At 56.1% G+C, this 210,416-nt stretch overlaps 73 protein-coding genes across 73 annotated transcripts; 37 read left to right on the top strand and 36 right to left on the bottom strand.

The window, feature by feature from the left end:
- Positions 1–4,578: 4,578 nt before the first annotated feature.
- On the bottom strand, positions 4,579–6,507 carry B0T15DRAFT_482374 (uncharacterized protein; the record flags this gene model as incomplete). Its single annotated transcript, XM_062866098.1, has 2 exons — positions 4,579–6,060; positions 6,172–6,507. 2 exons carry the CDS (start codon positions 6,505–6,507, stop codon positions 4,579–4,581), a joined length of 1,818 nt encoding a protein of 605 aa, XP_062727109.1.
- A 268-nt stretch (positions 6,508–6,775) lies between these two features.
- On the top strand, positions 6,776–9,121 carry B0T15DRAFT_71153 (uncharacterized protein). Its single transcript, XM_062871233.1, has 2 exons — positions 6,776–7,216; positions 7,295–9,121. The coding sequence occupies exons 1-2, from the start codon at positions 6,901–6,903 to the stop codon at positions 9,022–9,024; spliced, it is 2,046 nt and encodes a 681-aa protein (XP_062727108.1). The 5' UTR covers positions 6,776–6,900; the 3' UTR covers positions 9,025–9,121.
- A 256-nt stretch (positions 9,122–9,377) lies between these two features.
- B0T15DRAFT_71209 (uncharacterized protein) lies at positions 9,378–10,592 on the bottom strand. Its single transcript, XM_062871235.1, has one exon. The coding sequence runs from the start codon at positions 10,202–10,204 to the stop codon at positions 9,533–9,535; it is 672 nt and encodes a 223-aa protein (XP_062727107.1). The 5' UTR covers positions 10,205–10,592; the 3' UTR covers positions 9,378–9,532.
- On the bottom strand, positions 10,593–13,287 carry B0T15DRAFT_71156 (uncharacterized protein). The gene has a single exon (XM_062871234.1). The coding sequence runs from the start codon at positions 13,123–13,125 to the stop codon at positions 10,981–10,983; it is 2,145 nt and encodes a 714-aa protein (XP_062727106.1). The 5' UTR covers positions 13,126–13,287; the 3' UTR covers positions 10,593–10,980.
- A 1,517-nt stretch (positions 13,288–14,804) lies between these two features.
- Positions 14,805–15,613, bottom strand: B0T15DRAFT_70962 (uncharacterized protein). Its single transcript, XM_062871232.1, has 3 exons — positions 15,331–15,613; positions 15,047–15,245; positions 14,805–14,979 (listed from the first exon to the last, which is right to left on the bottom strand). Exons 1-3 carry the CDS (start codon positions 15,446–15,448, stop codon positions 14,847–14,849), a joined length of 450 nt encoding a protein of 149 aa, XP_062727105.1. The 5' UTR covers positions 15,449–15,613; the 3' UTR covers positions 14,805–14,846.
- Positions 15,614–17,090: 1,477 nt separating this feature from the next.
- B0T15DRAFT_70933 (uncharacterized protein) lies at positions 17,091–20,786 on the bottom strand. Its single transcript, XM_062871231.1, has 3 exons — positions 19,203–20,786; positions 17,850–19,120; positions 17,091–17,792 (listed from the first exon to the last, which is right to left on the bottom strand). The coding sequence occupies exons 1-3, from the start codon at positions 20,550–20,552 to the stop codon at positions 17,321–17,323; spliced, it is 3,093 nt and encodes a 1,030-aa protein (XP_062727104.1). The 5' UTR covers positions 20,553–20,786; the 3' UTR covers positions 17,091–17,320.
- Positions 20,787–23,973: 3,187 nt separating this feature from the next.
- B0T15DRAFT_521071 (Got1/Sft2-like family-domain-containing protein) lies at positions 23,974–25,413 on the bottom strand. The gene is made up of 3 exons (XM_062868542.1): positions 24,858–25,413; positions 24,441–24,564; positions 23,974–24,203 (listed from the first exon to the last, which is right to left on the bottom strand). The coding sequence occupies exons 1-3, from the start codon at positions 25,078–25,080 to the stop codon at positions 23,978–23,980; spliced, it is 573 nt and encodes a 190-aa protein (XP_062727103.1). The 5' UTR covers positions 25,081–25,413; the 3' UTR covers positions 23,974–23,977.
- A 3,657-nt stretch (positions 25,414–29,070) lies between these two features.
- On the top strand, positions 29,071–30,666 carry B0T15DRAFT_507892 (uncharacterized protein; the record flags this gene model as incomplete). Its single annotated transcript, XM_062867677.1, has 1 exon — positions 29,071–30,666. One exon carries the CDS (start codon positions 29,071–29,073, stop codon positions 30,664–30,666), a length of 1,596 nt encoding a protein of 531 aa, XP_062727102.1.
- Positions 30,667–31,295: 629 nt separating this feature from the next.
- Positions 31,296–34,350, bottom strand: B0T15DRAFT_499310 (nitrogen permease regulator of amino acid transport activity 3-domain-containing protein). The gene is made up of 3 exons (XM_062867336.1): positions 33,301–34,350; positions 32,850–33,246; positions 31,296–32,792 (listed from the first exon to the last, which is right to left on the bottom strand). Exons 1-3 carry the CDS (start codon positions 34,157–34,159, stop codon positions 31,361–31,363), a joined length of 2,688 nt encoding a protein of 895 aa, XP_062727101.1. The 5' UTR covers positions 34,160–34,350; the 3' UTR covers positions 31,296–31,360.
- A 163-nt stretch (positions 34,351–34,513) lies between these two features.
- Positions 34,514–36,660, top strand: B0T15DRAFT_409040 (kinase-like domain-containing protein). Its single transcript, XM_062865345.1, has 2 exons — positions 34,514–35,796; positions 35,867–36,660. The coding sequence occupies exons 1-2, from the start codon at positions 35,014–35,016 to the stop codon at positions 36,389–36,391; spliced, it is 1,308 nt and encodes a 435-aa protein (XP_062727100.1). The 5' UTR covers positions 34,514–35,013; the 3' UTR covers positions 36,392–36,660.
- Positions 36,661–36,894: 234 nt separating this feature from the next.
- B0T15DRAFT_386506 (uncharacterized protein) lies at positions 36,895–38,343 on the bottom strand (the record flags this gene model as incomplete). Its single annotated transcript, XM_062864326.1, has 1 exon — positions 36,895–38,343. The coding sequence occupies one exon, from the start codon at positions 38,341–38,343 to the stop codon at positions 36,895–36,897; it is 1,449 nt and encodes a 482-aa protein (XP_062727099.1).
- Positions 38,344–38,525: 182 nt separating this feature from the next.
- B0T15DRAFT_70844 (P-loop containing nucleoside triphosphate hydrolase protein) lies at positions 38,526–41,780 on the bottom strand. The gene has a single exon (XM_062871229.1). The coding sequence runs from the start codon at positions 41,702–41,704 to the stop codon at positions 38,708–38,710; it is 2,997 nt and encodes a 998-aa protein (XP_062727098.1). The 5' UTR covers positions 41,705–41,780; the 3' UTR covers positions 38,526–38,707.
- Positions 41,781–41,923: 143 nt separating this feature from the next.
- Positions 41,924–44,075, top strand: B0T15DRAFT_571704 (WD40-repeat-containing domain protein). The gene is made up of 2 exons (XM_062870867.1): positions 41,924–42,238; positions 42,295–44,075. Exons 1-2 carry the CDS (start codon positions 42,003–42,005, stop codon positions 43,697–43,699), a joined length of 1,641 nt encoding a protein of 546 aa, XP_062727097.1. The 5' UTR covers positions 41,924–42,002; the 3' UTR covers positions 43,700–44,075.
- A 2,591-nt stretch (positions 44,076–46,666) lies between these two features.
- B0T15DRAFT_70817 (uncharacterized protein) lies at positions 46,667–47,942 on the top strand. Its single transcript, XM_062871228.1, has 2 exons — positions 46,667–47,788; positions 47,886–47,942. The coding sequence occupies exon 1, from the start codon at positions 46,837–46,839 to the stop codon at positions 47,761–47,763; it is 927 nt and encodes a 308-aa protein (XP_062727096.1). The 5' UTR covers positions 46,667–46,836; the 3' UTR covers positions 47,764–47,788; positions 47,886–47,942.
- Positions 47,943–49,638: 1,696 nt separating this feature from the next.
- B0T15DRAFT_521047 (hepatocellular carcinoma-associated antigen 59-domain-containing protein) lies at positions 49,639–51,149 on the top strand. The gene is made up of 3 exons (XM_062868541.1): positions 49,639–50,180; positions 50,239–50,672; positions 50,737–51,149. The coding sequence occupies exons 1-3, from the start codon at positions 49,717–49,719 to the stop codon at positions 51,012–51,014; spliced, it is 1,176 nt and encodes a 391-aa protein (XP_062727095.1). The 5' UTR covers positions 49,639–49,716; the 3' UTR covers positions 51,015–51,149.
- Positions 51,150–52,224: 1,075 nt separating this feature from the next.
- On the top strand, positions 52,225–54,230 carry B0T15DRAFT_70772 (uncharacterized protein). The gene is made up of 2 exons (XM_062871227.1): positions 52,225–52,742; positions 52,804–54,230. The coding sequence occupies exons 1-2, from the start codon at positions 52,346–52,348 to the stop codon at positions 53,736–53,738; spliced, it is 1,332 nt and encodes a 443-aa protein (XP_062727094.1). The 5' UTR covers positions 52,225–52,345; the 3' UTR covers positions 53,739–54,230.
- Positions 54,100–55,321, bottom strand: B0T15DRAFT_70693 (uncharacterized protein). The gene is made up of 4 exons (XM_062871226.1): positions 55,201–55,321; positions 55,069–55,114; positions 54,694–54,977; positions 54,100–54,613 (listed from the first exon to the last, which is right to left on the bottom strand). Exons 1-4 carry the CDS (start codon positions 55,289–55,291, stop codon positions 54,462–54,464), a joined length of 573 nt encoding a protein of 190 aa, XP_062727093.1. The 5' UTR covers positions 55,292–55,321; the 3' UTR covers positions 54,100–54,461.
- Positions 55,322–55,669: 348 nt separating this feature from the next.
- B0T15DRAFT_482364 (Pyruvate/Phosphoenolpyruvate kinase-like domain-containing protein) lies at positions 55,670–56,767 on the top strand (the record flags this gene model as incomplete). Its single annotated transcript, XM_062866097.1, has 3 exons — positions 55,670–55,715; positions 55,782–56,426; positions 56,511–56,767. 3 exons carry the CDS (start codon positions 55,670–55,672, stop codon positions 56,765–56,767), a joined length of 948 nt encoding a protein of 315 aa, XP_062727092.1.
- Positions 56,768–56,813: 46 nt separating this feature from the next.
- B0T15DRAFT_70667 (uncharacterized protein) lies at positions 56,814–58,246 on the bottom strand. The gene has a single exon (XM_062871225.1). The coding sequence runs from the start codon at positions 58,134–58,136 to the stop codon at positions 56,859–56,861; it is 1,278 nt and encodes a 425-aa protein (XP_062727091.1). The 5' UTR covers positions 58,137–58,246; the 3' UTR covers positions 56,814–56,858.
- A 69-nt stretch (positions 58,247–58,315) lies between these two features.
- On the bottom strand, positions 58,316–59,043 carry B0T15DRAFT_571699 (uncharacterized protein; the record flags this gene model as incomplete). The annotated part of the gene is made up of 3 exons (XM_062870866.1): positions 58,522–59,043; positions 58,414–58,468; positions 58,316–58,353 (listed from the first exon to the last, which is right to left on the bottom strand). Exons 1-3 carry the CDS (start codon positions 58,972–58,974, stop codon positions 58,316–58,318), a joined length of 546 nt encoding a protein of 181 aa, XP_062727090.1. The 5' UTR covers positions 58,975–59,043.
- A 3,843-nt stretch (positions 59,044–62,886) lies between these two features.
- On the top strand, positions 62,887–63,749 carry B0T15DRAFT_489925 (uncharacterized protein; the record flags this gene model as incomplete). The annotated part of the gene is made up of 5 exons (XM_062866640.1): positions 62,887–62,906; positions 62,970–63,042; positions 63,165–63,271; positions 63,336–63,592; positions 63,649–63,749. The coding sequence occupies 5 exons, from the start codon at positions 62,887–62,889 to the stop codon at positions 63,747–63,749; spliced, it is 558 nt and encodes a 185-aa protein (XP_062727089.1).
- Positions 63,750–64,408: 659 nt separating this feature from the next.
- On the bottom strand, positions 64,409–65,897 carry B0T15DRAFT_521021 (ChaC-like protein-domain-containing protein). The gene is given in 5 exon segments (XM_062868540.1): positions 64,409–65,116; positions 65,450–65,451; positions 65,471–65,521; positions 65,625–65,656; positions 65,715–65,897. The coding sequence occupies 5 exon segments, from the start codon at positions 65,768–65,770 to the stop codon at positions 64,445–64,447; spliced, it is 813 nt and encodes a 270-aa protein (XP_062727088.1). The 5' UTR covers positions 65,771–65,897; the 3' UTR covers positions 64,409–64,444.
- Positions 65,898–67,257: 1,360 nt separating this feature from the next.
- On the top strand, positions 67,258–68,440 carry B0T15DRAFT_507879 (uncharacterized protein; the record flags this gene model as incomplete). Its single annotated transcript, XM_062867676.1, has 4 exons — positions 67,258–67,298; positions 67,437–67,455; positions 67,560–67,869; positions 67,977–68,440. The coding sequence occupies 4 exons, from the start codon at positions 67,258–67,260 to the stop codon at positions 68,438–68,440; spliced, it is 834 nt and encodes a 277-aa protein (XP_062727087.1).
- Positions 68,441–71,120: 2,680 nt separating this feature from the next.
- On the top strand, positions 71,121–72,632 carry B0T15DRAFT_386571 (uncharacterized protein; the record flags this gene model as incomplete). The annotated part of the gene is made up of 2 exons (XM_062864332.1): positions 71,121–71,234; positions 71,331–72,632. 2 exons carry the CDS (start codon positions 71,121–71,123, stop codon positions 72,630–72,632), a joined length of 1,416 nt encoding a protein of 471 aa, XP_062727086.1.
- A 1,509-nt stretch (positions 72,633–74,141) lies between these two features.
- B0T15DRAFT_507877 (uncharacterized protein) lies at positions 74,142–75,070 on the top strand (the record flags this gene model as incomplete). Its single annotated transcript, XM_062867675.1, has 2 exons — positions 74,142–74,164; positions 74,341–75,070. 2 exons carry the CDS (start codon positions 74,142–74,144, stop codon positions 75,068–75,070), a joined length of 753 nt encoding a protein of 250 aa, XP_062727085.1.
- Positions 75,071–76,929: 1,859 nt separating this feature from the next.
- B0T15DRAFT_69747 (uncharacterized protein) lies at positions 76,930–78,695 on the top strand. The gene is made up of 2 exons (XM_062871224.1): positions 76,930–77,276; positions 77,350–78,695. Exons 1-2 carry the CDS (start codon positions 77,226–77,228, stop codon positions 78,445–78,447), a joined length of 1,149 nt encoding a protein of 382 aa, XP_062727084.1. The 5' UTR covers positions 76,930–77,225; the 3' UTR covers positions 78,448–78,695.
- Positions 78,696–78,800: 105 nt separating this feature from the next.
- Positions 78,801–79,576, top strand: B0T15DRAFT_507875 (FAR-17a/AIG1-like protein; the record flags this gene model as incomplete). The annotated part of the gene is made up of 2 exons (XM_062867674.1): positions 78,801–79,333; positions 79,402–79,576. The coding sequence occupies 2 exons, from the start codon at positions 78,801–78,803 to the stop codon at positions 79,574–79,576; spliced, it is 708 nt and encodes a 235-aa protein (XP_062727083.1).
- Positions 79,577–79,849: 273 nt separating this feature from the next.
- B0T15DRAFT_69707 (Rad51-domain-containing protein) lies at positions 79,850–81,567 on the top strand. Its single transcript, XM_062871223.1, has 2 exons — positions 79,850–80,218; positions 80,290–81,567. Exons 1-2 carry the CDS (start codon positions 80,123–80,125, stop codon positions 81,247–81,249), a joined length of 1,056 nt encoding a protein of 351 aa, XP_062727082.1. The 5' UTR covers positions 79,850–80,122; the 3' UTR covers positions 81,250–81,567.
- Positions 81,568–81,781: 214 nt separating this feature from the next.
- Positions 81,782–85,522, top strand: B0T15DRAFT_386291 (nucleoporin Nup120/160-domain-containing protein; the record flags this gene model as incomplete). The annotated part of the gene is made up of 2 exons (XM_062864316.1): positions 81,782–82,412; positions 82,473–85,522. 2 exons carry the CDS (start codon positions 81,782–81,784, stop codon positions 85,520–85,522), a joined length of 3,681 nt encoding a protein of 1,226 aa, XP_062727081.1.
- Positions 85,523–85,704: 182 nt separating this feature from the next.
- Positions 85,705–87,309, bottom strand: B0T15DRAFT_69621 (vacuolar protein sorting-associated protein 26-domain-containing protein). Its single transcript, XM_062871221.1, has 4 exons — positions 86,835–87,309; positions 86,297–86,769; positions 86,081–86,222; positions 85,705–86,011 (listed from the first exon to the last, which is right to left on the bottom strand). Exons 1-4 carry the CDS (start codon positions 87,049–87,051, stop codon positions 85,887–85,889), a joined length of 957 nt encoding a protein of 318 aa, XP_062727080.1. The 5' UTR covers positions 87,052–87,309; the 3' UTR covers positions 85,705–85,886.
- A 601-nt stretch (positions 87,310–87,910) lies between these two features.
- On the top strand, positions 87,911–89,162 carry B0T15DRAFT_69627 (uncharacterized protein). The gene is made up of 2 exons (XM_062871222.1): positions 87,911–88,832; positions 88,899–89,162. Exon 1 carries the CDS (start codon positions 88,075–88,077, stop codon positions 88,771–88,773), a length of 699 nt encoding a protein of 232 aa, XP_062727079.1. The 5' UTR covers positions 87,911–88,074; the 3' UTR covers positions 88,774–88,832; positions 88,899–89,162.
- A 577-nt stretch (positions 89,163–89,739) lies between these two features.
- On the top strand, positions 89,740–91,178 carry B0T15DRAFT_521000 (ribosomal protein L6, alpha-beta domain-containing protein). Its single transcript, XM_062868539.1, has 4 exons — positions 89,740–89,883; positions 90,095–90,398; positions 90,522–90,699; positions 90,779–91,178. Exons 1-4 carry the CDS (start codon positions 89,838–89,840, stop codon positions 90,827–90,829), a joined length of 579 nt encoding a protein of 192 aa, XP_062727078.1. The 5' UTR covers positions 89,740–89,837; the 3' UTR covers positions 90,830–91,178.
- A 568-nt stretch (positions 91,179–91,746) lies between these two features.
- On the bottom strand, positions 91,747–93,403 carry B0T15DRAFT_548703 (uncharacterized protein; the record flags this gene model as incomplete). The annotated part of the gene is made up of 2 exons (XM_062870201.1): positions 91,852–93,403; positions 91,747–91,820 (listed from the first exon to the last, which is right to left on the bottom strand). Exons 1-2 carry the CDS (start codon positions 92,918–92,920, stop codon positions 91,747–91,749), a joined length of 1,143 nt encoding a protein of 380 aa, XP_062727077.1. The 5' UTR covers positions 92,921–93,403.
- A 731-nt stretch (positions 93,404–94,134) lies between these two features.
- On the top strand, positions 94,135–96,392 carry B0T15DRAFT_69156 (armadillo-type protein). Its single transcript, XM_062871217.1, has 3 exons — positions 94,135–94,652; positions 94,730–95,258; positions 95,322–96,392. The coding sequence occupies exons 1-3, from the start codon at positions 94,358–94,360 to the stop codon at positions 95,935–95,937; spliced, it is 1,440 nt and encodes a 479-aa protein (XP_062727076.1). The 5' UTR covers positions 94,135–94,357; the 3' UTR covers positions 95,938–96,392.
- A 37-nt stretch (positions 96,393–96,429) lies between these two features.
- Positions 96,430–97,319, top strand: B0T15DRAFT_499289 (Acylphosphatase-like domain-containing protein; the record flags this gene model as incomplete). The annotated part of the gene is made up of 4 exons (XM_062867335.1): positions 96,430–96,585; positions 96,675–96,863; positions 96,974–97,043; positions 97,170–97,319. The coding sequence occupies exons 2-4, from the start codon at positions 96,835–96,837 to the stop codon at positions 97,317–97,319; spliced, it is 249 nt and encodes an 82-aa protein (XP_062727075.1). The 5' UTR covers positions 96,430–96,585; positions 96,675–96,834.
- A 424-nt stretch (positions 97,320–97,743) lies between these two features.
- B0T15DRAFT_482354 (uncharacterized protein) lies at positions 97,744–101,293 on the bottom strand (the record flags this gene model as incomplete). The annotated part of the gene is made up of 2 exons (XM_062866096.1): positions 97,744–99,171; positions 99,251–101,293. 2 exons carry the CDS (start codon positions 101,291–101,293, stop codon positions 97,744–97,746), a joined length of 3,471 nt encoding a protein of 1,156 aa, XP_062727074.1.
- Positions 101,294–102,171: 878 nt separating this feature from the next.
- B0T15DRAFT_489910 (Fcf1-domain-containing protein) lies at positions 102,172–103,347 on the bottom strand (the record flags this gene model as incomplete). The annotated part of the gene is made up of 5 exons (XM_062866639.1): positions 102,172–102,553; positions 102,635–102,693; positions 102,754–102,813; positions 102,890–103,102; positions 103,159–103,347. The coding sequence occupies 5 exons, from the start codon at positions 103,345–103,347 to the stop codon at positions 102,172–102,174; spliced, it is 903 nt and encodes a 300-aa protein (XP_062727073.1).
- A 326-nt stretch (positions 103,348–103,673) lies between these two features.
- On the bottom strand, positions 103,674–105,762 carry B0T15DRAFT_520992 (phosphatase 2C-like domain-containing protein). The gene is made up of 2 exons (XM_062868538.1): positions 104,241–105,762; positions 103,674–104,163 (listed from the first exon to the last, which is right to left on the bottom strand). Exons 1-2 carry the CDS (start codon positions 105,541–105,543, stop codon positions 104,108–104,110), a joined length of 1,359 nt encoding a protein of 452 aa, XP_062727072.1. The 5' UTR covers positions 105,544–105,762; the 3' UTR covers positions 103,674–104,107.
- Positions 105,763–106,484: 722 nt separating this feature from the next.
- Positions 106,485–110,559, bottom strand: B0T15DRAFT_385904 (uncharacterized protein; the record flags this gene model as incomplete). Its single annotated transcript, XM_062864301.1, has 3 exons — positions 106,485–110,156; positions 110,217–110,374; positions 110,442–110,559. 3 exons carry the CDS (start codon positions 110,557–110,559, stop codon positions 106,485–106,487), a joined length of 3,948 nt encoding a protein of 1,315 aa, XP_062727071.1.
- Positions 110,560–115,893: 5,334 nt separating this feature from the next.
- Positions 115,894–119,862, top strand: B0T15DRAFT_389322 (uncharacterized protein; the record flags this gene model as incomplete). Its single annotated transcript, XM_062864479.1, has 4 exons — positions 115,894–115,927; positions 116,011–116,696; positions 116,759–117,100; positions 117,160–119,862. The coding sequence occupies 4 exons, from the start codon at positions 115,894–115,896 to the stop codon at positions 119,860–119,862; spliced, it is 3,765 nt and encodes a 1,254-aa protein (XP_062727070.1).
- Positions 119,863–121,168: 1,306 nt separating this feature from the next.
- On the bottom strand, positions 121,169–123,074 carry B0T15DRAFT_571681 (uncharacterized protein; the record flags this gene model as incomplete). The annotated part of the gene is made up of 2 exons (XM_062870865.1): positions 121,169–122,825; positions 123,049–123,074. The coding sequence occupies 2 exons, from the start codon at positions 123,072–123,074 to the stop codon at positions 121,169–121,171; spliced, it is 1,683 nt and encodes a 560-aa protein (XP_062727069.1).
- Positions 123,075–123,331: 257 nt separating this feature from the next.
- On the bottom strand, positions 123,332–126,190 carry B0T15DRAFT_520980 (glycosyltransferase family 66 protein). Its single transcript, XM_062868537.1, has 5 exons — positions 125,988–126,190; positions 125,828–125,851; positions 125,092–125,766; positions 123,882–125,025; positions 123,332–123,819 (listed from the first exon to the last, which is right to left on the bottom strand). Exons 1-5 carry the CDS (start codon positions 126,115–126,117, stop codon positions 123,549–123,551), a joined length of 2,244 nt encoding a protein of 747 aa, XP_062727068.1. The 5' UTR covers positions 126,118–126,190; the 3' UTR covers positions 123,332–123,548.
- Positions 126,191–126,618: 428 nt separating this feature from the next.
- On the bottom strand, positions 126,619–127,933 carry B0T15DRAFT_520977 (ribosomal L29 protein-domain-containing protein). Its single transcript, XM_062868536.1, has 4 exons — positions 127,746–127,933; positions 127,455–127,594; positions 127,119–127,344; positions 126,619–127,030 (listed from the first exon to the last, which is right to left on the bottom strand). Exons 1-4 carry the CDS (start codon positions 127,746–127,748, stop codon positions 127,022–127,024), a joined length of 378 nt encoding a protein of 125 aa, XP_062727067.1. The 5' UTR covers positions 127,749–127,933; the 3' UTR covers positions 126,619–127,021.
- Positions 127,890–129,067, top strand: B0T15DRAFT_507861 (ribosomal protein L6e-domain-containing protein; the record flags this gene model as incomplete). The annotated part of the gene is made up of 4 exons (XM_062867673.1): positions 127,890–127,926; positions 128,106–128,239; positions 128,514–128,849; positions 128,915–129,067. 4 exons carry the CDS (start codon positions 127,890–127,892, stop codon positions 129,065–129,067), a joined length of 660 nt encoding a protein of 219 aa, XP_062727066.1.
- An 887-nt stretch (positions 129,068–129,954) lies between these two features.
- Positions 129,955–130,806, top strand: B0T15DRAFT_507860 (uncharacterized protein; the record flags this gene model as incomplete). Its single annotated transcript, XM_062867672.1, has 3 exons — positions 129,955–130,020; positions 130,095–130,187; positions 130,303–130,806. The coding sequence occupies 3 exons, from the start codon at positions 129,955–129,957 to the stop codon at positions 130,804–130,806; spliced, it is 663 nt and encodes a 220-aa protein (XP_062727065.1).
- Positions 130,807–130,947: 141 nt separating this feature from the next.
- B0T15DRAFT_68796 (ATP10 protein-domain-containing protein) lies at positions 130,948–132,279 on the bottom strand. The gene is made up of 2 exons (XM_062871215.1): positions 131,854–132,279; positions 130,948–131,755 (listed from the first exon to the last, which is right to left on the bottom strand). Exons 1-2 carry the CDS (start codon positions 132,237–132,239, stop codon positions 131,089–131,091), a joined length of 1,053 nt encoding a protein of 350 aa, XP_062727064.1. The 5' UTR covers positions 132,240–132,279; the 3' UTR covers positions 130,948–131,088.
- Positions 132,280–132,382: 103 nt separating this feature from the next.
- Positions 132,383–134,395, top strand: B0T15DRAFT_68778 (2-oxoacid dehydrogenases acyltransferase-domain-containing protein). Its single transcript, XM_062871214.1, has 2 exons — positions 132,383–132,822; positions 132,904–134,395. The coding sequence occupies exons 1-2, from the start codon at positions 132,645–132,647 to the stop codon at positions 134,274–134,276; spliced, it is 1,551 nt and encodes a 516-aa protein (XP_062727063.1). The 5' UTR covers positions 132,383–132,644; the 3' UTR covers positions 134,277–134,395.
- Positions 134,396–135,975: 1,580 nt separating this feature from the next.
- On the bottom strand, positions 135,976–137,147 carry B0T15DRAFT_68764 (P-loop containing nucleoside triphosphate hydrolase protein). The gene is made up of 2 exons (XM_062871213.1): positions 136,632–137,147; positions 135,976–136,556 (listed from the first exon to the last, which is right to left on the bottom strand). The coding sequence occupies exons 1-2, from the start codon at positions 136,896–136,898 to the stop codon at positions 136,107–136,109; spliced, it is 717 nt and encodes a 238-aa protein (XP_062727062.1). The 5' UTR covers positions 136,899–137,147; the 3' UTR covers positions 135,976–136,106.
- Positions 137,148–140,212: 3,065 nt separating this feature from the next.
- B0T15DRAFT_520963 (peptidase family M49-domain-containing protein) lies at positions 140,213–143,474 on the top strand. Its single transcript, XM_062868535.1, has 12 exons — positions 140,213–140,526; positions 140,704–141,575; positions 141,638–141,646; positions 141,711–141,848; positions 141,915–141,942; positions 141,996–142,048; positions 142,120–142,245; positions 142,302–142,465; positions 142,519–142,553; positions 142,612–142,804; positions 142,867–142,978; positions 143,041–143,474. The coding sequence occupies exons 1-12, from the start codon at positions 140,261–140,263 to the stop codon at positions 143,307–143,309; spliced, it is 2,265 nt and encodes a 754-aa protein (XP_062727061.1). The 5' UTR covers positions 140,213–140,260; the 3' UTR covers positions 143,310–143,474.
- A 584-nt stretch (positions 143,475–144,058) lies between these two features.
- B0T15DRAFT_68716 (uncharacterized protein) lies at positions 144,059–146,380 on the bottom strand. The gene is made up of 4 exons (XM_062871212.1): positions 145,553–146,380; positions 144,655–145,494; positions 144,461–144,601; positions 144,059–144,383 (listed from the first exon to the last, which is right to left on the bottom strand). The coding sequence occupies exons 1-4, from the start codon at positions 146,223–146,225 to the stop codon at positions 144,103–144,105; spliced, it is 1,935 nt and encodes a 644-aa protein (XP_062727060.1). The 5' UTR covers positions 146,226–146,380; the 3' UTR covers positions 144,059–144,102.
- A 791-nt stretch (positions 146,381–147,171) lies between these two features.
- Positions 147,172–148,141, top strand: B0T15DRAFT_68597 (uncharacterized protein). Its single transcript, XM_062871211.1, has 3 exons — positions 147,172–147,325; positions 147,375–147,643; positions 147,772–148,141. The coding sequence occupies exons 2-3, from the start codon at positions 147,410–147,412 to the stop codon at positions 147,925–147,927; spliced, it is 390 nt and encodes a 129-aa protein (XP_062727059.1). The 5' UTR covers positions 147,172–147,325; positions 147,375–147,409; the 3' UTR covers positions 147,928–148,141.
- A 72-nt stretch (positions 148,142–148,213) lies between these two features.
- B0T15DRAFT_68561 (uncharacterized protein) lies at positions 148,214–151,643 on the bottom strand. The gene is made up of 2 exons (XM_062871210.1): positions 151,477–151,643; positions 148,214–151,417 (listed from the first exon to the last, which is right to left on the bottom strand). The coding sequence occupies exon 2, from the start codon at positions 151,331–151,333 to the stop codon at positions 148,355–148,357; it is 2,979 nt and encodes a 992-aa protein (XP_062727058.1). The 5' UTR covers positions 151,334–151,417; positions 151,477–151,643; the 3' UTR covers positions 148,214–148,354.
- A 1,219-nt stretch (positions 151,644–152,862) lies between these two features.
- B0T15DRAFT_68508 (uncharacterized protein) lies at positions 152,863–154,467 on the top strand. The gene is made up of 3 exons (XM_062871208.1): positions 152,863–153,650; positions 153,722–154,027; positions 154,087–154,467. Exons 1-3 carry the CDS (start codon positions 153,081–153,083, stop codon positions 154,165–154,167), a joined length of 957 nt encoding a protein of 318 aa, XP_062727057.1. The 5' UTR covers positions 152,863–153,080; the 3' UTR covers positions 154,168–154,467.
- B0T15DRAFT_68509 (uncharacterized protein) lies at positions 154,468–156,191 on the bottom strand. The gene has a single exon (XM_062871209.1). The coding sequence runs from the start codon at positions 156,046–156,048 to the stop codon at positions 154,768–154,770; it is 1,281 nt and encodes a 426-aa protein (XP_062727056.1). The 5' UTR covers positions 156,049–156,191; the 3' UTR covers positions 154,468–154,767.
- Positions 156,192–156,684: 493 nt separating this feature from the next.
- On the top strand, positions 156,685–157,862 carry B0T15DRAFT_507851 (uncharacterized protein; the record flags this gene model as incomplete). The annotated part of the gene is made up of 2 exons (XM_062867671.1): positions 156,685–157,167; positions 157,233–157,862. 2 exons carry the CDS (start codon positions 156,685–156,687, stop codon positions 157,860–157,862), a joined length of 1,113 nt encoding a protein of 370 aa, XP_062727055.1.
- Positions 157,863–158,356: 494 nt separating this feature from the next.
- Positions 158,357–162,687, bottom strand: B0T15DRAFT_68464 (uncharacterized protein). The gene is made up of 4 exons (XM_062871207.1): positions 162,103–162,687; positions 161,357–162,047; positions 159,292–161,300; positions 158,357–159,227 (listed from the first exon to the last, which is right to left on the bottom strand). The coding sequence occupies exons 1-4, from the start codon at positions 162,463–162,465 to the stop codon at positions 158,757–158,759; spliced, it is 3,534 nt and encodes a 1,177-aa protein (XP_062727054.1). The 5' UTR covers positions 162,466–162,687; the 3' UTR covers positions 158,357–158,756.
- Positions 162,688–164,081: 1,394 nt separating this feature from the next.
- On the bottom strand, positions 164,082–165,858 carry B0T15DRAFT_385967 (uncharacterized protein; the record flags this gene model as incomplete). Its single annotated transcript, XM_062864304.1, has 4 exons — positions 164,082–164,234; positions 164,299–164,716; positions 164,783–164,868; positions 164,923–165,858. The coding sequence occupies 4 exons, from the start codon at positions 165,856–165,858 to the stop codon at positions 164,082–164,084; spliced, it is 1,593 nt and encodes a 530-aa protein (XP_062727053.1).
- Positions 165,859–166,618: 760 nt separating this feature from the next.
- B0T15DRAFT_68377 (uncharacterized protein) lies at positions 166,619–168,146 on the top strand. The gene has a single exon (XM_062871205.1). The coding sequence runs from the start codon at positions 166,841–166,843 to the stop codon at positions 167,879–167,881; it is 1,041 nt and encodes a 346-aa protein (XP_062727052.1). The 5' UTR covers positions 166,619–166,840; the 3' UTR covers positions 167,882–168,146.
- On the bottom strand, positions 168,093–170,280 carry B0T15DRAFT_68253 (ubiquitin-conjugating enzyme/RWD-like protein). The gene is made up of 9 exons (XM_062871203.1): positions 170,141–170,280; positions 170,024–170,057; positions 169,867–169,961; positions 169,794–169,815; positions 169,639–169,735; positions 169,571–169,582; positions 169,340–169,508; positions 168,220–169,290; positions 168,093–168,111 (listed from the first exon to the last, which is right to left on the bottom strand). The coding sequence occupies exons 1-8, from the start codon at positions 170,171–170,173 to the stop codon at positions 168,412–168,414; spliced, it is 1,341 nt and encodes a 446-aa protein (XP_062727051.1). The 5' UTR covers positions 170,174–170,280; the 3' UTR covers positions 168,093–168,111; positions 168,220–168,411.
- Positions 170,281–170,745: 465 nt separating this feature from the next.
- Positions 170,746–172,547, top strand: B0T15DRAFT_68381 (P-loop containing nucleoside triphosphate hydrolase protein). The gene is made up of 4 exons (XM_062871206.1): positions 170,746–171,154; positions 171,219–171,342; positions 171,402–171,480; positions 171,543–172,547. The coding sequence occupies exons 2-4, from the start codon at positions 171,224–171,226 to the stop codon at positions 172,494–172,496; spliced, it is 1,152 nt and encodes a 383-aa protein (XP_062727050.1). The 5' UTR covers positions 170,746–171,154; positions 171,219–171,223; the 3' UTR covers positions 172,497–172,547.
- A 2-nt stretch (positions 172,548–172,549) lies between these two features.
- B0T15DRAFT_68256 (uncharacterized protein) lies at positions 172,550–174,301 on the bottom strand. Its single transcript, XM_062871204.1, has one exon. It carries the CDS (start codon positions 174,157–174,159, stop codon positions 172,603–172,605), a length of 1,557 nt encoding a protein of 518 aa, XP_062727049.1. The 5' UTR covers positions 174,160–174,301; the 3' UTR covers positions 172,550–172,602.
- A 156-nt stretch (positions 174,302–174,457) lies between these two features.
- Positions 174,458–181,603, top strand: B0T15DRAFT_520923 (Sec63 Brl domain-containing protein). The gene has a single exon (XM_062868534.1). It carries the CDS (start codon positions 174,732–174,734, stop codon positions 181,359–181,361), a length of 6,630 nt encoding a protein of 2,209 aa, XP_062727048.1. The 5' UTR covers positions 174,458–174,731; the 3' UTR covers positions 181,362–181,603.
- On the bottom strand, positions 181,464–182,517 carry B0T15DRAFT_68186 (uncharacterized protein). Its single transcript, XM_062871201.1, has one exon. The coding sequence runs from the start codon at positions 182,167–182,169 to the stop codon at positions 181,567–181,569; it is 603 nt and encodes a 200-aa protein (XP_062727047.1). The 5' UTR covers positions 182,170–182,517; the 3' UTR covers positions 181,464–181,566.
- On the top strand, positions 182,117–184,744 carry B0T15DRAFT_68136 (PWWP domain-containing protein). The gene is made up of 6 exons (XM_062871198.1): positions 182,117–182,493; positions 182,587–183,100; positions 183,200–183,539; positions 183,597–183,830; positions 183,893–184,420; positions 184,476–184,744. The coding sequence occupies exons 1-6, from the start codon at positions 182,319–182,321 to the stop codon at positions 184,515–184,517; spliced, it is 1,833 nt and encodes a 610-aa protein (XP_062727046.1). The 5' UTR covers positions 182,117–182,318; the 3' UTR covers positions 184,518–184,744.
- Positions 184,745–185,384: 640 nt separating this feature from the next.
- B0T15DRAFT_68244 (origin recognition complex subunit 3 N-terminus-domain-containing protein) lies at positions 185,385–188,504 on the top strand. Its single transcript, XM_062871202.1, has 6 exons — positions 185,385–185,697; positions 185,774–186,001; positions 186,076–186,152; positions 186,224–186,452; positions 186,526–186,695; positions 186,755–188,504. Exons 1-6 carry the CDS (start codon positions 185,647–185,649, stop codon positions 188,172–188,174), a joined length of 2,175 nt encoding a protein of 724 aa, XP_062727045.1. The 5' UTR covers positions 185,385–185,646; the 3' UTR covers positions 188,175–188,504.
- Positions 188,504–189,484, top strand: B0T15DRAFT_68145 (uncharacterized protein). The gene has a single exon (XM_062871200.1). It carries the CDS (start codon positions 188,834–188,836, stop codon positions 189,395–189,397), a length of 564 nt encoding a protein of 187 aa, XP_062727044.1. The 5' UTR covers positions 188,504–188,833; the 3' UTR covers positions 189,398–189,484.
- A 380-nt stretch (positions 189,485–189,864) lies between these two features.
- On the bottom strand, positions 189,865–190,996 carry B0T15DRAFT_68143 (Sec62/63 complex, subunit Sec66). Its single transcript, XM_062871199.1, has 3 exons — positions 190,690–190,996; positions 190,319–190,620; positions 189,865–190,263 (listed from the first exon to the last, which is right to left on the bottom strand). Exons 1-3 carry the CDS (start codon positions 190,793–190,795, stop codon positions 189,964–189,966), a joined length of 708 nt encoding a protein of 235 aa, XP_062727043.1. The 5' UTR covers positions 190,796–190,996; the 3' UTR covers positions 189,865–189,963.
- Positions 190,997–191,031: 35 nt separating this feature from the next.
- On the top strand, positions 191,032–194,061 carry B0T15DRAFT_520917 (NPL4 family-domain-containing protein). The gene is made up of 4 exons (XM_062868533.1): positions 191,032–191,475; positions 191,531–191,655; positions 191,730–193,209; positions 193,278–194,061. Exons 1-4 carry the CDS (start codon positions 191,392–191,394, stop codon positions 193,566–193,568), a joined length of 1,980 nt encoding a protein of 659 aa, XP_062727042.1. The 5' UTR covers positions 191,032–191,391; the 3' UTR covers positions 193,569–194,061.
- A 624-nt stretch (positions 194,062–194,685) lies between these two features.
- Positions 194,686–198,672, bottom strand: B0T15DRAFT_482330 (uncharacterized protein; the record flags this gene model as incomplete). The annotated part of the gene is made up of 4 exons (XM_062866095.1): positions 194,686–194,793; positions 194,866–196,241; positions 196,533–198,218; positions 198,327–198,672. The coding sequence occupies 4 exons, from the start codon at positions 198,670–198,672 to the stop codon at positions 194,686–194,688; spliced, it is 3,516 nt and encodes a 1,171-aa protein (XP_062727041.1).
- Positions 198,673–200,038: 1,366 nt separating this feature from the next.
- On the top strand, positions 200,039–201,360 carry B0T15DRAFT_68071 (uncharacterized protein). The gene is made up of 2 exons (XM_062871194.1): positions 200,039–200,515; positions 200,579–201,360. The coding sequence occupies exons 1-2, from the start codon at positions 200,265–200,267 to the stop codon at positions 201,303–201,305; spliced, it is 978 nt and encodes a 325-aa protein (XP_062727040.1). The 5' UTR covers positions 200,039–200,264; the 3' UTR covers positions 201,306–201,360.
- B0T15DRAFT_68067 (RNA 3'-terminal phosphate cyclase/enolpyruvate transferase) lies at positions 201,361–202,816 on the bottom strand. The gene has a single exon (XM_062871193.1). The coding sequence runs from the start codon at positions 202,637–202,639 to the stop codon at positions 201,416–201,418; it is 1,224 nt and encodes a 407-aa protein (XP_062727039.1). The 5' UTR covers positions 202,640–202,816; the 3' UTR covers positions 201,361–201,415.
- Positions 202,816–205,537, top strand: B0T15DRAFT_68077 (uncharacterized protein). The gene has a single exon (XM_062871196.1). It carries the CDS (start codon positions 202,993–202,995, stop codon positions 205,450–205,452), a length of 2,460 nt encoding a protein of 819 aa, XP_062727038.1. The 5' UTR covers positions 202,816–202,992; the 3' UTR covers positions 205,453–205,537.
- Positions 205,538–206,885, bottom strand: B0T15DRAFT_68076 (uncharacterized protein). Its single transcript, XM_062871195.1, has one exon. The coding sequence runs from the start codon at positions 206,692–206,694 to the stop codon at positions 205,624–205,626; it is 1,071 nt and encodes a 356-aa protein (XP_062727037.1). The 5' UTR covers positions 206,695–206,885; the 3' UTR covers positions 205,538–205,623.
- Between the last annotated feature and the right edge of the window lie 3,531 nt (positions 206,886–210,416).

Below are 210,416 nucleotides of genomic sequence, written 5' to 3'. Positions count from 1 at the left end.
ATTCGCCGCTGCACTAAAAGCCGTGAACCGTTCCGTAGCCGCGCTTGTTCCGCTTGCAATTGGCCGCTCTGAAGGCCCATTATTTTCCTCATTATGACGAACGGACTGTAAAGTCCATGGGTTGTGATGTTGAGGTGGTCGTGTAAATTGTGAGGTTTTAGTGGCATGCGAGTCCTACCCAGCGCCGACGTCGTCGTGCCATAAGGGATGGTGGACCAGCATCTCGGATGCGCGACCTTTTGGCGCCTAGTGTAAGAGGGCAGATCAGGAACGCAGAAGCTATCAAGAAAGCCAGCGCGAGGCGTGAGCACCGAGAGCTGGGCCGTGCATGATTGGCCCGCCTTGTGTGGACGACTTTCCCGAAGCCACCGAGAACCCCTTTCAGGTCTCCAGCCTGGAACTTGGGAACGTTTCCTCGGGAACAGTCCGCGGCAGAGCTTGCCCTGCTTGCCAACTCTGCTGCGTGTGCTTCCATTTCATTTCTTTACTTCACTGTTTGAATTTACGTGTCGGAGGTGCCTTTGTGGACGAGTTTGCTTCCTCTGCTTTTCACGCACTTCATTGGATTTGTGTTGGCCCATTGAACTGTATCACGGCCGCAGTTTGTAGATGACGTCAGTAGCTGCATGGGTCCCGCAATCGCTTTCAGACTCTGGGCTTTCTCCACAGAAGTGTCCATCATGGGCGAGACGGATCATGGAAGCATATCTGGACAGCAGGTGCAGTTGAGCAACCTAGACCGGGCCGTTGACTTGTCGTTCGGAATTCGGCACGTCCAGTTCAGTGCAGTAGCATTGACTTGGTCATGTATCTTTCCGGACTGGAAATAACTTGCAGACGGGACATCAGGAACTCGGGCGGTGAGAGAGGTAAGGCAGGTACGATATAAGGCACATTACAGAGTACACTATTCTCTATGTCTCCTCTCCGGTATAGGTAGTATAGGTATCTCTGTCGTCGCAAATAGTGGTCTATTTCACAGGGCCTCCGAGTGCTCAGATTCGTACCCCTTTAGAAGGTGGTGACATCCGGAGTTGGTTGTCATCGAAACAATTGAATGTTGTCCGGTTCAACACCGCCTAACAACTATACCCAGCCACCTGCCAATCCCCTGCTCCCAAATTCATGAAATGTTTGCATACTACATAGTAATAATTCACGTGCAACCTTCAAGCTTGGCAGCTTGCGATTCCGTCGCTGTGTACGAAGCGTACAACAACTGGAAGCTTCTATGGAGGCCTTGAACCCCTGGACAGTCTGCACCAGGGTGGACCACAAACATTTGTTGTTGGAGGACCCTAGCCCTGGAGGTCCCTCCCTTCATAGCACAGGTACCGAGGACCCTTCTGCCCATACTAGAACCATCCACGTATGTAGTGTGCCAGACCGCCAACAAGTCAAGCTTGTTTACCCGACTGTTGCAGGGTCCTATTGACCAGCTTTGTTTCAGGAAGGTGGTGTACAAACATCCCTCAGCTTTGAGAGCTTCAACAGAGTCCGTTAGTGACCGTCACCTGATCGACAAGGCTATCTTTGAGCGCAACTATTACTACTAGTACTCTGATACGGATCGCCGTAAGCTGCCCGATCCAGTCGGTTCATTCCAATTCACTACGAAGGGCTTCATGTTGCCAGACGATTATTTCGCATATCGTTGTATAAACCGGGCACACCTTGATGATCATCTAGCTGTGTTAAGGCGTTGTGGCTTGGTGAGTGCCGGCTAGCCAACGAGGTGCGCTTTACTGGAGGGGTGTTCCGAGAGAGAATCACTAGTGCCGTGCTAAATTCGGTCCGTGCTGGATCCTCCGGTCCCCTGGCATCGCATCGTCACTCTTCTAATGTACCTACTGTAGGTACGTTGTGTATATATGTACCTAATAAGCTGCTTCGCCTTCTTCGGGGGCAAAGGCTTCTACACAGTATATGCTTGAAGGGGCAACATGTGAATTCCTTTTGCTTCAGGGGCAGAAGGTCCGCTAGGAGAACCAATTCTCTTGCCACTTGGATTGCAAAATTCATGCCGGATTTTGCTGCATGTCATTTCACCGTTTGGCGCTTCAGATTGGACCGAGCCTAATGATGGTCGGTTGGTCATAAAGATAGGGAGGTCAGCCCAGCCCAGGTCAGCTTCCGGTCCTGTGGTACACTATGGTATGTACCTTTGCACATCAAATGCCACGGGAAAAGAGGGATGGGGCGCTCATCTTTGACGGAAACGGTAAGGGAAACAATGCGATTGGGAGCTCCACGGAAAGTGATAACCGGATTCAGGGTCTCCCATCGGCGATTGGCACTGGGGACTACTGGGGACCAACCTGAGGTCAGGATCGAGCTTTTGGCTGGCGATCGAGAACTCTGTGGATCCGGCCAAGCGAGCGTGCAGGACGGCCCCACTCCATGCTCAATCGTGACTCCGCTCGTTACAGTTCGCCAGGGCAATCGAACCGTCCCTGACTTTCTCCGGTCCAAGGTGGGTCGGGCATATCCGCCACGCGAGGGTGAGAGCGCGCTTGCACTGGACGGAAGTGCATGACCGGAGCCGCATCCAAAGCATTCTACCCTCGCTTATGATGACATCAGACAACCGCTCAGATCACATACGGAGACGTGCGTGCCAGGGGTAGGAGTCCAGGCCCTTTGTTATGTGGGGACTCCAAGCAAGCCGGAGAGAGAGCTCCGGTTCTCGACCCTAAACACCCAGGACGAGGGATGCCACTGGATGCCGCCAACCATGTCATTATACGATAACACCGGCGCAGCGCATTCGCGTGCAGTGGCATGCGCCGAAGTCTGTGGAACGCGAGAGAGCAGACCACCTTTTTCACCTCCGGAATCGCGCCCGGCTTTGGTTTCCGGGCTTACACGTACCAACTTGCAAATAACTCACTCCCTCCTCAGGCTCTCCGCACTCCAGATTTCCTCACCCCATACAACGTATAGGTACCCGAGGGACCCTTCATGCTACGATAACCCAATAACTTCGATCCCCCCAATATCAGATGTCTGGAGGAGCAGTGAGTAGCCGGTAACCTGAAGATTGTGCAAAAATCATGCGTTGACTCAATGTTCGAAAGGGCTGATCGGAAGGACCGCATCCTTGTATGTATGCACGTACACATACCATATAGGCACTGCCTTGCTTTGAAGGTGATGATGGCCTGAGGCCTGCTTGAAGTTGCATCGACGCTTCCTTCGATTGATACCTCCGCACCCCCCGATGGGTGGTGGGTCGATGGCCACGGTTAATAAGGGTTTGTGTGAAAAAATAACGACAGATCGTCCCACGGTGCTCTTCTCCCAGTCACTCATCACTCACTTACACGCATTTCGTTGTTGTATCTCTCGGCGAAGCTCATGGACGACGAAGCTCACAGCAAATCGCACTGACAAGTCGCAAACACCACCCAACTCGGGCCGGGTGAAATTAAACCACCATGAACCGGCCCTGTTCGAGTTGCAGACGGCACCTGAATGCCGAGGGACTCCGGTCAGCAGACAGATGCCTACCGTGCGTCAGACGTTCTAGATCGAACAACAACAATCCCATTGCTGTGATGTGCGGTTTCTCGACTATGTACAGTATCTGCATGCGCGCATGAAACCCACAACCCGCGCATGGCCACGCATCCATTCTCCAGAGATCGTCAGAGGTAAAAATCCGTTACCCCTCGCTGTGCCTCAACCCGAGAAGCTCATGATGAGCCAATCCTTTCACCGGCTAGCACACACACGGGTTCTTCGGGAGAGGGATCATCAGATGAATCGGGCAAAGATAGGCAGAGATAGCGGCGTCCCAGCGCAGGTGGATGGATGACTGGGCAAAGCTCGCCCATTGGACCAATCCTAAGTGCCATCACTAATTCTTTACTGTGTATGACACACAACTCAAGGGATGGGGGAGACAGAACACGGGAGGATGGGAGGACAAGAAGCACGTTTGGCATGGGAATTGCCGAAATGAGAAGCTGGCTCCTTTCGCGTTCCAATGTTCGATCAGCTGGGCTATCAAGCTCGAGACAAAGACGGTTCCATGGATGCGGGTGTTGAGGGTGCACGGGAGAATCTGGATGGGCCCGGGATATGCTGTGGTGGTTGCGCATCCAAGTTTTGAGACCATGGCATTCTTTTGGTGGAACATGGGATTTGCAGAGAATTCCATTGAGGAGCCCACAGGTGATGTGCAAACAGGTGCGGGGTTGACACTCTGAGACCCTCCGCCTCACACTGCTGTCTCGGATGCCTAGGACCCTGGGATCATCCTACCATGACGAGATTATCAACAGCCGTGCCTCGATACCGGTTGATCGCCCTTGCAATTTGCAGGCCATCAGCGATCAGGGTACGCGTTCAGTACCGTATCCAGGTGTTAGACGCAGATCTGGACGGGCAGGTGATGCTACCATAGCATGCTAGTCGATGTAAAAGTCCTGTACAATACATAGGGACAGCAGCGAAACTCAGACAATGCGCGTGTTCAGTTTGCCTACCCAGGTAGGTAGCCGTTCTAAGTAATACCACAACCTCCAAACTTCAAGCGCCGTGTAAGAATGTTCATACAACTAGTTCAGTGGCCAGCTACGACTTGGTTGAACCTGTATCAAGCCTCTTGCTCGGCGGCAGTTCAGGCTTCTTGAAAACTCCGTCATTGCTTCCCCCTCCAACCTGAGTGAAGGCGCCGCTCTTGAACCACCTATCCTCGTCCGCCTTGCGCTTGCGGCTGAGCTCGGCCTGCACCTTGGGATCGACCAGCTCCAGGCCTTGAGTCGCAGTGAAGGCAAGCGATGACACGGTGCCTGCGGTCGAGCCCAAGCTGGTCCCGACACCCGATGTCCGCAACCCCTTGCTGCTGGCCAGAGTCAGATTGGTGGCTCCGCCTCCAGTGAGGCCTCTGAGCGACGATGCGCTGCCGCTGAGAGAGCTGGCGCCGCCCCAACCCTTGCTCTTCGCGCTCAGTTTGGCACGTGTCCGCTGGTCGATCTGGGCCACGCGCAGCCGCCCGTCGTCGCGCTGCCCGATCATGCCTAGACCCGCGGTGTGGTCGCCGACTCCATAGCCGACCTCTTGCTCCTCCTTTCCGAAGGCCACACGGTTCTGGGCCTTCTTCAGCTCCGTTATGGCTGTCGCTTCCTTGGCCTTGCGGGCGCGGCGTCCTCCGCGCTTCCTGCTCGGCTTGTCGTCGGGTGCTGGCAATGCGCGTGCACCTTTGCTCAGGGGCTTCTGGTGCAGCTTGTCTAGACGGTCGAGGCACTCGTCCTTCAACCGCTCGCCTTCGGAGCCGTCGCGGAACTGGTGGAAACAATCGGTGCGAGCGCACATGACTATCTTGTTGGCGAACATCTTGATGGCTTGTTTCTTGAGATCGCTTGGGATGCTCCGGATGACAGGCGACTGGAATATGAAACCTTGATGCCGAATGCCGACGTTTGTGGCCAGCGCTGCACTGGCCTGCTTCTTCGAGCCCCATGCAGGTAGGTTGCACGCTGGCGTCTTGGAGAGGCCCGTGAGACCGCCAGCCTGGTTGAGCAGTTGCGCCGCCGTCAGAGAGCCGATGAGTGCCGTCAAATTCGGCGCGAAGACGTTCATGCGTGACTGCACATACTCGGTCAAGGTTCTCTTGGCCTTGTCCAGAGAGATGACCATCTCGCATGCCTGTATCACCCGCTGCAGTTGTTCTTGCGACATGGCCCGGCCCTTGGACGTTGTGGCCTCCACCGTAACAATCATCAGGGACGGGCCATCGAGTACCGACTTCAGCGTCACGCCCAGGGGATTGTCTGTTGACACCTGGAGTGACTTGATGCTCTCCGCGTCCAGGGGCCCGTTGCCCAAGATCGCAACCACCTTGGCATATTCTAGAGGGTTGGTGATCAGGGTTTCGAGCTCCGGGAACCGCACCGAGTAGTGGTCCCGGATGAACTTATGTACGAGCACGATCTCGTTATCGATTTGGGTGGATAAACCGTTCGACTGCGTTAGGAGGTGGTACTCGGGATGGTCCTCCACATTGCCGATGCTGTCTGCAGGGTCGGCGGTTTGTGATTGATAATGTGCGATTTTCTGCAGCGTTCGAGGCAAACTGTCAGGGCTATTGCTCAAAAAGATAGATGTAAACGCTTTTCCACGGCTCATGGGCATCGATTCGGGAGATCGGGGCAGGGCGCTACTAACCTCAAGAACTGGTGTCAGGGTCTTCATGAGCCCTGCAATGGTGCGCACGTCGCGAACACCTCCTAGCTGCATCTTCTCGATTCTCGTCTTCGCGTCGTCGTCGTCACCGGCGGCGGCGGCGGCAGCGTTGCCGTCAACGCCGTCTATCATGTCGGCGTCTTCATCTGCGTTCTCGTCCTCATCGCGGACTTCTTCCATAGATGTGTCTCCTCCATTTGCCTGGGCGTCGCCCGACAGGCCCGCCTCACCGAAGAGGCCATCATCGTGCTCGTCGCCCCCGGCTTCGGACCCAGATCCTTCGAAGTCTTGGAGGAGCTCGTCTGCGAGTGTTGACATTATGGGTAACCTATATGTCTCTTGCATACACGAAAGAAGCGAGATTACGTGGTGACGCCAGATGCACTGTAGAAGCTGCAAGGTCGCGGGAAGGCAAGCGGGCGGTGCAGGCGTGACGACCGTGATGCATGATGGATCTTTTGAACTTGTAAGAAAGCTGCGCCGAGTGCTGAATGGCGTTTGGATGGCAAAAGTGGGGCTCTGGCAGCATTAGCGGCTTGGCACTGTGCATCCCGGCAACGACTACTGTCACTATCCAAGCAGTGTCCTGGCACTTTCCAGACTTTCCAAGTGATCCAGAGGCCTGGATCCGAAAAACTCAAAATACCCTCACGCAGTTTTCAGTAACATTGCGCTCCATAGCAGACGGCGTGCGCAGCAGACACCAACACCATGGATTCGCGCGGGCCACCGAGGGTCAAAAACAAGGCGCCGGCGCCGGTGCAGATCTCGGCCGAGCAGCTGCTTCGCGAAGCTGTCGACCGACAGGAAACTGCCATCCAGAAGCCGACGCAGCGGTTCGCCGACCTTGAGGAGCTGAAGGAGTACCAGGGTCGGAAGCGCCGCGAGTTTGAGGACTACATTCGCCGCAATCGCGTCCGCCTGGCAAATTGGTTCCAATATGCCCAGTGGGAGCTCGAGCAGAAGGAGTTTGCCCGCGCTCGATCGGTCTTCGAGCGCGCTCTCGATGTGCATCCCAACAATACGCGTAAGCAACCCGGCCCAACCTAATGTGCCCTGCTGTCGCAGAAGTATCGTATATGGTAGCCGCTGACACTTTCTGCAGAACTCTGGGTCAGGTACATCGAGGCCGAGATCAAGAACCGGAATATCAACCATGCTCGCAACCTCCTGGACCGCGCAGTCACCCGGCTGCCACGCGTCTCCAAGCTCTGGTACAAGTACCTATGGGTCATGGAGATGCTCGGCGACATCCCGGGCACCCGCCAAGTATTTGACCGGTGGATGAGGTGGCAACCCGACGAGGACGCGTGGAATGCTTACATCAAGCTGGAGAAACGCTACGGGGAGTACGATAGGGCGAGACAGATCTTCAGCGCCTTCACTCAGGTGCACCCCGAACCGAGGACCTGGTTAAAGTGGGCCAAATTTGAGGAGGAGTATGGCACCACCGACATGGTCCGTGAGGTGTTCCAAACTGCCATCCAAACCATTGCCGAGACGCTGGGCGACGATGAGGTGGACGAGAGGCTGTTCATCGCCTTCGCGAGGTTCGAGGCCCGCCATAAGGAGTACGAGAGGGCGCGTGCCATCTACAAGTTCGGTCTCGACAACCTGCCACGTTCTAAATCAATGGCCCTGCATGCACAGTACACGACGTTCGAAAAACAATTCGGCGACAGGGAGGGTGTTGAAGACGTCGTAATCACAAAACGGAGGAGGCTTTATGAGGAACAAGTCAAAGAGAACCCCAAAAACTACGACGTCTGGTTCGATTTCGCCCGGCTCGAAGAAAGTGGCGGCGACCCAGACCGTGTTCGGGAGGTCTATGAGCGGGCCATTGCCCAGGTCCCCCCAACCCAGGAGAAGCGCCACTGGAGGAGGTACATCTTTCTTTTCCTCTTCTATGCGATATGGGAAGAGCGGGTGACGAAAGACACGGAGCGTGCGCGGCAGATCTACGACACTGCTTTGGGGCTCGTCCCTCACAAGAAGTTCACTTTCGCAAAGCTATGGGTCGCGAAGGCGCATTTCGAGATCCGACAGGGGCAGCTGACCGCGGCACGAAAGGCTTTGGGCCGAGCGATCGGCATGTGCCCTAAAGACAAGCTGTTTAAGGAATACATCTCCCTAGAGCAGCGGCTCTACGAGTTCGAGAGGTGTCGGACTCTGTACGAGAAACACGCGCTGTACAACCCGGCAAACTGTCAGACCTGGATCAAGTGGGCCGAGCTTGAGCGAGGTCTGGACGACCTTGACCGGACCCGGGCTATCTTCGAGATTGCTATCGGGCAGCCAATCTTGGACATGCCCGAGGTGGTCTGGAAGGCCTACATTGACTTTGAGGAGGAAGAGGGCGAATACGACAGGACTCGCACGCTGTATGAGCGCCTGCTCGAAAAGGCCGACCACCCCAAGGTCTGGATCAGCTACGCACAGTTCGAGATCAACGTCCCAGACGAGGGTGCGGAGGAGGAAGACGAGGAAGCTGAAGAGCGGCCAGTCAGCGAGGAGGCCAAAGCGCGGGCCCGCAAGGTCTTTGAGCGTGCGCATAAGAGCATGAAGGACCGCGACCTCAAGGCCGAGCGCGTGTCGCTGCTGACGGCCTGGCTGGAGTTCGAGAAGATGCATGGCTCGCAGGAGGACATCGAGAAGATCCAGAAACAGATGCCGCGCAAGACCAAGAAGAAGAGAAAGCTGGACGACGATACATGGGAGGAGTACGTCGACTATATCTTCCCGGCCGACGACCAGCAGAACAAGAACCTGTCGAACCTGCTTGCTATTGCAAGTGCTTGGAAGCAAACCGGAGGGAAGGCTATCGGGGGCGATTGAAGGAGGGTGTTTGAAGCACCAACTTGTCGACCCAGTGTAACTAGCGCATTCTTTGCTCGTCTCGTGACGCTGGCGTCTTTCGGTATTGTACATCACCGCTACAAGGATAGTTGGGTTACGAACCATGTGACAGGGCCGGCAATTGAGCAGGATGCGATGTTGGGGGTAGATTGATGTTTGCTCTGCTTCTTCTGTCATGATAACAGGAAATCAGAAAATAACACCACCTGCTCGGTGTCCCTGAGAGTTCCTACTCTGTCAATTTCGTATGTATTGCACCATGTACATGTTGTGGCCATCCAGCGTCTAGGTTTGTATTGTATTTGAACCGCTTCGATCCCCTGACCCATTCTGCATACCTCGATGCTTGTACAATACGAGGGCCGGTTCGGTTTAGGAGGCTGAGCAATCAATCAACTGGTGTGCTGGTTGCGGTGACCTCAACATTAGAAGGGGGTCGAGCCGGTATCGCCCTCTTAAGTTACAGACAGGCGGGCCTGCGATCCTCCTAATTCTCGATTGAGCCGACTGTGATAGTGGAGGGCATCCCGAAACTCTCCGGATCAACCACCAATACCCAGCCAGTCGTCGGGGTGTCCTTGAGCAATGGTGGGACGGAAAGGCGTTTGTTGACGGTGAACATATATACCTTACAAAAGGGGGCACAAGCGAGGCTGTCATCACGCAGAAGGCAGCGTCTATACTCCTGTTGACTAGACCGAAAGAAAACCATAAAATAGTGAATCATTTCATTGCAGGTACATGACGTTACATCATCATAAAATCTTTTCATCGACATCATAACCCCTCCAAAAGCAAGGAAAGGCAGGAGGGAAAAATAGCATAATATCATCAGATCCACCAAGAAGTCTCTCCGAGATAATCCACCCAAGTGCACGCTCGTACCCGTTCGTTGTGGCTCAGAGAGCCCTCTACCGGCCGGGAACCAGATCCCATCAAAAACCGAAGGTAGGAAGGTATCATCGCCCAACGTGTGCATGCGAAACCACTCGAGGGTACACCACAGGAAACGGAATAGAAAACGACGAAAGAAGAATATCTGGACGACGTCGGGGGAAAGAGAAGACGGGTAAGACGACGGTGACCTTTTGATGATCGAACTGTCCCGTCTGCAGCGAAGGTCGTGCTTGAGCTTTCCCGGGCGTTCGATCGATCTCATCCGTTCGCTAGTCAAGGATCGGCTTTTCCTCCCGTGTGTTCGTCCACAGCTGACTCATCTCGCCTGAGTAAGCCACCAGTTGCCAATCGTGTGGTAAGTCGTGCCCCCGCGGTGACACAACGCAGCGCCGTGTCAGCTCAGCAGATTTGGTCGCCGCCGGGGTCTTGGTGGGCCAGCGACGTGTGCCCTCTTGCAAGGAGGTGGTGCGGTTCCCACAGGGCTTAACTCTTGTCAGCGGTTCAATGGCGGCGGCGATCGTCTATCACTCGCAAAAGATTAATTAGAATGTTCTCAATAATAAGTCTATGAGGATGGTGCGGGTGGAATGGTTAGAAAGAAGTTGAAGCCGCCGCGAAGTGCACCCAGAGCCAGAGCATGTATGTATGGACTGGGGATGAAGGGGACCGCTGACTGGGGAAGCCAACCGGAAGCGACCATCTCAGAGGACCCCAAAGCCGTTGAAGGGCGAAACACAGGGAGTGTTAAGTGCCATGAGTTGAACCGAGAAAGGCTGGTTTGTTCCATCGAATGCCGTTGGGACAGCTGGTACAGTCTGAGGCGGCGGTGGTGGCGTCGCTCGCGGCACGTGTGTTGACGCTGACGGTTGGAGATGTGTGCGTGTATGTATGGGTACATACCGAAAAGAAACGGTATTGGAAGCGAGTGTATGGCAATCGCGACCGGGAAGACAGTAGACTGGTGCGACGTGTCTATCGAGACCAAAGGTTGCGACCGGGGGAACGGCAAGGAGCACGAGCATGATTGCCCCGTCCTACCTACCTCCTGCCGTATGAGTCGGCAGGAAGCACAGCGCCGTACGGGTTCCCGTCAGCGTAACGGGGTCCCTCGTTGTACCGGTCGGCCCCTGGCGGAGCTGGCGAAGACGAATAGTCAGCCCTGCGTCTGCCGAGCCGGTCGATGCCACCATCGCCGTCGCCATTTGCCAACCGCTTTTGTCTCTCAAGCCGTCGCCTGTGCCTCTCCGCCTTCTCCAGTTTCCACTGGTGCATCTCGTGCCGTATCTCGCGTGCTTCCTTCACCTCCGAGATGGCGCCCTTGACGCCGAGCGCGGCGATACCCACAGCGGCGGCGTCTTGGAGAAGGGCTCTCTTTCTGAGCCTCTCGGCCTCCTCCGCACTCAGCTGTCCCTCTTTCACCGCTTTCTTCCTCAACTGGCGCTTCTCCATGCTCTGGTACACACTGTGCGCCGCGTGGATGGTCGCCACGGCCGCCAGACCCGTAGTGATGATTTGCTTACCTCTCAATTTCCTGGCTCGCTTCCTGTCATCATCGGAATCGCCCAGATCGCTCTCTGACGCGGAACCGCGTCTCCCCTGCCGAGAACGGTCTCGTCCCCCGCCGTGACGGGAGCGATCGTCGTCATAGTCCCTGCGTCGGTCGCGGGAACGGTCCCTGTCATAGTCGTCGTAGTCATCGCGGTGTCGGCGCGAGCGTCCTTCATAATCGTCGTAATCCCGTCTGCGATCGCGACTGCGGTCGCGGCGATCAACGTCATCGTCATCTGGGCCGTTGCCGATGCCCACCTTAGCCAGGCGGCGTCGGGCCGAGTCGACAACGCTCCGGCTCCGGCTGCGGTGCCGGCGGTCAGGAGAGTCATCGCGGCTGTCGCGCGATTCTACGCTCCGCCTTCTGGATCTCGACCGCTCATGACTGTCCATGATTTTCTTCGCGCCAAGCGCGCCCAGGCCGGCAGTTGCGAGAGCGGCCAGCCCGCTCGTGCCGCTACCGCCGCCATCCTTTGAGCGAGCGCGAGACCGAGACCGAGATCGACCGGTCCTCTCGTCCATCTCAATGTTCTTCTTCGATCCGTTGAGGACACGGTTGCCAAGGAGGCCTCCGACGACAGCCTCGGCCAAGCCAAGCTTGCTACCAGCCTTTTCGGTGTCCTGAGCAGCATCGAGAGTGGCCGCACCGGCGGCAGCAGTAAGGATGCGCTTGGCCTTCTCACCCTTCCACGAGCCTGGCTGCTTGGAGATACGGAAGGCCTCGGTAGCGCCGGCAATTAGGGAGGCCATGGCGGCCTTCTGGACTTTGCTGGCTGCCTCACTCTTGCCGCCTTTCCCTCTGTCCTTGCCGCGAGACCGGGAGGTGGAGCGGGATCTCGACCGAGAGCGAGATCGTGAGCGGCTGTCGCGGCGGCTTCTGGTGTCTGACTTGTCGTCTCTGCCTGTCAAAGCCTTGACGGCACCGCCAAGGCCGGCGGCAGCAAGAGCGCTTTCCAGGAAGTTCTTGTGGCCCTTCTTATCCTTGGCGCTCTCCTCCTCGTCCGAATAGTAGCCGGACCTGTGGGCAATAGCCTTCCTGTCCTCCTTCTCCTTGTGCTTGTTGTAGAGCTCCGTGCCCTGATAGCCGGCAAAGGCGCCGGCGGCGCCAAGTGCCGCCGAGGCCAGGAGGTTCCGATGGACATCCGTGCCATGCTGACTGGCCTCGCGGCGATCGTAGAGCTCCTTTCCACCGATGGCGATAGCGGCACCGGTTACAGCGGCGATGATCTGCTCCTGCTTGGATAGGATGCGCGCCTTCTTCTTGCGCTCCTCCTCGTAAATCATAACCTCGGTCTTCTTGCGCGCCTTGCGGTCGTAGTCGTCATAGTCCGGGTCCCGGCTGTAATAGGAGCGGCGATCATCCTGCTCGTCGTAGTACCCGGGTTCCGCGGAGCGGGCGCGACGGAGGTCCCTGGACGAGTAGCCTGGAGGCGGGAAGTCCCGTCGGATTTCCTCGACATAAAGGTCGCTGTCCTCTCGGGGCCGCGCGACCAGATCGCGCGATGGCTGGACGTGGACGTGGGTCTCACGAGCTTCGTAATAGCGAGGATCGCGGTCCTCACGGCGGTCTTCCCGGTAGTAGCGCTTTGTGGTGCGCTCCCTGGCCGGGGCGTCATAGGGGTCGTACGAAGCCATCGGCAGATGACCGCGATATCGACGCAGTCAAGCGACCCAACAGGCGTTTTGCGAAGATTGTCTGGGTTTGGTCGCTTGTTTGGGGCGATTACCGGTGGATTGCCTAGGTCCTAGGTTCTAGTGTAGGTATGGGAAACCTGAGGGCAGGAAAGTGAGATCAGGTGGTGGGATGCTGCCGCAGTAAGTGGGCAATGGTAAGGGCACGGGGCGGGGCGGGGGCCAAGCCAGATATTAATCGCATGGGTGAGGGAGGGGGAGGGGCGAAGTGCAGCAAAGCAGCAAGGCAGTGACAGCACCAGTGGATTCCCTTCAGGCACCGCCAGATGCCGTCTGTGCTTCAGCAAGCATCAACCCGGATAGTCGGGTACCAAGTACGGATGAACTGCACAATGTCTAGGCGTTCTCGGGTACCTTACCTCCCCGAACATGGAGATGCGCACGGTACAAGAAGTCATCTCGAAGCAATTGGAAAGAGAACTGCGTCAACTTTCGAGGCCCGCAGATCCGCCTGTTGGCCAACATCGGGAAGACTAGGACATGGCCTTGGCACAGGCTCCCTCGTGGCCAGGCGGCCGCTGCGGCGATCAAAGCTGAGACGTCCCGGGCCCGCGGGCCTTGGTTGTCTTGGTTGGCTTCGACCGACCTCCCTGGCTAGGGAAAATATTGTACCAGTTACGCGAAGTGTCAGGGCACTGCCGCCTTGCAGACAGAAAATACTCACTGCCGTCGGCTTCCAAAAATGTTTTTGGTTTCTGGGCTGGATCCAGGGGTCCATTCCGTTTCGGCGCAAACAAAACGTCATTTGCGTGCGCGCCAGCCCAATAAACCCCCGGCCGACTCACGGCGACGCTCACACTTCTGCGAGTGCGGTGCTTGAATTCTGCAAGTACATACTACTAACTAACTTTGTACGGACCTCGTCGAAAGCCTCAGTGTCTAGAATCTCGCTGTTAATGTACCGTGGGATCCCTCCCCAGTCCAACAGAGGTGCGGATGACCGATGTTCGAGGCAGCGCAGAAACGGGACTCGGTGTGACCGGGACTCGCCCATGTGGTTGGGATAGTAGGACATCCCGGTCGGGCACGGAAAGGTGGTGTGGCCGTGCCACAGACTGCGGGTCATGAGAACCAGTGGAGGGCACTACACAGAATGTCAACTTCAGCGTTTCTTTTAGCCGTATCATACAATACTCTCGAGAACTGAGTCACTGGCATCAGACTTGGTAGCGCCGTAGGGGACCCGGCGATGGAATTGAAGTGATCCACAGATACCCAATGCGATGGATGGCCTCGTCGATGCCCAGTTTCCCCATATGATGTCACAAGTCACCACCTGCCACACATTGACCGCTTGCGACCGACAACTTGTGGTGTTCTTTGGATCCCAGCATTACTTATATACAGCGAAAGTAATCACTGCATACACCGTACACGCTCTTGCTAGGTATGCATATCTGTTCGCTCCTCTTTCTGAGCAGCCATGGATCCCAGCTCAGCTGCTCCCTCACCGTTATCAATACTCCGCTGTCGCCTTACGCTCGGCTTAAGGGGTATGAAGTAGATACAGGACGACAACCCGCCAATATGATGATCTATGGGTACAAACTACAAAGGTTCCCATCTGTACCAGTAACTTGAGGATTTTAGATTGGGTGTATTTATCGCGTGTGGTACGAAACTGGTTCGTGAATCCAAGGCCGCGGCCGCGGGATTGGGCCTCCTCATGCCGCACTCTCCGTCTCACTGCCATCTGCCGGGCTCGTACTACTTCCTTCCGCGTGGCTCTGCTCGCGGCTCTTGTCCAGCTCGTCCGGGACGTCGTCGAGCCAACCCTCTGGCAGCATCTCCAGCGCCCTGGTGCCACCGCCAAGTCAGCATCCACAGCCCGAGTCATGTTGAGAGAAAACAGCTGCACACTCACATCTTCAACTCCATATCCACGGCCACGCCCTTCGCTTCGAGATCCTTGATCATCTGCCTCCTCTCCAACAGCAGCTTCCTGATGTAGTCAACCGTGCCATGAAGCACGACGCCCTCCGAGCGGGCCAAGCCCTCCATGCCCGGGACAAGCTCCGCAAGCTTGTCAAAGCCTTCCCGGATAGCCTGCCGCCGCTTTTGCTCTGTTCAGGCTGGTTAGTGAGTGATATGGTTTAGGTAGGTAAGTAACTTGGTCCAGTTGAGGAGGGTTTTTCTGTTCCTACTCACCGGAGGCGATGTGGTTCGCCTTCTTCTCCTTGTCTGTCAGACGCGGCTTCTCCTTTTCGTCCTCAGCCGCCGGAGTGGTCGACGGCTGGACAGCCGCCGAGGACGACGGTGCTGCCATTGTGTGTCCAAAGGCAGCAGCGGACAGATAGTGGTAATTTGGCCAACTCGGACTCCCAGTTGTCTCTCATTCAAACTTCCTAGACCGGGACCGCCACAACGGGCACGCAAAGGAGAGCTGCTGCAGCAGGGGCGACGCGGCACTCTACCCAACACACAGGCTCGGATGCTGCAAATACACAATAGGTATGAACGTGATAGATAGGAGTATTAGCTCGTTGCGAGTGCAGACTCGAAACCGCAGGCTAAAACCGGCATGTGATTGTGGCTCTGATGCTGAACTTGTCGGCTGCTTTCTTTTTGTCCATCATGCTGTTTGAATGATCTGTGATCTACTTGATGTCGGAGCCGGTTCTTTTAAAGAGAGCGCTAGAGGTTGTGAAGCATGTCGCTGCCAACAGCGACTGGCTGTGATGTAGGGAGGAATTGGAAGGTTGACTTTCACCACATGAGGTGGGGGTACTTGTATTGTACAATACATACATACATACATACAGTGTAGACACAAAAGAGCATGTATTTACATTCCAGAACATTATATACCTTCTCCCAATACGGTAAAGCAGGAAACTCACAGTCCTTCTTCGAACAACACTTGGCGGGAACACGCTGTTGCCATTGAAATGGGGATGATATGTACATGTACAGGAATGAAAAGCAATGATTTTTCCCTTTTCGGTTTGCTGTCTATTTATACACTTTACACAACTCAAAATGCTTTTTGTCTTCTCCGCTGAGGAATGAGGAACTCTGCAATCCCCACACCACCACCGCTTGAGATCCCAAGGAGCAGAGTGTGAAGTCTAAATCGTCGTTGAAATTCCCCATCCAGCTTTTCCCCGTTGACACCATCATTCATAACGAACTTGATCAATCCTTTCCGGCCCTCCTCGTTCACCCGGGAAATGCAAGAGTAGTCGCTGAGCTGCTGCGGTCAAGCCGCCTCCAGGGAGAACTTTTCGTCTGCCTGAAACCCACATGTGCTCCCTTGTCGACGACCCTGCCAAAAGTCCCGACCATAACAGGAGAGGCAAGCCAGCCCCGTACGCCATCTGCCGAGCGTGCCCGTCCTGCTGCTGTATGAATGGCGGCGAGTGGACGCGGAACACTTGCAATAAACACCGGGGTCATGCAGCTGAATGTGTCGAGACCATGAAACCCAAGACTGCTGCCAAAACCACAGAAAGCCAGAAGATTATTGTCGCCACCCCGGAACTCATCATGCAGAGGCTTCACTACGACCTAAGCGGCCGCCGAACTTCCACCCGACCAGGCCCGACCCCTGATCATACTGCTGTCCATGAACGCCTTTCCGCCTGCCCGCCCATCCTCCCAAAACATGCAGAGCGAGCCCCAAAAGAAGTGCAGAGGCAACGCATCGATCGACGCCCAGACCAAGGACCACAAGTATGACGTTGAACGCTTCGGGATCGCCAAGTAGGGGACGCCGAACAACCTGCGGAGACCGATTCAGTGGGCGTTGCGAATGCCATTGCTGACAAGACAATCTTCGCTCGGGAACACGCCGCTGTGCAACTGAGCCGTGAAGTTATGAACGACGGCGATACGCGCCAGCGAAGCGTGTTGTTTTTGGGGGAATATAACCGTTGAAGGGACACCGAACCCCAAATGGAAAAGAAATGGATTGATTAACCGCCCTTGGTGAGGCTGTAGCCTTGACAGATTCCGAATGTACCACCATTGAATGTGTTTGCGCCGCGGAAGCACCGAAGCGAACGAGATCGCCCAAATCATCTGTGATCCGAGAGATTTTCTGTAGGTCAAATGAATGCCACCGCTGAGGATGCCCGTTGGTAGCGCGGGCAGCCGGAGGGAACGCCAGCATCGCAAGCTAGCATGGCTCTGGACGGCTCTAAACTGCTGTCACGTCCTTCCCGGAAAGCGTGCGGTCCAGCTCAGCAGCCTCGTTGAAATGTGATGTAAAGATCTCTGGCACAGCCCGGTCCTGGGGCCAAGGCTTCCGGGTGTTGGTGTGGAGCAAAAGCCCGTCGTAGAATTCGAGCAGGTACTTCAGCCCGACCTTGACAGGAATCTCCCGCGACGCATCCTCGAGCGCCAGATCCCGGAACTCCTGATAGACCTTGGCATTGAAATCATTCAGCAACATTCGCGACCAGAACTTGTAGAGCTTCTGCATGGACCTGGGAGTCTCGCCGGCCTTCGCATTCTGGCGCTCATCAAGTGCCGCTTTGCGGATCTCGGCGTACGGCCTCCTGTCTGTCTGATCCTTGGGGAAAGCCGACGCTTGTCCATCAACCCAAACGATCCCGCGTTCGAGTTGATCCGCGCTGGGCGGCTCAGAGCTTGCAGGAGCACCAGTAGCGCTATTTGAATGTTAGCATTGATTAGGATAACTCTGGAGTTCTAGGCCAGGGGATTACTTTTGAGTCTCAGCCGAGCTGGGGGACGCTGCGTTCTGGCTTGCCTGGGGCTGCTCTGAGACGTAGCCTGCCACGCCGGCACCTTCAGAAGAGCCTGCCTCCTCCTTCTCTTCGCGACTCACAATCATCATCAGATTCTCCACCTGGGAGTCGGAGAAATTGGTCATGCTCTCCAGTGTCACCGGAGACTGCGGAGGTGCGTATTCCGGTACACCTGCGGACAACTGAGATTCATGTCCGTGAAGGTGGCCGTTGACCGCGGCACCATTGGTGACTGGAATGTAGGCCGCTCCATTGGCATAGGCTGACTGGAACATCTGTTCCTCAGCGAAAGCCGGGAATGCGCCATTGGCTGCAGGAGGATATGGCTGAGGGACAACTGGGGCGGCGGGGAAAGGCGCGGCGAACTGCGCATCAGGCCTGCTGTAAGGAGTCCAGTTTGCCGGCCCATCGTTGCGGAAAGGCTCGAGCCGCTCATTGACAGGGAGGACGAAGTACTTCCACTGCTCGCGAAGCCTCAATCGTTCAATATTATCATCACCGATGACAAACTCGATCTGGTCAGAGAGCGAGCAAGCAAGGCGAACCAGGTCAAGGTCTTCGGTCACGGTCTTTATCCGCTTGAATCCCGCAATTGTCGACAAGTGAGCGAAGCCCTGCCCATCCATGTGCTGGCGGAGGTAGTAGTCCTTGCAGAGGTTTTCCACTGACAGATAATACTCCACCTGGGTCTTGAGGATGGCGACCGATGGATCATAAATGGTCGCGTACATGTAGGGAGGGTACTGAGGCATGGTGTAGTCATTCGCCGGGACAGCCTTAGGAGGGAATCCAGTGACGCCGGTGCTACCGCGTGCGGCTGACTGGCCAGAGTTAGCCCACTTGTTTCCCCTGCCCCTCGTCGGGTGACCGAACGACGCGGGGAACTGGGTGGAGAAAGCGGGAGGGCTGTGGGCGTTGGGATTCTGACGGGGCGGGAAGCCGCCAGAAGCTGGGTAGTGTCCGTTGGAAGCGTATGACGCAGATCCAAGGTGAGACGACGAGCTGCTGTGGCCGCCACGGGCACGATATCCGCCACCGCGACCGCGCTCCGGCCGGCCTTCGCGTGCGGGAAACTGCTGCCCTTGTGCACTGTCTTTGGCGTAGTCGCCTCGGTGCTGAACGGTGCTCCGTTCTTGAGGGAGGGTCCGGCCAGGTGCTTGGCCAGCCTCGGCACTCCATTGTCCATTCTCCATCCGGATGTCCCGGGTCGCACTGGCCCTCTTCGATGACTGCAATTCCTATTAGCGCCTGGCTGGGAGAAGGGAATGACATCAAGTCACACGCAGCAGCTGGGTTATCAAAGAGACTTACAAATGGAGCATCTGAATTGACATCGCGCGCTTGCTCGGCGTTCCCAGGGACCGACGACTTTCGCTGGTCTCGAGACGCCCCGTCAATCGAGGCACGCTTCGACGTCTGAGATGCATGCGGCTGACTAGTCGAACGTGCCGGGATACTTCCCTCACGCGGGCGAGTGGTCGCAGTCCTCGGGCCCGTCGAGCCCCCAGGAGAGGGTGCCTTGTCGCTCGCTGAGCTGGCACCAGGTTGGGAGGCAGAACTGGCAGCACCGGCAGCACCAGGGTGGTTGCCCCTCATGGAACCTGCTTCACGTCCACCCCGCGCACCACCGCGAGGTTTCGACCCACGAAGCGGCGGGAGTTGTGTCTCAAAGACAACCGAGTGCACAATCTCAAGCTTTTCCCACGTCTTCTTGCGGGTCGGGCCAGACTCATCCTGGCCCTCCTTTTCGGGCGGGTCACTCTTCTCCTGCGGCTTGCGAGGAGCCTGCTCTCGCGCAGCGGCCGACTTTGGATCTGGCCAAAACGAGGGATCCGCAACTGGCGGAAGGGACGTAGAGTTCTTCTCATCCTTGTCACCAGCCCGACTGCCACGGGGGCCGCTTCGGCGTGGTGCTTGCTCAGGAGGCCGCGAAGCCTCAACTGGCTTTTTGTGTAGCGCATTCTCGCCATTTGATGTGGTGCTGTGCATCGCCGAATCTTCGTGTGAAGGGTTCTGCTTCACCTCGTTGCTGATGGCTGGGCCGTCTGGGGAGGCTAGCTTGGCCTTGACAGCCGCCTTTTGTGCTTCCATCCGCTTGGCCCAGGGGTTAACTGCGGGCGGAGGAGCCTCTGTGAGAATGACGGGTTTCGCCGCCTCCTTCACTTTCTCTGCATCCTCCTCCTGATTCTGTTCGCCCTGCGCTTTCTCGTCGCCGCCACGTCCCTTCTTGCCCTTACGGCCTCTCCTGCCTTCGACATTATCGTTCACTCGGGAGGTCCGACTGGTGGAGCGTGATCCTTTGTCCTCGCTCCGAGATCGAGTCGGAACATCAGCCGCCTTTGTGCCGTTCTCCTGGGGTATCTTTCCGGATGGCTCTGCGACTGATGCTGTAGAGCCCGTGCCGGCGACGGAGGAGGCCTCACATTCCTGCTTTGACGCGGCGGACCCAGCATGGCTTGCAGTTTTCTGCTCTGGGTTCTGAGTTTCCGGTCCGCTTGACACAACTGAGGGTGCTGTTACAGATGTGGCACCGGTGGAGGCGTCGTCCTTACCCTGCGAGCCGGTCGTTGAGGGGGCAGGGCTCGATGTCTGTTGCGGACTGGGTTGGGATGCCGTCTGGCCTCGCGCGGCTTGCGCGTAGGAGAAAGTTGTGGCCGACATTCTTGGTCGGAATCGGTATCACCACACAAGGCAAGCGAGTGTCGGTTCACGACGGGGACCAACAAGTCTGACCGCGTGCGGCAAAAAAGCCCTAGTTGATCGGCAAATTGCAAGCAATGCTGTCTTTGCTGACCTCTGCTAAAGTTGCTCAGTATGCCTGGCTAGCGTCGGGCGATGTCCGGAGAGGCCGGCACAACCTCCCCGCACTGACGGAATGCTGAGGCCGCGAGACCGGGGAGGAATGTACGAGAGCGCTTCGGGCCTAAATTGAGCAACAGTCGGCTGGTCTGGGTCTCTGAGGATCTCGACCGGATAGGCGGCTTGTCTCTTCGCGGGGTCAAAGGCGGTTTGGTAGGCCACGAAAGACGAAGCCTGGAGAGAGCACCTGCGTGAGTGATCACGCTCGGTGTTATGCCTTTGGAATTGACAGGCAGCGCTTGTGACGAGGTCTCGAAGCGGTAGGTTGTCTATGACGCGGACTGAGAACGCCTGGAAAGAGCGAGAATCGCAACCGCCGCAGGCAGAGAACCGGTGCAACTCGGTAGTCGACGGCAATGGTAACGAGATGCTCTACAGCAGCCTGAACGAAGCCTCGTGTCCACGGGCGACCGGAGACGAAAACCAAGCGACCGACCCGTAGAAAGATGGTCAGTTGTAGAAGCGCAAGGTACGCCGTAGGATGAAGGGAGGGGAAATAGAAAAAAAAATGTGGTGGAGGGGAATGCGGAAGTGGTTCGGCAGGGCGAAAGGTGGATGTGATTTGTGTGCGTGTGTGGAATAAATTTTTCTCGGCTCTCTCAGGCTCTGCTGGGAAAACGGTGGAGTTAGCTTTAGAGCCCAGCACCTAGCACAATGAGTATTGTCGCAGCATCCAAGCACCGCTACTGCTCGGGGTGAGGGGAGAGCCCGTGCCGGGGATACAGTGGGGTTTTGCGCGAATATAAATCGGCGAGTGCTGCAAAGGAAATGGTGCTGTATAGGTGGTAGGTACCATAGGTAAGGTAGGTAATAAAAGGAAAATGGACAAGCAAGATGGTTGGAACACTCAGAACATCGACACGGTCCGGGATGCTAAAACACTTTCCAGGTTGTGAAAGGTATAGGGCTCACGGTCAGACATGACTCCAAAACTAGAGGCCTACCTATCAAGGTAGGGACGACCGGGGACAACGGGAATTGCACCGCCATTCACTCATAGAGGTCACGTCAACATCCACAGGCCGGGGCCGTTCAAAGCAGACGAAGTCGTTCTGCTCCCGTTTCGCGTCATGATCATATCAATGCTCCATCTTGTCTTTATGAGCGCCAATTCTAACAATTCTAACATGGTTGGCATCATCAAACGCGACGCTCTGGGTACCTAGACAAGAACAAACGCAACGCGTCTTGTTGATTCGTTTGAGCACCATTGGCATGGGGCAGGGCAGCTTCCAGTTTTCTAATAAGACCTTTCACAACCTTCAAGTCCCCGGGCCCTCAATTCACACTCATACGCAGTGCGGCTGTTATATAACGGACCTTGTCATCCCGTTGGAGGAATTCCAGCAATTTCCGCTTGGTAGCATTTGGGAAAATGTTTCGAGGTGACGGGAGTGTGAGGGGAAGCCAGTTGTTACTCCCTCCGCTTGGCTACATGAGTGTCGCCGTGTTTCCGTCCGTGCAGCATTCCTAGCAACAGAATGAGTAATATTTGGAACTCGTAGGTATCCAGTGGCCCTCAATGTCTAATGCTTGTTTGCTTTCCCATGGTGGCGAGGGATGTCCTACCCTCAGCTACCTTAACTGAAGCTGAGGTAGACCCTGATCTTAGCGGGGTACCGGTAGCCCTATATTACCCTCGTCGATGTTAGGTACTGCACAGTCGACGCAGACAGCCTAGTCCTGTCCATCAACATGACTTTCAAGCCTCAATTGCGCTCTCTGTATGAGGACGAGACATAACTAGGTACTGTGAGTTTATCTGGTGACGACGAGAATCCAGATCATGGTGATTTTCGGCGTCGTTCGGGTGGGCTTTACTCAATTCGTTAGGCGGGGTCGGAACAGCCCGCAAAATGGACGGCTCTTCGCCGCAATGGCGGCTCTTGCTGACACTGCATGAATGTACGGTACGTTTGTCCGTACGTACTGTGTATTGTACATACCACTTAAGGATAGGTGTCTCTCTATTTCAAAGTAGAACTAGAGAACTCCTACAGTTTCGCACATTCACGTCTTGGTAGTCTTTTTCACTTGGTGCGACCGAAAACCTTTGGAGAGGCGGCTTTCATATGCGTAATATTGCACTGTTGACGGAGAACGCGGGTGATTCCCGTCCTTCTTCGGGCGGAGGCATTGGCCGAGGTGGGGTTTCCGTACCGATGATCCGTTAATAAGGTTCCCCGCTCCGATGCAGGGCAGCGATCCAATTCTAATTTCTAAAAGGCCGTCCGTTGCTGGAGGAGTTCATCACGGCAGACTCCTGTGCTCTGTGTGGTAGTAAGGCCGTACGTAGTGCATGCTGCCGATATGATTGATAACAAAGGCTCTTTGCGGTGCGCCGATGGGCTGTGGGATTGAGACAGAACCTGAAGCTCTCAATTATTTCTGGCGCACATGAGTGGCTCGTTCTTGGCAAGCTACTACCTACTGTGTAGTAGGGAGGGGTATTTGTAGTACGTGACATGCCTCGAGCATGCGTACCTCTATTTCCTACAGAGGGTGACCTCGGGAGTGTCGGTAACTGCAGTGATGTGCAAGGGTTTGCAGGGCCTCACATTGCAGGACTTTGACACCCGAGCACGACGAAGACGCTTTCACTTTCTGGGCCTCCTCCCTATCAGGCTCGGCATTTCCTAGCATTCCTAGGTTCGAGCCTGGAAACCAAAGCTGAGACAAGACATATGCTGAGTCCGAGTCGAGTAAGATGCGTCGGCTAAAAGGTACACGTAGCTCAAGTTTGCTTGACATGGAGGACGCTCAGCCGATGTCATCTTTGCGCTAATGACAGGCCTAGAAGCAACCTGATAAAAGCTGTCTGGCTATATGAGATCCCTTTTCTAGCATAAGTATGTTGTCTGGCGCTCAAGCGTATAGATAAGCGCAAACTCAACGACACCATGTTAAACACATCACCATGACTGATGTGCTACAATTGTTCTGTCTCTTTCACGACTTGAACTAGAACCCAACGAGAGGTGAAGACATACTATATGGGTACATTCTGAGACCGAGTAGTCCGCCACGGCCATGACAGCAATGGCGAGCTTCTTGACATGGTCACCATGCCATCGTGGATGATGGGCCCCCCTTTTAAGTGGTCATCCAAGCAGCCGCTCTACGCGCCCCAAAACTGCTTACCAGGCGCAGTCCGCTGGAACCCATGGGGAAGTAGCTCACCAGATACCAAATCAGGGAAGCCAGCTGGATGAGGCCCGCAAACAACGTTAGGATTGTGCTTTGCAACTAAAGGAGGCTTCAGTGTCCAAGTTCCTGTCTTTCGGGTGCAAGGTTTGACTTACGCCGATGGAGAAATACAGTGTCAAACCAAGAGACCCAAAGTAGGCCGCTGTAAAAGGCAAGCGTGGCGTCGAGGCCAAGTGTTGCAAGTATGCCCAGGGGCCCATGATAGCAGCAAAGGACGACAGGAATAACATCGAGCCCAGCGTCCATCTGTGGCGAGTATCCGAGTAAGCCTGGTGTCATCCTGACACTGTTGACAGAAAAGGAGGATGATGTCACCGACGGGAACCATAAGAACTCATCCCCGCCAAGTTCTCCAGGGCAGCAGCAGGAAGCCTGGCCATCGGATCAGGTTGGGGGGAGAGTGGGTGAGACATGGGACACAGGACATCAGGCAGGGCTTCATGCAACAGTGGGGGGAAGAGTATAGCCAGGTTAGGCACTTACAAAACGACTAGTTTGCGCGGTCTCCCCAGAGAAATGACTGGGAAGAGGGCGAAGCAGATAACGAAGCAGGCAAGCGCCCCGAGGTTGCAGGCACCAAAGATCAGCAGACGATCCCACCGACTCACTATGTTCCTCCCGGTTAGTATCGTTTGCAGTAGCGAGTCGACAGTCGACTCGAAGCACTGTCTGGAGGATGACGGGTCCATGGTAGACCGGGCTCATGATAGACCGTCAAGAATACTGTACAAGTATAGCTAGCATGGGTGGGGGCGACCTAAGACATAGCCATGCAGAGTCGGCACATGTCCTAAATCGCCGGTCCGTCGGCAGGGGCAACAAGGTCCTAAATTTAGGAGGCATAGAGACAACAAGATGGATGCCGTGGGGTAGACATCCAAGGAAAGCAAGTTGACTCACAAGCAAACCACGCGTCTTCCTCTTCACGACGGCTAGGCGCCGGTAAAGGAGCTCCTGCACCTTCGGTCGTCGGGAGCCGCACATAGCCACGATCGCCAAAGGGGTTCAGAGACTGCAGGGATGAGAGGAAGCCCCCTTGTCGAGACGTGTTCACCGGAAGGTCTGCGTCGCGACGCGACCAGCCAAGTGAGTTAATCGAGTCTCGAAAGGATGTCGAAGCCATGGCCGACTATCTCTGGTGGGAGTGATAAGGGGCGCGCCGTCGGATGCGTCGGCGCGTATCGGTCAACGACTTGGCCGAACGGGAGCCAAAGCAGGAACTCGACAAGGCTGACGGGGGTCCTGGTGACCACAATTCTAACGGCATGGGTGTGAGCAAGGGCTACCTACTCCGGGCGGTATGTAGCATCCATGGACTGAGTAGAGTTCATGTCACAACCAGCAGAGCGTTGCGAAAGAAAAGTTGGGAGGTGGGTTTCCATGGGCGGTTTATCGACTGTGAGGGCAGGAAGTCATGCGGCAAGCTCACATACATGTGCAAACACGAGTGATCCCGCACCCTGTTCAGATGATTCAGGCCGTTGCTGGTCACTGTTGAAGTTACCCCGTTTATCCTGCCCAGGTGGGGGTTTCTATGTGCCAGTATTTGTCCCGTTTCCGTAGCAGGAGGCGGACTCGCGACGGTCGCTGTCACCGTATTTAGTATGCGGAAGGGTAACGTCGTCGACGTGAAGGCGGGAAACGCGGCCCCCCTTGAGGTTGTGCTGAGCGTTTCAACGGAGGTCACGGTGTGGTCGGTGGGCTTCGGGTGGAATTGTGAGGAGGAAGTCGGAGTTGCGGTTGATCGATAGTGCGTGCAGGTCCGAAACGGTATCCCTGCAGCGGTGGAGGGCACCCACTTCGTCGATCTTACCCATGTGATTGGTTTACCTGACCGTAGTGACCCACCAGAAGTGATCACGGACCACCTCTGTCAGTACCACCAGAGAGACAATGGGTGCCATCCACAACGTGGAGGGTTCAACTGTTCAAGTCGTCTCTCTCCGCCATGCAGGCCCGGATGTTTCTGAACGTAGACGGCTGTTGGTCAGTGGGTGAATATGTATTCGATAGTACTACCTACCTAGGTAGGTGATGACGTGCGTATACCCTAACTCGCCGTGTCCACACGAAGTATTAAGTGCCTACCGATCGTATCAGCACGTGGAGACTCATCTGACCTCCACCTGATGCGCGGGATGCGGCGCAGTGCGGTGACAGGACAGTTCGGCATGCTTCAGAGCCTTTTAGCCAAAAGGACAGATACGGTGAAGTTCTTCACCTAGGTCGCCAATAGCAGCCAGGCTGTGGGATCTCTCGAGCCCAGGCCGCGCGGCATGGTCGGTATGGTCGGTCTGCCTTCTGCATCCGATCCGCCAACGTGCAGGCAACAGTCCACCTCGTGAGTGGAGAGGAAGCTGCTGGAGTTGATACGGGGGATCTGCGCTCGAGATCTCAACTAATGGATGGTAGCATTCCATATTCGTAACGTCTGCCGTCTGCTCCGGAACATGCATGGCATATCTCCGGCAATCGATGAGCGGCGATGCCTTGTGTATCACACGGGCCGATCCCTTTCCTGCGTCTGCATCGCATCTTGTGGAGCTCAACGCCGGCACTCTTCCATGCTATCTGCAAGCCTCGACCGGGACTATCGGCTGGTCATGCAAGTTGCGCGACCACACCGTCCGGCATTTCTGGGCTTCTCTGAGCCTGCACTGGCAGAGGCATTACGTATCGTCCCCAGAGGCTGGAGTGGAAATGTGGCTGCGCTTTTCTGTTTGGTGTGCCTTGGTGTCTCAGCTTCGAGTCACACTGCTACTGGTAGCTAGTAGGCCGGGGGGTGCCCACGCATCCATTCTCGGTGAAGTGCGCGGGAGCAGGTGGGAAAATCAAGGCTCATGGCAAACTGTCATTACGAGCTGCCCTTCTACTTCCCAGGTCTCGATTTCTCAGCACACCCGCACACCAACTTCTAGATTGCCCAGCAGTCAGACGACTTCCGTAGACTCGACCTAGAGCACTGTGTCCATGGCAGATGCCACGGTCTTGGTGAAGCTTGAACGATAAAAGCCCGGGTCTGCCACGCGCGTGAAGCGTTCCGGAGTGTACCCTCTCCCCTTCCAGGTTGCTTCGCATCTTTCCAATAGCCGCTCTAGAAAGCACAGCTACTTGAACCTCTTCCATGCTTACTACCCTTGAGATTCACATCCCACCTATCGAGCCTTTGCAGATCGACGTCAATCGATTCTACACTACGGCGAAAACAGTGAAACAGAGAGCTCTCGTCTTCTCGCAAGCAACAAACTGGCCAGCCCTACCTTACGTGATATACACTAAGACGGCGGCCGAGGGACCTATCATACCCTTGCTCTGGGATCGGATCTTGCTGGATTTGGACACCACCGACTCGGATCCTCGGGGTTCGGGAGCCTGTGCTGCAAGCGTTAGGTATTGTACATTCCTCGTCGTCCAAAGTTGTCAGCACTCCTCCTTCATCCGATTCCATATAATAAAGGAACTTATGATCCGCAAACCCATCTGCACGAAGACTGATAACAATCACCAAAGGCACGGGGTCCCAGGTTGCTTGGTCTAGAGGAGAATCAGCCAATCAGCACCTCGCATCCACTCACGGCCGTCCTCGGAGGGGCAGCTTGCCATCGGTCTCACGGATCATCGTCGGAATCGCTGAAACTGAGCCTTGGAAACTCACACGAGCGCTGCTGCCAAACACCTTACCCCTCCACCATCTTATCGCTTGCTCGCATTGAGCCTAACGGAGTGTGTGTGCACGCTGTCAGATTTCGGCGTAGGCGCTGGTTGAATTAGTGGCGACGCCTTCTCCCCGTCCCGGCTTCCCCTCATCCACCCTTCCCGTCGGATGCCCCCTACTTACCGAAATAGGCACTCCGGGACTCTCGGCCTCAGCCGCTGTTTCCGCGATCTTGGTCTCTTTCCCTTCCTTTACTTCCTTCAACAGCTCTTTGGCCCTGAGCTCTTGTGGTCCCAACTTCCTTTGTTGCCTAGCTCACCTTTTCCTTGAGGCGCAGACGCCTACCGGTCACAACACACCCGCTTCTCTGTTAGCCTCCGCCTTCGTCCCAACACTTGTCAACAAACCAGCTGCAACGATCTGTGTTGCGCTTCGCATGAACCGCCGCTGAAAGCAGTACCCAGCTAGAGTCACCAACCTGTTCAACAACAGATCAGATCATCATAGGAGCTTTTACCGCTCTTCTGGATCTACAAAAGGGCCCCGCTGGAGCCTTCCCCACCTTTCCCCGCCACGATTTGAGTGAAACCAAAAACCCCGATACCCTTCAAGGTCTCTCTTTCCTTTAACTAGTTGCGACACGGCCTGCGCACGTCAACCTTCCCGAGACTTGACTCTAGGCGCAAGTTCCGGATACACTTCACGTCATACGGGGCATCTCACCCCAATCAAATTGGGCAGGCTTGTTCCTGCTCTACCCCTTGGTTGGTTGGACCTGACGAAGACAAACCCGGCTTTTTTAATCTCAGCGGTTATCTCTTGGGCGCTTTGTCACGATTCACGAAGAGCCCTTTCCGATCTGAAGGGACCATTTCCCGAGAGGGTTAGGCAATTGGCATTGTTGAGCCCCTGCCTACATCTTGCCCACACTCCGCAACTCGACTCCGATTATCCACACTACCGACCGCCGTGCGGAACTGTCAAAGCTCAACGATATCCTGAACTGTGCAAAACGCGAAAGACAGTAAAAAGTCGCTCCAGGTGCTCTTCGACTGAACTGAAGACACGCGACCTGACGGCGAGCGATATCTTTACTCAAGCATCGTAGCTTCCGGTATCGCTTGCTTCTAGTTGACTTCAACCACACAGTCCGCCACTCACTCTCGCCGCCTGATGGCCAGCGTCCCGACACCGGAAAACCGAAAGGACTCTTATCTATAGGTATGTGCAGCGCATTCCTCTTCCCCGCACAGCCACCGCCTTCTCCCGTCACACCCGCACTCTGCCGGTATTATCCCTTGTGACACTGGAGCTGATGCCCAATTACGACAGACGAACCCCTTGCTTCTTGTCTATATACGTTAGGGTCTGTGACCCCGTCACTGTAACGCAAAGGCTCTCTCAGAAGCCGACGTGTCCGCACGACCCAGCGCCGCCGTCGCCCAAGCTATCGTTAAGATGACGCAGCACAGCTTCCAGATGAACGGGCATGGAGGGATTGACCCGACTGATTTGGCCATGTCCGGAAATTTCCCGTCGCCATTCCAACATAACTTCTCCAACACCTCCAATCCACCAAACGCTTATTCTAGTGGTTCCGCCGTGTTCGGGGATGACGAACTCCTGGACGGGCTGGCTAGCCCAACGGAGCCTCATGCTGGGCTCCAGGACTACCGCAACATCAATGATATGGGCGTCAGCTTTTCACAGGGAATCTATGGCTCCCACCACGGGCTGCCAATCGACCAAAACCACATGAACGGATACTCGAGTACCCCGGATGGCGATCCCATCCAAAGCCCGTTCGTTCAGAACTTTGGGCAGTACCGCCAGCTCCAGCATGCCCAACCGTTCGGTGGCTCGCTCAAGTCCCCGGTTTCGTATGCAGGGTCCCCTCTCGCAAATGCCGACTTGAACGAGAGCAACGACCCGAATTTCCTCAGTGCGCAGGCTCGAGCACGCATGGCCCAGACCATGCAGCGGAAGCCTTCAAGCAACAGGAACTCGCTCACCCCTAAGACGGCTGCCATTGCGGGGCTGCAGGTCGGCTCCGAGTCCACCTTTGGAGCCCAACCGATCAGAACGACTAGCGTCCATCGCGAAAAGTCGCATTCTGGTCAGTGGATCCAGACGCCTAACAGCATATCTTCCTTCCCTGGCTCGGGATTCTCGTCGCCGCTCCAACCCACCATGCACAGTAACCAAATCAGCGATATTATCCTGAAAGGCGGCGCCTCGATGCCCGCTAAGCTTGGTACGCCAGCGGTCGCCGCGTCGACTCAGGAAGCGAGGCGGAAGCGGAGGCGTGAGTCGCACAATCTCGTCGAGCGCCGGAGACGCGACAACATCAACGAGCGGATCCAGGACTTAAGCAAGTTGGTGCCTGCACATCGACTGGAGGACGAGAAGATCCGGAAGGCCATCCAGAACGGCACGCCGCTCTCGCCGACACTTGCAGGAATTGGAACGCCGTCCCAGGCCACATCGGCCCTTGCCGGCCCTGGTGCCCGACGAGCTGCAGGCGGGAACGCAGGCAACATAACAACTGGCCTGCCCGTCGAGGAGAAGGATAAAGGCCCCAACAAGGGTGATATCCTGAATGGCGCTGTAAGCTGGACGCGCGATCTCATGTGGATGCTTCATTTGAAGCTCCAGCAGCAGGAGGAGTTGATCAACGCGCTGTATGATCGTGGGGGTCAACTACCCTTTGAGATCACCGAGGATGAGCGCCGGATGCAGACAGAGCTCATGGAGGCCATGGCCCGGATTGATGAGGTAACTGGACAGCAGCGGACATTCTCTTATTCCCGAACCGCAGGATCGGGTCTTCGGGTTCCACACCACACCGACTATAAGGGCGAACCTCTCAACGGCAGCGCCAACACCAACGGGAACGGCGTCGATCACTCCTCTGTCAGTCCAGAGGACGATGACTCTAGAGGAATGGCCCATGAAATGCTAGACTCTGGCGACTTCCTAGAGTACGAGGACGATGGGAGTGGGGACCTGAACTTTAAGGACGAAGATCAGTACGGCATGGATTTGACGGCTTAGACGACGAGTGTCGCGTCCTGGGGCCGCAGATGTACACCGTCTAGCAAGCGTTCATGGGAGACACGAGACGCTTCCCTCTCCTATCATCTTTGGTACAACCGTCTCTGCTCTTGGCTTTCCATTTGAGGTTCCTGTCATGGCCCTGGTTCTGGGTTCCAACGCGTCTGTCCTGCAATTTCGGCGGTTTATAGCATATCAAGGGTCGTTAAGGGCGCGGTCTGGTCATGGCGGCTCGGGGTCTGGACTTGAAACACACACGATGGGATCTGGTTGGGAACCTTGGGTTTCTTTTGAGCCTCCCTTTTCCTGGCTTTCCGGCTATTCAGTTAACTTACGATGATACCTCGAGGATCGGCGCGGACAGGGGGCACTTTTGGTTTTCCTTTAGTTCTCTTTTTGGTTCACGAGGCTCTTACTCTGACCGTCAGCGTTACGTCTTCTCTCGCCATCATTTTGACGGGCTGGCTGCGTCCCGTCGTATAGCGTGGCATCATAATACCCATTCACTACCTACTACTATTCAGATCATGAGCAGATGCGTTGTATTTGAGCATTTCCTTGCATACATCCAGCGCCAGGTGTTTCTCCACTTATATGAATGTAATTAATTCACATACGCGAGCGAGGTACCTTAGCTTTTGACATTCACAACTTTCAAATCCCTTGCTACCTAGGTACAATACCTAGCTAGTACCTACCAGTGACGCACGCAGAGTAGGTACTCACTCATGGACGTCAGCAGGTTCCACACATCCTTCCGCTTCATGTCCTCCTGCAGGGCAATCCGTTCCAGCGCGGACCGTCCGTTGAAGTACTTGCAGAAGACAGGCCACGCGTTGGCGACCCTCTCATCCCAGTCCCCACGGTCACGGATCCCTCCGCCGCCTCCGCCTCCCGTGCCTCCTGCTTCTCGTCTTTCTGTACCGCCACCGACAGCCCCTTCCTTCAGTTTCTCTTTCTTCTCACCAGCGCCAGCGCCAGCGCCAGCTCCACTTCCAGGCCCAATATCATCCACTTTAGACTCACCAATATCACGACCTCTTCCAGCCTTCATCTTCTTCCCCTTCACCCGATCGCGGAACCGCTTGCCAATGGCGCTCAGGTACAGGCTCTCCTTGCCGGTCGCCTTCTTGGCATCCAGAATAATATGCGGCGCCATCCCCTCGAGATGGCGCGCTTGGTTGATGCTGGGGTGCGCCGTCTGCTGCGGCACGGCCTTGCGCGCGTGCGCCGTGGCGCGCTCGGCTAGCTCGCGCGCGGCCTTGTCGGCTATGCGTGCCAGCCGGGCCTTCTCGGCCGCCTGTTCGGCCGGCGTCGGCGTCGGATGGTTACTAATACTGGAAGAAGGTCTCAGGGATGATGATGATGGTGGTGGTGGGGGGAAAGGGGAGTGGTGGCTGTCATGGCTGCTGAATCGGGTGGAGGAGGTGGAGGGAGAGGTAGGGGTTGCGGTTCTGCTGGTTGGCGGGACGAGGGAAGACTGTGAGTGGGATAGGGACAGATCGTGGAGACCTGCTATTGTCGGGGAGACGGAGTCGCGGGCATCGTCGTAGAGCAAGGGAAGAAAGCCGGAGGCGAATCCGGCTACGGCGGCGTCGCCCAGGGCTGCTACCCCGGGCGTTGACGCAGCGAGCGGGGTGGTGTTGATGGCGTCGTCGCTTTCCAGGCTGCCCGGTTCATTGCCCACGGTTTGAGAGTGTTTGGCACGCGCAATCTCCTCGGCTTCCAGCGCGTGCTCGACCTCGTAGATGATTTCGGGCCATACTACAACGTATGCGAAGGTGCACAGCTGGGTGACCCAGCCGCCGCGCATCAGCCATGCCAGCATCGCCATGTAGATCGGGCGGTGGGCTTTGCTGGGGCAGTGCAGCTTGTACGGGCGTGGAGCCACGCTCAGCTCGGCGAGGAAGTTGGGCAGAGCTGGCGACATCGGGAACTGGCGCGCCCATTGGACCGTTGCTTGCGGCAGCTTCCGCATGTCGCAGTTGGGGCTGACGATGTACATGTCGCGCGCGTGGAGTGGCGGGATGGCGATGGCCCGCCTCCAGAAGATGAAGTGCTGCGCAAACTTACGCACTTGAGCGGGAGTGAGAATATTGCTGGACTGCTGAAACACTTGGTGGAAGCTGGCATGCTGTGTTAGCTGTCAGGACCAGCGATGGGCGGCCTCAGAGAGCACTTACGAGAGAGTTGGCTTGCAGTGGCGCACAAACTCGATCATAGCGAGCGTGGTCTCGTCCGGATCGCTCTGCAGTTCTGCAGTGATCCTCCTCTCATCCACCATGAGCAAGAGAGCGAAGTTCTTGTCCATGAAGCCCGGTGTCTCCGCCGCCTCCTCTCCCATAAGCGAGTTCACCGTAGTCAACCAGAGGCCCTGCTGGCCTTGCTCTCCTTCTTGCGGCAGGTCTGACACGTGGAACGGGACGGGGATTTGGACCGAGTGGGTTACCGTGCCTTCGGTGGTGTCCAGTTGCAAGGCGGCGATCCTGTTCTGGGACACGGCCTCGTAAATGTCCTGCATCGAGGCGGCTAGCGATGAGGTCGACAGGATCTCTTCCCATAACGAACTCATCCTCCTCTCTATGCCACCTGTTAGTCAACCGACGGGGGATCCGCGGAACTGAGGCTACCTACTGTCCTCGCGACCCTTCTCCTTCAGGGCATGGATCCGTTTCGACTCCTTCCAGACGAAGTCACTCCGCTGCTGGCAGTACTTGTATGCCTTGTTGATCTTTTTGATTATGTGTGTAAACATTATGTCTACGAGGGGCTTGACCTCGTGCTTCTTGGGCCTGAGAAAGAAGACCAGGTTGAACATGGTCATGGAGCTTTTCTTGTCCTCGGTCTCTTCGGTCGGCCTTGTCAGGGGTTTCGCCATGTCCCTCACCTCAATCTTTTCCGCATCGCCCTTCTCGCCGGCGCTCTTCGTTGATCCGGCGGCGTCAGTTGGCACGGCGTCGTCGTCTTCTTTCCTCGACAGCCCTGCCTCGCTCTGCGACTGGCGCTGTTTCTGCGGTTTCTTGCTCTTCTTCTTCTTCCGCCACACTCCGTTCTCCGGGACGTAGATGGGATATGAGACACAATATATTGGGTCCAGTGACACCTGAAACAACCTCTTATGATAGGCTCTTGCCGGAGTCAGGACATTCACCAGGTCCTTGGTGGGAAAGCCAGCAACGTGCTCCCAGGGGACGATCTGGGTGCCGCTGTCCGTGATGAGGTGGTCATCATGATTCCACTGCGCGAGTTGGGCGGTGAGCAAGCTCGAGGACGAGCTAGTCTCAAGAGGTGCATCACGGGAGGGGGGACGCCCGAGGAGCATGTCGTCGTCCTCATCGACATCCTCGCCATCATCAGCCTCCCGCTTCGCGGTCTCTGCCGGCAGAAGGTGGGGCGGGTAGTGAAACACAAATCTCGGCCCATCTCGCGAGCGGTTGATGACGAGGGCGACGCCCAGGAAATTGTCCGTGTTTGGAACAACGGGGGGCGCCATGGCCACGGGTCCCAGAACGGAGATGCAATGCGACTTCACAATTCGAACAATTCGATTGCGCCTCCCGGTTTCAGTCTTGTCCTGGTCCGGCCACCATCCGGAATGGGTCCGGCTGCCGGGGTTGAGAAAACTGCGAATCCGGTTGACGGTGACCGGATGCTGCTACACGGTATTGTACAACTCAGTGACGCTACACTACGGCAGTGTTCCACAGCATCCGAAGCTTGACATACCAGGGGTAGTTAAGCGGGGCAGCGTGGGGTTGCATTCATGGTGACGCTTGGGCCAATTCACAAGCTCAAGAGGTTCCCGGTTGAACCCCTCGACAGGGAAGGTGCATTCTCACGGTTCCTTCCGCTCAGGATACACGGTAGTTCAAAAAGGGATAGAAGGGCAACTGATCGTGTGACGAGGCAACCCCAAATCACTTCCGTCACACTCAACCCATCGGAGCAAGCAATGTGTGGTCAACGCTGCTTGTACTGCCATCGCTCAACTTGTTGCTTTTGCCCTTGCTCGCAAACCGGGCTCCCTCCGTCTGGACTGCCGTGTACTACTGTATGTAGTGCGCCTCTTGCGCGTCTGATTTCGTCACCGCTTTCTGCCGCCCAAACCTGATTCGGCAGCGATATAAGGGGTCCTCCCCTTTCCCCTTGACCAGTTTTCTCAAAGTGTCACTATTACGAATACTGGGTATTGTCGGTATTATTTTTAGATCCGCCGTTTGTGGAATCTCCTACCGCTCGCAACACGTACTCCAAAATTGAAATCGACACCTTGACGGCAGACACACGCGTACCATAGATAACCCTGTATTAACCCTTTTCTCGGACCGTACCGAGGTCTCGGTTACAATGGTTATCAGCGGTGAAAATGGAATTCATCGCAATGGCGAGGTGAACGGGGACAAGCACCGCATTCGCTATATTCCCCTCTCCTACGATAGTGCCAACTCGCAGGAATCCGCGCTTCAGCTGGTGCTGTCCATCCGCCCGGACTGGAAGCTGCCCGGCTCGAACGTTGAGTTTGTGCGCTTCACCGATGGCATCACCAACACCCTGCTAAAAGCGGTTAACAAACGCCCCGAGCTGTCCAAGGATGCGATCGACAGGGAGGCCATTCTACTCCGAGCTTACGGCCACGGTACCGACCTCATTATCGACCGCCACCGCGAGACACAGAATCATGAGCTGCTCACGAGGTACGGACTGGCGCCGGAACTTCTTGCGCGCTTCGAGAATGGCATGATGTACCGCTTCATCCGGGGCGTTGTCACCCACCCGGACGATTTGCGGAAGGCCGATATCTACAAGGCCGTGGCGCGCCGACTGGCGGAGTGGCACGCTGTTGTTCCCTGCATAACGGGCCACACGGGACACAGCCGCAAGAACTCAAAGGTGGATGGGCTTTCCAATCCGGCGCTGGATGGCAACTTTGGGGATGCAGAGTTTCAGCAGGCTATTGACAGCGTCGCACCCGGAAAGCCTCCGCCGAATGTCTGGACAGTCATGCAGAAGTGGATATTTGCCCTGCCGACCGATACGGAGGCTCAAAGGGCGCGGCAGGCGGCGCTGCAGCAGGAGCTAAAAACACTCGTTTCTGAGCTGAGCCAACGGCCGGGCCTGGGTGTGAATGGGGTAAGTCAGCGGGCGAGGCGATTTGAACCCTTAGAGCCAGGATAACGTGCTGACTTTTACTTTTCCCAAGCTTGTCTTTGCGCACTGCGACCTTCTCAGCGGCAACGTGATCGTGCTGCCCAAGACCGAAAAGAGCGCCGAGACGACAGTGACCTTCATCGATTACGAATACGCCACCCCGTCACCTGCAGCTTTCGACATCGCAAACCACTTCGCCGAATGGGGTGGCTTCGACTGCGATTTCAGCGTCCTGCCGACGCGTGCACAACGCCGCGAGTTCATCACCGAATACGTCGACTCATACTTGAAGTTCCTCGAGAAGAAGCGGCCAGGTGCGGCCGCTGCCGTCGACAAAGCCGCCGAAGTCGAGAAGCTGCTCGCCGAGGTGGACCATTTTAGGGGCGTACCCGGCTTCTACTGGGGCATCTGGGCGCTCATCCAGGCGACCATCTCCCAGATAGAGTTCGACTACTCCTCGTACGCCGAGACGAGGCTGGGGGAGTACTACGCCTGGCGAGATGAGGTGACTGGAGAACGGGCGAAGTCTGGGAAGGAGATGCCGCTGCGGGAGAGGAGATGGGCTCAAGATGAGTAGAGTGGTCTTGGCCGTCGCCGGCCTAAAAAGCACTTGTTTTTGTACTCTGGGGAGTTCCTGGTCAGGCTTGCTAGGGCGTTCATTCAACATGGCTATAGCGTATATGCTGTTTACGGAGTTCAGGGGTAACGAAAGGTTACTGCTAAATTGGGGTTATTAGAAGGGCCAGAAATAAAACGGCGTGAGTATGGGAAATATAAGACTATAATTTTTCAACAAACCTGCCGGTCTCAATTTCGAAATAGCGGCGCCTCCTGCTCGAATCCCCCTGCTTTGAACAGACTTTATTTCTCTTACCTAGGTAAGGTATCTCTATCTGATCACGACGTCACACGGCAACGCGAGCTGTCTAATGCAATATTAACCGTTTACCTTACCCAATGTTGAAGCATCCCCATTCCTTGAAACCAAAGTGTTTGAAGCCCTAGCGCCGGACGCAAATCTAGTGTTGAACGAGCTGATCCCTTCGAAGTATAGCTGAAAGAGACAATCCGCTCCAACGCTTACGCCTCCCCTTTCCAGTACCTAGTTGGCACAAACGGCATCTTGGCTACGACAGCTTTCCTGGGCCGGCCGCGGACCAACACATCCACCTCGGTCCCGGCCTTGTGGAAGCCGTCCCTGATATAGCCCATGGAAATGTTCTTTGACAGGCTAGGACTAGGGCACCCGCTGGTCACGATGCCAAGCTTGACCGGCTCCTTGCCCTCCTCCGCGCGGCTGACAATCTCAGCGCCTTCTCTCGCAGGCGCACCCTCGACGATCAGACCAACTCTCCGTCGTTCGACGCCAGTACCGCCTTTGCTCTTGGCCACCAGCTGCTTGGCAATCACGTCAGCGCCGTAGAAGCCGGCGTCTACTGAGCGCCGCTCCTTTGGGATGATCCAGCTGAGTCCGGCCTCGACGGGCGTGGTGGAGTCGTCCAGATCGTGGCCGTACAGGCACATGCCCGCCTCGAGGCGTAGGCTGTCGCGCGCACCGAGACCCGCAAGCTGGACCTTCTCGGGCCCGGCAGCGAGCAATGCCTCGGTGACATCAACCGTCTCGTCGCCGGGGATCGAGATCTCGAACCCATCCTCCCCGGTATACCCGCCGCGGCTGATCAGCACCGGACTGCTGAGCTGCATACCCCGGAGCTTCAGCTTCGCGTAGGCCGACTGCCCAAACAGCAGCTTCTTCAGATGCAACGTGGACTCGTCAGCCAGCACCTGCGCAAGGATCCCTTCCGACTCCGGACCCTGCAAAGCAACCAGACCCTGCCCGTCCAACCTCTCCTCCTTCACCTGCAGATGCTCGTGCCCAGCCTCCTGGTTCCACTTCGCCATCTCCGTCTCCAAGTACGCATTATCCTTGTCGCGGCACGCGGCGTTCGTCACGACATAGAACTTGCCCTCCTTCAACCTGGTAACAATCGTATCGTCCACAATCCCGCCGGACCCATCACTCTGCAGAAGACACGACAGCGTGCTCCTGTGCTCCGCGAGCGACTCGACGCCGCTGGGCGTGATGCGCTGCAGGAACTGGGCGGCACCCGGCCCAGAGAACAGGCGCTGCACCATGTGGCTGACGTCGAAGAGGGAGGCGTGCTCGCGCGTGAAGAGGTGGGACTGGCTGACTGAGAGCGAGGCGTATTGCACGGGCATGTAGAAGCCGCCGAAGGGGACCATCTTGGCGCCGTGGGCGAGGTGCAGGTCGTAGAGGGGCGTCTTTTGGAGGGGTTCGGAAGACGAGGAGGATGCATGGCGGACCTGGATTAGGGGGTGAGTGTGCTGGCGGGGTCTTATCGTTGAGGCATGTTGGTAGATTGGCCGGTGAGACTGCCCGGCAGAGCACTGCTGCTGAAGGGCAGGCGTTGCGATTGCGCGAGAAGCGTATCGCCTGGCGGGGTGCGACGGACTTCGGCACGCCCCACGGAGCGTTTTCGCGAGCGATGTCGACCTTGAGCACTGCATTGTGCCAAATGAGTCGTAGATCAATCGTGCGCTAGAAAATTGAGAAGGGAAAAGGGGTAAGGATGGAATGGCGAGGAGATGAAAAGGCAATCGCAGACGCAGTGAGAAGCGGAAAGCAGCAGCGCGACTTCACCGGTTTCCGGTTCTCTGCCCGCTTTAACCGACTTTGGCCGAGCTGTGGCCCAGGATCGGCGCCGTCTTGGCATTGGCGGACGCTACTCACCCTCGAGCCACCTTCCGCCCGTTCCCATTTGCACCAGACGGTGGAACGAAGTTGTGTCCGCATCAATCGCGGGATGACGCATCATCTGATGGTTTCCAATTGACAGATATGCAATGACTGAAGGCGTACTGGGTATCGGCTCTAGAATCCCCTTCCGGCGCGCTTCCGGACCGGCTTCACCACGGCTCCCGACGTGACCGTTTTCTTATCCTTGGGCAGGCCCGGTTTCTTCACCAGTTTTACCTCCTTCTCTGCCTGCCGCTGGTCCTCCAGCCGCTTCTTGTCGGCCGCCATCTGCGCCTCAATCTCCATCTTCCTGTTGAACTCGGTCTCGGTGATGCGCTTCTCCCGCGCCGAGTACCCCTTCTCCTTGATCGAGTAGAAGACGCCTCCCAGATCAGCCAGCCAGTGCGGGTCGACCGAGGTCACGGTCGACATGTACTCCTTGGACGTCAAGATCAGCTCGTGGTACACGACGTAGTCGGGCAAGAAGCCCAGTCCGTACAGCGCGCTGGTGGGGTGCAGCTGGACGGTGACGCTGGTGCGCAGATTGATGTACTCGCCAATGCCCTTGACCTTTGCCGCCTGGTGATAGTAGCCCGAGCAGATGCACTTGCGGATAATGTCCCAGTCCGTGCCGCAGCTCACCATCTCCATGTTCTGCATCTTCATGATATCCAGGAGCTGGTCCCGAACTTCCTTGGCGCGCCGCAGCGACTTGGAATGCAGGAAGTGCCGTATGCACCACCCGTCGCTGTATCCGTTGGCCTTCCACTGCGTGTATACGTGCAGATACGTGAGGTGGTCCGACTCGGGTACAAAGAACTTCTCGCGCGCCGCGTCCGATTCCTCCTGCCGTTCCTTCGGCCGGTAGAAGACATTGGGAACCGACAGCATGGAGACGATCGTCACCATCTCCTCGCTGCAGCCGTACTCTTCCGACGTGATCAACAGTTTGGCAAGAGACGGGTCCATCGGGAACGCGTTCATCTTCCGCCCGAGCGCTGTCAGCTCGCCAAGGTTGTCCAGCGCGCCCAAGGCCCAGAGATCGAACAGTGAGGTCGTGATGGTGTCTTGCGGCGGCGGATCCATGAAGTCGAAGTCGAGCAGATCCTTAACCCCCAGCGACTTGAGGAGCAGAACTGTGTTGCTCAGGTTCGTTCGTTGGATTTCAGGAATGGTCTGGATGTACATCTCATCCCGGAACGCCTTCTCTGTGAACAGACGGTATGCTTGTCCAGGCCCTGTCCGTCCCGCGCGACCGGCACGTTGGGCCGCGTTTGCTTGTGATATGGGTGTAATTTGAAGCGTATCCATGCCCATCCGCGGGTTATACACCTTGAGCTTGGAATACCCAGCGTCCACCACATACATGATACCATCAACCGTCAAACTCGTCTCCGCAATGTTTGTAGCCACGATGCACTTCCGCACGCCTGGAGGAGCGCGATCGAAGATTTTGGCCTGTAGGTCTGCAGGCATCTGACTGTAAATGGGGAGAATGCTGAGTTTCGGAGGGTCGTTGAGCGCGTCCAGCCGCTCGCGGATCAATTCGCATGTCACCTCAATGTCCTCTTGGCCAGTCATGAAGACGAGGATGTCGCCAGCCGGCTTCCCAACATGGATGGCCAGGACCTGCTGCACAGCTTGGTCAACGTAATCTTCGACAGGCGACCTGTGGAACATGACATCGACAGGGAACGTCCGGCCGGGGATGGTGAACTCGGGAGCGCCGCCGTAGAAGTCGGAGAAGCGCTTCGAGTTCATTGTCGCCGAGGTAACGATGAGCTTAAGATCGCGCCGTCTTTGGAGGATTTTCTTGAAGAGCCCCATCAGCACATCCGTGTTGAGGGCCCTCTCGTGCGCCTCGTCCATGATGACGCACGAGTACCTGTCGAGGTCAGGCTCGTTGAGCGACTCCCGAAGCAGGACACCGTCTGTCATGTATTTGATGACAGTGTCTTTGCTGGTGCAGTCCTCGAAGCGGATGGCGTAACCAACGGTACTGCCGAGCTTAACCTCCATTTCCTCGGCAACACGTTTCGCGACGCTCATTGCCGCAACCCGGCGGGGCTGCGTGCAGCCGATCATGCCAGTCTTGCCATAGCCGTCCTCGTAGAGAAACTGGGTGAGCTGCGTCGTCTTACCAGAGCCCGTCTCTCCGATTACAATCACCACCTGGTTGTCCCGAATGACGCGCAACAGCTCCTCTCGTACCGCGAACGCCGGCAGATACTCGCGTTGCTCCCTTAGTGTCTTGCTCTGGCTGAAGCTGCTTGCGCCCTCGGACTTCTTAAGGTGGTCACTGAACTTGTTTGTGCTTTGCGCCTTGGGATCACCTTCGACGGCGATGGGCAGCGCGCTATCAGCATCATCATCCTTGATGCCCATGATGTTGCCCAGCGCCGTGCCCGCGACGTTTGTGGCTGCCTGGGCCTGTTTCGCGCGCTCTCGCTGCTGTCTCCGGTCCCTGACGACCTTACTGCCCTTCCTCGCAAACACTGCCATGTCGCTCTGGGCATCCCTTACCGCAGGGACTGGCTCCAGCTGCCTGGTAAAGATCGTCCGACCGTCCAGAAAAGGGGGGCGCAAATCGTGGACCAGAAGGTGGACGCGCGTTCCCTCTTGGTCATCCTCAAAGTCCTGGCCCATGTCCCTCCTCTGCGCAACGCCCGAAGTGAGCATCCGGTTTGTCTCCCACGCATCAACATCCTTCTGCTTCTGTATTTGTCGCGCGCTCATCCCTCGGGAGAGCTGCCCAATCTTCTTCTCCACCATCGCCGCCTCCCTCTCCTGCGCTGCCCACCCGTTTTCGTCGCCGAACGGATTGTGCGTCTCATCGCCGAAGGTATGCCCGCCGAGATCATCGTCGCCTCCGTACCAATCGCGATCTAGGGCGTTGACGGCATCCTGGTCATCCACTCCGGCTTCTGGACCGTCAAACTCTCGCTGCCGCGGGGTAGCGGCACCCGCAAGCCGCGATCCGGCGCGGGGTGTCGAGCTTCTAGAATTGAAGGCGCCATTGCTTCGGCTCTGTACACGCGACGGCAAATCGCTGAATCGATCGTCAGAGCGCAGCGGGTTGAAGTCGAGTTTTCGGCGCTTACTCGACCGGTCATCCTCGTAGTCACGGACCATCGTTGTGGGAGCTCCAGATTTGCCGGCTGTTTTGTTCGAATTCCCCGTTGGTGTCGTCGCAGCTGAGAGTTTGTTGACTTTTGGACAATCAGAGATCCGACCAAAGCCAGATCCAGCACCCGAGGCAACGCCAAGCTGTGGAGCTTGTAGTATCACGCTGCACGCAGATAAGATAAGCCCCGCTGTCCGCTCCACTAAAAAGTTGCCAGAGGAAATCCTGGATTTTTTCGAAGTTGTGCTCGTGGACGAACAGTGTTGCGGAACGTGTGCAGACACACCTAGGTCGCTGCTATTCAAAATGTCGTCGATGATTACAACTACGACATGGGTACCGCGTGGCTTTGCGGCACCATTCCCGACAAAGTACAACTTCGACGAGGAGGAATTTGAGCGTATCGCAAACCTAGCGAAACTGCAACTCGACGACGCCAAGGAAGACCTAGAGGAGGCCGAGGAGAACGAGGCAAAGCGGGAAGAGAGTCCAAAAAAGGAAGAGAAGGAAAAGTCGACAATAAAAGATAGGGATGCTTCAGAGTTCGTCACTGCCATGTGCCGCAACCCTTGACGCCACCACTGACACTGTGGCACAGCATCGAGATTGACGATGATCTGAAGGAGTATGATCTCGAGCACTATGACGACGACGACGAACAAGGCGAGGGGCAATCCATGGCCATGTTTGGGAATGTCAAGTCACTGGCCTACTACGAATCCAACAAGGACGATCCGTACATCACCCTCAAAGACGACGCCGAAGACGAAGAGGAGGATCGTGAGGACTTGCAGATTCTCGCAACAGACAACCTATTGTTGGCCGCTAAGGTCGAGGACGAGCTCGCTCACTTGGAGGTTTATGTTTACGAAGACGAGGCCGACAACCTTTACGTTCACCACGATATCATGCTGCCCGCAATACCTCTGTGCGTTGAGTGGCTGGATATCCCCGTTAGCAAGCCGGGCGTCGAGAAGGACTCGGTGGCAAACTTCGTCGCCATTGGCACCTTCGACCCAGATATTGAGATCTGGGACTTGGATACTGTGGACTGCATGTATCCCAACGCGATCTTGGGGCAAGGGGGTAACCCTGAGGAAGAAAAGAAAAAGAAGAAAAAGAAAAAGAAGTCGAAGAAGGCAAATGACGAATACCATGTCGACGCCGTCTTGGCGCTCGCCGCAAACAGGAAACACCGGAATCTCCTGGCCTCGGCTTCAGCAGACAAGACAGTCAAGCTATGGGACCTTCACACGACGAAGTGCGCCAAGTCATACAGCTACCATACCGACAAGGTCTGCTCGCTTGCCTGGCATTCGGTGGAGTCTACGGTTTTGCTCAGCGGCAGCTACGACCGCACCGCTGCCATCGCCGATATGCGTGCGCCAGGCGAGCAGCCCATGAGGGTGGGTGTGGAGAGCGACATTGAGAACGTGAGGTGGGACCCCCACGACCCGAACTTCTTCTTCGTCTCGACCGAACGGGGCATCATCCACTACTTTGATGTGCGGAACGCGCCCAAGGACCCTGCAGCTGCCAAGTCCGTCTGGAAGCTGCAAGCCCACGATGAGTCTGTGTCTTCGTTCGACCTGAACCCCGTGATCCCTGGGTTCATGGCCACCGGGTCTACGGACAGGACTGTTAAGTTGTGGAACATCAGTCCCGAGGGTCCTTCGTTGGTCGTCTCCCGCGACTTCGACGTAGGCAAGGTCTTCTCTACAACCTTTGGCCCCGACAAGGAAGTTGCTTTCAGGCTTGCGGTTGCCGGGAGCAAGGGAACCGTGTCTATCTGGGACACGAGCACAAACCCGGGTGTCCGCAAAGCCTTCGGTCAGAGGGTGCCAAGCAAGCCGGAAGGCCAGGATGAGGTTGAAGATCGCCTGGTTGGTGTGGAGGATGATGAAAGTAGCAGCAGTGAAGAGGAGGAGGAGGAGGAGGATGAAGATGAGAGCGGTGCTGCGCTGAGCCATGATGGGGACTCCATGGATGAAGACGAGGATTAAGTTCATTGTTGTGATGTTGATGATATGATTTGTCGGTCGGTCTGGCCGGTATGTAGTCAGTATAGGCTGCAGTACTGTGATACTCAAGAGCCATCGATGAGCATACGATGCATCTACATAGTTCCATTGGATTTCAACCCCAGCTTTGCTTGTCATGAGCCGATCGATGGGCAGGCAGTTGCATCCGCAAGGTATACGTCAAGGCACAGGTTCGTGCTGTGCCGAAGCAGGATTCATAGCTTGGTGACAATTTCTGGCACAGTGTATGCTTCGCATGGCACAACCCTCCGTTGCTCCATTTCGGATCAACATCAGACTCAGTCCATGCGTTAGGCGACGATCATTAAAGTCCCGCCCGGTGTCAGAAGTTCTGGCCCATCATTACCTGAGGTGATCGACGAGCATGATTCTGTGGTAGCCTCATAGGGCCCGTGAAGTATACATACTCCAGTCATAGTTACAGAATACTTCTGTTACCGTAGGTAAGGCAACTTCTCGACTCTTTGGCACAGAGCGAGGCAATCTATGTAGAAGCTCGGACATCATAAGGCCTTCAGGAGTCCAGGACCATCACCAGTTTAATGCACTAGAAGCCTCACGTTTCACAAAGACGGCGTAGGTAACGCGTGTAGATGGGTCAAGCAAGGACTTGGTCCCAAGCGGCGGGACTCGCGCGGGAACGGATGTCCCACCAGGGGGTATCCTCCATATCGAGCTGCCTGCTCGCTTCCCCGCGATAAGAGCACGGGCCCTGCTGTCCGGCACCTTCGTTAGCGACCGAGCTACGGCAACCCATAACCGCTCAGCGGTTGACGGGAGTTTGTCGATTTTACACTACATAGTCAAATAAGCTGGCCAAATTGCCGCGCGCATGGTTGAGGAAACCAGCCAGGGAGGCAGTTCGGACCATCTGGGCACGTTTCAGACGAACTGTTTTCGAGAAGCAAATGCCTGGCCAATGAGATTGTCTCTGTGTTTTAGGCCCGTTTCAGCTGCAGGAACAGGACGAACCTCGATTTCTCAGTGGACGGGGGAGCCGGGGCGGAGCGGGGCCGTCGTCCCTGGTCACGCACCGAGCTCGCGGCCTATCGGACGACAGATCCCCCAGATCTAAGGGCGATGCTCGAAACGCCCAAGATGGGGCGCCATGATGATGATTTGCGGTTTGTACTGAATTCCACAGTAACGACTTGAGAATATTGCCAACAAGCACGTGCGATGTCTGGGCTTAGCTACTACCTAGTTGTGGCACGAGCAGGCGACAGTCAGATGTCACGGTGACCATCCACAGTTTGGTCACGTGAACAGTGGGATGGTCCCGAGTCTACACAGTATGCCCATAACGCCGATGCCTGTACAGTACTTCAAGAATGAGTTGTCGTCTGCAGGAACGCCCATAAGGGGCAGAAGATCGACTCACGGTCTCACTACTGTGTAGGTAAGGTACTTACACAGTAGTAGTTCACTTGCAGCTCACGCGGTCTTTTTCTACAGTACGGATTAGGTACTTATAGCTGGGTACTATCTAGGTATTAGTACTCCATGATAGAGAGGTTTATTATCCACAACATCTGCAGGCCGAACGACATTCGCACCACAGATCTCTTTTCGTCTCAGACTCTTAAAGATGCATTTAACATATACACTGGACACCTACAAGTATGTGCCTATCATGTGTGCGCAAATGCTGATGAGCTGCCTTCCTCGCCACCATCCATCAGCAACTTGTACGCAGGTCGGCACTAGATGGAAAGGGGCAAAGGGTGGTCGGTTCTGCTGCAAGGTGACAGACCCGCAGCTCCCATTGGTCTGGTCTATACAGCCTTGAAATCAAGCGCCAATCAGATGATAGAGGTAAGATAAAACCCACCCGCAAGGTTTGTGGGTTCAAGGTCGTGTGGGTCGGGCTTCGATGCGGGTTGGGCAACCAGCCCCGGTCGCTTTGGGAACACCCGGATCACCACCCATGTTCTGCATTATGGTTTGCTCCCACCTGCCGGCCTGGCGCAAATCCAAAGGGCCAACCCCCCCGGTCGAGCAAAGAAACCAGCCCACGTAGCAGGAGGGGGACTCATGTCCAGTACCGGTACCCTCAGCGGTGCAATTCAGCAGGCTAGAGAGGAGCTCTTGAACGTACCCGTTACCCCCTCCCCTAGTTTTTTCGCCGAGCGGGAGTTTGTGGCCGTCCGCGAACCTCATGCCCTTCCCTTATTGCCCATGCCCTTCCCTACCACCTTGCAACCTTTCCCTTTCTGACCCTCCTTCCGATCTTTGGATCCAAGTGACTCTCCTTCGGCGAATTTATTGAACTGTTCGGAGTTCCTCATCGCGGGCCCATTTGAGACTCTGGGAGCAGGTTCCATTCCTTTTCTGCCTTTTTCTTCATTGTTTCTCCTCGACCGGAGACCAGACCATCACACCTAGCAAAGCTAGATTACGTCTCTTTACACTTTGACACGTTCCCTCTGAGATATCCTTCGCGCACTTATATCGACAGCATCGAAGACTGTCCAACCTACAGAAACGGACTGGATCCCACGCGCAAATCTCCGCCGGCTTTTCTTTGTGAAAACCGCCGACGGTCAACTTTCCCTTCAACTCTTTCTTTTACCACCGATCCACGGCCATTTTTAAACTCCGATTGATTCAATTCACGTTCTGAAAGGAGCCTCATCGATTTTCCCAACCTAGTCATACGGTCGAAGGCATTTCGAGAACCGCAGTTCTTCTCTGCCATCACCTGGACTGACTTGGTTGCTCTGATAAGGTGTGAGAATTGGGTGCCGCAAAACCCCATCGTCAGGAGGTGTGTAACGGAACACGCACGCGGTTCACCAGCGCAACGTCACACCGGCGGTGGATCACAAGCTCGCCAGCGTCTCAGCGCTTCCGTCACCTTGAGCAGTACCATTTAGCTCCGGCGTGCCTGTTCCTTACTCCGCGCAACGATTAACAACACCGAGAACTGGGTCAACCTATTCACAAGACTTCAAATCTCAGTGGAAGGCGATTTCGACAACTTAACTGCCCCCTCGACTCTCAGTTCGAGGCCGCGACTATCTCGGATTCAGCCGCCCACATAGAGTTCCTTGACGATATTAGTTTCGGCCGAGTATTGGAAGAGTTCTTTTGGCACGATGTCTCTCGCCAGGGCGTTTACGACCCGACGGGTCAAGCAAAGCCTCCAGGCGGCAGAGGACGCACCCCATCGCAGCAACTCGTTGAAGGGATCTGTCGGCTCGATCCGCCACAAGATCTCGAGCCCAGTTGAGCTCATCCACACCACCAACATGTTGTCATACAATGCCCCGAACATCAATCCCATGTCGGCGACATCTACAGGGTCTTCGCAAAGATCCGACGACGATATGTCCGACAGCGCACTCACGAACGGCACAACACCTCCAACCAGTCCGGATGTCGAGTCGTCGCCAAAGAGGTCTTTGTCACCGGAGCCGAAGCACCTATCATCCATGTTCACCGTTTCCAGCAAGACTTCCGCTCCGCTGGCACAAGCTACAGCTCCCGTGATTCCGCAACGCAGTGTCTCGCATTCGAAGAAGCCATACAATACCCTGGTCCGGCAACGGTCTACCTCAGCGATGTCAGAACAGTCACAGCAGTCACAGCGTACGATCTCAACCAAGGCAAGCTCTACCTTCTCGCGCTCGTCCTCTACCAGCACAAGTACCAGCGTCACCTCTCACAACTCGAGCTCCGCCTACCACAAGGCCAAGCTGTCCAACGCGGCCAATGCAGCGCCCGCCGCTGCTTCTTACTCTCCGGTTTCAGCGCCTCGGCCCCAGCCCCTCCATCAGCAGCAGCACAGGAAGGAGTATGGCGAATCGCAACACCCGTTCGGCCCCGAGCTGGCGCAGGTGTCGGAGCTTGCTGAGGAGTACGGCGTCAAGGAGCAAGTGGTGAGCGTGGTCGACGTGGAGGAGCAGGAAATGCTTGCCAAGGGGCTTCTCAAGATCAGTGCCGATGAGTACTTGAGCGAGGTTCGAAGCTTGTTCGCCACCTTCTTTGTCGTGCCTAGGCCGGTTGCGACTAACTGGATCTGAGCTGGGATTTCGGTGGCTTTGAGAGGTGAGCTGTGTACGACGTCTCGTACAACCCTACATTCTCTGTACATATTCTACTGGGTCGGATGGGCTTTTTGGCCACGGAAACTGAGGGCTAGGAGGATCTCACAGTCACTCGTTCTACGGAGGAATGGTCCTGGAGAAGGAGCGGTACACGGCGGCGTTGGGGAAACTAGGACATCACACAAGTGTTCCTGTGATTTAGGTTTGGCTTCTGAGATACTCCCCGCGCGGTTCTGAATGATGGTGGCAACGTTGCTCTTGTTTTCACGATATCATTCGATTCGCTACCCTCATGCAGTGCTTGTGTGTATTTCCCGAAGTGAAGATACACCTGGGATGGCTCGGCTGGTCAGTACGGCCGGTAGCGGCCGGTCACTGCGGGCATTCGCAGACAGGGTACACACTTACTCCATATTGTCAGAACACCGAAATAGAAGCATCTATGAAAACCGGTCACGGCCAGATCTACCGGGCACTCCCGTGGCCAGGTCCCTTCCGCCGGTCACCACCCGCCGGAGAAGATATAAGAAACATCTGGCCTGTTTGTAGGCGCTCGTGATGAGCTGTCGGTGTTACTCTAGATTCTGTAAGCACCCAGAGGGACCCGAAACTACGCCCAATTGTGGATTTGTCGAAATTGTGTCCCTTCTATGCAAGCAAGCTATCTGTCGCGGAGCAAGACTTCATGTTGTGCAAGGAATCTACTTGTGACTGCACAACCTGGAAGAGGCGAAAGGGGATGTCAATGTCCGGCACACCAGTTATACGGCAACCCCGATACCACGCATGAACAGCGCCATAAAGCGGCCAGCATCAACACCCGCTTTAGAACCGGATTTTGGAGAAACCAAGCACTCAGTTTCGCCGGGAAACACAGCGCACGATACAAGCTGGTCAGTCACACCTACTCCTTAGATCCTCACTATTTCTAGCTTGTTCTGAACTTCTGGCTGCCCACCGGGTCTGCACGTGATCTGCTGTTCACAGACCGACCCAGTTCCTTGCTCTATATTCGGCACTGCGCTAACCGGAGCATCCCGGGTACTGTTTCGGCACCATTGGAGGCCGGTCCGGACGTGTGGGCCGGGTCCCCGGCCGCCCGGTCGATCATCCGGGTGGGTCCAAAGCCCGGCTAAGCACACGGCCGACCGGCCTTTATGTGCGTACCCAAGGTACTTGTACAATACCTGGTTGTCCTGAGATAATTCTGGGAACCTAGGGCCAGCATATTAGGTCTCCATTAAGCTGCGTTAGGAGTGAACTGTGAGTCCAACTTTCGGCTTGCTGGGCTAGACCTCCGTTCTCTGTCCAGATAGCGCTGAACGCCAGGCATTTCCATCTCAACATTTGTTGTCGGGTACAATATTCGAGTTTTCGCGATAACTGAGACGGTCTTAGTTGCGGGACCGAGCTTGGAGTCTTCTATATAATAGCGTTTATTGCAGACCCGGCTGCTGGGCTTCAAAAGTCAGGTAAATCATTCAAATGTAAGACTTACTCACCGTTCAACTTTGCATATGAAGAAGGGGTTGACAATAACATTGGAGGGTGTGGAGGATGAAGGAGACAGGGGAAGGCAACCGCTTCCCAAGGAGGATGCTTTGTATACCAGTCCATGATTTTCAAGAGCTGTCGCTTTCTAATGCAGTTATAAGCTGTGCGAAGCGAAATAGATTTCGGCTTATGCTATCCCCATCAAGCTCCGGAGTTTTTGTGCGCTTTAAGTGACGGTCAGTGAAAAGCGCACTGTGTGTTCAAGAGTCTCGGATCTGGTAAGCCTCAGGGTTAGGGTCCAGCGTGCATAGAGAGGCACCCTGCTGGACAGTGGCTGATGAATCCAAAACAGAACCACTGGGCTGGCACCTTCGCAAGTTCGAAACGCAACCGAACCCCTCATCACAAACAAGCAGCGAAGCACTCAACCCCAACATGGCAACAATCAATGCAGAACCAGATGCGCTACCTCAAGTGGTATTTCGACCCGGAAAGAAAAGAAAGATGTATCGGCAGCGGGCGGATGAGCCAGATGAGAGGACGAGCGGCATTGAGCTCGGCGACGGTAACGGTGGGACCGCGCCCGAGGATAGCGCTGCCGCACACGACACCGCAAACCCGCCTGCCGAAGAGGACGATGGCGAACAAGGACTTTCAGTCGCGGAGGTGCTACGTCTACGGAACTCCCGGAAGCACAGGCCTGGCGGCGTCGGTTTCAGGGCTGGACCGTCCTTTCCCGGTGACAGCAAGGTGATAAGCGAGGAGAACACAGAGCAGAGCATGGTTCTGCACGGTAACACGGATGCGCAACAAGCAGCTGAAGTAGCTGTCATCGGTGGCATCTCGAAGCGATTTGCCCCGCAGACGGGGCTGGTTGGCGAGGTGGTCAATAAGCACATGTGAGTTGCGCGCCCTTGTCCGCCACCAGTACGGGGAACCAGTCGCTGATCAAGCAAGGGAGGAGTACGTAGAATCCGAGTTGGCTAGACGAAAGCGGCACGCCGCAGAAGCCGCCGCCGCCGCCGCACTGCTGGAGCAACAGGACCAACAAAGGCGCCAGGACAGCAGCACTACGGCTATGAGCGATGATCAGCAAGACCCAAGCTTTGCGGTTACCGGCGGTCACTCCGACTCCCAGCGAGTGCTGCAGGGTCGGCTTCTCGAAGTCGACCTCGGCGAAGAGGCTCGAGCGCGGACCGCCGAGATGACTGAGCGCGCGAGGAGACGGCTGCAAGGCCAAATCGACGAGGAAGAGCAGGAAGAGGGCAAAGGGCGAGCCAGAAAGGTCCGCCTTGGGCGGGACGGCAAACCCTTGCGGTCACGGAACCGCCGTGGAAGCGACACAATCAGACGGGAGCAGCTTGTCGAAGAGTTTTTGAGCGAAAACAGACGTAAGTTGCCCCTCACCTTTGGACTGGTAGATTCAACAGTTGGCTGACGAGAAGTACGTACTAGTCGACATCTACGATACGCAATCAGACCAGGCTGCTAATCCGGCTGCCCCGGAAGCGGAGGAAGGTGCTGCCGACGACCGGATTGCCGAGGAGTTCCGGCGAGAGTTTATGGAAGCGATGGCGCAAAGGCACCGGAGGAGAAGGGCGCCCCCCGCCAAACCGGGGGCCAAGAAGCAGGAAGAGATCCTCAGAGGTCCGAAGCTGGGCGGCAGTCGGAACGCGAGAGCAGCTATGCGGGATCTGTTGCTCAAGGAGCAGGCGAGCAAGCAAAGACGATGAGGCTCAGGATAGGGCGGGGCGGAATATTGGAATTCGTGGTTTGCGCCGGCTTGTTTGGATTTACACACCTTATAGTATCATGACACTGGTTACGATCTCTCAAGCTGTTCAGGGTATAGCGTCAACAACATGGCTACGTTCTCCCACGCCTTCCTTCCCCTTCCTCTCGCTGAAAAGCCACAATGTCCTGCAGGTACAGTCTTGTCACATGGAAGGTTCTCCGTCGTAAAGTACTCGGTGATGAAGGGAAGACTGGAAGGATCGCAACCGGTGCCAAGATACCCGTATGCAAGCAGAGGATCAGCCGCTACCCCCACTTGGCGGGTTGATCGGTGCCATACGGATTACAGAGGCTCAGCCCTCGGCGATTCGCTGACACCCGACCCTAACGAAGGATTCTTTGCTTGATTCTTCCACATCAGGGTCTGCTCTGTGCGAGAGACAGAGCCGACTGGCCCGTCTGACTGTGCGGCATGTTGCAGCCAAACCGCTATTTGACTGTGCAGTACGCGTACTTTGTACGCCGAAGAACAGGTCGTCCCGCATAAAACAAAGGGTGGGTTGCAGGGCGGCCTATGCGTTGCTATATTAGGGAACGCGCGGTTGGACAAACCAACAATGGCAGCCCAGCCTTACAGTAAGCACGGAGTAAGGTAATGTAGAACAGACAACGAACGTAATAAGATTCGATGTTCGAGAGGTGATTTAAACTGGATCTGTGGCCGGGCTGAGGGAGAGAGAGCAGAGAGACAGCAGAAAACGAAGAGATCTGCCATGCATGATAAGTAGCCTCGGACGATTCTTCGTCAAGCAAGTCAAACCCCATCGCCAGCAACGTTTCGCTAAGCATTCCTTTCGGAGCATTCCACCGTGTCCAAAGGATTGGCATGCAGGCCCTCGAAAGGTTGTGCCGCTTTGGGGAAGGAGTGGACGGCTTGACAGAACAAGGGCTTCTGGTTGGTGAAAGCCGCGCCTCTCAGCCTTTGGGCTATGCCAGCGGGACCGCGCCATTCTGCCCATCCCAGCTGAGCGCTTGGGGTGTTCTGTTTGGTCGGGGGGCGCTGCAAGAAGAGAGTTGGTTGCTGACATGGAGCCTTGTCGCCCACATTCTCCCCTCTCACGACACGACTTCTTTTGACTTTGGGTTTTCTCTCCTCTGTGTGGATTTCCAGCGACAGGAGAATAATCGGCGACCCAACGCGCATCTCGCAAAGTGCAGGCGCACGCCTAACCCCCGATTGACAGCAACCGCAGAGTTCTCTCGTGCGACGATGCTCCGTGTTTGAAGACTTCCCAGTGGAACCGAAAGCTCGAGGTTGCGGCCGACGACAATGCGGATATCGAAGGGGAAACGCTGGCTGACGGTGGTCGCTCTGGGCCTTGGGACCGTGAAAGGGGACGTCATTTTCGACGCCTCCAGGTTCAAGGGGGATTATAATGAAAGCCAAGCGATTTTTGAAATCAACCTCATCTACGGCAAGCAGTTCACATGGACTGCTTCGCAAGGTGTCGTGGTCGATGAGATAATCCTTTTCGCCAATTATACCGTCCCGATAGGCTCGGTGAAGTTCATGGGTTCGACTCCAACCAACATCAACGGCCCCCCGTTTCAGATTCAGACTCCGACTGCGACTCCGTCTGTAAATCCGCAAGATTCGGAACAACCTGGCGGTTTGACGAAGCGGGAAGGCATAAATGTAAGCGGGATTAAGAACGTGACGCTCCAAGGTAGGTTCTGCCTGTTCCTATTTCCATGGATTGCGCTGAAGTGCTAACTGCACTCGTGCAGTTGATGGAAATGCGGTGTCTATTGGCCCCGATTTCACCCCCGACTTATTAGAACGGTTCAATGTGGGCGTGCCGCTCTATTTTGAAGCTAGATGGGCCGGACCAAGGGAAGACTATAGCGAGAGCTACAGTCAACTTTTCACCATCGTCAAAGATGTGACTCAGTACAATCAACTTGTCACTGAAGCCCCCTCCAGGTTCTCCAACCAGGAGCCCTATAACCCCCCTCCCTCGCCGATACCTAGTGCGAATGGCCAAATCCCAGATTCCACAAGCGGACAGCCAGTCGGGAACTCTAACATATCCCAGAAGGCCCCTAATGGTGGGGGAGGACTACCCAGCGGCGCCATCATTGGAATCGCCGTTGCTTGCGGCGTGGTGGGCCTAGCTCTCGTCTTCGGGCTCGTCTGGTACCTGCTGCGCCGACGGCAGCAGAAGAAGGCCATGCTCCCTGTCGACTCCGCATATGGCTCCGGAAACCGCGCCGAAAATCTCATGGCCGAGAAGGAGGCGGCCGCCGACGTCGAGGTCAGCCCCAATTCGCCCTATTCCGACGAGGGTGCTTCAGGAGCCGGCCCCGGCGGCACGTATCAGCGCGGCGCGGCACACGGAGGGGAAGCGCTTGCTGCAGGCGCGGCCGGCAGCCCACGGCAGCCCCAGCAGGACCAGCCGCGGTCCTTCACGCCATACTCGGACCGCCCAAGTGCGAGCGCGGCCGCCGCTGGTACGCCTAGCATACGCGCGGCGTCGCTCGCGCAGACCGATGAGGCTCGCGTCAGCGTGCCAAGCACCACCCCAGGTCGGGCGACACCAAGGGCGCTACACACACCGTATGCGCACTTAGTCGAGGAGGGCATGACGGAGGAGGAGATTCGGAGGTTGGAAGAGGAGGAGCGGCAGCTGGATGCCGCCATCGAACAGGCCGGGAGGCGTTGAGTCGTTGGCCGATGGGTCTGGTGAGGAGGGCGTTGATTCTCTTAGCTTCATGTTCACTATTTCCAAGAAAGTCACTCGACCAAGCTCTCATGAAGATTCCCACGACGTTTTATGTTGCTCATGGCTGCGAAAGAGGTATTGCGCGTTGCATTGGACCGCCGTTCGTTCCATGGGTTACCTAGGCAGCCTTGATACTTCGAAAGACGCCCCCTTTTACCACCGCTTTGTCCAACCTGACAAACTCGACTTTTAGAACCGCGATATCAGCTCTACTGGGTCTCTTTAGCGCTGGCAACACGGTAGTATAAGTCAGCCGGTTTGCAGGCCTGCTCCGTCCGCCAAGCGATATCAGAAAGCTCTAGTCTAGCTTTGTCAGTTGCGCTACCTGTGACTTGGCTCTGTACGTTCCGTCCGCAGTGACGCTAGTACCGACCGGTCCGAAAGGGGAACCACGGGAATCAAAAACACGCGGTATGGGAAACGTTCTCAATAAGCTTCATGCCTGAACGCCGGATCCTTGTCCCCTGGCCCCTGGCCCCTAATTTTACAAACTTCAAGCTCGCGTACCCCCGAGTCCGATTGCCCCTACAACATAGAGAACAGCCTGGAGAGCAACGGCCCTGGTTTTCGCAGAACCCCCAGTGATACCATGTCTTTCCTATAAAGAAGGGATTGGCGCGCTTCCTGTTCGCTGTTGCGTCATCAAACTCGTGCCTACAAGTTTCATCTGAAGAACCTCCCGACCATATTGGTCGCAATGCTTCCGGCAAGGTTGCTTCCGCTAAAGGCGCTCCCGGCGATATTTGACGCTTGGCTGAACTTATCGCACCGCGAGAACGCGAGAGTGTTGGTGATCGTCAACACGAGAGCGATGGCTAAAAAAGAACCACCCCGTCAGTACGGTTCTCCCTCTTGATCTCTCTGTCTTCCCTCAAATCACGGGGGGCAAACCCACCAACAAGCGGCAGCCAAATGAACTTAAACGTCAGCACGGCCACGAGCGCCAGCGCGATCCAGAAACAAGGCTGTGCGTAGATGGCGATCCAGAAGAAGCGGCTGTCAGTGGGGTTGACGACCTTGGTTCCGGGCTCGCTGCTCTCGAACACCCAGTGCGAGTCGCCCGTCGATGGGTCTACCTCGTTCCACCAGCGCAGTCCAACCAGTCGACGTCCCGCGATGTTCTTGAGGTAGTAGAAGTCGGCGGCGAGGAGGAGGATGGTGATGATGAAGATCATGACCCTTGGCGACGCGGAATGTTAGCATTACGGCTGTTGCTAGGGTACACAGGTGTGGCGACGAAGAGGTATCCACTGCCGGGGGCCCTTCTTACAGGTTGTTTGTGAAGAGCAGGCCGAACAGGTAGACGAGGAGGCTCGCTGTCGCGGGGAAACTTGTCAGTTACGAAGCCCAGCAGAAGTGTCCCTCAGTAGCAAGCCAAATAAATCAGTGCAGATGCGCTTACAGACTCGAAACGCCAGAAACGTCAAAAGCGTTATTGGATGCGAGCTCAAACGCCAGCTCAGAGAGCCCGGCGCGGGCTGTGGCTGCTCCATTCTTGCGAGAGGCGTTGTTGCGTGTTGAGACAGCTCTGAACTTCAGGCGGTTGCTGTCGCTGCGATAACAATATGTAACGCTCTCGTATCTGGCAGTTGGTGACAGCCGCCAGGCGGCCGGTCAAAGTAAACGGCTCACCCACTTACACAACAGATACGGACCTAGATCGTCGCACCTCACATGCACAGTACAAACCGAGTCACTCACGGAATGTATTATGAGATGCACTGACTCCAATCACTTAGCTCATTTACTTGAATTCACAATTCTACGTCTCTCTCTCTCTGTGCTCAACAGTTGATAAAGGGCCGGGCGATTTCAAACAACTTGTAGCCCTCAACAACACACTTGGCGTCTCAACTGATCCCCGAATCCCAATGACATCGCGATCGATACCCGCCCTCCGCCGGGCATTGCTCTACAGTACTAGAGTTTCTGAATTCGTTCGTGTATTTGACCATGACCGTCATGACTAACACCCCGGCTCAGTCCCCGCCTCCTCCTCGAAGATGGTGGCCAAATCTCTCACCCTCGCCAGCGACAACCTGACCTACGACCTAGAAGACTCAGTAACCCCTTCCATGAAAGTATCCGCCCGTGAAGCTTTAAGAGACCACCTCACAGCGCTCCCGAACAAGCAGCACCACGCAGGCGAGATCGCCGTGCGTATCAACGCCGTCTCCACCCCGCACGCGGTAGACGATCTTAAAGCCGTCGCCTCCCTGCCGAGCGTCGACACCATCGTCGTGCCCAAGGTAAACAGCGCATCAGACCTCTTGCTGGTTGAAGACGTTATCCGTCAGATTCGCGGCCAGGACACACGGCCGCTCAACCTCCTCGCGCTGATCGAGTCCGCCAAGGCCGTCATGGACCTGCGCTCCATCTGCGCCGCCTCGTCCCACCTTAAGGGCCTAATCTTCGCGGCCGAGGACTTCGCCCTGGACCTGTCGCTCGAGCGCACTCCGGGCCTGTCCGAGTTCCTGTACGCTCGCAGCGCCATAGTAACCGCGGCGCGCGCGTTTGAGTTGGAGAGTACCATCGACCTTGTTTGCACCTCCTTCCGGGGGTCTGAAGGCCAGCAGCGTCTAGAGAACGAATGTCTGAATGGGAGAGGCTTGGGGTTCAGTGGGAAGCGTAGGTGATCCTCTTCGTCGTTTCCCTTCTTTCCCATCTTGTGTTGGCCGTAGGGGGGTGCGTTCGTACTGAGGCTGTTTTCAGAGTGCATTCACCCGTCTCAAATACCAATCGTCCAGCGCATTTTCTCGCCAAGCCGAAAGGAAGTTGAATGGGCGGCCCGCGTAGTGGTCGCTGACGAGAAAGCTTCGGCTGTTGGACGAGGCGCTTGGACGTTGGACGGAAAGATGATTGATGCTCCTGTGGTCGGAAAAGCCCATGCGACGCTTGGGAGAGCGGAAAGATGCGGTTGCGATGTTGATGCCATCAAGAAGGAGTGGAAAGATGAGAACCCCGAGTAACACAACGGATCACTTGCTGGACGTCACAGCGCTGTGGCAGAAACCAGAGCCGCCCCTCATATATCGTGTGCGCTAACGAGAGTATGGCACTCTACAACATACCCCTTTGCCGCCAGGCCTGTGTCAGACACTCCGGGAGCTCCCCTAGAGGGTACAGCTCCGATGCTGAAAATGAGTCGGGATAGGTCGAGTTGGCTGTTTGAGCGAGTGAATCGCTCAGGTCGGCTTCAAACAACGATCGACGTCTGCTCGACAGAATAGCTGTATCGTTCGCTCCACTACAGTCTGCGGCTTCGGGGAGCGGGGAGCGCCTCAGTTCCGAGCCGTCCACCAGGTCAAATCTGTCGTATGGAAATGACAGGCCATCATCAACTCGTCCATAGGACCTCGCTGCCTCAGCCTCTATTCTTTTAATGAACTCCTCCAGATCCTCAACCCCGAGATTTTCTGGATTAGCGTGGCGGTTTCCGGTCTCATGGGAACTTTCATGGGAGTCAAATTCTCGGTTGACGACACGTTCATGTTCCGTTAGCAGGCGTGGAGGGTCCAGGAGAGCACCCATGTCCCAATCCATGCTCTGGTCTAGTCGGATTGTCTGATCGCCGTCCAGAAGGTGCATAGATGGGCCTACTCCAGGAGTAGCATCTCCCTCGGCACTTCGCCCAAGCAGCAAGGCGTCACCCACATCATAGCGTTGCCTCTCATGCTCAACCCCCCCGCTATCATTCGGCAGCTTGCCATACGCCTCGTACTGGAAACTACGTGGCGCTAGCGCTGACCGGTTCAGCAGCTCTCTTTCGACAGACTGCTGCAGAGCGCTTCGTGTACTGTCTCTGAGCAATTTGACAGCAGTATGCTGGCAACCGGTTTCCAAGGGGAAATTCCTTGCCATCCAAGCTTCGTCCGTTTTGGGAGGCTGTTGTTCTTCTGGGAACCCATCCTTTCTTGTGATCTCAAAATCTGTTTGTGCTGCAGCATCCTTGCGAGTGTTTCCCGGAATAACCCGAGCCCTTTCGAAACGATATCGTTTAGGGCTTACCGCGGCCGCCGGCTCACGTTCTCGGAGTTGCTTTGCTGGTTGTCCGGGAACTGCAGTGGTATTCCCCGAACCAGCCTTGTTGGAAGAATAGGACCTGGGTTCGCTCTCCGCAGGGTGAGTACCGTGACGCTGCAACGATGAAGACCAGCTCTTGGGCTTGCTGCTTGAGCGCTTCAGGGAATGAAATTCAGCGCCGCGGCTTCTAGCCACTGACAGGGAGCTCGAATGAATGGACATTCCTTCAACCCCTCTGACGGTGCTGCTTCGATAAAAACATTGCGAGCCATAGGGTGAGGGGTGGCGATCATGTCGCCTAGGATAAGACGGCATTTCAGTGTCCAGAGGGGTACCTCGTGAGCGACCGGAACGTCCAGCATAAGCATACTCTCTGGGTTTGGCTTGAGAGGTTTTGCGGGAGAAGAAAGTGGAAAGCTCCTCTAGTTCCTTGTCTTCCTTCTGACTCCTGGTCAGCTTTGTCCTCAAGGCACCGTGTTCCGAATGCCTCCGTGTTAGGCTGTCTGAGACCCAACGTGCTTTGGGCGTTGACCTGCTAGCTGTACTTCATAAGTGAGGGAACCGGTCTATCCCGCGCCTGAGGACTACATACCCATACCCATTTCAAGCTTATGGCTGGCCATGACGTCGGAGTCTCCATGACGTGTCTATCCCGGTGTGTCAGCACGATTTCGTAGCGCCGGGCTGTTAAGGTGCCTACGGGGTGGCCTTTTCTAGTCTCTTTGTCGCGGACCTTGATGGTGCCTCTCCTCCCGCGTTCACGAAGCTCCTTACTCGAAACAAGTTTCTGGCCGGCGGGTGTTTTGTAGTCGTATTTGTCGTCCCGGGTCTTGTGACGAGCCCTTTTCTCGAATCGATGCTCCGCTGGTTCCGCCGTCTTGGGCGATGCAGGCGCGGTTACTAATGGAGACCTTGATCTCTTCCTGCGCCTGTCCGCGTGGGCCTTGTGTCGAAAGTGCTCTAGCATCTGCGACCATTCTTCTCTATGGTCTGGATCCGGGGCACGAGAAGGGTAATTTTGTGTCTGCTGTAGCCAAGACTGAATGTACTCGTCGTTCTCCCCCTTAGACCGGATTGTTGGGCCTTCTCCGAGAGGCTCCAAAGTAGGTTCGCCAGTCGCGGGGCGATGCTTTAGACTACTTCGCTTGGCCATCCTGCAATCTGTGTTGTGTCTGTTTTGCTCACGCTGGTCGTGGCGGCGCTGGTGTTCGTGGCGCCTCGGAGATGTTACCCCTGAAGGGCGTGATCGAAGTCCTGCCATGGCACTGGGAATTGTCGTTGCCTTGTCCTATGGCGAAGCGATGAACAGCAAGCCTGGCATGGATGTGCAACTTGGCCCCCGCAATACTCCTAGTAGCATGTTGAGCCTGAGGAGGGTGCATGCACCAGTCACGCCTTCCTAAGATAGGTTCCTGCCGATCCTGGTATGAGGTCTCCGTCGGTCGAACCTTCCATCAACTGACACCGAATAATGGCACCCTGACTCCAAGTCGGGCACCTCACTGCAGTTACAGGTAGATACATCCATGGGCTTCAAGTTTGTGGTCGGTTTAAAATTCTATTGCACTGGGCGCCAATTTCAGTATTTACTACCTACGTAGCTCTATCCCTGAGTAGCGTCGGGTTTACCTGACTTGTCATCTCGGTTATCATGACCAGAGGGCCCGTCGCTACATAGGAACAGCCGGCATACCTGCCTTCAGCCGGGGAGGTAGGCGTATCGTGCCTCAATTCCTCTAACTGAACGCAACATTGGAGCCATGCCGAGGGCACGCGTCACGGGTGCTCCCCGTCGTCCTGTCTTGAGATCCCCCTGACCCTTCAGGTTACCATTGCTGCACATCGGTTGACAGTCTCCGCTCACTACGATGGAAGAAGAATCGTCCGCAGCAGAACCGACGGTAGCCCTGATGCACCTGTATTCTGCACATCATCTGCACACGTTCTATTTACGGCAGCACGGTTAGTGTCCCTAGTGCGTTGTCATACCTGTCTACCGGGCCGTGAGTTGTTCGGTCTTGTCAATGGCTGAACACGGTCACTCGCTAACCCAACACTGAACCGAGCTCGGGGTTCATGGGCAGATGTCGATATCTGATCCGCTGTCATACCGATCATCTCACGACTCTACTCTGGTCTCAGTCATTGGGCACCCTTGTGTTGAGGAGCCTCGTTGGCCTGCTTGAGGTGAGAGTACTGTAATAAGTACCTTATGATTCATCTGACCTGTTCATAAGCCATCGAACCTCAATAAATGGCAGACGTTATGCACCCTGGGCTGGCAATGCCCATGGGCCATGGCAGTTGTCCCGCTCCATCCGTCCAGCGCTTCCGATGACGGATCGAGATCCATACTTCAGGCCAATGGCCGTGTGTTTCCCCCAGATGAAACATGGGCCCGAGCCTGCATGTCACACGCGGAAACAGCGAGTGGGATGCGTCACCGAGATGGATCGCTGTTTGATGTCTCCCTCTTGCCCGTTTTAGCGACTTGCAGACAGACTCCGGCTCCGCAGTTCCTTCTTTGGCGGCGATTCCCGGTCGTCTATCATCCTTACCCGAAAGCATGGGAGAGATGACCTTTGAACGTGGCTGCGAGACGATGGCCACGGACCTCTTCTAGCCTCTAGTCTTCTGGCCTTTCGCACAACGCCAGTAAATCCTGACAACTTGACTAGCTTATCACCAGAATCAGCGACGCAGTATACCGCGAAGTAAAGTAACCAACTTCGTCTGGAGCTTCAACAGAAGCTTAAACAGGACCGGAGACGGCACTTGCGCCCTCGAGGCTGATAGACAGCAATGCGGATAATAGGGTGATCGACGACTGGGTTATGGAAAAGCTATCCCCGGCCAGTAGCCGTGTCACGACCTCTATACCGACCTCAGGTGCAGGTCCACACGCTGGGGCATTTACTGTGATCCTACAGGACGCCAGGCGTGTCGAATTCCTGGCTGGCTGCCGTCAAGGGGTCGTCTCCTAGTCATGGCCGCGAATCGCATCCAGCACTGCACGGTTGAAGCTGCGGACCAAGCAAGACCCAAGGTCCATGTTGGAGACGCGTCGGGCTCGAACATCTGACCAGAGCAAGATCTGCACTGGTATGATGTGGTGCGTCCCTTCCAGTGTACATGTGTGTACAATACAACGCCTCTTCCTTGTCAATTTCTCAAACAGCGACGGCGAATACGTCTGACATAGACTAGTCAAAACCGGCCAAATGACCGTGCAGTGAGTTTCATCTTCCGCCTCTCTGCCCAGCAGTGCAAATTCATGGTTCTGCGGATTATGCACATCCCTGGAAGCTACGGATACGACCACTGGACGTTTCATGGCCCATGTCCACTTCCTTTCATGGCCGGTCTTGCTGTGGGTGATCCCAGGGCCTGGCAACTTCCAAGTTCTTGGGTGAGTTAGGCACATTCTGGTAGGCACCAATAGGTTTCCGCACATGTATCGGATGTTGGTGTCTTGAACTTGCGAACGACGACACTCCCAACCCAAGCATTCAGGTTCTCCGCTACCTCTAAGCTGCTTCAAGGGAGATCCGCTCGTTATCGATAGCATCCTTGCAAGGCTACACCCCCAGACCCCAGGGGCACACCCCCGGGCACGCGGCTCTCAAGCCCATGTCCTTGCTCCCGATCACCGTTGATTGCGTGGATGGGGCATCCGATGGGACTGAGGCTCTGGAGTCTGTATGGACCCTTGATCAAGCTGGCGAGTCACGAGAAGCACCGGGTGGCATAATTAAGGGGCATATTTGCCAATGCCGGCAAAATCACCACAATGCCTCGAAGATATCAGCGCTGCTCTGCTGTCCGGCGGCATCTCCTCACTGAGAAACCTGGACGGGAAGTCTGGGGGAGCTCATCCTTCCTGGATATCTACAGCACCTAGGGTGAGTAAGTTACACTAGGGACCTAGGCACTTTGCAATACATTCGGTTAGGGTTGTTTCGACGTGGTGACCCGCAACAAGGATGGCCAGACTCAGCTGCAGCAGGGCTAATAAAAATGTTAACGTTACTCACGCGGTACACTACATACAAATCAAATTGCAAGGGCAATGGCCAAGGGAGATGCCTTTTTTCGGGCCGTGGTGTGGGTCCTGGCTCCGTGGATGGTTTGGGACTCTGGCGATGTTATGACCGAGACATGTCGAACCTAAGCGCTGACCAATCCTGATACCCGGGTTATGGTTCTCAAGGTGGATAAGTCTCCCGAGCTCGAAGCTTTCTAGAGCTCTGCATTCGCAGGTGCAAGCGTCGCGCCCCATGCAACAGCCCTGGTCAGAAGTCATCCTGGGTCTCCGGTTCTCGTAGTATGTTTGATGCTTGTTTGGACTCTGGACCTACCTATGCCAGCATCGTTATGCTTCAATGTTGAAACTGTATATGGTCAGGCCAACTCCAACAGTCAAAGTCCGGAAGCCATATAAAAAGCGGGTAACATCAATACCGGCGGCTCTGGTCCTTGTGTCCCTCCCGAGTTCTCTTCCTACCAACCAACCAACCAGCCAACCAACCAACCGGCTTGATCAAGAGACTGGAGAATCCTTGACCCTTACCACATAACGCAGGTTCGCTAGCCCCCCCCCGCCGCTCTCTGACCGGACACTATCCAACGTCCCCCCTCTGCCATACTTCGGTTCCCAACCTCGGTTAGAGAAATCGAGACTGCGATTTAGTCGAGGTCAGCCTTCCTCCTCGGCTGAAATCATAGCACCCGTGACGTGTCTGACCTCTTACCTTACCTTAGGTACCCCAGGTACCTTGTAGGCAGCCAACCGTCGCCGGATAAGATGGGCTGATTCAAACCGCAGGACCGATCCGCTCCTTCCTCAACAAGCTCTTGTTCAGCGCCAGGAGAAGTACTACAGCTGCAGTTCCCCGCCTTTTCGTCGCAACGGGAGGCTCCGATCTCACGCCTTTGCCCTCTGGAGACTTTCCAAACGCAACGAACTTCACCGCAGTGCTGTCTCTCTTGAGTCTTGACAACGGTGAGACTCAATCTTCCCCATTCAGGAACCAAGAAGGCAGTACCAACTAAAGGGTCCTAGAAGATGTCTAAGCTCTTTATTGGGTAAGCCTCGAGATTTACTGTCCATCTACCCGCCGTTGGGCAGCGGCCATTGACATGAGATAGTGGCCTCGCATGGCACACAGAAGAAGCCACACTGAGAATGAAATTTGAGGAGTTCGGGGTGGTGGAAGAAGCAGTATGTTGTGGTTCACTTCTGATTGGCACTGATTCAATCCTCGTCCCCTCCGGTCCAAAAGTCCCAGCTCCGGAGTTTTCTGTAAACAGTGCGTCGGAAAGGAGAACCTGACAGCTAGTCAGGTCGTTGTGAAAGACCGGGACACTGGCCGCAGCAGAGGTTTTGGTTTTGTGCGATACACGAACGGGGAAGACGCCCAGAAGGCGATCTCTGCCATGAACAATACCGAGTGAGTCATGTGTCACCTCAGAGACGTCGCTGCCGGCGCCTGACTCTAACACAAAACGTCTCAGATTCGATGGACGGCAGATCCGTGTCGACAAAGCCTCGGACACGGGTCCTAAGGGTGGCGGCCGAGGAGCTGCGCTTAACGGTTATGGTAGAGGCGGCTTTGGCCCCGTCCCGATGGCCGGCGGACCCGTACCGGGAATCGCATACGGCACCCAGCAGCCATATGGAATGCCGCCAAATCTCTACGCCCAACCGTATGGGCGTGGATATGCTCAGGCGCCGGCGTCGGCGCCGGCCGGATATGTCGTTCCTCCGCAGGGTATGTAGGAGAAATGTCACTGACGTGAACCGTGACGACGCTCTAACAAGAGACAGGATGGGTACCGCAGCCATACGGGTATCCTGACCCTACACAACAGGGGCAACCCCTTCAGCCACCGAACCAACCCGCAGGCCCTGGGCAAGGCGGCTATTAGGAATACGCCGTTCCCTCTTAGAGCCTCCGAAGGAGTAACCCGAGAGGAGTACCGGAGGACAAACAAAGAGGTTACATACCTCCAGACTTTCTTCTGCCACATTTCTGCTCGCCCTGAAACGATCGATTACAAGATACCCCTGCACGGCTCAACCTTCTTCACATCAGCTCGGTCGGCGGAACAGACCAGTCTAGGGGACGTCCGCTGGACGGCCAGGGTGATATCGTTGCTCTCCTGTTTTGCAACTTCTGCGCTATTGTTATTCTTGCTTCACGGCCTTTTCTTGTCGAGTCTCATCCTCATTGGGAGCTGCGAACTGTTGCCTGTTGCGGGAGCAGGATAGGCTGGGGGTAAAAGGGGGTCTGATTCGGTGGGGATCCATGAATTGGACCCCGATGTGTCTGCATGGGGACACTGGCCGGCCTTTGCCGCGTTGTGGATGTGGCCGGGGATGCAGTTCAACGTCAAACATTTACGATATGATGGTGCAGGGAGATATCCCCTGAGCTGGCTCTGGGAATGTCTGCATGCGGGCCGAGGAGAGAGGCGTCGGCGGAAAGGGGGCGTCCGAGGAAGCCAAGGAAAAGTGAAGCGAAGGTAGCCCAATAGGGGACCTAAGCTAGTGGGGGGAGAAGAGAGGAGAAACTCATAGTTGCTGGTTTCTTGTTGAAATGCTTCTTTCCATCTCCGCTTCCTCACGAAGTCTTCTCTGTCTCTTCTTGTTCATCTATGCTGCTGACTTTCCTGAAGTCGTGATGCTGCCCATGATGTTGCCGCTCCCGCTCTAGCACCCATTCCGGACTGACGCTGACAGGATACAGCGGACGCAGGATTCCTTCTTTCTCAGTTCGGATTTCGCCAGTCTTCTTCATCTTCTCCTCCTCCCGAGCCGCAAGCGCCCGGACCCGGGTCGATAGATCCGTGACGTGCTCGTCCCCGCTGTCCGGGCTGAGCTCATCCAGAGCCCGCTCCAGCCCCCACAAGTAGTCCCGATTCAGACCGCTGGGGCCTTCACTGCGGTAGATGTGCTCGGCCAGCTTCTGCGGGTCCTGTGGTCCGACGAATTGCTCGTTGTCCGGCGTTCCGATGTAGACCAGCGTCTGGAAGGGACAGTGCTGTGGCAGCAGGGCCGGGTCGACACCGGGCGCCGGGTGGAAAGGGGTGTAGTGGATCGTGTACCCGTTGATCTCGCGGATGTCTAGGTACTCCTTCACTTCGGCGACGCGATCGGGCTTGATGCGGTAGGCAACCCCCCAGACCTTTTCGGGAGCTGAATCATGGTGGTCGGTCAACTGATCCCAGTACGAGCGTGAGATAAGGGTCACGACTCGCCCCGGGGCTTGTGGAGTGCCCCGGTGGTCTTCGCTGTCGGCATGGCAGTAGGGTCAGTGGCTTTGCTTAACGTCGATGGAACGTGATGGAAAGGGGATCCGTCAGGGAGATCCGGGATGATGATATGATCTGAAGGCGAGCCCAATATCCAACAACCGAACTGCGCACGCCACGATTATCGGGCCCTCGGGTGTCTGATGGAACAGTGAGGCTGAAGTACCTTGCCTATAATCCGATTAATATGGGGAAGGGGCTGATCGAGAAGCGATGGACGGGGCAAGGAGCGGAACGGGCCCAGAAGTTTGGCGAGGGGTACGGCAGGGGGTAAGCAGGGTATTTGGGCGGCACGGGCAAGGGGAAAGGGGTGTTGAACAGGGTAGGACGACATACTTGCCAAAACCTCCGGACATAGCCGGTCACCCAGCCCGGAATTCTTCTGTCTTGACCCGGTCAGCTCCCGCCCTGCGCAGCCATAAGGTCGATTCAGAGAAAGGGGGGGGACTTCGGGTTTGGGTGCGGATGATCAGATAAAGGTAGGGCTACCAAAATGCGGTGGAGGTTTCCAGATCAGGCTTCTGCACAGCAACTGGTCAGTATCACACCAATTCTGGTGTTCCGTTCAGCGGTACTGACCCGTATCCAAATAGCCAGAACTCGTCCGCCTGAGAGGGAGGGCTCTGACCAGACATCTTCCGTGCCTTGTCTGGCTTAATAGAATGGGACGATGAGTCAAGCGACCGTTTAACGATCCCTGAGCCGGGAGGTACTGTCTGTGGCTGTGTGATGCTGCAGCTGGCGGGATTTTTGTTGGGATAGCTTTCAAACAGCCGGTGAAGTCAGCCCCCAGGTTTGATATTCTCCCCTGAGTCTAAGCGAGCGGGACAAAGCGCACCTCTGTAAGACGGAGTAGTAGACGGGAATCAGATGGGAAACGTTCAGTCCTTCACAGTATTGAAGTTGTTTCTTACATATCTGTAACCCGGGCATAACCACGTGGAGGTCCGGGAGTTGTGGACAGGCCGGTGTCCCCTCGATAGGTTGCTGCAAGTCATCGTTTAGCGGAGACGGCCAGTGGAGACTGAACGTTCGGGAGCCGTGCCGTGCTTCGGCCCGAGTATCGCCTCATCTCAAGTTCTCAACACAGGGCTGAACGCGTGGCATGTTGACAGCATCTCTTTCCACGCTTCTTAACTATGCCTATGCTGCTACACTAGTGTCTGTTTCTCATCCTTGATGCTCGGACATCATGATGATCCTGGTAGAGGTAATGGAGGCAGATGAGGGGCTTTGCTCATGCACTCATTGCACTGCGAACCCGTCAAATCATACCGGCAAGTCAGAACATCCGTTCCACCTAAATCTTACGGCTAACTACAGCACTTGATTCTTTGAAGCTTACTATTTCGATGGATTAGACCGGAGTTGATATGCCACTTATGTGATGACAACTCAGCCAGCTAAACAAACAAGAAGCCATAGAGCATACGCTACCTACTTCAGTGGTTAGATGTAATATTTGTCATTTTCGCGTTTTAGCTTTTTAGGCCACCGTCTGTCAACAACACGGGAACATTGTGAGCTTGACTTCATCCTGGCGTATAACTTACTCGCCATACTATTGTTTTCAAACCGTTCGAACCTATCTGATGCCTTCGGCACACTATGTGCCGTCCTACATCATGTAAATCCTGACGCAGGCGGGAGGCTTATTCTCCGGTGTCTGAGCCTCTGCAGGGGATCCACGACTGCCACTGAGTTGTTGCTTGCACCGCCCTTGAAATTGCGCGTATTCAACCTCAGGATCCCTTGGCACTGTCAGGTTGTCAGGTTGGAAAAGCTGCCCAACTCAAAGCAAAGGTCATTCATTTCTGCCCTCCAGGCTGTCTTGTCCGAATCTATCCATGATCCATGCTACCTCTTCTTCGGCTTGGGGCATTCATTACTGCGAAACAACTTGCAGCTAAATAAACCTAGCTTGCGGCTGAGTCGATAAGCTGGGTTGGATGCAGCCGCACCCAAGAATCCAAGACTGCGACGCTGCTTAAATACTTTTAGCACTTGCTTCCTCGCCGTCTCCGACCCTGTGTGTGTGTGACAAAACCCAAACCTGACACACTCAGGAGAACGGATAGCAACGATCTCGCCTGAGTCGCGATCAACGCACATACAAGCAAAGATGGCGTACAATAGACCATACAACCCGGACGAACTGCCTAGGTGAGTAGATACGAGAGCTGCTCGCTGCCGCAAACCGCTCTGGTCCACCCCGCCCTGAGAAGCCCCGCCATCAGCGAACGACAACACCCGGCCCTTCAATCCAACCATTGCCGCGCTTTTTGCTAACACTATTTGTAGATTCGCGGAGCCCGAGCAGGTGAGCTATTCTAATGCGTTGCTCTTGCATGGAGCAGCCCTGCTGTGCGCTGCTACCAGAGCTGAAGCTAAATACTTATCTGCCGTTTTCTGTGCCTCACACAGAAAGGAAACAACAAGTCTCCAGCACCGGTCTCTTCCGCTTCGCGATACGAGAACAAACCACAGCCTCCACGTCCTCTTGATCACAGAGGCTCGGGGGATCCGTACGGTCCCCGCCCGAACCAACTATCACCCAGGCACGCAGCACCGCCTGACCGTTTCGGCATGAGCCCGCCCCCAACCGCAGCCGCGGCCCGACCGATCCATCAAAACCTCCCGCCCGCTAGCTCAAGGCCGCCGCCGAGTCCTGCACCGCGCGATAGCTCGGCCGACCCGACCTTACTGCCACTTTTCAGGGCCGTGGACAAGGATGGTGAGTTCTGATGCCTTGTCCGGCTGTCTCGGACGCCCCTCCGTCATCAGCTGGCTCTCGAGACGGTTCCCTGAGAACTAACAGTTTTACGCTTCTGCTCCGCACAGGCACCGGTCAGCTCTCCGAGAGAGAGCTCTCAGCAGCCCTCGTCAACGGCGACTGGACGGCCTTCGACCCCCAGACGGTGCGCATGATGATCCGCATGTTCGACAGCGACCGCAGCGGCACCATTGGCTTCGAGGAGTTCTGCGGCCTGTGGTCTTTCCTGGCCTCGTGGCGCTCGCTCTTCGACCGCTTCGACACAGACCGGTCCGGCAACATCAGCTTAGACGAGTTCAGCAACGCGCTGGTCGCCTTCCGCTACCGCCTGAGCGACCGCTTCGTCGAGCTCCTCTTCCGCACCTACGACAAGCGCAATGAGGGCGTCATGAGCTTTGATCTCTTCGTCCAGGCCTGCATCAGCCTCAAGCGCATGACCGACGTGTTCAAGCGCTATGACGACGACCGGGACGGGTACATCACGCTGAGCTTTGAGGACTTCTTGACTGAGATTCTGCGCCAGCTGCGGTAAATCCTGGCTTGGCACCGTGGAGTTAAATCCAAGGGGGAATTGCTTAGTTTGGCCCAGTGGTGCTTGGTTAGAATGTGTGGTATATGAGAATCCAACCCGGGGGATGAGCTTCGCTCATGAACATGTTCATGTACCGTCTGGTTTGGGGACACAGGGACACAGTGCAGAGATGTCTAGATGGACGAACGCTTTGATTACATGGGAAATGAGGGGGCAGACTCAGATAAGGACGACGCGAAGTTGATACCCCAAGTCTTTGCATATATATCTGCACTTGCGTCTAGTCTCTTTCCAATACTGCGCCAAGTTTACCACTGCATCCGCGTCGATCCGCTGTATGGATGCCTGTCCTATCCAGGAATGGTACCGTACGAAAGCGAAGGCGGCGTTGACCTTGGGTCGATCATCTTTCGAAGCTAAGAAGCGACCCGCAAACCCACAAGCTTTGCAAAGTTCAAATGATAAGATCAGAGATATACCCTGATGATGAACTTACCTAGCAGTCGAGTTCAAGTTTCATTTACGTCCGACTGTATACCGTTAGCTGTTGACTTGAGTTCAGTTATCGTGATATGCTACTCCAAGTTAAAACTTGATGTTCACTGGAGCGTGGAGGTAAGGTACAGAGTTCAAAAGAGATAGGTTATCTCTCACGGGTTTTCGTCCTCGTCCAACGAACATGCTGTTCACTGATAGGGAAGCAGGATTACCAGGTAGTTGTACTCGCTGGGCCTTCCTTCGCCAAGGGGGCGAGCTGGGTTCGGCCGTTTTGGAAGGCCCAGCGAGTACGTGCTGAGATGGCCCTTTTCAATACCGCAGGATACCTGACCAGTGAAAACGTAGGAAACAGACTTCTCTCGTAGAACCATGCCCCCAGCATCCCACGGTACGCCGTCGCTGAGTGCCATTGGTATACGCGGGCCTATGACTAGTAGGAGGCTTTTGAGACCGCAGTTCTAGTCAGCTGAAAAAGATACAATTGTGTAGCGATCACCACATGCATGTGGATGGAGGCCGGAATTCAGGGTCACAACCATTTTCCCAGTCAGAGCGCCCGAAGCACTGGCACTGTGAAGGTGGAGCTGCCCCCGCAATCCCATCAGCGCGGCACTGGACAGATCCACTTCTATGTCCGCCCTTGTGATGCGCCTTCATTCGCGGCCAAGCCCCATTGAAGACTTGGGAAGGAGGAAGAAAACCAACCGGATTCGGAAGGCTGGAGGCGTGCGAGTCAGAACCGTCTGGTTTTCTGTTTTGCGTTATTTTGATCTCCTGTGTAGTGTAAGATCAGCGAACGAGGAAGGTGTGCGGGCTCCATGTCAAAGGCTCGAGTTCACCCGGCAAGCCAAGCTTCGAGGTTGCTGCAGCTGAATTGGGAAAGCTTCCAGATCCGAGCTAACTGACACCTGGGCTTCCGTCATTGAGCCATCAGCGAATGAAAAGACTTTTCGCTCTCCACTCAATCGAGTGCCCACGCCTCCGTGTTCCGGGTCGAGGGCATCCGCTCTGTCGACCGAGTCATGAGCTCCAGCCATCCTGCCCTTCTCAATTTTGTCGTTCGACTCTAGCCAATTGTTCAGGAGGCATGCTCAGCCGAGTGATATTGATATTCAGGGCCCAAGTTGGATTGAATCATTGATGTGCCTATTCAAGTGTGGGTAGCCTTGCATTCAAAGCCGTATAAGGAGGATCGTTTCTGGCTGGCAGAAACGGGTAAGAGTATGAAGCCAAGGAGTCCTCAAGTTGGTACGGAGTATCCGGATACAATCACTACCCCATGTTAACTCTGTCATGTAAAGCTCGCAATCGCTCTGATTTTCTCTTACTATTAGACAGATATGTAGGCAGCTGCAGTTATTTTAACCCTACCTAACCTATATGTGCCTTTCCCTCTTATCGGTCTCTTCCATGGTCGCATTGGAGTTTGGTCTTCCACGCCCCCAGCTCTGCGACAAGCGACAAGGGAGGCAAAGCTGCCATGGGCTGCAGAGTGTGGTTCCACAGTGGAGGGATCAGACTTTGAGACTGTCCTCGTTGACGGGATCGGTACACTTACAAGTCCCGCCTTTGTGGTCAGCATCTGACTGACATCCGATCGTGCACGTAAACGATCAGCGCAGTCTGCTTTTCGGTTATTTCATCCCTTGATTAGTCTGGACTCTATTGTGCCTCGAACCAAGTATCACATTTCCAGGTTGTCTAACGATTCTGGCCTGGATACCTGCATTTGGTGAGCAGGAAGCCATGCAAACCTGCTAGCTTCCCGGGCGTGACATGTACATCCGTGTACTGTACATACATACAGTACATGCACGGTACCAGACAGCCCTGGTGCTGTCCCCGCTCCGCTCCCCGCTCGCGTTAAGCTACTCCTGCTCTCGCCCGAGGGCCTTTGCCACCACAGTCCTCCCTTCTTCGAAACACCGCCTGTCACACCTGCAAGGAGCTTGGAGCTCTCTTGGATGACTGCAGCTCCCGATCACTTCTTCCCAATCCTCCGCGCCCGGATGTCAATTGGAACAACTCGGCATCGCAGGATACTTAATTCTCAATTGACATCGCTTCGATTTCGCCGTACTTGCTATCTTATCAGATACGGAAAGCTATCGTCTACACCCCCCGCCAGCACCCCTCGATATTTACGGCGACGAGTGGCGGGGTTGATCGTGCAACATCAAAGATGCCGGCGAGATCATCACTCACCTCGTCCTTCTCAATTACCGATGCGAACAATGAGGTCGTTTGTCCGCTGCGCAATCAAGATGGCTCCAGCTGTCGCAAGCGATGTATCGGGGTGAGTCGGGATTCTGCCTATCGCCACCAGGAACTCTTTGGAACAGACCGTCGCAGCCTCTCGGGATACATGATACTGATGCAGCACCATCTTTAGGAAAAACGGTACCGCTCTATGCAGGAGCATATCCGTCGCGCGCACCCGGAGCATTACATTGCGAAGCTGCCCGCCACTGAGGAGAGCTTCCTGCTCATGATCAACACTTCTCCGACCGAGCGACCTCAAGCCCAGCCGACAATGGCCCCGCCCCATGCACACCAGAACAAAGGAGCTCCACAAAGCTTCCGCCAGGATGAACTGAACGGCCCAGGAACCCCACGGAGGTTCGAGGAATACTCTGGTGGCGCCTTGTATCCTGCTGCTGCTGCTCTCGCTCAGCTTCACAGCCATAAAAACGATTCTGGGTGGGACTCAGATGGGGTGCGTGCTGGACAATCTTCCACCCAGGCCGTGTCTCACGCACTCGCTGACACTGAACTACAGGACTGGCACTCCGACACCGAGGGGATGAGGATATCAAGGTCATCGATGGAACTTCCGCCAATACAGTATTCGACCGCCGATATAACAAGCGCACCGCTCCCCAGTCTCGACATGGGGAGACAGCGCGAATTCCTCCCCTCAATCCTGGCCCATTCACCTCCCGGCCGTTCTTCTACTCTCCCGCCCCTTCAGCGAGCTCTGGGTCCCAGCCGGCCGAGAAAACAGTCGATTTCCAAGAGAAGCCACCACAGAAGGAAGTCCAAGGGTCCTGGGTCGGAGTGGCTGCGTCGAATACAGAATGAAGGCAACCCTGACCTCCTGCGGCCTGGCAGTCATGATCGGAAGGCCTATTCAGCAGAGCCGTCTGGAGACTATGGTAAGCGCTGGGAGGACCTCATCGATGCGGCGGCGTCGGCAACGGAAGACATAGATGAGGACAGAACTCCTGTGAGTCTCAAGTTCAATTCGATGGTCGACCCGCGCCTGACGAGCCAGATGCCGCAATCGCCTGTATCGATCCAGAGGTCCTCCTTGCCGCCTTTCGCTCAGAACGCTTTCACAAGCTACCAAGCTTCCCCCCTGCAGCGAGCTCTCACACCTCCGTCGTACAACCCTGAAGCCCCTGAACCATTCCCGTCGGTCGAGAGCGGTGAAGGCGGGGATAATTTCCATATCGAATCGCGGGGCCTGTCAGACTCATCCCCGAGTTTCTCGTCCCAAAACACTCAGATCTACTGCGCTGCCTGCCAGGGGATCTCCTTGCTGAGGGAATCGTATGCATGCACCGAGTGCATATGTGGCCTCTGTCCGGCCTGTGTTGAGGTCCTGATGGGCGAGCAAGGCGCACGCAGGAAATGTCCCCGGTGCGCCACGATCGGAGGCCGCTTCAAGCCGTTCCAGCTCGACATTCGGTAGTGCACTGATATTCGTCAGCTTACTACACTTGCTGTGGAAGCAGGCCTCTCTTTCCTTCCTCCCCCTTTTTCCCTCCTTTTCTTCTTAGTTTAGCTACTGCGAGACAGATCAACTCCACGGTTTTGGCGGTATATAACTGCTGTTTGAGCGGCGACAGCATAATCGGGGTTACGACGGAATTGTGGCACGACTTCGATATGGCTTGGGAACAATAGGTTTGACGACAACTACCCCGACTTACGACTACTGGTGTATTGCACCGACCGAGAGGAGCAAAGATCTACGACATTGAGTTTCCACACGATCTCTCGCGATATTTCACGAATCGTACCCCAGCGGTAAGGGGTTCTTGCATTAACGACTTGGGCGTCTTGGCGTGGGGTTCCTTGGCGAATGAGGAGATCAAACGGAGACGACTTTGTTGGACCTCAAGTATTTCTTTCGGGCTTATCAAATTCTAGGCGTTCTTGATTTCTTGAACAACGGGGGTGTCGGGTATGTCACTCGGCACAAGCGGGGCTGAATATCAGAGAGGGAGGCTGAGGTATGCTGAAGGCGGCCAGATGTTGTCTGACCATTGCTGGCTTCCTGGTTTGCACCGCCCCCTTACCCAAATGCTCCTCACATTGATGGTGTAGCTCTTTTATTTCGGTTTAGATTCGATATACAGGACAGGCTGTTAGTATCCAGAAAGTCAGAGTGAACAAGAACTGCCAAAACCATCTGGGCTGGTCTCTCGCTACCTCAGTTTCTAGTTGAACGGCCCTCCGCTTGATCCACGCTGCAGCAGTCAAGACCACGTTATTATCACTTAGCTTGATGCTAGGGACAAATGCCTCCGTGTACACCCCAAGATTAAGAAGACCCCATACCTCAAGTTCCTCACCTCAATAGTTTGCGCAATGAGTTAAGCAATTAGAATCACGGGAGGGAAAGGGGAGGAGGAAGAATGGTGTTAACCGCTAATGAACTTCGTTCCGTCTTCTAAGGCGTAAGTTTGACATACATCGGCGTCTGGTGCTTTTGGCCCGATCGGGCTACAATTCGTATGTACCGTACTACTAAATACTAACTGTTGCAACATGGAAGCCTATTGCCAACAAACTCTCCCTGCAAACCAATCTAAAGCGATTTGGCGCCCCAGAGTGTCTCAGGCTGTCACACGGGCACCTCTTCCAACCAGACGCGGGCTATTCCAGGCAGAAGCCGCACATGCGCGGGGTTGATAACTTCAAACCTAACCTAAGCGCTGGAATAAGTGAACACACATTCCAGTTTCCAAAGAAACGACTCTGAAAACCGTAATGGCTTAAAGGAAAGTACGGCCGACGCACACTTTCCTGCCATCACGCATCTGCCAGCGGGCCCTGACTACTACTAGTAGTACCGTACGTTTTGCAGTTGAGATTCACACCGCCAACAACAAAATTCCTAACGCCTTTCTCATTCGAACAGAAACCAAACCACTTTCAAGCAACCCACTGCCAATTCGGTCGATCACTTACCAGCATGGGTACCCGACACCTCATCTGGTAAGTAGGTATTTCGTTGTCGAGTGTATCAACCGAGTTCAGCTTGGTTACTCTTTCATCTCACGAGTTGGACGATATGCTTGTTTTCTTTCCTGTCTCTTGTTCTCTTGCCTTGTTATTTCTTTTCTTTCCGTTCCTTATATTCTCGGGCGATGTTGGCTTACAATGCTCTGCAGTGTCTTCTGGAAGGGAAGATGGGTTATTGCTCAGTACGGCCAATTTGATGGGTACCCCGAGGTGCAAGGCGTCAGGCTCTTCAAGTTCCTGTCCGTGGCCCACAACATAGAGAGGTTGAGGGCGGGCTTGGATCACGTCTATTACCCGACAGCGGAAGAACTTGAAGCCATCCGGGACGAGTGTGCAGCGTTTGAGCAGAACCTTAGAGACCAGGGTCTCGACTGGGGGTTCCGCACGAACGTCGTGAAGGAGCTTTATCCCACCTTGGATAGGGAAACCTCGGCCCGCATCTTGAGCATCATTGCCCGTCCGACCCAAGCCGCAGAAGAGGATGGTGCTGAGGACGTCGCGGAGGAGCCCAAGAAATTTCCGGTGCAGCTTCGGCTGGGGTTTGCAAATGACAGCCTCTTCTGCGAATGGGCTTATGTCGTTGACCTCGACCAGGAAGTGTTGGAGGTCTACGGTGGCCATGAGCACAAGCATGACGGCCACAGATTCAAGGACGTTGGAGAGCCGGATCAACCGGTGCCTACGTTCGTGTGCTCGTTTACATTCTCGGAGCTCTACTTGACGAAGAGTCCCCAAGAATTCGTGCAGAGAATTTCTAAAGCACTCCGCGGGGAGGCGGACAATGCAGCATCGGACGAGGAGACAAAAGTTCAAGAAAAGGCGGACGATGCGGCATCGAACGAGGAAACAGGGGCTCAAGAGGAGGGGCGCGGTGCATAGGCGGCTGGGAGGGTGATATTGTCGACCCTCGGTGCAGATTTGGAGGGAAAGGAGGTTGTGCGCAAAGGCCTGCAGGACTTACTCAGGTTCAGACAGATCAAGATGATTACGTTCTGCTGGTGGTGGTTCTACCTGCCTAGTGCATCAAATAGTGCTGGTTGATTAGACAAAGACCTGGTAGCACTACCCTTTTGCTAGTGATGAGCACGATCGCGGCATCGCCGTGAGACTTGAGCGAGCCCTTGTAGGTGCGGACATCCCGGCCGAATCGTTTGTATGTACTGAGCATTCGACCCCTTCGCACCAACCGCGTAGATCAAGCGTACTAACCTTAGTGTAGACAACGTAGCAATGCTCTCACCGCTCGGGGGCATTTCCCCTTTCCATGATGGTCTGCCCCTTGTGCCCAGCACCCTGGTCTGGTGCTCTGACAGGCTGCTCGTTGACCGGCCAACGATCTGACAGCTTACCCTTGCTGTGGAGTCGTCGTGGACTTGGTGATCTTGCCAAGCCAGACCGTTACGGTGGGTCATGACCGCTAGGGCTTCCAGCCTTACGTATCTTCACTCAGCTCTCCTTGGCATTCAGCTCGCCGAGCTTGCCACGCTCGTCTTCATCGTTTACTACCTTGTGGAAGGGCATGGTTGAGACAGGAAGGTCGTGATCCTTTTGCCGTTACAGGGAGCCGAAAATTGCCGGGCTGTGCTGGTTGCAAAATTAGCAACTCGATGCCGTCTGCAATCTGGATGAATGCGACTGCAATTTTTCGCTCCAATTGGATGGCGACGGCGCGAATATTGGAGCAACACCACGATCTACACTACGGTATTGACACCAGGCGAACCGCATCTCTCCTGTTCTCACAGACGGCGTCCACCCGAAACATGGCAATATTGGTTTCCATACGGCACCTGCGGGACGTTTGCCCAGCTTCAGCTCACCGCCATCATCTTGAAGAGATGATGAATGCTGCTGGCCACAGCGGCTGCGAGACACTAGGGTCACCCGGCTGGCCGGGAATTCGAATGTAATATGAGAGCCGGTTGCTTGTTCCTCGTCGTGTAACTTGCTCTTCGATTTAGCCTGCCGACTCCTGCAAGGGACGCTCCACCGGTGCATAGGCTATCTGGATGCGAACAGCCCGAGCGCACAGAGCTGGCTCAACCTAATGTAGCAGATATGGGAATGGGCTGAGCCGGACAGACAGGATCGAAAGACGCTGAGTCGTCACCCATCTGAGCTGAGCGTCACGTTGCCGTGATCACTGCGGTTTGTGGGTCGATTTCTCCGATCTCGCGTCCCCCGATGTCAGTATCCGTGAGAGGACTTCATATTACCAGGCATACAAAGGCCACTCAGGTCCGCCCGACCCCCTGTTGTCGGATCTCATGACTGGCTGTCGCTGTTTGCCATTGAGGTTGGGACGGACACAGGCACGGCCCGTGGTGCCCTCTTCAGGTTGCACACCGTCAGTCCACTGGTTTTCCTTTTGTCGTTGCCCTAACGTTATTCCACCAAGTGAGCAGGCTTGGACAGCCCGGCTGATCTCGCATTATCCATGACCGACATCTCGGTTATTGCTCGATTCAGCGTCTCACAAACTGGGCTCTTCAGGTAGTCCCTCATGGACCTTTAACGGGATCATCAGCCCTGCCAATGCGGCCATCCGGCTTGGTCGAAGGCCGAAGAAGCTCGTTTCTGTAACGGTGCACCATCACGAGGTTGCTGTCACTCGTTACACACTCGTATCTGCCCAGGAAATCGGATTATTGGGGCTTGGCCGTTTGCGATAGCCACAGCAAATCAAGTCCTTTTCAGTTAGCTGAGCTATAACGGCGCGCAGCTTCTTTGTCAACAAGGAGTTCGGTTGTCAGGTCGCCCTGAGTCAACTTTCAAGACCCGGTTCGGTCTGATCTCCTATTTCACGGACCATACCGCGCTCAACGTCCTTTTTTGTCGACCTCACGGTTCCCTGAAAGCAGATCTGCCCCCGAACTACGGTACCCATAAGCTGGCATATTCGGAGCCTCGAATTTGCTGTGCCATTGTCGAATCGGTCATCAGCCGGAGGCGGCCTGCCTTCGGTCACCGGCGGCGCGTGAGGTATCCAACATACTCATCCAGATCTGCGCCTGCAACGGCATTTCCGAGGACAATGTCCGGCACTTTCTTCACCTCGTGGGAGCTATGGCAGCAGATGACATTTGTATGCACCTTCAACCTTCAACGCACTTTTAACGACCGAATGCAAGGCCATCTTTGCTGACAACGCTGCCTAGGTGCTTGCCATGGCGATTGTGGCTGTTTTCTGCGCAGGTCTTGGCAAGCTGTGGTGGAATAACAGACTGGTAAAGAAGCAAGAGGTGCTGGATGAGGAGAAACGGGCGCGGGTGGAGGAGATGCGTAAGACAGGGCTCCCCATCAAGCGGACCAACAACATTCCCTTCGGTGTTCGTGCGATTCAAAGCGGCGTTGAGGTCGACGGCATATGGATATCTAGGCCTGCATCACTCAATGAGACGGCATCGGCAAAGCTTACTTCCTCCACCTCTATCGCCGGCAGGGACTCGGACTCGCAGAAAAAGCGGAGAGATCACCCAGGGAACGAGAAGAAGGCAGTGCTGGTAACGACAACGAGTCTGGGAGACAAGCGAACGCCATCGGCCGCTGCTGTTTCCCAGAAACTCACGGACCATGATCCCACGCAGCGCCCACAGTCTGGCGCTCCTCCCCTCTCCCGGTTCGCATATAAAGCCAGGAGACAGCCGTCGCGCCCGGCCGGCGGACTAGACCAGAATACACTGCAAAGATTAGAAGGCCAACCGGCGGAGCAACCGCTCTACGAGACATACGTCCCCGCCTCCTCCTCTCGACAGGAACCGCGCCAGCCCAGTCAGCGAAGCTGGGAATCCTCGTCCAGGGAGTCCGTGGACTCGCAATCACGGAGCACAAGCGGCAGGAGCTACTCGTCCTCGTCGCATAGCTCGAGGTTTTATATGGCGAGGACTACCCAGGGCGTACGGGCCGGGCACGATCCTCCGCTGGGGCGATGCTCCGAAGCAGAAGCAGCTTCCGACCCCTTTGCGACACCCGCCCGGACGCCGAGCGGGTTCTCGCTGCTTTCCCAGGTCGACACGCCTGGGCCGGGCGCACAGGGTCAGGGGGTGTCTGCGCCGGAACCGACCTTCGGCCCCGGGGACCTACACTTGAACTTGAATCGGTCCTCAAGGCGGGTCAATGATGGGTTCGAGATTCTTCCCGCAGGGGCTCTAGGGATGCCAAGGGGGATGGCAAAGCTCGAAGAGTCGGAGCAAAATGGACAGGCTTCGGGGTCGTCGGCAAGGTTGCGCAAGTCTGGTGGTTGGCCTGCACGTTAGGGGAGCTACTAGTCCCACGGTGCTGTATACCTAGTTAAGTAAACGAATTTGACCTTTCTTCTCGTTCTTGTACACACTCACTACACAGCAAGGTTGCGTTGATTTATATTTCCGAGGATGTCTTTTGAGTTGAGGTAACATCGTGGGTCCGTCGGTAGCGGTCAAAATCCGGGATCCCGTCGCATTATTCTTGGCACCCGCTGTTTACGCGTCGTCGGAACCGATACCTTTTCACTTTCGGCATCATTCCCCAGGTGCCACGAGAGCTGTTTTGGAGCCTTTGGAGCCTTTGTTGGTACATTTCTGTTGCGTGCTGCTTATGCCCCTTTCACAACAACACTCTTTTTTCTAGAATGGTGCCTCCTCATCCTCTTCAGCGACTCACTTCACCTTCACGGTCCCTCTCACTGCTGCTCCATATCCTTGGAGCGGTCTCCTTCAGCTACAACTTCTACTTTCTCACCGCCTGGGACACCCCCTTCTCGATCGCTTTTGGATGGCACTTTCAGTTCCTGACCATCATTGGGTTGGCAATATCGCTGCTGTCCTTCGTGCTTGGCATCTTCGCCGATCTTACTCTGAGCCCAGCGTTGTTCAGGGCTAAGAACGCCGTCGCTGTGGTCGCTACGCCGCTGGAAGTTGTCATTACGATCTTATATTGGGGCATCCGCTTCATTGATCCCCAGCTGCTGTTCCAGGGCGATCTCCAGCTCGATCTACTCCCTGACCTGGGATTTCACTTTGCTCCCGCTGTCTTTTTGGCCCTCGACCTCATCTTGTTCAGCCCGCCATGGACCATTCCTGCATACACGATCATGGCCCTGAGCACAGGCTTTGCCTTTGCCTATTGGTACTGGGTTGAGCTCTGCTACCGACATAACGGATGGTGAGCCGTCTCCTGGGAGCGGAACCAGTCTCACGATCTCACCGGTTGATGACTTGACTACATATTAGGTACCCTTACCCAATCTTTGCGCTGCTGTCCACTTCTCAGCGTGCACTGCTTTTTACCTTCTCTGCGGCCCTGCTCACCGTGTCATCCTCGGCGCTCAAGTGGATTTATGCGAGGGTGAACGGCTATGAGAAGGCTCAGAGGGAGGCTTACAAGCCTCTGAAGAAGATGCAATAGACGAGACGAGAGTTAGATTTAGAGAGATGGATGATTTGACTTGCCTTGGTGTATCATATCCGGGGAACGGGGGCGGGGGGTTGCGTTACCGTTACATTGGATTACTACTAGTAGGATACACAGAACGCCCCTTTGCATTTCAAGAGGTGATCTATAAGCGTTCTCACTGCTTGAATAAAAAAGAAAACTGCAGAATGCAGAACCGCTCTTTTCCTTTCATGAAAAATACATCGTGTCGCGGCAATGGCTTGTTCACATCAAAAAAAGGTTGAGGACTCGGACCTCAGAGCCGAGGCTTCTGGGGCAGATTGTAGCGGCACCTCTTGCCAGTTGCCAGGCAGAAACCAAAATCGGCAAGCCCCAAAAGTGGTCACGGGTTTCCGCGTCATTTGTTGATTCGCGCCAACGCGTCAATGACCCGCGGTTTTCCCTCAGTCAACAAAGTCAAACCGAGTGTGATTTCACAGATTCACAACCCGTCTCAAACAACACAATTGCCAACACACGCAACGAACCCGCACCATTATCTGAACTCGGAATTTCATAATGGCCGCGCAAGAGGAGTATTACGACGATCCAGCCAATGGCGAGGATGGCGGACAGACAGGGCCTGGCGCGCCGACGCCCCTCGCGAAGCTGGAGGTAAGGAGCGCAGTTTGCACACGTGCATCGGTTCATGACATAGGAGTATACTAACGTCGCTGGTTCCAAAGGGCATTGCCGGAATTACCAAGCGCGACATTCAAAATATCGTCGCGGCGGGCTTCAATACCGTCGAATCTGTCGCCTATACACCACAGAGAGTGCTCGAGCAGATCAATGGTATTTCAGCGCAAAAGGCAGGCAAATTGCTTGCCGAGGCCTCCAAACTCGTCCCCATGGGCTTCACCACAGCGACCGAGATGCACCAGCGCCGCAGCGAGTTGATCTCGATCACTACCGGCTCGAAGAACCTCGACACCCTCCTCGCAGGCGGCATCGAGACTGGCAGCGTGACCGAGCTATTTGGCGAGTTCCGGACAGGGAAATCGCAGATCTGCCACACATTAGCCGTGACCTGCCAGCTCCCGTTCGATATGGGCGGTGGCGAGGGGAAATGCCTGTATATCGACACAGAGGGCACCTTCCGTCCCGTCCGACTCCTCGCAGTTGCCAACCGTTACGGTCTTTCGGGCGAAGAAGTCCTCGACAATGTTGCCTATGCGCGTGCTTACAACTCAGATCACCAGCTGCAACTGTTGAATCAGGCGGCGGCCATGATGTGCGAAACTCGCTTCAGCTTGCTGATCGTCGACTCGGCCACCTCTCTGTACAGGACGGATTTCCTGGGTCGCGGTGAGCTGAGCTCGAGACAGACTCATCTCGCCAAGTTCCTCCGCACGCTCCAGCGCCTGGCCGATGAGTTTGGCATTGCCGTTGTCATCACGAACCAGGTGGTGGCCCAGGTCGACGGTGGGCCGTCTGCCATGTTCAACCCGGATCCCAAGAAGCCAATTGGTGGCAACATCATCGCTCACGCCAGCACCACAAGGATTAGCCTGAAGAAAGGCAGAGGTGAAACGAGAATAGCAAAGATATACGACAGTCCTTGCTTGCCGGAAAGCGATTGTCTGTTTGCCATCAACGAAGACGGTATTGGGGACCCGGCCCCGAAGGACATGGAGAAGGAGTAGAAGACTGGGACCAAGTTCGAGTTGCACCCACTGGTTATTTATAGCATGATGCATGTATGGCGAATGATCTGGCTTAGAGGGATGATGCAGTAGAAACGGACCTTGTGCTTCGACTTGGGCGTATGAGCTAGGCATACATGGGGGGACTGGCGTTATATGAAGTAATGGCTGTTTTACGTGGCAAAAACACTGACCGTATCAGCGCACTCAATTCCTGTGAAGTCTTTCTTTTAGAATCGAAATGCACCTGCTGCAAGGTCCCGTCAATTGTTTGACCGTTGACGATGGTTGCTTGTGGATGAGCGGGCTCCACCAAGCAACGCTTTGAAGCTGAGTGAGTGGTCTGTGCTTGTTGCTGAGCTTCACCTCCAGCTGCAAGGTTATGCAACCCAGACATCCTAGCTCCCCGCCAAATCCACCGCAGCAGCCAGAAATCTGCCCTCGAAACCCAAGATCGCGTCTGTATCTCGGGTACACGCGACGTCCTCACATATCCATCGGTTGTCGCCTGCGCACTGTATATGGGGAGAAAATGGCATCCAACGATTTCGAGATACTCTACAAGGAGACGCGACTCAATTTAGAACCTGCATCACAGTCATCAACCGTTCAGGTCCGTGTCGCGCCGCAGAGCGCCTACGGACGGTCGAGCTCCAGTCGGAGCGGTGCCTCAGCCGACGACGAGAAGGCGTATCGGTCCGGAAGCTTAGCGACCGCATCATCTATCTATTACCGGAAACATCACAGCTCACCACGGGGTTTCCTATGGCGCGTCCTCGATAACGGCAATGTTCTTAGCCTCCGTGCAGCCGACGTCAGCAAGCAACAGAGAGAGTCCGATGCGCCACTAATACTTAACCTCCGATTTCCTGCTCCGATCCGCACATCATGCGTTGGCCTCGCCGACCCTGAGGAGTACGATGCGCTCTGCGTCTATGTGGTCGACCACTCAAATCAGCTGTGGTCGATCACGCTACGCCCGGATCACTTCCGGAAGAGAAGTGCCACCGATGGCGGGCTAGGCGACCTGTGCAAACCGTACTCGCCGCCTGGCTTTGGGTTTAAGCACCCGCACAGGCTAGCGGTCGTCAACCCAAATCAGTTGCTCATTACGATGCACGATGGCGGCATCCTGAAATTCGATAGGAATAAGGGCAATGAGTGTAGGTTTTCAGACCAACTGTCCGTCAACGGGGATGCTAATCCCGGGTTTCAATCAACAGCGAACGGAGCGACATGGAAGGAGACCATCTACAACGTCGCAGGATGGGGCCAGAGTCTCCGCGGATTGGTTCCCTTCCAACGGAACCCGACCATCCGGTACGACAAGATAAACATGGAGTTGACGGCAGCTGCTTCGACAGCAGTTACAACTATGGGCCATTCGGACAGCGCTTTTCTATTCACCATCTGCCTAGATCATCGGATGAGGGTATGGGATGTGCGGACAGGCCAAATTCTGTATACTGGCGATATCTTGAACACCAAGCGGGACCCGCAGGAGGTTGGCAAGTGGACGGTGGATCCTTCCGAGGGTAACCTGATTCGGATATTGGACAACAGCCGCGGCCAATGCCTTGTCGTGACCTACTCACCTGTCGGGTCTGGCGAGTTCAAGTTCTGGAAAGTCAAGGCGAACGACCAAGGGTCGATACATGTCGCGGACTGCTTTCCAGAGAGCCACCTGATACCACCAAGCCCGTCGTCTTTGGATGTGTGGAATCTGGCCGACTTCACCGTCACCCAACAACCGGACGGGCCCGAGTTGTGGGCCCTGTGGAAGAACAATACCAGCTACCGTGTGCATCGCTTACAGGTGCAAGCTCGGAATAGCGCTGCGCCTTTTGGCGACGGCTGGAAGGCGGTTTACGTCGAGAACACGGTGCCAGCGGTGCGGGCGTCAGGGCCCTGGAACCCCACGGACTCGACCGAGAAATGGCTCGAACTCATCTTCTTCCCTGGCCGCTTTTCGAAAACGACCCTCGAGACGGCGCTCGCGATGTACGAGAAAGGGCTGGGCACCTATAAAGAAACCGCGTCAAAAGCTGGCAGGAGCATCGTAGAGTCCATCTGTTCCGTCTTAGGATCGACGACAACCTTGGAGCGGAGTTCAGCAGGCGGTGCGGACTATGATCAGTTCAGGAACACAAGTGAGACACAGTGGATGCGCTTCTGGCGCCTCCTGCTCGAACTCGACAAGCAAAGGGGCGAGGCTCTCTCGCTGGTCTTTGACCCCCTGGAGGGCATGATCTGGGTTGCCTGCGCTGATTTGATCACTGCTGTCAGGCAGTGTAGCGAACTAGATCACATCTACCACAACCTCCAATCACCACAGAAAAGCAATGAAGATGTCGCAGCATTGGTGTCCGCCGGCTTGGGGTTTGTGGGAAGCTTCTCCGACAGCATGTACCAGCTCAGCAGAGCTGCTTTGAGGGCAGAGTTATATGAGGATTCGGCCCGATCTGACAGCGAGCGGATGCAACTCTTTCTGGACCGCGCCGGATTCTGGCCCTCAGTCACAGATGAGGACATCGCCCAAGTAATCGATAGCCTCGGCCAGAACTACCGGATGGTGACTGAGAGGCTTTACGACGATCTGTTCGATCTGATCACTGCGACGAGCGAAGCGAACTCCCAAGAGCTTCGGGAGCCCTTCACTGGATTCGGCCGCAAGGTGGTTGTCCGTGCCGTGCAACAGACCGTCGACCTCCACTGGCAGATCCTCTTCAGCCAGCTCATCCTTCTTGTCCACATGGAGTTTGACATTGAAAGCGAGGAGGCCCCTCCACTTCACTCGCGGTTCGAAGTCGGCTCCGTCTATCGGCGCTTGATCGATGCTCTCCGAAGGCTGGAGCATTTGAGGTGGATGGCAAAGACAGAGTTGAGCGTTTCGGCGGCAAGATCTGGCGGCTCCGGCGGCTCCGGCTCTTCTTCGCCAGTCCTAACCAAGCGCAGCCAAGACGAGAACAACACCATAACTGCGCTGGAAGGGCTGACCGGACACCTTTTCGGTCTTCCGGAGAGCAAGAATATGCCCCTGCTTTCTAGCATCACAGATCTGGTGCTCGACCTCTGTGCTCCCAGCAGCACAACAGTGTTCTACACCTGGCTCCTCCAGTGCTGGCTGCTCAAGCAGGACCGAGCGGATCTCGCCTTGGAGCTCAATCCCTTCACCGACCGGGATCCTTTTTCGACATATGTTCAAGGCCGCGTGTTCCTGGCGCTCAGGGACTACGACACTGCTGCTTTCTACTTTAGGAGAGCGGCCATTGGCTTGAGCATATCCATAAAACACATGGAGCGTCACAGTGCAGGACTTTTGGACGACACCGAATGGAATCTCCTTAACAGCGGGCTTCCAAACTACTATGCGCATATCGTCAGTCTGTACGACAGGCAGAAGGCGTACTCGTATGTCATGGAGTTCTCCCGCCTCGCGCTGCAGTTCGTCCAACCGGGCGGCAATGAGACCGCGGGTATCAAGACGGAAATGCTCAGCCGCCTCTTCGCCGCCTCCACCGCAATCTCCCACTTCGAGGAGGCCCACTCGGCCCTACTCTCCATGGACAACGAGGCATTGCAGAAGTCTTGCCTCCGGAAGCTTGTCGAAAAGATGTGCGAGACAGGCCAGAGCGCGGAGCTTATTAGTCTGCCGTTCTCGGGCCTGCAGACCAAGGTCGACGACATCCTCGTGGAGAAGTGCCGGCACACCAGGGACGTCCTCAACGGCGTGCCCTACCACCAGGTCCTGTATGCCTGGCGCATCAGCCACAACGACTACCGTGGCGGCGCGGCCATCCTGCTTGATCGTTTGCAGAAGCTGCGGCGAGCTGGCGAAGGTGACAAGGTCAGCAGTGGTACTGAGGACGCACTGGACACGCAGGTAACTCGGCAGTACCTGCTGCTGATCAACGCGCTGAGCTGTGTCACGCCGCAAGAGGCATACATCTTGGAGGATGTGCTCTCGGGGGAAGAGGACTCCCACGTGGGCACAGGAGATGATGATATCGAAGGCCAGCTGGACGAGCTTGCGCGGAAGCTGGATGCCGAGACTGCGGCCGATGGACAAGAGATTGTGTCGGAGGAGGATGCAGCACTCATGGAGAAGATGCAAAGGTTCTCGGCGCGGAAGGCGCACGAGTTGCCGGCTAGGCGGCTGCTGATGCTAGCGGATCTGCGCAAGCAGTACCAGCACGAGCTGGACAGGATCGTGGCGATCCAGAACAACCATTTTGAGCTGACCGCTGGGGATGACGTGATGGATATGGCATGAGAGGCCAAGGGGAGGGCGGAGTGCTCCAGAAGCGACAGGGCGTTTCTGTAATGAGATCAACGTACGTACGTCCGGTGATCTGAGGGCCGGCATAGATGGGAAATAGTGTGTGATGGTTACAGGCGTAATGGCAAAAGGGTTGCTTGATTAGTCTCGGACGGGATCACAGATGGCAAGCTGAATCTGCGACCTTGTATACAGTATACAGCAGGCGAAATATCAGATGGATGCAAAACCCAGGAGTCTCTTGGAAGTCCAAATGAACCAACGCCGCGCCGATGCTGAAAAACTACATCTCCCCGCCCACTGCATATACTACTAACTAGTACCCTATAGCATCCAGGCTCGACTGCGAGCCTACTACTTACGCTGGAACAGCTGCTATCTGCCTCTGCTCGGGAGGCGCCGCTAACCCATCCTGCCCGTTGGCGACTTCGGGCGCTTGTCGGTAGAGGATGATCTCTGACTGTTTGAAGTATCTCCTCGCGTCTGAGATGAGCATTGTTAGGAAGGGATACAATGGGGAAGATGGCAAAGCTATGAGGAAGGTGAGCCTACCTTCATCGATCAACACTAGGCTGAGGTAGTATCTTGTCGAGAACTTCTTGTTGACGTCCCGGAAGGTGGGTGTCAAGTCGAAGCCGCCCAGGAATAGTCGGATTGGTATGGTCTCGCCTCTTGATGGCGAGCCATCCATGATCTGTCACGATCTCTGCGTTAGCGGCTCGAATATATATACATATATTGTAAATCCAAGCTAGTCTGGGAGCATACCTCGAAGCGCACGAGCGTCTCGCTCTCGTTGTACTGATTTGGTGCGGCGCCGGTGGTCTCGCGACGGATGATGCTCAGCTCCATGTGCTTGATCTTGAGGCGCACAAGCAGGAAGTAGATGCGGCCGACAATGACGTCCTTGAGATGGTACTTGCTCTTGCTGTACTCGAACTCGATGTGCAGGCAGTCCTCGATGCCGACGTCCATCTTGATGCTGCTGTTCATCTCGGGCGGGATGCGGTAGCTGTACACCCAGATGTCCTTCTCGCGGATCACATCGGCCATGCGGCGCGACACGGTGACGCGCACAAAGTAGCGCAGCTTCACGTTGATGCCGTTGTACGACTCGTACTGCTTCTCGACGTTCTTGAAGTTGAAGTCGAAGGTCTGCGGGTGCTGCAGCTCGCCCGGCGCGGCCAGCTCTTGGACGAGGGACAGGAACTCGTAGTGGTTGCCCCGGTCGAAGAACATCTCTGGGAATTACGGGGATGTGCCGTCAGTTGACTGGCACGGTCCAACGCAACGGAGGCGACCGTACCTATTGTGCCGATGAACTGCACCTTGATGCCCGTGTGTTCTAACCGCTTGCCGTCTTTTGGCCGCACCGTCACAGCGCCCTTGACCGATTCGCCATCCATATACAGCGGCGCCTTCTCGCGCCGGTTCTTGTCTAGTTTAATGTCAACCATCGACCGCTCGTCGGCATCGTCGAGGACAATGTCGATATCGACCGGGGTCGCGAAGAAGTACGACATGGCGGCTGTCTCTCTCTGAGCTGGTCTCTGGGAGTGGGCTTGTGAACTATGGCGCTGCAGGCGGGATCACATGCGATCTCTCCAGTATAAACGACCAAGCGGTATCGGGCGCGGGGATAATTGGAGAGCAATTACGCTGAGTGTTGGCGTCTCAATGTCTAAGAGCGCATGTTTGTGTATTGGATTGGATATCCGGCTCAGAGGTACGTATTAGATAGCAGCTCGCGGCACCTCGATAGCTTGCGCCTGGCGCAAGTCAATGATGTGGACCGACACACCTTGAGTGGCACAAAGGCCCTTATTGGGTGGAATCAGTGGGTATGCCCTACCTCCATAGTTACTGTGTGACCTTCTATGTAAACAGTGAACCTATAGTTGCTCCCGCTAGAGCAGCGCGATCATCCATCAATTTCTCACCAATTTCGACCATATTCAAGCCCAATCAGCTGTCCGGCGCTTCCCCTCTTTCTGATGTCGTCGCTACTATATGGACGGCATTTTGAATTGGCTCGACACCGTCCCGGCAGGTGAGCCGTGGTGCGAGTCGCGCAAAGCGAGAGCGTGGGCAGCAATTCGCTCCAGTCGAGAGCGAACCGGCCCTCCTTTCCCCGACGACGTCGAACCCCCCAGGCGAAGATGGCGCTGCACCGCTACAGCCTCTCAGGTCCGGATCTCCATGCAAGAGACAGCGCATCACCGATGATCACGGCGTAAATGACGGTGCGAAGGAGCGGATCCGTCACGGCACCGAGAGCCTGGGCGTCGCGTTACCATGGACGCAACGTTCGAGCCGCAACCGGTCATCAAGCCCCGTCAAGACGGCTCAGGATTTACAAAACCTCGCTAAGCCCGTCGTGGTCCGCCGCCTCACAAAGCGACCTAGCGAGGTGCTGCCGAGTACCATCTACACGCTCTATAAGAAGGTGCAAGACTCGGCTACGCATGAAGGCATAATGCCCCGGGAGATCCGACCGGCCGTCGAACAATTGTTGGGCGAGGATTTTGTCCGTGACAGATGGTTTTATGACACGGCCCCGGCTAAAGGGACTGAAGCGCTCCAAGAGCTCCACGAACTGGAACGCATCGTGGAGCAGACGGCCTTGTCGTCTGATGACTATGAGGATGGTCGGGGGGTTTTGGGTCCATTTTCCCATCCTTCGACTCGTGTTCGGCGACCAACAGGACCCGGACACGCAACCTGATGAGCATGCTGTAGTTCCAGAGGCCATTGCCTTCGCGGGCATGGTCAAGGCTTGCGTTCCGCAGTTCGCTCCGGATAGAAACGGCCTCTATGCCTGCTCCTACAAGGAGACTAGCACGAGCGGAGTCTCTTCCGAAGCAAGGACCTGGAACTCGGCACGTGAGCTGGCTAATAGCGGGAAGCCTGGTGGCGGGCGCAAGGTAGATTACGCCCTCCTTCTTCAGTGCCGCCGAGACAGTCAGCTCCATGTCGCCATCTCTCAGGCCTGCTTCTCGCTCCAGTCCCAGATCGGCGGGAAGTCTCATGTCAACGAGACCGACTACCAGAAAATTCAGTTCAAGCCGATCGCTGTCGCCATCGAAGCTAAGCGCATCACTGCCGGCGGCGATCGAGTCGTGCAGCTGGGCTTGTGGACGGCCGCCTGGCATGCCCGCATGGAGCAGTTCCGGATGCTGCAGGCGCAACCGACCCGGGTTCTGCTGCAGCTGGAGATGGCGGTTGGATTGTACCATTGCCCTTGATAGCGATTTATGGCTCGGCGTGGAACCTCTATTTCGCCTGTGATGTTCGCACAGAAATTGTCGGTATTCCCTTTCCCCATCATCCCTCATCTCCTGCTCCTAACCACGTTTCTGACCTTTCCCAGCACATGTATGGATCTATCGCAATGGGGGACACCCGCAACGTGGTTGGTGCCTATGTTCTCCTGTCGTGTTTTCGGGCGCTGAAGGAGTGGGTTCGAGGACCGTTTCTTGACTGGGTCCGGTCTTTCTTCCTCAGTCTGGGGGACGGGCACAGGGTCTAAGTGTGGCTTGCAGTCCAGAGATGTTGCCCTTGAACGTGGGAGGTAAGCAGGGATATGGCGATGTCAAATCAAGCATTGCAATTCTCCAACGCTTTGGTAAGGCTTAGGGGCAGCATTGCTTGCTGAGCTACCAAGTGTGAGAATGCTCCTACCAAGGTGTCGGTTAGCGGCTCATGTACTCAAAGATACAAGCAGAAGCACTCTTCAACTTATATTGGATTACTGGTAGCAAGGATTGCAACTATCTTAACACCGTAGTCGTCAAGCCGGTTCATTGAGGGTTATGATCATTCGATCCCCCGTTGGCATAAGGGCTAACTGAGAAGACCGAGGGTACTGTCACCGAGTGTTTTTGCAGCGCAGCAAGCGCCAACGAAAATGATGAGACGCACTTTACACATCTTGAACTCAGCAATGCCCGGGTGTAATGCAAGTATGGGTCCCTGAGCAGGACGGTCCGCAGTCTACATCAGCTCTGTCTCATCATGTGGTGCGTGAACCGAAAGATGTTGGGAGTTGTAAGTCGCGAGAGGTACGGAGTAAGGCTTTGAGCACAAGCCAGCCGGCCCCACATGGTGCTCCAGCCTCCACCTGTCAGCCAATCGTGGTAGCGCACGCCCCTCTGCCCTAACAAGAGCTCGAGGCGCATCGGCGCACAAGTCGAATTAATCCGGGGCCGCAAATTCGACGTTTTTTCTCGGGCTTGCATACGACCTTTCCGTCCACCTCGACGACGAAGCCACCACCTCAACCCTCCTCACAACCGGTCTCAACGCGAAGATGCGCTACATCCACAGTGAGGAGACCCTCGAGGTCCCCGAGAACGGTACGTTTGCCAATGTCAGCCCGATGTGCAACCCCCCGAGGAACCAGGAGAGGAAGAACGGCTTGACCCGCGATCGCGACCTACACGGAAAAGTCCAGGTTGGAGGATGCAAGAGGGCGTTGGCTGGGAATCATGGCGAAATACACGGCGTGGTGACTTTTGGGGGTGTGCGAAACTGGCCAAATTGCTGACGTACGGTCCGTCCTTACAGTCAAGGTCTCGATCAAGTCGAGGCTCATCACCGTCGAGGGGCCCCGCGGCAAGCTCACCAAGGACCTAAGCCATATCGCGGTTAACTTCTCCGCGCCCAAGAAGAACGTGATCGGCATCGAGATTCACCATGGCAGCCGCAAGAACGTCGCCGCTCTCCGCACCGTCCGAACGATCATCAACAACCTCATCATTGGTGTCACCAAGGGCTTTAAGTACAAGATGAGATACGTCTACGCTCACTTTCCCATCAACGTGAACGTGGAGAAGAACGCCGAGACTGGTTGCTTCGAGGTCGAGATCCGGTATGTGCGAACTGGGACGATATCCGGGATATGGAATTGCGGGAGTCGGCTGTGATGGACCATCGCACGCTGCCGTATGGCAATGGAGTGGGAACCGAGGCTGACCTGCTGTGTCTGCTGTAGGAACTTCATCGGTGAGAAGATCGTCCGGAGGGTCGTCATGCAGGCCGGCGTGGATGTCGAGATCTCGAAGACCCAGAAGGATGAGCTCGTCCTCAGCGGTAACTCGCTCGAGGCCGTCTCGCAGAGTGCTGCGGACATCCAGCAAATTTGCAAAGTGCGGAACAAGGATATCCGGAAGGTGCGTTTACGACTTCGAGATTGGCGGTCCTCAAACTGCTAGCCCGGCCGGGAACACGGCGACTAACTCTGCTCCACAGTTCTTGGACGGTCTGTACGTCTCGGAGAAGGGCAACCTTGTCGAGGAGTGATGGGCGGCCATGGGTTTCTTTGTGCTTTATGGGTCTCAACCGGAGTGGCAAGGGGTCAATCGGCATTTGCATGTTTCGTAGCGTAAAAAGTCGCTACTGCAAAATGGGCAACCTTCTGAACCACAAGGTGTTGGGTGCTTGCCAATATCACTTCCTTCACGAGGCACGCCCTTCCAGTCGATGAATGATGATCACGAATTTCCGGCCAGCCATCGTCTGGGGAACCCGAGTAGCGGGTCCGGATCAGGGGCTAGAGGGCTGCTTCTGAATCAACTCATGCGTTGATGGCTAGGTACTTCAAGAAAATCATGGGTTGGGATAGAGCTGAGATTCTATGGAAAACTTCATTTCCCCAAGCCGGTCATTGGGACTCAAATTGGATTGCAAGCATTATGGAAATCCATCCATCTTTCATTCATGAAGCCCTCCAAGGCTCCTTCATATCCCCTTCTGACTTCATCTTTCATGATCAAAATGCCGCCGCCGCCGCTCTGTAAATGCTGATCATGTGCACTGTCCACATCTCATGTCCTTCGTTTTCCCATTCGTTCTCCGTAAACTTCCCGTCCAGTGCCTCTGAATGCCTTTCCATTCAGAGCTTAGGCCTCCGCATCTACCGTGCCTCCATAAACGCCAGTGAAAACAAGGAGAAACGGGCTGAAGAACATATATACCGGAGAAGTGTTAAAATCATGTACTGGAGGATGGTCGCGTATAGTCTACATTTGGGCGTTGCCGTCGTGGTCATTCTTCGTGGTGATCTTTGTGGTGGATTGGAGGGTGGAATTAGAGTCTACCGCATGTGCGCGAGTGATGGTTATCACCTCGGCGACCGATGCGATCTTGCTGATGGCGCTCTCGAGACACGTGTGCGGGTGTGTGTTTCTCTGGTAACCCGACTCGCGCTCGGCCCCCTGCTAGGCCGCGAGTGACGCGTTCGTCTGTCGCTGCTCCTTGAACCTGTGGACCTCAGTGTCAGCGGCGGTGATCTCTAGAAGTGATTAACATGGGAAACAACATACTGGGACTTGTTGCCGTGTAGGAGTCGGTGTAGTAGCTGCTGCTGATGTCGCTCCGCTCCTTGATGACGGTCTTTTTCTCCTTCTTATCCCTTCTCAACCCCAGCAGCAGCGCCAACGTGCCGAGGGCAGCGCCCAGGCCCAACAGGCCCGCGCCTTTGCTCTTCTCCTTCCGCGCTGCCACCGTGCTGGGACGGCCGCCATACCATGAGCCGTGGGTGTCCCGCCGCGAGTGCGTTGAGCCGCGCCGGGTGTAGCGCTCTTCTTCGATGATCGTCTCCGAATCTCTTCTCTTCTTGCCGATTCCGAAGAGCGCGAGCAGACCGTGCCACAGGCCCCGCACAACGCAGCATGCGCAGATTAGAAGGAGAAGGGCGACACCGGCAATCGTGCCCACAACGATGCCGGCAATGGCGCCACCGCTCAGCCCGCCTGACGTCCCTCCCGGGCTCACGGCGCCTGTGGTGGTGGAGGCAGGTTCGGCAGTGCCTGTTGACGTGACGGTGCCGCTGGTCACCCGGTATGGTGCGCTGAACTGGGTCGTGATAGTCTGGCCGCCGGTGGTGATGGTCGTCGGCACGATTACTCCGCCTCCGCCTCCACCTGCACCGTCCGTGGTCGTATACCCAACGTTCGCCATGCATTGTCCCTCATAGGCGCAGTACTGCCAATTCGCGCAGCAGATATTGCCGCAAGCGATCTGGCCCGAGCCCGGGGGAGGGACGCACTTTTCGGTTCCCGCTGGAGCTGTCGCAGCGGGGAAGAAGGAGCTGTACGAGCTGGTGAAGGTCTTGGTCACGGTCCATGTTGTCGCGATCACCACATAGCCGCCGCCTACTGTTGCCGAACACCCCACATTGTTTTCGGCCGTGTAGCAGACATAGCCGGCACCGCAGCAACCGTCGTTGTTGTTACCGCAGTACACGGCGCATTGGCGGGGCATGAGGTAGCCATAGCCGGCCGCATGTAGATCGTCCTTAGGCAGCGGCGACGCAGCAGCCAGGTATGCGGATGTTGCGAGAAGAATCCCTAGTACCGAGTGAATACTCAGCGCCGACGAGCGGTGCGCCATGTTGCCAAAAGCCGGGGACGGTGGTTCCCGGAGCCGCGCTCGGCCGTTGTGGTGGAGATCCGACACCGTGCGCCAGCGACCAGGGCTCCCGGGCGGAGCAGGGCGCGGGGTCCGGACCGAGCAGAACCGTGCGGATTGCGTCCGAATTTTTGTTGACCCTGAGTTCGTCGCCGCAAGTGTCGTCGAATATCTCAAACCTCCCGATTCGCTACCCGTTGCCACTGAGGTCAATCTCGTGCGAGCTCTCGTCAGGAATCTTTTGCGCTGGGGTTTTTACTGAGCCTTGCGATTGCGATGGTGGTAAACACAAGATGCTAACGCTCGGTAGGAATGCGGCGTGCGAAGGAGTCAACCGTTGTCACAAGTGGAAAATCGGGAATGATGCCAGAAAATTCCAGAGAAAAGGTCCTGGATCAGGAACAAGAAGATAAAAAGAGAAATGGGCGGGGAATCCTGCAGGGCGGGATTTATTCCTGCGGGATGGCTGGTAAGGTGATGCATGGTGGTCGGGCGCAATTGGTGTTCCCAACCTCCTCTAAACCGAACAAGCTCTTGATGCGCCCAACCTCTCGGTTTTTGCAACTTCCTCGAGGTTTACCCACAGAGCGGCCACGACAGCCATGGCACAACAAGGCGACCCTTGCTTGGCTGCAAATCTAAAGTTTCGATTAGCGACTTGATGACTTGGATTTTGCTTTGCACCCAGAGAAGGCTTGGTTCCGTACTTCTGTTCCTGGCGCCATCTTTCCGCTTGCCTACACCGTACACTACATCGATGTCGACCTTGCTCGCTCAGGAGGTGCAGCTCGGAAGCTACTAGTACTGCATGACAACACGGGTTGCACCCCCACAGTAGTGTACCGTCTGAGTTGGTAAAACCTCCAGAGCCTCGAACTTTCCGGGACCCCAATGCCTGCTGGTCCGCCCGCAATCCAGATCGGGAGCTCCGAGCGGCTGCTGTTCTCAACTCTCCTCGGCGGCTCGGCCACATTGCCCTGCCATTTTAGGTACGGAACCCCTGTCGCTCGCTCGCTCGGTCATGCATCCTGGAAGACCGCCATGTCTTGGCACCTTGCCTGCCGATACGAGACCAACCGTGCGTCCGTTACGTACCCCTACCTCCGTACAACATGTCGATATCGATCTTAGAGGCCGATACTCCGCGTAGAATGATACCAGTAGGGATTTTTGGAAGGGGTTGAAGCTGGAATTGTACGATAGTCCATGAAACATGGAGAATGTTGTATTGAATGCTGTAACAAGGCGGCACGGCTGCTGGAGCTTCGATGTAGCGCCCCGCTACCTACGTAACTGGGGTTGGCCATCTTGGGTAGCCAAGCGTGTCGGGGTGCTCCAACATCCAACACCGTCCAGACTGACAATTTTGCATAAGCTATCGCCAGCTTCAGGATTCAGCGCAGAAGCTTCTATCGCATCATGTTGTTCGATCCGCCAGCATACCTAGCATCGCTGCAAAACAACATTCGCCAGCGGCCGATTCCGTGGGATCACGCCGTGCGCGCGGGCACCTTGACTGAAGATCAGCTCGCCCGCATCCGCGCTGTCGACAAGGTCAAGAAAGATGTTCGCAAGCAAACGGTCGAGGCCGATCTGGGCGGCTACCGCACCCTGTTTGTAGGTGGCTCAGGGACGAAGAGCGTGTTGGAATCAGCCTCCAAGCGCCATGATGTGGTGCAATACATACTTGTGCTCCTAAGCGATTTACTTGACGGTTTGTCGCACCCAAACTGCCTTGACCTATCGTCATATCCGCTCGCCGGATAACTGACTGAGAACTTGGCATTCAAGGCATTCCGGCACTAGCCAAAGCTATCCTCGAGACCGGCGACCCCTACCGGCATTTCCTACCTCTCCTCGCGCACTCGTCCAACACCGAAGACCCGATCCCGCTGCTCACCTCGATCGTGCTGATCAGTCTCATGGCCGGGTCCAGAGACGAGTCCCCCGCGACGGTCGACAAGGCCATGCCCGTCATTTTTAGCTACCTATCGTCCCTCACCAAGAGCTCGGATGCTGGGCTTCAGGATATCGGCGTGCAGGAGTACTCGGCTCTGCTCTACGGCCGCGCACCAAGACGACAGTTCTGGAAGCAGAGGAGCGAAACCGTAACACCCTTGATTGACATCTTGCGGGCGGCGGCCGGTGTCGGTAACGGTGATTCATCCGCCAGCCTCTGGAGTGGCACCACGGGTACGGCAAGGAGCGGCCTCGAGGGTTCTCTAGGGGGTGGTGTTGGGCTTCAGCTACTCTACAGGGTGCTACTGGTGATGTGGCAGCTCAGCTTTGAAGCTGTCGAGATTGGCGACGATCTGAATGAGTAAGTGGCAGGGAAGGCGCTATATTCACCTTCAGCCTTTCGACTAACCGTTTCGGATCCTAGTGAATACGACATTGTCCTTCTCTATACCCAGCTCCTCCGTCTCTCACCCAAGGAGAAGACCACCCGCCTCCTAGTCTCAACGCTCCTCAACCTGCTGGTGAACAACCAGAACACGCTCCTCCCAACCGCGATCCTCGCCCGGCTGCCCGCGCTCCTTCAGAACCTCAAGACAAGACAGTTCGCCGACCCGGATCTCCGCGAAGACATGGACCAGCTCCGGGAATTGCTAGATGAGTACAGCAAAACCAAGACAACGTTCGACGAGTACGTGGGCGAGCTCAACTCGGGCCACCTGCGCTGGTCGCCGCCGCACCGCAGCACGGTGTTCTGGGCCGAGAACGCGCGCCGGATCCTCGAGCACGATAACGGCGCGCTCATCCGCAAGCTCGCCGACATCATGAAGAAGCCGTGGGACAACGACAAAGCCGTGCTCGCCATCGCCTGCAACGACGTCGCCTGCCTCGTGCGCGAGGTGCCCGAAAGGCGGAGCCAGCTAGAGCGGCTGGGCATCAAGACCCGCATCATGGAGCTCATGGGCGAGGCCGACGAGAATGTCCGGTGGGAGAGCCTGCGGGCGCTGGGCGGGTGGTTGCGGTATAGCTTTGATCCGAAGTGACGAGAGGCCCCATCGCGGATGGGTTAGGCAGACATGTGCGTTTGTTTTGTTTCTGGTTTCTTGTCTCTTTTGGGCGCCCCTTTTCCCGGGCGGGCTGGGTGAAGGCATGTTACATGGCGAGGGGGTTGATTGGCATTCTGGAATGGCACTTTTAGAATGGCTCATTACCTTACCTATCTCACGTTAAGGGATGTGTGAATTGTGGGCTGTATACGTGATGCTTGAATACAGCTGCGCGTGGACCAGGCGAATCTACCGAACCTGAGATTGTTTAGTCGGTCATCAGGGGGGTTGTCAGCCAAGTTGCGGGTGATATACAGCACTCCAACCCACTTCAGATCACAGCATAGGTAGATTTGTCAAGTTCAAGTGTTGAGCTTGCCATATAGCAGGACTTCTGCCCGTCCCCAAAGGCAACTCCAACCCCACCTCACTCCCAGCACTCTTGCTTTATCCAATCGGAGTTATCTCTCCGCTTAAACATCACCAGCAGCTTCCATCCACTGGAGCTCACATTCATGGTTCCCAGTATCTCGAGAATCTCACTCATTTCGAAGAACTACGAGCGTTCCGCTTTCACCGCAATTTCATATCGACTCTAATATCCGCGTTAACTGGCCAAAGTCACCGAGTGCTATGGTCAAAAGGGTATGTACTGTACCGTACATACTATGTTTGGAGAGGAACTCGCCCTGCGGCTCTCGGTATGCTTTCCACTGACACAAGAGTTTGCACAGGTCTACTTCCTCGCCCACGGCGGCACGGTTCAAGGTACATTTTCTTCATACAGAGACTCATAGTATCCTAAACGTCGGCTTTTCATTTTGGGATGGACTTGGAACGAACACGAGCCTTTTCAGATCAGATGTTCCCCGTAATGAGCGTGTCACTAACGCCATGGACTATAAAACAGGCGTGGGCTTCCGGTACGATACATCTTTTTTAGCACTTACACCTTCCCCTTAACTATATCCATTGTCATGGTCCAGATTCACAATAACACACTACATAAGTGATGTCTAACCGCCAAAAACAGCTATTTCACCCGCCACCGAGCTGTCGAGCATCACATCACCGGCTGGGTGCGGAATACAGACAACAACAAAGTATGTGTGTGCGTGTGTGTGTGTGGGATTGTACTCGCTTGATGCTATCTCCCATTCCCTCCCTCTCTCTGGCTTGAAGGATGAGTTGAGGCTCACTCACTCTTTTCTCCTCGCAAACTGCACTAGGTCGAGGGTGAAGCCCAAGGCGAAGAGGACGCCGTGGCGGCGTTTCTGAAGCACGTCGACAACGGGCCGCGGCATGCCCATGTAGTCAAGCTAGATACCGAGGACAGGGAGGTTGTGGAAGGGGAGGCCGATTTTGTCATCCGTCGCTGAGTGCTCCGTAGTATGCATGTACCCTATGTTAACGGTGTGGCCCTAGGGAGCCATGCACGCCATGTATAAGTTAGGCGGGTGAATGGAGATCATTGAGTAACCTGCGTTGAATACTCAACTGCTGAGCCAAATGCGTCGGGTGAGTTTCTCATGCTCATGCCGTGTTTAAGCAAAGCGGAACAATCGCAAACCCTCGGATATATCAGAGCCGGAAAAGCAACGCTTCAAGTTGTAACTACAATGCATACCTGGTACTTGTACCTATCGCTCGGAGCCACCCATGCATACGCCCCTGACTATATACATTTAAAGCATAGTATCCCGCGTCTAGGTATCCATCATTATGAGCATTACCTATCCACCCGCCAACCACGCCCGCAGACTGCAACCCACAACACCCCTTAAATGATGCGTCCCCCCAAAACTAAGCAAATGTCATCTGGATTTCCTTCTCCTTCCCAAACTCCTCGTCGTCATCAGCCCAAGGATCCGCAAGCGTAATATTAGGCACCGTCTGCGATGACCTAATCTCTGGCCTCGACGGTGTTTCCGATGAGGACGTCCCACCGGTCGTAGCAAACGGCGATGGCTTGGGGTCGTCAAAGGCCGTGTCAAATGTCATCTGGATCCCGCCGTCATCTTCTAGGCCGCCATTGCCGCCATACGCGTGGCTGCCGTATGCATGATATGGGCTGTTTCTTTCTGATTTGCTGCTTGGGAACGTCGGGGTCCGCGTCCGGGAGGGTAATGGCTCGTGAGAGGAGCGAGCCTCGTACGGGGGCAGCCTGTCCTCGTCCGGAGACCATATGGGGTCGGCGCTCTTGCTTTCCCGGAGAGTCTGCCGACGCGTCTTGGCTGGAGGTGTGAGGCTGGGGGTAGGCGGAGTGTTGGATTTCAGATCGAGTTTTATCGGCGGTAGAGTGCTCTTGATCTCCCTAACCTGGAGGAGCTGCTCGTCGAGATTGGCGTCCTTGTTGTTCTGGTTCTCCTTCGCGATTTCGGCGCGGATAGCGTCGACATCGAAGAGAACGCCGTGGTTATTCCCATCCTTGTCTTCCGTCTGACCGCCCTTTCTGCTCTTCGATTCATCGTAGACCTCCCACTCCTGCTTCTGAAGGGCCTTCTTCCGCTTGAAGAAACCAAACCCGCCGCTCTTGGTTTCCTTATTACCCTCTTTCTCCAGCTCCCTTCGCGCTTCCTCAATTTCACTGATCAGCTCGCGCTGTCTCTCTTGGTAGTTATCCGGATCGGGGTCTTCAATCTCCGTGAACTCATCACTCTCCACCAGCCAACCACACTCGCGCAGGAGCCGCGGCATTGCCGTCCGGTAGTCCATGTGCCCAACGACAAACTCGGACACGTCCATGTTCTCTACCCCGGGAATACCCTCAATGGGGGCCAGGCCGGCGACGCGCCTGATACCACCATTGGTCAAGCGAAACAGGTAGCCCAAAATCCAGTCGTTCCGATTGTAACCGTTGACGAAGCGGCCCGCTACCACCGTGCGGGCGCGCAAGTACTCTTCCTTCTTGACAACGACGGGGCTGCCGAAGAGGTAGACGTTCTGCACGAGCCCAAAAGCGCCCTTCTTAGCGAGCTCCTGGAGGCACGAGAAGATGACCCGACTGCCGAGGGAGTATCCAACGAGGGTGATAGGACGCGTGCCCAAATTACGGTCAATGATTGAGTCTGCCAGAATCAGACCAGCCATGGTGGCACGGTCGAGGGAGACGGCCCAGGGGTTGTCGATTAGATAGGCGAGCTTCGTAAGGACGACCGGCACTTGGACGGCCGCCATCAGGGTGACGAGGATGGTGCTGCCCAGGAGCTGTTGGAGGCCTTGCGTGAGAGCCTAGTTGGTGATGATTGTCAGCACAAATAACAGATCTCGGCTGTCAGAGGCGTTGGTCAGCGGCAGGCCAGGGTCTCACCTCAGTCGCTAGGATGTTAATGGTATCACCCATGCTGGATAACATTTCGGGCTCCCAAAAGACTGAGTAGATGTCGCCCATGACCGGGTCTACCGTACTGAAGGGCAGCCGGACGTCATCGATTTTGCCCGTCATCCACCCCGACACCGTCACAATGAGGTTTACTCGTTTGTTGTTGTGCAGCGGCCGGTATTCGAAGGTCTTGACGGCTCCTGTCCTCCTGTTGGCGGCCCTGACACCGATGATGCCTCCTGATGCTGCAGCACTGGACGTGATAATCGCGGCGCCTCCAGCACCGGCGAGGAAGCCGCTGGTGCCGCCGATGCCTATCGTTGTTAAACCGGTTGCCAGGCCCAGGCCGATGACGGGGGCGAGCAGACCCGCCGACAAGCCGATCACCAGACCGCCGCCAACAGTGGCGAGCCCCATCATCATGTAGCGCCGCTTGAGGGCGAGCTTGCGGCGGTTCTCCATATGCTCCTCCTCGTTCCAATTCTCCTTCTCCGCGTTCGCCTGCATTTCTAGCGCATCCGTCACCTTCTTTTCGAAACGGCAAATGTCAAGCCAGCTGATCTCTAGGTCTTTTGCAACCCTCTCTAGCAGTAACCTCGATCTTGCGTCATAGATGGAATCGGCAATGAGCACCAGGAACAGATCACACAGAACAGTCCACCGGATGTCGATGTCGATCTTCTGCGTGGTAGGCATTTGTGACGGCGTCCTCACAGGTTCCGTGAGCTCCGAGTCGTCCTCGACCGAGTAGGGTGGTGGCGGCTCGGCCGCATGCTCCGTCCGGGAACTCACGACTGAGGCGGGCCGAGATGATGGACTGGAGACGGACGACCTCGCTTCCTTCTCAGCTGCCATCGGGTTCCGCACGCGCGCGTTCGCCATCAAGACGGGAGTCAGGTCTTGGGGCACCACGCCGTGCGAACTCAGCTGCTCAATCATGACCTGCTCGTCCGGGCTGATGTCCATGTGCGTATAGAGCCTGATCATCATCTTCTGGCTCCACATCCTCATGTTCTCGGCCGCCAATGTCACTTGCTTCTTGGTCTTGGAGGACGTGTGCTCTATGGATTCGGCCTCCTTCAGCATCGCCGAAAGCTCCAATCTCGTGAGGCCCACATACGCGATCCTCTGGCCCTCCGTCAGGAGTTCCTTGGTGGCCTGCAGCTGGCTCACGGCGTCCCGCTGAGTGTCGTCGTCGTCCACAATGCTGGTCCCGCCGCCGGCATCCTTGAACAGATACTGAGTATGCTCGTCCAGGCTGGTTGCTGACTCGGCGTCGTCATCCACCAGCACCTTGGTATACCCTTTGCCGGCCCCGCCAAGCCCTGCATACCCGTACGTCTCCTCCTCGGCTTCGTTGTACTCCTTGGCAATCAGCTTGTTATTGTCGTCGTATATATCGTATGGCGCATAGGCCGGCATGGTCTGCCATTCCCCGTCGTCGTCCTCCTCCTGCTTCTCGGACTCATGCGAGGCAAGCTGCTGATGCGAAAACCCGGAGACTTCAAGACCGCTCTGCCTCTTGCTTGCATCATGCTTTTCTCCGGGCTTCCCAGCCTCAGATATCGCTTGGTCTTCCGCATTTGCGGAGGATCCGTCTGATCCGCGAGTTCCAGTTGCATTGTGAGAGGTGGCATCCTTGAGGTCTTGGTCGCTGCCCGATTTCGTACCACCCTTTGCATCAAGGGATTTCCTGATCGTTTCCGCAACATTTACAGTCCGTTCTCCTTCGGTGTGTGCCTTGACGGGTTCCTTGTCGTCCCTCGCATTTCCCCTGTTCGACTGATGACGATCGACGGGCGTGCCCGTGGCGGCACTGGCATCGGGTGGTGTTCCTTGTTCTGTGGGGGCTGAGATCTTTCTTATGGGCAGGCCGAAGTCGTCGTACTCGACAGCCATGGTGCTGACGGGTTTGGCTTCTGCAGGCTTGGAATTGACCGTGGGTGCAGCGGCGGGTGTGTCATCGCTTGTCGCAGCCGGGCGTGAGGCGCTTGCGTTAATGCCAGCCGAGGCCCCGTCAACACCCGGCATGGCTGGATTGCTGATGAAGACGACGAGAAGGTCGGCGGCGGCGATCCTTGAGCAAAACGAGGCCTTCGGGTGGCAGACGATCGGGCTTGTCGGGGCGGGGGTTTGTTTCCGAGAGTCAAGGTTTCGAGATTCCGAGCATCTGGAGTTGCTCCCTATCAGGGACCCCAAAGTGATTTTAGTGCCCCTTAGCAGCGCATCAAACGCGTGGACACGACAGCTACCAGGACAGGGGTTCTCACATGGCGGAGTCCTCCTGTCTCACCTGATTGCATTGCAGCACTGCAGCTGCAGAGTTCTGCGGGATGCCACAAAGAACACTTGGGTCTCAAATCACGCTTGCTCGGGTCTAAACGGAATCCTATCGGACTTGAGTGCTGCGCGGAAAGAAAAGAAAGGCACTCCCGCTGCCTGATACTTAGGTACTGTTAAACCAGAGCGATCTGCCCCATATTCCAGAAACGGAAAGTGGGGCTGTAGTGAGTTTGGGGTTGGAGATGGTTGGGCGATGGGCGGCCCTTGTGGGCAGTTTGTCACTACGGATCCATACATGTACTACTACCGGTAAGCCACAGCGATTGCCGAGCTGTTACTATATCCATACCAAGTAGGTAACGGTGCTTCTGTATAATAAGTCCATCTGATGTAGAAGATTATGTGGTCAAAATATTCACAAAAAAACGGAATAGAACAGCATTGTATGCTTGGGGAGTGGAAGATCTGCGAAGTTGTCAAGTTCTCAACAATAATGTCCGAAGCATCTTGGACAGCAGGTATCTCGTGCTAGTACAGTAGGAAAATATCCCATTTCAACCCTCCCAAGTTCCGGTTCACAGAGCTTTTAAATCGCCGCACCGACGGTGTATCACTGTCCGCCCCTGTCAACCTTCAGAAGCTTCGACGGCGACTGCCTCCGGCTTCTCCGCCTGCTCAGTACCACTGCGCTCAGTCCCACTAGTTTTCTTGCGTCGTTTCCTCTTCGGCTTGGCCTCAGTCGCGGCGTCCTTTGGCGGTGGCTCCGATTTCCTTGGCTTTTTATCTTCTGCTGCCTTCGTCTTCTTTGGCTTTTTGACTGACAGCGGATTCGGTCCCTTAGGACCGCGCCCTTTCTTCTTCTTCTTGGGCTTGTCTTCCGCCGCGGCCTCGGCGTGATCGGCGGGTTTATCACGTTTCCCTTCGTCTTCACTGCCAGAATGCTCCTCCCCAGAGTCGTCTTCGTCCCTCTTTCTCTTTTGGGGCCGCCTAATGATACCATCCATGAACCTGTGTGTCTGTCAGCCCCTGGCCCCGTGCTGCCGGTCTCTCTCGATACTGAAAGCTGAACAGCTTCAGGAGTCAACTTACTTAGCACGCTCTTCCCGTTCTCTAGCCTGCGCCGATGAAGAGGACATGGGCTCGAGAATCTGCCGGGTCGGTCTGTCAGCACCTGCACCCTCGCCTCAAGTGGACACCGCATAACCTACCATGACACTCCGCCGGACGTACATCAACGGCGTGGGTACCACTGACCGTAACCTGTCTCTCTGTTGTTGTCACTGACGTTAGCTACGGAGCCATGTGACACTGACTTCCTGGGGGCAGCAGCAACGGGTAACGTACCAACCACTCATCCTGAGTAACGACCACATATCTGAACTTATTCTCCCCCTTCCCCTTCGGATCCACGACCGAGAGCATGCATTCTCGCTCCGTAAGCGGATCTTCATCCATGAGATGACCGCACCTTCTCCTCTCAAACGTCTTTGCCCGATCAATGGCAGCAACCACGGCGGGGTCTCTGTTTGGCCCGACATTCTTTGCATATAATGCTCGCTACAAAGATCATTGTTTAGCATACAGTCTGGGTTGGCGGGAGATGAAACACCTACAATGCAACATTGTGTTATCATCGGCTTCAGGTTCTTAGAAGACAGCGTTTTCTCAAACAAGTTGATCAAATCAAGCTTGACTGTATCGAGGATGACGTCGCTGGTTATGAGCAGCTGGTAGGGTTCGCGAAATCCAAGCAGCTGGAAGGCTCGCATGAGCTTCTTGTACTGCTTCGTGCGCTTGCCCATTGCGACGAGTTGAGCGCCCTCTTATGGGGCGAGAACTTGCTGCAGGCGATCGATAATAAGTGAGATGCTGTTGTCAGAATTTCTCACGGGTCTAATGAGTTTTGCATCGTATGAGGAGGTGAATGTGAAGCTCAGAATGCTGAGAGGGTGGATGAAGCCAAAGGCCCGACCATGGGAAATACTTGATGTCGGTTCGTCTCGAAAAATTTCCGGTCAGTTGAAGCCCCACCAGGATACAGCTCCGACCGCAGCGCCAAGCTTTCAGAGACGGAGCCGCAGCCCCACCAAGCCAGCGGCCCGGGTTCTGAACCCGCTCGAGACCCGTAGCCTTAACATTATCAGGATGGAAGAGCGAGAAGAGCCTTGAAGCTTTCTTTCTTGAAACTCAGTGGTGGATACTATGTAGGTTGCTTGGTTTACCCTGAGCGTATAAGATACGATGTAGAAGCTGCACAATTCGGGATTCAGTGCACCTAGGACTTTCACGTTGGATGCCTCTCGTCTCGCATATTACCTGTGCTCGGCAACCATTAGAAGCCGAGCCTCCTGCGGCCGCCTTCTATATAAAACCCTGGGCATCCATCCCGTCATAACATTCAAAAGAATACCTCCTGTACAGCCCTCGTTATATCTAGGAGCAAGGTATTAGTTACTGTGTAGTAATCACACAGCTAGTCTCATACCGACTCCTGTCGGCAATCTCGGCCCATCAGGATCACCATCTAACCCCTCCAGTTGGCTTGTACATATTTCACCTCCATCAGCCATCATTCCTCTTGCAGATGGCTGCCACAACGCTGATATCGTCGAGTTTCCCTGCAATCAAACGCCCGTTAGTTCCCAACTACCACGACAAAACCGCAATCCCACAAAAGAGGATGGGACAGACTCACCGCCAGCACTAGCCAGCCCTTCTTCAATAGCATGCTCCATGAAGGGGCTCTCGGCAAACGGATCGACGGCGATGGCCCTCGCCGCCTCCATCAGTTCGTCTGCGACATACTGCATGCCGCCGGCGTCTCGATTATTGCTATGCGTATCCGGCGCCAGGCACTCCCGTCTCGAGGGGATCTTGCCAGCGCGCCACGCCTCCAAGCTCTCGCAGACCTTCTCCACGATCTCGTGGCCCCACAGGTTATCGATCACGCCGTCCGACATGGCCAGCACGACGTCGCCCTCGCGGATGGGCACCTCGTCCACCACGGCGCAGTTGGCCGGCGTGTCGGGACTGTTAGTCCCCAGCTGCCGCGGGCAGTCGAACCAGTGCCACTGCTCCGTCGACTTGTACACCATCTCGCGCGTCGCCGGGCGCACCACCATGACTTGCGAGTCACCCAGGTTGGTTACGTACAGGAGGGGCTCGACCGTGTTGTCGTCCCCGCTGCCGCCGCCGCCGCTGCTGCTGTTATTATCGTCGGATGTTCGATGGCGGTAGTGCAGCTGCGCGCCGGCCGCCGTCGTCGTGCCCTGCCAGTCGTTGGGCGGGCCCGTAGCCTCGATGGTCTGTTCGTACGCCCGCTGCAGATAGGCAAGGGGATCGGGGCGGTACGAGTCCCCCTGGCGGGCGGCGTCCTCGAACATGGCTGTTGCCCAGAAATGCAGGATCAGCCGCGACCATAACCCGGCGTGACCCCTTGGCCTCGTGCTCCAGGCGCCCACCCCGTCATTGGCGGCGATGAAGTATTCGCTCGCAAACACGGCGTCATCGCCGTTGGTGAGACCCTGTATCAGCTGCCCGTCCACATAGGCCCGACGCCGGTCCCGGCTTCGGTCGTGCGTGCTGAGCGGATCGCTGAACGAGCCGGAGGGCGGCGAGAGGTACGGAGGCGGGAACGGGCGCGGGGCTCGCTTCGCAAACAGCGCTATGCCTGTGTCGAAGCGAAAGGGTAGTTTTGGAAAGACGGCGGAGTCGAGCCTGCCGACTTCATCCAGGGGTGGGTGGGTGACTGGCGACCGGGTTGCGTTGGAGGGCGTTGACGAGTCTTGGAATAGCGGACCCGTCAGGGATATTTGCCGCTGCTGCGACGGCAACAGCTTTGGCGGTAGTCGAGGCCGGGGGTGCCATGGTGTTGATAGATCGGACGTGACGGACGTGACATGGAAAGCGCTGTTCGAAAGAGATGGTAATACGGTGGTCGTTTCCCGCAATCGTGGATGTGCAGCTGGGGTTAGCAATCGAGCAGCTAGTCTTCTCATTCCAGCGGCGCGCACGCGACCTGATGAGCCGTGGCGCTGGGAGACAACATTCGAGGGATCGGATGGGCAGCAATACAGGAGTTGCTGTCGGGATGGGTGAAAGAAGTATTACTGCTGCTGCCCTGCGATGGCACGTAACGTTGCTATCTTATCATACGCCCCCTGCAGTAGGAGAGTGGTCACTGGCCATCTACCTTACCACAGGCGCCCACAACCCGGAGCTTCCGTATCTGGAAACCTAGTTCGGTAACAGTGTAATACATAGTACGTACAATATCGGGCATATTACATACGAATACAAACATCACAATATATTATGCTTCACACCGAGACAAGCTTGTAATCCTAGGGAAGATCATCTACTATTAGTCCGTGGACATACCCCTCAAAAACGACTCTGACAGGGCTCAGAGCCCCGGATTTGCTTGCTATGCTATCCTATGCTGGAGACCAGACCAGACCAACTATGCAGCCATAAGACAGGTGTAGTAACTAGTAGTAACGCCTTCGAACAGATGCTAATAACTTGAAGGAAACACAAGTCTGGGCCGTCCTCTAACAACGCAAGTACATGTACAATACATGCATCGTACATTAGTCCATGGAAAATCCAAAACGATTCGAAAATCCAAAATTCTCGGGGCAGATCCAGCCTCGCTAAGCTTCGAACATGAGGAGAAAAACAGAAAGGAAATCCGCCTCGGTAGCATTGTATGAAAAGCAAAAACCCGGTGACTCCGTCCCCGGTCTAGTTGAAGCCGTACGTTCATCCCTAAAGATTCGAAGAGACAACCGCGCCTCTGCAGAACCACCGCTGATGGATGGGTACCCTCCTCTTCACCCCCGCCCCGACATCACAATTCAGCAGCTCAAACCGGAGCTTCTTTCCGCTGGGAAATGGCTTCAAACTTATCCATGAGGTCCTTGACCTTAGCCTTGTTCTAGAAAGCTTGGCCTTGGAACTGCATGCGGCCAGGTGTACCGGGCCTCGGACCACCCGGCGTCCCAGGGGGCGGAGCATATTGACCCTGAGGAGGCAGTTGGTATGCGGGCGATTGTGGCCGCTGGCCCTGCATCCCAAAGCCCATGCCAGGCGAAGGCATCGGGGGAGGTCCCGGACGTTGCGCCATGTTGCCCATGTTCCATCCATTGCCCTGCGGAAACCCTTGAGGAAACCCTTGGGGACCGGGGCCGCCATTGCCATACGAGTTCGCTTGAGGCATCATCGGGGGCCGCGGCGGTGGAGGTCCCTGCCCAAAGCGTGCGGGGCTCATCAGGCCAGGGCCGGGGCTCATGCTGCGGTTGTTCATGCCAGCCATGCTCGGCGCGTACGCAGAAGGAGCACCGCCGCCCATCATACCCATGCCTCCCGGCGTCTGCGGGCGGGGCTGCATCGGCGGGCCGTAGGGCGAAGGGGCACCGGAGCCCATCATCATGCCCATGCCCATTGCTCCCGGAGTTTGCGGACGGGCCTGAACTTGCTGGGCAGCAAACTGGGCCTGTTGCTGCGCGTATGCAACCTGTGCGGCTCGCTGGGCTTGCTGGTGCTGCTCGCGGTGTCTCTGGTCGATAGCCTGCGCGACCGCCTGCCCGCCAATTCCCTGTCTCATCTGTGCCCTTTCTCGCTCCCTAAACTCGATCGCGCCAACCAGGCCGCTCTGCGTCTGCGACGGGGCCTTGTTAGTAGCCATGGCAATCAATGGAGTTCCCGTGACTCGCGCGACGTGTTCTTGCTCGCGCGCCGACAGATGGGATGACACCTCCCCAACGGATAGGACAGCTCCCGGTCCCATACTTGGGGGACGCCCCGAGGAGAGCAGATCGGCCGAATTGCTGCGGGAGTGCAAACCACCGCGGTTGGCCGGTCCCTTAGACACTTCAGCCTCGGATAGGAGAGCTGCAGGTCCGCGGCTGAGAGGTCGTCCGGTGGAAAGGAGATCGGCCGAGCTATGCCGAGAGTGTGAGCGGCTCATAGGTCGTCCGGAGGAGAGCAGGTCGGCCGAGCTGTGCCGGGAATGCGACGCGCGGTACTCGGTCAGTGTATTGGTTGATGGATCGCGCTGGTGGGCATAGAGGGGCGTGGGCGTCGTGGACGGCCCGGTAGGGGGGCCCGGCCAGACTACACTTCGACGGTTGGTGCTAGCATCATCTGATTGCCGCTTGAGATGGGAGAATGCCGCCGCTGGTCCAGGGGACTTTCGACCCGAACCAGTCGAGGCGTCGTTCCGCTTTGATGAATCCTTGGACGACGACTTGTCGCTTGGCAGAACGGGGGCAGCATAGTTGAGCGTCCGCCCAAAATCGATCTCGGGAATGTCGAATTCCAAGTCCGATCCCGCCTTGGACGAACTTGTGGGATCGTCCCCTATGGTCTTGAGCTTGCCAGCACGAGGCCGCAGATCACGGGGCCGGTAGACGGATTCCTGGGTATCATCAATAGAACCACTAGTGCTCGCATAATCCGGGCTGGCTGTTGATGACGCGTCGTCGAAGCCGCCCGCTGCATTTCTCTGGCTGTTCTGGTTCTGCGGCGAGACGACCGGAGAAGTGAATTCGTCGAGCTGCCTAAAGCGGGCGCCCGATCCCGGAAAGTGGAACATGTTTGGTGACCGGGGCGAAGCGGGCTGGGCTGCAGCATCGCGGCCGTGGGATAGGCTTGTCGTCCTAGCGGGAAGAGGCTTCCTGTTAATGGGAGGTGAACCACTCGAGGCCGGTGGAGATTGATGGCGGTGCGGATCCGGGGAGGGGGTACGGCGGTGAGCTGGAGACGGGTAATGGCCAGCGGATTGGGGAGCATGAGGTCCGGAGTGGAAGGCCGGCGGAGGATTACGAGCCTGGTCATTTGGGGGAGCCCTGAGCGGAGAGATCGAGCGTTTCCGAGAAGGATCCCGGAGTGGTGGCGGCGGTACTGGACTGTCGCCCGGTGAGGAGGCAGTGGTAGGCGATGTCACAACTTCACGAGATCCATTCACATTAGCATCAGTTCCCACGGCGTTGGCGGTGGTTTGTGGCTGTACCGCTAGACCACGCTGGTCAGTGTGCACGGGTCCCGGACCAGCGCCCCCGTCCTCGAGGCGGTGTTCATGAGAGTCATCCGATGAGAAGGCGTCAGGGGGGAAGCCTCCAGCCTTGGCGAGCTGCGACAGCGTGGTGTGTGATAACCGGTTGGTGGCTCTTCGCATTTCCGGAGAGGGCTGGGGCTTCTGCAGCGGGCGAGAACCTGCGCCATGCGCAAACGCCGGAGGTGCGTTGACCGGTTCAGGCGTCTCCATGCGCTGCATCTCCTCGAGGTTGTTGGCCACGGGGCCCATGGGGCCTCGCACCGGACTGTCATCTTCGGAGCTAACCCTCTCGGGCGTGGAGGCCAGGTCGCTGGCAAAGGCCCTAGCACGGTCGGAGCCGCGCATCGCTACCGGTCCTGGCGGATACGTGTCCGAACCGAAGGTGAACGACCCATCGGCTATCTGGGTATCCGATATGTTACGGGAGTGCCCGGGATACCCTGCGGTTCCCAACGGTGCCCGCTCCCGGTTTGGGTCAGGAGGAGCCGATTCGTTACGACCCGCCCGTGAGACGGATAGTGATCGTGACGACCGGACCGAGCCACCATCCTCTGCAAAGCCAACCCTTGGCCGCGAGCCTAAGTTCTGAGCCCCGTAGCTCAACCGCTTGCTGTTACGGCTTGTGCTCCGGCTGTGACTGCCAGCCTGCTCTTCCATCGCGGCCATGCGCTGTCCTGTCAGTTCCTTCAGCTTCTTCCGCCACTCTCTTTCTGACCACGAGGAGCTCCCATCCGTCGAGATCAGCCCGCTCACGTCCAAAAGCTCGAGATAGCCGTAGCGTTTGTGCTTCGGCATTGCAAACATCAAGGAACGCGAATCAAGGGAGCTTGCCACCAGGCGGCCAGGCCGGCCATACAAAGCGAAGGTATCCCATGTCGGAAATAGGAAGCGCAGAAGCATTTCGAAACCCGAGACGGCAGGGTGCGTTTCCGGCATGATAAAAACAAAGCCTTCTGTTGACGATGGTGGCTCGGAGTGTATGGTGATGTTCCCTTCGATCTTCAACAGCGTCGAGCTGTCAATGAGCTCCTTGGCTTGCGGGTAGATGGCATATGCGGAGTATGCGTCGGTGATGGATGCGATTGGCCGCTGATGTTTCTTTTTCTTGTCGGCTTCCTTCTTGGTGTCGAAGAACCTGATCTCACCCTTCAGGACAGGGCCGTGACGGTCATAAGGAGACTTCTTCTTGAACTCTTTCTGCGCCTTTTGGTATTCCTTCTCGCTGGGAGGATCAATGACGCAGTAGCATCGTCTCCAAGGAACACCTGCACCAAATCTGACGCGCACCCATTCCTGGATCGGCTGCCTGGCACGTTCCATAATGATGTTGATATTGTTCAGCTTCTTCCCTTTGCCTGCGACCAGGGCACCTGTGTAAGCTTCCTGGAGTGTCGAGTGCTCGAACATGGCAAGTCGTATCCCCGACGTCCATTGGACCAATGAATGGTGTGAGTTGAAGTGAAGCAGATACCGGTTGCGGCCAGCAGTGCTGATGCTCAGGATATTCTGGAGCGGCTGCTCATCGTTAGACTTGGTCGGGAGCGATTCAATCTGCTACCAGTCAGACATCAAAGCGTCACCAAGAATGAACCCTCACGAGGACCACGCTACCATCTTGATCGACGCATCCGTCAGATTGATGAACTTGGGCAACACCTCCCCATCCTCTCCCGCCGCGTCCAGTTCAGCGGCGTCCCAAAGTGACAGGACGGTGCCGACCAACTGCGCAAAGCACTCCGTCCATGTTCGATCAGGGTTCGGATTCCCTCCTTGGCGCAAGCATTAGCAACGGCAGGCGTGCAAGACACACACACACAGACAGACAAGGTGCCTTACGAATATCCTGATCGTCCAGCTTCAGGAAATAGCCTTCCTGATACAGCTTGTTCGCATGGCTATTCAGCAGGGTGAAGACGGGCTGCAACTCGGGCAGCGTTTGCTCGTTGACGGCCATGATGGGCGGTTGGTAGGTCTGCACCATGGACAGGGGTCGCGAACTTCTCCTTGACGACCTCCCCGCTGGACTTGATGATGGCGAGTTATTCAGCGAGTACGGCGGAGCGGCATGCTCTTCTATCGGCGTTGTTGCAGGCGAGGATGCCGACGTCGGGTCGCTCGGTGCTTCTCGAGGCGCAGGGGGGGAGGGCGTGTTGTACGAGACCGGGCGCGACTCGGCTTTCGGCACAGGGGCGGGCTTCTGGAAGCTGTTGGTCTTAGGGGATGATGTAGGAGTAGGGGTCCTCGAATCCTTGTGAGGCGGGGAGAACTGTGCAATAAACGAGCGAACTTTTTGTAACTCGTGTCAGCAGATCTGCTGGGATTGTTACGCGATCTCGGAAAATGGCTCCTCTTTCTCCCCAGTGGCTGTTTAACACTTCTCAGGGACGACCGTCTTGGGAGCCACGGGTCTTCGCAAACATGCACTTCATGATTGCCACGGCAGCGACGCTTTGCATGCCAGTGGTCGTGGTGCGCTGTGCTGTCTGGAATCCCAGCGCTAATAACCGAAAGCACTGAAATGCCACATACCTCGATTCCGACCCATGGTGGGGTCTTGGTCCTCCAATCCTACCAGCAAAGGCGGACTTGGCAAAGCACAGCGCTGAGTGATGATGTTCTCTCCGACAACAGAAATTCCGGCAGCGAGAGTGTTCAGCACTTCTTCGCAAGATCCGGTCGATGGAGGCGTTTGGGGGAGATCAGTCCAAGCTGTTGTCCTGCGGCAACGGCCCGATTTTCTGGTTCCGTCACTGTTGCGCCGGCTACCACTCCATCCGGACTAGATCGTGTGAAGGATGCGGGAGATTCGGGACAAAGACCGTTCGCTAGAATGTCCTCTATCGACTGGTTCCGTCGAGCAATGCACAGATCCGAAGCGAGGGGGTGCGAAAAGACAGCTGATCGCGGTTTGCTCTACGTCAGTGTTCAAGTCAGTCAGTGTCTCCGCAGAGCCAACGCCTCGCCTGCCAAGTACTGTGGATGAAAAGACAAAAAGTGCAGAGGCATTCGGTGTGCAAGTTGACGATAGACTTCGTCCGCATACCCCCGTCGCGTTGAGTTTTATTTGGAGACAAAGCAGGCCACCAGAGAGAAAAGCGTCCGCCACCGAGATAAGCTCTTTCACCAACGCACAGTCAGGAGAATGTCTGAGCTCTTTGCCTATCTTCTCAACCGGTTGGGTTTCGTGCTTTCTTGCATCACACGGAAGTGTTGACGGGGGTTGCTTCAACTTTCATCTGATAACCGGGCCTTCCGAGACCAACAGGGCATCTCCTGTATAAGTGAGGTACGTACCGCTGTAGGAAATGACGGAATTTTTGCCAATCGGCAGGGAAGCGCTCAACGCCGCAGAGTAACCTGAGGCAGGCTTGTTGATGCGGAAGGACACAGAACAGGAGAGACCAGAAATCTAGGAAACACTTGCTGGGCGCCTGCACCTATTTGACTGTCTGATTCTAAGGTAGGCCAAGTTCCTTTCCTGCCCGAGACTCCGGACCATCAGGTCTGCTGGGTGCGACGAAATGCACCCTGCTGTGATTACGCCGTGTTGTAGAGTCCCCTCCACTTGGCGGCGGGGACGGCGAATGTCATCGTACACCTAAGTACACAGTAGAGTACTATCTTTTAAGTGGTCCACCTACTAATGGTTTTCCAGGGTCCAAGTTGGATGTAATCTGTCGGCCTTTCTTGTTTGCTAATAAGTGTCGACCTCACTCTATTACACTGTCAAATCCAAGAGTGGTCTGTTCAAGCAGCCTTCTCCAAGGAAAACGGACAGAGGCGTGTTCCCGCTGCGCCTGGCTGATCCAGATCGGTGGACTCGAGTGCTGGTCTGCCACCATTCATGATGCTCAAACCCACTCCTTGGCGGCATCTCCGGCACACCGCCGTTCCAACCTTGGGTATTATGATAACCTCTCACCACTACTCAACTTCACATTACACACTTCGAGACCACTTCAAATTTGAAAGCAAAGGAAGCTTCGTCATCTTCCACCAGGTCTCCGTTCAGATCTGAATTGAGATCCACCCATGTCAATCAACGCCCCTTGGCATGGCGCCAAGGGCATGATTGGCCATTTTCGCGTTGCCCATGCCGCTGGGGATGACGGAAGACGCTGCACACTTGTGGCCCGTCGGGCATATCAAACCACGTCAGGAGCTTGAAAGCTTCAGGCCTCCAATCGTTGGGTGGTCGGGGCGAGACGCCGACACTTGGCGCATGGGCGCACGCCCGGGGCCGTTGAGGAAGAAAAGTGGCTGGTCTTGTCCGTCCCGTCGGACTTGGCTCCGTTAGGTGGCGGTTATCGGGCAGGCTTTGATCTGCATGAAACCAGGTCGAACATCAGAGGAAGCGCTGAGAGTGACTGATGGTTAACTTACCGTGATTCGTGACAGCGTCACTCGTCCACATTGTCATCGCCTGACCCGATGCTTGGCTCTTCGCCAAGCGGTATTGTGACCATCGAAGCGCTTTATTAGCGGCAATATGCTCTCGGCACAGGGTTGGAACGAGCTTGAACTGGAATACGAGGTTGGATAAGACAACCTAGGTTATTGCGAAGGCGGCGTGTCCGCGTATTATCGTCTGCGCACCACTTTCAGGAGGTGGGGGTGTGCGCAGCGGCCGCCGGTCACCCAGTGCTCCGCCCCTAGCTTTTGGTTGCTGCCATCGATCGCATCGATGCAACACCTTGATGGTTCTTCCGGGCGATTACCGACTCCCCGCGACGTGAGCTTACTCAGTACATGCTTCTGCTGAGTCTTGACTAGTACCAAGCTGCTAGGGAGTCAACTGAACCTGGGCAAGTTGACCTAGCGGCTGCCGGTAATAAGCCCAACCTTTGAACTGCTGAAGTTCAGTTGTTACGCGCTCGGGGAAGACCAGCTATCCGAGGACGGGATTACGTCATCCCCGGCATCTCTCTTGCCCCAGGCTCTTCCTGCATGTCTTCCGGATGCGCTACCGCTTTCGACCTTAACCAAACAGAGCTGAGAGATCACATCTTCTCAATCGCATGCGGCCAATGGTTATGGGATGGGGTATTCCGGAATGAGTGCTATCAAAATCGGAGTAAGACAAGCCAGGATGCCGACTGGATTATTTGAGTTGCACATCGCAACTTGAGGATTTCCAAAGGGATTTGGAATTGGAATTTGGAACAGGTCGTGTCCTCTTCGGCTTGTCTCATGTGATACCTGATAACTCTAGATACACCTCCCGAAGCAGGGCTGAAAGTCCGGATGGATATGTTATCTCCAGGAGCTTGTTGGTCGAATCATGATGTCCTCCTGGTATACATCTTTGATGTGACCTGCAGTGTATGGTGCGGTACGCAAACCTATCACACGCAATGGTACTGTGTGTTGTCCTACAGCCCATCCAGCGGTCGACTCCAAGGCTGCCTCTCGTCTGCGGAGAAATGGCACTGCTCCTTTCACTCAGCATCTGGGGGTGATACACGGCATGCACCTTGCGGCCCGAGCAATCGGGAGAGGCAGCCCTACGGTAATTGCTCCATGCCACTCCCGTCCCAGCTTGGGACGTACTCATATAGGCACCCCACAGGATCATTAGAGTCATGTCAGCAGAGCTCGTCTTTGGTCTAGGTCCCTAACGAGTGAGCCATCATGAGCAAAGCTCATTAATGAAAAGCGACCAAGCGTGTCGCAGTTCCCACAATATCACCGCCGGAAACTGCTGAGTTGTGCAGGGCAGGTGGTTTGGGCGTCCGTCATCTCCCAGCCATTTCAAGGGCGGGTTCTCGTAGACTCCACGAAAGGGGCGGGTGTCGATGTCCAGTGGTCTGGCCGTGTGTCATGGTTTCATCGGATCCGCTCGCGATCTTGGGCAGGCTGGAGGCAAGCCAATCGAGAACTGGAAAGAAATCGACAGCGTTCTTGCCCCCGGCTTCCCTTGTGCTTTTGGTGTTTCAAACGCAGGGTACCGCGGAGGAATGCTCATCGCTGGACAAATCCACGGGACGGGCGGCCCCGCCCATCCCACCATCGGCAATTTTCTTGTCCAACAGAGATCAAGCCGGAACCCAGTTCCCTGACCTCCACGAGGCGGGCTGTGAACCATTGATGTGAAGCTGTGGCGCTTACTATGTAAAAGCAAAGTAACCCAGCTTACAGTAGGACCACATATTTGTATATATAACCTGCTAGTATGTACTGCGGGGATTGGTCATGTACACCACTAGTACTATAGACATATGTACAGTACTTAAGTGCAAGTAAGGTACCTGGTAGGTAAGGTACCGTGCACAGCCCTGGTTCGTTTGTTTGTCCACGCGGAGTTTGCGACAGCGGTCCTTGTCTGAAAGTTGAAAAGATACAGCAAGTGCCAGTCAGAAGGGCCAAGTCAACTGAACAAAAGAGAGAGCCTACCAACCTAGATATCAGAGGGCTTGTCTCAACTGCGCCGATTTCCTATGCCGATTTGGCTGTTTGACATTGAGATAGACATCGTTTATCCGGTCCTGCCCTGGTTCTACACAGTCCCGCCGCTTTGGTTTGTTTGTTAGGGCCCGATTCCACCTGCGTAACAAACACTCAATATAGGAGTGATCAATATAGGTACTATTGCCGCTTGTATCATGATGTAAAAGGAGGGGCAGTTCCCCTGCAGTGTCTGCACCGAACCGAGTGGATGGGATGCGTCCCGTGCGCCTGCAGCGTGCCCTAGGCAACCCAAGACCAGGCTCGACATCGCTGTTTGTTGTCTGACAAATCCCAAACCTGGAAAAGACTCGGGGCTCGAGGGACGAAACTCGTCCTGAGGTAATGAAGGACATCTCCTAGTCTCACTCCCAGCTCACCTTACCGTCTGGCTTTCAGCATGACGCAGTGCATCTTCTACACTCGCTATTGACGGGTTTCGCTCCCGCTGATTCGGTGCCCGGCAAGGCTTCCGTTTCGTTGCCCACGCCGTGGCCTACCTAGTGCGCCGCGCGACACACCGTGCACACCGCAACATCCACTCCCAAGATCCGCTGCCCGCGTCGTCCCCTCAACGACCCGCTCTGCATGTTCTGGTCGCGTTCCCCTTTGCTAGACTCTCCCCGCGACCGCGACGGCCTTGTGCGCTTTCCAACTCCACAATACCCAATCTGCACTCCGATGAGAAAACACGCGCGCTTGCTGCACCCGGCTCCTTCCCCGCCCTCAGCGCCGTCGGTGCGCTGCCACGGAGCTTAACCATAGTGTGTGTGTGTGTGTGTGCACGTCGCCCGCCGCACTCAGTAGCTGATACCCCCAAGGTGTAAAAAGCGCGATTGTCTCAATGGATCCATATAGGGATTCACAGCCCACCCAAGGTTCGCATCCCCGCTTTGCTTCAACGCGATGTCGCCTGGCCCTATTGTGCGTCCGTCTGTTTCCTGGCTGACCGCGCGCACAGCGACGCAAACTGTCGTCGACCCGAGACGGTTGGGTCAGCAGAGCGGTGGTTTTTCAGACGAAGACATATCCGACATAATATGTCTGCTTCTACCTTACTCAGAATCCGCGCGCCAAGAGGTCAGAAGGATTGCCGCAGAGACATCGCAGCATATGGTCGGGAAGGAAGATGTGGACGGGCTCAACCTGGACTATTCGCTGGAGGACGAATCGCGGAACTTCGCCGACGTTCAATCAGACGTTGGCCACATTGCCCTCCGGTTTTCGTCAGACGTCAAGGACCCCTCGAAAGGCTTCACCTTTGGCAGGAATGCCAGCTGTTGTGACATCACCCTCATAAACGACCCTCAGCGACGCCTAAGCAAGATACACTTCCGCATATACCTGAACGAGTGGGGTGTATTGATGCTCGAGGACATGTCGACGAACGGGACCGTGGTCGACGGGGTGCTGCTTAAGAAAAAGGACGGCCCCTCTGCCGAGACAAAGAGGACGCTCAACAGCGGGTCGAAAATCAAGATCCTCATGCATAAAGCGGGCCTCGACATTGTCTTCTTAGTTCGGATCCCGATTCGCGATGGCCCCTGTCAAGAAGCCTATCAGCATAATCTAGACGACTATTTGGGAGGCCGAGCACGCGGTGTTGTTGACCTGAACGAGACCATTGTCCCTGGGCCGGGTGGGCATGTGGGTTGCTCCCTATCATGAATGCACGCCGGGGGCCATCGGATACTGATCAGGATGAGTAGGTGGATATCTTCAAGCCTGCTGCGCCAAGGCAACTGGCTGGCCCGGCTCGCAACGCAAACAATGCTGTCGGGGCTCGACGGGCGCAACTGGATGACGGTCGAGCGAGGCATGGAGGCCGTGCTCGTGCCGACGGCCTTCCAAGGCCATGGAACGGTTCGAACAAGTACAATCGTGTGTGCGAAATCGGCCGGGGTGCTTTCGCCACGGTGCATAAAGTGACCAACAAGCTCACGGGCCAGCCGTACGCGGCAAAGGAGCTCGATAAGCGCAAGTTTATGAAGAATGGCGTCCTCGACCAGAAGGTGGAAAATGAAATGAGGATCATGCAAAAGATCAAACATGTAAGCCGCCATCCTCCCCGGGGATAAGTTGAACACGTCTTGCTCACATTCCGGGGCAGCCAAACATTGTGGAATACATCGAACACCTCGACTGGGACGACAGGCTCCTCATTATCATCATGGATTTCGTTGGCGGGGGCGACCTGGGTAGGTTGATCGCAGATAACGGCCCCCTGTCGGAGAGCGCCACAAAGACGATGGCGAGGCAGCTACTGGACGCACTCGGGTACCTGCACGACATGAACATCACCCACCGCGACGTGAAACCCGACAACATCCTTGTGCACTCCCGAGATCCCTTTGTGGTGAAGTTGACGGACTTTGGACTCTCCAAGATGGTCGATAACGAGCAGACCTTCCTCCGGACCTTCTGCGGGACCCTTCTCTACTGCGCCCCTGAAGTCTATTCCGAGTATACCGAGTACGACGATCGCGGCCGCCGACATCCTCGAAACCGGCACCTCCGCCCGACCACGGGACAGCGATATGACCACGCGGTAGATATCTGGTCATTAGGCGGTGTCCTGTTTTATGCTCTGACGACGAAGCCGCCTTTTCCCGCCCGGAATGGGGCCAGTCACTCCGAACTCCTTCATCAAATCATGACAAGACCTCTCGACGTCTCACCACTCGTAGAAGCGGGAATTTCAGAGGAAGGCATTGATTTCCTCCGCCACATGCTTAACCGGAGACCGGAAACTAGGGCCACGGTGGCAGATCTCCAGAGTCATGCGTGGATTGCAGGGTCCTTCTCGACCGTTGCGCAGTCATTCGAGGAGATCGCAGACGAAGAGCTGCGTGTCAACGCCTCCCAGCTGAGCCTAGAGGATCCCGAGAGGAATTACCGGGCGGAATGTCGAGAGCTGCGCGTCCCTAGTGACGATGACATTACAGATGATGAAGACGATGATGTGGATTTCGACAAGGACAATCCGACCATGTACGAGTCCGAGAAGGAAAACTATACGTTCGGACCGAATAACCGCCCGCAGCGGCTTTTCGGCGAAGTCAACCCCTCCGCCGTGAGAAGCTCGGGAGTCCCGGCAGAGCGTCTGAACCTACCAGTGTCGGCCGGGACCAGCTTTGGGTCGACAGGGACGACGGAAATCCTTGGCGCTGAGACGGAAATCAAGGACAGTTTCGAGTCCGAGGACAGCCCCACCACCCCTCGGCAAAAGTCCCAGAAATCCCAGCCAGCGTCAGGGGGTCTGCGAGCCTCACCGACCGGTCTCGACGAGAGCACGTCGGTTGATGAGCTCAACAACATGACCTTTGACGTCGCATCACAGAGCCTCGGCGGTACGGAGTCGATTCTCGAGAACCTTAACATGAAGTCGCACGCCGGCTCCCTTCTCCGCTCCCGAACGATCGGCGATCTGAACTCGAGCAAACGAAAGCCTTCATCTGACAGCAGCGAGGGGGATGAGGTGCCGTCCGCGCAAGACCGGCGCGGTCTCAAGAGGCTTCGATCCGAAGGCTCAACAAAGCTCACGATCGGCAAGCTCGTTGACAGGGGCGAGTATGAGCTGCTTGCGCAGATGCCGTCCATCCTACGAGCCCAGTCCGGGCGGCAAATCGACATCCCCGTGCACAAATCCACCTACTGGTCAGCGCAGGATAGGAGAACCTGGCATCTCAACTACCCGGAGATGACCCAATTGCAACTCGACGCCTTCAAGTTGGCCGCCTCGGCCAGGGAGGAGGAATTCGGACCGGGCAAGACGCCTCTGTGGGATCTAGCCATGAAGTACTTCCCAGCCATCACCAATTGCGAGCGCCGTGGCGAAGCGGCCAACGGAGCCCAGAACCATGACGCAGAAGATAGTTTGATGCCCTCCACCGCCAACGGGGACGCGAGCATTCCAGCTACCCCTCCGGACACGGAGGATCTTGTGCCGGAGCTCGTCGTACCGATGCACTCGGACCCGGGGAGGCCGGTAGTCGCATATCTCCAGTCCGTATCCGGATCAGCTGTTACCGGGATTACTGTCTTGGTCACCGAAGCCATGGTATCGTGGGGCCGAGCACCCGGGAACACGCGGACTTTCTCCCCCAAGTCGGAGGGCAAAGTGCCAAAGTACGCCTTCAAGATCCTTCTATGGAAGCAAAACTATGACCCAGCCAAGAACTTCCGTCCGTGGAATCGCTCCGCGGAGGCCGACGAGGGGTCATTCTACTTCTACATCTCGACCAAGGCGAGCCAGGGCATTTACATCAACGGCGTCCACCTGCCATCGGACGACTACAAGAACCCCACGGGGCCATCCCGATATTGGATGACGCTCCACGACGGAGACCGCGTGTCGGTGTGGCAGAACTCGGACCAGTCGTCCGTGACGCAACTCGTCTTCCGCTGCGGCTGGGGCGGAAGTGCGCAGCCGCGGCCGGACAGCGGGCCGTGCTTCGCGCCCGACGCCGTGGCCAACAAGCTGGACGAGGTCTGCGGGCGGGCGGAGCGCAAGATGCGCGGCCTGAGCGAGCACGACCTCAAGATGGAGGAGGCCAACCACGACATGGACGAGCGCCTGCACGCCGTCGACCGCGAGCGGCAGCGCTCGCGCGACTTCGAGCTCAAGCGCCTCGAGGCGTGCCGCGCGCTCGGCATCCGCAGGGTCAGTCCCGCGCCGGGCATCACGCTCGGCGAGGACTCGGCCACGCAGACCCCCTGGTCGTCGTACATGCCCGGCGGCCGGACGGTGCCCACCTTCCGGCATGCCTCGCCGAGTACGGTTGAGCTGCTGAGAGCCGCCAGGAGGGGATAGTCGGAACATGCGGGGTTCCAGGTTCTTGGGCCTTTTGTGTCTTGTGGTTTTCCAACCCTACCGCCACTCTGATAGCGTTGTGTCGCTTCGAATTTCTTGGGTGTGTCCAATCATGATGGAAAGCGATCAAACAATCATTAGTCCTTGTCGTTCAAACGTCAGGGTCTTGAAGCGAGGCGTCTGAACGTTTCTGTCGGATCATACCCCATCGTCTGGTTTCTGTATTTTGTTTTTCTCAAGTACGTCTTCTTTCGGGCTTTTTCGTTACTACGGATCTCGGAAGACAAAAAAGGGGCAGGTTTCGCGGCTGGTGGACGGCACACTGCTATGTATTGTACTGGTGTAGTCGCTAATATGTGCGTGTGTGTGTTTAGAGCTGATTGAAGGATACCATGGATTTAGGTACGGAGCGAAGCGATGGATATCATATCATGGTCTTTGGGCGGAGGTTTAAAAAGCCCGGTTTGTGTATTGGGCGCTGGTACGGTCCTCAAGCCAGCGGGGGGGAGGGACAAGCAAGCGATTCCTTTACGGCGGTCTCATCTCTCTATGTATTGGAGGCAAGGTAAATACCATCTTCACCTTACCTTGAGAATAAATGAAGATTTATATGAAGAAGCCAGGACTTCTTTGAATTCTGTGCTCTTAGCTATCCGAGCTGCTGTGATTACCTTACAATCCACATTATCTCGACAAATTTCCAGCTTTGGCTGTGCCATGAATGAGATCCGTGCTGCCACCATAGCTGAACCTCATCCGTGTCTTGCGTAATAAAGCAAGCATGACTCCAGCAAACCAGTAACCCCGGCAACAGGCTTTGATCTTGCCTTCAGCAGCGGTTCGGATCTCTTCGACCCCGTCCGTCCTTTCGTGTTGCCATGAACCATTATCATCTTCATATCATGACTGTGAATAGGCCACTGTGAGCACACCTCGATATGTGCGCAGCCCCAACCATCCTGAGGTTCCCGTGAAAACAAACACATCCCTTGACCTTGTTTTGGACTCCGAAGTATATGTTTCAACTCCGGATCACACATTAGAAAAAGGCCTAGTAGGGATGATGGATGACAGGCTGAAAACGCAAACAAAACAAAACAAACCTGCAAAACCACCAACCAACCAACCAACCAACCACAACAAAGGTGGAAAAGAAAAGCAGGGCAAGTTCAGAGCAAAGAAAGAGAGAGAAAAAAAACCATCACTCAGATCAAATCGCATCAACTCTCAAATCAATCACTCGGAGGGCGAAGGCGAAGGCCTTCTTCTCCCCCCCCCCCCCCCCCCCCCCCCCCTTCTCATAAAATCACATATCATCGTGAAGACCAAGATGAAGCAGCGCCCGCATCCTCTCAATTTCGCGCTCCTCGTCGGAATCCACCTCCCAGACCTTCCTGCGGTCGTTGAAGATGGGCGACCAGTGAGTGTAGCAGGGCACAAACTCATCACCATCACCATGATCATCATCATCGTCATCGTCATGATCAGCATTACCGCCGGTGGAGTGGCGGTGGTGGCGATGCGGGGTAGTAGTTGAGTGAGAAAAAGGAGGAGGGGGGGGAGGAGGAGGGGGCGCCCAGACAAAAGTGTCCGAGACCCAGGGGTTGTCGCGGAGCGGGTCGACGACGTCTGCGTCGGACGCGTGGGCTGAGTAGCACAGCTCGGCTTCGGCTTTGACTTCGGCCTCTTTGGGATCATGATGATGATGGTCATGGTCTTGCGGCGAGAGTTCCGGGGCGCTGTACGTGTCGGAGATGACTACCTTGGGCGCCGCCGCGGACGGCTTGTTGTTGTTGTTCCGTCCCTCCTCAGGAGGAGGAGGAGGAGGCGCCTTACTCTCGGGTTGATGATGATGATGATGATCACCATGATCCGTGTCGGAGGCGGCGACCGGGGCGGAGGATTGCTGGGAGTTCTGCTCCCGCAGCAGCGGGTAGAGGTGGTCACGCAGATCGCTCAGACGACGAAGAGCGCGATCGGCTTGTGAATCGAGGTGGGCCCTGCGAGCCTTTCGCTGCTCTTTCCGCTCTCTCTGTCTGTTTTCCCACTCTTCATCCGACGAGTCTGTCTCGCAGGTAACCCCCCGGAAACTTCGCTGCACATGAGGGCGCTTCGAGGCTTCGTCGTGGTGGTGGTGAACGTGGGAAGATTCCTCCGCGTGAGTTTCGTGATTGCCACTCACGGCGCCGCGGCGCTGTTCTCCTTCTCCTTGATTTTTGTTGTCAATGGGCTCATCGACCTTCTTTGGAAGGTGGTCTGCGGAATGATTGCCCTCGGTGTGAGGCGAGGAGTCCGGCGGCCTGAGGGGATTGCGCCGGCTCCGACGGCGCAGGGGGCCATGTTTGCGTCCCTTACTGATGTTGTTGATCTGCGCGGCCAGGAACGACCGAAGCCAGGCCGTCCTCGTCCTGCCCTTCTCGATGATCATGCACTTGCCGCAGATCTCAGCCCAGGGCGGCATCTTCCTGTTGTTGAACAGGTACATGGCGTGGTACTCGTCCGAGCGCAGGTTGCCGCAGGTTGTGCACCACTGCCACTCGTCAATCTGGGCCTGCTGCAGATTAATGTCGCCGGCGGCAGCGCCAGCCTCGATGCTCTCTTGCCGGTCGCGGCGGCACCCGGTGCAGAGACTGGGGATGGACTCTTTGCCGGGCACCAGCGGATATTGCTCGTGGTACGCGTCCGATCGGACTTTGTCACATGCATAGCAGATGTGCTTGTCGGGCACGGCGCTGTCTTGAGCTTCGTTGTTGGACTTGGGATCGTCATGATCCTCCTTGTTCTTCTTCTTCTTGTTGTTGTTCGGCTCACATTTGCAAGTAGACCTGCTGCGCCAGGCTTTAGCCCTGACCCTGGAAGCGCTCAAAGACACATTAAAGGTGAGGCGGTACCGCTTCTTCAGCCCAGGGTCCGACTTGGGATCCTCGGCCTCATCGTCGGCCTCCCAGTCGACGTGGTTTGTCCTGTAGAGAATGGTCAGCAAATGAAAATGAATAGGCACACTCTGCTCGTCGCGACTTAATAACCACTGATGGCCTCTGTAGTAACCTCTGAGACGCGACACAGCGAAGCGCAAAGACCTCTGGACATGCCACCCGCGCAGCTACGCGTGAAACGCCACGAGATAGGTTGTAACGCACGAAAAGATGAGGGAGGAGATCCAAGGAGATGAATAAACCGACTTACATGCTGACGAGCTTCTTCCACGACATCGCTGCAATTATACTTTGAACAGGCAAGATGAAGAGGCGAGACGGGCGTAATGTGCGTGGCTTGGGACTTGCAAAGTTGGAGAGAGAGTGGAATAGAAAGAACCGGGCGATGGAAGTGGCAGAGTTGGGAAGAAAGGTCGGTCGCTGAGGGGGCCGAAGAATAGCCGTGCTCCTCCTAAAAGCAAAGACCGTGGTGCATTTGGGCTATGCCGTCATATCTCTGAAGGCGGTGATGGTATAGGGACGGCATAGGGAAGGCGATATGAAGGCGGTGTGAGGAGTCGATAAGGGGGGGAGGCAGTTGTTTACATCAGGGGCACCTGTTGGTCAAGATGAGACGAGGCAGGTCCTGTTCGCTGCAAGCCCAATTTTGTTTTCCCCAATCCCTATATTGCACGAAAAAGGAAAAAGTAGACTGACTCTAACATACTTTCTTGGTGAACATTGGTGAATGCTAGGTAGAAATCTAGCCCCTTAATCCACCCGAAGCACCCGGGGACCTTTCCTCTTCGTCACCTTCTTCTTCTTGTGCCCACGGTCAAACGCTGCCGCTGATGCGTGGTCACGGCCAAGGTTATCAAGGTCCTTGACCTTGTAGATGCGGATAATCCAGTTCTCGCTCGTGAACGCCTCCTCCAGCGTGTTAAGATTTGGGCCGACTTCGGGCAGGCGGGCACCCCTCATGCGGTCCACGGCCTGTCCCGGAGGGAAGAGGTTGTTGTAGTTGTAGTAGGACATCTTGTACCTGTTTCATTCCGTCAGCATGGCTCTCCCGCCTAATCAGATAACGGTACTTCTAGTACTCACATCAAGCTGTTCTTCATGGTCTCGGTGGCTTCGCCGTCAACGCGGTACTCGCCCCGCGGCGTGAAGAAGGCCCGCTCGCTGACTTCATCGGGCCAGATGCCCTCGGCAATGCGGACCATCCACAGGAACTTGTTGATATCATCGCCCGAGTAGCCGAGAAGACCGCCGAAAACGACCAAGACATAGTCAACCTCGTGCTGGCGCATGATTGGGTAGCTGACCTCCTCGCGAGAGCTCATGGCCTTGCCCACGGTAGCGATATGTGTGTTATTCCAAGTGTTGTTGTCGACGAGCGTCGGGCGGTCAGCCATGCCACCAATCTGGTAGCCGTAATCCCACCACGACATGATCTTGGCGTCCTCGTGCGTGTTCTGGCGGAGCCACTGGTACGCCTCACGGTAGTCATCGATGATGTGCTGACTTCCGTCAGGCAGTCTGCTAGCCAGGACAACTGACGGAGACGAGTAGGCGTTCGATGTGACCCATGTGCAGTGCAGAACAAACACCAACAGGTATACTGCCAGGGCGCTGACCATCATGCTCTTGCCCCAGAGCCCATAGACACCCACCACCGGCTTGCCCGTGGACCGGAGTCCGGATTTCACCGCCTTCTTCCCCTCGGACCCGTCCGCAGCCTGTGTTTCCTGGGGTTTGGGAGACTTTGCGCTGAGGTAAGTGTCGAGGAGAGCTGAGACGGCCATTGCGGCGGCAACACAGACCACCGGTGTGAGGGTGAGCATCAGACGGACCATGACGCCGGCAAAGTAGCTCCCGAACAGAGCGTAGACGACGATGAAGACGTGCTCATCGGCGAGCTGCTGGAAGCAGAGGTAGACACCGACGGGGAACAACCAGATCAGCATGTTGAGGTCGAAGAAGAAGGCCGGCCATGCCGTGGGCTGGTGTTCTGACACCGAGGCAATGATGGGGATATGGATCTTGGCGTAGCCCGTGTCCCAGAGCGAGTAGAAGCGTCCACTCCACGGCGCGATGAAGCCTGCACTGGTGGCGATAACCAACCCCAGGAGACCCAGACCGAAGGTACCGCCGGCAAACAGCCACAGGAAGGTTTGGAACTGGCGACTAGGAATCGCTGAACGGACATAGTCGAGGAAGGCGAGCAGCTGCAGAAAGCCGAAAATGCCTGTTTCGAGGGAGTTAGCAAACAGATACTTGTCCACTTCAGCCTCCCTTTAGGAAACAGACTCACCCAATGCAGGCATGTGTTCGCTGGTCTTGACAGGCAGGAAACCAACAAAGGGAATCTGCATGCTCGCCAGCGTGCCGAGGGCGTACCAGGTCGTGTACGCCACGTAGAGCCGAGTGCTGTACCGGCCCATGCAGATGAGGACAAAGGCGTGCAGGGGAAGAAGACAGGTGATGAAGGCGTAGCCTCCCCACGAGGCAACCATGTAGCCGTAGAACAGCGCGCAGAGCGCCCCCCACAGCATGGACCCCTGCTTCAACGCCTTGATCCAAAGGTAGAAGGTGAAGACGAGCAAGAAGATGGCAATGGCCTCGTTGTCGTAACTACCCGCGACCGACCGGGAGATGTAGCCAGGGGCAATGCCCATAAACAGGGCAGCCAGGAGGCCAGCCGAGGAGGACGGCGTCATCTCATTGGTGAGGAGGTAAGCGGCCCAGGCAGTAAGGCCAGAGAAGGCGGGCGCAAGCAGCACGCAGATATTCCGGATATCCACGGGGATCGTAAGGGCCCGGAGGGCGTGGTAGATGACGCCGCTCGTAACCATGAGGCCGGGGTAGAGCGTACCTCCCGTCACACGGCCCAGGGGATGCCATGTCCGGTCGTCGAACCAGTCCCAGAAGTTGTAAAAGCCATTCGCGACGAGGTACTTGGTGGCGCGGAAGTTGAACCAAGGGTCGACTGGGTCAAGTGTCAGTAATACAGGGCCAAGAGGAATGGTCGACGACGGGTGCACACGGACATTCGTGGATAATGCTCTCAAAACCTGCACATCGAGACCCAGTTAGCACACAATAAACATTCTAACGCATGCGCTAGGCGAACGGGCCACTGTAGTGTCGCCAATGCCTCGAACCTGAGCTCCGGGACCAGCGCCGCACGGCGGTCTTGGGGACACGTACGAATGACGGAGAACAGCCGGCTCGAGATTGCGGCACCAGCGATGAGTGCGAGGATGATCACCCGTAGCAAGCCGCGAGTGCTCTGCCCCTTCCCCACGCTGGCGAGGCCCTGAAGCGGTTCGGCCGACATGGTGGCCTGTGTTGGCGTTGTGGTGCTGCCTCTCACCAGTTTAATGTCGAGAGGTTCAGACGTGACCAAGCGCCTGCGTTTGGGAGAGGACAGTTTGGAGCTTGCGCATCATGCTCCAGGGGTACCGGCTTGGCTTGCTTGATTTGACCCACATGGCCTTGTCTTCAGCGTTTCACCGCCCGGCAGAAGCTCACTGAAATGTTCAATTGAACAGTTGAGTGAGTGAGGGACCAGGCTACGGCTACGACGTAGAAATGATGAGAAGGTCATGAAAAAGTCGGATGAGGTTGGGGACATCAATGAATGCTTGCTGAAAGATAACAGGGGAGCATCGCCCGGCACGAGGTACAACATGAAGCAATCCCCGACATGCCTCTTCACCTAGACCCAGAGATGCGTTTGTCCCATCGCCCAGGCTTTGGGATATTGCTTGCACAAGCGCCTACGTAGCGGCTTGGAGAATGGCTTGAACAATGGCATAGACAATGACTCTGACAGCGGCTTCAAGAATGAGGCGGAACAGGGAATCACGATGTTGTCGACCAACTGTATCATATATCTGGCGGGGTATAAAACGGACCAAAACCATGTCCACGGCTGGCCCGGACCAGTCCACAGCTAGGCCCCTGCGAGCGCAGTGCCAACCAGCACAAGACCCCCCAACATCATCGGGGGTGCATCACCAACAGAAGGCTCGGATGTGTGTGCGTTCAGCGCAGTGCTTTCATTCCGCAGCGGTACGGATACCTTGCCGGGACCGATAATTCATTGACCTCGAGTAACACCCCAAACCCTGAAAGCAGATTGATTCCCCGGGATGATGCAATGTGTTGAGTGCCAAATCTTTTAGAACCGCGCCGGAAGTGCCCTAGATACAACCATCCCATTACCCATGAAAACGCCTTTACGCAGCCTGAAACGCAAGTCAGCATCGCTTGGATCATTCGCACCCCGGCCGTGGCTCTCCCTTCTTTCCGTGGGGGGCATCATGTTTGTCGTACCTTGACGGCAAACTTCCGCTGAGGGAAGTGCGTTTGGCGCTTCTTGGTCTTCTCCAGAACTCTCGAGGCGTCCTCGGGGGACAGGCGGCGGCGGATGGCACGGGTCTTCTTGGCTCGGAGGTCAAGGGGCAGGTACTTCTTGTTCTTGTAGAAGAGGCGGAGCTGTGCCCGTTGGTTCGCATTGATGACAGTGAGGACGCGGGCGATCGACTTGCGAAGGTCGTGGCTATTTGGCGAGAAAGAAACGCATGTCAGCCAAAGCTGCCTTTATATCACCCCCCACTCCCAATATCTCGGTCACCCCATTGCGGTGCGTTCGGATTCGAATCGACGTACATCTTGGTGAGCTTGGTGCCCGAGGAGACAATCTTCTGAATGCGGAGCTGGCTCAGCTCCGTCTTCAGCTCAGCCAGTTGCTTGGTGAGATCCTCCTTGTTCTTGGACCACAATTGGGCCGCCTTGACCTTGCCGGAAGACTTTGACATGATGGTCAGCAAGTGCACCTCAGATTTCGCAAAGTTCAAGTCGGTCGGTTTAACAGGGACGAAGATAACGGGCCAAGACCAGGGTATGAGAAACCTCTGGGGACTGTCCGGGCGGCGAAACGAAAAACTGTACGGTACCTACCATTGTGAAAGATGTCGGTGTCGAGTCAAATGGGCGATGGGCGACGATTCCTTTGACGGCGACAGGGTCTTCGGTCGTTGGAAGGGAACAGCCTCTCCTGCAAGCTCGCGGCCTAACAAAATCCGAGTGGTGTGGATGCGCAAAATGGCTGGCAGGGCGGAAAACCCTACCGCGAAAAGTGGTCTGTGCGCCGCCTTGCAGCCCAAGCCGGGATCTGCCACGATTCCAAATGTGGTTAGCCTGGGGTTTGGTGCTTTTCGGGATTGCGCACAACCGATGGCTTGCTCATTTCAAAATCTCTGAGCAGCAGCAAGTCAACGTTGACGACCGACCAACGACTTTTACTAATCCACCACACAGCCAAAGCGCTCAAGATGTCGTCGTCGGCAGCTCCCTCGACAAAGACCTTTGGCAAGTCGACTCGGACGGTCCCTCACCCGTCCGAGAAGGCGCAGAAATGGTATCCTGCTGAGGATGAGGCCAAGCCTCGCCAGGTACGTGGATGCATGCATTTCTCCCAGCTAATATCTCGGGTTGCGGAGGTGCTGGGGTATGGTACATTCGGGCGGACTTCGAGGTCGGTTCGGGTTTGGCCTGACTGGGGTGGACGGAACTATTCCCGAGGGGATCTTGAAGCGGAAGCAAGAGGAGGCAGAGGGGTGACATCAATTGGGGTGGAAAGTGGGAGAACAGCGCTCTGGGAGGATGCATTCGCGCTGTTTCAGCACTCATGGTGAACTCCGTGTTCTGACATTTGTTCCTTCTCAGGTCCGCAAGGCTGTCCGCCCCTGGGCCCCTCGCCGCTCCCTCCAGCCCGGCACGGTCCTGATTCTGCTCGCTGGTCGGTTCCGCGGCAAGCGCGTCGTCCTCCTCAAGAACCTCGACCAGGGTGTTCTTCTCGTTACTGGCCCCTTCAAGATCAACGGTGTCCCGCTTCGTCGCGTCAACTCGAGATATGTGATTGCCACATCCGTGAAGGTCGACCTGGCCGGCATCGACGAGGCCAAGCTCGAGGAGATCTCGCGGCCGAAGTACTTCACGGCGGAGAAAGCGAAGGAGAAGGCTGGCGAGGAGGCTTTCTTCAAGCAGGGGGAGAAGCCCCAGGTACGGACTCTGGCCCGGCTTGGGTGCGCATGTGGATGTGGTACAGGGCTGACAAAGAAATACAGAAGAAGGAGGTTTCCAGCAGCCGGGCGGCTGACCAGAAGGCCATTGACAAGGCCCTTATCGCCAACATCAAGAAGGTCGATATGCTCGCGAGCTACCTTGCCGCCTCTTTCAGCCTCCGCAAGGGCGACAAGCCCCATGAGATGAAGTTTTAGAGGGTGCGCAGGAGCGGGGCATGATGGGACATCGATGGCGCGATACGGTTAAGGCTTCGCCAATTGCATTTGGACGTTCAACGGTTCTCGGTCCATTACGGCGTCTGTACTGAGGGTTTACAGTCACAAGATCCCAGCATCACCGGGCATTGCAGAGGATCGGAACCACTGAACAACAATCGGGTTTAGAGCAAACGGGATGCCCCTGGTGATGCGTGTACATGGGACAACTGTGATATGAGCACTGAAAGACGGGGTACGGCAAGGCAGAGCCGGATAAACCCCAGTTCCCAAGTGCCAAACAAGGCCATTGAAGGGAGCAACAAGACATGTGTCGATTTGCCACGATTTTGCTCCCAAGCTCATGCTCAGTGTGTTGATGAGAGTCCAGCTGTTGATGTTTGTGAAGTGCGGCTACACTAAACACATGATATTCTCTATGCTACGGAGCAACGCAGGTGGTATCTGACGTAACCGGTGGACCACAAGGGGTCCGTTGAGCGCGGCCTGAACGAGGATTCAGGAACAACAAATGCTGTCAACAAATGCTGTCATACAGTAGAGGACTACAAGTAATTTTTCAAACAGCATATCCTATAATAAACCACGGTGACTACCAATATCAGTACATGGTTATTTTCCACTAATTCGAGGCTAGGGTGAAGCTGCTCGGCCTTCGGATCTTGCTAGAACCGGCTTTCGTCACCCTAACCCTGGTTCTTGATTTACATCATCCCGAGCCGTGCTGCAGCTGTGGAACCCGCCAGCATCTGATCTCACAAAGCGGCACAACCGAGACCTGCATTAGAATCTGCGACGGGGACCACATAACCAAATCGGTGTCGACGATCGGATGCTGGCGCGTCGCTCTCGTCATTGCAGGCAATATGGCGACAACAGCAGGTCAGGGCTGGGCCCAGCTGAGACAACAGGCGCGGTCATTAGAGTCCCAGGTAGGTCGACAAGCCGATGGATGGGTCGAAGCTAAGAGTCAGGCATGTGTTACTACTTAACTGACCGCCCACAGACCGAGACATCTCTGCAAACATACGCGCAGTTCTCAACGCAAACAAACATCCCACCAAAGCCGACAGAAGAAGAGAAGAACGCAGAGGCCAAAGTTCAGGAGCTGCTCGATAAGGCATGTCATGTTTTCCCCCCCGGGGCTCCGGCCGCGCGGCAACACTACTATCGCTGCTCAATGGGATCTTGAGATCTGACCACTTTCCCTACAGCGCGAGACCGTCATCGGCCAGCTAGGCCGCCTCCTCGACTCGGAAGCGACCCTCACCTCATCCGCGCTCAAACAGAACAACCTAGCTCTGCTCCGCGACAAGCTGTCCGAGCACCGCCGCGACCTCGCCCGGCTACGTACCACGCTCCAAGAGGCGCGCGACCGCGCCAACCTGCTCGGCAGCGTGCGCGACGACATCTCGGCCTACCGGGCGGCCAACCCGGCAGCGGCCGAGGCCGAGTACATGCTGGACGAGCGGGCGCGGCTGGACCGCAGCCATGACGTGGCCGACAGCGTGCTGAGCCAGGCGTACGCGGTGCAGGACAGCTTCACGCTGCAGCGCGAGACGCTAGCCAACATCAACCGGCGCATCACCCTAGCGGCGAGCCAGGTTCCCGGTATCAATACCCTGATTGGCCGGATATCGGCCAAGAAGAGGCGAGATGGAATCATCATGGGGTCGTTTATTGCTTTGTGCTTTTTGGTGTTTTGGTTCTTCTTGTGAGGCGGCGGGTGGGTCACGATTGGTGCTGCAAGAAAGAAAAGGTCGAGAGGAGTCGCTTTGACATGAGACACTGTATAATTCTGGCTTAAGGAAGCGGCGTTCAAGGCGTTGAGGGTTATGCCTGGGGGTTGTTTCAGACGACCCTTTTTGAGCCCAGCGCCGGAATGGAAGGCATTGTTACCTCCGTATCTTACACCCCTGATATAGTACATAAGTGGCGGCGTCTATCGAACAAAAAGGGGGGTATCACACGACATTCGCTCCCGTCTATCTATCCAACGTCTATTTCTCCGTCGGCTTCTTGGCTGCCACCTTCCTCACGAAGTGCTCCCCAACACCTTCCTTTTCCATCTCGCTTAGTATCCTTTGCAACCCCTTCACCAGCCCCTCCCTTTCCTCCGGCTCAGCAGGCCCGCTGCCCGCCCAGCGTATCCTACACTGGTGATCCACCAGGTAGGTGTATCCAACCTTGCTATTCAGCAGCCCAATCGACTCGCGTATTTCGTCCGAGATGCCCCGTCGCACGATGAAATACTTGTCCCAGTTCTCCTTGCCCACCTTCTTGCGCAGCGAGCCCATGAATAACCTGATCAGCCAGGCCTTTAGCATGTCCTCCTCGACATTGACCTGCACTAGCTGCGCCCGCCCGGCGTTGGCCCCCAACACCTCGTACAGCGCTGGGTTTTCCTCCCGCGAGGTGAACGTGCGTGCCTGGTTCTCGGCCCACATGCCGCTGAAGATGGAGACGACGCTGGCGCGGCCCTCGAGCAAGGGGGTCGTGTCGGCGGCCTTCGCCGAGGGGGTCTTGGCCAGGCTGCGGCCGTGGAGGTTGGGGAAGTAGAGTGACAGATCGGCTCGGAAGAGGCGTGGTGGCGAGAGGAAGGTCTTGCCTTGGTGGAATTGGAGGTTGCGCCAGTCGCGGAAGTAAGGGCGCGAGATTTTGGATTTGCTGCCGAGGGGGAGGAGTTCTAGGGTTAGCCTTTTGGGATCCTTTGGAGAGAAAATGGGGAAGGGGGAATTATGTGAGATAGGGGGCGCGTCTCTTACAGATATTCCCGACGCTGGAGGTGCTTCTCGTAGTTAGTGAAGTCCGCGTGGCGCTCCTTAAGTGAGCGCTTGTCGATGCCGGTGTTTTCGCCCGCGCTCGGAGGATGGTTCATGCCGATTGGCCTCGCCAGGGGTGTCGGCGTGAACTCTTGGAGCTTCTTGCCATATGATCTGGGCGCATGGGCGAGCGGGCTTTCTGCAACGCCGGCGGCACCGGTCCCGCTAGCTGCCGGAGCCACGCGGGGGGCCGCTTTCGAGTCCGGGGATGATGCCGAGACCGGGGGCTTGTCGCCCAGCCGGCGATAGGATACACTAAGTGACCGCCATTGACAAATAATACAGGTCACCGTCCGGGAGCCCGTCCGGATGCCGGTCCTTGTGATCATGGTGGCAGATGTGGCAGCCGCAGGACCGTTAGTCGATTTTATTAGGACGAGCTCAACTGCGGTCCCCAAGAAATTTCCACCCTGCTAGGCGACCCACTTTCACCCGCTGTGAGATCGCCCGAGTCCCCCGCCTCCGGATCCGGGGTGCTTCTGCATCATTGGCTAGCGCCAACTGCCCTGCCAGGGCTGGAAGTGCTCGGCTCACTCGGTTATCCACGGGGATTGTGTGCCCCTGGACTGCTCGGCTTTCCAACGTCATCTAGCAGGGCCATAAGCCGCAGCAAGCCATGGCCCCAAAACCCGCGCCGTGGTTCTCGAGAAACCCGCGCGCGGGGAACAAGTTGTGAGATGAATGTGATTGTTTTGCTACATCGACGTTGGTGATATTCGCTGTCTTTTTTCGATATGTTTTGGAGCCGCAGTTCTTGCGCGGTGCGCCAGCAATGGCGCCTCTACAGAGGTCTACTTCGGCGGTCTGTGTCCGCGTCGTTATCACCGCTGTCAGGGCCAATGGTACGGGCTTTCCATGCAGCGAGGCCTCTCTTTGCTATCAAGCCAGTGTTGCTCGCTGATATTGGAGAAGGTATGTATAGTCGACTTTTTTGTATCTGCTCTCTGTGGCCCTCCATTCTTTCCCAAAGTTAGAACTAACATTCCCTTCCAGGTATCGTCGAGTGCGAGATCATCCAATGGTTCGTCGAGCCAGGAGCGCGTGTTGAGGAGTTCTCGCCGCTCTGCGAGGTCCAGAGTGACAAGGCATCCGTCGAGATTACCAGCCGCTTTGCCGGCGTGGTCAAGAAGCTATACTACGACGCCGGCGAAATGGCCAAGGTCGGGAAGCCATTTGTCGACATTGACATCCAGGGAGATGCCAAGGAGGAGGATCTGGGGGCCCTGACGCAGCCCGAGGTTCCAAAGAATGACGCGCAGTCCAAGCCTGTTCAGGCGCCTGTGCGTCCCTCGACCGAGGAGACGGCAGCCGCGCAAGTGGCTGTCTTGACAGAGCACGAGTCGCAAAGCACACCAAAGGTGAAGGGAACGCATGCCACGCTTGCGACGCCGGCGGTCAGACACCTGTCGAAAGAGCTCAAGGTGGATATTTCAGAGATAGATGGCACGGGCAGGGACGGACGGGTTCTGAAGGAAGACATTTACAAGTTTGTTCAAAGGAGAGACGCAGCACCCGCACAAACGCCGTCTCCGCAATCTACCTCTGCGGCAACCGATACGGGCACTCTCTCTTCGCCCCAGGCGGTGGCGGCCGGGCCGCAGCAGGAAACACCAATTCCTCTCACAAGGACGCAAGAGATGATGTTCAAGTCGATGACCCGATCGCTCAGCATACCACACTTCCTGTATGCCGACGAGGTAGATTTCACCTCCCTCGTCGAGCTCCGAGGGCGACTCAACAACGTTCTGTCCAAGACCGGTATGAGTGACGGCCAGGTCAGCAAGCTGTCGTACCTCCCGTTCATCATCAAGGCCGTGTCCATGGCACTCTACAAGTACCCAATCCTCAACGCCCGCGTCGACGTCGAAAATGCAAACAGCGGCAATGGCAACGGCAACGGCAAACCGATGCTCGTCCTCCGCAGCCAACACAACATCGGCGTGGCCATGGACACGCCATTGGGGCTCCTGGTGCCCGTCATCAAGAACGTCGGCAGTCTCAACGTCCTTGGGATAGCAGCCGAGCTGGGCAGACTACAGGGCCTGGCCGTGGCTGGGAAGCTCTCGCCGCAGGATATGTCCGGGGGCACCATCACGGTCAGCAACATTGGCAATATCGGGGGCACGTACCTATCGCCGGTGGTGGTGGAGCGCGAGGTGGCGATCCTGGGTATCGGCCGCATGCGCACCGTTCCGGCCTTCTCTACGGTGCCGGGCGAGGAGGATAGGGTGGTGCGGCGGCAGGTTTGCAATTTCAGCTGGAGTGCCGACCACAGAGTCGTGGACGGAGCGACGATGGCCCGAGCTGCCGAGGTTGTGCGCGCGATCGTGGAGGAGCCGGATGTCATGGTCATGCACCTGCGCTGAGAGTGAGCAAAGGTCGTACCCGCAGTTGGGCACCAGCGGGAGGGGATCAAGTGGAAGGATCGTGGTGGTAATACTTCCTTTTTCAATTCATCCGGCCGTCTTTCCCGCACTCGCTCGCTTAACCCGGTTATTCGCAGAGCGGCAGTGGCAGCAGCACTGCCGATGGTCCGTTACTGTGCAAGTTATTTGCGTCCACGCGCAATACACTCGCAGGCAAGCTTCTCCTTGATATGTACCTTACTTGATAGACAGCCGTCGGATATCCCGCAAGTACTGCTTTTCTTGACTTTGGTGGGCGTCGCCTTGAAGCGTGGTTTTCTGCTCCGTGCAGCTTTCGATGCTTTTTCTCCTGCAGCTCCAGGCACCAGTCTGCGTCTTGCATTCCTCCTTGATTGCCAGCTGCAGCCTTGTGATCTCGGCTGCTCCGTAGCTCACCCAATTCCAAGTTGAGTGCATTTCCGCTTCCTGAGGGTGCGTTCCTTTTGGGCTGCAGGCCCCCCGCTGCAGGCACACCATCTTCACAGCAAACAACCTCTTCATTAAATCCCTCTTCCGCCGGTTTCTGGTTCTCGCATGGTACTCGTCAGGTACAACTGGCCTACTGTTCGGGGGTTGGGCGTCTGTAACGGAATTACGGATACGAATGGTTGCATAGCTTTACCATAGGTAACCGAATCTATGAAGTGTGACCATGACAAGCGTGCAACATGCACGGGACGTCGCATCCAGCCTTTTCTCATTCCATGCCAAGTGAGAAACTACCAAGGCTGACATGTTGAGGATGCGGTCATTCTATCCTTCTGGGCTCATGGGAAGGACGTCGGCGACGGGAGCTTTCTGTTGGTGCCAAGTTGTCTTTGTGCGCTTTTATTGTGCAGAATGTGTGAATGTGTCCCCCCCAAGTTATGGGGAGTCATGCTGTGAAACCCGGGGCATCATTTCGGAATATCCAGCCAGGGTAACACCGGAAAAGCGGCAGCTGCGCACGGTGTTGAAGGGAGGGCAGAGTGCACATACACGTGTACATTGTTAGCCTGGCTAAATCCAGCTGTTCTGTTGAGGGAAACCATGGATATCACCCAAGTCTCGGCAGTCGTTCGTTTGGTTGCTGCATGGCAGGCCCATTTCGGCCCTCTCATCTAGCAGCGCTGATCGTTTCGAAGCTGCGAATAAGGACTCGACTGTTGTTTAACAAGTACGCACTGCATTGTAAAGCAGCCTCACAGGCAAGTCCCCGGCGAAAAGGTCATAGATTTTTTCTCGGTTCTCCTGGGCATGAGTTGTGACCGGCCCGTCCCATGCTTGCTTCCTGCAGGGTGTTACCAGATCGTGGGGAGGCGTCTTAGCTACTAGGAGACTATGCAGTCAAGGGAACATATCCGTTTCGTATCTTGAGTTTGGACGATGAGGGAGACACTTCTCGTCTGGGCCGAGCATCTCGGATCACAACACTGTCCCAGCGGCCCCTTAAGAGTCGTAAAAGGGGCAAAAGTCTCTTCGCATTGGCTGTCCGCTTACTCTCCAGGGACAGGATCACCAGGCCCAAACCACCGTATCCAATTCCTTTGAAAACGCCCGTAACCGGAGGGAGAGGCTCTGCAGCCCCTGCTCATCCATGCAAATGAATCCCGTTATTGTCAACGTCTTTCCAAAATGCCCCACTGCCAGTTTAAAACATGAGTGCGCCAAAAGAAAACAAATAGATAAGGCAGACAAATCGTCGTGCTAGGAGATCAGCGAAAATCCCAAGACCAACTCCTCATCTGATGCAACAGAACGGTTCGCGCATGACGCCACGTTCTCCTCCCTTCTACTTTGTTGGCTCTAGGGTCATTGCTGAGCCTCTGGCTTGACGCGGTCCATCGTCTTGACTGCCTGGCCAAGGGCGTCTGCCATGACAGCGTCGGGGGACCGAGTTACATCGATGGTGATGACGTCGACTTCTTCTGGACCGGGCCGCTCGAGAGCCTCAAACTGGCTGTGCACCATATTGGCGCCCATGTAGTGGTTCTTGCGCGCTGATACCCTCTGCAGGAGGACCTCTTCAGGGGCGTCGAGGTAGATGAAGTGGAGGTGCAGGTTTGGCGAGAAGTAAGGGGCCACGCGGATGACATCGCGGTACTTGCGCTTGAGCGCCGAGCAGGTCAGAACCACGCCGTCGCTGCCCTTGTCCAGCTCACGGATCGACGCCTCCCGCAGCGCCGTCAGCCAGTCCCACCGGTCGGCGTCCGTCAGGGGGATGCCGGCGCTCATCTTATCGATGTTGGCCTGCGGATGGTACTAAAAGCCAGGAAGGACAATGAGCGTCTTGTTCGTTCACGCAAGAGCTGGATGCCCCGGGAGGGCGATACACACCTCATCGCCTTCGATGAATGGCATCTGGAGCGTATCCGCCAGGTGCTTCGCTACTGTGCTCTTCCCACACCCCGCGGGTCCTGTCACAAGCCAGATATGCTGCTGCTTCATGGTGGACTCATTTGTAGACATGGTGCCGTTGCTCATGACACTGTTGGAGATAGCTGTCGCTGTCGGCAGCCGGGCATCCTTCGGCGAGGGTGGGATGCTCCCAGAGGATGGGGGCCTCTGCCCGTTCACGGCGACTGGGGTATTATATGAGAGCATGGTCACAGCGCAGTGTGAGCGCAGGGGAACGCTGCCAACGTTGATACTGCTGCGCGGAGGGCCGTGAAACGTATAGCGTGCCACTACTGTGTATGGCAAGGTCACTTGGTGTGCGAGGGTGGGATGAGCAGGTGGTGTCTGTGTGCCGTTGAGCGTAGTATAAGTGTGAGTTGATGGTAATCTAGGGTTTGCACTACCGAAACTGGCAAGTGGACGGTAGACGAGAACACAGAGGAGTAAGTGACAGAGTGAAACGTTAAGAATATACAGCAATGGGAGATGGGACACTGCTAATCCGAACGATCAAACAAACAATAGCTGGAAGGTAGGGTAACGTGAAAAGGAGGCAGGTCGATGAGCGGACCGCCCGCGTTTTATACATGGCGTCCCTGGTGGGCGGGCAGCCCGCGGGTCTAGCAACGATGACCTAACGCTTTCTTGTAGCTGGGGACTATGTAGCCTGGATTGTCGGGGGTGCCTGACCTTAGCTTCGGTACACTAGCAACAAGATGGAGAGCCGGGGATTGGACCCGGCCACTCACCCATGTATGCCATTGTCATGTACTGTACGTACGGTACAATACATGTTACCGTGGTGTGATCCAACACTAAGGTACTACCGATACAATAACATGACCATGTGCTGTCCACCTGGACAGTCTTAGATTGACGTGGATGGGTGAACCTCACGAATCTCACTTGCTGTGTATGTGCATGAGGTAGTAACCCTATTGGATCTCGAGCACAGCTGCAACGAGTCGAACTTAAGCCCGGCGTTATGACTGGCGGAATCGGCGCCCATAGAGAGGAGTATAGTGTACGAAGTACCACCCAGGTATTTGTGAGGTATCCACCAATGATGGTCAGGTCCGGTCGCGTGGAAGCCGGGGGAAAACATTTTCGTGGAGCAAAGCGTGGGATGGTTTCCATCGAGTGGAAATGTGGGGAGTGAGACTGTGGTCAAAAGCCGAGCGAATGACGGGCTCCATGAAGAAAATTCCATGGCTCAGATTGGAAATGCCACGAGCGACTTCGCATAGGATTCGCTATGAATCCCCAGCATCTTGGTCTACTGCTGCATCTCAATGGGAGTATGACGCCGCCAGAGGAACAGCTTGGACAGTCCACGGTAGGTAGGTAGCAACTTGGAAGAAAAAGAATAGGTGCTTGGTGAGACAGGCCCAACAACGACCGGCTTCCTGGTCCCGTCATTAACATTGCCCCAGTTTTTGCAAAAGCGTGGGGGCTCAGCCAATGTGGGGGCGTTGATTTCCTCAGGCTGTGGCTTCGTTAAAAGTTGACAACTCCTTGGGCGGTGAAACCATGAACCGAATCGTGCATGACTATGAATCTAGAATCATGAAAGCAGAGAACAACCCCCTTTCGCTGGCAATCCACACCAAGGTTTTATCCAATGCTCTTGACAACATGCCCTAACGGAACAAACTGCGCCTGGTGTAAGCCGTCTTGGTGGTTCAGGTGGCACAGCCCACACCCGCCCAATCCGACCGGCAGGCCTCGTGACTGCCCTGTTTCGTACTGCCCCACTAGTTAGCCTTATCCACCCGGCCTCGTCCCCGGGAATTGGTCACACCCTAGCTTGCGGGGCTCAGTCCGCTCGGACCAGCTTCCGGGCCCCTCAGACTCCCCGGGCGTCGTGATTCGTGAGGTTCTCCTGGCTCAACAAGTGCTTTGTCCGGGGAGATTTTCCCTACTCGGCATTTCACAGGCAAAGGAGTTCGAAGCCAGTAGCTCGAGTCCACCTTACTGTTAAGAGGCGTCATCTAAAGACAGACACCTAATGCATTTGCTTCCAAGAGCCTTCCTAAACGGATACACTGGTGTAAAAGGGAGGCCGGCCTTTAAATTGCTTGGGCGACAGCAGGCCGGGATAGCTTCAAACGCGGTAGACAACAGACCACTTGCAATCGTATATACGTACCTACTGTGTAGAAACTATTTCCAGTAGTACATGTAAGTACCAGTCCCTCACGCCGATGCAACCGTCAACGCACCTGAATGGCGTTCACCGCTGGATTCTTTCTAGATTTGGAATCGGAAGCTGCAGGCCCATCAAAGCATGAAACCAGTCGAGGCTTTGATCGTCCTACACGTTCTCTAATCCGTCGTACATGGTGCATCCACCATGTCTGCAGGTGAGCTGTTTCGGTCTGGAAACATTTGCTGCTGGGTTCTAGGGCGGCAACCTGTGGACGCTGCAGATCTTGATCTACATAGGTACCTAATGAACCTATCTCAAACTACAAGTCTACAACAGTGCTCTCGAGTTATGCCGCTGTGGTCTCCTAGCAGAATCTTGACATCTGCTAAGATGCTGCTCACCAGCTATCCGATGAAAGACTATTTGCCATAGGGAATCGGTTTTTAGCCGTCCAGTCAACCATGCTGCTCAATGCTCACCTCTATCACTCTTCCAAAATCAACAAACAACAAGTGACGTCTCCACGATCCAGTGTGGGAGACAGCTCTATATGTATGATCCTTATTCTGGCAGTCCAGGCCGTGGCCCAGCAGCGCACCTAATACCTCTTCCATCTGCGTACTTGCCTTGAAGGTATCGGCAAGCTTCACTACGAATGCATACCTAGGTACTCAGGATACTTGATACTCAGCACAAGTACTTATGGCCACACAGCATAGGGCGCTATTAAGGAGGCAAATCCTCTTCCTTGTTGAGTCCGCTTGTATACATCTCATTGTTGGGAACGGCCTGGGCTCCTGGTCGTGAATCTAGTCTTCCATTATACCTCGGAACCTGTCACATCTCCAGGCTCACACTCCTCATCTACTTCATTGTCCGAGCCTCTCAACACTCGTTATCTCCTTCTCTCTTTTCTTCACGTTAACAGAGGGGTCGATGATACAATATACTAGTAATGTTGCCATGAGTAGGTACTAGTAGTGGGTTCGATCATCTTGAGCCTCCAACATCGCAGAGGGTTAGGACTGCCGCCAAGCTCAGTACTACCCTCTCACTCGCACGTCACCAATTTCCAGTTCCGGCAACCCGCACGCTGACAAAGATCACGTAGCCGGGATCTCGATCTTGCTCGGCAAGGGGTGAATGGAGGGAGCATTCACCAATCAATCAAGCAGTACTCAGGGCCAGGGCTTGCCAATCTCTGCCTCGGCCATTGTGAGCTTTACGGCTTACAGCTACCCCGCTGAGGCAAACATTCCTTGTCGGACGCAGCACGTGTCAGCGGTGGGGCATGGGCCAGTGGCAGCAATACTCCTGCCAATTCGGGCAGTCGACGCATGCAGACAGCTGTTGTGAGGTGACAATAGTTGTAAGCGCAAAGCCGCAATAATTCGGTGTTTGTTTGTTCCTGCTGTTTTCAATGTGTCTCTCGTTTCCCCTCAGATCTCGCAATCTGGGGCTTGCTCTGATATCGAGTTCAAGATTGGCACACTCTGCGCTTCGTGCAACGGTATTCCCTTCAACTCGTATTCAACAGTATCAACCACGACGCCGGGTCACGATGAATGCCCAAGAGCTCTCCCAGTACCTGGCTGATGCCCCGCCTTCGGTCGTTAGGCTGGAGATTGAGAAGCACTTCAACGCTCTTTCAGACAAGCAGAAGCGCTATGCCCACTTCATCAGCAAGTAAGAATAGACTTTTCCTTGGACTCACGGGTTGGCTGGAATAAAACCCTTGACTACTGGCCGGTGGAAAGCAACTGAGGCAGTCCGAGTTTCTGAGAACGGTCAACGGTCAACCACTCCCCTGACGTAGACACAGAGCACATTACGACTGCTGCGGCTGCTAATCTGGGAACTTAGAGCCTCATTTGCTGGCAACCGTATCGTGTTGCGCCAGGTCTCGCCAGAGTCCGAGCATATATATGACTTGATCCTGGCACTGCACAAGAGCGCCGGCGGCGACTGGAAGACACTCGCTGAGAAAGCCGGCGTCGACGAGGAGGGGCTCTCAGCCTTCCTGCAGTATGCTGCCCAATTCCTGGGCAACAGCGGCAACTACAAAAGCTTCGGGGACTCCAAGTTCCTGCCTCGATGCGACGAGTCGGTGTTTGCTTCTCTCGCCTCGACATCCCCCGAAGCCGAGAAGCATTACAAGGCGACCAACGGCGCCATATTCTCAGCCGACAAACCGGGGCTTCTGCACCTCGGCTTCACAGATGATGGCCACTTGACCACCTACTATCCCAACTCACCCGGCATCACCAAGGATGAGATCGTGGCGGTCTCAAAGTGGATGGAGAATAAGAAACTTCTCCCGGAGAACACCAGGCTGCGGAAGACCAACGATGGCGACTTTGAGCTGCTGATTGCCTCGGCCACCACTAGCGTCCCTAGCAAGGGCGGCGACATCGGGACGGAAACCAAGTATGTGATCGATGAGGAGCCACTCCAGGGCAAAACCATCAAGTTGGTCTACGGAGACTATACCCGGGAGATGAGCGCCATTACGGACTTCATCAAGAGGGCCGCCGAGAACGCGGAGAACGAGACGCAGAAGAAGATGCATCTCGCATACGCCGAGTCTTTCGAGACTGGTTCTCTCCTAGCCTTCAAAGACAGCCAGAGGCACTGGATCCGAGACCAGGGCCCGATGGTGGAGTGCAACATTGGCTTCATCGAGACTTACCGTGATCCCGCAGGCGTTCGGGGCGAATGGGAAGGTTTTGCCGCAGGTAAGTGCGCTCCATACAGCACATCGGTACCGGAAAATGTTACATGCTCACTAAACTCGCAGTTGTCAACCGTAAGCATCCCGTCCGAGTACCCTTGAACGGCAGAATCCCCTTTGGACTCACACTCGTGCTTAGTTGAGAGAACTCGGGCGTTCGGGGAGCTCGTGCGGTCTGCGCCTGAGCTGATTCCGTTGCTGCCGTGGTCGAAGGAATTTGAGAAGGACAAATTTCTATCGCCGGATTTCACCTCTTTGGAGGTTCTCACATTCTGCGGTATGGACAACTCCCTCTTGCAAGTACAAACTCGATACAACGAAGGTCGCTAATATTGTGTTATAGGCTCCGGAATCCCAGCCGGTATCAATATGTAAGTACACAGGAGAGGCCGGCGTTCTAGATGGCACGCTCACCTCAGTATAGTCCGAATTACGATGATATCAGGCAGCAAGATGGTTTCAAGAACGTCAGCTTGGGTGCGTAATCGCCGCTTCCCTGGTTCCCGCATATGGATATCCTTGAATCCGGGTTGACACACGCTGTACAGGCAATGTGTTGAGCGCCAAGGCACCAGATGAGAAGATTCCGTTCATCTCGGAGAGCGACCTGGCACTGTACCAGAAGTACCGGGAGGCCGCGTTCGAGGTACAAGTGGGTCTGCATGAGCTCACAGGTATGATGGAATGTCCAGCTCCAGAAACGCTGGCACATCACTAACGGGGCACATAGGCCATGGCTGCGGCAAGCTTCTTCAGGAGACGGCACCCGGCGTCTTCAACTTCGACATTTCAAACCCTCCTATCAGCCCCCTGACAGGGAAGCCCATCAGCACCTGGTACAAGCCTGGCCAAACCTGGGGTTCCGTATTCGGCGGCCTCGCTGGCGCCTACGAGGTACGATCCCCGAATATGTCTCTTGTGCTAAAATCCTGCTCACCGTGCCTTAGGAATGCCGGGCCGAGCTGGTGGCCATGCATCTGAGGTGAGCTCACAAAACTATGCGTCTGGTCTACAGGACATTTCTAACAACATGGGTGAAGCTGTGAATTTGCTGCCCTGAAGATCTTCGGCTTTGGGGACGGCACGGTCGACATGGATGGCGAGGCAGGCGATGTTCTTTACACCTCGTACCTCAGCATGGCACGGGCCGGCCTGTGCTCGGTCGAATTCTGGGATCCCAAGAGCCAGAAGTGGGGACAGCCGCATTGTCAGGCTCGTTTTGCCATTCTTAAGGTATGCTCTGACAAGTCTGGGAGGGGGGTGCTATGAGATGTGGCTTTGCTGACGTCTACCAGTCATTCCTCGAAGCCGGAGACGAGTTCTGCAAACTTGAATACAAGAACGACGACCTGTCTGACTTGCAGATCCGGCTTGATCGGTCCAAGATCTTGACAAGTGGGAGGAAAGGTGAGCTCTCCCCAGAAAGGAATCCGTTTCGTGTGATGGCGGCTGACAGAGTTGGCTACTAGCCGTTGCGAACTTCCTGCAGAAGCTTCACATCTACAAGTCGACTGGCGACGTCGAGACCGGCACAAAGTTCTTCACGGATATGTCGAGCGTCGGGCTGGAGTACTGGGGGACCAAAGTGCGCGACGTCGTGCTCAAGAACAAGCAGCCGAGGAAGGTGTTTGTCCAGGCCAACACCTACCTGGACGAGGCCACCGGCCAGGTCACCCTCAAGCACTACGAACCCACTCCTGAGGGCATGATTCAGAGCTGGGCTGAGAGGGAGGCTTGACTGCTCGGTGAACCCTTGCCAAGAGGATGATGTCCCTCCTATCATTCGGTGCTGTAGAGCGCGAGAAGAGCAGTAACGTACTCTCTGGCACTTAAAAGTGGTTTCCAGCTTTACCGTGATGTGGGTTTAGAAGAACGATGTAGTCAATGTGCTATCAAAACACCACTCATCAAACTTTCCGAGAAATCTCTCGCTATGACGTCGTCCTAAATCTAGCCGGCAATACAAGACCGCGCTATGTAAGGTATATCCTCCACTTTCCCGTTTTTGAAGCAACCCTGAATGCATATATGCAGTTCCAACTTCCGTCTACGCAGCGCAATAATCGTCGAAGTAGATGGCCTAACCCCATTTTCCTCTAACTCCCAATTACAACCAACGCCCGTCCTTTTAAGCGACTGCCCATAACTGCCTCCCAAAACTCTTCGTCTTTTCGTTTGTAAACACGATGGAGCTTCTTGGAACAATTCGTCCCGGATCATCATCTTCCTGGCCCCGAAGGGAAATGCAGAAGCTTCTGCTGCCGTCTCAATGGGCTTGACCCTCCGGATGGCGGTAATGCTCCGCCAATTGATAGCCGGGCATGCGAGAACCGGCCTGTTGACCCTGCGAGTAAGGTGGACTGGGCCTGACCCGCTGCCACCGGATACGGACCGTGCCATCCCTTCTCGCACCACCACCCTGCAGTCCTTGGCTCTGTTGTAGCGCCCTGGCAGGGTGAGATAGCTAGGTAGGTGTTCATTGCCCAGCGACTTCCAAAACATCATGGAAGGGAGGTCGAAGCTAAGGATCCTCAGCTTGGCGGTGGCTGCTGCTCAAATACACTCTCAATACTGGACACTGGACTCCTTAGCGGTCTGCAGCACTCGCCCTCTTTCTGGTGAGTTTTCATGTGCCGCCGCAATTGGTCCTGGCGGTGAAAGTTGCGATCACAGCCAGGGACAGTGCACGTGAAACGGCCCTTGACTTCATGCGTGCGTTTATGCTTGGACAGGTTGGAGGACTCGCTGAAACCCTTCCCACAGATTGGACATTTCAGGGGTTTTGCTCCGGTATGAACGCGCTGATGCATAGCTGGTAAAGCTGTCAGTACTCCCGCTCAGAAGAGGGACAGAAGTGAGCAAGGTGCCCAAAAGGTAGGGTGTACTTACTGAGCGCGCTAGGATACCTGAAAGCTTTGTGGCAAATGTTGCACACTAAGGGCTTCTCGTTGCTGTGGATGAACATGTGTTGAGTGAGAGCCTGTTTCGCCGAGAAGCCCTTGTTACATGTTGGGCAGATATGAGGCTTGTCTGGAGTGCGATGTCAGCGGGGGTGATCGCAAGAGGCAAGTAGCGTCACTTACGACCAATATGGGTCTGCATATGTCTCTCAATCTTACTTCTTTGCGGGAACCCTGCGGAGCCAGGCTCGCTGCGTGGGCAGTCGTCCCAGCCACAACGGAACCCTTGGGCACCCTTTTGAGCATGCTTGATGTGGGTTTCCGCAGCGTGCCTGAACAGATCCTCGGCATCCGCAAATGTCTGACCGCAGATACGGTCACTGCCTTCGTCCCGCCAGAGACACCTGTGCTCTTCACCGGCTCCGGGCTCGATAGAGCGCTCTGCTGACGAGGAGATGGATGTGCTGCGGACATGGAGCGACGATAGAGACTTGGCATCGGTCATCTCAGCACTGTTGGAGAGCGGCGTGAGTGGAGATGGCGTCGTCGATGACCTCCCAGAATCAGAGGTGTCCAAAGGTGTGGCAGGTGGGGAGACAACTTCAGTTGAGGACAACGCAGACCGGCTGTGCTGCGATTCCGTTGAGGCACGTAGAGGGTTGGGCATCCCAGTAGTAAGGTAGGGCCTGTGGTGCGAATTGAAATGCGCGAGAAAGGTTTCCGGGTCATGGATCACGGCTCCGCACTCGACAAAGCCCCCATTCATCTGGAAATCAGAACTGGCAGCGCCGAACTGGTTGAAGCTGGTAGTATTGCTGTACAGCGGCAAGTGACAGAACTGGTAGTTTTGAGGATCATCCAAAGGGCATGGCCTTGTGCAGTTGGACGAGCCCTGATCGCCGTGGGCAACGAGCAGATGGTTAGCCATGTTGCCCAATGGTCCCGGTAGGAAGCCGGACGGTATCATGCAAGTTTGCTGATGAGTACTAGACAGGTCGAAGCCCAGATTGCCCATGACTGCAGCTTGACTATCAGTGAGACTGACGGAGCACGGCACGGCAGGGGAAGGGGTTTGTCTCACCTGGCTGCTGCATACTGAATGTGTGGTGAGTGTCCTCAGGGGAGTGGTTGATGGATATGAGGGCGGCCGCACCGCTGACCACCTCGGAGGGAACAGAGACGTCAGGACGGGCAGGGCAGTTCTGGTCGGTGCAGGCGTCCTCGGTGTCGGCACAGGCGAGGTCGGTGCATTTGCCCGTCATGGTGCACTGGCTGTCGCAGCAGCTGTCATCCATGGACTGGCAATCCTCAGCGTTGCACGGAACACACGAGCCGGAGTGCTCGTCAAACCACCCGTGGTAAGAATTCGAGTCCTGGTGGCCAATGTCGGTGGCACGGAACTGCATTGCCAGCGCGTCGTGGCCCATTGGGAAGTCGTAACGAGAGAGCGAACTGTCACGCGCCCAGCGACTATGGACGGAAGTCGAGCCACCGCGATGATTGAACTGCTGGAAGCCGTTGTACAGTCCCACGCCCATGCAGTGGTCGATGCAGAGGTCGTCGTGCGATTCATAAGCAACGCCACCGCCGTGAAGTCGGGAGGGATCGCTCGGCGCCTGCTGGCCCGGCCCCAGCTGCGAGGGCATCATTGACGAGAAGTCAAAGTCGAAGTGACTGCCGATGCTCTGTGACTGCCTGTGGAAGCCATCTCCACTGCCGGGAAAGCGACCGGAGGGTTCGAAAGGGTCGTCCATGGCGGCACGCGGGGTGTGGGCAGCCGGCGATTATGTGTAGATGCGACCGCAGTCCAACAGCGCACTCTGCGGCTCGGGGAAATTGGCGGTATGCCGGCGCCGATAAAGGCAATTGCAACGCTTCTCCTTCGTGACGCTGGCAGCGAGCGGTAAGGCCAGAAAGGTGTACGGCTCTGGGCAAAGGCGTGTGTCGAGGGGCGAGCCTGTTGAGGGTGGTGTGTGGGCCGTGATGCCGAGCGGTCGATATTATTTTGCTCGTGAGAACCTTGAGGGCCAGCCAGGGCAGAGAAAGCACGGGGCCACTCCCACCTCAGAACTCCGGGCAGCAGCTGCGCCCGCGCGAAATCCACCACAGCGGCTTTCGCAGCATGGCAATGCCAACTTCGAGCACTGTTTGATGCAATGGGAATCGCCTCCGAATAGCTAAACGGTCAGCCAAGTGAGGGATTGCCCAAAGCCAACAAGTCCATTGTGCGACCCGAGTTCCTTCCTCAGCAATCGAGGGGCAGGCACCAACCAACAACTCGCCGCCATGCGATGTGGGGTGAGCGGCAAGTGGGGTGAAGGGCTACAACAAGGCCTCATTGGTTGGCCCTCTACAGATGAGATCGCCTGCTTAACACACTTTGTACATGTGTGTCAAAGTTGGTGTTTATGGACGGCAGCCTGCACGTCCTATCTGCCCAGAATCCAGTTGCTGTCTGTGGAAAGTGGGAGGTTGAACCAAGAAGCTGATGCTCTAGGTTGGTCCCGATAACTACCACCTGCCTACGCTGCTCTCGGTAATGGAAAGGCCAGAAACCACCCAGACGGGAGTCACAAAAGTTGCACCATGGGGTACCTAGATACCTAGTACCTAACGTTACTTTCCTGCTGCGAGATATGTCTGGTTACTTCACAAAGGTTGCTCTCCGCAGCCCTCACATAAAAGAAAGCTGGCTACTGCATTACCTGCACCGAAACAAGGGTTCAACAGGGGCTGAGGTGCGAAATACAGTACATGTGAACAAAACGTCGGCTAAGGATTCCGTCCAAGAAACCGGGAGTGGGGCAATGTACACGAACGCCTTTACATCCGACGAACGTCTCCCACTGTCGAAGTAGCAGCCACCATCCGGATACCCAGCTCGTAATTCTCACGCAAATCAGAACCAGCCAGCTAAGGTACCTTAGCTCCGCCAGCGATGGGAAGCCTCTGCAGCACCGAGCGCGGCGGCGATCCCTTCTCGCAGCCGGGCCGCCGCCTCGGTGAGACACCTGCCGCACCGACCTCCGCCTCCGTCCCCGCCTCCGCGACATCACCCCGGAGGGTCGGCGGTCCACCACGGACACTGGGCGGATCCGGAGCCGCAGAAGCCGGCGCATCGTCAAGAGGGGATGGCCAAGAAGCGCGCCGAAAAGCAGGAGACGCTGCGAAGGTATAAACGATATTCCACATAGTTTGCTCCGCGATCAATCACCGGGGAGGCTTTTCACTCATCCCTAATATAACTATATATGACTCTTGTCCAAGATATGCTGACAAACAGGTGGTTCCCCCCCTCAGGCGCGCTTCCAAGGGAGCAAGCAGGGAGGCAAGCTGAAGGCCCAGTTAGACAGGCAGCGGGGCATGACGGACACCAAGGTGCTTCAAGAGGCTAGCGAGACTGCGAGGCGGCAGAGGGACCTGGACCAGAGTACGAGTGCGCTCAGCCATAGTTGATCGATTATTGTAGCACCTACGGTGCTTGTCATCATGACATCAGAGTGGTCGGGGGCGTTCGGAAGCTTGGGTGCTGAGGATTGATCTGGTTTAGCCTCCTTTGTTTGTTTTTGGTCTCGACTAGATTTAACACTGAGATGTTGCATACTACCCTCTGTTTGTGGAGCCGGCAGACAGTAATTGTATTATCTACTCACACTATGTTGAGAGATGCAGCGGCATCAACATCACATAAGAGTTATTTATATGAGTATCCTTCAAGGACTGCCTACCAAGGAGAGAGGTGTCTAGCTCCATTATGCCCTTCTGAGACCTTTTGCGTAATCGACAGGTTCTCCCCTTAGCCAATGGCCTCTACGCTTACTGAGAGACTAGGTACCTTACTGAATACTTAACTATAAAACAGAAACGATGAGGGAGAAGCGCATCACGTAATCGTGTACCTGCCACTCGCAGGCGCCCGGCTCTCGGCGTCCGCAGCAGCCAGCGTGCCCTCCTTAAGCAGCCGCGTGAGCTCTGACAGCGCCTTGCCGACCACCAGCTCCGTGTCACCCTCGATGAGAATGTACAGTTTCGGCTCGCCACCTGGCGCGGGTTCCTTGCCGGCCGGGTAGTATGTGCCCTTGGTCGTGATTGAGGTGCCGGTTGCCTCGAGGATCTTAGCCACATTAGTCCGGTTGGTGACCGCCCAACGAGCCTTTTGCGGGAAGTCGTTGATCTCCAGCGTCGCGTGGAACGCGCCGGCATCAGGGCCCTTGTTGTCAACCGGCTGACCAGGTCGGAGCTGGCCGGCACGGGCCAGCCGCGCGTTGATTTCGCTGATAGCAGAGGCAGCCTTGTCCAGAGCGCCGCCCTTGCCGGTGCCGACTGCGGCGACTCCTTTGGCTGCGCCGTCGGCAGGAACGACTTTCGCTTCGGCATCTGTCTTGGCCGCATCGCGAGAGACAATGGCCGAGACAGCTGCCTCTATGGCCGACTTGGCCTTGTCCGTCTTCGCATCTTCTGCCGTCTCCTCTTCTTTGAAGTCCTCCTCTTCGCCCTCGGCCTTGTGCGTCTTGCGCTCACGCATCCGCGCCGCCTCACGATCTTTGTCGAGCTTCTCCAGACCTTTCCCACCGAAACCGCTGGCGTCTTTAGCCTTTCCGGACTTGACCTTCTCTCTCCAAGCCTTGCGCATCTCGTTGAGGCGCTCGGGAACAGGCTGTCCGCTCTGCTCGAGCGCTTTCGCGATCCCGGGCGCACAATTCTCCTGCTCCTCCGTGACGAAGGTGACAGCTGTACCCGTATTGCCGGCGCGCCCGGTACGGCCAGCGCGGTGGACATAGTCCTCAAGATGATTGGGAGCGTCGTAATTGATGACCAACTTCAATTGCTTGACGTCGAGGCCACGCGCCGCCACCGATGTTGCGATCATGATAGGGCAAACGCCCTTCTTGAAATCAGAGATGGTCGAGTTACGATCCTCTTGATCCTTCCCCCCGTGAATAGACATGCAGCCATAACCTCGCCGCAGGAGCTCGCGCAACAAGTCATCAGCCTTTTCTTGTCGCTCGACGAAGATCAACGCGCGGACATCGTCGTCGTCGGCATACAATTCGCCGAGGAGCTCCAGAAGACGAACAAACTTCTTGTTCTCCTCTATAATCTCGACCACTTGGGTGATCTCGGGCGCCACCACGCTACGACCCCCCACCGTGATCTCGACCGGGTCTCGAAGAACCTTCTTGGTGAGCGCGTCTATGATCCTCGGCATCGTTGCCGAGAACAGGATTGTCTGGCGATCCGGACGGACATTGTTGAAGATCTTCATTACTTGGGGCTCGAAACCCATGTCAAACATGCGGTCCGCCTCGTCAAGGACAAGATAGGTTGCACGCTTGAGGTTGGTGACGCGACCCGAGTTCGCCGCCAGAAGATCAATCATACGTCCTGGCGTGGCGACAATAATCTCGGCACCTCGTTTTAGCTCGGCGATTTGATCCTTGATGGCATTCCCGCCATAGGCAGCTACGGCACGAAGCTTCAGTGCCTTAGCGAATGGCAACAGGTCCGAGTAGATCTGTGTGCACAATTCTCGGGTAGGGGTCATGATCAATGCAATGGGGCCGTCATCACCGCTGACGGGGTCTTGATCCTTGATGTGGCGGAGCATGGGAAGGACGAAGGCCATCGTCTTGCCGGATCCCGTCTTCGCAACACCAATGACGTCCCGACCAGACATGATGACAGGTAGAGCCTGCATCTGAATCGGCGTCGGCTTTTCGTAGTCGAGTCCGTCGATGACATCTAGGATGGGCCGGGTGAGGCCGCACTGCGACCACTTCTGCACTGGTCTGGGCACGTCCTTGCCCGAGACCTTGATACCATCCAACTCCAAGCGTAGGTCGGCTGCCTCTTCTTCCGTCATTTGCGCGAGCTCCTGAGGCTCGACCCAGAAATTCTTTCGTATCGGGTTGAGCTCAATCTTGCTGTAGTCGTGTTTCGGAATGTCCTTCTTCTTCCTCTTGGCCGCCATAGCAAGAATAGATGACGGATCGGCATCGTCCGCTTCGTGACGGTAATCATCGTCACTGAAGTAAGCCTCTGGTTCAAAACCCTTTTTGGAGCCATGTTGCTCCCTGACAGGTATCGAGCCCACACCACCTGCAGAGCCAGTGTGCTCAAGGTCAGCCATGAACGCATCCAAGGGATCCACATCTTCCTGATCATCCATGGCGGGAGCTGGCGGCATCGGCTCATCCTTGACTTCCCCGTTGGGCATATCCGTGTCAACATCCATCGCCATGCCTTCCTTCTGGATGCGCTCATCGCGCCTCTCCTGAAGAATCCGGTGAGCTTCTGCCATCTCCTCCTCGTTCCGAGCCATAAGCAGATCCAAGTCTTCGTCTCCGTCGTCTTCCGCGTCACCATCTGCTTCTGCCGTGCTGTTGGTATTCTCGGTAACGAAATCAGGGAGTTTGACGAGCTTGCGCTTGATGACCTCCTCATCGTCCATGTCCAGTTTGCGTTTCGAAGCCGATTTCTGGGCGTCAGCACTTTTTTGGAAACCAAACGCACTGACTGCCCTGTTGGCTGGCAGTAAGCCATCGTCACCTCTGGTGTTTGCCTCAGTTTTGATACCTAGCGCCTTCGCGCCGTGCGCACCGAGCTTTACATCGCCCAGCTTGGCCGGAGATTGGGATCGGGCCCCTTTGGCGTTTCTCACGATGGCTTTGGGATCGAACTTGCCTGTATACGGCATTGGGGCTGCTGGCGATGCTGGGGCGGGACTTGCCGAGCCCGGCGCAGGACTAATTGGGCCTGGTGTACCGCTGGCCTTCTGGTCCATCTCAGCCAAGAGCATCCGAGTGCTCCCGGCGGTGACGTCGGCTTCCTTGGCTTCCTTCAGGGCATGCTTCTCCTTCATGGCTTGGAGTTTGCGTAGTCGCTCAGCCTTTTTCTCTGCCTCCGTCTGGGCTTGGGTCGGTGTAGACTTAACTGGCTGCGAGTCCTGAGATGCGTCAGCTGGGGGAAATGGATAACCCAATGAGAATGGGAGTGAGCGCGCACCTCGCTGTCTTTGCTTGTTACGCCATCCGCCTTGACGGCTCGCGGACGACCGCCGTCGGCTCGCCGGGAGGCAGAATCCGCTGAGCCGTCGCGGCGGCTTCTTCGGTCGCGGGAATCGTCCCGCCTGCCACGATGATCCCGGTTGCCATCACCACTCCTTTGTCCACGGCGATCCGGCGATCGAGCTCTGTCCGGGATGCGATCGCGTGATCGACGACGGTCGCGAATAGCTCCTCCATCGCGCCGTGAGCTTCGGTAGTAGTCATCATCTCGACGGTCTAGGGAACGGTCTCGCCAGCGGTATGAGTCGCGATCCCGGCCACCGCGGCCATGATCACGTTCACGTTCGCGGTCGCGGTACCGGCGCTGCAGGGGGAATGAGTCAGGAGACCAAACGGGGTCGCGGCGCGAGGGTGTTCGGCCACTTACGTCCGGGCTGCGAGAGCGACGGCGGTGGTCACGGTCACGGTCACGTCGCTCTTCATCTTTCCGTCGTCGCGCAGCATGGCTTCCTGCAGGAGATGGTGAGCGCGAGTCTCTCGGCCGAGCCATTTCTGGTTTCAGTAACGGTGGCTCAGCGGATGTCTGTGGTGGTGAGAGGTACTTTTGAGATCGGCCGACACTCAGTAGTTAATGCAGTAGATAAAACCTTGCATACTGCGTCGAGATGGGTGAAGTAATGGATGTCCCAGTGCGAAGCTGAGCTGCCGACAGATCTATGGGTGCAGAAGTTTGAGAGTTGGAGGATGTGGAGCAGTTGCGGCTTGAGACCATGAAGGCTCCGAGTCTGTGCGGATACACAGTAAGGGACCGTATCATACACGGTACACCGAGTCATTCATCTTAGGGTTTGCCAGGTAACGTTAATAAGGTTTAGGTAGGCGCTCAAACTTGGGGCCACAATTTCTAATTCCATACTAGTTGTGAGCCGACATTGTCCACTCACGAATAGTAATCGTTCTTAAATGCCCAGTCTCGTGTACTGATGAAGACGTGCTCTGAACTAAAAGCTCACGTCTAGATGATGTTAGCTAAAGGTAGCTCGAGCATAGTGCAAGTACATGCTAGGTACCTGAATAGTGTAAGACACGGATCGTCAAAGCTCGGACCAAAGAGCATCGCTCTTAGAGCATTGAAAGATGGCACCTGCAATATAAGCGGTATACGCTACATCTCGGGCATTTCGGCACCTATCTGTCGCAAAATATGCTTGGAACGGACTGCCCTGAACCAGGCCCTTGTGCAGGATAGGTCCTGAAGAAACGCCGGGGTTGACATTGAACAGTTCAACCGAGAAGCCCGTAAACCTGGAAGGTTTCGGCGTTGGCGGTCAGTGCGTCGGTTGTCAGGCCACACCCCGGTCTACCTACATAGCTCCATGTTAAACATGGCGGGCTGGGTGGAGCGTATCTGCGCACAACAAGGCAGGAGGGAGCTCTTGCTGCAACGAGCAGGGCGCGACCGCATAAAATTACACCTAGCTGAGTGCCTCACGTCGCTGTTACAACCGCGCCGCCCCTTCCTTTCGGTGCGCATTCGTATCACAGTCGGCATACCGAATCCATTGAGAATTGCACATCAAAACACCGGTACTTGTCATCAACATGTTGTCCGCAATTCGGCGTGCGACCGCGGGGCAGGTCCGCCTCGGTGGTGAGCTCGCGATCCGCAGCGCAAGCCGTATTGCGGTGCGATTTGCTGCTCCTCAGCTCATGCCCGTCGTGCCGAGCGGCATCCGTGTCGCTGCCGTTTTCGCAAGGGGCTACGCCGGGCGTGGTCGCCCGAAAGGTTCGACAACCAAGACCTCTACCTCAGCAGAGGCCAAGAAGAAACCTGCGTCGAAGACTGGCAGAGCGAAGAAGACTGGCACTGCCAAGAAGACTGCCGCTGCGAAAAAGGCTCCTACCAAGGCGAAGAAGCCGCAGAAGAAGCCGGCGGAAAAACCGGCGCGCAGACCGAAGCGGGAGCTGACAGAGGAGCAGAAAACCAAGCTTGAGATCAGGGATCTGAAGAAGAAGGCGCTGGTGAGAGAGCAGCCAAAGGGGCTCCCGGACAAGCCGTGGAGTGTGTTCACCGCCCAGCGATTGAGGGCAGCGGGCAGAATGGAAGGACTTGAAGTCATGATGCCTCAGATCTCGGTCGATTTCAAAGCCTTGCCGTCTGACGAGGTCGAGGTACGCTGGACGACGACCACTGTCAGGCGATTGTTTTACCACTTGACACTGACACACAGCCCGCTGTATAGAAACTTAATGCCATCGCGCAGCAGAACAAGGTCGCCAATCAGGTGAAGTTCCAGAACTGGATCGACAGTCATACGCCCCAGGAAATCCGTGCAGCGAACCTGGCCCGGCTGCAGTTGAGGCGGAAACATGGCATTACCAAATACCGCAGCATCCCCGACGCTCGTTACCCCAAGCAGAACTTGACCCCCTTCGTAGCATTTGTCAAGTCGCGGTTCCCATCCATGGCCGATGACCCTTCCCACGCAAAGGACAAGCTGATGAAGATCGCCGTCGAGTGGAAGGGGTTGAGCGCCGAGGAGCGCAAGGTACCTCGTCTAAAGTTCGCATGTGGATACTGTCAACGGTCGCTAACTGTATGGCTCAGCCCTTCCACGAGATTGCAGCAACCGACACGGCCAGACGCCAGAAGGAGTTGGATGCGTACCGCGAGCAAGGAAGCCAGTAGACGCGTCATACGACTTCGGTTAAATTGCAACGCCATGCTCGACCATTTGCAGGTTCGAGGAAGTTCTAGGCAATGTTTCCGGTGGTAGTTCTGCGTTTTTTTACTTGGTGGGCTGGGCCTGATGGAAATGACTTGGGTTGTTGTGTATGACCTGTCCATGTACAAGTACATATCTAAGTTACCTACGACTTGGTGGTTCTCGCTACCTACCAGCAGGGAAGGATCAGGTATGGGTTAGGTATGGGTCAAGTATGGTATCTTTACTCGATATGTGCCGACTATGCCCTCTTATATGTTGACCGTGAAGATTCTCTCTTCACAAGATGCGGGATTGCTCTCTAATGTCATTGCCACGCGATTCTTGGTGAAACAGACGGCCGACATATTACCATGCATCCCGTTATCACTCAAATAAAATTATCGATATGCCACCCTGTCCCAGTATCCTCTAACTCCGCCCCGTGCTCTAGAAGAAGGGTATCGTGTTCCAAAAAGTGTATCAATAGTCGCGTAAAGCAGGACACCGCCAAAATATCCAGAACCAGACCAAAACAATATCCAAAGATGAAACCTGAGGGCCCATTCCAAACCTGCTCGCTCTCATTTGATCCCTTGTCTCGCCCCCATGGCCACAACCGGCTTCCCATCCCCGCCGATCCAGGAAGTGCCCGTGTACAGCACACGCCGCTTGCTGACCAAGTAGACGACAAGATACAGATGTCCAACCACACAGCCCCAGCAATACACCCGGATCCACGAGAAGTCCTGGTCTCGCCTGCAGGACGTGCCCCATCCAGCGCAGCCTTTGCTCAAGTAGTCGGCGAGGAAACTCCAGGCGGATTGCTTCAGCTCGGGCTCCCAGGAGCTGCAATCCACCAACCAGTAGCCCCTCTCAAAGGGGTGTAGATCCCTGGTTTGGGTCTCTGGCTTGAACCGCTTTTCGAGGTTGAGCTCCCGGGCGAGACCGGCGAGGACATCGGTGATCATATCCTCGGGGCGTAGCTCCCTCTGCCCGGTGATGGGTGGCGGGGACAGAATCTCGAGTGTGTCAAGGGCTTGCCGGCGTACCATGCCAGTATTCGCTCGTCGCGGACGAGGACCCATGTCACTCGCACCCCTAGTGATGGGCTTGCCGGGTGCTGGGTCCCGGGATGTCCGCGGCCGCTTGGAGACGGGTGGCTCCGATTCAGATCGATGCGAAGACATCGGCTCGAGTTGTTGGCTGGGGTAGGAAGAGACGATCCGTGGCTCCTCCGATGGTGTGGGTGTTCTGCGCTGAGAGCAAGGTTTGTCTGTACTTGGAGAGGGCGAGGTCACAGCCCTCTCATCCTCTACTTCGAGTGTTTGTTCCTGCCTGTCCTCGTCATCCTCATCATCCAGGATCGGGTGCGTTTGGTGTGGATGGAAGACAGCTGGCGTGGGGGATTGTTTTGTTTGATGGATCGGCGAGGTCTCCATCTGGGTGCTGTCGAACCCCGAAGCGTAATGGCTCAGTAGTCTCGTGGGCGTACAATACTGAGGGAAGGCCAGATCGTTTTCAGGCATGGAATCCTGGATAACACTCGGCGGGGCCTTCCATGACAATTGCGACGTTGCGATGCAGCCATCAACAGCTCGTTGAAGCGGGGGAGAGTCGAAGTTGTTGATGGCACTCCGAAAAGACAGCATTGGTGACTGAATGCTCCCAGGGTCGGGGTTTGACTGAGGTACGTCCACGCTGCCATTCTCCTCAGTGCGACCCCGTGTCCCAAACGTGACCAGATTCCTTGACCTTGGCTCAAAGGCAAGGTAGGCGGCGGCGAGGGCTCGGTATTTTGAATCATCCAAAGCCCTGGATGGTGCTGCGATGTGTACGAGGATCTCGGTCTCTGGCTTGTCCATCGTAGCCGAACGAATAAGAATGAGCTGCGTCCTAAGAATGGAAAACTGTACGTGGGGCCGAGCAAATGCAAGGTCAGGTAAGAATAAGTGATATTGGTGTGAAGGGGAATGATTGAGGAAAAGAGAAGATGTGTGAGCAAGTATTTATACCGAGAAACGAACGGTTGAGGCTGTGGAGCAAGCAACCAAGGGCTGCCTGTCCCACTCTCCTGGTAGAGGAGTGATCGTGAGTGAGCACTCTATCTGCCAGTGTTTAATAAAAACTACAGGCAGCTTCAATGTCATATGCCCGCAGTGTACGGAGTTCAGCCGCGAGGTTGCAGATTGCGGGGTGCCTTCCGCAGCAACCCTGGGCCCAGGCCCAAAGTGGGGCGTACCATTAAGGTGGGCTCGAGTCACGACTCCACCTGCATCTCTGCCCTTCAATACCGCCTAAATGTCAATTGAAGCCCAGAAAGCAGAAAGGGGCGCCAAGACGCTGGGCGACCGACTTACTCCATAGTGGTACAGTGTCTGGACCGTCCGCCATTATTTACACGACCGTCAGCCGTCGACCGCTGTTGATTGAGCCCGATTGCAGCGTGATCAGTGTTGCTACCTTGACGCCGGCCGAACTACCAACGATCAACAACGACAATGGTCTCCGAAAAGAAGCCAGAGCTCGGCTCTGTTATGGTCATTGGCGGCTGCGGCTTCCTGGGCCACCACGCTGTCCGCCTGCTGCTTCGCGACTACTCCTGCTCCGTGTCTGTTGTCGATCTGCGCTGCACACGAAACCGGAGTCCCGAGTCGGACGGCGTGGCATATTATGAGGCCGACATCACCGACGTTGAGAAGCTCCAGAGCATCTTCGCCAGAGTCAAACCAGATGTTGTCATCCATACCGCGTCACCGCCGGCGCAGGCCAACGACAGTGTTTCGCATGCGCTGTTCAAGAAGGTCAACATCGACGGGACAGCCGCGGTGGTGAAGGCATGCCAGCAGACCGGTGTCAAGGCGCTGGTGTACACGAGCTCGGCGAGTGTTATGAGCGATAACCGGAGCGACCTGATCAACGCCGACGAGCGGTGGCCCGTGATCCGGGGCAAGGACCAGAGCGAGTATTATTCGGAGACAAAGGTACAAGCCGCCTCCATTGCAGCCGGCGAGCACAGTTTTTGCTGACCCGTAGCCACATCCCCCAGGCCGCTGCCGAAGAGCTGGTTCTTGCCGCCAACCGCGCATCGGAAGCGCCAAACCTCCTGACATGCGCCATCCGTCCGGCCGGTATTGTGGGCGAAGGCGACACCATGGCGCTGTACCACCTGATCAACATCTACCGCCAAGGCCGGTCCAACGTGCAGGTCGGCGACAACGACAACCTCTTCGACTTCACTTACGTAGAGAACGTCGCCCACGCGCACTTCCTCGCCGCACGCGCCCTCCTCCTCACCGCCGCCTCGAAAACCATACCCCTGGACCACGAGCGCGTGGATGGCGAGGCGTTCATCATCACCAACGACAGCCCCGTCTACTTCTGGGACTTTGCCCGCGCCGTTTGGGCCGCTGCTGGTTCGCCCCACGGGACCGAGCGTGTCCGGGTTCTCCCCCGCGGTGTCGGCATGGCGTTGGGAGCCTTGAGCGAGCTGTTCTTCTGGGTCATCGGCAAGCCGCCAACGTTCAACCGCCAGCGGATCACCTATAGCTGTATGACGCGGTACTACGACATCTCCAAGGCGAAGAAGCGACTGGGGTACAAGCCCCTCGTCCCTCTGGATGAGGGCGTCAGGAGGTCGGTGAAGTGGACTTTGGAGCAGGAGCAGAAGAAAGAATAGGGATTTCGAAGGGGACGTTGGATGGATGGCCAAGCCTGTGCTTTTATATTAAGATCCGCTATACATTCCTGAGCGTGAGCAGGAATGTATAACATGTTAGGTATTCATGAGGGACGCATATACATGAATGTTTCCCTTTCATGACTAATACATTTAATGGCAATCAAGGGGTGTCACGACCAAACCGGCAGAGGACGAGAAAGACATCAATGAGATTCATGCTTCTCTTGACTCATGCCAACCTTGGTGAACTTGCAATCTTGGTGTCCATTTTGTGGAACACGATGTGCCGGCACCATCATCAAGTTGTCACCTGCAATGACTTGTACGTAGTGCGCCAAACATTAATCAAACTCAGGAGTGTCAAGTCCCCAACCTATCTTAAGACCGTCCCTTGGGAACGAAAGGAGAACAGGGCGCTCCTGGTTTTTCACCTTACACTATCCTGCACTGCTTTCGGGTCCCGTGATGCTCGGTCAATTCTACCTACTTTGCAACAGCCATGATGATATTGCCCAGGTAGAAGGGGAATGAAAACGATCCCGGAGTCACGCCCCTGTCACAACCATTTTCGGCTTATCATCCCTCCTGTTTCCCGATGCTGGCGCTGACAAAACATCCATGGATGGTTTTCGTCCCAGATACATAAACAAGACATTTACGGTCAGACCGGCCTGTACCCGACTGTCCTCTACACCAAATACACTTCCCTTTCGCTTGCGATATAGGATGACAGGGTTCCACCACTAGGGAAGAAACAAGGATAAAGTCACAAAACGCCGAGCAACCATGCTTGCTTGCAGTGAATGCATCGCAATACGCCGTCTACACCCGTCAGGAAACCAGAGCTCCCTATCATTGAGAACGCATATCCGGGTGACCGTGGCCCGTCTCCTAGACGGTGCCTGTCGTCAACCCGCTATTCTGTCTCCCCCATGCCGAGCTGCGCCATTCTCGTTGGCCTCCCTGGCCGCCGCGATTGTTGGCATCCGGTGTGCCCGTCTGCTCATACTGCCCTCCGTATGGAGATTGCTGTTGTGGTGGGGGAGCATCATAGGGCCCTCGCTTCGGAGGCGGTGTTGCGACATTATGAGGTGGGGCGTTGAACGGGACCGGCGGCTCCTGGACCGGTCGGACACTGCTTTCTTGCTGCCATTGAGATGGGTCGGTTTCCATCCGCCTCGGCGGAGGACGGCTTGGATTCTCGTGCCGGCCTACAATCTCGGTGACTTCGGCATACTGTCGTGGGCCTAGGTTGTTCACGGCTCGGTCAGAGAACCTCTTCAGGATCTCCTTGGTGGTTAGATCTCCGCTGCTGTTGAATAGGGTTTGGTCGTTCAAAATGTCGACAAGGTCGTCGGGAACCTAGATCTCCGTTAGTGATGACAAACGTAAAGAAACCAGGAACACTGATAAGAGAGGCTCTTACCAAGCACATCTCCTCGATGTTGGCTATCAACACCTCCACAGCTTCGATTGCATACATCGGATCGCTGTCGAGGCTAGAGGTCTTGGTCCTGTCGAAAAGAACGTTGGGAGCGATGACCGTAGCCAGGTTCTTGATATCCATCTTGGACCCAGACTCATCATCGACCTGGTGGAACGATCCAACCCACTTCAAGAAGCAGAACAGAATCTCTAGGCAGTCACGGTTTGGTTTCGGCAGCAGGCAGCATGTCAGATGCAGACAATGGCGCATCTTCTGCTCATCCTGGATCTTTGCTGCTGCCAGCCACAGTCGATAAAGCTTGTGCGTCATCAACGGGTCCGGGAGTTCTCGAAGATAGCGTTTCAGGAGGGCCGCCACTTGGACGACGTGCGTCGAGCTGAAATCCACTTCCTCCTCCTTGTCCAGCTTGTCCACCAGCTCGCCGAGCTTCTTGATGTTACCATTTTTGCGGAAGACGCCCTCGACGGAGAGGTCCATCTGCTTCATCGCCGAGATGATATCGTCTACAACAGCCGGAATCCGCAGGGTTCCCGGCCCGACGCCGTCTGTGGATTCCGCGCCGTCTCGCTCGACAATGACTTCCAAGGGGACACCGAAAACTCCCTTCTTTTTCACGTTCTTGCGACCATCGTTCTTGAAGGCTTTGCCAATGTTCTTCCAGAAGGTCGCCGGTTTCCTGCTCTCGATGAAGCCAAGCAGCTCTTCAAGCGTGAACTCCGACTCAACCATAGGGTGCATAGTGAGCACAGCGAGGTGTCTCACAATGAAATACTCGAGCCCAGAGAGTTCGGAAAAGTAGCGTCGGGAGCGCTGAACGGATGGCTCGCCAAACGCGCGTGTTCCGGCCACCCTGTCTTCCGAGAGGCTGCGCTGATGGCCACTCCCGCCTGTCGCACTCGGTCCCAGCCTAGGCTCAGTTGCTGGCGAACGGAAGAGCTCCTGCCGTGACGGAGGGTATTGTCGTTGCTCTCTATTTGCCTGTTCTTGGGCGACAATTCGGGGGATGTCGTCGAGTGTCAGTGCATCCTGGTTGGGCAACATCATGCCCTCCTCGTCGATCGGCCCCCGTTCTTCAACAATTTGGAAGTTTTTATTCAGGCCTCCGTCTCCAGGACCACCGCCAGAGGATCCAGGCCGCGCACTGCTGCTCTCGGGTCCGTCCAAGATTCGTGATGTCCGAGCTTTCCTGAAGCTCGACGACAGGTGTTTATCCAGACGGGTACTCTTTAACCTTCGCACATCGTTGAGGGCGCTCTCATAAGACGATTCACGGTGATGGTGCGCATGTTCGCCCCCGTATGCCCCGGATCGACCTTCGGCAGAACCCGAACCGTTCCCATTTGGATCATCCGACGGACCAGTGAGCGCGCCGTTGACTCGAAGGATCTCTAAGAGCCTGGCGAGTGCCACCTGAAGCAGGAAGATGTACTGTTGCAGCTTAGTGATGTGCTCGAATGGGCCGGCATTGGAGGGAGCATTGGGCTCGCATTTGCTGCAAAGAATCTTCGCGTCATAAGGATTCAAACGGGCATCCTGGAGGTTCCGCCCAAATTCCTTGCCACAACGTGAACAGTTGGCGCATGCTATGTGCCACCTCTTGTCGCCGTTCTTTGCGCACTCATCCTCGATCGGTTTCCGGCATAGCGTGCACTGATCTGAATCATGAGCCGACAGTCGCGACATTCCGGATGTCAGCTGTAAGGTGGTGGTAGAGTTGTCGTCTGTCCTGAGTGTCTCCAGGTCGCTGAGGTCATCGAGAAAGTGAAAGAGGCCATCGGTATTATTGCGTTCTTTCTCTATGCGGAGCGCACCTTGGAGGCAGATGCGAATGAGCAGCTTTAGGTAGTGAGCAAGACCAGTGACTAGGGTCAAGAGATCCTGGGTAACGCCGGGCTTGCGCGTAGCTTTGTCTTGCGTCTTAGACAGGAGCGAGAAGAAGGCCACAATCTTCTTGCAAAGGAGTTTTGCTTCCCTCCCATAAGCAAGAGCTATACCAACCGCATTAGTGCTGTGATCTCCAGGTATATGAGCAAGCAACCCCTACCGTTCATGTCCAGTCGGGCCATTGTGGCATCAAGCCGGTCTGCGGATCGGAAGAGAATGTCGACGTGGAAGATGAACCTCTTAGCAACCATCACGCCGTCAATATACGCTCCGTTGCTCACATGCAACAGCATGTCCGATATACAAGCGGCCGATGACTCTTCGAACGTTGAGAGCACGCTCCAGATGCGGTAGACCTTCTCTTCCATCTGTTCCTCCTCCTCACGGACGCGCTCGCGGCCGGCAGGGTCGTCCTGGATCGGGGTGGTCGTCTCCCGCGGTGGGTTCAGGCGGACATTCCAGAACTTGTGAATCATGTAACACTCGGGGTGCCAGTGCTGGTTTTGGCCGTTCCGGAAGATCTCGACAAACTGCTTAAGGATGGCGGCTTGGCAGCCATTACAGCGCTGGGCAAACTGAGTTGAATAGTGGTAATGGCAATAGACCTGGCCATCGTGCTCGTAGTAGCTGTCCTGGGCACCGAAGACTGTCTCACACAAGGAGCAGGTGAAATGGTCGACGTGATACTTGTGGTCGAGTGCGGTGATGTACGATCCCCGCAACGCTCCGCCGCACTTGTGGCAAAGCAGCCCGAGCCGGCGGAAGTAGTCTGTCTCGCAGAGGGGATACTGCCCCCCGCCGTTCTCGTCTTCGGCTGGGAAGAACTTCGACGCTACAATCTCGCCACAATCCTGCAAATGTGGTCAACAACAAAGCCCCAATAGCATTCTGACGCATGGCACTTACACGGCACCTAAAGCAGTCCAAGTGGAACGTCCCGTCCAGTGCACGCACGAACTGCCCTGTCAAAGCCTCTCCACATTTCCTGCATGTGCGCACTTGACCACTGGCCGACCTAGAGCCTCGTGGTCTCGATCCATTTCGCTCGGCGCTGCGTCTTGGTGGCTCGAGGTCCGGCTCTCCGGCACTTAATGCGGGAGAGCCCGCGGGCGGCCTCCCGCCTTGGTTCCCATGCGGTCCGTGGTATCGCGAGGATGACGGCGCCAAACTGCCATTGTCTTGGTCCATCCAATATTGATTCTCACCGGCCGCAGGGTGGCCATGGGCCCAGTCGCCTGCTGGGCCACCGCCGTAATCGTAACCCGACATAGTAGATTGATGCTGAATCCACCCAATCCCTTCTATTCACCCCCGACCATTAAAACTCGTTCAGAAACGGCGACGGCAGCGCGGCGACGTTAAGTGCCGGCAATGTTCGAGCGCCGAGGGTGCGGTGAGGAAGCGGAGCGGGGTGGCCTCCCTGAGCATCAAGTAGTTGATCACAGAGAGACAACTGAGATATGCGTTTCGAACCTGTGTAGGTAAAGCGTGTTCGCGTCGCGGTTCCCGTCCACCTGAGTAGGCAGGCTGTACGGCCGAGGCCCCGGGTAGGTAGCGACAGGCTGGGCACTGACGTGGCTAGGTGAGGCTGAAGGGGACAATGCCGAGGAAGTCGGTGCGGTTGAGTCCACGGCTCTGTGCAGCTGCGTGCCGACTGAGTCCTGATTACTGATTACGCTTCAATCTTGGACGGTGAGGTCGATGCAGACCCGCTCACGTACTTTTCACGAACGCCGGCAGGCTGCGATCGGTTGGGGATGACGAGAGTAGTGCGAGGTGCTCAGGAGGTCGGTCGGATAGGTTGTGTGATCCACCCAGCCAGCAGGTCAGACAGCGATCGACAAGCCCCCGCCGTGGCGGAGTGCAATTTCCTGGCTTTCTGGCGGACAGTCTCAGTGAGTGCCCAGCGGTTTTACCAAAGGGAAGATGCAGCTTAATTAGCTAGGAAGAATTAGGTTAGAGTGCAATAGTGAAAATGAGTGCATGCGCTATTCTGTATGTACCTGTACTTTATGACTCGACAATCTGCACTTCCGGTTGGAGGATCCTTGGTAAACGAGTGCCAGGCCTAGCATGAAGGGACCGTGACCCTCAAAGATTGGGTTGGGTGCAAGAGCCACCTGTGTTCACTGTTCAGGTTCACCACACAAGAGTCGGTCCCACCATACCTAACAGCGGATGGGGAAATGACAAGGTTATTTAGTGTATGCCAAAGCACATGCACAAAAATAGACGCGGTTTCCGTCAGTTTATCTGACGACCCTATGTACCTGAAGATGGAGGTCAGAGGATGACGTGATGTTTACTAGCGGGATCAAATATTTATCGCTATTTTAATGTAATCATACCAACTACATATATATTCATCCATGTATTCTGTCTCGGGACTTTAATCCACGTCGGGCTCAAGGACCTAGGCGGAGACTGTCAGCGCAATAACATCTAGCGATACTTATTTGGTACCGCGGGGAGGTTTGTTTAGAGCCCAGCCCAGTCCCTTTCCCTTCATTAAAAGAACTGGGATAACGTGCGGGATCAGCTTTCTTGTCTATCACTCACTGCTCATCCCTTGCCAGACAAGACCTGTTATCAGTCTTTTCCTTCGAATAAAAAAAATCCAGTCCTGTCCAGCCTATCGTTGCATTCATCTGCACCTCGCTCATTAAATCAACAATGATTGCACATTTCTCAATTACAGTACATACAAGCATCTCGCGCGGATCCAAACGGACCTCAACAACGGCAGAGGAGTCGACTTCATCCTTCCTCGTCCACGGCTTCCCGTACATGGCTATATACCCCTGTGGAGTCAACATTGCGTCTCAAGCTTGGCCCCCGTCATTCTGTGAGCTAATTCCATGCCACGCCGCTACTCGCAAGCTGCATCAGACCTCCGACGTCTTCGAAGACCTCACCAGCTTCCTCAGCCTCTTCTCGATGACCTCTCGCCCGCTCAGTGTATCCCAAACGCGATGAGGAGCGCCATCCACAATGTCCCAATCTTGCAGGTTCTTGGTGAGATGGCTAAGATCTCGTTGCTGTTCCAGGTAGTTTATGTCAGCCAGGTCCAATGCTGAATGACACCGCGCGGGGTTCACAAACCTTGTCCTCCCAGTCGGTATCTTTACGAATCATGTCGCCCGAGCTGATCACCACCAGCGGCGTATCCTTGTCCTGTATAGCCCGGCTGGACACCACGTCCCGCTTCGTGAGCGAGTCGGCCACTAAGCTCTCTTGGAGCTTAGCGAAAATGGTCGTCCCCGACTGATACGAGGAACGTCCCCAGACCCGGTCCACGGCCCGCCTACCCCTGAATATGGCCCCCGAGATCCGGTCTATTCCGCACGGCGAGATGACCCCGCGGATCCAGAGCAGAAAGCCGCGTCCTGGGGCCCCGATGCGCGAGAGCAAGTCTTCATGCAGCGGGTCGATCATGAGAATGCCATGTACCTGCTCACCGTGACGGGAACCGAACACTCGCGAGTACAGAGAACCGATACCTGCGCTAGCCAGTACCCATCTAAGAACCGAGAGCTCGTCAGCATTCTGTTTATGGAGCTACGCATCAGACTGGATTGTTGCTTACGGTCCATCTTCTCCAGCTCTGGATAGTGCTTCGCTAAGCGCGTCAGAAGCGAAGCTTGCGGAGAATGGCGACGGAGCTGTGTCGCTCTGTTTCCCGGCTGTCAGTGTGTCATCGCATTGGAAGAAGCAAGGTTCGCTCACCCAGGCCATCCCCGGACGGTCGGCAAAGCAAAACCTGTGAATCGAGCCGTTCTTCACAGCGTTTTCAGCAAACTGCCACAAGCCGCGCTCCACAGTGTCTTCGCCCCCTTCCAGCAGCACGGTCGTCGTCTTGCCACCCTTCTCGTCGGTCTTGTTGCCGAAGCAGTACAGGTGGATTTGGTACCTGTTACCGTCCACCCAATACCGTTCTCCCGGTGAGTCGAGGCTGGAGTCGATAGCTCGCAGCGTCAGGGTGCAGGTCATCAATACCACGGCCAGTGTTATGATGACCAGCGCGATGGTCGACAGCGTGACCGCCAGCCATTCCAGCAATGTGCGCCTGGTCTCCGAGCGTCCGGTCAAGCGCTCTTCTTCCTCCGCCTTACCCCACTGTACCGTACGATCAGCGGCCACGAACCAGATCGCCATCAGCGATGCCCAGGCGACACTGGCGATTCCGGCCCAGATCTCTGCGTGGCGCAGCCCAGGAACTGCCAGTATGATGACAAGATGGACAAGCAGCGCAAGTGCGTTGATGATGCTGAGCATCCTTGCCAGCTTGCTAGGGGTCGAGAAAAACAGCAGTGAGACGACGAGAGTAAGAAACGCGATCGTGGCGTAGGCGAACGAGAAAAAGGGAGAGCCGCGGACGTGCAGACCCGTCGGCGTGATGAACACGGCGACGATCATCAGCACCCACCACACGAAGCTGACGCCGGCAAGTGCGACAGTGACCCAGCGCACGAAGCGGACGGTCCAGAGATTGTACGGTGACACAGCCGGGTCGTCGGGAGAGAGATACGGGGTGCTGTCCACTCGGTTCGGCAGGAGCCGTGTGTGTTCATCCGCCAGGTGGTCCTCGGAGGCCCGCCCCGGAGCTGGGCTCTGCCGCGACCGGTCCCCATCGGTGTCGTTTCGGGTCCGGAATCCTTTCATGTTCCAGATGGTTCAAAGACCAATGACGTCGATGAAGAGGGGAGAAGAGATCGAACTAAAAGTTGCGTGCTAAGTAGAGGACATCAACACTACTTGAGAGAAACCGCCATGGTAATAGTCATAGAATTGCAATTCCCCTCGCAAATTCTGGATTCTGAACACACCTTGGATTTCTCTCGCCCCAACTTCTTCAAAACCAACAAATTCATCGACGACGTCATGGTTCACTCGGGTCTGCTACCATCGCAGCACAGTTATTGGCTGGTGCGCCGGAGCCGCAACGGCAGATCGTCCGCTAAAGTTGGGCACATGGCCGCCCACTTGCCGCCCATAGTCATGGCAGTTCCGGATCACATGGATTGCTTCTTCCTGTTACAAGAATCTCACAATCATGTTCCGCGTCTTTGAGGCCCTTGGAGCTCTGATCAATAAGGTAGGTAGGTTTCCAAATCGCAAACCACCTAGATCTTTGCCTTTCCGACGTCTTCCTGCCCTTTCGTTAAACGTCACTTGAGCTCGGCTCTTCATAAGGGCTATTCCTGACACATGGATTGGTACTCCGTTCATCTAGAGGTGTAAGAGCAACGGAATACCCCGCCCACTGCACATAGCGAATGGAATCAGACGGACGCTCCAAGCAGCGTACTGTATCCGTAGAAGCCGGGCATCTCATCCCACCGAGGGGTTGAGGGGTGAATAGAAGTCGACTCCGCAGCCCCAGATGCCCCGCTAAGCGGTGAGTGGGGCTCCCCAACCCGATATTGCCTGATTCGGCGGGCTCAAGAACGGTGGGGTAGGCACCTTCTCCGGTGGCGGGACAAAGCTCGAGACCACTCGGGGAGGTACGAGTACGGAAATCACGATTCACCGGCGTGAATGGCGTTGTCGCCTACAGAAACCTAAATCCTACCTTACATATAAACGTTCTGGACCTTCATGCCTTAATCCAAAATCCACGTTAAATAGCACGTCCGACACGATAATGCGGGGCCTGAGCGTCGCAACAAACGCCGACCCGGCGACCGCAAAACCCCGCCGAAGCTCGAACGCGTCGCGGACGTCGTCGCCGCCACGACCGCCTGTCAGTCCCATCACACCGCCACTCGGGCCGGCTCGCCTGCCACCTCACGCTGCTCCATCGACCGGCACCGACAGACCTACGGTACCCGATTTTGCTCGTGGTCGGCCATCCTTTACACATACCACGCAGACCGAGCAGGTGGGCGTCGTACCTCCACCGGCGCCACCGATCGACTTTGAAACCAACCCCGACGTCATAGCCCTAAAAAGTGCGATATCAATACTACAACTGCAACGCGCACGCGCCACGGCCGATATTCAAACGTTGAGTCGGGCAAAGGAGGCAGCGCTTGCTGACCCAGAGGCATTCATAGCTGATTTGCAGGCGGGAAGAATACGCACCGATGGCGATCCGCTATTCCCAGGGCGAGGAAGGGGCAGTACAATAGAGGAAGATTCGGATGACGACAGCGACAGCAACGATGACAAGGAAGGGGAGGAGGAAGATGAGCGTGGAAATGCGCAGTCCGAGGAACAGGCAGATTGGAATGAAACAGAACCCAGGATCAGGAGTGAACGATCAAAACCCGACGGCGCCTCCAGATCACACCTACCATCACGCAGTTCCACAGGAAAAGGGAAAGCAAAACAGAAACCCGACGCAGAAGGAGTCACCGGGAAACCACCACCCTGGCAGACCCTTCCCAAACCCCAAACGATCGTCCGGTGTCCGCCCATCAACTGGGCCCAGTACGGCGTGGTAGGCGAGTCGCTAGACAAACTCCATGCCGAGCAGCTAGCCGCGCCCACACCCGGAGCACCCATGATCCTGGGCCCTGGCGGGACCTACGAATTCAAGGCTGGCGGGAGCGGAGGAGGCGGTTCAGCTGCTGCTGCCGCCGGTGGTGGGAGCGAGCAAGGCGGCCGACTGGTTGGCATCGCGGCGCCGTATAACCCCCTGAGAGATAAGTTGGAGAAAAAGGGCAAGGCGGGGAAGCGGTGATAGTGGCACGGTTATATTCCATGTGTTCACGCTTGATGGCTTATATGACTATGCATAGGAATCGGAAACTAGCGTGGTATGACTGGATGTTTTGAGACATAGGATCAGCGGCTATTGAGGCCAGTGATAGGCTACGGTATGAGGCCATGCGTTTTCCAGAAGGTCGCCCGCAACGACACACATCATTGTATTACTGGGATACCTAGATGAGACGCTTCGGGTTTGGCCACCTATCGGCCCAGGAAAGAATGAGAAGATATTAGCGCACGCTTGTCTTCCATTGATTGCCATCAGGCTCCGAAAGCAAAGCACCTACGAAAAAAAACGCCCAACCCTACCTCCCTATTGATCGTGCCCTGCCCTAGCCATGTCCGAACGCCGACGGGCTTGGTTTGGATCCCGCGAGAGACCTAGCAAGCTGATGCCATGCCCGGAGATTCGAGTAAGAGAAACAAGGGAAGAGTCTCCCAGACCGGCACAGTCACCCCCGGTGTGTGCGGGAGGTAACGGTTTCCTGCGCCTGGCATCATCTACTCTTCCATCGACTGCTGGACCGACCGACGCAGCCGCCTGTTGTACATCCGTCGGTCCTCCGGTGATCCCCAGTAGAGCTTGAAAGCCTCGGGATACACAAGCGTCCTAGGGTCGTACGGAGGTTGCTCCTCCTCCAGCGCTTCAATAACCGCCTCGATATGAGTCTTGACATCCTCTCGGCGACTCATGGAGACCACATAGCAAGGCGTGCCATCCGCGGCAATCCTATGATGGAACAGGCGCGTCTCGAATTTGATCCGGGGTTGCTCCTCGGGAAATCGCGGGCTAAAGCACAGCTTGATCCTGAACAGGCCGCCGTCAAGATTAGTCATGGGCTTTCCAAAGTAGGTCAGCACCCAGACAAATGGGTTGCCCTCCACCAACTCAAGGTTGTGCGGGACACCGGAACGCTTGAAGGATTCCACAATCTGCTCGAACTGCCGTCGGAGGTTGACAGCAACGGTACTGTCCTTGGCTTGTGCAGCGAGTCCTTCCGTCTCCCACGCCTCTGTCTCGGCATCAAGAGCCTTCTTGATGTTCTGTAGCCGGCGCTCGAGCTCAGTGTAATTGAATTTGCCCTCCATAGTATTACTGGTCCCCTCAAACGGCATCCGAACAAACGGCGACCCGTCCTTGATATCTTCCTTTCCTTTCTGAACCGCAGCGAGGTAGGAATCGTAATACCACAAGAACCGGCGTTTGCATAGGTCCTTGAACGGCTCAAACGGGACGCTAGACTCGTCTTCGATGGTATCCATGTCTAGGTCGTACTCGTCCTTGGAGGCTACGGGAGCCGGAACGCTGCCGTCGGGGCCGATCTTCAGGTATTCCTCCAATCGCTGGATGACGGAGATCCTGAGTGTCTCATGACGAATCTGCTCGGCAGTCAGTCAGGGATCCGGCAACAACAGCAGTTTCCCTTGCCTTCTGCACATAGTCCTTTTGGTTCTTTTGGTCGGATGGCTCGTTGGCATCCTCGAAGCCCGGTTCGTTCTCGTAAGGATTCGCAGACATCAGGCTCTGGATAGACAGCAGGATGGATTCAAGACCCTGCACGGCAGACCACTCCTCTCCTCGCTCCCCACGCCATGTCCTACTCCAGGTTAGCGTTCCTCAACACCGCCCGGCGGCTGTGTATTGAAAGAGAACAATTACCCGAGGATCGACCTGCAACGCTGTTAGTGTATTCCGTGCCCGCTGTTGAGAATAAGCATTTTGCTTACAGGCAAACCCTCCCGTTGGCATAGATGTTGGGGTTGAATCTGCACCGGCCTCCGTTGGTTGTGATCGCGGTGACTTGTGGAGACTTTCTAGGATATTCTAGCCATACGATCAGCATGCCGGCAGGAGCAGTAGCGGTGCATCATGTGTTATATACCTTTGTTGAATTTAAACGCAAACTAGGAGCATGTCAGCAAGAAACCCCGGGAGGTCTTGGATGGGGGTGATACCTCGAAGAAGCCGAACTCATACGGGGTGTCGTGTGGCCCAATGATTAGGGCCTTGACGTTCCGCACATCGATGTCGCGACAGGCAACAGCGAGGGCTACATAAAAGCGTCAGGCCTGAAGTTCACGTGTCTGCTATGACCGGCTGTCTAGAGCATACAGAGGTCAGAGTTCTTTTGTAGTTCGCTCAACTCCTGTCGTTGCATTTATTAGCATCGACGATGCCATTCAGCTACCGAACCCGCGCTGGCGTGGGGGACGAGGACAAGCAGCCCACCTTCGTGATTCGGAAGACGGACTGGTCCGCCATCGCTGAAGGTCACCGAGGGGTCCGTGATGTAGGGGGATTTGTCTTTGACGGAAAGAATCGCGTGGCGGGTTATCGAGGGCAGAGAATGGACGTTGGCTTTCGTAGGAGAACGAGGGAAGAGGAAGGTAACCTTTGGTTAGTGAGACCTGTTGGCTGAGGTCGGGTGGTCGAAAGGCTGGGCTGGCCGCCCGGGACTGAAGTGGAACCGGGCCAGGTCATTTGCGGCCGGCTGCAATGAAGTGCAGGTTCAACTTCAGGCTGCCACTCCGATCTAATTGGAGGCCCTGCCCATGCAATGTCAAAAGCAACGGGCAGGTGCGGGGCTGACACTTATTAGGTAGTTTTGAGGTTCTCAACCCACAGGCCATAAGATCCATGGGTACTACCTAAGGCTTTCCGGTGGCAGCCTTCCCGGTCGCATCAAAGACGGGGACTCCCCAACGTTGAAGTGACAGGTGCGTGGCTGGTGCTAGGTTCCATTTCATGTGTTTGTTTCCATACTCGTCTTTGCGGTTCATGCCCCATTCAATGGCTGCCGTATCGTTTGCACTACCTTAGCTGTTGTATGCTACCGACCACTTGCGGCACCTTTGGAATGCAGGCTCCGAGACCAGAGCGTATGAACTGAAAATCATACGGAAATCATTCCAGCGCGCCAGGTCTACTACTACCAGGTCCTTATATACATACCTGTTAATTCACCCAGCTTGGGAACCTCGTTGTGTGATCGGCCCTAGGAGGCTGCCCGCGGGCCGTGAGAGCTTCGGAACGGGAGGTGGGCCATGAATTGGGGAGACCCCTGGTTGCTCCACTCACGTCCTCAGCCGAATGAGGGGCTGACGCGCTGAGGCCCTGCCGCGTTTTCGAGCTCGTCGACGCGTAAAGTGCCTGCTTTCTCCATTTAAGGATTCAAGGGTAAGCAGAAGCTGCAGAACAAGAGGATCAAGAGCCGACTCGGATGACATATCTTTCTGGCTTATAGTATATCTCGGTCCTCATTACTTTTGCGGGGACTGCGCTATTGTTGACAGCGACCGTCCTCTAGCTGCGATGTCGAACTTCTTCGACCTAAAGGCCCGGAAGGCCGCAGCTGCAAATGGGGCGGCATCGAGCAGTGCCGAGAAACAGACCAACGAGAACACCAGAGTACAACCTTGGGTCGAAAAATAGTAAAACATCGTCGATTCCAGGGATTTTCAGACCGACGATGCTAACATGTCCCGCACAGCCGGCCCAAGACGCTCAGCGATGTGACGGCGCAAGACCACACCATTACCGTCTTGCAACGGACACTGCAAGCCTCCAATGTGGGTGGAATCCGGCTGCTCAGCCATTGTTACCCGTCAGCTAATGCCTTCGAACCGTGCAGCTCCCACACATGCTCTTCTACGGTCCGCCTGGCACCGGAAAGACATCCACGATTCTCGCCCTCGCCAAGGAACTCTACGGCCCCGAGCTGATGAAGTCGCGGGTGCTAGAGCTCAACGCCTCAGATGAGCGAGGCATTTCGATCGTGCGGGAGAAGGTGAAGGACTTCGCCCGCACGCAGCTTACCAACCCGCCCCCCGGGTACAAGTCGCGATATCCGTGCCCGCCGTTTAAGATCATCATCCTCGACGAAGCCGACAGCATGACGCAGGATGCACAGAGCGCCCTGCGCCGCACCATGGAGACGTACAGCAAGATCACGCGCTTTTGCCTCATCTGCAACTATATCACTCGCATCATCGACCCGCTGGCCAGCCGCTGCAGCAAGTTCCGGTTCAAGAGCCTCGACCAGGGGAATGCGCGGCGTAGACTAGAGGAGATTGCCAAGTTCGAAGGCGTGGGGCTTGAGGATAGCGCTGTGGATGCGCTGATCAAGTGCAGCGATGGCGATCTGCGTAAAGCCATTACCTTCTTGCAAAGCGCTGCGAGGTTGGTGGGCGTTAGCACCGCGCTCGTGGAGGGCGACGACAGTGACAAGATGGATGTGGACAAGAGGTTGGTGACGGCGAAGGTGGTCGAGGAAATCGCCGGCGTTATTCCGGATGATACGATTCAGAAGCTGGTGCAGGCGATGAGGCCCCGTGCCGCTGGGGAGACATACCAGGCTATCGCGAAGCTGGTGGAGGAGATGGTGGCGGACGGATGGAGCGCAGGTCAGACCATGGCACAGCTCCACCAAGCCATTGTCTATGACGAGGCGATTCCTGATGTCCAAAAGAACAAGATCGTTATGATCTTTTCGGAAATAGACAAGAGGTTGGTGGACGGCGCGGATGAGCACCTCTCAATACTGGATCTAGCGCTACGTATTTCCGCAGTTATGGCTGGGAGATAGCTCGATTTCGACAAAGGGGGACAAAAGGGGCCTTTGGCACCGACGGGTTAGGGAGGCGTTTCGGAGCAGGACGGGACTGCGGCCATGGTGTACACTGCTGTTCAATTCAAGCGGTATCTTTGTCCGACCGAAGGAGCCCGAGGTTTCCATCCAGCTTGTCCCACACACTCGCATATCGTGCTGGTTTTTTTGCCGTTCGACCTGTATGCTTTCTCGGCCCAGCCGTCTTTCCGGAAGGCTGACTCGTGGCCAGCCAGACATCATCCTCGCCGGCAGGCTCCCCGTCCTCTTTTCTATCAAGCGGAGATAACCCGAGTAACTCATCAATCTCCCCAAGCGTACGCACCGAACCCTCGAGGGCAATCTGCCCCTCCTCAATCTGCTCGGCCACGGCTTCCAGCGTCGAGATTTTGGCGGAGTCGGCGGCGAATACCCAGGGCTTGACGCGATCAGATATGCCGGAACCTTGGATAGTCGATGTAGCATCGGCCAATGTTGTATGTGCCTGCGGCACTCCCGGCATCGGATGCGCTGGTATCAGCTGGCTTTCCTCGGCCAAGTGGTCAACGACCTGGCCGTTCTCTTTCACCTGCTTGGAAATGCTTGAGTTGAGGTGGGCTTTCTGGGCTATGAGCCCCTTCTGTTCGCGGGCGATAGAGAGCAGCTGGCTAAGGTACGGGGACAGCAGATGTGCGGTGGGTTGTGGTCCTGGTGCTGCAGGAGTTTGTGCTTCCGCCTTCTTTGTTGGTGGTTCGATGACCGGTTGGGCCTGCTGGCTGACAAGCTCAAGAAGAACCCTTCGGGCGTCGAGGTATTGTGTGTACTTTTCCCTGATACTGATGAGCTGTTCCTCCATGTTGACGGAGCTCGTTGGAGCATGGTGCTTCTGGGAATCTTGCGCTTCCACATCACCGTCATCACCTCCGGTCTTCGCGAGCTCGGTCTCTATCCAGTTGATGAGTTCAGCTCTGGTCCTGCTCAATGCTTCGAATTTCGCGCTTTCACTGATGCTTTCTGCTCTGGCCGTGGTCCGCGACTTCACCTTCTCCAGCAATTGCTCCTCGCGCCTCAAGACAAGCTTCGTCTGGAGAACGTGCTTCTCTAGTTGATCGATCAATTCCTTCAGTTGCGGGCCGGATGTGGCCTTGTCTACTGTGAGGGCGGTGACCAAGTCGTTGGGTACTTGCGGGAGCGGCCTCGAGTCCCTGAAGATCTCTCCAGCGTCTAAGAAGCCGGGAGATGCTGCCGGTTTCTGGCCGAACGAGTTGAGGGCACCCTCTATGGCCTGCAGCTTCTCACGTCTTTGTCGGAGACGGATTCTCGCGAGATGTGCTTGCAAGAGTCCCAGTCCTTGCCCAGTAATATCTACCTCTTTTTCGGGCTGACTCCGTTCCTGACAACAAGCGGCCAGTTCATTGCGAGCCTCGAGGTTTGCGCTCAATGCCTCGAGATATTCTTTCTGCAGACCACGGGACGCTGGGGAGGGTTCGATGTTGCTGGCGTCAACGAGAGCCAGAGGCCCAACCGCAGCGCCATCTTGGAGGCACGAGTCGAGGTGGGCGGCCAGGAGTTGCCTTACACGAGTCACTTCTTCTCGGGGCCGAATGTAAGGCTCAAGTGGTTTCTGGATGTCCTTGATGGCAACCGCGCCTGATGAGACCATAATGAGATAAGTTCAGGTTGTCTATCTCCCCAGAAGGTATTGGCTTAGTATAGTCATGGTCTGGTTTAGAAAAAACGGAACCGTTATCACCCTCAGGGACCAAAGTCGGGGATTCAGCTCGGTGTGCTTTGGGGCGTGTTAGCGGGTCGCTCACTGAACGTGAGCTGGCTAGGGGCTGTTTATTGCTTGGTTGTCGCGCAGGCTGGGCCAATCAGGGCTCGTCGCTGCTTCAGCCTGCCGGCCCAAAAATTTCCGACCCGCCGCTATGAAGTCGCCGCAGGAGCATCTACATACGGAGGTATTCCCACTCGCGACTCTCGCGACTGCAATCAATGTCATCACCGTAATTTTCTTCCTTCTTTCACCTCGACTACTGGGCCTTCACGCCACGTCCCAGCCGTATCCGCGGCGAAGTAGACCACACATTTTGTTTGTCTAACCGGGATTAAACCGATTAACGCCATCGAGTTGCTGGCAGGACTGGTTCTGCGGCGAGGGAGTCCTCGAGCGCGCACGCCCATTCACCCATTTCGAGATACCCTATCCTCCTCAACCACAAACGGCGGCCGACCATGTCGGACTACCACCGCGATGTCTCGCAATACAAGTACTCGGCCATGTCCAACCTGGTCCTCCAGGCGGACCGTCGGTTTGTCACAAGACGGACAGACGAGGCCACTGGAGATCCAGAGTCGCTGGCCGGGCGCTTGTCAATCAAGGATATGGGTTCCCGGGTCGGCCGGAGCACAGCACCAAAGGTGAAGAAAACCAGCGCTATGCCTGATGTAGAGCGCGGGAGCATACGAGAAGGCGCGGACATTCTGCAGTTTGTGAAGCAGAAGGGCAAGGGCGAGGCGCGTGGCGGCGGGGTTCTGTCCGGAGCTGATGCCCTGATCGAAGGCATCCGGTACCGGCCTCGAACGCAGCCGACGCGTGACGCCTTCAACCTCATCCTGAGCATCGTGGCGGAGAACCTCGGCGACGTCCCACCCGAGGTCGTGCGGAGTGCTGCCGACGCGACACTGGAGTACCTCAAGGACGATGACCTGAAGGACTTCGACAAGAAGAAGGAGATTGACGACATCTTGGGCGTTTCGATGGGCGCCAAGCAGTTCAACGAGCTGATGAACCTCGGGAAGAAGATTACGGACTACGATGCGCAGGATGAAGATGAAGAAGACACGGAGGATGTAAAACGAGCTGGCGAAGACGAGATCGATGGTCGGCAGGGCGTTGCTGTCAACTTCGAGAACGAAGAAGACGATGGCATGGTGGACGTTGTCCGGGACGAGTCCTCGGAAGACGAGGACCTGGAAGACGAAGAAGATCAACCAGGGCTCCAAGAAGTCGCTGAGAGCGGGGAAGCAGATCAAGACCGCGACGAAGAAGGCGGAGGGCTCGGAGACGGCGAGGCCATGGTGATCGATGCAGTCCCTGATGGAACAGCTAAGTCCCAGGACAAGAACTTCGTCCCGGCTCGTGACATTGATGCGTACTGGTTGCAACGTCAGATTGGGCGTGCATATCCCGATGCACACATCCAGCACGATAAAACATCGCAAGCCCTGAAGATCCTGTCGGGGGAGCCAGACGAGCCCGGCGGCGAAGAGAAGCAGCTCCGTGACATTGAGAATGATCTGATGGAGCTCTTCGACTACGAGCACCATGAGATCGTCCAGAGGCTGATGGAGAACCGGGAGAAGGTCGTATGGCTCACCCGGCTAGCCAGAGCCGAGAACCGTGAAGAGCGCGACACTATCGAGCGGGAAATGGTTTCAGAAGGGCTGCGTTGGATCCTCGACGAGCTGCATGGCAAGCCACAGGATGACCAGAAGAAACCCAAGATGGAGATCAAGATGGACATCGACAAGGAGGCATTTGCGGAGGCTAAACATCAGAAGCAGGAGCGGCCCGAGGGGCAGCTGGTCGGCGGGCTACAGCCGAGGAGGCTGATCAACCTGGATAACCTCGTCTTTGACCAAGGAAACCACCTAATGACGAACCCTAAGGTCACCCTCCCACACGGCACGACAAAGCGAACCTTCAAGGGATATGAGGAGGTCCATGTCCCTCCACCCAAGAAGCGGACCGACCCCAACGAACAGAACATTCCGGTTTCCGAGATGCCAGAGTGGGCACAGCTGCCTTTCAGCACAACGAAGTCACTGAACAGGATCCAGTCAAAGTGCTACCCTACGGCCTTCCAGAACGACGGCAACATGCTCATCTGTGCTCCGACCGGCAGTGGCAAGACCAACGTTGCGATGCTCACAATGCTTCGAGAGATTGGAAAGAATAGGAACAGCCAGGGTGAGATCGATCTGGATGCATTCAAGATTGTTTACATTGCCCCCCTAAAAGCCCTTGTCCAAGAGCAGGTCGGGAACTTTGGGAAGAGGTTGGAGCCGTACGGCATCAAGGTCTCGGAGTTGACGGGTGATCGCCAGCTCACCAAACAGCAAATATCGGAGACCCAAGTCATTGTGACGACCCCTGAAAAATGGGATGTCATCACAAGAAAGGCGACCGACATATCATACACCAACCTGGTCCGGCTCATCATTATTGACGAGATCCATCTGCTGCATGATGATCGCGGTCCTGTCCTCGAGAGTATCGTCAGCCGAACCCTTCGCCGGACTGAGCAGACGGGTGAGCCAGTTCGCATCATCGGCTTGTCCGCCACGCTGCCCAACTACCGGGATGTAGCAAGCTTCCTCCGCGTCGATTTCAACAAGGGCATGTTTCATTTTGACAGCACATACCGGCCATGCCCGCTGCGCCAGGAGTTCATCGGCGTGACGGACAAGAAGGCCATCAAGCAGCTCAAGACCATGAACGATATCACCTACCAAAAGGTCCTTGAGCACGTTGGCCAACACCGCAACCAAATGTTGGTGTTCGTCCACTCGAGAAAAGAGACGGCCAAGACGGCCAAGTACATTCGCGACAAGGCCCTGGAGATGGACACCATCAACCAGATCCTCAAGCACGATGCCGGCACCCGCGAAGTTTTGAGCGAGGCAGCCAGCGCGGTCAACAACACGGATCTCAAGGACATCCTGCCGTACGGATTCGGTATCCATCACGCCGGCATGAGTCGCGCCGACAGGACGGATGTTGAGGATCTGTTTGCAAGCGGACATATCCAGGTGCTGGTGTGCACGGCCACCCTTGCCTGGGGTGTGAACTTGCCGGCTCACACGGTCATCATCAAGGGCACCCAGGTCTATTCCCCGGAGAAGGGTAGCTGGGTCGAATTGAGCCCCCAAGATGTCCTGCAGATGCTTGGCCGCGCAGGCCGCCCGCAGTTCGATACTTATGGTGAAGGCATCATCATCACCACGCAAGGTGAAATTCCATATTACCTGTCCCTGCTGAATCAGCAACTGCCGATTGAAAGCCAACTGGCCAGCAAGCTCGTTGACAGCCTCAACGCCGAGATTGTCCTGGGCAATGTCCGAAACCGCGATGAAGGTGTTGAGTGGCTGGGGTATACCTATCTCTTCGTCCGAATGCTCCGTTCTCCTGGGCTTTACAGCGTCGGGGCAGAGTATGCAGAGGACGAGGCCCTGGAGCAGATGCGCGTCGACTTGATACATTCTGCTGCGACGGTTTTGAAGAAGTCAAACCTCGTCAAGTACGACGAAAAGACCGGCAAGATGCAGTCGACCGAGCTTGGACGCATCGCTTCCCATTACTACATCACCCACGGCTCGATGGATACCTACAACAAACTGATCCAGCCATCGATGAACGACGTCGAGTTGTTCCGCGTCTTCGCCCAGAGCGCCGAGTTCAAGTATATCCCAGTGCGCCAGGAGGAAAAGCTTGAGCTTGCGAAACTCCTCGCTCGTGTCCCCATTCCCGTCAAAGAGAGCATTGAAGAGCCCACAGCCAAGATCAATGTTCTGCTCCAGGCCTACATTTCTCGCCTGAAGCTGGACGGCCTGGCTCTCATGGCTGACATGGTCTACGTCACCCAGTCTGCGGGCCGTATTCTCCGGGCCATCTTCGAGATCTCTCTAAAGAAGGGCTGGGCCTCTGTTGCCAAGCTGGCGTTGAACCTGTGCAAGATGGCTGAGAAGAGGATGTGGCCGACAATGTCACCCCTTCGGCAGTTTCCCGGCTGCCCGATTGAGATCGTGAGGAAGGCGGAGAGGATAGAGGTGCCCTTCAGCAATTACTTCGATCTCGACCCTCCTCGTATGGGCGAGCTGCTGGGCTTGCCCAAGGCTGGAAAGACTGTGTGCTCCCTGGTTGCCAAGTTCCCCCGGGTCGAGATCCAGGCAAACGTGCAGCCCATGACAAGATCGATGTTGCGTGTCGAGCTTACCATCACCCCTAACTTCGAGTGGGATGTTGATGTCCATGGGCTGGCCGAGAGCTTCTGGATAATCGTCGAGGACTGTGACGGCGAAGACATTCTCTACCATGACCAGTTCATCCTACGCAAGGACTACGCTGAAGCGGAGGCCAACGAACACGTCGTCGAGTTTACGGTCCCCATCTCCGAACCGATGCCGCCCAACTACTTCATCTCGGTCGTCTCTGATCGCTGGATGCACTCCGAGACTCGCATGGCTGTGTCGTTCGAGAAGCTTATCCTGCCGCAGCGGTTCCCTCCACACACGGAACTGCTCGACCTGCAGCCGCTCCCTGTATCTGCTCTGAAGGAGAAGGACTATGCTGCGCTGTATCCTGACTTTCAGAAATTCAACAAGGTGCAGACGCAGACCTTCAAAACCCTTTACGACACGGACAACAACGTGCTGGTTGCTGCACCGACCGGCAGCGGCAAGACGGTGTGTGCAGAGTTTGCCTTGCTGCGTCACTGGAGAAGGCAAGACCACGGGCGCGCCGTCTACATCGCCCCCTTCCAAGAGCTCGTGGACCTACGATTCCAGGACTGGCAGAAGCGCTTCTCCAATCTCCGCGGCGGCAAGGACATCGTGAAGCTGACGGGAGAGACCACCGGCGACCTGAAGTTGCTCGAGCAGGGAGATCTTATCCTAGCCACTCCGCTGCAATGGGATGTGCTGTCGCGGCAGTGGAAGAGGAGGAAGAACGTCCAGACCGTGGAACTGTTCATCGCGGATGACCTCCACATGCTCGGGGGCCAGATGGGGTACATCTACGAGATCATCGTGTCTCGGATGCATTACATACGCACACAGACAGAGCGCCCCATGCGGATTGTCGGCCTGAGCGTCTCCCTGGCCAATGCCAGGGACATCGGCGAGTGGATCGACGCGAAAAAGCACGATATCTACAACTTCAGTCCCCACGTGCGGCCGGTGCCACTGGAGCTCCATATCCAGTCGTACACGATTCCTCACTTCCCATCGCTCATGTTCGCAATGGCGAAGCCGACGTATCTTGCCGTCACCCAGATGTCAGCGGACCAGCCAGCGCTCATCTTTGTGCCGAGTCGGAAGCAGACCAGAGCGACGGCTCGGGATCTCCTCACAGCGTGCCTCGCCGACGATGACGAGGATCGCTTCTTGCATGTCGACGTCGAGCAGATCCAGAAGCTACTCGAGCGGGTCCAGGAAGAGGCTCTCGCTGAGGCGCTCTCCCATGGTGTCGGTTACTATCACGAAGCATTGAGCCAGAGCGACAGGCGCATCGTCAAGCATCTCTACAACAACGGTGCTATCCAGGTGCTGATTGCATCTCGTGACGTGTGTTGGGAGCTTGACTGCACCGCTCACCTGGTCATCGTGATGGGCACACAATACTTTGAGGGCAGGGAGCACCGCTACGTCGATTATCCGCTCAGCGAGGTTCTCCAGATGTTTGGCAGAGCGGTGCAGCCCTCCAAGGACGGCCGGAGCCGGGGCGTCCTCATGCTTCCGGCGGTGAAGCGAGAGTACTACAAGAAGTTCCTCAACGAAGCCCTGCCCGTCGAGTCGCATCTTCACAACTTCATCCATGACGCGTTCGTCACCGAGATCAGCACCAAGATGATCGAATCCGGCGAAGACGCCATCAACTGGACCACCTTCTCATTATTCTACCGGCGTCTGCTTGCCAACCCAAGCTACTATAGCTTGACGAATCCGACAGAAGAGGGGCTGAGCCAGTATCTCTCTGACATGGTCGAGTTGACGCTGAAGGAGCTGGCCGAGGCAAACATCATCGATCTAGACGAGGACGACGGGTCCGTCGCGCCGCAGAATGCTGCGATGATTGCCGCGTACTACAACATCTCATACATCACGATGCAGACGTTCCTGCTGTCGCTGAACCAGAAGACCAAGCTCAAGAACATCCTCGAGATCGTAACATCGGCAACCGAGTTCGAGTCGATCCAGATCAGGCGGCACGAGGAGGTCATCCTCAGACGCATCTATGACAACGTGCCTGTGAAGATGGCCCAGCCCGTCTACGACTCGCCTCATTTCAAGGCGTTTGTCCTGGTTCAGGCGCACTTCTCCAGGATGAATCTGCCAATTGATCTTGCCAAGGACCAGGAGGTCATATTGACCAAGCTTCTCAGTCTCCTGAGCGCCATCGTCGACATCCTCTCGTCCGAGGGCCACCTGAACGCGATGAACGCGATGGAGATGTCGCAGATGGTGGTGCAGGCCATGTGGGATCGTGATAGCCCGCTGAAGCAGATCCCCAACTTCACACCCGACGTGATCAAGGCGGCGAACAAGTACGACGTCAGGGACATCTTCGACTTCATGGAGAAGATGAACCCCGACGAGAACCCAGACTACGGCTCGCTCGTCAAGGACCTCGGCCTCTCTCAAGCACAGCTCGCACAGGCAGCCAACTTCACAAACAGCAAATACCCCGACATTTCGCTCGAGTTCGAGGTCGAGGACAAGGAAAGCATCCGGGCGGGAGAGCCGGCATACCTCAAGATCCGCATCGAGCGCGAGATGGACGAGGACGAGGAGTTCGACCCGACGGTGCACGCGCCGTTCTACCCCGGCAAGAAGACGGAGAACTGGTGGCTCGTGGTCGGCGAGGAAAAGTCCAAGACGCTGCTCGCAATCAAGCGGGTCACGGTCGGACGGGAGCTCAATCTCAGGCTGGAGTTCACCGTGCCCGCGCCTGGCCGGCACGACCTGAAGCTCTTCTTGATGAGCGACAGCTACGTTGGGGTCGACCAGGAACCCCAGTTCTCAGTCATGGTTGAGGAGGGCATGGATGTAGATGAGAGTGGGGACGAGGAGGACGAGGAGTGAATGAGTGCGGGGAACTGAGAGCTGGTTTATTATGGAGGGTCGTCAGCCAACGGCACAAGATGGGTTTTCAACCAGTTGTACGGTATACAAAGGAGTTCGGCAGGGGGCAAATGCAGAATGACACAGCCTTTGAGGCTTCCGAGGTTTTTGTTTGTTTCGTTTCCTTTGACCTCTCGGCAGTCGGTGAATGAAAGGGCGGCGTCCGTCAGGCTGAACTCGGAACCGGTGTGGGGTCTCGGGGGTTGTTGTGCTCGGCCTGTGGCAGCAGGTATCTGCAACAAAGCTCCTGTTGGTGCTGCGCCTGCTCGGAATGCCTGGGAGAGAGGGGTTGGGGTACGTCAAGCCAGGAGGGTGGCAAAGAGCTACTACGTGGTGGATAGCGGCTTTTGATGGACTGTCGATCAAGATTGCCCGACCGTGGAAGGGGAGTGCGGTTTGGCAGTTGCGTGGATGGGCGATGACTCGGTGCCCTTTCACAAGCACCGTGGGACTTTTGACCAGGCCAGCGGCGTTGTTGGGTGCGGGCGGGCGCTGTTGGCGTTGTGCTTCCATGGATCGGACGCATGCCCACAACAAGTTGCCGCTCCTCCCGTGAGCAACTCCGCCGCCCTCTCACGTAGGCCCAAGCAGAAAGCTGCGTCGCCAAGACGCTCGGACCAACTCCCTCGTGTACTGCCCTCAAATAATTTCTCTGCTTCGCGAGTGTTCTCTCAACTTCACCTCGGCGCATTGTTACTGCTCCAATCGCCAAGCTGCCTGCGCATTGTGACTTATCCCCCCAACCGCGCACGCCATCAACATTCATCATAACGCGGAGCTGAGCGAGAAGCACGTACACCCTCGTCGAGTCTTACGCGAAGAACGCGTCGACTTTCGCTCTTCTGCACCAAACATTGCATCAGCTCCTGTTTCCACCCCAGTCGCGTGCTGACATCACATCGCCACCATCTCGAGACCATGTCTGGCGAGAACAATCGCGCCACTCCCCCGACTGAGGGCACTTCCACCGACGTGGAAAAGAAGAAGGACACAACCCAGGAGGCTCCTGCCGTCAACCCGGAGGCTGAGGCCGTGCCTGCGCCTGCCGCTGCCGCCCCCGAAGCGACTGAAGAATCTGATAGGCCCGCTGAAGGTAACAACGCTTCACCGTGCCAACCACTTCGTCTCGACATGCCCAACCGAGCTTTCATTCACTGACCGTCGTTGTTCTCATTTTTTATTCTAGCGTCTGCGAGCAAACCGACAGAGCCAACCGACGAGAAGAAGCCTGACGTCGAGATGGCGGATGACACCGCTCCAGCCGAGGCCGCGCCCAAGCGCGTCGAAGCTGCCGAAGTAGCAAAGCCTGAGCCTACCGAGCAGACCACTGCGGACACCGCCGATGCAGCTGCACCCGACGCCGACGCGTCCAAGTCCAAGCGCAAGTCCATCGGCGGCGGCGGCGGCGGCGGCGGCGGCGGCGGCGGCTCGAAGGCCAAAAAGCTCAACAAGAAGGCATCGAAGCCGCGCTTGTTGCACTTGGATGCCAAGCCGGGCGACCACTACTTCGTCAAGCTCAAGGGCTTCCCGCAATGGCCCGTCATCATTTGCGATGAGGACATGCTTCCGGCATCCCTGCTCAAAACTCGGCCGGTCACGGCAATGCGCGCCGATGGCACTTACCGCGAGGACTACGCTGATGGGGGCAAGAATGTCGCGGACCGGACATTCCCCGTCATGTACCTGCATACCAACGAATTGTAAGTTTCGGCTACTGTGGGCTTTGGACGTCTCCGAGTCGCCAAGTGGCCCACGCTGCCTCTCTATGCAAAGGTCTCGAAGGCTGACGCGTGTTCTAGCGGCTGGGTGCCCAACACTGAACTGATCGAGCTTGATCCTGCAACCGTCTTGCAGGATGTCAAACTGGAGAAGATGAGAAAGAGTCTGCAAGTCGCACACCAATTGGCGGCGGAGAATCACTCGCTGGATTATTATAAAGAACTTTTGCAGAACTACCAGGAGGAGCTCATCCAAGCGGAGAAGGAAAAGGCCGCGAAGGCGGCAACGCCCAAGGGCAAAAAGGCCAAGGCTGCCAGCGAGGAGGACGACGATATCGACATGGCAGATGCGCCTGACGTGGGGGAGACCCCGGCCAAAGACAAGAAGGCGAAGAAGAGGAAGGCCGATGAAAGCGCCGAAGTAAGTGTAGCCATGCGAGATACTTTTGGAGCCATGATTGCTAACCAACCTTGATAGACGCCGCAGCGTTCTGATTCGGTCAAGAAACCAAAGATCAAGTTGACGACCAGTGCCACGCCGAAGGCAGCCAACGGCGCCACATCCACACCCAAATCGGCGAAGACAGCTGAGGCCAAGGGCGCTAAGCCCAAGTCTAAAAAGGCGAAAGAGTCAGAAGCGAAGGACGAAGAAGAAGTCACAGCTCCGAAGGAGCCTGAAATGTCCTCTGCGGAGAGGCACTCTAGGAAGAAGGTACGATAACTACAGATGTGGCGTGGAAGTCCCAGGTTTGCGCTAACACCGTTGGTCTACAGAAGGAAGTGCTGTTCCTTCGGCACAAACTTCAGAAGGGCCTCCTTACCCGGGATCACGAGCCGAAGGAGCAGGAGATGAAGCTGATGTCGGACTACGTCACGAAGCTTGAGGCGTTTCCCGATCTCGAAGTCAGCATCATCAGGGAGACCAAGATCAACAAGGTGCTCAAGGCGATCCTAAAGCTGGAAAACATTCCGAAGGAGGATGAATTCAAGTTCAAGCCCCGGTCGCAGGTTCTGCTAGACAAGTGGAACAAGCTCCTGGCCGTCGACGGGACGCCAGCGGCGCCGGCCGCTGAGGTTAATGGCACGTCCAAGGGGGCGGAGAAAGCCAACGGCGCCAAGGAGACGGGTGAGACGGATGAGCCTGGCAAGGACAAGGAAGAGGACAAGGGAGAGGAGAAGGAGAGCGAGAAGGAGCAGAAGGAAGACGCAAAGGAGCCTAAGGAGGTGTCTAACGGCGGGTCCAAGGAGGCACCCAAGCCCTCTGAGGCATCTGAGCCTTCTGAGGAGCCTGCTGCAGAAGAGGTGAGTCTCTGACTGTGCTCTAGTCTACTGCTCTGTCTTCTGACATATTTTCAAGGCCAAGGCCGCCCAGACTGAGGGTGTCGCGGCATTGGCATAAACGAGTCTCTCCGCACATGAGCACGAAAAATTGCGATGTCAATGCCGGCGGCGGCCTCAGAAGTTCCGATCAACGGAGCGAGAACCATCTCAATGCCGACTGGCCGGGCAGAAGCCTCTCTGACCCAGCAACAGAAGGGATATCCGAGGGCTCAGCCAGCCTTTGTAAAACTAGGACGGATCACGGGATTTTCGATTTCCTTTTTGCGTGTGGACATGTTCTTGCGTCGGGGGCGGGGGGCGGGGCGGGTTCTTCTGGTCCAACTACAGGCGCGCTTTTGTGGTTTAGTCTCTTCTCCCTCTTCCACAACCCCTTTGGTCCCCTCTATAACGGCGACATCCAGGGTACAAAACCAGGTTCAGCAGCGTTGCTGCGGCTGACTGGCGAAAGCGGCAAGGGAACAGAGCCTTGCTATGTCCGCTGGAGGAGTTTGGGGGGAGTGTGGTAGAGGGGGCTAGTTATCCAGCGATGTACTGTACTTCGCCTTCTTGGGCGAGGGGGACAGGCAAGCGTGGCAGATGTTTTGATTTTCTGCGATCATTCGGGACCGGGGGGGAGAGAGAGAGTCAGGTACCTTAAGGCATTTGAAACCAGGCGCTGGGTGGATAGTAGTATTTAAGTAGATTGCCATCGAGTGAATGGACCCAGTTGGGATTCAGCGTCTTTTTATTTTACAGCATCTTCCCGTCATTCCAGGTTCAAGCCATGATTAATAACGCCGGCAGGCGAGGGTGCTACGTAGCAGGGAACAACCAGAAAGGGAACAAAACAGAGGGCGATGACGGGGGATGTTTGATTTTCTTGTTGGGATGACGCGTAGCCGGTTGTCTTTGATAGCATACGTAAGGTACGTCTACGTCAAATCACAGTAATCACAAAGGGCCATCCCTACTCCTTGAGCGATTCCTTGATCTACCTCTTTGCTCTTGCCCCTTACTTACTGTGAGTGTGAAAGCATGCTGTGGCTTATTTGTGCATATGATTACAGAGCCGCTGTCACTGCCAAGGGGAAAGAGTCGCGGCGGGTGGTCAGTGCACGTGAATCCCCTTGGCCTTCCACGGCCCTTGACAACAACCGAACTTCTAGACTTGGTCACTTGAGGCTCCCGACTCATCACACGCAGATCCCATGGCTCAAGATGAGGGCGATGCAACGCAATTTGAAGAGGATGATCATAGGGTATGTAATGCGTCCTGCTCAGTCATCCTGTGAAACCGTGCAAATGCCAAGACCGGTCACTAAATCAAGTCAATAGGCAGCATTCATCTTCAACCCCAAAGCAGATGGCGACAGTGCAGCGCAGAGTACGCGCCCTGCAAAGAGACGCAAGGTGGCCAAACCAGATGCTCGCAAACCGCAGCATACCTCCGCAGTAGAGCCTGTATTTCCGCAACTCTTCAACGGCGCCGAGAGCGCCGCTGCTTCGAAGTTGCGGAAAGAGCTCTTCGAGACAGCATGGCCTGTTCTCGAGAACCGCATCCAGGTTAGTCAAACAGAGAAGGAGGCCCAGCCGTGTGTTGTGCAATAATATCTGGGTGCCTAGCTGACAGTGTGCAGCAAGTCCTGAGAGAAGCCAACCGGAACACGCTCGACGAAGTCACTTCCTTCTTGCACGAGGCTGCCGAGGCGGAAACGTGAGTGTCGATTCCCCGGACGGGGGAGGCCCCGTGACAAAAGCCCTGTCAACTAACGTCCCGCCGTCCAGCGGCAAAATCACCGCAGGGTTCATCATCACGGGTCCAAGTATCGCCTCCCAAGATCTACTGTTCGAGCAGCTCGCTGAGCGGCTCTCCGCGGCTTCGCAGCCAAGGTTTGTCCGGCTGCGTGCCTCGGAAGCGCCCAACCTCAAGGCGGCGTTGAAGAAGATCATCCAGGATGCAACGGCAAGGGCATCCGATGGCGTGGATGATGTGAACGCGGAAGTCAGTCAATGCGTAAGTCTCTGTTCCGTGTGCCTCCCGGGCGAGAAACAAGAAGACGGATCGGTTGGGGCTGATGTGTGCTTAGGGGAGGAAATATCTTAACTACGACCTTGAAGCCTTGCACGCTTTTCTCCAACAACAGCAGCAGCAACAGCAGCATCGGCATCGGCAGCATTCGCGGCGGGTTGTTGTTGCCTTCCAGGACAGCGAGGCGTTCGAAAGCGCCTTGTTGACGGATTTGATCACGCTTTTCCAGTACGCGCTCCGTATCAGTTTCAATTCCCGCTGTGACAGCCCGAGCTGACCCGCAGTAGTTCATGGCGTGACCGTATCCAGTTTGACGTTCTGTTCGGCATCGCCACTTCGGTCGAACTGTTCGAGGCAAGACTGCTCAAATCAACCGCCCGCCAGCTGTACGGCGCCCAGTTTGACGTCGTGCAAGCCAACTCGGTCCTCGAAAGCGTCATTAAGAGCGCCGTCGCTGGGACCCACGCCACCTTGAGAATTGGGCCCTCGCTTCTTCAGAGTCTGGCGGAGCGCCAGCAGGACCAAGTGGCAGGCATCCATGTGTTCATCAGTTCGCTGAAGTACGCGTACATGTGCCAGTTTTATGCGAACCCGCTCAGCGTACTGCTCGCTGCCGACAGCGGCGGATTGGACCGCACGCTGTTGCAGCCAGAGCACATCGAGGCTGTCCGGACTCTCGACTCCTTCAAAGCCCAAGTTGAAGCCGCCTTTCAGGCGAGGCAGTTGAACCATGCGCAGTCTCTGATCGAAGACGACGAATATCTCGTTGCGCAGATCATGCAGCAGGGGCAGAAGCGGCATGAGTATCTCCTCGGCCTCCTCCGTGCATTGTACTTGGTGACATGCACCGGCCTGGACACCGGTTCCTTTACAGAACTCTACATATTAGCCTTGAGCAGCGGCATCGACATCGACCAGTCGTCAGGGACTGTTCCTTTGGAAGACGCGGTAAAACGGCTGAGTCCGGGCGAGTTTCTGACATTGGTAGACCGCCTGTCGGGCGCTATCCAAACCGGCAGCCCGGAACTCGGCCTAGAAGGATGGGAGTCGGACGCGGAGGAATTTGTGAGCTCCCTGGCAGACCTCCGAGACGAAGTCGAAGGCCTCGTCGAACGGTCCAAGAGCAACGGCACGGCTCTCAAGAGCAAATACAGCGCTCAGAGCAAGGTGCTACGCACGACCATCGTGTCGCAGAAGGTCCAGCTCAGCCAGGACACAGCGACGCTAACCGAAGAGGACAAAGCCTTCACCAACGCTATTGACACTTTGTTGGGTCTTTTGTCACAGAACCTGCATTGTGACCCGATGGACAATCTCTTTCTTCACGAAGTCTGGGTCTTCGACTCGAAGTCGCCGTACCGCGACGTCTTTATTCCCCGCCCGGGGGCCACCTTCGCGCGCGCCCTCTCCCGTCCGCACGACTATCTCGCCTGTGCCTGTTGTGCCAAGACCAACGGAGGACTTGCCTCGACGCTGCCCACGACAGCCATACTGTACCATCTCTATCTCGAGGCGGGCGCGCTTGTGAATGTGGCCGACCTGTGGTCCGCCTACTACGCGCTCGTCGGAGAAGAGACCGACATCGGGCTCGATGAGCGGTCTGCGCTGGTCTGCTTCTACCGCGGCCTGGCGGAGCTCAGGATGATGGGCTTTGTGAAGCAGAGCAGAAAGAAGGCGGATCACATTGCCAAGCTGAAGTGGCTCTGACTGGCCAGCCGCCTTCGGAAGAGCTCTATCCGGCGGGGAGAATGCATTGTTGTGGCATTCCGGGTGGCCGGGAGTCTCTTTGGAATGCTCTTGTTGATGGACTAGACAATGTCTCAGTTGTTTCTGAGAGCGGTCAAAGAGGGTGGGAGTTAAAGGTGTCTCACTGCCCAAAGATAGCAGCTGTGTGGGATAAAGGCAGGGACGATTACAAAGATGCCCGACCTTGGGTAAAGCGCTTGCTTCCGAACGGTTCGGTTTCTTCTCGTGAACACTTACAAGAGCACGACGCATCCTGTGGAAGTTGGGCCGGTTCTGTTGCTCAGCATTCCACCAACAAAAGCTAAGAGTCTATAGTGCGAAATCTTCCTACTATACCTATTATTAATGGGTGACGGGAGACCGATTGCACCGGTTATCGCATCATACGCACAGCTTTCTCTGAGTTTCTGCGTTTTCCTTTTATCTATTGTCTGCCGCCCACGCATCCAGACAGCACTACTCCTCTTTATAGGGACATACTATATATAATAATACCCATTCTCGGTCTCTTCCCGGTTGCGATCTGGTTTGTTAAAACCCCCAGCAGCCCTCGTACTCAAACCTGCTCATTTACGATATCGCAATCGCATCGGGAGAACTTGTTCCAGTCCGCAGCAAAGATGGAACCGTCTCCTACACAACCAAACAACCCGAACAACAACAACTTCAACATCCCCCCGAACAACACCAACCCAAATGCCATAGCAAACACGACGGCATTCAGCGCCCGCCGCGCCGCCCGCAACCCGGCCTTCGACGCCAAGCTGTCCCAAATGGCGCTGCAGCTCGCGCCGCTGGTGCAGCTGACCACAGGCGCCGTCCACCGGGACTTCCCGCGCACGCTGCTGGCCTTCTGGCTGCTGACCGACGAGCAGCTCAACGAGCTCGCCCACTTCTACCACCAGCGCACCCCCTGTCACTGGACGGCGCAGTACCCGTGCCCCGTGACGTGGCCACCCGGGTTGAGCCTGGAGGAGAAGAGGCGGAAGCTGGGCAAGTTCATCGGCCTGCGGGGTTGTGACACGCCCATCGAGGCACTTGTCGCCGGGGAGGTGGTGCAGCGCTTGCAGAGGAGTGAGGAGGAGATTAGGGAGGAGGCGGAGCGGAGGGCTAGGTTTGGTAATGGGAGCGGGGCCCGGGATGATGATGTGGAGGAGGTTAGGAGGAAGATGGGCTGGTATTAGTAAGCACTAAGGTAAAGGGCAGGTAAGGTACCTTAGTCAGTCAAGACTTTGGATTTGTGATGATGGGCGGGGATGGGTCATCCAATGGTGGGAATATGCTATGCCGTTGTGCCTGTTATGGGAAATGAGATCAAAACACGAAAGCAAGCGAGCAAGTTCTGTTGACTTGAAGTAATGGAAGGTACTACTATTGCACGTAACAAGCTGTTGGTATTATCAGGCATAGTTTGGTTAGAGCCACTGGCTGTGAAGACGAAGGAGACATGTTCGGATGCCCTGTTCGGATGCCCTGTTCTAACAATGAGAAGTGATGTACTTGTAAATGAATCATCTGAGCTCCTCGCCACTCCCCACCCATCCAGCGCGTGAGGGTATATACTACCGCATCGCCGCCGTCGCCCAATAAAAAGCAGATCCAAGTCGAACCAAGCAATGTATCATCCCAAACGCCATGCAACTATGCGTAGACAGCCCTGGGCAACCATGTACATACCCCCTTTTATACTTATACAGCACTAAATCCGAGCACAGTCGACTCGCCCTTTCTTGCGGCGCCCCGCGGAACCCTATTTCTTGCCCTTCTTCTTCTTGGAAGCTCCTGACGGAGTGGCTGACGGGGTATCTGTATCCACTAAGACGGGCTCGTCTTCGCTGCCGGCCTTGACCTGTGCCTTCTCCGATGATTCCTCGTCTAGCTCTTTCATGAACTCCCTCTTGATGCTGGCCCGCCGCTTCTCCCACCATTCCTTGTCGCGCTCCGTCTGTGCCTCGATCTCTTCCAGCCGGTCCCGTAGCGCCTTGTTGGCCGCGATCTCGTTGGCGGATTGGAAGATGATCTGGCCCCAGCCCGGCACGAGGGCATTTGCCTGAAAGCTTTTGTTAGACGCGAACAGCTGAAAACCATGCCCGACAACAACCCACCTCCATAACGACATCCCGAAGCTCTTCCTCCATCTCCTTCTCAGCGCGCTGGAATCGCTGCCACAGATCATCCCCCACGCTCCCCCGCTGCAGCAGGGAGCTGCAGGCCGCCTTGGCAGTACGGATCTGGATGATGCGGTGGATATCCTCGACGGCGCGTCTCAAGAGGGCGGCCCTGATGACGCTGTCTGGAACTTTGGGCGCCTTCTCGGATCCCTCTTCGGGCTCCATGTGTAATAGCGACAGGTAGATGTTGCGCTGAAGATGTGGGCCGAACCATGGCGCGAGGTTTGCGCTTTGCACTAGACGGGCGAAAAGGTCAGTTTCTTCATGCACTGCATGTCGGATGCTAGAACAATCGGAGAACGTACTGGCTTTCCTCTTCCGGTAAACAGTAGAGAATGTCATGAAGGTGCCGACCAGCACCGCCAGGTAAGCCAGGGGGAGCAGCAGCCCCCTCCAATTGACGTCGAACATGGCGAGTTCTAGAACGCGCTGCGAAGGTGCGACAAAGTGCACACTAAGAAGACTAGAGTAAGAAGCGTGGGAGTTGGGCACCTTGTCGGAGGTCGAGGTCGGACAGCCTGTGAACTGTAAAGGTGGCCCTCAATGGATCTTGCCCTTCCGAGCATGGCCCGAAAGAACAGCTGGACAACAACTTTTGGGTCTTGGCGATCAACCACCAGCATGCTGCAGGCAAGGACAGGGGTCAGGCTAGCGCAGGGACCACTTCGTCTGATATGCCTGTAAGCGTGTAGGTAGTGCTCCCCACAATATGCATCTACCGCATCTCCCTACACTGAGGGGCAGCTCAGTGCTTAGGCAGGTCTGTATGACGAAACTTGAGAACGACTGGAGCAGCTCACAGCCGCCACCAGCTAAGAAAGCTCCCAACTCGACTTCTCGTCCCTCATTCAGCACCAAAGCTATCCGAACTCTCCCATCGTCAAGCATTTCACACGAACGGCACTCCTCATAAAGCACCTTATTCTGGATTTCCTTGACCCTGCCTAGCCAAGCAAAACGGTACAGACCACCGTTTCGAAGCCAACCATTCGGTCGCTGAGCTCACGATGCTTCTACGCGTGCGGTCGCCGGATGGCATGTTCCGCTTAACGGCGGAGAAAGACGACACGTTTGGCCACCTTATGAGCCAGGTATTCGGAAGACGTTGCTCAAGCCCATCGGCGATCAAGACTAACAATAGCACAGCTTACCCCGAAGCTCCCTGCCACCGTCGATTCCAGGACCATCACCCTGTCAAACCACCCGAGTGGCCGCGACTCGAAGAATGTTAGCGAGATTTCTAGGTTTAAGATTGGCCAGGTTGGGTTAAGGCAAGCTCATTCTGCCACGTCTGGCGTGCTCTGGGTGAGCGTCGCAAACTGTTGAGGCTAACACTTCGTGGCAGTCATGGGGACCTCATCTTCATCAACTACCAACACCAAGATGCCGTTACAAACGGGAATGCAGATGACGAAATACCGTCGTCGTCAGCTCCTCTATTGTCCTCCACAAATCGACTGAACGGGAAACCTGTGCTGCCGACTGAAGACCACCCGATAGATCCACCTCCGGGCGCATCAGCGGAACGAATCAAGAACCCGTGGGAAGTTGTTCGGCAGTCTCCCTTGGATGACCGGTTGGACAGGCGGGATGGCAAGATTCCGAGAAAAAGAGATAATAAGATGTGCCGCCACGGGCCAAAGGGCATGTGCGACTACTGCATGCCTCTGGATCCCTTCAACCCCCAGTATCTAGAGGAGAAGAAGATCAAGTACATGTCGGTGCACGCCTACATGCGCAAGGTCAACTCGGCCACCAACAAGCCCGAGCTTGGCGCCTCCTTCATACCCCCGCTTGTCGAGCCCTATTACCGGGTGAAGCGCAACTGCCCATCGGGACACCCTGAGTGGCCGGAAGGTATCTGCACAAAGTGCCAACCCAGTGCCATCACCCTCCAACCCCAGCCGTTCCGCATGGTGGACCATGTCGAGTTCGCCTCGCCGCAGATCGTCGACAAGTTTCTCGACGCCTGGCGCAGAACCGGCGCACAGCGCCTGGGCATCCTTTACGGCAAATACATGGAGTACGACGTGGTGCCGCTGGGGATCAAGGCTGTGGTGGAGGCTATCTATGAGCCACCGCAAATCGACGAGGTTGATGGCATCTCGCTCAACCCATGGGAGAACGAGCAGGAAGTCAATCAGATGGCGAAGTTCTGTGGCTTGGAACAGGTCGGCGTGATATGGACCGATCTCCTGGACGCGGGCAACGGGGACGGTAGCGCTGTCTGCAAGCGGCACGCGGATTCCTATTTCCTCGCATCGCAAGAGATCGTCTTCGCTGCTCGAATGCAAGCTCAACACCCCAAGCCGAGCAAGTGGAGTGATACCGGGAGGTTCGGTTCCAATTATGTCACCTGTGTCATCTCTGGAAACGAAAAAGGCGAGATCTCCATCTCGGCGTATCAAATGTCGAATGACGCGGTCGAAATGGTTAGGGCAGACATCATCGAGCCTTCGGTTGACCCTACGCAAATGCTCGTTCGCGCGGAGGAAGAGGATGACGGCTCGATAAGCCGGACGCGGTATATCCCTGAGGTGTTCTATCGCCGAATCAATGAATATGGAGCGAATGTGCAAGAAAATGCTAAGCCGGCATTCCCGGTCGAATATCTTTTCGTCACCCTCACACACGGCTTCCCCGAGACACCAAAGCCAGTCTTCAAGGACAGCGGTTTCCCCATCGAGAATCGGGAATACATCGGAGAGGCGCAGGAGGTTTCCGCCGTTGCAAAGGCGTTGAGGGTGAACCAAAAGGATGACAGCTTTCCCGTTTCCGATTTTCACCTCCTCTGCTACATCCACCAGATGGGTGTACTAGCCAAGGTATGCCTTTCGCATCAATATCTGACTTGGCAAGTACATGCAGGCGCTAACCTTGGATCCCTCTCCAGGAGGAAGAGGCCCTCCTATGCAGGGTCGCCGCACACCACGACCTGGCCGAGTCTTTCCAGCTGCGATCGACAACCGGGTGGCAGACGCTGCACATGATCCTGCAATCCACTGGTGAGAGACTTTCCAAGCGTCCCCGACCCTCTGACGACGACCAGGGCGATGGGGATGAGGAGCAGTACGCCAGGTCGTCGTCATCTCGCAGAGCTGATTACAACGACGTCCGAGAACCCCTTGCTAAGCGTTTTGCTGCTGTCAGGCTGAACGAAGACCGCTCCTTCTCGCCGACGTAGGACGTTCACTATCGGTGAAGATGATACGTGGCGCGGTGGCGCCGGGTAGGTGGCCGCCTCAATCAGTGCGATGACGGGCTGCGGTGGATCAAATTGATGATGGGGGTACCGCGGCAGGAGTTCTGGCTGCATCGGGGTTCATAGAAGAGAAGGAGACCGGTGGCTTCCTGCTTCGCTTTGGCTGATGTTTTGGGTGCATTTAACAAGACGTGGATGGTGATACTAGTAGTTAAGAACACGAATCAGCCAAGGTCGGGTCTTATAACACAGAGGCAAAACCCGTTTCGCCATCATAGATTGCCTCACTTGTTGAGGCGGTGCATGATGGAGGTGACGGTGGAACCCTGTGGATGGCTCATCGATTATACACTATCCATCTATTATCGCCGTGCATACATTCCTCTCTGAGCTACAGAACAATGTCAAAGCATTGGGTGTATCATATGGCTAGAGCACCTAGTAAAAGACTCGATCCAGGAACGATCAATGGAACCTCCTGAATTACTCACCCGGTCTTCTAGTGGAAAGTCTCACTTCACCCCTACGACAATCTCTTCACCCACGACAATCTCTTCACCCACGACAATCTCTTCACCCCCGACTTGACAGGACTGGACTTATAATGCTGCGTTAATAACAGGTCTATGAATGTAGCCACTTCGGCTACCTCGCCATCTGTCAATGCAAAGAAACTGCTCATAGTTGTAGAACTTCAATGGTCCCACCGCCCTCTCACTCAAAACAGACAGTTGACGACCGGGGATATCTCTACATATCCATGATATCTTACATCGATCGGAATGAGGTAGTTCCAACCGAGACGATGACGTGAACCTGCCTCACCTCCACGTCACCATCCGCTCCCCCCATACCAGCCAAACATACCTAAGGTAGATATCATGGTTCAAACCAACAACAACAAATCACCTTCAAGTTAAGCGTTGCTTGCTCGTCGAAACTAGAAGGGCGTATAGAAGAAAGATTCGAAATGCCACAGAACAAACCCCGCCCTTCGCTCAAACCCCCAAAAAACCCTCAAACGCCCCCCCAAGACATGTCTTTTGATGTTCGAAACTCCATGATCAAAATAGTTCGATAGAAGGTATCATCATTATATTTACAGGGGCTTGCCACCAATGAAGTCAGACCACCTGCGGACCTCGGAGGGAATGCCCCCCGGACGAGGCAGCTTCTCGCTCATGCATTGAGCAAAGAGCATAGCAGTCTATAGCAGAGGGAGAACATTAGCTTCGATATTTTTGTTTGGTGTTTTCCTTGTTCGCGAGACGGGACTAACCTGAGGTTCCATGAACAGCGGGACACCAAAGTCGACCGCATTACGGCGCATGACGTAGTCGACGTCCATGACCGTCTTGCCGCGGGCCTGAGCCAGGTTGAAGACGCCGCGGATGTCGTACTTCTTGAAGACTTCACGCAGCGTGCGCTTGTCCTCCTTGGGGAATTCGATCAGCTCGACGTTGATCTTGTGCTTGCACGTCGACTCCAAGTGCTGCTTGACCTCCTGATCGGCAGCATAGAGCTTGTAGCCGAGAGGAGCGAGGTAGTCGACGACGGTGGTGAGCCACTTCTTGCTCAGCTCGCCGCCGAAGAGGAGACCCTCGCCAGGCTCGGGCACGCGGAAGTTCATAGCCGACTGGACCGATGTCCAGTAGGCCTCGACCAGGTCCTTGCCGAAGCAGGCCATCTCACCCGTCGACGCCATCTCGACGCCGAGGAAAGGATCGGCACCGGCAAGACGGGTCCACGAGAACTGCGGCACCTTGGTGGCGAGGTAGTCGCGCTTGACTGCCATCGGGTCGGTGGGCTCGGGCACTTCCTTGCCTACGAGGGCCTTGGTGGCTACGTCGATGAAGTTGGTGCCAAGCACCTTGCTGACGAAGGGGAATGACCGGGAGGCACGCAGGTTGCACTCAATGACCTTCAACGCCGGGAGGCCGCCCTCGGGGTCGTCAGCCTTGATAATCTGCATGTTGAATGGGCCAGTGATCTTCAGCGCCTGAGCGATCTTCTGCGCGATCTCCTTCACCCGCGACATGGTGGTCTCGTCCAGGCTCACAGGAGGGAGAACCAAGGTAGCGTCGCCAGAGTGGACACCAGCCTGCTCCACGTGTTCACTGACAGCGTGGATGATGAGTTTGCCGCCGGAGGCGACACCATCCACGTCGATCTCCTGAGCACCCTCAATGAACTTGCTGATAACCACCGGGTGGTCGGGCGAGACATTGGCAGCGGCCTCCAGCTTTTCCTTCAGGTCCTCCTTGCTGCGAATGACGGTCATGGCAGCGCCGGACAGGACGTAACTGGGACGCACAAGGACAGGATAGCCGACCTGCTCGGCGAACTGCTCCGCAGCCTCAACCGAGGTGAGCTCCTTCCACGCCGGTTGGTCGACACCGATGCTGTCGAGAATTTCGGAGAACTTTTGTCTGTCCTCGGCCTTGTCAATGTCGCGGGGGTCCGTTCCCAGGACATTGGCCCCGCCCGTCTCTTGCAGACGGAGCGCGATGTTCTGCGGCAACTGGCCGCCCACAGACACCACAACACCGCCAGCGCTCTCCAGCTCGTAGATATCCATGACACGCTCATAGCTCAGCTCCTCAAAGTAGAGTCTATCAGCAGTATCGAAATCTGTGGAATAGGTTTCTGGGTTGTCTGGTGAAGATTTTTCGTTAGCAATAAGGCTCTGGTGTTGATATAGTTGAGGGACAAAAGGAAGAGAGATAAAACAAAGAGAAAGGGGAGGAGGGACAAGAGGAGGGAGAAGGAAAGGAAGAGAAAAGGAAAGAGGGATAGGAAAGAAGATAAGGAGGTCGAGGAAGAGGTGGCGACGGATGAAGAGGAGGCGAAGGAAAAGTACTAGGTGCCGAAAGGGACCTTACACTGGATAAACAGTTAGCATCGCTTGGCCTGGTGATATGGAGTTGCTACAGAGGGACTGTTTACTCACGTTGATCATGATGGTCTTTTCTCCCATCTTCCGCAGAGCCTGAGTCGCGCTGACGGCACACCAATCGAACTCGACAGAGCTACCAATCCGGTAGACGCCGCTTCCCAGAATGACCGTGCCCTTGTCCTGGAAGGTGACGTCGTGAGACGACGCGTTGTAGGTGGTGTAGAGGTAGTTGGTATCCGCGGGGAACTCGGCGGCCAGCGTATCGATCTTCTTCACCCAAGGGCGGATGCCAAACTCCAAACGACGAGCGCGGACCTGGTCCTCGGTGCTGCCGACGGCCATAGCAATCTGCTTATCCGAGAAGCCCATCTTCTTCGCCTTCAGGATATGCTCCTTTTTAAGACCACCAAGGCTGCCGATCTGCTGGAGCTCCTTGGTGCAGTCGACAATGTTCTGCAGCTTGTACAGGAACCACTTGTCGATCTTGGTCAGCTCGTGGACGCGGTCGACAGAGTAGTTCTCGTGCAGCATGGCCTGGCCGACGGCCAGCCAGCGACGATCGGTGGGGTTCTGCAGCTCGTAGTCGAGGTCCGCGAACTTGTCGCCTTGGAAGCCGACGAACCTAGGGTCGACCTGCCGGATGGCCTTCTGGAAAGACTCCTCAAAGGTACGACCGATGGCCATGACCTCGCCCACCGACTTCATGGCGCTGCCGATGTCCCGCTTGACATGCTGGAACTTGGACAGGTCCCACCTGGGAATCTTGGTGACGATGTAATCGAGCGAGGGCTCAAAGTTCGCTGTCGTCGTCTTGGTCACTGCATTGGGGAGCTCGGGCAGGCTGTGGCCCAGGCCAATCTTCGCGGCGGTATACGCCAGCGGGTATCCGGTGGCCTTGGAAGCCAGGGCAGACGAACGAGAAAGACGGGCGTTGACCTCGATAACCCTGTAGTCCAAGCCATCGGGCTGCAGCGCATACTGGACGTTGCACTCGCCAACGACGCCCAAGTGCCTGACAATCTTGATGGCAGCGGACCGCAGCATGTGGTACTCCTCGTCGCTCAGGGTCTGGCTGGGCGCAACGACGATGGAGTCGCCAGTGTGGATGCCCAAGGGGTCGAAGTTCTCCATGTTGCACACCGTGATGCAGTTGTTGTTCGCGTCACGGACGACCTCGTACTCGACCTCCTTCCAGCCCTTGAGCGACTTCTCGACAAGGATCTGAGGCGAGAGGGTGAGTGACCGGGCGGCCATGTTGCGCAGCTCCTCCTCGTTGTTGGCGAAGCCCGATCCCAGACCGCCAAGCGCATAGGCAGCGCGGACGATAATCGGGTAGCCGATCTTGGACGCGGCGTCGAGGGCTTCGTCAACCGTGTTGACGGCGATGGACTTAGCGATGGGGATGTTGATCTCCTCGAGCGCCTTCGCAAACAGATCTCTGTCCTCGCTGAGCTCCAATGTCCTCACGCTGGTGCCAAGGACTTTGACGCCGTATTTCTCGAAAAGGCCCAACTTCTGCATCTGCACACCGAGATTGAGGGCCGTCTGGCCACCAAAGGACAGGAAGATGCCATCGGGCTTCTCCTTCTGGATGACGTACTCGACATACTCAGGGGTGACAGGCAGGTAGTAGACCTCGTCGGCGAGGACGTGGTTCGTCTGGATGGTAGCGATATTGGGATTGATGAGCACAGAGGCCACGCCGGCCTCCTTAAGGGCCTTGAGGGCTTGCGATCCTGTGTGGGTAGGCTGCCGTTAGCCTCTACCCGCCGTGGCGTGTCCTCATCTGACTCATGCTTCATTCGCCTGGGATCGTCTTGGGAGGTGCTCATGATGAGACATACCGGAGTAGTCGAACTCTCCAGCCTGGCCAATGGCAAGACCACCGCTACCAATGACGAGGACCTTCTTGACGCCAACGTGCTCCTTAGGCTTTACCACTCCGCTCGAGAGGTAGGCCTTGGGATCGGGAGCAGGCTGCGCAGCGCCGGAGCTGAGACTGGCGGCAGAGGCAGAGAAGAGCCGTTTCTGACTCAACCTGGCGCTCGCGAGCTCAGTCTGTGCATTACGAAAGACGCCATTCTGCGCGCCCGATGTCAGTGTCCTCACTTGGGACGACGTTACTGGGACCCGGCGACCATGACGGAGCACGGCCGGAGCGCGGCCCGCCTTGTACACGGCAGACAGCATTATGCGGAAGAGAGGCTTTGCGGAAGCGGATACGAAAAACAGACCGCTTCGACGTCACAGGCAGCACTCCAGTCCCTCGTGCTCGTCAATTGACAATGTCGCAGGTCGTCCCGGACCTTGTTGGGTGCTGTGCGGCTGAGAAGAAGGAGAAAGATGGGATTTGCATGACAATGTCGATATCGCGATTGCCCTGGTCCAAAAAATAAGAGAGATCGGTCTGTGTGGAGATCGATAAGTTGATAAGAGATGTGACTCTTCATCCATTCCGATAAATTGATTCCCAGACGCCAAACACAAAAATTTTCCATGCTACTGGGCGGAGAGGCCATCCGAAGCCGGAGAAGCGCCCGCCGATCTGGATAACTTCAGAATGAGAGACATGGGTATGTGGTGTCGGTTTGACAGGGGATTGTGATGTTGACTCACTCTCAAGTCTTCCACATACTACCTACTACGTCGGCTCCTTGAGAAGCACCGTGACCTTTTGATGTACTTAAGTAACTAGCTGCTATACCGACATGAAGACCCCTTACTCCTGCTTATGAAAATCTAAGCACGACGATACTCCCACCAAACTTGCTGGCTGGGTACCAGTAAGAATTCACTTGAGCAGAAGTCGCATGCGCACTTTAAAGTCAAAGCTTGCGGTCCAGTTAGAGTGGGCCCCAGCGATCGTCCCGCACTAGCCCCGCGAAGCTAAGAGCCTGGTCGGTGAGCTGTGCGGATCTCGCCTGCATTTCATTGGCCAATCCCCTGAAAGCTTCGGGTGAAGACCCAGACTGTTGGGGACGCTTTTCGCAGCGACGCCAGAACTGAGAAGACCTATGTTGATTGCGAGAGGTGTAAAACGCTGAGTCATCGACAGCAGTTGAGCATCTTGTAGTCGTCTTCTGAGAATTACTAGTACTAACTAAAGTGCATTCCCTGAGACATCTTAGGTATAACCAACTACAGAGGTACCGAAATGACCGTCGCAGTGGTGATTCAAGTTAACCTAGGTAATTCGCGCGTACAGAGTATTCTGTCATCCAGCAGTCGAGTCAAGCTCAAGTCAGGGTCCAAGAAATCCCCTCACGTGCCAGAGCACGCACTCTGTAGAGAAGCTCGCAGGAAATCTCCTATGTAGCGAACTGGGCTCTTCAGTTAGAGTCCAAGTGACGCTAGGTTGGGAAACAGGTACCATAGCCGTCGGTTCCTCTGTCTGGTTGCTCATTCACCAATCCATAGCGTTATGCAACACGCATCTGCGTCACAATGCTTGATGCACTTTGATATCTTCGAACTTCACGCTTACGTAAAGCGATTCAGACCCTAACCCCCCAGTCTCCAGCAAGCCAAGACGTAGAATTGATCCGGCAGGAGTCGAAGCCGCGCCACGCAGGTTCTGGGCATCGCTACGATCGACGTGACGGCAGCCTACCTACGCCAGTGAGCTCTTCCGCTAGATCACCCTGCCGGTTCTAATGCAAACCCTCAGTGTTTGCGTGAGAAGGGCATCTCCATCCGTCCAGGTGGCAATCTGAAAACTGGCACACCAACTATGTGATCTTTTGGCCACTTGAACACCGGTCTCTCCCAAACTGCGGCGAGCTATGAACGATGATCCGGGCCCGAGCTCTGCGGCCCGGCAGCTACCGCCGCGGTCCGATGGCGAGCACGGCGTCGGTGAGCACGGTATGCGCGCCGGCAGGGGAAGCGACGACCAAACTCAGAACAGATCCGCATCGCAAAAACAGGAGAAGCAGCGGGAGGGGCTCGCCAAGAAGCTCGAGTTCATCAGCCACTTGCAGAAGAGCCTGGACATGATCGTTTTCGCCTACATCTGCACCTTGTATTACATGGAGTGAGTTTCTTCAATGTTTGGCCCTTCTATCCGAAAGAGGTTTACCAACCTTTCTCGTTCCAGATGCTCGTTTTTCCGATTTGTGCTCCGCCTCCTGCCGCACTACTCCTTCCTAACCCCCAAAGACGGCCTGCTCCTGCCCGCCGAGCATCCGCACATATACACCATCTTCGTGCCAAGCGTTCTCTGCATGTTGGCGCACATTCTCTTCGCCCTGCCGGAAGCCGGGGAAGCGACGCGCGGTTACCTGCACGGAGGTGTCATCATCGACTTCGTCGGCCAGAAACCGCCGACGACGAAGCTCGCCTTTTTGTTCCTCGACCTGGTGATCTTGGGCGCGCAGTGCTTGATGTTGGCAGTACACCAGGAAAGGGAGAGACTCAAGAAGATTGTCGTCCCGTCACTGCGGACGCTCCATTTCAGCGGCGGCCAAACCGGCCAGGCCGTGACGCAGGAGTCGACGCAGGACCATGATGCCGAAGAGCGTGGGGTACTGCGAGATGAGAACGTGGAGGTTCACAGCGCCCAGGATGCTGAGAGGAACCCGACGGACGGCGAGCGGACGGGAGACACATATTCCTCGGCCGTCGCGAATGCCGATATGGTGGATATACTAAGGTCCGGCAACGCCGTCCTATCCAACTTCCATGTCATCCACGCTGTCCGAAGCGTGGGGGGCGGTGCTCAGAGTGCCGCAGCGTACTCGCTCCGGTCCCTGGGTTATAGTGCTACACTTGCCGCGCTCGCGGCAGAACGACGGAGTCGGCTCATCCGGGGGCAGCAGCGGTAGCAGTACCTAACCTTGCCCTCTTCAGTTAGTTGCACAACACCTCGTTCTCTTCCACTGGGCCTCATTTGATCTGCAAGAGCGCACCTTCTGAAAGAGAGAGTTGGATTTTGTCACGCTACTTTCCGGCCGACATTACCAACCCCTGTGCCTTTCACCGATACTTTCAGATCGCCGTTCCCGTCGTCATCGCCTGCATCCGATATACCCCAGCTACTCCCGCCAAACACCTTCAAGTCCCTCGCCAGCCCTATTATTTCCTCGCTCCCTACGACGTGCCTTCCCAGCCTCACTCTCCCCACGTCCTCAGACCCCATAGCCATCAGTGTCAATACTGTAGGCGCAGCGGCCGCCATCACGCAGCCACCCTGCGCAATGACCTCGAGCAGCTGGTACGCACATCGGGTGCCAATATCCTCGGGCACCACTCCTCCCTGCGGCGGCGCCACCTCGTCCGCCGCATATATCACTCCCGCCGCACTGGACTCAGCGACCAGGCTCAGCCCGAAACCGATTCCGATCTTCTTCTTTTGCGCGCTCCCCTTCTCCGCCACGAGCGGCGCCGTATCATACTGCGCCGCAATGCGCACGTCTGAGCACAACTGATTCAGCACCCCTCTCGCCGAGGTGATCATTCGATTATTATGGCTTGCGGACACGCCGGTACAGTATGCGACGCCGTATATCTTCTTTATCCTGCCAGGGCGCCTGTTCAGGTGCAATGTCTTGGGCAGGCGCACCTGGCTGGCAAAGCGCAGTTCCACCACGCCACCGCCGCCCTTGCCGGCCGGGCCGGGACAGGACCGCGTCAGCACGGTCAGGTTGATCCGCTCGACCGGAATGCCGAACAGCGAGTAGAGGGGCAGAACCGCCGTGCGGAAGGTGTCGATCGACATGTCGCCCGTGCCGTGTGTGGCGGAGGTGATGACGCCCGGACCGGAGAAGCGCACGTTCATGTGGCCCTTTGAGAAGGGCGCGAGGAGGGCGAGCGGGATGAGGAAGTAGGTGACGGCGCGGGTGCAATTGGCGGGCAGGACGTGCTCGATGGTGTCGCTCGGGAGTGCGGCGCCCACGCCGGGCACGGTGCCGGTGATGAGACCGGGCTGGTACATGACGGTCGTGCCGGTGTAGGACACGTCGATGACGCTGCCGTTGGTGACTGCCTCGAGTAGGCGGAGGAAGGAGACCTCGTGTGGAGCCAGGCCCGGGTTGGTTGGAGACGAGGAGCGGATCTTGGAGATATGCACTGGTCGGCCGGTTAATGTGGCCAACACGAGGCGGTGGGTGAAGGCCCTGTGGCCAGTGAAACGCAGGACTTCTGGTTTTAACCCCGACATGATGGCTGTTGTGTTGTGGTGCGATTGGACCGCCTCAATCGCCGATGATGAAAAGGAACGAGCCTGAGCCTGCGCGTACCGTGCTCTCCAGAAATTTTGGAGGCTCCTGCCAGTTCTGCCGGGCGGTCAGAAGCTGTAAGGTGCTTATCGACAGGCTCTGTCACTCTGATAAGAGACATTGGTGGAACGCCCCACATAAAAGACATTGATGGAGAGAGGGCCCAAGTGACCGGCCAGAGGAATGTTCAAAGTCTCACAGGCTGGGAACAGAGCATTTGGAATTACCATACAGGACATATAGCTCCGCTCCTCATAATACCCGATGTGTCTACAGTAATCTAGGCCTTCCCAAAATGCCGCCCAGGACGCTCGCTCTCGATTTTGGCCGATGCAGCACCTATGTCTGCAAGTCGTGCCTCGACAGTCTGCGATCCGTGAATGCGCGGCCATGGCTCGCAAGACAATCTTCAAGCGCCGCTCGGAGAGCGCAACCACCATCTACCAGCACCCGAAAAGTCCAGGCCGTGCCGGACCCTGCAGCGCTCCAGAAAGTACTCCTCGAAGAACTACAACACGCCGATCCATCGTCTCGCTCGTCAGAGCAGCTCAATGTCAACTATTTCGACCAGGAGCCCTCCGGACGACTCCGGCGCCTCCGTGACAATGATGAGTTCGGGGAAGTGAGCGGCGGACTGGACGCCGAGGTCGAGGCAGCCATCAACAGCCTTGAGAGACAAATGGTCAGCACGGTGAAGATGCTGCAGCGCATGGAGAAGCAGGGCGAGCAGGACAAGGCCGACGAGCTCAGAAAACAATTCAAGAAGACGCTCCGGCTGCAGTACAAGGGCAAGACGGGCCCAGAAGCCGAGGAGTACGGGCTGCTGCGCATCTCGGGCTTCAGCGGGAACCAGCAGCGGACCGTTGCCAATCTGAACACTTTCCTGGCGCGCGACAGCGTCGTCAAGGGCGGCACCCCGACGGCCAAGGACCTGGCGGAGTGCTGGAAGTACTACTCTGCCGCGAGGAAAGCGCTCTCCACGGCGTGGCAGAACGTGCCTCAGGAGGTTTGGAATTTCCTGTGGATGGTTCTCTCATGGCAAGGGGACGGCATCGAAAATCCCAACCGGATGCAGCACATCTACATCCTGGCGAAGGACATGCAGGCCGCCGGTGTGGCGCTACGGGACTCGCAACAGCTACTCGCCATAGAGGCCATGTTCATCGAGGGCTGGGAGGAAGAGGCTATTGCGGCTTGGAAGAGGGCTGTGGTGACGCTTGGGTCGAAGCGCGAGACGTTCACGGACTACTGGGAGCTCGGCGTCCGCATGTGTTGTCTGCATGGAGACACGGAACGGGCGCAAAGAGCCGCGGAGACGCTTCTGAAGTCCTCACACCCGCCCAACGCGCGCATTCTCATTCCCATCATCCGGGCATTGGCCGGCAAAGAAGCCACTATCGAGCAGGCTTGGGAAGCATACAGGGATATGCGGACTCTGCTTGGAGAGAGCATGACGATCGAGGACTACGACGAGGTAATCGCCGTGTTCCTGACGTCTGACAACGTTGAGTATGCCCTCCAGGCCTTTGTCGACATGATGCTCTCGGACACTGTCGACGTCCGTGGGAAGACGAGGCTGCCCATGAGGGTAGGCAACTACTTCTTCATCGGCAAGTGGCTGAAACGTCTCATCGGAGTGGGTGACCTGGAAGGCGCCTACAAAGTTGTGGCATACGTCCAGAGCAAGGGAGTAGCGGCGTCGCCTATCCAGCTGAACGGCCTCATTGGAGCCTGGATGAGGTCAGGGTCTGCCCAGAATCTCGAGAAGGCGGAGGCTCTGGCATGGGACATGATCCGCGCTCGGCTGGATTATGTGAAGATGCGACAACGGCACGAACTCGTCTCATTCCACGATCCTTACCACCATTCTTCCGTCGTCGAGGAGGGTGAGGAAGAACCCAAGTTCATCTGCCGGACGAGAGCAACTGCCGAGACATTCTCCCTCCTAGCGGAGAATTACTGTTCCCGCAGACTTCACGGCCGCCTGCAGGAGCTTTTTGAGGTCCTCGATGACGCCGAAATTGGCACAACGAGCTTCCTCATGAACCAGCTGATCCGGTCGTACTCGCAAAATGGTGATGCCGAAAAGGCGGTTAGCCTCTACCAGACCATGACCAAGGAGCAGAACGTTCCCCCGGACGGGCACACATTCCTTACTCTGTTCAACAGCCTCTCTGTCAACCGCCTCATCCAGCGCGACCCCGATCTCGCGAGGCGAGACATCGCTTCGGGCAGGCAGTTCTTCAGGGACATGGTTGAGACGACCTGGACGTTTGACTCGCCCACGATCTTTGCTCAGCTGCCTAGGACAATCCTGTTCAGCATGCTGAAGGCCAAAGACTACTCGGGCATGATCGTCGCGGCCCGGGCGATGAGAGAGATCTTTGCCTTCCATCCGCCCGAGGCACTGCTCATCGAGCTGGCCACGGGCGCTGGGTCTTTGCAGGCCAGGACCAGGCGGAATATGGAGCGCCTCGTGAGCGGGAGGAGGACGATTGAGACACTGATGAAGAAGCACAGGGTCGAGCTAATCAGGCGGGGCCATCCCGGGGTTGAGATGACGGAGGAGGATAAGATAAATGAGCTCCATGATGTGCTGGAAAAGCTGGTCCTGCTTAAAGCAGGGGCGCAGAACGCGGGCCCCGACGAGGTACAGCCAATGGTGGAAGAGGCTGCCCAGGAGATGGGCGTGTATGATATTGTCGTGCGGAAAGACGCGGACCAGATTGCGAAGCGCAGCAAGCTGGGCAAGTAAATGGCTGGCCTCGAATAGCCGGTGCATATATTGCATGTACATACAATAAGGATAGACGTGTGTGGACTATGGCTCTATTCAACCTGCCCGTACGGGCGACTCCTCACTCGCTGCTCTTGGCTCTCTGGTGTGCATGGTCGCAGTAGAGCGTCTAGCTCGGGCAGCCGCAAATTAGTCGTGGTCTTCCTCTGTTAATCCCGGGCATCCTTCCATCTTCTCGTCGGGATACTCAAACTTGCACCAGAAGCAGTAGTGGTACCCCTCGCGCAGATACGTGACCACCTGGCGCAGCCTCTCCTCCGGCGGCAGCGCATTGAACTCGTCCAATTCCGCGTCTTCCTCGTCCAAGTCCTCCGCGGCAACATACGTTGTGCGGGCTTTGCCCAACGCCTTCCTGTCATCCTCGTCCTCCTCCGGATCCTCGTACGTCGGCAGCCGCGACAGGCCCTGCTCGAGGTCATATCTCATCCTCCGATCCCTCTCGGCCTCCTCACGCGCCCTGACCAGGCCCCGCCACACAACGGGTACGGCCTTCAGCGGGCGTGATGACGTTGTGTCCCTCCCTTGCTCCTCGTCCTCCTTCTCCAAAGCGATCCGCTCCGCAACTTTCTGTCCCGCCATAACCTGCCGCTCCAGCCGCGCCGCCTCCCTCTCCCGCCTCATCCGCTCCCTATACTCCCCTTCCTCCGCCTTGGCCCGCTTCGCCCTCTCCCCCGCTGCTTCGGCCGCCTCTCTGATCTTCCTCTTCCGCTCACTCTCCAGCCCGATCCCCTCCCGCCCGTCCTTGATCTGGATCCGGATTGGCTCCGTCCTCGGCCACTGCTCCTTAACCCCGCCCTCCTCCTCACCATCGCCGTCCTGTTGTTGTTGTTGTTCATGTTCTTTGGGCGGCTGCTGCTGCGGCTGTGGCTGCTTGCCCAGCGCGCCGCCTTTGAAGCCCATCTTGGCCATCATAGCCAGCCCTTTGCTCTTGGGCTGGGACGTGAGGAGCGACTGTGAGAGGGCGGCCTCGCGCCGGGCTTCCTCCTCGGCGGCCAGCTCGGCTTTGGATTTGGGGCGGGCGCGGGCCTCGGCCTCGCGCTTGAGGCGGAGCCGCCGCTGGAGGGAGGTCTCGCCGTTTTGGGCGCTGTTGACGGTGGGATCCAGTGAGGAATCGGCGAAGGTCATGCTCATGTAGTCTTCCTCTTCTGAGTCTTCATCTTGTTTTGATGGTGGCGGTTGGTTGTGTTTGAGGGTGCTCATGGTGGGTGATGAGGTTCCGTCGAAGAGTTGAGTTGGATTGCGTCGATGATTTGGCAGGATTCAATAGCCTTCGGGTTCCTCCAGAGTGTACCTGCTATTCACATGGAAATAATAAAAATCGGTTCGCCTTTACAGTTCCGCAATGTCAAATAAGTATCGAGTGTGGTATGACAAGTGCTCGATGAGGATGCAGACAAGATGTAGAGCGAAGAAGCATGAAACTGGAGACATCTACCTTAGATAGGTGTGGTTGGTCAGGGTTAGGGTTCTCCTGCTCTATCCTCGAGGTGGTTCAACTCAATGCGGTCAACTTCACTGTTTTCTAACAATTTAGGAGACTCCTAGTACTGATGAGACCATTTGTCATTTGGAAGACCGACTCAGGGTTGGTGTATATACCGATGAGTCAAGGGGAGACTACCATACGACCCACTTGGTTCAAGAGAACGGATTCCGAGAATCGCGGCCTGCATGTCAAGGACCGAGACAACAGTGGTGTATAGAATTTTGTCTGCTCGGAGTTGATACGACACCGCCGAGCTTCAAGAGAAAAAGAATGTCGGATCTCGAACTCTTTCATCCTCTTACTCTTCTTCCGTCTAGCTCCCGTTGTCATCTACCTGGTTCAGCGGAACAGTATTACTACTGTACGGGGGCCGATGTCAGTCTGCACGTTGTCTTCTTGACTCTCCTGTTGCAACATGTCAATCCAAGCCGCTAGTCCATGAATAAGGCGACGTTAGGAATGGTAAAGTGGCACGCCCTGGTTAAGAAGAAGCTGTACACCCAGCTCCTCACCTCCGCTGAATGTCTAAGTGGAGTCAGGAAAATAGAACAATATGAAGAAGAGAGGAAAGGTGAAGAAGGAAGGGGAAGGCAAACAAGACGATAAAGAAGCCCAAAATAATGGGAGGAGTGCATTTCAATTAGGCGTCCGATAGTTTCAGTCTACCTCACAAGTTGCAAGTGTACAATACGGCGTTCTTTAGCCATGAGTTGAGTGGCCGTGAGGCCAGTGAGGCATGTAAAGTGCGGACCAATTGAAGTGAGGTGGTGAGGTGTGTTCTCTTGTCATATTCTAGCTCAGACAGGCCGTGACGTATAAGCCGTCTCCGGAGGCGAGAAATAGGGACATAAGGACGTAAACAGGACTTCGGAAGACATGGTCAATGAGCCGAGGTTGTCAACCTCATGACTACCCTCTTCTTTCGGAACAAGTTCTCAGCTATAGTTTGCTTCTCACTCGAGCGGCGCCTCCTATCTCTCTTACCTGTTTGCTACATGTAGGATAGAAGTCATGCCGCGAGTGCGTAATGGTAGAAAGATGAGTGAGTAAGCAGCGAGTTGCTCTTAGTCTCGGGACACGCACACCTTCTGTTTTTCGCAACCATCCCGAACGCCACTCGGTTCGGTGGTTTCAGAACTGCGACACGAGTAGTAAGCAGAGCCCACTCATCCATAGCGAGCTTACGACCTGGCATGTCGTGACGGACCGATCGCAGACATGACAGCGAGAAGGGTATGGGTGGCCGTGGACTCATGGAGGCATGTCGTGTTTGTGTTCGCCGATCTGGAGTCCGGGGAAACGGACTGCCGAATCAGCAACAGAGCTGTCCCTCTCCTCGCATGCCACCCATCAATTCGAGAGCGGCACGGCCACGGCGCGGCGCGGCGCGGCGGCGACACAGACCGCAACCCGGGTCGGTCCCATCACCATCACAGTGGGTCGGATCCGTTTGTCGTCAGCTTCAAGAAAGGACCCGCGTGTTCCGTGTTGCCAGACTTCGTTGACAAATCCCGGGGCAGAGAGGCCCGGAGGGATAAGACCTAAGGGAAGCGGCGCTTGCGTCCTGTCCTACGCAAACTCTATCAGCTGCGAGTTTGGTGGAACACGATGGAGCTTCTTTGTCGTCTGAACCCACCGGTCCCGATGGATGTACCTCGAGATAATGAATACAAGCAGCAAGACGCTTAGTGGCCGTATGGCAGCGGTTGGCTGTGATGCCGTGACAGCGGCCTCGCAACAGACTCACGGCGCCGCCGGCACAGCAGACCTTTTTTTTCCCTTTCCCATGCATGCCGAACCAACAGCAAGGCACTCCGCCATCAAATTGAAGAGTGAGTCAACCCAACCCAACTAACTGCCGGACGATCAGGCCCTCCGGCCTTACCTCTGGCCCGCTGCTGCAACCTGGCTCGCCCTCCGTGCTAAAAAGGCCTTCGCTTTCCCCGGCCGAGGCCCCTCGGGAGGCCCCGCGAACGAGCCCGGTTGCTGGGCGTCGGCCGCGGGCGTGGAGGCCGTGCTGTGCAGCCGGCCAGATGCGCCGGCCAGACGAGCGGGTCAAAGCGGCCAACCCAGGCTGGGCCGCAGCAATGCTGACCAGTCACATCCCCTCTCCCATCCCATGTTGGCCCTCGGATTCCCGCAGCGACCTGCAGCTTGCAGCGCAGCCCACGTGACTTGAGCAGCATTGCAAGTCATGGCAAGCAGCGCCTCAAGAGACGGGAGTTATGGCATTCTTGCACTGGTCGCCGAGCGAACCAGAAGCAGCAAACATGCGGGGCTTCACCGGCCACCTTATCCATCCCCTGGAATCCCTCCGGGCTGGGCCGTAGGGGCGGGAAGACACACAAGTCGGTGAGCTTCCGAGGCGCACAAATTGACAGTTAGTTGTTTGGTTCACCTTGACTGCGGCGTCAAGCCGTGCGTCGGTTCTGCAGGCGCGCTGAGAACAACGACTCGCTACAGCCCCCTGGCGTCGGCATTTGTTTGTTGGTATCGGACGGGTTCTTGGTTGGCTGAGATACCGAGTGGCGACTGGCTAAGTTCTTTGCGAGTGAGACTTACATGTACTTCCCTGGGGCCGTTTGTGACGGATGATGTATTCTTTTTGCGACACCGGCTTCGAAGAAGCGACGGTGACTGCTCTGACTTCCAGGTCAGCCGCCGCCTACCACTTCTGCGTATAGACGACACATCTGCATGGATGTGGCGACTAAGGGCTCACGGGGCTACCTACACCACGGACCATGATCACCATATGGAGTGGTATGTACATAGCGTACAACATACAGGCGGCCCAGGCTCCCCAACCTTGAGGGCTGGCCCTGCCCTGAGGCACGGGTAGCGGAGGAGGTCCGGGTTGCCGGCGGGAACAGGCACGGACCAATGAACGGGGCCGGGTCCGACTCTGTCTGCCGAGCTCCAGCATGTCTTGCCTACACGTCGTGGCCCCAGGTGCAGGACTGCAGATCCCTTGCTCGAGCTCCGGACGCGGAGACTTAGCCAAGCGCGCTCCGGTTGGTGAGTGGACTCCGGGTCTGTGCGTACATGCAAGGTGAAAGCGGACGGTTCAGGTCGGACGGAAAAAGAGTTCCTTGAGAGCTTATGACATGTCGTAACAATTCGGAGAGTCGCCGTAGCGATAGTCAGTACCATCCATCCTGATCTGGGAAGTCAGTCAGAACAGCTGTCAGTAAGGTACAGTATTGTACCATTGGCCCTGGATAATAACCAATGCAGCTTGCACTGTCGGCAGTCGTGCTTCACGCACGGTAGTTGAACACACAGTGACTGGCAAACATACTGCATGCAAACTGCCAATCTTTCCCCAACGCAGTGGCATTTTCGTGTGAGACAGGTCATCCGTATCACTTGATATCAGAACTCGAAAGGGCACCGCGGAGTTGGACTGTCTGGGATCCTTGGCTGCATAATCTTA

This window comes from Chaetomium strumarium (assembly GCF_033439665.1).
Source record: "Chaetomium strumarium strain CBS 333.67 chromosome Unknown B0T15scaffold_1, whole genome shotgun sequence".
Lineage (NCBI taxonomy): Eukaryota > Fungi > Ascomycota > Sordariomycetes > Sordariales > Chaetomiaceae > Chaetomium > Chaetomium strumarium.
Note: the sequence above shows the minus strand (reverse complement) of the source record. Positions and strands in the feature narration are given on the sequence as shown.

Bases quoted from the DNA above. Each gene is read 5' to 3' on its own strand.
- B0T15DRAFT_71153 (XM_062871233.1), top strand. From the start codon at position 6,901: ATGGATTCGCGCGGGCCACCGAGGGTCAAAAACAAGGCGCCGGCGCCG. The intron at 7,217-7,294 runs GTAAGCAACCCG...CACTTTCTGCAG, and splicing joins TGTGCATCCCAACAATACGC to AACTCTGGGTCAGGTACATC.
- B0T15DRAFT_71209 (XM_062871235.1), bottom strand. From the start codon at position 10,204: ATGAGATCGATCGAACGCCCGGGAAAGCTCAAGCACGACCTTCGCTGC.
- B0T15DRAFT_71156 (XM_062871234.1), bottom strand. From the start codon at position 13,125: ATGGCTTCGTACGACCCCTATGACGCCCCGGCCAGGGAGCGCACCACA.
- B0T15DRAFT_70962 (XM_062871232.1), bottom strand. From the start codon at position 15,448: ATGGCAGCACCGTCGTCCTCGGCGGCTGTCCAGCCGTCGACCACTCCG. The intron at 15,246-15,330 runs GTGAGTAGGAAC...CAGCCTGAACAG, and splicing joins GGCGAACCACATCGCCTCCG to AGCAAAAGCGGCGGCAGGCT. The intron at 14,980-15,046 runs GTGAGTGTGCAG...CGGTGGCACCAG, and splicing joins GTGGATATGGAGTTGAAGAT to GGCGCTGGAGATGCTGCCAG.
- B0T15DRAFT_70933 (XM_062871231.1), bottom strand. From the start codon at position 20,552: ATGTCGGCCACAACTTTCTCCTACGCGCAAGCCGCGCGAGGCCAGACG. The intron at 19,121-19,202 runs GTAAGTCTCTTT...TAGGAATTGCAG, and splicing joins TCAATTCAGATGCTCCATTT to TCATCGAAGAGGGCCAGTGC. The intron at 17,793-17,849 runs GTAATCCCCTGG...ACATTCAAATAG, and splicing joins AGCTCGGCTGAGACTCAAAA to CGCTACTGGTGCTCCTGCAA.
- B0T15DRAFT_521071 (XM_062868542.1), bottom strand. From the start codon at position 25,080: ATGGCTTCGACATCCTTTCGAGACTCGATTAACTCACTTGGCTGGTCG. The intron at 24,565-24,857 runs GTGAGTCAACTT...GGAGGAACATAG, and splicing joins GGAAGACGCGTGGTTTGCTT to TGAGTCGGTGGGATCGTCTG. The intron at 24,204-24,440 runs GTAAGTGCCTAA...TACTCGCCACAG, and splicing joins CCGCGCAAACTAGTCGTTTT to ATGGACGCTGGGCTCGATGT.
- B0T15DRAFT_499310 (XM_062867336.1), bottom strand. From the start codon at position 34,159: ATGGCGCCCCCCGTTGTTCCAAACACGGACAATTTCCTGGGCGTCGCC. The intron at 33,247-33,300 runs GTAGGTAGCCTC...CAGGTGGCATAG, and splicing joins GGAGAAGGGTCGCGAGGACA to AGAGGAGGATGAGTTCGTTA. The intron at 32,793-32,849 runs GTAAGTGCTCTC...ACAGCATGCCAG, and splicing joins CACTGCAAGCCAACTCTCTC to CTTCCACCAAGTGTTTCAGC.
- B0T15DRAFT_409040 (XM_062865345.1), top strand. From the start codon at position 35,014: ATGGTTATCAGCGGTGAAAATGGAATTCATCGCAATGGCGAGGTGAAC. The intron at 35,797-35,866 runs GTAAGTCAGCGG...ACTTTTCCCAAG, and splicing joins CGGGCCTGGGTGTGAATGGG to CTTGTCTTTGCGCACTGCGA.
- B0T15DRAFT_70844 (XM_062871229.1), bottom strand. From the start codon at position 41,704: ATGGTCCGTGACTACGAGGATGACCGGTCGAGTAAGCGCCGAAAACTC.
- B0T15DRAFT_571704 (XM_062870867.1), top strand. From the start codon at position 42,003: ATGTCGTCGATGATTACAACTACGACATGGGTACCGCGTGGCTTTGCG. The intron at 42,239-42,294 runs GTTCGTCACTGC...ACTGTGGCACAG, and splicing joins AAAGATAGGGATGCTTCAGA to CATCGAGATTGACGATGATC.
- B0T15DRAFT_70817 (XM_062871228.1), top strand. From the start codon at position 46,837: ATGTCTCTCGCCAGGGCGTTTACGACCCGACGGGTCAAGCAAAGCCTC.
- B0T15DRAFT_521047 (XM_062868541.1), top strand. From the start codon at position 49,717: ATGGCAACAATCAATGCAGAACCAGATGCGCTACCTCAAGTGGTATTT. The intron at 50,181-50,238 runs GTGAGTTGCGCG...TGATCAAGCAAG, and splicing joins GAGGTGGTCAATAAGCACAT to GGAGGAGTACGTAGAATCCG. The intron at 50,673-50,736 runs GTAAGTTGCCCC...AGTACGTACTAG, and splicing joins GTTTTTGAGCGAAAACAGAC to TCGACATCTACGATACGCAA.
- B0T15DRAFT_70772 (XM_062871227.1), top strand. From the start codon at position 52,346: ATGCGGATATCGAAGGGGAAACGCTGGCTGACGGTGGTCGCTCTGGGC. The intron at 52,743-52,803 runs GTAGGTTCTGCC...GCACTCGTGCAG, and splicing joins TAAGAACGTGACGCTCCAAG to TTGATGGAAATGCGGTGTCT.
- B0T15DRAFT_70693 (XM_062871226.1), bottom strand. From the start codon at position 55,291: ATGGAGCAGCCACAGCCCGCGCCGGGCTCTCTGAGCTGGCGTTTGAGC. The intron at 55,115-55,200 runs GTAAGCGCATCT...TCCCCGCGACAG, and splicing joins GTTTCTGGCGTTTCGAGTCT to CGAGCCTCCTCGTCTACCTG. The intron at 54,978-55,068 runs GTAAGAAGGGCC...CGCGTCGCCAAG, and splicing joins CTGCTCTTCACAAACAACCT to GGTCATGATCTTCATCATCA.
- B0T15DRAFT_70667 (XM_062871225.1), bottom strand. From the start codon at position 58,136: ATGCCGTCTTATCCTAGGCGACATGATCGCCACCCCTCACCCTATGGC.
- B0T15DRAFT_521021 (XM_062868540.1), bottom strand. From the start codon at position 65,770: ATGTCTGGTCAGAGCCCTCCCTCTCAGGCGGACGAGTTCTGGCTATTT. The intron at 65,657-65,714 runs GTCAGTACCGCT...GTTGCTGTGCAG, and splicing joins TTCTGGCTATTTGGATACGG to AAGCCTGATCTGGAAACCTC. The intron at 65,522-65,624 runs GTAGCCCTACCT...GACCGGGTCAAG, and splicing joins GAAACCTCCACCGCATTTTG to ACAGAAGAATTCCGGGCTGG.
- B0T15DRAFT_69747 (XM_062871224.1), top strand. From the start codon at position 77,226: ATGTCCGGCACTTTCTTCACCTCGTGGGAGCTATGGCAGCAGATGACA. The intron at 77,277-77,349 runs GTATGCACCTTC...AACGCTGCCTAG, and splicing joins TATGGCAGCAGATGACATTT to GTGCTTGCCATGGCGATTGT.
- B0T15DRAFT_69707 (XM_062871223.1), top strand. From the start codon at position 80,123: ATGGCCGCGCAAGAGGAGTATTACGACGATCCAGCCAATGGCGAGGAT. The intron at 80,219-80,289 runs GTAAGGAGCGCA...CTGGTTCCAAAG, and splicing joins CGCCCCTCGCGAAGCTGGAG to GGCATTGCCGGAATTACCAA.
- B0T15DRAFT_69621 (XM_062871221.1), bottom strand. From the start codon at position 87,051: ATGTCGTACTTCTTCGCGACCCCGGTCGATATCGACATTGTCCTCGAC. The intron at 86,223-86,296 runs GTATGCTCCCAG...AGATCGTGACAG, and splicing joins AGACGCTCGTGCGCTTCGAG to ATCATGGATGGCTCGCCATC. The intron at 86,012-86,080 runs GTAGGCTCACCT...TGCTCATCTCAG, and splicing joins CCTAGTGTTGATCGATGAAG to ACGCGAGGAGATACTTCAAA.
- B0T15DRAFT_69627 (XM_062871222.1), top strand. From the start codon at position 88,075: ATGACACGGCCCCGGCTAAAGGGACTGAAGCGCTCCAAGAGCTCCACG.
- B0T15DRAFT_521000 (XM_062868539.1), top strand. From the start codon at position 89,838: ATGCGCTACATCCACAGTGAGGAGACCCTCGAGGTCCCCGAGAACG. The intron at 89,884-90,094 runs GTACGTTTGCCA...CCGTCCTTACAG, and splicing joins CCTCGAGGTCCCCGAGAACG to TCAAGGTCTCGATCAAGTCG. The intron at 90,399-90,521 runs GTATGTGCGAAC...TGTCTGCTGTAG, and splicing joins TGCTTCGAGGTCGAGATCCG to GAACTTCATCGGTGAGAAGA.
- B0T15DRAFT_69156 (XM_062871217.1), top strand. From the start codon at position 94,358: ATGTTGTTCGATCCGCCAGCATACCTAGCATCGCTGCAAAACAACATT. The intron at 94,653-94,729 runs GTTTGTCGCACC...TTGGCATTCAAG, and splicing joins CCTAAGCGATTTACTTGACG to GCATTCCGGCACTAGCCAAA. The intron at 95,259-95,321 runs GTAAGTGGCAGG...TTCGGATCCTAG, and splicing joins ATTGGCGACGATCTGAATGA to TGAATACGACATTGTCCTTC.
- B0T15DRAFT_520992 (XM_062868538.1), bottom strand. From the start codon at position 105,543: ATGAGAAGACTAGCTGCTCGATTGCTAACCCCAGCTGCACATCCACGA. The intron at 104,164-104,240 runs GTGAGTCTGTCC...GTTTGATTGCAG, and splicing joins AGGGCTGGCTAGTGCTGGCG to GGAAACTCGACGATATCAGC.
- B0T15DRAFT_520980 (XM_062868537.1), bottom strand. From the start codon at position 126,117: ATGTCGGCCGAACCGCTTCAGGGCCTCGCCAGCGTGGGGAAGGGGCAG. The intron at 125,026-125,091 runs GTGAGTCTGTTT...CCCTCGAAACAG, and splicing joins CGAACACATGCCTGCATTGG to GCATTTTCGGCTTTCTGCAG. The intron at 123,820-123,881 runs GTGAGTACTAGA...GGAATGAAACAG, and splicing joins ACCATGAAGAACAGCTTGAT to GTACAAGATGTCCTACTACA.
- B0T15DRAFT_520977 (XM_062868536.1), bottom strand. The intron at 127,345-127,454 runs GTACGTCGATTC...CTCGCCAAATAG, and splicing joins GGCACCAAGCTCACCAAGAT to CCACGACCTTCGCAAGTCGA.
- B0T15DRAFT_68796 (XM_062871215.1), bottom strand. From the start codon at position 132,239: ATGATCACAAGGACCGGCATCCGGACGGGCTCCCGGACGGTGACCTGT. The intron at 131,756-131,853 runs GTAAGAGACGCG...CCCCCTCGGCAG, and splicing joins CTCCAGCGTCGGGAATATCT to CAAATCCAAAATCTCGCGCC.
- B0T15DRAFT_68778 (XM_062871214.1), top strand. From the start codon at position 132,645: ATGTTTTGGAGCCGCAGTTCTTGCGCGGTGCGCCAGCAATGGCGCCTC. The intron at 132,823-132,903 runs GTATGTATAGTC...ATTCCCTTCCAG, and splicing joins GCTCGCTGATATTGGAGAAG to GTATCGTCGAGTGCGAGATC.
- B0T15DRAFT_68764 (XM_062871213.1), bottom strand. From the start codon at position 136,898: ATGCTCTCATATAATACCCCAGTCGCCGTGAACGGGCAGAGGCCCCCA. The intron at 136,557-136,631 runs GTGTGTATCGCC...CCTGGCTTTTAG, and splicing joins CATTCATCGAAGGCGATGAG to TACCATCCGCAGGCCAACAT.
- B0T15DRAFT_520963 (XM_062868535.1), top strand. From the start codon at position 140,261: ATGTGTCTCTCGTTTCCCCTCAGATCTCGCAATCTGGGGCTTGCTCTG. The intron at 142,554-142,611 runs GTGAGCTCACAA...ACATGGGTGAAG, and splicing joins CTGGTGGCCATGCATCTGAG to CTGTGAATTTGCTGCCCTGA. The intron at 142,979-143,040 runs GTGAGCTCTCCC...GTTGGCTACTAG, and splicing joins CTTGACAAGTGGGAGGAAAG to CCGTTGCGAACTTCCTGCAG.
- B0T15DRAFT_68716 (XM_062871212.1), bottom strand. From the start codon at position 146,225: ATGGACGACCCTTTCGAACCCTCCGGTCGCTTTCCCGGCAGTGGAGAT. The intron at 145,495-145,552 runs GTGAGACAAACC...CTGATAGTCAAG, and splicing joins ATTCAGTATGCAGCAGCCAG to CTGCAGTCATGGGCAATCTG. The intron at 144,384-144,460 runs GTAAGTACACCC...CAGCTTTACCAG, and splicing joins CAGGTATCCTAGCGCGCTCA to CTATGCATCAGCGCGTTCAT.
- B0T15DRAFT_68597 (XM_062871211.1), top strand. From the start codon at position 147,410: ATGGGAAGCCTCTGCAGCACCGAGCGCGGCGGCGATCCCTTCTCGCAG. The intron at 147,644-147,771 runs GTATAAACGATA...TCCCCCCCTCAG, and splicing joins AAGCAGGAGACGCTGCGAAG to GCGCGCTTCCAAGGGAGCAA.
- B0T15DRAFT_68561 (XM_062871210.1), bottom strand. From the start codon at position 151,333: ATGAAGGAGAAGCATGCCCTGAAGGAAGCCAAGGAAGCCGACGTCACC.
- B0T15DRAFT_68508 (XM_062871208.1), top strand. From the start codon at position 153,081: ATGTTGTCCGCAATTCGGCGTGCGACCGCGGGGCAGGTCCGCCTCGGT. The intron at 153,651-153,721 runs GTACGCTGGACG...CCCGCTGTATAG, and splicing joins TGCCGTCTGACGAGGTCGAG to AAACTTAATGCCATCGCGCA. The intron at 154,028-154,086 runs GTACCTCGTCTA...TGTATGGCTCAG, and splicing joins TGAGCGCCGAGGAGCGCAAG to CCCTTCCACGAGATTGCAGC.
- B0T15DRAFT_68509 (XM_062871209.1), bottom strand. From the start codon at position 156,048: ATGGACAAGCCAGAGACCGAGATCCTCGTACACATCGCAGCACCATCC.
- B0T15DRAFT_68464 (XM_062871207.1), bottom strand. From the start codon at position 162,465: ATGTCGGGTTACGATTACGGCGGTGGCCCAGCAGGCGACTGGGCCCAT. The intron at 161,301-161,356 runs GTAGGGGTTGCT...CGGTTGGTATAG, and splicing joins GGCCCGACTGGACATGAACG to CTCTTGCTTATGGGAGGGAA. The intron at 159,228-159,291 runs GTAAGAGCCTCT...ACGGAGATCTAG, and splicing joins ACATCGAGGAGATGTGCTTG to GTTCCCGACGACCTTGTCGA.
- B0T15DRAFT_68377 (XM_062871205.1), top strand. From the start codon at position 166,841: ATGCGGGGCCTGAGCGTCGCAACAAACGCCGACCCGGCGACCGCAAAA.
- B0T15DRAFT_68253 (XM_062871203.1), bottom strand. From the start codon at position 170,173: ATGGCGGACCAGTCCGTCTTCCGAATCACGAAG. The intron at 169,736-169,793 runs GTATATAACACA...TCGTATGGCTAG, and splicing joins TGCGTTTAAATTCAACAAAG to AATATCCTAGAAAGTCTCCA. The intron at 169,291-169,339 runs GCAAGGGAAACT...ACTGCCGAGCAG, and splicing joins AAAAGGACTATGTGCAGAAG to ATTCGTCATGAGACACTCAG.
- B0T15DRAFT_68381 (XM_062871206.1), top strand. From the start codon at position 171,224: ATGTCGAACTTCTTCGACCTAAAGGCCCGGAAGGCCGCAGCTGCAAAT. The intron at 171,343-171,401 runs GTAAAACATCGT...TGTCCCGCACAG, and splicing joins CAACCTTGGGTCGAAAAATA to CCGGCCCAAGACGCTCAGCG. The intron at 171,481-171,542 runs GTGGGTGGAATC...CGAACCGTGCAG, and splicing joins GGACACTGCAAGCCTCCAAT to CTCCCACACATGCTCTTCTA.
- B0T15DRAFT_68256 (XM_062871204.1), bottom strand. From the start codon at position 174,159: ATGGTCTCATCAGGCGCGGTTGCCATCAAGGACATCCAGAAACCACTT.
- B0T15DRAFT_520923 (XM_062868534.1), top strand. From the start codon at position 174,732: ATGTCGGACTACCACCGCGATGTCTCGCAATACAAGTACTCGGCCATG.
- B0T15DRAFT_68186 (XM_062871201.1), bottom strand. From the start codon at position 182,169: ATGATGAATGTTGATGGCGTGCGCGGTTGGGGGGATAAGTCACAATGC.
- B0T15DRAFT_68136 (XM_062871198.1), top strand. From the start codon at position 182,319: ATGTCTGGCGAGAACAATCGCGCCACTCCCCCGACTGAGGGCACTTCC. The intron at 183,540-183,596 runs GTAAGTGTAGCC...CAACCTTGATAG, and splicing joins AGGCCGATGAAAGCGCCGAA to ACGCCGCAGCGTTCTGATTC. The intron at 184,421-184,475 runs GTGAGTCTCTGA...CATATTTTCAAG, and splicing joins AGGAGCCTGCTGCAGAAGAG to GCCAAGGCCGCCCAGACTGA.
- B0T15DRAFT_68244 (XM_062871202.1), top strand. From the start codon at position 185,647: ATGGCTCAAGATGAGGGCGATGCAACGCAATTTGAAGAGGATGATCAT. The intron at 185,698-185,773 runs GTATGTAATGCG...TCAAGTCAATAG, and splicing joins TTGAAGAGGATGATCATAGG to GCAGCATTCATCTTCAACCC. The intron at 186,002-186,075 runs GTTAGTCAAACA...GACAGTGTGCAG, and splicing joins TTCTCGAGAACCGCATCCAG to CAAGTCCTGAGAGAAGCCAA.
- B0T15DRAFT_68145 (XM_062871200.1), top strand. From the start codon at position 188,834: ATGGAACCGTCTCCTACACAACCAAACAACCCGAACAACAACAACTTC.
- B0T15DRAFT_68143 (XM_062871199.1), bottom strand. From the start codon at position 190,795: ATGTTCGACGTCAATTGGAGGGGGCTGCTGCTCCCCCTGGCTTACCTG. The intron at 190,621-190,689 runs GTACGTTCTCCG...TCGCCCGTCTAG, and splicing joins TTACCGGAAGAGGAAAGCCA to TGCAAAGCGCAAACCTCGCG. The intron at 190,264-190,318 runs GTGGGTTGTTGT...AAAAGCTTTCAG, and splicing joins TTCGGGATGTCGTTATGGAG to GCAAATGCCCTCGTGCCGGG.
- B0T15DRAFT_520917 (XM_062868533.1), top strand. From the start codon at position 191,392: ATGCTTCTACGCGTGCGGTCGCCGGATGGCATGTTCCGCTTAACGGCG. The intron at 191,656-191,729 runs GCAAGCTCATTC...ACTTCGTGGCAG, and splicing joins ATTGGCCAGGTTGGGTTAAG to TCATGGGGACCTCATCTTCA. The intron at 193,210-193,277 runs GTATGCCTTTCG...ATCCCTCTCCAG, and splicing joins AGATGGGTGTACTAGCCAAG to GAGGAAGAGGCCCTCCTATG.
- B0T15DRAFT_68071 (XM_062871194.1), top strand. From the start codon at position 200,265: ATGAACGATGATCCGGGCCCGAGCTCTGCGGCCCGGCAGCTACCGCCG. The intron at 200,516-200,578 runs GTGAGTTTCTTC...TTCTCGTTCCAG, and splicing joins TGCACCTTGTATTACATGGA to ATGCTCGTTTTTCCGATTTG.
- B0T15DRAFT_68067 (XM_062871193.1), bottom strand. From the start codon at position 202,639: ATGTCGGGGTTAAAACCAGAAGTCCTGCGTTTCACTGGCCACAGGGCC.
- B0T15DRAFT_68077 (XM_062871196.1), top strand. From the start codon at position 202,993: ATGCCGCCCAGGACGCTCGCTCTCGATTTTGGCCGATGCAGCACCTAT.
- B0T15DRAFT_68076 (XM_062871195.1), bottom strand. From the start codon at position 206,694: ATGAGCACCCTCAAACACAACCAACCGCCACCATCAAAACAAGATGAA.